Below are 280,208 nucleotides of genomic sequence, written 5' to 3'. Positions count from 1 at the left end.
TGCAGGATCAGGCCCTATGGGACACTAATATCCACAGGGATTAGTGTTGTAAAATTAAATGGAAATCAGACAATTTACTGTGGGCTTTGATTCCACACTAAAAAATGTAATGATAGAAACAAATTCCCTGCAATTTAGCTATACATTTCTCTAGAGAGAGACTAATAAAATGATGTTTTATCTTTGATGTTGGTGTGATTAAATCTAGCCAACAGCATAAAAAATAACAGGGCCTGTTATTGCATCTCTTTGTGTGCATAACTTCCACAGAAGATCTTGTGCAATTCTCCAGATTCTCTATCCAGTACTGTCCTTTGTAGATATTTCAGTATAGATAGTAGAGGTGCAGTTCTCTTTGGCTTGAATTAATAACAAGAGTCTCAAGGAATGGTGTCACTAGCCTCTGTTTGTCAGAGGGTGGAGATGGATGACAGGAGAGAGATCACTTGATCGTTACCTGTTAGGTTCACTCCCTCTGGGGCACCTGGCATTGGCCACTGTCAGACGACAGGATACTGGTTTGGATGGACCTTTGGTCTGACCCAGTATGGCCATTCTTATATGTCAAATACAACTTGCCAAACATTCATTTAGGTGGCAATCTAGAAAATGCCATAATTTTAATATTTGGGGTCTGTAACAGGGCCTCCTTAGTCCTGCTTCTGTCTCGGTCAACAAACTACGCAGAGACCTTTGTGCTGGTCCAACACCTTGTGCAGTTTATTTATAAATGAGTCCCACCCCTTCACAACATACATAGCACCTTTAACAAGCAGGGGAGAGCAAGCAATCTCTCTCTCCCTGTCACTGTTTGCTTTCCCCCTTTTTACTTTCTTCCTATGCCTATTTGTGGGCTCTGGCTAATGGCTTAATTAGCCTTATCATAGAATAACAGAGTTGGAAGGGACCTCTGGAGGCCATTTAGTCCAACCCCCTGCCCAGAGCAGGACCAATCCCAACTAAATCATCCCAGCCAGGGCTTTGTCAAGCCTGACCTTAAAAACTTCTAAGGAAGGGGATTCCACCACCTCCCTAGGTAACACATTCCAGTGTTTCACCACCCTCCCAGTGAAAAAGTTTTTCCTAATATCCAACCTAAACCTATCCCACTGCAACTTGAGACCATTACTCCTTGTCCTGTCATCTGCTATCACTGAGAATAGTCTAGATCCATCCTCTTTGGATCCACCTTTCAGGTAGTTAAAAGCAGCTATCAAATCCCCCCTCATTCTTCTCTTCCGTAGACTAAACAATCCCAGTTCCCTCAGCCTCTCCTCATAACTCATGTGTTCCAGTCCCCTAATCATTTTTGTTGCCCTTCGCCTTTCTACCCTGCCCCACCCACAAATTAGGCACAGCTCTTCTTAGCTCCAACCTGCGTTGCCTGATTGGAGCTGCTGTGAACAGAGTTCTGACTCATACTTAGCACTCTGTCACAGGGTCAGATTGTGGGAGGGGGAAGGTGGTGATACTCTCCTACTATGGTTTTGGCTACCATGTATAAAACTCACTTCTGAAGGTCTGGGCCTCTATATCTATTTAGACTCCTAACTTCTAGTGAAATCAATGGGAGTTAGGAGCCTAAATGCCTTTGAGGACTTGGACCCATATGATTAAAAACCAGGCTTCAGATATAAATGCAGCCTATGCTTTAAATAGGAATGGATATGAGACAGGCATTCCAGTGAGAGCAGACCAAGGAGTGAGTGGCCCATCAGCTGGGAGTGTTTTGGAAGAAGAGCTAGACAGAAAGATGAAGAAAATTTAGCCTTTGGGGCAAATAGCCTAGTGGTTTAAGAGTTCCAGGGTTGACAAAACATAGTGGATTGGGAGGAGGTCCCCCTGTACTGCCACCCTGTGAAAGGGTGCAGCAACACCTGCATACTAGAGGAAGAGTAACTGATTAGAGTCGGACTGACAACTGAGCCCAGGAGAAAGGTGGAAGAAGTTAGTCATTCAGAGGAAGGGGCTGTGGTTACTGGAAGAGTCTAGGGTGGAAGACTTAGCTGTGGGTTTATGATGGACTTTGAATTAAATCCTGGAAGAGGTGGACTATTGGCATACTAGGGAGTAAAAAGGTAGTGGTGCTCATCTGTCTTGTTTCTGCTACAATGTATAAAACTCAAATATATAATGACTTTTATCTTTGGGTCTCACCCTTGGATTCTTTCATCTGGAGGGAGTTTCTTGTGGTGATCTCACATGGTGAGTTGGCCCTTTAAGGGGATTAACTGGAGGGCTAAGTCACTGAAGTGACCTAACAGCTCTGAAGAATCAATGGGAAACTGAGGCAGAGTCAGAGTCTGATGCTGGGTTTGGAGAGACCTGGCTACAGGTGACCAATGCACAATGCATCATGTGTTTTTGTTTTTTTAGTTTAGAATGATATTCAGCTGTATGTGTGTGTACGCCTACTTATGCTCCTATCCAATCTTGCCTCATACCTGATTAAGCTGCTGCTTGAAATGAGTGGTAAAATTTCCACTCACTTCAATAGGATCAGTATTGGGCCCTTAAAGCTAAGCCATATTTTAAAGGGCTGGAACTTGTAGCTGAGGTCAGATTTTTTTTTTCCTTTTTTGGTTTGGGGGAAGCTACTGGGTTTGCTTTTGTTTTCACTAATATTACTGCATTTTTAATATATAGCAAGATATCTAGAGCTTTGGGTAGGTGCTTTTTAATGCACTGTATAAATCTTATAGAGGACCTCATAAAGCATGTTGGGAGGTATACTGAAAGACATATGGTGCCATATAGTCCATGATTCAGTTTTAAATCCTTTTGAACTGAGGATTTACATTTTCAACTCCACACTTGTAATTTACAGCTTGTTTTGGTTCCTTCGACCTCATATCTGATGATCTTTTTGTTTGCAGTTTCTGCTGCTCTCCTTGAGGTCTCTTACACATTTTTTAAAGAACAAAATTGTGCTTATTGTGTAGTAATTTATTGTCTTACCCCATCTCATCACTTACAATCCTCTCTACAATTCTGTTGTAATAATTCCATTTACATGATTTTTAGGGCTGTCAAGCAATTAAAAAAATTGTGATTAATTGCACTGTTAAACAATAATAGGATACCATTTATTTAAATATTTTTGGATGTTTTCCACATTTTCAAATATATTGATTTCAAGTACAACATAGAATACAAAGTGTACAGAGCTCACTTTATATTTATTTTTATTACAAATATTTGCACTGAAAAACCAAAAAAAAAAATAGTATTTTTCAATTCACCTAATACATTTACTGTAGTGCAATCTCTTTATCATGAAAGTTGAAATTACAAATGTAGAATTATGTACAGAAAAACCCTGCATTCAAAAATAAAACAATGTAAAACATTACAGCCTACAAGTCCAATCAGTTCTATTTGGATGTCTTCTACATTTTCAAATATATCTATTTCAATTACAACACAGAATACAAAGTGTACAGTGCTCACTTTATATTATTTTTGATTACAAATATTTGCACTGTAAAAATGATAAAAATAGTATTTTTGCATTACACTACTTGTATGAGGTGAATTGAATCTCTTCATCATGAGTGAAACTTACAAATGTAGGTTTTTTTGTTACATAAGTGCACTCAAAAACAAAACAATGTAATACTTTAGAGCAGGGGTGGGCAAACTTTTTGGCCCAAGGGCCACATCTGGGTATGGAAATTGTATGGCAGGCCATGAATGCTCATGAAATTGGGCGTTGGGATGCTGGAGGGGGTGAGGGCTCTGGAGTGGGGCCAGAAATTGAGAGTTCAGGGTGTGGGAAAGGGCTCTGGACTGGGGCAGGGAGTTGGGGTGTGGCGAGGGGGTGAGGGCTCCAGCTGGGGATGCGGGCTCTGGGGTGGGTCTGAGGATGAGGGGTTTGGGGTGCAGGAGGGTGATCTGGGCTGGGACCAAGGGGCTGAGAGGGCAGGATGGGGATCAGGGCTAGGGCAGGGGGCTGGGGCTCAGGAGAGGGTTAGGAGTGCAGGCTCCAGGAGGTGCTTACCTCAAGCAGCTCCCGGAAGCAGCCGCATGTCCTCCCTCTGGCTCCCACATGTAGGGGCAGCCAGGGGGCTCCGCATGCTGCCCTGACTGCAGGCTACTAAATTGATTCTCCTTAAGATATCTGACTGGCTGCACCCACTTGATGACAATTTACTGCATAGATAGATGAAATCATCCAGTACTTCCACAATTTTTCTGGCAGCACAGATGTTTTCTATCACAACTTTTGTGCCACACTTGGTTTTTGTCCAAGAAATCCTTAGCCCAAGGCAGCAGTCACGTGCTCAAGGTTCTCTAGTGGGTCTTTATCCATATAATCATCCATATTATCCATATAATCCAGGTCAGTAAAAGAAGTTGAACCAACGGTTACACCAATATTTGCAGAGACATGTTCAAGGAGCCAATGCCGTGTGTGGCAAAACAGGGCTGGGGCCAGGATACATCCCTTCTTCACGCTGGTTCTAGTGAAAAACATGGTGGACCTATGAGTTCCTGTAGTGAGGCAGAGTGGCCTCTCTCTGGACCCGAGAGTGAGGGCTCTTTACCTTCCCCTTGGTGGGTGGAGCTAAGTTCTCCCTGCCCCCTCTCAGGAAGTACAGGAATTATAAAGGGAATTTTGAAGCTCAGTTGGTGCTGGACCAGGGAAGGAGGCAGATGTTGCTGCTAGGAAGCTGAGCCCTCTGTTTGATCTTGGACCAGTAACTGAGCAGACCAGTCCCTAATGACCAAGGCAGCAGAAGGCCCTGGGAGTGACCGGAGGGGACGCCGCCCAACTGTGAAGCGGGAAGATGGAGCCCAGTGCTGAAGGACCAATGCCAGCAGAGTGGGGTAGGAAGTAGCCCAGGGAAACCAGACATTGCTCCAGTTGTGCTGTAGGGATGCAAGGCAGCGAGTTTGTGTTTCACCGTTTACCCAGTGGTGGGACTGCCCACGACTATTTGGGCCCAGGGCTGAGACCCAGTGGAGTAAAGCAGGCCAGCATCCCCCTGCTGCCGCCCCACAGCCGGAGCTGGCTGCTTACTAAGCCCGAAGGCCTGTGCCAGACTGTTACCACTGGTCCAGCCAGGAGGCTGATAGCTACAAACTGCTTTACTTGCTCTGCCCCGCCCCAAGGCCCAGGACCCAACTCTGCTAACTGCAGTGTAGTGCGGCGGCATGGCTTCCCTCTTGGGTTGCCAACTTTCTAACCCCTGAAAACCGAACACCCCTGCCCAGCCCTGGCCCGACCTGTCCCCTCCTCTGTTGCTAGCTCTCCACCCCCACCCTTGTCACTTGCTTCCTCAACCTCCGGGACTCACCTGACACCTGCAGAGCCAGGCTTGGAGCACAGTGGGGTACAGCAGGAGTGGAGTGGGAGCGCTGGAACAAGGGGCCGGGATACAGCGGGGTTGATCCCTGGAGTGAGGGGCTGCAGTGGAGTAATCAGAACACAGTGAGGTGGGGGGTGCAGACAGGTTACCCCTCACCCCCTCCGGATGGCACTGGTACCTACTTTGGAGCCCAGTCCAGGAGACAGCCAGTTCTCTCCATCAGGCTGGGGGCCAGAAGAACAGCAGCTGCTAAGCAGAGCTGCTCCTCTGGGCTACAGCAGCTGCAGCTCTTCCCACCCCCTGCTGGCAGAAGCCAGCTACTGCAGATAACCTGACTTCTAGCGTCCGGGAAGTTGTGCTGACCGGATGCTGCCAGTTTCCCATTTCAATCAGATGTTCTAGTTGAAAAACAGACACCTGGCATCCCTACTCCCTCTGAACCTGAGAGGGAGCCCCGTTACAGTTCTCCATTGCACCCATGCCACTGAGTCATTACGTAGATCTTGGATTAACCTCAGAAAGATGTTATGACCACCAGTGCCTCATAGGGCCTTCCACAGGCAGGGCCGGCTCTAGGATTTTTGCTGCCCCAAACAAAAAAATTTTTGGCCATCCCTGCTTTTTTTTTTGTACCCCCCCCTGCTCTGCCCCTTCTCCAAATCCCCGGCCCCGCCTCCTCCCCCGGGTGTGCCGCATTTCCCCCCCCCCCATTGTTTCCTGCGGCTCCCCCCAGCAACTCCATGCCCTTGCTCACCTCCCCTTCGCCTGCTCCCCTGAACACACTGCCGCTCTGCTTCTCCCCCCTCCCTTTCAGGCAAGGGGGAGGCAGTGCGTTCAGGGGAAGCAGGTGGAGCGGAGGTGAGCGAGGGTGGGCGGGGAATGCAGGAAGTAACGGGGGGGGGGGGGTAGAGGAACCACTCTCCGCTCCACCACCGCCGCCGAGCACGCTGCCGCTCAGCTTCTCCCTCCCTCCCTCCCAGGCTTGCCATGCGAAACAGCTGTTTGGCACGCGGCAAGCCTGGGAGGGAGGGAGGAAGCGGGGAGAAGCAGAGGGGCAGTGGCGCGCTCAGGGGAGCAGGCGGAGGTGGAGCGGAGGCAAGCTGGGGCAGCAGGGGCACATTTCTAGGGGTGGCATGGCCGGTGCCGGAATGCCGCCCCTAGAAATGTGCCGCCCCAAGCACTTGCTTGTTTTGCTGGTATCTAGAGCCAGCCCTGTCCACAGGGCAGCTCTATTGACAGAATCAAAGACTTCCTTCAAGTCTACGTATGCTGCTGTCAAAGGGCAATTGAATTATCTGATAGATCTCAGGTAAAAAAATGAAGAGTAAGTATAGCATCCATGGCAGATCACCCAGCAGTGAAGCCTGATTTTTCTGGATGGTTTTTCACAAGGAGATGCTGGAGCTGGGCAAGTAGGTCATGTTTAAAAACTCTTCCAAGAACAGAAACCAGAATTATTGCCCTTTAGCTGCTGCTCTCAGTGCGTGGAACTTTCCCTTTATAAAGCGGGATGATGATCCCTTCCTTCCACTCTGCTGGTGCCTTCCCAGTAGTCCAAGCCAGACAAAAAGTTGGTGTAATGTTTGCATTATGGTCTCTATGGAGCACCTGAGAAGTTCAGTTTTTATATAGTTGGGTCCAGCAGCATGCCCGCTTCAGTTTCTTTATGGCAGAGCAGATCTTTTCCATATCTACGCAGGTTTCAGGGTCACGGATTGCATCTACTGCAAACATGGGCACGGGTCGCTTCAGGTTGGCTAAGTGCAGTCTGATAATATTTTTTCCCTCTTTGCAATGTTTTTTCTTGGGTAGAGCATGTTTTACCACACTGTACACTTTACTAAAAATCTCATCTGGATCCTTACCTTCTCCTCTCTGGCCTTCCTAACACACGTGCCCCATTCATATCCATTCAAACACGACTGCTAAGATCACATTGTTGGCCCTTGGTTTGACCATATCACTCATTTTTGAGTCTCTCTACTGTCTCCTCTTCCTCCACCACATCAAGCACAAACTTCTGGTCCTTACCTGTAAGGCCCTCCACAACCTACTCCCTCCAAACTTATCTGCTCTTGTATTTTACTATGTCATGTCTCACCGCCTTCCCCCCTACCCCCGCCAGTGATGTTAGCCTCCATAATGAGCTTGTTCATTCCTTCCACAAGTACTTTTGTATCTTCATCATTGCTGACCCTTATGCATGGAACCCACAAAGAATATTTACCCCCTTCAGGTAATCCTGGCAATTATAGGTCAGTAAGCCTAACTTCAGTACCTGGCAAACTGGTCAAAACTATAGTAAAGACCAGAATTATCAGACATACAGATGAACAGGATTTGTTGGGGAAGAGTCAACATGGTTTTTGTAAAGGGAAATCACGCCTCACCAATCTACTAGAATTCCTTGAGAGGGTCAACAAGCATGTGGACAAGGGTGATCCAGTGGATATAGTGTACTTTGATTTTCAGAGAACCTCTGACAAGGTCCCTCACCAAAGGCTCTTAAGCAAAGTAAGCTGTCATGGGATAACAGGGCAAGGTCCTCTTACGGATTGGTAACTGGTTAAAAGATAGGAAACAAAGAGTAGGAATAAATGGTAAGTTTTCAGTATGGAGAAAGGTAAATAGTGATGTCCCCCAGGAGCTGTACTGGGACCAGTCCTATTCAACTTATTCATAAATGATCTGGAAAAAGGGGTAAACAGTGAGGGGACAAAATTTGCAGATGATACAAAACTACTCAAGATAGCTAAGTCCTAAGCAGACTGCGAAGAGTTACAAAGGGATCTCACAAAACTGGGTGATTGGGCAACAAAATGGCAGATGAAATTCAATGTTGATAAATGCAAAGCAATGCACATTGGAAAACATAATCCCAACTGTACATATAAAATGATGTGGTCTAAATTAGCCATTACCACTCAAGAAAGAGATCTTGGAGTCATTGTGGATATTTCTCTGAAAACATCCACTCAATGTGCAGCGGCAGTCAAAAAAGTGAACAGAATGTTGGGAATCATTAAGAAAGGAACAGATAATAAGACAGAAAATATCATATTAACTCTATATAAATCCATGATACGCCCACATCTTGAATACTACATGCAGATGTGGTTGCCCCATCTCAAAAAAGATATGTTGGAATTGGAAAAGGTACAGAAAAGAGCCACAAAAATGATTAGGCATATGGAACAGCTTTCATATGAGAATAAATTAATAAAACTGACTTTTCAGTTTGGAAAAGAGACAACTAAGGGGGCATATGATAGAGGCCTATAAAATCATGACTGGAGTGGAGAAAGTAAATAAAGAAGTGTTATTTATGCCTTCTCATAACACAAGAACTAGGGGTTATGAGAAGTTGAAATTGGGTAATTTCAATTGGGGTTACCAATTGAAATTAATATGCAGCAGGTTTAAAACAAACAAAAGGAAGTACTTGTTCATGCAAAACATAGTCAACCTGTGGAACTCTTTTCCAGAGGATGTTGTGAAGGCCAAGACTACAACAGGGTTCAAAAATGAACTAGATAAATTCATGGAGGATAGCTATTGGTGGACCTGTTAGCTAGGATGGGTAGGGATGGTGTCCCTAGCCTCTGTTTGTCAGAAGCTGGGAATGGGCGACAGTGGATGGATCACTTGATGATTACCTGTTCTGTTCATTGTGTGGCATCATATTGACATCAATATGGTTCATCATGAGCCTTTAGATACCCTGCACAGATCTCTACCTCTAGAGCTAAAGGAGTAACTGATAGTAATAGTAGGTTGTGATCCTCTATGTGGACTAGCATTAGAGGGGGATGAAACACACACTTCGCAGTGGATTTTTCACAGATATTTGCTGTCAGCAGAAGAATTTTGGGACTTAGGAATCTTTGGTTCCATTCCAGGTTCTGTAAGGAAATGTGCTCTGGTGGTCACAGACACTTTTGCCTGATACACCAAAGATTGACCCTTTCTCCCCATCCCTCCAAGCTGTCCCAGTCCTGTCTCTCCCTCACCCCTGGCTCCTCGTACCTATCCCATCCTTCCTGCCTATCCAGTCCTAGTCTCTACTCTCCAGGCTTCTCATTTTAGTGCTAATCACCTTGCCCAGCGAGTCCTAGTCTCTCCTGCTCCAGACTCCCCACCTAAGGCCCAGTGTCTCTCCCCACTCCAACTTTCTTAGTGCAGTTAGTCCCAGTTGCCCCCTCCGTTGACCCCTTGTCCCCAGTATCCTTGCCCAGCCAGTCCCAGTTTCCACCTCCCAGCTCTTCATCCAGTTTCTCTGTATGCCCCCAACCCATCATCTCCATTTTCCTGATAATTCCCCCAACCTCCTTGGCTCCTTGCTCTACTCTCCCTTCTCTCCGGCTTCTTGTTCCAGTCTCTTTGCTGAGCTAGCCTCAGTTGTCTCCTCATACCCCAACTCCTTGTGAGATTTGTCTCTCCTCCCACTGCTCCCAGACTCAGTTTTTCCTCTTTCCCCAGTTCCTCATCTGATCTCAACCTTCCCTTCCTCCTGCCAACTGTCTTTCAGTCACTTGCATTTTCCTCACCAGCTCCCAGTATTCTTGACAAATCATTTCAAGCCTCCTCTGCTCTATCCCCCTGACTTCCAATCTCCATCTCCTTGCCCAATCATTCACAGCCTCCTCTTCCGCACTTTGGCTCCCAGTCCTGTTCTCCATGTCCAACCAGTCCCAGTCCAAACAGGTTCCTTGTCCCAATCTTCTCCTGTCTCATTCCCTGGTCTGGTTCTTGTCCCCTCTGCATTTGAGGCAGATGGTTTCTTTCTCCATGCTTCCTTGGTGCCAGCTGGGGTGTTAATGAGAGCACAGGAGAGTCAGGCTCTCTACACTCAGTTCCAGTGCCTGGTGCCACCCTGGTCCAGAGCAGCCAGAGACTGCCATTTCTAGGAAATTCCCACTTGGCTTCTCAACCCAAGGCTGCAACATGCTCAGTCACTCTGAGGATGGTGCATGTGCATTCTGCTCTGTGCTAGGAGCTGTGAGGGGCTGGAGCATAGTCAGTCGCTCTGTACGAAGGGTGCATGCACAGTCCAGTCAGGGGCACTGGAATGGGGGCAGGGGGCCATGGCTCCATCAATTTTTACCCGCCATAAGAGTGAGCAACTGGGTGGGGAGGGGCAAAGAGGAGTGAGTGGGAGGCAGGGTCTTGGGGGGCGGGGGGAAGAGGTGGCGCAGGAGTGGGTCCTCGGGGAAGAGGCGGTGCAGCGGCCGGGCCTTGGAGAACGGGGTGGCACAAGGGCGGGGTCTTAGGGAGAATGGGTGGCGTGAGGGCAGGGCCATGGGAGGAATGGGTGGCGCGAGGGCAAGGCTCAGGGAGAAGGGGTGGCATGGGGGCAGGGCCTCAGGGGGAAGGGGCGCTGCGGGGGGGAGGGCATCAGTGGCCCCCCACTTTTAGGGAACTCCTGCCGCTCTTGAGAGTCCAGTTACATGCAGGAGCTTTGAGAGGATGGAGCATGCTCAGTCACTCCGAGGATGATGCATGCACAGTCTGGTTAGCACTAGGAGCTATGGCACTACAGCTTGCTTAATGAGGATGAAATCTTCAGGAATTTTAGCACTACATTCGAAGAAGTCTCTACAGATTTTTCCTTGGCTTATAACTTGGCCACATTTTGGTCAATTTTCTCAGGGACTGCACAAGGTACATCCCAGATGCAAAGGCCACCCCTTACTTCCAGCCCCTCACCAAACCTCAAGTCCCTGCTCCCACAGGCGCCGGCTTTCTCCTTGCGCCGGGGTGCTCAACCTCCACTCCGTCCGAGGCCTCACCCCCACCCACCACTTCCCATCCCTGCTCCTCCCCATCCCTGTTTTTTTTCTGTGGGTGCTCTAGCCCTGGAGTACCCACGGAGTTGGCGCCTATGCCTTCTCCAATGCATAGGGGTGCTAGGGCTGTTCAAAGGAAAGGTTGCCAGAATTTTTTTAACATGGCAAAATGTATTTTTCTCTATCCTCGTTGTAAATGGCTCAACTATTTTGGAGGAAACTTTCCTCAAGCTGAATTTTTGAGGAGACACCTGGCATGGAAAATTTCAGTCCAAATAGTTCAGGTATGGAAAAGTAATAAGCAACTGAAAAAGGTGCTTATAATGGGAAGTATAGGTCAACATTAATAATAGGCAATGCTACCAGCCCTCTCCCCCGCATAATAATGTTTGTGAAATCCTAGCTTGACAAGGATGTATTTTATTATAGAGTGGCGGTGTTCTCCCTCTTTCAAGAGCACTAGATGGACAAAAAATAAATATAATGGGCCATATCCTGGCACTTAGCCCCATCCTCTTTGCATTGCTCCTCCTTACCAGTGGTGGATTAGCCACTGGGCCAACAGGGCCCATGCCTAGGGGCCCAGCCAATCGGGGCACCCTCATGCCCTGACCCACTCCGGTGCTCCTGCCGGGGAGTGGGGTTGAGGTGCAGGGGCTTTCTCCACTCCACTCTTGCTCCAGCCCCTGCACCCTGACCCCATTTCTCTAGCAGGAGCGCTGGGGGGGGGGGGGGAGGAAGTACAGGTGGAAGGGGTGAGGAGGGGCCCCCACTTGCTCTGGCCCAGGGCCCCACAAACCCCTAATCCGCCTCTGCTCCTTACCTATACTTCAACTGCCTACAGCCTTAAAGCTGCTGCTCTTTCTTCCCCTTACCACATCCAAGACATGGATAAGGTTTTTTTTTTTGTCACTAAGCTGGTACAGTACAAATGACAAACACTTTATATATTGATTGAATTCCTTTTTGTATGGGGAAGCTCCATCACGAATCTTTTTTATTAAACAAATAATTTTCTGATAATATGAAAAGATTCCAGTCCTTCCACTATCAAACCTAATATTTTCAACCTCCCACTAACATCTATAGATTTTATTCCTAATATTTTTATTTCCAGAACAACTGGACACATCTACTAGTAAGTGACTTCACAGATTCCTTTCATCTGTGAGTCTTCAAACAGACTAGAGCTTTAGGCTAATAAGAATCTCAGCAACTCAGTATACCTTTGACTCCCCAGTATTTCCTCACCTGACTTTCTTTATCTCAGGGATTCTACTGAGGTGAAAATAACCTTTCTCCATTTTACTGACTTTTTGGAGAAACACCTTCTGATTGTCCTTGAGTAAATCCAGGATAATAGGATTGTAATAATCATTCTGTCCATATCAGAGACTCTCACCTTGAAGCTGTAGATCTAATCCAGCAGTCTCCATTTTATTATGTTACTGATGGTGACACATAGTAAAGAATTAACTTACTTTGAATGAGTTCATACTCTTCAGCTCTCTTCCTGAGCATGGGTACAGAGGTCATTCGCAGAATTGGGGCCTTAACAGCTGCACAGTTACTGCCGATCAGGCTTTTTTCCCTGCTATGTGCTGGAAACAACGACAGTCTCATAGGACATTCTACCCTTTTAAATGGAGAGGTCTGCACTCGTGTGTCTGAGGGTACTTGAGCAGCCTTGGGAGATCTGTACTTCCCTGCATATGGTGCTGGCTCTCCCAATCAATAAGCCTGGTAGTAAAGGTTAGCTTACATGCTGTTTTTGTAGTCTTAGCTTTTTAAATGTATTGATTTAATTACTAGCATTTCCCCCCCCAATGCTAATGGATTTTTAAAGGGAAAATTTCAGCCTCCCCCCAAAATGGAAAGAGAATTATCCCCTCTGTTGTGACCTAGAATATGAAATATAACCATCCTTTTACATGTGTATGATATAAGCTATGTTAAAGTTCCCAATGTTAACATGTTTAATTATATGTAGGTTTTATGTTAGTGATGGGATCCTTAACTGTTGTATATCTGAGTAAAATACAACTCTCGCAGCTCCCAAGTGCTTATCTGTCAGGAGTAATTGCAGAGTGATAATTATTTCTGGACTGGGGACTTCAGTAACTAGCTAATGCTCAAATGGGTTAATTGCAGCATATTTCAGTGGCATTTTATTGAGTATTTAGGGTTTGCTCCCATTCTCTAACATGCAATCAGAAAAGATTATTAAGTAATGGGAATAGGCGTCTGTCTGCACCAACCTGCTTCTTTATAGCAGAACAGCTTGCCACTCCCCTAACTCAGGGGGGCAAGCAGAGGAAAATTTAGCCTAGTGAAAGTTATTGCAGCCTCATGGGTCTGGGAGGGGATGGACTGTGGGCCAAATATCTTGCTCAGGGCTGCAATGACAAAATTAAAGGTGACAATTTTTTTACAATATTGCTAATCCCAAAATACAAAAAACATGATCCAAAAAAGCACAAGACTAGCTTAAAAATCATAGGATTTAGAAAAAAAATAATATTTTTTTGTTTGACTTCTGGTTTCTGAGCCTTAAACATAATTTTAAAAATGTAAACAGATGTGCACTGGTCATTAAGGTAGAAAGCTTGTCACTGCTTTCAGGGGTGGCAGGTTTATATAATTTTTAGTGGTGCCCAGAATGGGTCCAAGTCCTCCCCCCAGTCTCTGGGAGGGAGTTTGGGTGTGGGAGGGGTCAGGTTCTGGGATGCAGTTTGGGTGCAGGGTCTAGGCTGGGGGTTGGGGTGCGGGAGGAGGTGCCAGGGTCGGGCTCTGGGAGGGAGTTAGGGTGTTGAGTCTGAGCTGGGCAGGAGGTTGGGGTGTGGGAAAGGGTAAGGGGTGTGGTGCTTACCTTGGGTGGCTCCCAGAAGTGACCTGCACCCCCCTCTGGCTGCAGCTCCTAGGTGGGAGTCTCCACATGCCGCTGCCTGCAGGTACCATCCCCGCAGCTCCCATCTCAGGACGGAGGCAGCGTGTGGAGACACCCCCCCAGGGACATGCCGGCTGCTTCCAGAAATGGAGCGGGTGGGCAGGAAGCTGCCTTAGCCCCGTTGCACTGCTGGTGGTAGCGGCGGCCCTCCCGGGCCCTTTTAAATTGTCTAGGGGCGGCAGGCAGGGCTTGGGGGGAACTTTCTGGGGGAGGCGCGTGGGGATGGCAGGCAGGGCCGGAGGAGAGACCCAGCCCCTAATTTTGGTGGAGCTGGATCCCCATGCTCTCATATTGGTGAAGCACGGGCACCACGGGCCCACACAACTCGCCACCCAGACTGCTTTTTCCTAAAGGGGTTCCTGCTTTTTCCACATGTTCACAGCTTCCTTAGAGCCACCCACAACTGGGCTTTGGGTGCTCTAGAAAAATCATAGCTCATCTCAGTCTTCTGAAATCAATGCCTTAGTGTTGCCAGCTTTCACAAATTTACTGTGAGTCTTGCAGTAATTGGGGTTCTTAAAGCTCCAGTTTCTGGAGTCAAGTGGTTATGTGAGAATTTTTTTAAGTTTCTAGCCTTTACAATTGAGAAATGTCACCCAAACATGACAAAATGTGACTCAAATGACCCATCAAGGCTCCGAAACCAGAAGGCAAAGAAAAAAAAATCAAACAAAAAAATTATTTTTTCCTAAATCGTTGATTTTGTCCAGGAACAATGTCAGTCTAACTGATTCCCTGTTACCCAAGTTATCTCATTTATCCTTTTAAAATATTGAAACAATATTAGCTTTCTTTCCAGTCCTTACTCAGTATTCCACATTTGTTAAATATCAAGATCAAAGGGCCCAATATTTCTCAAGTTGGGCACTGAAACATTGAGGCACTCAGAATAAATGCAAAAAGAAAAGGAGGACTTGTGGCACCTTAGAGACGAACAAGTTTATTTGAGCATAAGCTACAGATGAAGTGAGCTGTAGCTCACGAAAGCTTATGCTCAAATAAATTTGTTCGTCTCTAAAGTGCCACAAGTCCTCCTTCTCTTTTTGCGGATACAGACTAACACGGCTGCTACTCTGAAACCTCTCAGAATAAATGGTTACTTTTGAAAATATTGGCCTAACAGCTCAATTATAGGTCCTAGACTAATAGCTGTGTTGGAGAAAGAAGCAGTTACCAAATGCTCAACCTTTTTAATGGTATGTTCTCATAACTACAGGCTTCTTACATGGACCTACATATTCACATTGTGCTCTCCTAAGTCATGGGTCATTTAGCCTATCTCATAGTCAATTACCAAGTGGTACAGTCCATAACATCATAATTTTGTACTTTAATATTTGTAGACACTGGGCTACCTTTGCAGCTGTTATAGATTGGCATAGCTCCATTGAAGTTAATGTATCTAGCAGGGCCAGATTTACACCTTACGTGCCCCTAGGCACAGCTAGCTGTTTGCTGCAGACCGGTCAGCTCAGCTCAGGCTGTTCTGGCACCGCAGCGGCCTCTGGTGGGCAAAAGGCGGAACTGTAGCAAATTTTTTGCAGGAAAAAAATCTGCTTCCCTCCCTCAAGAATTCTGCACATGCTGCAAACGTCACTTAAGGGGAGGGGGACAACGTGAGACTAGTTTCAGAGTAGCAGCCGTGTTAGTCTGTATCCGCAAAAAGAAAAGGAGTATTTGTGGCACCTTAGAGACTAATAAATGTATTTGAGTATAAGCTTTCGTGAGCTACAGCTCACTTCATCGGATGAGACTAGAGGCTTGTGAGGCGTCTAGGCAGGGGGCGGGACACATCAGGAGGCTCTCTTCCTCTGGAGAACTAATCACTGCTGCCAGCAGCAGCAAAATAGCCCCAAATACTGTAACAGGCAACTGCTAATACCCCCGGCAGCTGGCAGCTAAAAATAGCCCAGTTGGGCTTGAAAATTGCATGCTTAGCAACTTGTTCTCCTAGAACACCAGAAACCCTATGTGCCTACTGTGTCTAACTGGAAATGTGCTGCTGGTACATAGGCATATTTTGCCATGTGAGGATGGGAAGATCTGGACTAATGTTTTTTAAAGGTTTCTGTCATTTTTGTTTGCATTATACATTTTAGCTCACCCCGTAGGAAATTTGTTGGTTATAGTACTGCCATGACAGTTAAGTATGAAATAAACTTCTCTACTGTATAACCTTTGCCAAATTTGAAAACATTTTAAAAACAACTGAAACTATCAAAATTCACTGATTGTATTCTGCCCATCTATGGTGATATTCCAAAGAAGAATTTTAGTAATAGCACCAAGGAATTTGTTGGGAAAGTGCACTTATATTCAAATGAATGTCTATAAATGGGTTTCCATTCTCTTCAGGACAGAGACTGAGCAACTAGCATGATAGGGCCTTTATCCTAAGGACTTTGATCACACAGTCACATAATTGCTCTGGAGTGACACACAGTGCCATATCCCACCACCTGAGGACTCAAGACACTTGGGCCTTGCCTTCACTAGGAAAAAGGTGTATTCTTAAACTGAGTTAGCAAACTTGAGTTAACTAACTTGAAATAAAATCCTAGAAAAGACAAGGCAGTTTGTAGTTTTCACATGTTTTAGCAGGATGAGTTCAGTGCTTGCTTATGATACGTGTGAAAACGGCAAGCTACCCTATCTTCACTAGGCTTTTACCTCCAGTCAGTTAAGTCAAGTTAAAGACACATTTTTTTCCCTAGTGAAGATAAACCCATGGACATGAGTGGACTGAGCAAGAAGGTTAACAAATGATGCTGTTGATTTATTCTAGAACAGGGGTTCTTCTTCGAGTGCTGTCCCTGTAGGTGCTCCACTCTAGGGGTATGTCTACACTATGAAATTAGGTCGAATTTATAGAAGTCGTTTTTTTAGAAATCGGTTTTATATATTCGAGTGTGTGTCCCCCCACAGAAAATGCTCTAAGTGCACTAACTCGGTGGAGTGCTTCCACAGTACCGAGACTAGAGTCGACTTCCGGAGCGTTGCACTGTGGGTAGCTATCCCACAGTTCCCGCAGTCTCCGCTGCCCACTGGAATTCTGGGTTGAGATCCCAACGCCTGATGGAGCTAAAACTTTGTTGCGGGTGGTTCTGGGTACATACCATCAGGCCCCCGTTCCCTCCCTCCCTCCGTGAAAGCAAGGGCAGACAATCGTTTCGTGCCTTTTTTCCTGAGTTACCTGTGCAGATGCCATACCACGGCAAGCATGGAGCCCGCTCAGCTCACTGTCACCGTATGTCTCCTGGGTGCTGGCAGACGCGGTACTGCATTGCTACACAGCAGCAGCAACCCATTGCCTTGTGGCAGCAGACGGTGCAATAGGACTGGTAGCCATCATTGTCATGTCCGAGGTGCTCCTGGTCGCCTGTGTGAGGTCGATCAGGAGTGCCTGGGCAGACATGGGCGCAGGGATTTAAGGGACTAAATTTGGAGTGACTTGATCAAGTCATTCTCTTTAGTCCTGCAGTCAGTCCTATTGAACCATCTTATGGTGAGCAGGCAGGTGATACAGATTGCTAGCAGTCCTATTGCATCATCTTCTGCCGGGCAGGCAAGAGATGAGGATGGCTAGCAGTCCTATTGTACCATCTTCTGCCGAGCAGCCATGAGATGTGGATGGCATGCAGTCCTTCTGCACCGTCTGCTGCCAGCCAAAGATGTAAAAGATAGATGGAGTGGATCAAAACAAGAAATAGACCAGATTTGTTTTGTACTCATTTGCAAACCCCCTCCCTCGCCCCCCGTCTAGGGGACTCATTCCTCTAGGTCACACTGCAGTCACTCACAGAGAAGGTGCAGCGAGGTAAATCTAGCCATGTATCAATCAGAGGCCAGACTAACCTCCTTGTTCCAATGAGAACAATAACTTAGGTGCACCATTTCTTATTGGAACCCTCCGTGAAGTCCTGCCTGAAATACTCCTTGATGTAAAGCCACCCACTTTGTTGATTTTAGCTCCCTGTAAGCCAACCCTGTAAGCCGTGTTGTCAGTCGCCCCTCCCTGCGTCAGAGCAATGGCAAACAATCGTGCATCTGAGTTGAGAGTGCTATCCAGAGCAGTCAAAATGGAGCACTCTGGGATAGCTCCTGGAGGCCAATATCGTTGAATTGTGTCCACAGTACCCCAAATTCGACCCGGCAAGGCCGATTTAAGCGCTAATCCACTTGTCAGGGGTGGAGTAAGGAAATCGATTTTAAGAGCCCTTTAAGTCAAAATAAAGGGCTTCATCGTATGGACAGGTGCAGGTTTACATCGATTTAAAGCTGCTAAATTCAACCTAAAGTCCTAGTGTAGACCAGGGCTAGGTGATGGTGCATCCCGGCGCCGTTGATTGGAGATCTTTGGTAACAGTGCCTGGTCGGGACGCACGTGCTCAGTTGGTATCTCCCGTCTTCTTGGAATCTTCCTGAGTGCGTGCGTCCTGCACCCTCCTCAGTTCCTTCACAATTGTCCTCGGCTGAAGACGGGACTTGGGGCAGTGCTGATCCTCTTCCCTGGTTTCTGAAGGGAACAATTAGGAAGAACATTGAAATAGTTAGTTAGTAACATCCCAGTTGTTTCCTTTCCTTTAGAATAGTTACTTAGGTTAAAAAAAAAACAACTTTTTTCTTCAAGTTTGTCTCCCTCTGAGACACTCTCCCCTGGCATTACTAGCGGAATAATGCCAGGGGCTTCAGGATTCAAGAAATGTGCTTCCAGTCAGAATTTTATGCCAAGGTCCAATGGACACTCATGTTGTGTGAAGTGCCTCAGCGAGACACACGTCCCTGCCAAGTGTGTCCACTGCATGAGCCTCAAAACCAGGGCTCGTCGTGACAGGGACTTGCGGCTGAAAATGCTTCTCATGCAGAAATCCCTGCAGCCGCCTCTGGAGATGGGCAATGGCAAACCCTCTCTCTCACGCTCCCCGGCCAGGTCAGAACTGACCGGGAGCCCGGCTTCACCCTCTCTGGAGCAGAGGCAAGAAGCTCTGCAGCTGCCTACGGAGCAGGGCAATAAACCCTCTCCCTCAGGCTCCCCTGCCAGGTCAGAACCCACCGGGAGCCCGGCTTCATCCTCTCAGGTGAAGAGGCAAGAAGCCCTAATGTCTCCTCTCAGAGACACTCAAGAGGGTAAAGGATCTCCCGCAGGGTCTTTACCCTTGGGGCTGTCAGCGCTGAGAGCAGGCAACTCTGACCGCCCCTGCACTTCACAAGCAACTCACACGGGGCTCAAAAGCAGGGACCCGACTTCCCGTAGCGGGAAGCTCTCCTCGGCACCGGTTCTCTCGGCACTGACAATTGACCCAGTGCCGACAAGCATGTCGGCAGCGAGCCTGCCTGCCACCCCCGGAGCAGATTCAGACGGGGCTCTCACAAACGGCTCTCCGCTCCTGCAAAAGTGAAACTAAAATCACTCCAGGCTCCAGCTCACACTTCATGCTCTGCAGCACACCAGCCTAGGGAACAGCAACAATTCCTGCATCAGCAGGATATCTCTGTGGCCCCTAAGCCTGACTCTCCGCTCCTAGACATGGAGCACTCACTGTTTGAACAGCAGCTCTCACCACCTTACCTGGATACTTTCACTGATAGTGAGAACGGCACACAGCAGCAGGCAGAGTTCTCCCTGCCTGAGTCTTCCCCTCCACTGGAGCCATACATACCCCAAGACATGGGGAATCATAAGAATCAGCCTCAGTTTCCCTACTTTGTGCCCCGTGGCCGGGACCCAACTTTTTCCTACCCGGTGCCCTGGCCTCAGTGGTACCCATGGTTGGCTCCTGCCACCACTCCTCCTTGTGCCCCTTCTACCAGACCGCAAGCTCGTACTATGCCTATATCCCCAGCTCTATCAACATCTAGACCTCCTGAACCCCCTCCTGAAGACATGGGATATGAACCCTTCCCGGTTTTACCGGCTCCTGCCTCACCATCAGCCGCAGAAGTCGCCCTCATGCCTCCACTTCCACAAAACGTGGACAACTTTAAGCAATTCCAGGAACTTTTTAAGAGAATAGCACTCAGCCAGGACATCCCTTTGGAGGAAGTCCAGGAGACAGAACACAGGCTTCTCAAAATCCTCCAACCCTCTGCACCTTCGAAGATAGCACTACCCATAAAGGAAGCTCTCCTAGAACCAGCTGGTTCTCTCTGGCAGAACCCTGCCTCCATGCCACCAACATGCAAGAAAGCTGAACATAAATACGACATGACCGCAAGGGACGTCAATTTCTTATTTTCCCACCCACAACTCAATTCTATTGTGGTGGATGCAGCGACGCAGAGAACAAAGCAGCCAAACTACCGGCCCACTCTGCAGGACAAGGACTCAAACGCCTTGACCTCCTGGACTGCAAGGTTTATACCTCTTCTACTCTACAATTTAGAATTACAAATTATTCCGCCCTCCTTGCAAGCTATGTCCATGACAACTACAACAAGCTCTTTGATTTGCCTCCCATATACCGGACAGGAGAGTGGACTTCAAGTTAGTCCTCGTCGAAGGTCAATTGGTGTCTAGGACGGCACTACAAGCGTCCATGGACATGGCTGATGCAGCAGCCCGCACCACTGCCGTGGTGATGTGCCGCTCTTCCTGGCTCTCGGCATCCGGTACCCCCAAAGATTTGCAGTCCAAAGTGGAGGATCTCCCCTTTGACAAAGATAAACTCTTTTCAAAAAACAAACAAACAAACAAAAAAATGATGAAGTCCTTCACACTATGAAAGACTCTAGAGCCACTTTGCGCACATTGGGCATATACCTATTCATCCCCAGGAGACCACGGTATCAACCTTATCAGAGTCCCAGCGCACAACAATATCACCGACCCCAGTCCAGACTGTATGACACTGGGAAAAACCACAACAGACCTCCTAGGCACAGGCAAAACCAGGCGAAACCAATTACTTCCCACCATCGGGTAACAAATAATTTTGAAGTGCTGGTCGGGGGTCTGTGCGACCACCCCTTGACTCCGCTGCCTATTTGCCCATTTGGCTACCGCCTCCAAGCTTTCCACCATGTCTGGCAACTGATCACACAGGACTGCTGGGTCCTGGAAATAGCTCAATTAGGTTACTCCATCCCTTTCCTATCTTCCCCGCCCACCCTTTCCTCTTCCCCTTCGGGACCCCTCTCATGAGCACCTTCTCTACGTGGAGGTGGCTCATCTTCTCCACCTAAGTGCAGTCGAACATGTACCGCTACAACATCGGGGAAAAGGATTCTACTCCCACTACTTTCTAACCCAAAAGAAAGGCGGGGGGTGGAGATCTATATTGGACCTATGCAGACTGAACAAGTTTGTACATGTACAAAAATTTAAGATGGTCACATTGCACACAATAATACCCATGCTGGAACAAGGGCACTGGTTCACAGACCTCGTCCTACAAGACGCCTATTTCCATATGTCCATTCATCCAACCCAGCAGACATAGTTTCTGCATAACACTGACTCCGCCACCGAACGTATTGGCCTCCCTACATTGGTGGACAAAACCAGAGAACCTATGCATGGATGTTCCCCGCCATCCACACTCCCCAGTACTCATGCTTAACATGGACGCTTCCCAGATAGATTGCGGCATGCATTTAGGCGACCACAAGGCTTGGGGCTGCTGGTCCCTATCAGAGACGCGTCTGCACATCAATCTCCTAGAACTCAGAGCTGTCAGGCAGGGAGGCACAATGTCACTCCCTATGCACAGCAGCCATTAAACTATGGAATTGGTGCATACAACACCACATAAAAGTCACCACTTCCTACCTGCCCGCGTGTCACAACACTAACACCGACACACTCAGCAGACACTTCTCGGAGGAACACGAATGGGAATTACATCCCACGATACTCTGACAGCTCTCCTCCCACTGGGGCACTCTGTTGATAGACCTGTTTGCCACTCCTCAAAACTGCAAATGCCATCTTATTTTACTCCAGAACGGGACTCAGAAATGCATCTCTAGGGGATGCATTCCTCATTCCTTGAAACAACTCCCTCATGTACGCTTTTTCACTGATTCCACTCATACACAGGGTTCTACGCAACATCACAGAGGACAAGGCCCAGGTCATACTTATTGCCCCAGCTTGGCCCAAGCAGACATGGTATCCTTACCTGCTACGCATGTCCATCCATCCTCCCCGAACTCTCCCCAACAGACCAGATCTCCTCTCCCAGAACTCTGGTCGGCTTCTTCATCTGCAGCTCTGGAAACTCCATCTGACGGCGTCGTTCCTTCGTGGTTTCAATCCCACGAATTAGCCTGCTCGGAACAGGTCCAGCACGTTCTCCTGCACAGTGGAAGGGACTCCACTCCTAAGACTTACCCGCAAAAGTGAAAACGCTTCTCCATCTGGTGCTTCCACAGAAGCCTAATATCCCAGACTGCAACCCTTCCTGACATCTTAGACTATCTTTTTGAACTAAACAGGACGGGCTTTCGCTCAGTTCTATCAGAATACACCTCACAGCCCTTACCACCTTCCATGACATTCTGGACGGCTATTCACTTTCACCCACCCCACCATGAAACGCTTCCTCACAGGCCTGCAGAATCTCTACCCTGAGATTCATTCACCAGTAGCCTCCTGGAGTCTCAACCTAGTTCTCTGCGCTGTTATGAAACCCCCTTTCAAGCCCCTGGCCACCTCATCCCTGCTCCACATGTCCATGAAAGTGGCTTTCTTGGTTGTCAATAACGTGAACGAGAAGGGTTGGTGAAATACCCTGATGGCCTACCCTCCCTACACCATTTTCTCTAAACACAAGCTTACTATACGAACCCGCTCCAAATTCCTCCCCAAGGTGGCATCTACCTTCCACCTTAACCAGTCAATACATTTATCTGTATTCCATCCCAAGCCTCACACGACTCCACAGGAAGCTGCATTACATACCTTCAACGTCCGGCAGGCTCTTGCATTCTATCTTGACAGAACTAAACCATTTTGGAATCCCCTAGGCTATTTGTTTCTACAATCGAGAGATCAAAGGGTGATGCTATCTCTAAGCAAAGACTCTCCAAGTGGATCTCAGTCTGCATCAGATCCTGCTATCAGACTCAGAATGTTCAACCACCAGAGGGTGTTAGGACTCATTTTACTAGAGCAATGTCAACATCCATTGCCTTCCTCCACAACGTACCTGTTACAGACATATGCAAGGTGGCCACGTGGACAACTACACATTTGCCACACATTTGCCAAACATTGTGCTATCACACGGGATACCACGGCAGACACCATAGTCGGTCATATGGTACTGTCTACCGTTGTCCCTCATACAACTCCAAAATCCCACCAACCATAGTGGGTACTGCTTCACCTACAGTGGAGCACCCACAGGGACAGCACTCGAAGAAGAAGAGAAAGTTACTCACCTTGCAATAACTGAGGTTCTTAGAAATGTGTCCCCCTGTGGGTGCTCCACTCCCCGCCCTCCACCCCTCTACTTTGGAGTACTAGTATGATTTCTCCACTGTAGAGAAGGAACTGAGGAGGATGCAGGATGCACGCGCTCAGGAAGATTCCAACGAGACGGGAGATACCAACTCAGTGCATGTGTCCAGACCAGGCACTGCTACGGAAGATCTCCGATCAATGGCGCCAGGACGCACCGTCACCTAGAGTGGAGCACCCATAGGGACACACATCTCGAAGAACCTCAGTTACTGCAAGGTGAGTAACTTTCTCTTCTTAACTGTTTCCTTTTGGAGTCCCCATGCCCCCCAACATGCTATAAAAACTTCAGGGCCCACCTGTGCCGCAACAACTTCTGTATAGCCAGTAGATTAAAAGCCAGGGCAGGGGTAGCAAGCAGGGAAATTGCCTGGGGCCTTGTTGCTCCGGCTTCGGTTTCAGGCCCTGGCCATGAGCCTTGGGCTTTCTGCCTGGGGCCCCCACGAGTCTAATGGTGGCCCTAATCTCTGGTTCATTTTGGCGGACCCCCTGAAATGTGATCGCGGTCCCCCTAGAGCCCTGGCTGGGAACCACTGTTCTAGAACTGGCTGAACTGTTACAAACAAAATGAAGGGTTCCCCTCCCCCCCCGAGAAAAACGGCCCTTGCTGGCAAACAGAAATTTGGAGGGGGGGGGGGATCGTGGCTCTGACACTTCCCAGCACTTGCTAGGGGCGTTGATTATAATGCGTTTCTCCCCCGCACCCCCGATATCAGCGGCCAGGGGGCGGAGGTGGGGGGGACAGACTCAACAAACCCCGAACGAGTCTCACTGGCCTGTCAAACAGAGGCGGGTCGGGTCTCTCCCGCTCTGAGCGACCGACCCCAGGCTCCGCGCCCGGGCAGACCAAGCGGCACAGCCTGGCGCCCGGCGCGGCGGGAGCCCGATCGAGCCGCCCCCAGGTGCAAAGGAACCCCCGCTGCACTGAGCCCCGGTATTCGGCGGCGCTAGGACCGCCTGGGAACGATCCCTGCCCATGGCTCTCCCGGGCGCGCGTCCCACGGGCAGCCTCCGAACGCCTGAGAGGCGCGCCCGGGGAGGAGCGGGCTGCGTGCGCGCTCCCGGCTGCGCGGGAGCGGGGCGGTCTCCGTCTCACGTCGGGTGCGGTGCTGGCGACTGGGGGTGCGGTGTGGCGCTGTGCGGGGCCGACGCCCGGCTCGAGCTCGGGGTCATGGAGGGGCACGCGGGGGAGGAGCCGGCGGCGGGCGACTTCGAGCTGCTCGTGAGGAATCAGCGCAGGGAGAAGCGGGAGCTGCAAGGTGAGGAGCGGCCGTGGGGTCCGGGCGGGCGCGGGGCTTGAGGAAAGGGAGGGCCCAGGGGCAGGGGCGCCTGTGCGGGGCGTGGGGGCGCAGCGGGGCAGGGGTGTCTGTGCGGGGCGGGGGACAGGGAGGGCCCAGGGGTCGGGTGGGATGGAGGGGTAAATGCAGGGCGTGGGGTTGCGGGAGTCGTCGAGGGGTGTGTGCGGGGTGTTGGGGCAGGGGTGGTAGAAGGGGTGGAGGGGCAGAGGGGGTGTGTGCCGGACATGGAGTCAGAGAGGGCAGATGAGAGCTCATGGTCTGGCCTGGGAAGGGTGGCGGGCAATGTTCCCTGTAATTTTTGACAGGCCATGTGCGCAAAAAATTTCTTCTGTGCAGATTGTTATGGTTCTGTGCAAATTTTTGTGCGCATGGTGTTTTGCTGTGTTTGTGCAAGGCTTAGAGGGCACACGTGCACGGCTTAGAGGGAACAGTGGTGGGGGGCACCACGTCTGTGCTGGGACCCTAGGCTGTGCTGCTGCCAGAGCTAGCTTTCTCTGCAGGTAGCAGTGCAGCATGTATGTCGCACTTCAAAGCAGTTCATGAGTGTTAACTAAACGTTCAGACCCTTCTGGGAAGTAGGAAATAATTCTTTTTACAGACGAAGAAAGGGAAGCAGAGTGGTGAAGTGATTTCCCCACTTGGTGAATCATTTTGAGAGACAGGGTTAGGGCCCAGGAATTTGTCTCCCACTCCATATCTCTGTGTAGCTTTTTTACTGCATTATGGACAACACTTAACTTGAATAAAAAGTACCACTGGTGCAGTTATGAACAATGAAACCCACAAGTATCAGGACCCAGGCAATTTCCCTGCTTGCTACCCCTGCCCTGCACTTCATTTATGTTTTTAATTTTAAAAAAAGAGAAACTGAGGATGTCTGGTCTTCTATGCTATTCTAGGGTAAAGGGAGTTACAAAAAAAAGTTCTAATGTCCACTTGCAAACATGCCAATCTTAAAATCTTATTCCCGCAAAGCTAATCAATTTAAAAAGAGTTATAGGGTACTACATCTGCCAGTGATTTTTACAGTCATATCATATTGTGTGAAAGACCACCCAAACCAAAGAGGAAACTAGCTAGCTGACTATACACAAAGTACTGTCAAAGGACCAAAGTCAATACTTAAATAAACCCCCAAACAAACCAAAACTGTTCATTTATAGTAATTTATTGTTATAATAGGTAGATTAAAACAAATCACAGATGTGTGATTTTTCTAAGTTGATTTCCATTTAAATATTAATAACAGAGTGGCTCAGATAGTAGGATTCACATCTAGATTTCAAAACTCCAAGATTTGTTCAAAACCTCAGCCCCACTCATTATAGTGCTCTGAATCTATCTGCATAATTTTAATTTTGCGCATCCTTGAAGTATGGGGGTAATGGAATGCAGGGTTTTGATTTGAGCCCATCTGTAGACCCCCAATCCTGCAAACATGCACATATTTTAAGTTCTGATTGGATTCAATGGGGCTTCTCATATGTGTGATGTTGAATGGTCTGTATTTTCAGAATCGGACCCATAGTTCATTATCTTAAAAATACTGAACTAACTTTCATAAGTCTTGAATATTTATCTTCTTCAATAGAGATTGTAAAACAATCCAAATTCAGAGTTTCTGGTTCCAGACATTTGAGTTATGCAAACAAATTTCAACAGACTTTTCACTAGCTTTTCAAAATAAACAGTTTGCTGAGGCAAAGTATGGAAAATTTTAGCCCCATATAATTTTGAAAAGGCTATGGCTGAGTTCCATGCAGGTAGCAAATACTTTAATAATGATGTGGCTGGAATATTTTCTTGCTTTCCCTGGGGTTGATAATTGTATCTTTCAGAATGTATAGCTATTTTAAAATGTAGTAATCATGCTAGGCAGTCTCATAACCTAACTGTTACGACATACTAGTATGTCAAAATCTTGATTACCTTATTTATATAGCCCAATTTTAATCACATTTGCACCAATAAATTTAGCATATTTCATTTATTAGAGGTAAACCATTGATCATTCTACTGGGTGTTCCTACAGCGAAAATTCAAGGTATGAAAAACGCTGTTCCTAAGAATGACAAAAAGAGAAGAAAACAGTTGATTGATGATGTTGCCAAACTGGAGGCAGAAATGGAACAGAAGCACAAGGAAGAACTGAAGCAGCTAAAGGAAACTTTACCTGAGCAGAATAAGGTACTAGTCATGTTTAGACTTATTTGTAAGGTTTTGGGAGCAAATATGAACTTCAATCAGCTTTCATTGAAATTGTTTAACAGTATATATATATATATGTAACTGAGGATAGAACTATTAAAGGGTTTAATCATAGATTAATAGATTTCAGGTCTGAACCCAGTCATCGTTGTCGCGCCCCCCACTGCCACTCTATCAGGATTATGATGATAATAAAGCTTGTGTGGTGTTCAGATACTGAGGGTAATGAATGCTATAGAAAAAACCATATCAACAAATTATTTTTGAGAGAGTTTTAAGAGCAAAATCATATGTCCAATTAAGAGTGTTAGCAGCTCATTCTTGTCTGTCTTTGCTTTTAAAAAAAAATTAACTTTTAGCTCCCATAGTATGTCTTCATGCTAAATACCTAATCTAGTTGTGTGTCAGTTTATTGATGCTGCTTTTGTGAGAGGTTCAGTGATGTGGTTCTTATATTGTGATTCTTGTCAAGAATTTGTGCCTGAACTCTGAGTACTTCCTATATCAGGGGTGGGCAAACTACGGCCTGGGGGCTGCATCCGGCCCTTCAGACATTTTAATCTGGCCCTTGAGATCCCGCCAGGGAGCAGGGTCCAGGGCTTGCCCCGCTCTGACTCTCCAGCCAGGGAGCAGGGTTGAGGGCTTACCCCACTTCATGCATGCTCTGGCTCTGTGCGGCTCCTGGAAGCAGCGGCATGTCCTCCCTCCGGCTCCTACACGTAGCGGCAGCCAGGGGCTCCGCATGCTGCCCCTGCCCCAAGCGCCACGCCTGCAGCTCCAATTGGCCGGGAGCCACGGCCAGTGGGAACTGCAGGGGTAACGCCTGCGGATGGGGCAGCGCGCAGAGCCACGGGGCAGCGCGCAGAGCCACCTGGCTGCACCGCCACATAAGAGCCAGATGGGGGACATGCCCTTGCTTCCAGGAGCTGCTTGGGGTAAGCGCCGCCAGGAGCTGCACCCCTCCCGCCCTCCAAACCCCTCGGTCCCAACCGGGAGTACCCTCCTGCACCCCCAACCCCTCATCCCCAGAGCCCACACCCCCAGCCGGAGCTCTCACTCCCCCTTCCCCCAACCCCAACCTCCAACCCGGAGCCCCCTCTCGCATCCTGAACTCCTTGTTTCTGGCCCCATTCCACAGCCCGCACCCCCCAGCCAGAGCCCACACCCCAACCCCCAATTTCATGAGCATTTATGGACCACCATACAATTTCCATACCCAGCTGTGGCCCTCGGGCCAAAAAGTTTGCCCACCCCTGTCCTATATGTTCTGTACCAAAAACATGAAAATTTTGCACACAATATTTTAAAGTTCTGCAAAATTCTTCATATTTTATCTGTCAAAATAACAAACTAATCATGTCTGTTTCAATTATTTTGGTAATTTATTTCAAAATATGTCTGCAGGTACATCTGTAACAAAACAGACAACAAATAAGATTCAGGAAATGTTTTTAGACCAATAGATTTCTTACTAGGCATATTAGTACTGAACTTTGAGTAATAATTCATTTAAACTGCAATACAGACATGTATTTCTTACACCCCTAAGAAGCAGTGCAAAGGCTCAGGGGCGTCAGAGGTAGTGGAGGAGCTGAGGGAGAGGGAAGTAATTCCTGGGAAGAAGGAATGAACCTGGAGGGTTGTTGGGAATGGGTGGGATAAATTTGGGGTGTGTGTGAGGGATTGTTATGGATTTGGGGGAGCCTCCCCCTCACTGACCCCTAGCCCCTCTCATTCATTCAGATCGACAGACACATCTGCCCCTGCACCCCCATGCGTCCCTGCGCATTTCCAGCAAAAATTCAGGTTCCCCCCCCCCCACACACACAAAACCCACTCTCCTGTTGGTAATAGCTTATCTAAAGTGATCACTCTCCTTACAATGTCAATGATAAGCAAGGTGGGCCATTTCCAGCACAAATCCAGGGTTTAACAAGAACGTCTGAGGAACAGTGGGGAGGTGGAGGAATAAACAAGGGGAAATAGGTTACTTTTTATAATGAATCAACCATTCCCAGTCTCTATTCAAGCCTAAGTTAATTGTATCCAATTTGCAAATTAATTCCAATTCAGCAGTCTCTCGTTGGAGTCTGTTTTTGAAGTTTTTTTGTTGAAGGACAGTCACTTTTAGGTCTGTAATTGAGTGACCAGAGATACTGAAGTGTTCTCCGACTGGTTTATGAATGTTATAATTCTTGACATCTGATTTGTGTCCATTTATTCTTTTATGTAGAGACTGTCCAGTTTGCCCAATGTACATGGCAGAGGGGCATTGCTGGCACATGATGACATATATCACATTGTTAGATGTGCAGGTGAACGAGCCTCTGATAGTGTGGCTGATGTTATTAGGCCCTGTGATGATGTCCCCTGAATAGATATGTGGGCACAGTTGGCAACGGGCTTTGTTGCAAGGATAGGTTCCTGCGTTAGTGGTTCTGTTGTGTGGTATGTGGTTGCTGGTGAGTATTCACTTCAGGTTGGGGGCCTGTCTGTAGACAAGGACTGGCCTGTCTCCCAAGATTTGTGAGAGTGTTTGGTCGTCCTTCAGGATAGGTTGTAGATCCTTGATAATGCGTTGGAGGGGTTTTAGCTGGGGGCTGAAGGTGATGGCTAGTGGCGTTCTGTTGTTTTCTTTGTTAGGCCTGTCCTGTAGTAGGTGACTTCTGGGAACTCTTCTGGCTCTATCAATCTGTTTCTTCACTTCCGCAGGTGGGTATTGTAGTTGTAAGAATGCTTGATAGAGATCTTGTAGGTGTTTGTCTCTGTCTGAGGGGTTGGAGCAAATGCGGTTGTATTGCAGAGCTTGGCTATAGACAATGGATCGTGTGGTGTGGTCAGGGTGAAAGCTGGAGGCATGTAGGTAGGAATAGCGGTCAGTAGGTTTCTGGTATAGGGTGGTGTTCATGTGACCATCGTTTATTAGCACTGTAGTGTCCAGGAAGTGGATCTCTTGTGTGGACTGGACCAGGCTGAGGTTGATGGTGGGATGGAAATTGTTGAAATCATGGTGGAATTCCTCAGGGGCTTCTTTACTATGGTCCAGATGATGAAGATGTCATCAATATAGCGCAAGTAGAGTAGGGGCGTTAGGGGACGGAGCTGAGGAAGCGTTGTTCTAAGTCAGCCATAAAAATGTTGGCATACTGTGAGGCCATGCGGGTACCCATAGCAGTGCCGCTGATCTGAAGTGTGAACCCAGGCATGGGAATCATCACCCCCAACCAGAAGGACTATCAAAAATTAAGTGGACCATTGTAAGATAAAAGTCTTGTTAATTGCCCCATCCACTCATGGATAAGAACCTGCAGAAGGCCTTATCCCATTTTTTTGAATGCCAGAAGAGGAAAATAAAAGTAGTGGATGTGAAGGCCTTGTCTACATGACACAGTTTTATCGTCAAAAGCTGCCTTTTGCTGACAAAACAGGGGTAAAAAGAAAAGGAGTACTTGTGGCACCTTAGAGACTAACCAATTTATTTGAGCATAAGCTTTCGTGAGCTACAGCTCACTTCATCAGATGCATACTGTGGAAAGTGTAGAAGATCTTTTTATACACACAAAGCATGAAAAAATACCTCCCCCCACCTCACTCTCCTGCTGGTAATAGCTTATCTAAAGTGACCACTCTCCTTACAATGTATTGGTTAGTCTCTAAGGTGCCACAAATACTCCTTTTCTTTTTGCGAATACAGACTAACACGGCTGTTACTCTGAAAACGGGGGTAGTGTATGCTCTACAAAGCTATTTTTGGCGGCAAAACTATGCTGTTTTGCTGACAAAACAAAACCACCTTAATGAGAGGCATAAAGCTTTTGTGGCAAAATTAAAGCGAAAAAACATCAGTGTAGACACTGCTGTTGGTTTTGTCAACATAACTGGCTTCCACCAGTATCCCACAATGCCTGCCATGACCTCTGGACTCACTGTTTTGATCTCTGCTGCCCTGCAGGCATGCACACCTCCCTTCCTTTCAAAGCTCCTGGAAGTATCTGACAGATGAGCATGCTCCTTTTGGGGAACAAAGAGCAAATCATTAACGTGGAATGCTCCTGTTCTGCCCTTCACTAGGAACACAGGGGCAGGCAGACTGTTGCTGTAGGGAGTGAGAGCTGCTCAGGATGCTGCTCCCAGTAAGTGAGGAGGCTGTGGGAGAATTTGGAGGGAATCGCAGAACCATAGGCAGCCAGAGTGGGCTGCTTCAGGAGAGACAGCTGTGCCGAGCAGAGCGGGATGCACAGTTGCCAGCTTTCACATGGTAAATAAGCCCCCCAACTTTCACAATAAGCAAAAATCAAGCTAAGTCCATTTCAAAACAAGGCCAAAGCAAGCCAATCCCTAAGAACCCCAACTCTCTATGTGACTAGATTCCCCCAGCATGCAGTCTGGGACTGTGGTGGGCCCACTGTGCACCCCTGACTCTCTCCCCCCCTGCTTGTCCCCCTTGCCCCTGCCTGCCAGGAGCCGATCAAAAAAAAAAAAAAAAGAAAAAAGCAACAAGCCACAAGCCAAACAAGCTACAAGCCAAAAACTAGCCAACAAGCAACTCGCAAGCCAATTAGCCAAAAACAAGCCCAATTTTTGCGGGTTTTTTTTGCGAGTTTGTCATGTCTGAGCTGAAGGCTGATGTGGGGCGGGGGGTGTCCTCCTCTTGCACTACCTAAGGATAGGTCAGTCAGCCTGCTGTCTCCCCTGCCGGTTATTGGTCCAATAATACCTCACTCACCTTGTCTCTCTAATATCCTGGGACCAGCATGGCTACCACAACACTGCATACAATACTGAAAAACTTAGCAATTGTGCAGTAAATGAGGTAGGGCTGTAGGGAGAAGGTAAAGCCTGCACCTTTTAATATATACAGGGAATTAGCTCAGTTCAGAGGACCTTGCAAAGTGTGGCAAAAACATTGCAGTTCCATCTGGCCTAATATGTCCTAATGATGAGATTTTATGTAAAAGAGTCTTAAGAGACTATTGGATCGCATGGTTAACATTCAGGAAAGTTGGATGCATAACTTGTAACCCTATCTTTTTGTGACATTTGGCAGATTTAATTATGTTGACTGACTGTCTCAAATTCTAAAGTTTTATGATATTGGATTTTAAGGTTTGCAGTTCAGGTGATCAGGTAAAGGCTCCATTTATGCCTTAAGACTGAGTCTACTGTTGGAGGTTGTCTTTAGTGTAATTTTCACTACACATTATGCTATATGGTTCTCAATCAAAGTGTTCTTAAGTGGATTGGCTTAACATTCCTGATAGTAAAGAATAAAAGGTTGGGGGGGGAGGGTGTTTAGGTCAAGGAGTAAATATGGTAAGTTAATAGGTAATAGAATAAAGTATTGGCTGCCTTCCTACAAATAAAAGTACGCTAAAATGGTTTCTCTTAAAATATTTTAAACGTTGATAATACCGTTCAGTATTTAAAAGTGTAACCTGGTATTGATTGAAACGTATTTAAGAGACATTTCCAAGGATCTGTTGTAATTCTCCATTCTCACTCATATTAACTAAAATGTTTAAAATTTTGTTTCCCTCTAGCTAGATTCTGTGGCTGATAGTATTGCAAGTTTTCAGCTTGAGGAAAGAGAGCAACAGATACAGCAACCTCGAATATCAAAAGCACAGAAAAGGCGGGTATGACACCAGTTTCAATGTTTTCTGCAAAGAAGTTCTGGCGTTTTCACACCAGAGTATACATTTACTAACTCGTGTCTAGGCTCAACATCTGCTAGTTCCATTAAGTTTACTTAAATCTCTAAAGAAATGCAGGCATCTTCCCAGTGGGCTCTACCAAGTCTAACACAGCTTTGGTGGTAGAGCTGATTGAAACTTTTGTCAGAAAATTCCCATCAGAAAATGCTAATTCAAGAAACCCATCTTGGATTTGGCAAACTTTAATTGAACCACAAGTTGGTTTCCTGGCAGGCTGCTGGGGGACCTCAGTATTCTAGGGTTTGTGATTTAAGGGCATCTCTGTCAGGGACCACAGCACATCCAGGGGCAGTGGTTCCAGGGCAGCTATGCCATGCCAGAGCTTCCAGGGTCCCTATGTTGGAGCCAGGAGTCTGGAAACCCTGAGGACTATCAGGGCTCCCAGTCTTACTACCATGGAGCTAGAAGCCTGGAAGCCCTGGCTCTAGCCAATCTGTACTCTGGTCTGTTGCAGAGAACAAGGAAGCCCTGAGAGCTTCTACTTGAGCCAGGACTCTCTGGGCTTCTCAGCTTCTGGTTCTGCAGTAGGGAGCCTGGAAGTCCTGGGAAATCCAGCTGATGACTCCTCAGTAGGGTCATGGGAGCCAGTTGGCAGCTGCTGACTGAAATGAACAATTCTTGTCAGTTTCAACCTGCCAGAGTCCCAGTGAACAGACTCTATTTCAGAAACACCACATTTTAATGTTTTTGAAATGAAATTTTTCAGAATTTCTGATTTGTGGGAAACTTCGAAAAATTTTGTTTCATTCTGATTTGGAATGAAACTAAATATCAAAATTTCCCACAAACCAGAATTCCTGAGTTTTAGCCAACTCTAATTGGTAGGTTACCTGCATGGTTCTCAAAGCTCAGTAGTTCTGGGAAAAGGAAGTACCCCACAAGAATGAATATGCAGAGGCAACACTTGGGTAGCCAGTATATTATCTCAGCTGGAATTGGCCAGGACACTGAAGTTTATCCATCTTTCTTTTCACACAAAAAATATTTTAAGATTTTTAAGGACTACAGGTATTCAGAGCTCCCATTTTATAACTCCTCCAAAAGATGAATGACTTAGGAGAGTGCTATCTACTGAATTGCCAGTGCTTCTTTCTGCACTTCTTCTGAAGGTCTTCCATCAAAGTACTAACTTCTGAGCCCACTTAACTTGAGATCAGATGGTAAAATAAAAATCTTGGACATACCACACACAAAAATAAGTCCTCTAGTGAAACAGGCAACGTGTCTCACAGTATTTGCTCTACAAAATTCTTATGTTCCTGCAATTTGGCTTCATGAACTGATCAAAGAATATCAGGGTTGGAAGGGACCTCAGGAGGTCATCTAGTCCAACCCCCTGCTCAAAGCACGACCAATCCCCAACTAAATTATCCCAGCCAGGGCTTTGTCAAGCCTGACCTTAAAAACTTCTAAGGAAGGAGATTCCGCCACCTCCCTAGGTAACGCACTCTAGTGTTTCACCACCCTCCTAGTGAAAAAGTTTTTCCTAATATCCAACCTAAATCTCCCCCACTGCAACTTGAGACCATTACTCCTTGTTCTGTCATCTGCTACCACTGAGAACAGTCTAGATCTATCCTCTTTGGAACCACCTTTCAGGTAGTTGAAAGCAGCTATCAAATCCCCCCTCATTCTTCTCTTCCGCAGACTAAACAATCCCAGTTCCCTCAGCCTCTCCTCATAAGTCATATGTTCCAGGCCCCTAATCATTTTTGTTGCCCTCCGCTGGAAGTTTTCCAATTTTTCCACATCCTTCTTGTCGTCTGGGGCCCAAAACTGGACACAGTACTCCAGATGAGGCCTCACCAATGTCAAAGAGAGGGGAATGATCACGTCCCTCGATCTGCTGGCAATGCCCCTACTTATACATCCCAAAATGCCATTGGCCTTCTTGGCAACAATGGCACGCTGTTGACTCATATCCATATGATGCTTCAGTATAGCATGGCTTCAAGATAAACTCATAGGCCATAATTTTCAAATGTATGCCTAAAGTTAGGCACCTATATAAACAAGAGATTAGCTGTTTTTGGATTTAGACACTTAACTTTAGGCACCATCTTGGAAAATGTTAGTCTAATTTGCTAATATACTATACAAAGGTTATTATTTCCTAAAGGGTGAATTTCAGTATATTTATTAACTGGAAAGATACTGACCTTCCTTCGGTGGCACAGTGGTAATGAACACACAGACCTAAATCTGAGCAACAAAATTCTGAATTTCATAGATCTGAGCAGCAAACCAACAATTGCACAGACACTTGGGACCTCTTGTAAGCTTGAACATTATTTTTCATATAACTTTCATTTGAAATGAACATTCTCTTGTAGCATTCTTTGTTCTGCTTTCCATCCAAGGAAAAGAAAGCTGCATTGGAGAAGGAAAGAGAAGAAAGGATAGCTGAAGCTGAGATAGAAAATTTAACAGGAGCCAGACATCTTGAAAGTCAAAGGCTTGCCCAGATATTGGCAACAAGGCAGTTGGAGATGAAACAGATTCCATCAGATGGCCACTGCATGTACCGAGCTATTGAAGACCAGCTCAAGAATCAGCAAAACTGCTGGACTGTTGCAACCCTGAGAAGTCAAACTGCAGAGTATATGCAAAGTCATGTTGATGATTTCCTGCCGTTTCTAACAAATCCCAGCACGGGAGACATGTATAGCCGAGGTAAGAATTATAGTTTAATAAATGGTTCTTAAAAAGTGTCTTTTTACAAATGTTACCAGTAGTTCTGGAGATTATCAGCTGACTTGTGACCAGTTACAGCATGGGTGTCCCCTGATCTGTATGTCATACTTCTGTCTGGTAGTGTAGACAGGATCGTAATGTCCTCTGTAACTAAGCAAATGTCTTGAAGATGTTTGTCTACATGTAGGAAAAGTAACTTCAGCCTGGTTATGTAACACAGTTAATCTCATCTATGATATAAAATGGAACTCTGTTACACCTTGACCAGGTAACAATGGTGCGGTAATCATGTTCCATGAGTGAGCTGAAATTGTAATGTAGATAGGACCTCTAACATAAGGATAATCTTGTTTACAGTTGAAATCCTGCAGGGATCAATGTTACTATTCTCTCCGTTGAATCTTGTTTTGGAAAAAAATATGCCTTTGATTAAGCTGTCTGGGAGACATACATTGTAAATTGACTTTGGCATGAAATAATGAAGATTTAGTTGGACAATGGCTTTCAAGTCATCTATGCCTCAAAAGCAAAATAGCTCTTTCTTTACAGATGCTCAGTGGTACTGTTCATATCCTGTATCTAGAATAGGCATTTAGCAGAAGGGAGCCTTTAAGCATGTTTCAATAGCCCAAAAAATCACTCTTCAAAAAATTTTTCAATTAAAGCTTAAGCTTCCGTGGAACCATGATATAGGAAAGTGCGGTATGGTTTGCTGTTCCTGTTAACATGGCAGTCGGTGAGTCCAGAGTCAAATGGTGTTCACATAGTTACCACATGTACCGTAGAGCTGAGTATTAGAACAGTATTGTGAAAGTTAGCTAGTCTTCATGTTCGCCTCTTGTGATGCTAGCATCATCCTATTCCCTGCCTCTTCATATTAGCTCCCTGAGAGAGAGACAATGTTACAGGTACTGCTGCAATGTTATTAGCAGCACGGTAGCACTTCTGGCCGGCTCTGTCTTGTCTTAGGCTAAACTTCCTTTCTTAAATTTAAATTACCTTTCTATTTTGAGGCCAATGGTAATTGGGACAAAATACAACATGGTTTTACAAAAGGTAGATCATGCCAAACCAACCTGATCTCCTTCTTTGAGAAGGTAACAGATTTTTTAGACAAAGGAAACACAGTGGATCTAATTTACCTCTATTTCAGTAAGGCATTTAATACGGTTCCACATGGGGAATTATTAGCTAAATTAGAAAAGATGGGGATCAATATGAAAATTGAAATGTGGAAAAGAAACTGGTTAAAGGGGAGACTACAATGGGTCACATTGAAAGGTGAACTGTCAGGCTGGAAGGAGGTTACTAGTGGAGTTCCTCAGGGATTGGTTTTGGGACCAATCTTATTTAATCTTTTTATTACTGACCTTGGCACAAAAAGCGGGAATGTGCCAATAAAGTTTGTGGATGACACAAAGCTGGGAGGTATTGCCAATACAGAGAAGGACCGGGATATCATACAGGAAGATCCGGATGACCTTCTAAACTGGAGTAATAGTAATACGATGAAATTTAATAGTGAAAAGTGCAAGGTCATGCATTTAGGGATTAATAACAAGAATTTTTGTTATAAACTGGGGACGCATCATTTGGAAGTAACAGGAGGAGAAGGACCTCAGAGTATTGGTTGATCATGGGATGACTGAGCCGCCAATGTGATATGGCCATGAAAAAAGCTAATGTGGTCTTGGGATGCATCAGGCGAGGTATTTCCAGTAGAGATAAGGAGGTGTTAGTACCATTATACAAGGCACTGGTGAGACCTCATCTGGAATATTGTGTGCAGTTCTGGTCTCCCATGTTTAAGAAAGATGAATTCAAACTGGAACAGGGTACAGAGAAAGGCTACTAGGATGATCCGAGGAATGGAAAACCTGTCTTATGAAAGGAGGCTCAAAGAGCTTGGCTTGTTTAGCGTAACCAAAAGAAGGCTGAGGGGAGATATGATTGCTCTCTATAAATATATGAGAGGGACAAATACCATGGAGGGAGAAGAATTATTTAAGCTCAGTACCAGTGTGGACACAAGAACAAATGGATATAAACTGGCCATCAAGAAGTTTAAACTTGAAATTAGACGAAGGTTTCTAACCATCAGAGGAGTGAAGTTCTGCAACAGCCTTCCAAGGGAAGCACTAGGGGCAAAAGACATATCTGGCTTCAAGACTAAGCTTGATAAGTTTATGGAAGGGATGATATGATGGGATAGCCTAATTTGGCAATTAATTCATCTTCAACTATTAGTGGTAGATATGCCCAATGGCCTGTGATGGATGGGATGTTAGATGGGGTGGGATCTGAGTTACTACAGAGAATTCTTTCCTGGGTGTCTGGCTGGTGAGTCTTGCCTACATGCTCAGGGTTTAGCTGATCACCATATTTGGGGTCGGGAAAGAATTTTCCTCCAGGGCAGATTGGCAGAGGCCCTGGGAGGTTTTTCGCCTTCCTCTGCAGCGTGGGGCATAGGTCACTTGCTGGAGGATTCTCTGCATCTCGAAGTCTTTAAACCACGATTTGAGGACTTCAATAGCTCAGACATAGGTTAGAGGTTTGTTACAGGAGAGGATGGGTGAGATTCTGTGGCTTGCGTTGTACAGGAGGTCGGACTAGACGATCACAATGGTCCCTTCTGACCTTAAAGTCTATGATTCTATGATTTTATTGGTAGGTTTATTTCCTGGGTATCAAAATAGATAAACCTTCAGTTTGCCTCATTAAATCTTTAACCATGATAGCCTTTTTGAAATTCAAACTGATTTTCTTTCATTGTTGAGACAGGTGGTTTCTCCAAGAAATGCTTTTTGTCTTGCAGTGTATAATTTTGTTCAGTTTATTCTTCACCCAGAACATATTTATTAGTGTTTTTTATGAAGAGGTCAGCTAATTTTATTCTTTTAATTTATAAGAGCACAGATCTTGCAAGTAAGATTGGGGATTGCCTTAAAACTGTCTTCTGGAGACATGCGTATAAGGGAATGTTCTCTGGATTCTAAATATTTCAGTTTACTGAGAAATAACAGTCAGTCTGGAGAAAAACATAGTAGAACTGCAGCTAGTTACAGGACCTGAAAAATTTATCTGACATCTATATTGCACAAGAGCCAAGCCTACTAATTAGATAGAAAGATACTTCCACTGCATGTTGTGTCCCAAAGCTATGACTCCTGCAGTTTAAAGCTATTATGTACTGCTTATTGGGTACAGTATTTAATTAGATTATATTGTCCATAAAATGTATTCAAGAAGTACTTAAAATATAACTTGCTGTTTCCTGTATTTTTATTACACTATCTATCTTTCCTGTCTTTGCTCTCCTTTTCCCTCTTTTCTTGTCAACAAGAGAACATACTATACTTCTTCCTTTGTCGTAGGTGTCTGTTTGCTATTTGTTTTCTCTTTCCCTGCACTTACATATTCTTATTCCCCTACATTGTGTTCTACTTTTCCAGGCCAAAATTTATTTTTAATTTATCCCATCAATATCTTCCTCACCCACCCACATCCAGGAAAGAGATTTACTGAGAGGTTTACTCATTTATTTTTTTCCTGCAGGGGAGTTTGAAAAGTATTGTGATGATATAGTCAACACAGCTGCATGGGGTGGTCAGCTGGAAGTAAGTATGGTACTGTTTATTTTTGTTGATGAAACTCTGAAGTGATTGAAAACTAATGGATTTTTAGATGCAAATTCTTAGAAATGCCCCTTCTCCACTTCAAAGAAGGGGATTTTCTGTAATAGAGAAATTTCTGGAGGCCTAATCAAGCATGGTTGTAAAGAAATATAACAATACCTACTCTTATATAGTGTGTTTTATCAGTATATCTCAGAGCACTTTACAAAGAAAGTAAGTAAGTATCATTATTCCCCTTTTTAACCTCTTGACAAACTTTACATTGTGGACATATATTTTCTCAGAGCATTACCAGTTTTGTCTGTGTCTGTATTGCTTGCAGCAGCTCAAGTCTTTAAAACTTGTAGAACAGGTGTTTCTAATATGATGGTTGACAACATGGAGGGAAAGAATAAAAAATAGAGACAGAAAGTTGGTTTTATTTTCTTTGTTTAAACAGGGTCAACATACTTCACAGCACAGCAAGCTATCGTACAGCAAAGTCTAGTTAGAGAGTGAGATTTATAATTAATACTGAAATAAAAAGCTTTTTAGCACTTCTGCTCTTTTTGCATTTCATTCCTCTTTAGCATTGAAAATAGACTAGTTGCTCTCTCAAGTTCTTGAGAACTAGCACTGTGCTGCATTGCTTTTATCAACAAAGCAGGAGATGGTTCATAGAAACTTTTCATAGGAATTTAAAACTAACCACAGGAAGATTTTGTAAAATCTCACTTCTAAAAAAACCCCTAAATTTCAGGCTTAAACTGACCTAATGGTATGTGTGTTAGAACTAAGTGTTTTTCATGGTATTTAATTATACTTCTCAGTATATTGTTTTCCTGTCTTAAAGCTAAGGGCTCTATCACACATTTTGCAAAAACCAATTGAAGTAGTGCAAATGGATTCTCCTCCCATTATTGTTGGTGAAGAATATTCAAGCAAACCATTAATACTAGTGTAAGTAGATATTTTTATTCCTATTTTTTAATCATGTTTTTCCCACAGAGTATTTAAGGACTGATAGTAAGTGATTGCAATACTTCATCTAGCTTGTCTGACTAGAGAATGTTACAGAATGAGTTGGCTTGAAAATGCAAAATAGCCATCAATAAATCAGGTTAGGAAACTAAAGAAACTTATTGTCAGTGTTCCCTCTAATTTTTTACATCCATGTGCAGTATGAATGTTATGTGCACCAATATGTAGGTGATGTGTGACACATCACCTTCATATTGGTGCACATAACAAAATTCATGTGATGGGGGTAGGGCCGAGGAGTTCGAGGTGCGGGAGGGGGCTCAGGGCTGGGGTGCGGGGGGGAGGGCTCTGGAGTGGGGCTGGAGAGGGTTGGGGTGTGGGAGGGGGCTCAAGGCTGGGGCAGAGGGTTGGGGTGCGGGAGGTGTGGATTCTGGGATAGGGCCGGGGATGACAGGTTTGGGGTGCAGGCTGCCTCGGGGTGCAGGCTCCCCCCAGCCCTCTCTCGCCACAGCAGCTTGGGGCCGAGGGAGGGGCTCCTCTCCCCTGGCTGCAGCAAGTCCAGGGCAGGTCCATGCCGGGGCTGGTGGAGAGGGACACCTCTCCCCTGGCCACGGCAAGTCCGTACTTGGGCCGGCAGGGAAGGGTGCCTCTCCCCGCTACTGCAAGTCCATGTTTGGGCTGGTGGGGAGGGGCGCCTCTCCCCACTGCAGCCCTGAGCCCCTGTGCAGGGCTTAATAGGCAGCTGTGCGGCTACGCAGCTTAGAGGGAACTTAGACGTCCGTCACTTTTCTGTCAGTTGACTGATTCATTAGCAGCCTTCAGTTATTCAAGAAAAGCTATTTTAGTCACAATTATAAATGGATTTAATGTATTTTATATAAAAGCTCCATTAATGATGTGTAGGTTTTATCATTATTAGCAAAACTAAAGAAACACTCCTTCCTCATGAAAACATGCAGTCAAACTTCCATGGTTTCCAGGATAATACATTTTTCCATGCTGTCTTTAACTTTAATTGAATGTCTTTAAACTATCTGAGAGTAGAAAGTAGGTATGTGTATACATGTGTATTATATATGTTTTAATTTTAGTTAAATATTAATTTTTTTTAAATGGCTTTTTTGTTTTGTTTTTAGGTATATGAGACATGCATATGGATTAGGAGAGCATTATAATTCTGTAAAACTGCTAACAGACACTGCTACAGAAAATGGTAGCTAGTATACAAGTCATAAGTCCACATGGATAATGGGTGCCGCTTGACACTTTGGGCTCTTCATCTGTGGACGGTTCCCAAGCAGACTGGAAAACAAAAGTTACGGGAAGGAACTTTTAAGAGAGACAAAAGATTTGGCTACATATTAGAAATAGCAGTTTAAAACAGTACCTAGACTTCGCTGATTTAGATCATGTTTTAGAAAATATTCTATAAAATGTTGGCTGTGTAAGCCAGAGTAACTTGCATAGTTTGAGTATTTTGGTTTACATAGCATACTCTGCCACAGTGAAAAGATCAATAGTACATGTTTCAGGTAGCTTGTGGGTTTTTTTTTTTTATTTCCTGCTTCTGTGCATTTCTACTGAAGAATTGACATGATTTGCAGGCTCTTATAGGTCATTTCAAGTAGATTGTGGTGATCATGGAGATTTTATTAAGGCATTTAAATGACTGTTGAATAATATTCTAGACTGGAGTGACCGTAAAGATACTGCTTTAATAGTCCCAACAAGGCATAGCTAAAACATAGTTAAACAATAGTAAGGACCCTCCTAATACTTTAGTTACATAAGAGCCAGAGGCAAAGCCAGTGATGCTGAATATCTTATTCTTATCTGACTCAAAACTTTGCAAACCTAACTTCTGCTTTTATGGATTCTCCTCTTAATTTTTTAATCAGGTTTCGAAAACTGCCTTGTCTTCTGCCACTGGCATTTCTGCTTATGGCCATAGATGACAGAACAGGGGGTGAGAATTGATAATGGGACTGCTGGTCCACTTAGTCCCACCTGTAGAACAGGGGACATTCAACTTTTCGTTCCTTTGTAATTTATTTTTCTTTACAATCATTGTCATTTCAGATGAAGACTTAGTGAACTAATGCAAACATACTGTTTATAGTACTGCCATTCCATCAGATCTGCAGTTTGGAATGCTGTTAACAATACTCAGGTGTGGTCTGTACTTAAATTTAGGTCAATGTACTTATGGTGCTCAGCAGTGTGAAAAATCCACACTCCTGAGCACCGTAGCCATCCCGACCTGATCCCTGGTGTAGATGTAGCTAGATCGCTGGAAGAATGCTTCCATCAACCTACTTATATCATTCGGGGAGATGGTGTTCCTACAGCAATGGAAAAAACCCTTCTGTCGTAGGTTACATCTATGTTATGGGGTTATACCGGCAAAACTATGGCACTGTAGTTACACCACTATAGTCCCTGTAGTGTAGACGCTGCCTTATATAGCCACTTGCAAACAGTTGTAAAAATTGTGATCACTTAATTCTTGTAAGTAACTTTAAAGATGACCTGCAAAGAAATTTGGGTTTGCATTGTCTGCTTTGCTTCTTTATGACACATAGAGAAGACTGAAATATATAAGGAAAGCCTGCTAATACCAGGAAATTATTTTTTTATATAGACTGTTTAAAACTTTTTTACACTGATTTTTTTTTAACTGCCTGCATAAACAGTTTGGGAAAAATGCAGTTGTTAAAGATGTAACAGTGCTGCCCCTCAGCTGAGGGCTGAGAGAGTTTATAGTCCACATCCAAGACATCTGAGTTGTACAGTAAAACCAGAAAACAAATTTACATTCCTGGTATTTCTTCATACCTTCTTTATATATCTCAAAAAAGTAAGACACAAACCCAACTATTTTTCTTCTGTGGGTCATTTAATGAAAGCACTTTGTGGTCTTGTGAAAGAGATGCAAATGAGGACTTTACAAATGCCATATTTATTTGTTTTATAGTCAGTCTTCCCCCATAAAGAATGTTTGATTATGAATTTCACAGCGTGGAGCCTGCCAGGCAAAACAAGTGTTAACCAGATATAACATCATTTGGCAATCTATTCGTTTGGTATTTATTGTAATAACTGGATGAACCCAATTGCTGTCTTGATTGTAGGAGTCAAACTTTTTTTGCAATGCCTGTTACTAGAAATGGATGCATTAGTGAGAGTTAATATAGAAATCTTCTTTAATGCCATAAAGATTTTCACCATAATACAATAATATACTGTTTTTAGTGTTACCTAAAATTGATATATTAGGCAGTGCACTTGCTGATTTATGTAGCTGAATAATGGTCAGTTAATTGAGGCTTCATCAGAATTTATTCTGGGTCACTAACTGAAAGGGGAAAAAGATGATATTGGAATTCTGGAATATGTCTGCATCCAACAATTTGTCCAATTTAAGATGTTTTCAACTTGTATAAAGCAAAAGAATATTTAATTATAGTGAGCAAAGGACCTTTGCTTATGCTGTATGGGCCTTGAATTAAGAAGTTAGAAACTTATTTGTATTTATTGAATTGGATAAGATTTCCACTTATCAGTTTGTCCTGAAATAGATTATCTATCACAGAATTTCTCTGCAGTACTTCCTGTTCCCTCTGAAACTAGTGAACTTAATGATTTTCACGTTTGTCATGATCCTACAACATCGTCATGTCTTAGTCAACCGCAAGTTCCATTCAAGAAGACAACTCTCTGTTAAAGAAATAGAGATCCAAAAGCTCATTTTTCTCCTGTTTTTAAACCAATGTTATCTCTTAGTGTCACCAGTTGTACTTGCCATGGCCTTTTTCAGTAGCATCCACTCCAGCGTATTATAGAATTTTCCCATCTTAAGTGAAATGTGGCCAGCTAGATACTACAAAAGCTCCCTGTTTCACTTTGCGTTTTAACTTTTTGCTGCATATTAAAGCATGGCTTACATGATTTCCATTGATGCTTCTAAAATTATAGACTTCAATGCAGATCTTTCTTGCTATTCAGTTCACATATTTAATGTCTCAATTTTATCCCATTATTATAGTTATGTCCCTTGTGCCACAAAATATTCCTCCACTTGCTGATTGGTGTTTCACCCTTCAAATACTCATAGAAAGTTATATCTAGAACCCTATGCGGATACGCAATTTATAGCCGCATCTGAGCCGTGATTCCCAAAAATGGTCTGCGAATATCCATGGATTTGAAGGGCTCTAATCATGTTCCCTTTTTGCCATGTTTAGCCAAGCTGTAAACATTCCCATAAATCAGTGCTTTTAGATTATTCCTGTTTTTTCCAGGCAAACATTTTTTTTCTTTTGATAAAGTTACAGAATTAGTGGCTGAAGGGGTTGCCATACATTTGAACTTTAGTGAAGCATTTCAATGAAACATCATATCAAACTTTCCCAGAATTAATTCAGGCTGACTTGGTTCAGGCTGTGCATTCATATGTGTTGAAAACTGGCTACAGGATTATAAAACTGCAGTGGGGAGAGATGGTCAGTGGGATACTAAACATGGGACATTAATCTCTTTATTACAGGTATTATCACTGAAAAACAGAGTGAACAGAACGTTAATGAAATTCACAGTCAGCTCATCAAACAAGGCATTTCAATGCTATCTGGCTCCAAACCTCCTCATGCTACATTGTTGGCATGTTACCAATGACCTGTGCTTCCTGTTGCTGTTCATCTTTGTTACTTGATGCAAATAGGGTGACTTGACTATCGGTATGTAAAATGCTCTGGTCATTACAGCCATGTTCTCTCTTTACATCGTATACTTTAAGGGGGCAGATCAAATATAAACTTTGGGTTTGTAATGTTCTTAACCAAGGTGTAGGCCTTGGGTTATGTTTGAGAGCGCTCTGCCGAGAATAGGGCCCCATTGTCTTAGACACTGCACAACCAGGATCTGCCTGAGGAGTTTGTAGTCTGTATAGCGGAGTCACAATGGGTGGGACAGGGAATGTGGGTCTGAGTGGCGGAATGTCTGTGCCTTTTAGCCTTGTGACACGAGCCTGATTCAGTTTACCTGGACTCTTAAACTTGCTGCTGTGGTTTTTTTTTCCCCCCATTGTAGACATGCTCTGAGACAGACTGATGCACATGTGTGGCTGTTGATGCCCAAGATTTTAGGTGGTGATAGTTGCCCTCTGCTTTGGTTCTGCCAATGGGAGTGTGGGAGAGGCGGGGTCAGCCAAAGGCTCAGCAGCTAATGGCAGGATGGGGGTAGATTAGAAGTGCAGAGCTGAGATAGCACAGAGTCTTGCTAGCATGAGATGGAGGCAGGGGGTGTGAGTGGGTGGTGACCTTGACATACCAGCCATGCCCCATTTTCCACAGGCTATGGCTGCAGGAGGGAGCAAGGAACAGCCCCTTTTACCCCAGGACTCTGCAGCAGGGAGGGTTTGTGGAGCAGGCAGTGGGTTCATGCCCCATTCTCCCCCAACCTATGGGCGCAGTGGGAGAGTATTGCAGGGGGGATAATGTGCCTGCTCCTCTCCTCAGACTTGGTGCATAAGGAAGATGGTGGGCCTGCATGGTTCTGTTCTGCAAACCACCTGCTGAGAGCAAATGTCTTGTCTCTGCTTCCCCAGGTGGTGTTGCAGCCCTATTTCCACAAATGCAAGCTTATCATAGCCCTGCTGGGTGGGGCCTAACCTCTGCTCTCCTTGCTAAGTGTTCTGTGGAGTACAAGGTGTGGACGGTGGGCAGGGAGACTGAACTGGGTATTAGTGGGGGAAAGGGATGGCAGAAGACATGTTAAACCTGCAAAAAAAAAAAAAAAAAAAAACCCTGCAGAAATTGGGCTTGTTTTTGGCTTAATTGGCTTGTAAATTGCTTGTTGGCTGGTTTTCGGCTTGTAGCTTGTTTGGCTTGTTGCTTCTTTTTTTGATCGGCTCGTGGCAAGCAGGGACAAGAGGCGGGGGAAGAGAATCAGGGGAGCACAGAGGGCCCACCACAGTCCCAGACTGCACGCCGGGGGGATCTAGTCACATAGAGTGTTGGGGTTCTTAGGGATTGGCCTGTTTTGGCCTTGTTTTGAAATGGAATTAGCTTGATTTTTGGTTTATTGTGAAAGTCGGGGTGCTTATTTACCATGTGAAAGTTAACAACTGTGGATGGCAGTGGAGGTATTGGAGGGCAGTGGGGATGTTATGGGACTGGAGGGGGTGAGGTTTGCATTTGGGAATATTGGGAAAATTACAGTAATTTGAAAACATTGGTCAGTATGGCTTTAAATGTCCAGGGTGGCATGTGCACTTCACTTATTGGCTCAGCAAGTCTCTTCTGCTTAACTTGTCATTAAGGTAACTCCATACAGCACCAGACCACCCTGTCACAGCCGCACATCCCTCACCTGCCCCTTAACACTGCAACTCCTTACGCTATCTTCAGTAGTAGCTAGCGTGGCTAGTACTGCACATTGTTATGCTGTTCCAGTGTTTGGTTTGCTTAGATGTGGTAGAGGGCACTGACTACTAGGCTCTGCTGCTCCCCCAGATGCACCCTTTTCCTTTGGGAGGTGGGGGCTCCTCCTGAGCCCCCCACTAGTGCTTCCCTGGCCACATCCATAGCATTGCACTGTGGCTGTTCCCATGGTCATGTGAGGGGTCTCCAAGGTCTGGGGTGGGGCTGGGTCCTTCCACTGTCTGCACGGTGAGGGGATCCCTGCCCAGCGTAGTTACAAACTGCTATTGGCACAGTTTGCTAGTGGTAGCAGTTACTGACATCTAGGTGTTCTCTTTTACTGGCCTGTCACAACTTGCAGCCTCTCCCTTTCCCATTATCTAGTAATAGTAAGTGGTGATGGGTGGGGATCCATCTGTCACAATTTACTATCTCTCATCTTTCCCAATCCTCTGATGCAGGGGTAACAAATTGTGACAGATGGGGAGCCATCTCACCACAATTTGCTACCATTGTGAAATATATCTCTCAGATTTGGACACACAAAACGGTATTTTGGTAATCTAGAAAAACTTTCTACAGAGTTAAACCTCAGGCCTATTGTATGTAAAGCCCTGAATGAAAGTGCTGTTTCTTTTAGTCTCTTTCCATTGCATATTAGGCCATACAGTTTCTATAATAAACATTTAATGCACTCAAGTGAAAGTAATGTAAAACTTTAGAGCCTAAAAGTCCACTCAGTCTTACTTCTTGTTCAGTCAGTCACACAGACAAACAAGTTTAATTACCTTTTCAGGAGATAATGCTGTCTGCTTCTTGTTTTCAGTGTCCTCTGGAACGGTGGCCAAAGCATGAAGGGGCATATGGATGTTTAGGAGACCTGGTACATAAATACCTAACAATGCCAGCTACAACAATGCCATGCGAATACCTGTTCTCATTTTCAGGTGACATTGTAAATAAGAAGCGGGCAGTATTATTTCCCGTAAATGTAAACAAACTTGTTTGTTTTAGTGATTGTCTGAACAAGAAGTAGAACTGAGTGGATTTCTTGAGTCTGAAGTTTTACATCATTTTGTTTTTGAATGCAGTTATGTAACAAAATCTACATTTGTAAATTGCATTTCATGATAGAGATTGCACTACAGTACTTGTGTGAGGTGAATTGAAAAATACTATTTCTATTATCATTTTTACAGTGCAAATATTTGTAATAAAAAAATAAAGTGAGCACTATACACTTTGTATTCTGTTGTAAATTAAAATCAAATATTTGAGAGTGCAGAAAAACAACCCAAATATTTAATACACTTCAATTGGTATTCTATTGTTTAACAGTGCGATTAAAACTGTGATTAATCACAATTTTTTTGTGTTAATCAGAGTTAACTGCAATTAATCGACAGCCCTATTTTCAACACTAAATCTGTACTTTGGTGCGCGCGCACACACGTTCATTGCCCTCTGATTTTATTTCAGAAATGTTGTCTCAGATCTTTTCCTGAGTGCTGAAATGCAAGAGTTTCAGCCTCACTGTATTTTTTTACCTCAGAATAGCTCTTGCACCTTAGTTATCCCACGGTTTTAAAAAAAAATCACCATTTTAAGCTGTGAGGAAAAGCCCTAAAGGATAGATTCATAAAGAGACTTGGGCATTGTGATACTGAGCATCACAATGCCTTTTAGCTGCCTAGAAAGTCATAGGAACATCACTGTGATCCACAAAGCCTGAATTAGGTGCCTAGGCTCCCTTTACAATGAATATAGAGAGAAAAGTGCTTTAGAATGTGATCCACAAAAGCCTACATCCTCAGTGGGGAATTGCCTCAACTAATTAATGGGAGATGCCAACTAGAGCGGTGTCTTCAAAGTCCTGTCCCTCTTCAGAGTTCAGTGCCTAAATACCCACTGCAGGTAGGTGCCTAGCTCTGCCTAGTGATCCATGAATGGGAACCCCTCCTGGAGTCAAATGGCATAGGTACGTAAGCTGTTTCCTGTGAGAAGGAGCTAGGCAGATGCCTGACTCCAAACAAAACAGCTGGATGAGATGTCCACTTTATAACTTCTAGCCCAGTATTAAAGCATTCACCTGGGATGTGGGAGATCCCTGTTCAAATCCCTTCTTTCTCTCTGCTTGTAGGGAGAATTGAATCTTAGTCTCCAACATGCCAGGCATCTGCTCTAATACTGGTTTGTAAAGTGGTATTTATAAGGTGGATGGTAACACTATCCTCCTCTGGCCAGATTATGAATGGAACCCAATTCAGTCGGTGGCTTCTGAGCATGCCTACCAGATCAGGCCCCACTTTCAAGGTAGGCATTTGTCTGCATATTTTTCCTGGTTCGTGATCACTCTGGGGCTTAGGTGGGAAACAGGCATTCAGGTGGTTAGAGTAAGGCAGCAATACACATGCTCTGAGGCAGAAACTTAAGATGCCTAGGGAGCTTTTACCCTGAAAGCATAGGTGCTGAGTTTAGGTGTCTAAAGTGTTTGGTGGGAGATTTGGAAATCACAGTGGAGACTATATCAGGGATTTAGGCACCTAAACCCAGACTTAGTTGCCTAAGTACCTTTGTGAATTTAGCCCTGAGTCTCTCTAATGTGGCCATAATATGTAGTGTATGTGCCTGGCTTTGTTAGATCTTCATAAGAATGTCAGTGTTCTCCTTTTCAAAACACTTCTATGTATTCTCAGCAAAACCATCCCTCACAGGAGACACATGCCATGCTCTTGCATTGATCGGCCACTGATGTAATATGTCTGTCTTAAGCAGATATATGTATAACGTTTTTCCCCTTGAGCTCTGATTGGTTCAGCTACCATACGATGAAATAGGGAACGACCTGCCAGGTCCCTGGCTTATAATGAAAACCTCCTGTACAGCTTCAGAAACAAATACATAGCATGTGTAGTAAATGCCACATCCTATTCCTGGATGTTTTTGGGCCGGGTGACCAACTTTGCATGTGTGCTGAGACACAACATTACAATGTTTTAAGTCAACTGAAAATGTTTTTGTTGCAACTTATCACACTGTATCCTTGCAGCTTTGTGGACATCAGAGTCATGGACTCAATGATAATGCAAGAAAGACGTAAGAGACAATGTTGTGTTTGTAAGTTAAATTTTCCTGGAGCATAGTTAGAAAAGACGAGGTTTTTATCACGTGTGGTTAGTGACCAGATAGAGGCTGAGTTCAAAGAGGGATCTTTACAGTTAAAGCACCAAAAATGTGGATCAGTTGGTTAATTATAATGGGAGAAGAGTGCCACTATTTTATATACATTGCTTATCAAGAGGATTGCTATACAGCGAGGCCACCATCCTCTATCTGTCTGCACAGCAGGATCTACCATGACAGTCAGATCTTCATTCTCCTGCACACACAGTGTGCATCGGCAGTCAAAAAAAGCAAACGGGATGTTAGGAATCATTAAAACAGTGATAGAGAATAAGATGGAGAATATCTTATTGCCCTTATATAAATCCAGGGTATACCCACATCTTGAATATTGCATACAGATGTGGTCCCCTCAGCTCAAAAAAGGTATACTGGCATTAGAAAAGGTTCAGAAAAGGGCAACTAAAATGATTAGGGGTTTGGAACGGGTCCCATATGAGCAGAGATTAAAGAGGCTTGGACTTTTCAATGTGGAAAAGAGGAGACTAAGGGGGGATATGATAGAGGTATATAAAATCATGAGTGGTGTGGAAAAAGTGAATAAGGAAAAGTTATTTACTTGTTCCCACAATATAAGAACTTGGGGCCACCAAATGAAATTAGCAGGTTTAAAACAAATAAAAGGAAATTCTTCACTCAGCGCACAGTCAACCTGTGGAACTCCTTGCCTGAGGAGGTTGTAAAGGCTAGGACTATAACAGGGTTTAGAAGAGAAGGGGATAAATTCATGGACGTTAAGCCCATTAATGGCTATTAGCCAGGATGGGTAAGGAATGGTGTCCCCAGCCTCTATTTGTCAGAGGGTGGAGATGGATGGCAGGAGAGAGATCACTTGATCATTACCTGTTAGGTTCACTCCCTCTGGGGCACCTGGTATTGGCCACTGTTGGTAGACCGGATACTGAGCTGGCTGGACCTTTGGTCTGACCCAGTATGGCTATTCTTATGATCATGAAATATGTCCTGAGTAGTGCAGGGCAGAGAGAGAGAGAGCAAGATCACCTTAAATTTTAGGTCACTAGTGGGATTTTCAAAAGCATCTAGCTGCTTTCAACCTTAAAAATCTGGCCTTTAGTTGATATTTGGGAACCAAGTTGTACACACGTGTGGTGGTGTGAAAAAACACCAAGGTCCTGGATAGAGGCAAAATAAAAGTTCACAAAGGCAATCCCCATTGGTGGATCAAAGGAAGCTGGAGAAGTTTTGACCAGTCCAGGAAATCAGTTAGTCTTGAAGTCATGTAATTCCTAAAAATAAATTTATACACGAGAAAGGAACAAAAAATTTAGAATTAAAAACTAATAGCCCTACAAACAGGAAGTGTTGGATTAGAAACAATGAGATGTGATTGCTGAAGCTACTCGCAACTATTATTTGCAATGATTATTAAAATGTAACTAGCACAATGACAGCCATCTGTACCCTGGTAATGGAGGTTAATGATGGAGTGTTAAGACTCGTGAAAATAACATTTAAAAAAGCGAATAATTTAAAGGCATGAAATTTGGATTACGAGAAAAGGTGTCCCATTCAGGCACTCAGAACAGCAGTCTGTTTGCAAGTTTATGAACTGCTGCGATGCTTCAGGCAGACAAATAAATGGAGAAGGGTTTGTTTTTAACACCAAAACGTGTCTGAGAATTATAATTTTTTGGGGGGGGGGAGGGAGGTAGAAATATTTCAGGGACTCAAGTCTCCTGTGGCAGCTCAGTATATCTCATCAGCCAGGGACGCGCTGCCTTGTATTGGGGATGCGGGGAAGGTCGTGCACGATGCCTTCAAGAACACGGCCCGGGGAAGCGGGTGCTGAGAAATGCTGCCCTGCCAGGCGGGAGGACTCACGACTCTGACCCCTGCCCCCCCCCGCAATTTGTACAGCCACTGCAGCCTCGGTCTCACCCTGTTTGGGGTCACTGGCCTCCACTGCCAGGCTGTATCTCAACCCTGTTCTTAGCCCCGGCTCCTGCTCCCAGCCCGTGACCTCGCCGCTCTGCCTCCGCTGCCGCCAGCGCTCGATCCACCCGCGCACGCGCAGTTTGGTCCCTGCGCGTCCCTCCGCCTTCAGCCTGGAGAGCCGGGCCCGGCACGCGGCGTGCGCGCCCGCCAGAGGGCAGTGGCTCGCTGTCCTGGAGCATGCGCGGCAGCGCGCTAGGTAACGGTCCAGCCGCGGTCGCTGCCGCGTAAGGTTGCGGGTATGGTGGAGCGGCTGCTGCTGCGGGCGCGGCGGGGCGGTCCTGGGACCCGCTCGGTGTCGCTCCGCGGGCTCCGGCTGCAGCGCGTACCCCGGGGCCTGGCGAGCTTCCCGGGGCTGCGGGCCCTGAGCCTGCGCGACAACGAGCTGCGCTGTCTGCCCGCGGAGCTGGGCGGCCTGAGCCGGGTGAGGCCCCGCAGGCGGCTGCCACCTCCCCGCCCTGGGCCCCAGCGGATGCAGCCCCAGGGCGGGCGGCGCTACCCGGAGTCGCAGCCAGCTCGCTGGATTTACGGAGCGCTCCCGGCAAGGGCGCTCTGAGCTTCCTGCCGCCCCAGCCCAGTGTCTCGGGTGCGGAGGCTCCGCACAGCTCGCTCGGCGTCGCTCGTCACCCACACAGAGGCTGCCCCACTGCCATCCCGGAGGGCTGCAGTCACCCCCACGAGCCCCAGGCGCGGCCTCTCACGAGCTCCCCTCGCTACTGGCCTGCCCCGTAGTGCCTGTGCCGCTGCCCTTTCTCCCCTCTCCGCCCCACACCTGCCCCTTCTTCGGTGCCGCGTCTCCCCATCGCATTGCTGACGCTGTGGTCCCTTGGCTGCTCCTCGCATTGGTGGCTCACGGCTAGAATTTTTGCCATGTGGGAGACCTGGGTTTGATTCTTTGCTCATAGAAAGCTTAGTTTTGAGGGCCATACTAGTTGATGATGTGGGGCCCCGTCCGGTTTTATAATCCATGCCCCTTTTTTTGATCGCTAAAAATGTCAAAAGCAGGCATGGGAGTTGTGGCAACTCCAGATGTGGAAAGAAGAGCTTATCTCAGACGTCAGGTGGTGCAGAGATCCTTTGACTGTAGCTGCTTGCTGACATCAAGGTCCCCCTCCATATGTAACTTATAAGAAAGTGCAGGACCTCTGGGGGGTCAGTCTTACTGCTATTTGCATCTCATTTTAATAAACTTTTTTCCTAACTTTAGCTGAAATACATGGTCAGTCCTGACAATATAACAGTAAGGTGCATGCAGTTAGAAAAACGCATTGTCTCAAAACCCTAGTTTTTAGTTGGTCATATTTTATTGTAGGTCCTCCTTGGTCTCTTTTTCCCTGATATTTCATTCAGAATTTTGAGCACCCTGGTTAATGGCAAATATCTGTAATTAGTGACTGAATTGCCCAGTAATATCTGTCTAAACTATCCAAAATTAATTGAGATGACATGTGGAGATGACCTGTATCTTTTTGCGGATACAGACTAACACGGCTGCTACTCTGAAATGTGGAAGCTGTATTTGTAATACAAATGATTTGGTTCTTGAGGTTTGATCAGATTAAATAAGGACTAAGTTAACCACCTATTGAATCAAGTGGAAGGTGGTGGTGGGAAATAGTCTCATACTGTTTATTACCGTATATGTAGTTAGGGTGTGCCAGCTTTTCCATTCTAAGATTGTGTTTTTAATGGATCATAAACTTGATAGTAAAAAGAACGAGGAGTACTTGTGGCATTTTAGAGACTAATGAATTTATTTGAGCATAAGCTTTCGTGGGCTAAAACCCACTGACTGATGAAGTGGGTTTTAGGCCACGATTTAGCCCACGAAAGCTTATGCTAAAATAAATTTGTTAGTCTCTAAAGTGCCACAAGTACTCCTTGTTCTTTTTGCTCATACAGACTAACATGGCTACCACTCTGAAACTTGATAGTGGAAGTTTGAATACAGGCTGAAATTTGGCTTTATCATGGTTCAGTTTGGGATTAATATACATTTCTTTAAACCAATTTTTTTTTAACATTCTGGTAAAATTCAAACTACTTCACTTTAAAAATACTCAAAACCTGTAACTGTGGCAAGAAAACAAATGCATATATTTTTCCATTATTTTAAAAAGGATTTTTACTCTATGCTGAGGGGACACAGGAAGTGCTGATCATCCCCCAATGTGATCTGGAGATGTCCTGAGGCAGAGCCTTTGCTATTCAATGTGTGTGATTCTGGAAAAGTCTCTTCATTGTTGCATCCTAGGGTTTATCTATGTCAGCCTCTGGATTTTAGATTTATTTTAGGGCTGTCAATTAATCACAGTTAACTCACGTGATTAACTCAAAAAAATTAACTGTGATTAAAAAAATTAATCACAATCGCACTGTTAATAGAATACCAATTGAAATGTATTAAATATTTTTGATGTTTTTCTACATTTTCAAATATATTGATTTTTTTATTACAACACAGAATACAAAGTGTACAGTGCTCATTTTATATTATTTTGATTACAAATATTTGCACTGTAAAAATGGACAAAAGCAATACTGCTCACCTCATACAAGTACTGTAGTGCAATCTCTATCGTGAAAGTGCAGTTTACAAATGTAGATTTTGTTACATAACTGCACTCAAAAACAAAACAATGTAAAACTTTAGAGCCTACAAGTCCACTCAGTCCTACTTCTTGTTCAGCCAATTGCTAAGACAGACAAGTTTGTTTAGATTTATGGGAGATACTGCTGACTGCTTCTTATTTACAATGTCACCTGAAAGTGAGAAAAGGCATTCGCATGGCACTTTTGTAGTCGGCATTGCAAGGTATTTACGTGTCAGATATGCTAAACATTCATATGCCCCTTCGTGCTTTGGCAACCATTCCAGAGGACATGCTTCTATGCTGATGATGCTTGTTAAAAAAAAATGTGTTAATTAAATTTGTGACTGAACTTTTTGGGGAGAATTGTATATCCCCTGCTCTGTTTTATCCATATTCTGCCATATATTTCATGTTATAGCAGTCTCGAATGATCACCCAGCACATGTTGTTCATTTTAAGAACTCTTTCACTGCAGATTTCACAAAACGCAAAGAAGGTACCAATGTAAGATTTCTAAAGATAGCTATGGCACTCGACCCAAGGTTTAAGAGTCTTCCAAAATCTGAGAGGGATGAGGTGTGGAGCATGCTTTCAGAAGTCTTAAAAGAGAAACACTCCAATGCGGAAACTACAGAACCCGAACCACTGAAAAAGAAAATCAGCCTTCTGATGGTGGCATCTGACTCCTGATGAAAATGAACATGCATCGGTCCACTCCGCTTTGGATCATTATCAAGCAGAACCAGTCATCAGCATGGATGCATGTCTTCTGGAATGATGGTTGAAGCACGAAGGGACATGTGAATATTTAGCGCATCTGGCACGTAAATATCTTGCGATGCCAACTACAACAGTGCCATGCGAAAACCTGTTCTCACTTTCAGGTGACATTGCAAACAAGCCGGGGGCAGTATTATCTCCTGCAAATTGTAACCAAACTTGTTTGTCTGAGGGATTGGCTGAAGTAGGACTGAGTGAATTTGTAGGTTCTAAAGTTTTACGTTGTTTTATTTTTTTAATGCATTTTTTTTGTACATAATTCTACATTTGTAAATTCAACTTTCATTATAAAGAGATTGCACTACAGTACTTATATTAGGTTGTAATAAAAAAGAAATATGAGCACTGTACACTTTGTATGCTGTATTCTAATTGAAATAAATATATTTGAAAATGTAGAAAACATCCAAAATATTTAAATAAATGGTATTCTATTATTGTTTAACAATGCGATTAATCACGATTAATTTTTTTAATCGCTTGACAGCCCTAATTTATTTGTGTAATCTGTGTAAGATGTGTGAATTTTTCTGGGGTGTTAAGATTAGTTTTGAGTGTGCAAATATGTGTGTACTAAATAAACTACACTAATTTCTAGATGTGATTGAGCATTCCTTTACCCTCATCCCTCCAGAAATTATTGAAATTCCAACGTAAAATTGTTTTTAGTTACACCAGTAAGTATTGATTTCAACAGAGTTATTCTGCATTTATATTTGTGTTACAGGATCCACCCCTTTTCTTAGTATTGTTGGTTTGTTATATATTTTGCTGGCAGTTTAATTAGTTATTTTATGTTAACTAATTAGAAGAGTAAAATGGAATTTTCCTAAAACTAATCTTATGCTACATGAAATTTGTTTTATTATATGTACTTTGAATATATGCATTAATTTTCTGAAGTATAGGGAGAATAGAAGGGAAATTTAATAAAGGTCTTAATTTCCTGGGCACTTGTGTTTAAAATGTGATCAGCTTATGTTTTTCAGTCTTTCTTTGCTAAGGAGGATACAATGTGAAAGAACATTTATAAATATCTCTTTATAGTTGAGGAAACTAAATTTGGGAAACAATATCTTTGAGGAAGTTCCAGAACAGCTGAAATATCTCAGTTCACTGCAAAAGCTTCACTTGTTTGGAAATAAGATTACTACAATATCGCCCACAATATTTGGTAAATCAAAGTCAAATCAAAACAGACAATTAAGTAATTAGTGTTTTTAGACTTAAACTATAATAATGCTTTAGCTATTTTATATATTCAGACTGAACAGGATTCTTTGGTAAAGAGTGCAGTTTTTTTCATACCTGTTTTATAAACTTTTTATTGCTCTGTATGGAAAATTGTTATGTTTGGAAGAAAAAGTTACATGTTAATGCAGTATGCAACTTTCTTTATATTCCTTATTAAATTAGTTATGTGACCAGTGGCAAGGGCGTCAGAGCTTTCCCAAAAGTGGGGGTTGGGCCCCTGCCCAAGCTGGAAGTTGGAGGGGGGCTAGGAAGCCCCTCCCGGCCACGGTGGGGGTGGGGCCAAACCACTGTCTGTGTCCCGTGCTCCCCACAGCTGCCCATGAGGCTCTCCCTGACCCTACTCTGGCCTGGGAGTGCCTTGGAGCTGCAGCCTGGCCATGATAAGAGCCGCGCGGGCAGCTGTGGGGAGCCATGACAGACCCTCCACCTGCCTGAGGTATGGAGAGTCCATTCCGCGGATCCCCACAGCTGCCCACGCGACCCTTACCACAGGTGGGCTGCGGCTTTGAGGCAGGGTATTCCCCCCTCCCCGCCCCCAGCCCCGCTGGAGCTAGGTTGGTGAGAGCCACGCAGGCAGCTGTGGGGAGCTGGTGCAGAGTTGTGGACCCTCCACCTCGATCTTCTGTGAGCCAGGCAGGGAGCCTGGAGAGCGGGAACATGGCCCGGTGGCTGCTTTCAGCCCTGCTGCACCATGGGCAGGTGGAGAGTCTGCGCAGCTCCCACAGCTTGGCCGGGCTGGGCTCCACCGGCTGCTGGCCTGGCCGGGGGTGTGGGGTCTCGGGGGGGAGATGAGGAGAAGGGGGCAGGGTTTGCCCCAGTGAGTGGGAGGGCCATGGCCCTCTGGGTCCCCCTATTCCTGTGCCACTGAAGTGGTAACAGTAAGCATTAGCAACAATCTGACTAAATTCTCTTTAACAACATTCTCTGTAATACCTACACACCTAAGCTTTTCCATCTCGGACAGAACTAGTGATGTTATGCCTTCAGTAGTTGCCTATGGTAGATATTTCACAAGGAAGCAGAAATTTCCTAAAATGCAGCTAGCTGGTTGTGCAGTATTGTACAACGTGGGGGATTACCTCCTGTTTCTGCTTGAGATATTATTTTGGCATTTATAACTAAAAATACAAATGTGTTTATTAATAAATGTTTCCAGCTTCTTTTATTTTAAAAATCTGCCTGGTATTTGACTCCTTAACCAGATGTCTGCCAAAAAAAATGACATTTTAATTATTTATTATCATATTTATTGCACTAGTGCTCAGAGGCCCTTATCAGGATTGCAACCTTGTTGTGTTGGCTGATACAGAAACATTAACCATAGGAACAATTTACCAAGGACTGTGGTGGATTTCTCCAATATTGGAAATTATTAAATCAAGATTGGCTATCTTTCTAAAAGATATACTCTAGTTAAAATGAATTAATGCGGTGAAGTCCTCTGGTCTGTGTTATGCAGGAGGTTAGAATAGATGATCACAGTGGTCCCTTCTTGGCTTATAACCTATGAAGGCAGAGCTGAACAAGTCAGAATGAAACCACCTATGGTCATGGCAAGATTAAATAACTTCACGGCTCAGAAGTAAAGAAAATGTTCTCAAAAATCTGTGCAAAGCCAAACTTTTCACACAGATCTACATTATAGCTGAATGAATGAATGACAGCTATTATTAACAACCATTTGCAAAAAAAGCAAGAAAGAAACTAAGTCATAAAAAGAGGTACTTGCCATAAGTATGCTGTCTTTCTATGATGGAATAATTGCACCCCAAAGTCGGTATACTACATCAGTACCAGCATAAGTTATGAATGAGCAATGATTCATTATTCTTATGTGCCTTTCTTCAGAAAGAATATATATAAAAGAGTCAAATATTTATTTGTATCCAGTGTTGTTGTAGCCAAGTTTGTCCCAGGATAGGAGAGAGACAAGGGAGGCAAGGTAGTATCTTTTATTGGACCAGCTTCTGTTGGAGAAAGAGACAAGTGTTCGTGCTACACAGAGCTCCTTTTCAGGTCTGTGAAAAGTATGCAGAGTGTCACAGCTAACAACAAGATGGAACAAATAGTTTAGTACACCTCTACCCCAACATAACGCGGTCCTCAGGAGACAAAAAATCTCACCGTGTTATAGGTGAGACCGCATTATATCGAACTTGCTTTGCCCCCTCCCAGCCCCCCCTTCCTTGTTCCCTGACTGCCTCCTCCAGAGACCCCCCATCCCTAATCACCCCCAGGACCCCACCCCCTGCTCCCTCTCCCCTGACTGCTCCGACCCCTATCCACACCCCTGACAGGCACTCACCGGCAGCGGCAGGAAGCAGAGCAACGTGGCCCCAGCTCTCTCCACTCTGCCACCTCCCAGCCGCGGCCTCCGCTTCTTGCTGCTGGTGAGTGTGGGGAGGTTGGGGAAAGAATGCACCCTGCACTCACCTGCGTCGGGAAACGGAGTGCCATGGCTGGGAGCAGGTGGAGTGGAGTGGGCTGGGGCCGGGCTGCTCTGCTTCCACTGCTGCCGGTGAGTGCAGGGGGGATCCCTTCCCCCAACCCCCCTCCCTCGAGCGACACTGCTGGGGCTGGGATGAGGGAAGCAGAGCGGGCTGCTCCTGGCTCCCAGCTAATCCCCTGTGCCACTCTGGGACTGTGGGGGCCCCCAAAAGTGCCCCCCGCAGCTTCTGCCTCCCAGACCTTTGCGGGGGGGGTGCCCCCGAGACCTTCTGCCCCTTATCCAACCCCTCATCCCCGGCCCGGCACCCTTAACATGCTGCTCAGAGCTTTACCGCGTTGTATGCGAACCCGCGTTATATCGGGCTGTGTTATATTGGGGTAGAGGTGTATAAGTAGTTAGTATATATTCTAAGGGACCGTTCAGGGTGAAGTGGCCCATTAACAGCTCTGTAGTCATAAAAGGGGGACTGCTGAGTTATGGATTGTTGCAATAGGCCATAAATCCAGTGTCTTTATTAATATCATGGTTTTTCAGGTGTCTAGCAAAGTTATGAATTTAAGCTCCCAGGCTTATTTTTTGAAAGTGTTGTGCAAGTTTCCTTTAAGGATGAGGACTGATAGGTCAGACAAAGTTATCACTTGGTGAGAAGTGTTCGCCCAGACGTTGTATGGTGTTTTTGCCTTTAATCATTTTCCGGCGTGAGTTCATTTGAGAGCATAGTGACTGTCCGGTTTCGCCCACGTACTTGTTATTGGAGCATTTAGTACACTGGATGAGGAACACCACATGTTGTTGTGATAGGTATGTGTAGGACACAGGGATCTTGATGGGTGCATTGTGTGGGGTGTCATAACCATACAGCTAAGGGTAGCCTAGAATTCCTCGTTACCTGTAAGGGGTTAAGAAGCTCAGATAACCTGGTTGGCACCTGACCAAAAGGACCAATGGGGAAAGAAGATACTTTCAAACTTGGGGGTGTGGGGGGAAGGCTTCGTATTGGTGTGTTCTGTTGGGAAGCAGAGAAGCATCAGGTCAGAAAACTCCTTTTCCTATAAACCATCCTCTGCTACCATGTCAGGGTTCCCTCCCCACTCTGAACTCTAGGGTACAGATAGGGGGACCTGCATGAAAAAACCCCTAAGTTTATTTCTACCAGCTTAGGTTAAAACTTCCCTAAGGCACAAATTCTTTGCCCTGGGACGGTACGCTGCCACCACCAAGTGATTTAACAAAGAATCAGGGAAAGGACCACTTGGAGTTCCTATTCCCCCAAAATATCCCCCCAAACCCTTACACCCCCTTTCCTGGGGTGGCTTGAGAATAATATCCTAACCAATTGCACTACTGCTGTCGGAGACATTGGCATGGGGTCCGGTTCCACCACCTCTGTCTGGTCTCTGATAACACAGACTGGGCCCTTGTTGAAGGCTCAGGAACAGAGCTAGGTGTGACAACTCGCTTAGCCTGGCTGTGGGTGACCATTCCCACCCTCTTGGCTAGCTTTACATGGTTGGCCAAGTCTTCCCCCAGCAGCATGGGAATGGGATAATTATCATAGACTGCAAAAGTCCACATTCCTGACCAGCCCTTGTCCTGGACAGGCAACTCAGCTGTAGGAAAGTTTAAAGATTTTGACATGAAGGGTTGAATCGTCACTTGGGCCTCTGGGTTGATGAATTTGGGGTCCACTAAGGATTGGTGGATAGCTGACACCTATGCTCCAGTGTCCCTTCACACGATAACCTTCTTCCCGCCCACACTCACAGTTTCCCTTCGCTCTGAGGGTACCTGGGAGGCATCTGAGTCTGAGGACCTTTGGTGTGACTCTGGTGTAATGAACTGCAGTTTGTTGGGTTTCTTGGGGCAGTTGGCCTTCACATGCCCCAGCTCATTACATTTAGAACATCGCCCAGCTGACTGGTCACTGGGGTGAGGTGGGTTGCTGGAGACTGGTGTGGGGTGACAGGGTGTTTGGGTTTTCCCTTGGGATGTAGGTGGGGCCTTGGGCTGCCCCCAGTGATAGCGTGTGGTCTCGGGTTGCCCCTTCTGATAGCCGCTCCAACTGCTGCTAGTTTTTTTTCTTTTCCGCCACCTCAACACATTTGGTTCCAATCTCCCCCGTCCTGATTACCGTTTTGGGTTTCCCATCTAGGATGTACCTTTCTATTTCTTCAGGAACACCCTCTAAGAACTGCTCCATTTGCATTAGGAAAGACAGATCTTCCAGAGATTTAACGCTTGCTCCTGATATCCAGGCATCCCAATTTTTCACAATGTGGTAGGTGTGTCAGGAAAATGCCACGTCCGGTTTCCATTTTAGGGCTTTGAACCGCTGACAGGCATGCTCAGGTGTTAGCCCCATTCTGATTCTGGCCTGTTTTTAAAAAAGTTCATAACTGTTCATGTGTTCCTTAGGCATTTTAGCCGCCACCTCTGCTAAGGGTCCACTGAGCTGCAGCCTCAGCTCCACCATGTAATGGTCTGTAGAGATGCTGTACCCAAGGCAGGCCCTTTCGAAATTTTCTAAGAAGGCCTCTGTATCATCGCCTACCTTGTAGGTGGGGAATTTTCTGGGATGGGAAGTGGTACCTGGAGAAGGATTGCTAGGGTTGTCTGGTATATTCTGCTTAGCCCTTTCCATCTCTAAGCGTTTTGTCTCTAACTCCAGTTCATGCTTCCTCTCTCTTTCTTTATCCTCCAGTTCATGCTTCCTCTCTCTTTCCCTCTCCTCCTGAGCATGCTGCTGGGCCTCCATAGCTCTCTCATGGGCAGCTTTTTCTGCCTCCATCCGTCTATCATGATCTTTTTGTCTCTCATCAGCTTCGAATCTGGCTAATTCTAATTTCTCATCACCGTCAGTCATCCTAGCCTTTCTGTGTTTAATCTAGCCTACCCGGGAGCTAGAAAGAAAAAAAAAAAAACACGTGTGAATTTCCCTGCAGGAGGTTAACTACCCTGTCCTCAGGCAGAGAAAAAAAACTCCAGCTGCTCACAGCTTAAAAATAAAAAAATCCTAAAAAAAAACCCCTCCCTGCTTTCCAAGCAGCCAAAAGGAAAAAAAAATTGTCCTTTTAAAATCCTACTTTGCTTTTGGTTCAAAATGATCCTACTGCCTGCCACCACCAAGTGATTTAACAAAGAATCAGGGAAAGGACCACTTGGAGTTCCTATCCCCCCAAGCCCTTACACCCCATTTCTTGGGGAGTCTTGAGAATAATGTCCTAACCAATTGGTTACAAAGTGATCACAGACCCAAACCCCTGGGTCTTAGGACAATAGAGAAATCAGTCAGGTTCTTTAAAAGAAGGATTTTATTTAAAAAAAGTAAAAATCACCTCTATAAAGTCAGGATGGAAAATAACTTTACAGGGTAACAAAAGATTCAAAAACACAACAGAACTTCCTCTAGGCTTAGTTTCAAAGTTACAAAAAACAGGAATAAACCTTCCTCCAGCAAAGGAAAAATTCATAAGCAAAACAAAAGATAATCTAACACGCCTTGCCTGGCTTTTACTTACAATTTTTGTAATATGAGAGACTTTTAGGGTGGTTTTATAGGAGAAGGAGTTTCCTGAGCTGATGCTTCTCTGCTGCCCAAGAGAACACACCAAAACAAAGCCCCCTCCCCACCCCCAAGATTTGAAAGTATCTTCTTTCCCCATTGGTCCTTTTGGTCAGGTGCCAACCAGGTTATTTGAGCTTCTTAATCCCTTACAGGTAAGGAGGAATTGTAGGCTACCTTTAGCTGTATGGTTATGACAGGGGTTGTTGATCATTATAGCAGTGGAAATAAGTTTGCAGGTTTTGCATCTGTTCTCGCAGAGTCTGATGCTGCTTTGAGTTGGTGTCTCCTGGTCAGTGGGGAGCTTGTTTCTGATGATGATCTTGGAGAGATTGGGGCATTGTTTGAAGGCCAGAAGATGGGGTTCAGGAAAGATTTCAGGATGGGGTCCCCATCGAGTATGGGTTGTAGATGTTTGTTGATACTCAGGATGGCTTCCATTGTGGGGTGGTAGGTGACAGCTAGGGTTATGTGATCAGCAGGGGTTTCATTTCTGTATTGAAAATGTTCTCTTGGGGTATTTGGGTGACCTGTTCCATGAAACTTCTCTGGTGGAGTGTCCTTGTTTGGTGAAGGCAGTTTTGTGTGTGTTAAGATGTATATTCCGGGCTTTCTTCTTAGAGCATATTCTGTGGTATCTGAGTGTCTGGTTGTAGGTAAGGATTTCTTGGGTGTGTTTGGGATGATTACTGGATCTGTGAAGGTGTGTGAGGTGATCAGTGGCTTTCTTGTACATAGCTGTCTTCAGGGTTCTATTTCTGAAGCTGATGGTAGTATCCAGGTAGTTGATGCTAATGTGAAAGTGTTCCAGAGAGAGTTTAATGGATGGCGGGTGGTTGTTGAAGTTGTGGTGGAAATCTATGAGGGAGTTTAAATCTTTTGTTAAGAGGATGAAAATATTATCAGTGTGCCTCAGGTATATCATTGGTTTCATGGTGCATTTGTCCAAAAATTTTTCTTCAGGGTGGCCCATGAGTGACCACCTTCAATGTGACCTATGGATCACCACTCCTACCTTCGTAGGTCCAGCAGTAACCACAAACACACCAAGAAAACTATTATTTACAGCCAAGCACTCAGACATCACAGAGTATGCTCAAAGGATCTTGTATTTAGCTGTGATACTGTGCATAGCTTTCCCAGACAGACCTGAAGAAGAGCTCTGTGTAGCTCGAAAGCTTGTCTCTCTCACTAATGGAAGTTGGTCCAATAAAAGATATTACCTCACCCACCCTTGTCTTTATAATATTTTTTGTCATTCACACACCATAACAAAATCCTAATAATTTTACAATCCTTCCACATGCAAAGCTCCCATTGACTTCAATATAAATTGTGCCTACTTGAAGTCTGCAGCATCTGTATGTTAATTTAGGGAAGTTAAACTTTACCTGTCAGATGATCTAGTAATTTTACAGGATATTCACCTGTTATAAATGCCTGCCTTTTAAGCACTCTACAAGGCACAGAGGGGAAAGTAAAGAGAGTAGATTGTCAACTTGCCAGAGGGGGGTCATTATGTGTGTGTCTAAGGAGAAAACCAAGAGAGAGTGAGTGTAAAGATGAATAAAAATTGTACATTTTATATGCATTTGGGTAAGAATGTATTTCTTAACAGATGGATTAGAAAAATTGATACTTCTCAATCTGAACAACAACAAGCTTAAATATCTTCCTCCAGAAATACACAGGTAATTTTGGTTATTATGTGGCTTACTCTGTGTTGGCTATATATTGTACATGTTATACTCATGTACAGTTTTTGTGGACATTAGATGCAGTATTTTTCTATGGTTATCATTTTGACAAACGACTAATTTCAACTGTTGGGAAAGCTTCTGCTACGTTTTCATTTACAGTTGAGCACCAAGGAATGAAAACTGTAGGTGTTTTTTGTTTTTAAAGTGCTCATTTCCCTTGTATACTCACTCTTATACAGTCAGGTTACCTTTTTGATACTTTTCTTGAAAGGGATGCAATATGAACTCCTCCTCATTCTCAGGAATGGAATATAATTGTCTCAAAATACTTTTTTGTAAATCTTTTGAGAGTTGCGGTTCTGACTTGGTTCCTACACACAGGCCTTCCAGCTAGCAATTCTACTAAAGCCAATCTTTTAAATATTCTCTCTGAACAGTTTGGCTTTTGTGTGTTATCTTTTAAAATATGCTGAACTACAAATTTGAAGCTGTGTACTGTTTCTTATTACCATATACATCTCATTTCTTGTGCTTTAGCGAATGAAACTAGGTATAGCTATACTATTTCTTTCTAATTTTTATCCCAGTCTTCTTTTATAGCAAGAACTTTTCAAGAAAGCCTTAACATGTAAAGTTATTAACATTATTGCAAAAATGTAGCTTGTGAGATTAAAAAGCATAACCTGGGTTATGCTATTTTTGCGATTGGGCCACTTAGGCTAGGTACTGCGTAGGAGGACATCATGGTTTCTTCCCTGGAGAGTTTGCAGTCTTCACAAAAACAAAAGCCCCAAAACCCAGACTAAGGGTGGAAGTTCAGGAGGGCTGAACTCAAGATGAAGAGTGGCCACAGGAGAAGAGTTGTGCAGGGTCTTAGTGGTAAGGAGGAGAAGCTTGAATTTGATGTGATGTGGAAGGACAAACCACTGCTTTAGGAAAGCAAAGATATGCTTTAGGAATTATTTTGGGGAAGTTATGTGGCCTGTGATATACAAGGGGTCAAGACCAGACGAACACAGTGGTCCTGTCTGGCCTTAGAATCTATGAATCTTTGAGGTCGAAGGATTCGAGGACAGGGGATGACTTAGATGGGGCAAAGATGATGATCTAACTACTGTGGTTTTTTTATGGGCTTGAAGGATATTATGGATGTCAGAGAAGCTAGAGAGGATGAAGGAGGTCTTTTGTAGACAAAAGGTTAATCTCATAAATACTGTGGAGATGAAGCCCCCTCTGGCCACTAATTAGTCAAGTTTTTCTGACCAAGAAGTTCATCCTGTCTGTTCTGTAGTTGGGTGAATATGTTGTGATCTTCCCAGTGTATGGTGTATATTTTCTTCAGTGCATTTTGAACAGAAGTTATTTTACCAAGTAAGCACATCAAAAGTGTCTTAACTGCATAGAAGAAAATGTTCAGTATGTTCAAGCAGAATAACATTAAGTTGGAATGAAAAGTACAAAATCTTTACTAACATTTCAGTTACCCGAGTAATCTTATCCTTTAAAAATATACCCTGTTTCAGACACACAGGACCATGTTTATCCCTGGTTGTAATGCCATTGATTTCAATGTTGAATTTGGCTCAAGATGTTTTCACACTGGAAAATGTTAAGAACCATTTTAGCAGAAAAGCAGCAAATGATTTTAAAATAATCATGATTACATTCTGACATTTTTGTCTGATTTTCCTGTCCTCAGTTTCTTGGTTTGCTTTTTCTGACCCATACATGTAGTTTGTAATGAATAATTTTTGTACCTTCAAATGCAAAATGCTCCATGTTTTGTACTCAAAATGGGAAGAATCTAGTGATAGAATCTTTTTTTTTAAAAAAATAACTGGAAAGAGGAGTAAGAGGAAGAAAATATAAGTTTGGGTTATATAAAGCTCTATGCACCGATAAGATCGTACGGAGTCAGACCAAAGGTCCATCTAACCCAGTATCCGGTCTTCTGACAGTGCCCAATGCCAGGTGCCCCAGAGGGAATGAACAGAACAGGTAATCATCAAGTGATCCATCCCCTGTCACCCATTCCTAGCTTCTGGCAAACAGAGGCTATGGACACTATACCTGCCTATTCTGGCCAGTAGCCATTGATGGACCTATCCTCCATGAATTTATCTAGTTCCCTTTTGAATTCTGTTATAGGCTTGGCCTTCACAACATCCTCTGGCAAGGAGTTCCACAGGTCAACTGTGCATTGTGTGAAAAAATACTTCCTTTTGTTTGTATGAAACCTGCTGCATATTAATTTCATTTTGTGGCCCCTAGTTCTTGTGTTATGAGGAGTAAATAACACTGCCTTATTTACTTTCTCCACACCAGTCATGATTTTATAGACCTCTATCATATCCCCCCTTAGGCATCTCTTTTGCAAGCCGAAAAGTCCTGGTCTTATTAATCTCTCCTCATACGGCAGCCGTTCCATAAATAAAATAGTAAACGGATGGTTAAACGGTAAGCATTAGTCTCACTGGTTAACTACCCTAGCTGTTAACCCTAGCTGTGCTGGCCAGCTGGCAGGCGGCTGACCAGCTGGCGGGTTGCCGGCCAGCCAGCCAGAGTGACCTCAGCCATGCTTGTAGGCTGGCTGGAGCAACCCCACCCCGCCAGCTGGAGCAGCTTCAGTCCCAGATGTTAGCTGCTGGCTGGCGGGAGCAACCCCAGCCGCCGGCCAGCCGGCGGGAGTTGCTCCGGCTGCGCCGGCCCTCCAGAGCAACCCCGGCAGGCGGGTGGGTAGGAGCTGCCCCAGCTGCACCGGGCCGGCCGGTTGGCGGAAGCAGCCCCAGTCGTGGCCGGCTAGAGTGACCCCAGCCCTAGACGGCAGCCGGTCAGAGCAACCCCAGCTTTAGCTGCTGGCTAGCCAGCAGGAGGAGCCCCAGCCCCAGCAGTTAACTGGTTAAATAATATAATTTTAATTGTTTAAACAGTTAACTTTTTAAAATAATATTTACATCCCAAACTAGATATCTTACTGTGAGTACTTGTACATGAATAGGTCATTGATTACTTCTTAATATAATTTTCTTTTTTTAATTCTTTCATTGTTTGCAGTTGCTTGTAAATGACATTTTCTGTTGCACTTGTGTACTTTTCCATTGAACATATGTTTTGTGCTACCTTTCAAATAGTGCTGAAGTCAACACGACAATTGACTGTGTGTTTCAGCATCCCATTTAATGTAGATCTGAGAAAATGTTCTTTCCTTTTTAAAAAAATGTTAATTTTGAGAGCGATGCCAGATGGACAGAACCAGAAAATTGAAACCCTTTACTTATAGAATAGATATACACCACAAGCAGCAGCAGTACAAGCTTTCTCTTACTGATTCTGCTGCAAAGTGTGTAAAAGCGTGTTTTAGGAGGATCACAGTTGAGAAAGGTATTTGACCTTCCTGTTGTGGCTGCTGATAAAGGTGCCATTTCACATGGTGCCCACCAAGACCATTAACTCATTTTTCATAGGTCACCAGTTGTTGTTAGGACAATTCCTTGTCAGTACCTCAACAACCATACCCCATTGCAACACCAGCTTGCCTCCAACGACTTGTTCATTGACTGCTGCAGGATGAGCATGTGTGTTTCGTGAACACACTAAGCCCTGGCCTACACAACAAATTTATGTTGGTGTAACTACGTCGCTCAGGGTGTGGATACTGACATAACTCCTAGTGTAGACAGCGCTATGTTAACAGGAGGGCTTCGTCCTTCGACATAGCTGCCGCCTCTTGGGGAGTTGGAGTACCTAAGCAGACGGGAGAAGCTCTCCCCTCAGCATAGGTAGTGTCTTCACTAAATGCTACAGCAGTACAGCTGCAGCACTGTAAGTGTAGAAGAGCCCAAAGTAGTTTATTTAATATGTATTAGTAGTAGAAGAGTGGATTTAAAAAATAATAAATGTTTGGAATTCAGACTGCAATTTCTTCTATGCTTTTAACGTCTCTGGCCAATTCCTTTGTTTTTGGAGCCTTTAATAAAAGCAAACAATTTGTGGTTATCACTATATACATATGGATACTTTAAAAACATACTTAAAACATTTTGGGAAAGATGTGTACAAATGGGAGAAAGTCCAGAGAAGAGCAACAAAAATGATGAAAAGTCTAGAAAACATGACCTATGAGGAAAGATTGAAAAAATTGGGTTTGTTTAATCTGGAGAAGAGAAGACTGTGTGGAGACATAACAGTTTTCAAATACATAAAAGGTTGTTACAAGGAGGAGGGAGGTAAATTGTTCTCCTTAACTTCTGAGGATAGGAAAAGAAACATTGGTCTTAATTTGCAGCAAGGGTGGTTTAGGTTGAACATTAGGAAAAATGTCCTGTCAGGGTAGTTAAGCATTGGAATAAGTCGCCTAGGGAGGTTGTGGAATCTCTGTGTTGGAGATTTTAAAGAGCAGGTTAGACAAACACCTGTCAGGGATGGTCGAGATCAGTGGTTCTCAAAGCCGGTCCGCCGCTTGTTCAGGGAAAGCCCCTGGCGGGCCGGGCTGGTTTGTTTACCTGCCGTGTCTGCAGGTTCGGCTGATCGCAGCTCCCACTGGCCGCGGTTCACCGCTCCAGGCCAATGGGGGCTGCAGGAAGGGCGGCCAGCACATCCCTCGGCCCCCACCGCTTCCCGCAGCCCCCATTGGCCTGGAGCGGTAAACCGCGGCCAGTGGGAGCCGCGATCAGCCGAACCTGCGAACACGGCAGGTAAACAAACCAGCCCGGCCAGCCAGGGGCTTTTCCTGAACAAGCAGTGGACCAGCTTTGAGAACCACTGGTCTAGATAGTACTTAGTCCTGCCGTAAGTGCAGGACTAGATGACCTCTCGAGGTCCCTTCCAGTCCTGTGATTCTGTGATTGTATGAAAACCCTTAACAATTACCCACTAGGGTTAGCTATTAACAGTTGGCCAGCATAGAGTTCAGTTTATATATAAATATGTTACTCAATATAAAAGTATATAATAAAAAATAGAAGTAATCCATGTACAGCAAATTCTACAGTAAAAGTTTAAATAAATTGATACATATTGTAGACTACCATGGCTGTACATTGAAATCCTTTATTAATTTTACAGGTTAGAGAATCTTGAAAACATGAATTTAAACAATAACCAGCTGGAAAGTGTTCCCAAAGAGCTATGTTCCTTGCAAAAGCTCTCTGAACTCCATCTATCTCACAATTGTCTCATCACAATACCTGAAGAGATTGGATACATGACGAATCTCAGAATGCTGTGCCTGTCAAGAAACCAAATAGGAGTGCTTCCTGATGTGAGTAATGTTGTGCTTTCAAAGGTAGTATTTTCTCTTTAGTGAATATGGATATCTTAAGAAACCATTTGAATAACACATTTTTAAGGGTGGAATTTTCCAAAGTGGCTTTGTGATTTGGGTGCACATGTCAGACTTTTATGACTAAGGCACATTTGATAATCCCATCCTTAGAGATATGTTGTTAAAATACTGTTTTCTTTAGGAATATGGAGATCTCAAATTTCATAAGGATTAATAGATTGGTTTCGTTATTTCTCAAAATAGGACCAAAACCTCATTAGTTAAATTAGAAAAGTAGGGGTCAAATTTTCAAAGGGCCCCAACTCAGCTTCTCTATCTTTGTGCACCTAGTTTTGGCCTTGCGACTTCTATGAAACTCAAAAACTGAAATATTCATGCCCAGAGCAGGGGAATTAGATGCTTGGCTACCTTATTTATTCACACATACCATGTGCATGTACCAATTTAGGTTTCATAAGCATGCAGAGTTAGACCATTTTTGAAAATTAGCCTGTTAATTCTAGAAAATTACAAAGAGGGCTATACTTTGAAACATACTAACTAGTTGCCTGCCGAACAATGTGTGGTTGCTCCACTAATCTCATTTGAGAATCAAGAAGAGATACAGGTGTTTAGTGCCCTTGAAATCTCAGGGCACATTTCTCTATAGTGGTCCTGGCTGAATTGATAGAAAGGTTTTGAAAGTAATTGTAAAAAAGAGTGAAATAACATCCCTGACTGCAAGGAATCTCATTACATAAAGTCTGAAGCAATAAAGAACCAGAAGCAACTTATAATGCAAATTCATTGTATTCATTGTTTTGAGATATACTAGGCAAAGACTTAAATAGACAATGTCAGCTAGCTTCATGATTCCTCAAAGTGACGCCTTTAAGAGAATATGTGGTAGCTCTGTCACAGCTGGAAAGGATTCTACATACACAGGTGGAGTATAAACACCTTCATAGTGTGTGTATTATAAAACAGAAACATAAATGTAAATACTGTTCTGCCTCTTTATGGGTCAAATACATACAACAGCATTTCTCTCAGTCAGAGTTGGAAGGCTGGGTTTGCTTTAGTCAAATCTAAATAAAGGTCTAAAATGCATTAGATATTAAATGTTAAAAGTCTAAACTCTGGCTCATTCTAGTCAGCTTCCACAGAAGAAAAGTAACCTCACATACTGGTTTTCCTCTTAACTCAAGCCCCCCTTTGCAGATGCACTAAGCCCCATTGCCTTTTGAAAATTTGGCCCTAAATGCATATCCATTGAGAAATTTCATTTTGTACTTATTGTACTTGTGCTTAGCTTTCATTTGTCATCCTGTCAAGTTAGAAGAAAAGATAAAGGACATCTGTCAGTTTAAAATAATCAAAATAAATATGTATTTTTTGCCTAGCATTTTAGTTACAAATTGCTATATTATTTATGTTAGTAAGTGAGTGGTCTTCATCTTACGTTCTCAGGAATATTGCATATACTAATCCTGCCTGTGTCTAGTAGATTGTTTCTGATTGGAATTGTAATACTTTTTCTATTACCCCTTGCTCAGCACCAGTGGACAATCAACAGTATGTGCATCAAGGAGGAGGAAATAAAATGTGGAACATTTAAAGCTTGTATGTGATGGAATTTGCTTTGTCTTGTTACAAAGAATACTGGAGTATTGGATGTACATTGCACAATGTTTGTCTTTGATTTCTGTATTCAGTTTGTCGTCTGTAAAAGCCAATCAATAAAATGAATTGATGATGGCTGCCACAAAAGAAAATGTTAAAAACATTTGTTAATACCATTGTATCTTGGCAGCTGCTTTCAGCTACTGCTTAAGTTGACATTGAAAACACTTAAAAATACCAGCAGAAACTAAAATCCTGTGTATTCACACAGATGCAAGCAATTATCTTAAGAAATGAAAATTGAGTTAGATATTGAGGGCTGGAAACCAATAGTAATTCTGAAAGTGAAGGAGCTCTATTTAAAAGTTTTTTTTTAATTGGAGATAGTCTGAGAAATGTGGATTCACATGCTGCTCAGTGTGGTAAACAGGAAAAGCCTTGATGTAGAGAAGAAGATACCGGCATTATAAATAATTCAGAATGAGGTGCGAGGGAGGATGTGTGGGAGGGGGATAAGAGATACATGGGAATTTTGAATGATAAACGCAGGTGTTATTTTTATAATACCAAAAGAATGGATACCTTCTTCCCTTTTGTAATTCATTTTCAGTTTTCCTCCTGTTTTCTCTTTTATCTGCTAACTCAGTTTCTCTTCATCAGTACTGTTGCTTCCTGATGCCTGAGACTGCTCTCTCGTCTCATGGGGATTTTAACTTCACGTTCACTGTTGTTGATATTTTTTAATTTTTATTACGTTGTTTCCCCCCTTCCATCTAGGGCCTTTGCAAACTGAGAAAACTAAGAATTCTAGATGTAGCAGGGAACAAAATTCAGATTTTCCCAATAGCAGTAAGTATTATTTTCTATATGTTATTCTCTAATATGAAATTTCTGCTGCAGATCTATTAAATGAATTATATGGGCAGCCTATGTAACTTGTAGCGATTGACAGCATGAGTTTCACAACACACTGAGTGAAAAGAAAAAAATATGTAGAGTAGTTGCATATAAACCAAACAAAATCTAATTGGATCTAGCAAAGTTATGTAAACCACAGTAGCTGTGTCTTAAACAGTCCATATAATAATAGCATTAATATAATTTTAATATTGCTAAATCAAGGAGCCAAAAGTTTCAAATTTAAAAATGTGCTTGGGAATTTCCAGTTGCTAAAGAATTTTTGTTTATATCAAAATACAATCACACATTTCACCACAATTTGTAATAGTCTGCACAGTATTATGTTAGAAGTTTTACAAAAGGTCATGACTACAGTGTTTTGATTTTAATGTTGAGTGTATTTAGTGTCATACCTGGACCAACTGATCACTTGGAAAGGGGAATAAAGATTAATCTGTAACTAAAAAGATGTAGGAGAGTCCAAACAAAAATCCCACTCATGTGGTGGGGTTTGTAGGCCACAATTTGTATGGTTTTTTGTGTCCTTTGTCCTCTGGGAATTATATAATTTGATATACCACTAACCAGTACATAAGCTCTTTCTGCTGCATTGCAATCTTTGTTTTTGGCATAGGAATCTTTTGCGTGTGTGCGTTCTTTCGTGGCTGTTTTGAGTCATGCTCTTCTTTAATAGTTTGGCTTCCGATTCTTCTGGCACTTATGAGATAGTGGGGGAATGAAATCCTTTGATTTCAACTACTCTAACTTTTCTAGGTTTCTTTACGTTTTGTTATTGCTGTGTCTATAAGATACATTATTTGTGAGTGCTGACCTGTTTTCCAGAGGGCGTTGGAGAACATCTCCTTCCCACTAGTAGTCAAATTCTGTGCGTTGTCTACTGAAAGTTACTATGTTATATTGAAGTTACTGTAAATAAAGAAATTTTGCAAAAAAACAATACATTTGGTAGAGCTTTTTTTTTTCAGTTAATGTGTGTAGGTTTGAATGTACACATGCATTAACAGCAATAATCACATAACGGCATGACTAAATTACTTTATTCTGCTCAGGCAACAAAGTAATTTAGGCGTGCCCTCAGGTGATTATTATCAGAGGACTCATTTACAGCCTGGCACAGTTTCGAAACAGCAGGAAAGGTTATAACAAGAAACTGTATGTTTTATACAGGACAAAACAAGATGGTTTGAGTTTAAAAATTTGGGGCCTGATCCTGCAAACCCTCACATGAGTTATTCTGTACTCATGCAGGAAGGCCTACTCATATATTGAATAAGCACTACTTGTTTTGCAGCCAAGGCCAAAAATCATTTCAAAATTTTCCAAAAAAGCAATGCAAAGATGAGGGAGAAAAAGAATGGGGCACTGTAATAAATATGGGCCCTACTCTGGTTGTAGAATACTCCTGTTTCTAAGAGTGTAGCAGATTTAAATAGTAGTGTGCATTCTGTAACTAGGTGGTGCTTTATGTAACTATGTACATGTTCACTCTGGATGCTTACCTCAGGCTGTACATAACTGTAGCTTAAATCTGCATCACTATAGTCTATTTTTACACATTTAATGCATATTTAGTGTTCAGTTGTGCCTGATAGTCACTGGCCCACTTTTTAGGCTAGGGTAGCGCCTACTCCAGAGGAAGTTCCAGGAGGGTATGTACCTCAAGAAGGCAAAATCGGAGTTTCCTGGCAAACAGGAGGGAGTGCGCCTAGTGCTATGCCCCTTTCAGGGATGCAGCCTATTCCACTCTACATTATCTGCCTAGGTTTCATTGGCCAGTGGTGTCAGGGTAGTTCAATAATCCCAGTTCCTCCTTACCCTTTGGTGTAGCTTGTGCTAGGACGGAACATTCCCTTTGTTTTAGTCAGTTCATGGATTGCAGTTGTGCCTAACTGCTGCACAAGCGGGCAAGGAGGCTTCTCATACCTTTTCCCATATTTTGCTAACCTGCAGAGCAGCTGGGAACAATCTGGCCCTTTATCGCACCTCTTTGGATTGATTTTAATAGCAACCCTTTGGTAATCTGAATTTATAAACATTTACAATCTAGCCTATGATCATGGATTTAGTTCTAGTTTTTGCTCTCTAGCTGATTTCTCTGCTGCAAGAATCGTTTAGATACTTCAGTATATTTTTCCACAACTCTCAGGTAAATCAGGGCTGCTGCACATTTTGCTGTTTCTGGAGTCTTGGTTGATCCATCAAAGTTGAAGCTTGGCTAAGGATCTTTGAAAAAACAGGGATGGAGCAAAGAGGGGGAGAATGGAGTAAAAGGTTCAGGGTGGGGTTCTGTATTGTTAATTTAAATTGTAAATGTGATCCTCTTCCGTGAAAAAATATTATTTTAAGGGAAATTATTTACTGATTATTTAAATTTAATTTTAAGAGTCTGAACAGTTTTAGTTTGGGTGACTAGATGCAACCATTTTTTTTATAGGACAGCACTAGGTGCAGGAGGCTCATTTCAGTTAGCATTTTCAGTACAGTATTCACAGACTAAATTACTTCTGCAACAAGGATAGCCCTTGTAGCAACAACAAGTAGCGCTCTTCCTCTATTACACGGATACAATTTATGTAACTGAACAAGGAATTCTGATAAAGCTGTAGCGTAAACATTAGCAGCAAAATTAATCTGGAATATTTCAAGGCCTTTTTGTTTTCTTTTAAACAAAGTAAGTATATATAGGAAGAACTCTTTAGTGTATAAACATTCCTTTTGTGTGGTAATATCCATTTCAAAACTTTATGACAAGGTCTTAGGACTCTTTAGCAAAGTTCTTCAGCCACTGTGGGTATACTTTCATAAAGAAATTGAGAAGAGATGTGTCAGAGGAAACAATAAGCCCATACTAGGAACTCTTAAAAAGAGAAGATGCTCTATAATCAGAGGTTCTCAACCTTTTTCTTTCTGAGCGCCCCCCCCCCCCCACATGCTATAAAAACTGCACGGCCCACCTGTGCCACAGTAACTGGTTTTCTGCATATAAAAGCCAGGGCCGTTGTTAAGGGGTAGCAAGCAGGGCAATTTCCTGGGGCCCTGTGCCACAGGGGCCCCTACAAAGCTACATTGCTATGCTTCAGCTTCAGCCCCGAGTGATTGGGCTCAGGGTCCTGGACTTCCACCCCATGTGGTGGGGCTTAGGCTTTCTGCCCTGGGCCCCAGTGAATCTAATGCTGGGTCTGCTTGGAGGCCCCCCTGAAACCTGCTCGAGGCCCCCTTAGGGGCCCTGGACCTCTGGTTGAGAAGTACTACTCTATATAACCTGAATCATGATGGTTTGCTAGGCTCTATGGGACCACACGTGATCAGAGTATGCAGTTTATTTTAACAGATACACAGACGAGCTGTTCTCGTTTTCTCATGCCAAATTGAAATTTGAATGGCGCTAAAATCGCCAAGAAGGATAGAGCTGTTTCAGCTGTGCTTGTCAGAGTTCTATCCCTGAATTCAAGAGGGATTCCCATTTTGTCACGTGATATGAGATCAGACTTGGTGACATCTGTGTTCTGGTAGTATAATTCTAATGCAGCAAAATAAGATAGAAAAGCTTTATTTATTAATGGAGTAAGTGGGAAAAAGGTAAAATAATAAGCATCTAATGATTGAAATGTTGATGAATTCCAGCAGTTTTGAGGGAAGTCTTCCCCTTTTCTCATTATCCATGTTCAGTCTATCTCTATATCTATTTCAAAATGTAACACAAGAGATAGGTCTGTTTTCTGTATAGCAGAACAGAAACCTGACAGCCTTTTGTTTTCTATGTAAGAAAACAAAGACAAAACTCTAGAAAGTGCCTTTTCCCCCACTGAGAGAAATGTTGAATCTTTTCTCTTCTGTACGTTTATTTGGCTACAAAAACCCATTAAAAGAGTTTTTGCCCAGAAATAGTTTTGGCCAAGAGGGAGATTGTTTAGCTTTCCTCAGGTTTACTTGGTGAGCCATAATTCTCATGTCAGTGTATACAGTGTTTATTAATGTAGGACATTTGCAACTTTCAGTACTTCAACTTTTCTAATTATCTTTTATATAGCAAGATAGTTCCAAAAGGGTTTATTATCCAAAATCTAAGTATTTTCATAATTTTGTTCATGTTTTCATAATTGTCCTTCTCTGGATTTTTGTTCAGTAGTCACTGGAGTAGAACTCAATTTTTCAGCTTTGTAGGACGTTTCTTCTAAAGTTTCTCTGACAATGATTATTGATTTTAATGAAATACCTAAACCAGCAGTTCTCAAACTTTAGCAACCCGAGGACCCCCATTTTGATTTACATTTTTTCGAGGACCCCCCAAGCTCCACACTCCACCTCAGGCCCTGCCTCCACTCCACCCCTTCCCCCAAGGTCCCACCCCACCTCTTCCTGCTCCTGCTCCATTCCTGCCCCTCCTCTTCCCCACCTCTTTCTGTCTCCTCCCCTGAGCACACCCCATCCCCACTCCTCCCTGGCCCTCCCAGTGCCTCCTGCACGCCGCTGAACAACTGTTCCGTGGCGTGCAGGAGGCACTGGGAGGGAGGGGAAGGAGTTGAGGGAGGGAGGAGTTGATCAACGGAGCCCGCGGACTCCAGTTTGAAAAATCCTGACCTAAACCATTTCAGCACCGTTTTCGGTGGCTGCGTTTTTAGTAAGCTTCCTTTGTCCTGGGATATCTACAAATTGTCCCAAATTAAGACCCCTTGCAGACAACTTGTTCTTAAATGCCTGTACTTTATATGTAGGCTTGGCAGAATTTTTTTTTCTTTAAAAAATTAATGGATAATATTGATTTTTATCAATTTAAATTTTCACAGTTGCAGGAAAATAGGGGGGTTCAGACATTTATTTACTGACAATAGACATTGAGATTAAAAAAGTTAAAAGCTTCATAAATTGTTAAAACACAAATTATCAACACCAGGTGTCAAAATATACAAAGTAAATATCCTTAAATCAGCAAATCATATCTGTTTTGACTATTCATTTGCTAGATCATTTGTAACAAGTCTTGTTCAAAATAAGGCTTGCCCTGAAATAAGACTTTATATTTTTCTTAAAATAAAGTCATTACTCTTAGAAAAGGAAACAAGAATGAGTACCACTGATCTTATAATAGACTTTCAGATACTCTGTTAAATTGTCCTTGAAGCTATTAACTGAGGGAACAGATTGTTATGTGCATTATTCCAGTGTGCCTATTATATGTTCCAACTATGATTCAAGAGAAGTATTTGTGTACCCGCTGTTCTATTTTACTGGACAAAATGAATTAGAGATATAAGAGCAGTACAATTTTTTAAAAAAAATATAAGATTAGCAGATTGTTCCATTTTTGTTGGTGAGGGAGCCAGAAACAGAATCTTTAGTTTTACGTGTTTTCTTTATACACAGTGAGTTAAATTATGTCATGCTTTTATTGACCTCCATGCATTTTTCCACAGCACTGTATACTTCAGAAACAAGAACTTGTTAGGCATACCATAAAACAAGTGAACAGTGAACTTAAGTTTCCGTGTTTGATTAAGCCTATTTCACTTAGGCTTTCTTAGAATCCTGGGCCACTTCTGAATAGTATATATGGGAATGATTTGTCCAGTCTCATTTCATTTTTTAAATATTTATTTAGAATTTTTTAAAAAAATGAATAAATTCTTGCTATATAAATAAATAGCAGAGACCCAACAATAATCATTACAATAGCAAACTTTTGCTTAGAGAAACTTTATACAGATCTCTCTATTTAATAGGGAGTTACTTTATTATAAAATGATCATCTTTACACTATACGTGACCTCAGTCACACTCCAAGCCTTTCACTTCCCTCTTTACCTTGAGAGGGTATTCCACTGGGATTGTAGAGTTGAATATGGGAGCGTCAGAATTAAATGCATGTGGAGAAAATCATTCCTGTTTAACAATAGAGGACAGGTTTTTTAATCATTATTTTAATAGTTTCCACTGTGTTAAATGCAGAGATTTTTATAATCTGTAACTATCATGTGATTTTAAATAATACTCTAGGCACAAGATCTCTCTTGTAGAACAACCAGTCTTGTCTGATTTACATTTTTATATTATTTATTAGCAAGAATAATGGAATATGTATTTCACTTAAATCTTGTGTGTTTTTTCCAGCAGATGAGTATATCTCCTGCTTTCTTTACATTCATATTTGTTAATTTGTTTTCCTTATTTAAATAAAAATAGCATTTGAGATTTTTGTTATCTTTTCTGACATAATTACACTATTTATTTTATTCAAATAGATGGAGGACCTTATGCTGATGGAACTTTACTGTGAAGATAATCCATTGCTCCAGAAACAGCCTGTTTCTGCCATACAAGAGGAAGAAGTTTGGTCTCTTAAGGTGAGCAATGAGATAATTCAACTAATACCTTCATAATTTTAAAAATTCAACATTTAAAATAAAAATAAAGATTGAATAGTATTCTTGTCAATCTAACAATTCTAAACAGTTTCTGAATCTCTGTTCAGGTTATTCCTTCATGAACTACATGGTTTGGTCGAATTTTCTTTTGTCTATAAGATTGTTTGATCATAGCTGATTATAACCATTGTGCTGAAGAATGTAGGGGAGGTGGAGGTGAAAAGATTGAAGGGAGAACAGATGAGGGCATTGGCATTTACTTAGCAACCTTTCATTTACGTTTTCATATTGCTATAAAACAAAATTCTGCCCTGACCAAGGGTTTTATGACGGCAACCTGGGAATAGCAGTTTAGGCAGTAACAGTAGATGATCGTAATGGTCACTTCTGGCCTTAAAAATCTGCTTCCAGTTTGCTGTTATATGATCCTTAGTTATTTGACTCAAATGCAGGCAAGATACTGAGCTTTAATCCATAGCAGGTACAACTCACTGTGTGACAGCATCATTCATCTCTTTTTGTCAGCTTATTTTTTTCTTTGGAATTGTAAGGCTGCTGAAGGATGTTAAATGATGATATTGAAGCTGCTAATTCCAGCCATTACCCAGATTCTGTTCACGCCTCTCAGAAGAAAACTTGGCTGTAGTGGTTCATGTGTTAATCATCTCAGATAAAAATTTTTATAAGCAACTTAGGCATCATTCATTTTCATTGAAAATGGGAATTAAGTTCCACTTAGGTACTTATGAACATTTTACCGATCCAGGCGAAAGTACTGTAATTCTTTCTCAATATGGACATGAGAGTGACAAAAGTTGCGGGTAGTACACAATTTGGTGGCTCTTCTCTGAAGTTTTATGTTACTAGCATTCTTCAGGAAATCATTCTCCATTTTACTACCACTGTTGCAGTTTCACCACTAGTAACTGGTATAAACCATCTGCAGGCATTTTTGTCACTCATTTCTACCTGCTCTGAGGTACACTGGAAGTAGTGCAATGGAATGAGATCTCTTGAAAAATGCTGGTGTAGATGCAGCCAAAGGTCCTATGCCAGTGCTCCCTAACCTGTCCTGGCACTCTGTGCACTACTGGGTCTAATTCATAGTTCTAATGTATAAAATCCTCAGTAGGCTACACCCAGGTTAACTCAGACTGCTTCTTGGTCAGGAACCCTACACTATAGCTATCCCTCACCAGTTATCAGAACGTTGATACAGATTTGAGAAAGTAGAAGGCAAAGCCTTCTTAACCTCAGGTCCAGGACTGTAGGACACCCACTTACAGGAGATCAGAGAATGCCAGCTCCAGGTTACACTGCAAGGCACATCTCTTTGCAATATAACCCCTCTAAAACCAGAACAATAAAAAAGTTTGTGATGTACTCAAAACTAGCAGCTCAAGATCAAGCAGAACAGAGAGATGACGACATGCTCATGGGAGGAGATTTGAGAACATCTAGTTTAAGTTGGAGTACTTATTGCCCAAGGCAGCTCTTAACTGCATTTTTAATACTTTTATGCTGCTTAGATAAGGCAGTGCTAAGCAGCTTATGAATGCTGGTAAATAACCCTGAGCCAGCTTCAGTGTGTTGGTACTAAATCTAAGTCAAAGAGATGTTTGCTGTGACAAGTATCTTCTTGTTATAAATGCTATTTGTAAAATCTGTTTAAAATACAAGAACATATTAAAATTTTAATGAATTGTCAGTCTTTTTTGTTCTCAAGGATGGGGGAGGTTCTTACTTGGCATGCACTCCAGCAAACTCCTATTGATATCAGTGAGAGTTTTTCTTTAGTAAAAACTGAATGAAAACAGAGCCAAGACCTTGGGATTTGGCCCCAGTGGTACCTGTTACACAGCCAGGAGTTTGTTTTGGATGAAAGCACAATATGCTCAAGGCTAACACATGTACATGATTTACATCCATACTCTTGTTGTAGGTAAGATCAGATTAATTAGTTTTTACCTCCAACAAGAGCAGGTTCTTTGCAGTGGAACCGGGTAATAGAACTATAGAGTTCTTTGGCTGTGTCACTGAGCAGTCAATCCTACATATTTGTCGATTTCTTAATTTAATTTCTATCTAATTACAGTACGTAAAAGTTAATAATTTACTGTTTTCTCATGCAAACTGTGGTGGGCCTGAGGTTTTTATGTAATAATTAGGGCTGTCGATTAATCGCAGTTAACTCACACTATTAACTCAAAAAAATTAATTGTGATTAATCGCAGTTTTAATCACACTGTTAAACAATAGAATACCAATTCAAATTTATTAAATATTTTGGATGTTTTTGTACATTTTCATATATATTGTATTCTATGTTGTAACTGAAATCAAAGTGTATATTTGTGATTATAAATATTTGCACGGTAAAAATTATAATAAATAGTATTTTTCAGTTCCTCTCATATAAGTACTGCAGTGCAATCTCTGTCATGAAAATGCAGCTTACAAATGTAGATTATTTTTGTTACATGACTGCACTCAAAAACAAAACAATGTAAAACTTCGGAGCCTACAAGTCCACTCAGTCTTACTTGTTTTTCAGCCAATCACTAAGAGACAAACAAGTTTGTTTACATTTACAGGAGATAGTGCTGCCCTCTTCTTATTTACAGTGTCACCAGAAAGTGAGAACAGGCATTTGCTTGGCACTTTTGTACCCAGCATTGCAAGGTATTTATGTGCCAGATATCCTAAACAGAAGTCTTAAAAGAGCAACACTCTGATGCGGAAACTACTGACCCTGAACCACCAAAAAAGAAAAACAACCTTCTGCTGGTGGCATCTGACTCAGATAATGAAAATGAACAAGCATCGATCTGTACTGCTTTGGATTGTTATCAAGAAGAACCCGTCATCAGCATGGACCCATGTCCTCTGGAATGGTGGTTGAAGCATGAAGGGACATATGAATCTTTAGTGCATCTTGTGATGCCTGCTACAACAGTGCCATGCGAACACCTGTTCTCACTTTCAGGTGACATTGTAAACAAGAAGCGGGCAGCACTCTCTCGTGCAAACGTAAACAAACTTGTTTGAGCGATTGGCTGAACAAGAAGTTGGACTGAGTGGACTTGCAGCCTCTAAAATTTTACATTGTTTTGTTTTTGAGTGCAGTTTTTTTGGTACATAATTCTATATTTGTAAGTTCAAATTTCATGATAAATCAATTGCACTACAGTACTTGTAGTAGGTGAACTGAAAAATACTTTTTCTTTTGTTTTTTTACAATGCAAAAACTTGTAATCAAAAATAAATATAAAGTGAGCACTGTACACTTTGTATTCTGTGTTGTAATTGAAATCAATATATTTGAAAATGTAGAAGACACCTCAAAATATTTAAGTAAATCGTATTCTATTAATGGTTAACAGTGTGATTAATCAAATGATTAATCGTGATTAATTTTTTTAATCGCTTGACAGCCCTAGTAATAATTGTATGATGTACATACAGTAACTGTATGTGAAGTACTTAGTGAGTGAGTCACTATGTAGCTATATTGGGTTATTGAGTTTTCCCATATGAATATATTGGTTTAGTTTAATAGAGGCTGTTGGAAAAAAGAGCAGGAAGCACTAGAGAAGTAGCCTCAACAAACACTTGTGGGCTATTACAAGACAATGGTTGAGCTATTAGGACTGAAGATGCTACTTTCTGTCAAAGTCACATGGCTGTTTTGCCAGTGCTGGAGCCTAGAGATCAAAGGAATATTACACATTTAAAAAACCTGGAAAAAGGGAGGGAGTTGTCAGTGAGCGACTCCTGCTGGGAACAGACTGACACAGACAGGTCCTTGCGGGCATGTCTGAAGGCTTGGGGCCTTCCCAAGCTTCCACGGAATGGTAAGCCTTAGGGAGACGCCATGTGTCTAGACTGTTTATTGTTTTAAGATCTTTTTCTCTGAAATGCTTTCGTTATAAATAAACAATACGTTGTTATAAGAAGGCTGTCTGGTCCCTGGGTGCCACTGATCATAGCTCCCAAGGAATAGAACCACAGACGAGCAAGTCAGGCTTCCAGAGGTGGTAATGGTTTCACCACGCAGGGAAGAGAAATAAAGCTTCAGTCATTAGTCTTTTAAGATCCTTTCCTCCGGGCATGTGTTATTGTCCACAAAACAGTATCAACTGAGAAACAATGTGCAGTAATTCCCATAGGCTTTTTCTGCTTTAACCAGCCAGGAGGGGAGAGGACACAACCTTCCAAGTTCCTCTTTGACCCAGTTTCTCCTTCCTTTTATACTCTCCTCCCCACTCCCTGCAGCCATATGCCAGCAGGAAGACCAATAATACCATTGTCATGATGGCCTTTGCTCAATATGATATATTTGCATATTCTTTTTTTTGTACATGAGGTCCCTTGGTCTTAATAAGGAAATTTAGGAATATATTTAGTAATACAAATATTAATTGTTATATAAAGAAAGCATTGCAATGCACCAGCCAAAAAGAGTAATTGTTTATCTCTTGGAAACTTACTAAGATTACTTATGTGAAAATGTTAACTTTAAAAAAAAATCTAGTGGAGGATATATCAAGAATAAGCTGGGCTTCTGATGTGCAGCAGATGACTGTTTTTTGTAGCTTTTATAAAATTGCTATTGTAAGCAGGGTCTGAATGAGCTCTCCTCTGACACCTAGTGATGAGCTTGGGGAAAAGACTTCAAGAACAGACTGTATTTGCATAAACACAACTACTCTGCCTAGGTGTGCAACAGAGGGAACTGCTCTGCCAAAATGATCAATTGTGGCTGGTGTTGGGTTACAAATCACTTTTAGTACTGAGTGTAGGGGTAATGGAATGTTGTTATCCTGATTGTTTGAGTAAAGGGCAGCAGAACTGTACTTAGCCTGCTCTGATTGAGGGGGTCACTCTCAACTAAACCTCACTAGCTAAGAAGGGGATAGGGATGCCAAATCCCAGTGAAAGGCAGGGAAGTGAGGACAGGTGTTTGTACCTGGTGGTGTGGGCTCTGCCTAAAGAGTTGTAGGCATCATTTGACTGTCCCCCCCCCCCCCCCTTCACTGTTTAAAGGTGTAGGCCTGTCTTGTCATAAGTAACTTGCCTCATTTCTTAGTAAGCTTGATAGTGAAGGTGAATGGAAGGGTAAGTTGTAAATAGGGGCGAGACAAGCAGTATGCTGGAGTCAAAATGTCTGTTCTAGCTAAGATAAGCAGTAACAACCTGATAGGCATAATGGACAAGATAAACGTGGAATATAAAGAGCAGGAACAGCATATGGACAAAACATGCTATACAGGGATTGGTTCCTGCAAAGTAACCAATCCAATCCAAAACGATGTGATGTAATGTATAGCAAATGCAATATCGTGTGTAAATGTATATAAAGGAAGAGGTTTTCTGTTTAATTTTGGATGTGTGGTATGGCCTATACCCACCCCCTTATGCTTGAGTCTGATCAACTCAGTGTAGCCTTGCTGTATGCCAAATAAAGGAACCTGAGTAACGAAATGTTGAGTTGAACTGAGAATTTTGGATCCCAGAGAACTGGATAAAGTGTTCTCCCAGAACTGGACAATGTGTTCTGGCTAAACCAAGTGGAAAAGGTCTTGGAGGGAATCCCAACAAAAGGTAGAATTGATTAGACTCAATTGAGAGTTTTTGTTTTGTTAAGTGATTAGTAGACCTGAAATCACTGATAATCAGGTCTAGCTGCTGAACCTTAGAGCTGGTGAGGGACAGTGTTGCGGTGAAAGAGACAACCCATCCTGCAGTGAGGTTCACCACTGCCTGCTGAAATCACTGAGAGCTGGGTTAACTGGTGGAACCAGTAAAGAGTGGCAGCAGCAGTGACAGAGTGAATGGCGGCAACTGTGAGTCAGTTGCAGAGGCGGCAGCAGCAGCTCAGTCATTGCTTGACACTGGCCCCCTGGGAGGGAGGTGAACTCACTCTCTGAACTCTGGGCCTTTGCTGACCAAAGATAGCAACTGAGAGCAGGGTGCCGTGGAGGGAGAGCGCAATGGCAGATTAAAGGAACATTTGTTGGACTTTTACACCACAAGATGAGAAACTGAGGCAAAGGATACTGCCCAATATACTTTGGGGTGGGTGTTTGTTCATGGTCACGTGCTTTTGAATTGTGGTTGTGGTGCTTTTCCAAATTAATGCCAGGTTCCTTTTCCCTTTTTATTAAAAGTTTTCTTTTGTTATACCCAGACTCAGTGTTTGCGAGAGGGGAAGTATTGCCTCTTAGAGGCATCCAGGGTGGTGGTAAATTTTCCCAGATTACAGGGTGGGGTCTGGAGCCAGTTCTGTTTTGTATTGTTAAGAGGAACTGCTAGATATTGAACCCAGACCTTGGGACTGCCAACTCCACCTGGCAGAAGAGTTACACTACAAATATATTAGCTTACCCTTTCAGTTTAGTAGCAAAATAATCTTCATCGTCAAGGATTTCAAAGACTAACATAACATTAACAAAGGCCTATAAATCAAAGTAATTAAGCTGTGATGATTAACTTCAGTAAAAGTTTCAAGGACTTGAACAATCTAGACTATTGAGTAGTGTGCCACCCTTGTCCTGTAACCTTGGCTGCCTTATGATGCTTTGATGAAGGAATTCCCACATGGGCTGCTCACAAACAGCCTTCCAGCATGCAAGCCACACCCTAAGTGTTTGCGAGTAACTGCAGCTTGCCAGCCACATTTAAATTACTCTCTGGCTCTCACCAGTCTTCGTTATACTGCAGTTGTCCCCAAACTTTTGAGGGTTGTGCCTCTCCTTACTCCTGTTGGTGCCAGCCAGGGCTGGGAGCAGGGCCGCAGCTCAGGGGGCAAAGAGGCTGAGGCTGGGACCACAACTGGGGCTGGGAGTGGGGCTGGGGACAGATCCAAGGGTGGGGATGGGAGCGGACCCACGCCGAGACTGGGGCGGGCCAGGAGCCGGGGACGTGGCTGAGAGCAAAACCGGAGCAGAGTTGGGGGCGGAGAGGGGTTGGGTGGCACTTCCTTCCACCACCCGTGGAGGCTAGCCCAGGCCCCGCTGCGTACCCCCGAAGGTTCCTCTGCCCACTAGGGGACCTGTGGTCTAAGGAAGTCTTAAGATAGTTTTAGTCCATTCATAAAATAACCATAATTTTCTCAAATACTAAATCTGAAACAGAGGGAGGGAGGCCATGTATTCTCAGAGTACATTATCTCTTGATAATGCTCATTTTGCTTGTCGATTATCAGGATTCTAATACATTGAATTGTACTTCCTCTTCATAATGATGGATTGAAATGCTCTTGTGTCCCTAAAACTCATGATTTTATGAGATGGTGCTGAAAAGTCATATATGCCGTCCATTCAGTGCACTAAGAATATTAATGATGCATGAATAGTTGGGAAATTACAAGTTACATTAAAATCAAGTTGTATAAGAATTTTATAGAAGTCTATTTCTTGGAAAAGAAACAAGTGTACTTTGTCTTAAAGGCACAGCTATAAAGAGAATGATCTTATGAGGACTGGCCAGTTAGACTTTCAAGTCCACATTAATATCTGCACAGGACAAATATGCTGTAGTTTTGGTCAGATTTCTTCTTTGATACACTTGTATATGAGTATCTGGAAAGTCCTTTTAGGCTGAGCATTATATGAACAAAGTAATGATTTAAAGCTTGCTCTAGTACACTTTGCTCCACCAGAATCCCCACTGAAATTCAGTGAGAGTTCTGCCTATGTCCGGATTGCTGCATTAGTCTAAGAATGCAATACTTGAACAAAATTTAGGAAGTATTTTAAGCATATAACATATCCTTTACATTTAAGTTGAATATTAGGTGATGAATGTAGACAATAAAAAATATAGTAAGTTAAGTGGTGACTTATACAGTGCCATAGATGTGCATGACCATGTGTGGAACAATAAGACAGTCCTTGCCCAGAAAAATGTGCAATCTAAATTTTAAAATAATCATGATGACAAAGGGATTTGGGGGAAGGGAGGAAGCTAGGAAAACAGAGGACAAGAGCAATGTAAATAAGATGAAGCAATTGCTTGATGGCTCTAGTAGGGGTGTGTTTTGTAGATTTTCTTTGCTGTTTATAAACAATTTTTTAAAATAATCATAGTAATTTTTAAAAAAATTCCTTAATTCCTTTTTGTGCAAAAGTGACTGACTGTGCTAATGGAGGTGGAAGGGTCATGCATGTGAGAACACAGCAGGATGTAAGAGGGATTTGCAGTGTGGGAAAGAAGAAAAAAATGAAAAGGGGAGAGGGAGAAAGTGAGAAATGTGAAGACAAGTTCAGGTGGCAGCAAATTGACTGAGCAGCACAAAGTTAATGAACTGAATAGCAATGGCAAAGCTGCAGTGGCAATGACATTATGGACAGTGCAATTAATGGCAGCAGCAGTACACGTAGTTCACCATTGTTCTAACTGCTAATTGGTATTTAGGTGCATAACATGATTTCCAGTGTTGGGATTAGTCATCATTCAGTTTTAGGTGGCAAAACAGTATTTATTTTGACCTAATACCACATATTGTGAAAATATTTCAAGAGTTGTATTCTGTATCTGTTAAATTATCCAGGAAATAGCGGCAAGATTTATTTTCAGTCAGTTAACCAAAGAGGACTCCATTCTACATACTGCAGTAAAGCAGAACCTGGAAGCATTCAATATACTATCCAAAAAACAAGAGTGTGCTCAGTGTGGGCAAGGATTCCTGAATATGTGGCTGGAATGTGTACGTTTTGTGAATGTAAGACAGGTAAATCACCCTTTTATGAATTTCTCCTAAAATTAGAGGTCTTGCTCCTGCCTGAAGATATGTAGTAGCATAAAATAAACTCAGTTGTTTCCTCTTCACTTGAAGATCTCTGAGCTGAAAAATCATGTAAGAATGGGTTCACAAGCACAGGAAATGATTTCTTTACAAAGTTGGTGTAGAGCTGCATATTTGTAGGCAGCACTGAATCTATAGTCTGTCTAACACATGGTTGCAGGAATACATTGCTCCCAAGTGATTTGGTCATTTGAAGATAAGAATCTTTGTGGATACTGTCATAAATATAAAAGGGAAGGGTAACAACCTTTATGTATGCAGTAACGTAAAATCCCTTCTGGCCAGAGGTACAGACTTTTTTTTTTTTTTTTTTTTTTTTACTTGTAAGGGATTAAGAAAATCAAATAACCTGGCTGGCACCTGACCAAAAGGACCAATAAGGAAAGAAGATACTTTCAAATCTGGGGGTGGGGAGAGGTTTTGTTTGTGCTCTCTTTGTTTTGTTCCCTCTTGGGACAAAGGGAGAGACCAAGCAGGTAAACCAGCTCCTAAAAAGATACCTGAAATGGTACATCTAAAATTACAGAAATTGTAAGTAAAGGCAAGGAAATGCATTAGAGTATCTTTTGTTTTAGCTTGTAAATTTTCCCTATGCTAAGAGGTAGTTTTATTCCTATTTTTTGGAACTGTGAAGTTGTGTCCAGAGGGCAGTCCTCTGTGTTTTAAATCTTTTATTACCCTGTAAAGTTACCTTCCATCCTGATTTTGCAGGTGTGATTCTTTTACTTTTTTCATTATAATAAAGTTCTTCTTTTAAGAATCTGATTGGTTTTAGTGTCCTAAAGATAAAGGGTCTGGTCTGTACTTTTATTAAAGGCAATTGGTTGGTATATTATTCTCAAGCCTCCTCAGGAAAGGGGGTGAAGGGGTTGGGGGGGCGTATTTTGGGGAAATAGGGACTCCAAGTGGTCTTTTTCCTGAATCTTTGTCTAAATCACTTGGTGGTGGCAGCAGTCCAAGGACAATGAAGGGATTAGTTCCTTAGAGAAGTTTTTAACCTAAGCTGGTACTTATAAGTTTAGGGGGTCTTTCATGCGGGTTCCCACATCTGTACCCCAGAGTTCAGAGTGGGGAGGGAATCCTGATGTGGTGGCAGCGCGGAGGGATCATTTTGAACCAGAAGCACAGACCTCAGGATTTTAAAAAGGACACATTTTTTTCCTTTTAGCTACTTGAAAACCAGAGAGGTTTTTTTTTAAAGGACACTTTTTTTTTTAAAGCTGAGAGCAGCTGGAGGTTTTTTTTTCTTTGCCTAATGGCAGAGGAGTTAAGCTATAGCAAGAGAATTCACAGGCTGGTTTTTTTTTCTTTTCTAGCTCTCGGGCTAGGCTGCGGTAACGCCAGGAAGGTTAGCAAACATGACAGAAAGCGAGGTCCAGAAAAAACTGGAATTAGCCAGATTGGAAGCTGAGGAAAGAAAGAAGGAACACGAAAGACAACTGGAATTCAAACAGATGGAAATTGTTGCAGAAGTGGCCAGAGAGAAAGCTGCTAAGGAAGAGAGGGAAAAAGAGAGGCAGCATGAATTGGAGGAGAAGGAAAGAGAGAGGCAGCATGCTCAGAAGGAGAGGGAAAGAGAGAGGAAGCATGAACTGGAGGTGATGGAGTGGGAACGACGGAACCCTTCAGCAACTGGCTCCATTTCCCCAAAAATCCACAAATGGGAGTGACTATGTCCACAGTATAAGGAATCCAGTGATATTGCTGAATATTTCATCATCTTTGAGAGACTGTGCACGCTCCATGCAATTCCTGAAGATCCAAAAATGACCACATTGACTGGGTACAGCAAAATTGACTGGAAGAGCTCTGGACATATTCAACAAGATGCCTATTGAGGATGCTTCTGACTATGGTAAATTTAAGGATTTGGTTTTAAAACAATTTCAAATTACACCTGAAACTTACAGAGTAAAATTTAGAGCCCTTAAGAGAGGGACTTAGTAATGTGGCTTATGTAAACCAGATGAAAGATCTGTTAGATAAATGGGTCAAAGGAAGGGGCGTAACTAGCTTTGAAGGAATATGTGATTTGGTTGTACAGGAGCAGTTCTTGACTATGACCAATGATGATATAAAACAGTGTTTATGAGATAAGAAAATGGACTCAGCAGAAAGTCTTGCGTCTTATGCTGATCAATACGAGCAGTCCCAGACCACCAGACAGGCGGGGCAAATCGGAACAAAACGGGTGGAGGTAGCAGAGAGGAACAACCCTGGTCGCAGTTTGGGCGGATACCAGAAAGGACACCCCGAGACCATACCATACCACCAGGGGCAGCCCAAGGCCCCACCTACACCCCAAAGAAAATCCCAGACATCCCACCACACCATTCTTCAGCAACCCACCTCACCCCAGTGACCAGTCAGCTGGGTGATGTTTTAGATGTAACGAGCTGGGGCATGTAAAGGCCAACTGCCCCATGAACCCCAGCAAATTGCAGTTCATTGCACTGGGGTCACACCAAAGGTCCTCAGGCTCAGAAGCCTCCCAGGTACCCTCAGAGTGAAGGGAAACTATGAGTGTGGGTGGGAAGAAGGTTATTGCGTGAAGGGACACTGGAGCACAGGTGTCAGCTATCCACCAATCCTTAGTGGACCCCAAATTCATCAACCCAGAGGCCCAAGTGACGATTCAATCCTTCAAGTCAAAATCTTTTGACTTGCCTACAGCCAAGTTGCCTGTCCAGTACAAGGGCTGGTCAGGAATGTGGACTTTTGCAGTCTCTGATGATTATCCCATTCCTATGCTGGGGGAAGACTTGGCCAACCATGTGAAGCTAGCCAAGAGGGTGGGAATGGTCACCCACAGCCAGGCTAAGCAAGTCTTCACACCTAGCTCTGTTCCTGAGCCTTCTAAAAGGGCCCCGTCTGTGTTACCAGAGACCCAGACTGAGGTGGAGGAACTGGACCCCATGCCAATGTCTGTGACAGATGTAGCGGATCCAGTCGCAGAGACTCACCCAGAGCCTGTCCCAAAACCGGAACTGACAGAGCACCAGAACCATTGCCAGCACTGAATCCAGTGCTTGCAACCCCAACACCAGAGGACACCACCGAGCCTGCACTGGCAGCAGCAGCTAAACCTGTGCAAGAGGCTCAGCTGGAGCCTAAATTACAACCTAGTGCACCAGCGGAAAGCGGTTCACAGAGAACGGAAACAGCCCCATCCCCTGCATCGCTTCCAGAGGAGCCAAGCCCAGGTCCACAATCCAGTGAGGAACTGATGCCCCAGCATCAAGGGAACAGTTCCAGGCAGAGCAGGAAGCAGATGAAAGCCTCCAGAGAGCTTGGACGGTGGGCTGGAGCAACCCACCGCCTCTTAGCTCTTCTAATCGATCCCGGTTGTTGTAGAAAGAGAACTTTTATACAAGGAAACTCTTTCTGGTGGGCACCAGGAGGACTGGCATCCTCGAAGACAGTTGGTAGTTCCAACTAAGTACTGGGTAAAGCTCTTGAGCTTAGCCCATGATCATCCTAGTGGCCATGCTGGGGTGAACAGGACCAAAGACCGTTTGGGGAGGTCATTCCACTGGGAGGGAATGGGCAAGGACGTTTCTTCCTATGTCCGCTCTTGTGAGGTGTACCAAAGAGTGGGAAAACCCCAAGACCAAGTCAAAGCCCCTCTCCAGCCACTCCCCATAATGGAGGTTCCATTTCAGCGAGTAGCTGTGGATATTCTGGGTCCTTTCCTGAAAAAGACACCCAGAGGAAAGCAGTACTTACTGACTTTCATAGATTTTGCCATGCGATGGCCGAAGCAGTAGCTCTAAGCAACACAGGGCTAAAAGTGTGTGCGAGGCATTAACAGACATTTTTGCTCGGGTAGTTTGGCCCTCCGACATCCTTATGGATTCGGGAACCAATTTCATGGCAGGGATCATGAAAAGCGTTTGGGAAGCTCATGCGGTGAATCACTTGGTTGCCACCCCTTACTACCATCAAACAAATGGCCAGGTGGAAAAGTTTAATGGAACTTTGGGGGCCATGTTACATAAATTCATAAATGAGGACTCCAACGATTGGGACCTAGTGTTTCAGCAGTTGCTCTTTGCCTACAGGGCTGTACCACCATTTGAACTTGTGTATGGCCGCGAGGTTAAGGGGCCATTACAGTTGGTGAAGCAGCAATGGGAGGGGTTTATGCCTTCTCCAGGAACTAACATTCTGGACTTTGTAAACAACCTGCAAAACACCCTCCAAGACTCTTTAGCCCTTGCTAGAGAGAACCTAAAAGATGCTCAGGAAGAACAAAAGGCCTGGTACGTTAAACATGCCAAAGGGCGTTCCTTCAAAGTAGGGGACCAGGTCATGGTCTTGAAGGTGCTCCAGGCCCATAAGATGGAAGCTTCGTGGGAAGGGCCATTCACGGTCCAAGAGCGCCTGGGAGCTGTTCACTATCTCATAGCATCTTCCACCTCAAACCTAAAGCCTAAAGTGTACCATGTTAATTCTCTAAAGCCCTTCTATTCCAGAAAGTTAAAGGTTCTTCAGTTTGCAGCCCAGGGAGGAGATGACGCTGAGTGGCCTGAAGGTGTCTACTATGAAGGAAAAGTGATGGTGACGTGGAAGAGGTGAATCTCTCCATGACCCTCGAACGTATGCAGCGACAGCAGATCAAGGAGCTGTGCACTAGCTTCACACTGATGTTCTCAGCCACCCCAGGACGGACTGAACGGGCATACCACTCCATTGACACAGGTAATGCTCGCACAATTAGAGTCTAACCTTACCGGGTGGCTCCTCAAGCCAAAACTGCTATAGAATGGGAGATCCAGAACATGCTACAGATAGGTGTAATCCACCCCTCTGAAAGTGCATGGGTATCTCCAGTGGTTCTAGTTCCCAAACCAGATGGGAAAATACGCTTTTGTGTGGACTATCGTAAGCTAAATGCTGTAACTCGCCCAGACAGCTATCCAATGCCATGCACAGATGAGCTATGACAGGTACCATTTCAACTTGTACATTATGAGTATCATCCTTCAGTGTGCTAAGCGCTGCCAGAAGAAGAAGGGGCTCAGAACCTTGCAGTGTCGGCCCTCTGTGAAATCTCTTTCACTGTAAACTTTTCTGCATTTCCCAATGCCGTAATGAACTCCCCCAACAACTACAGACCATCACAAACCTTGCTACTTTCCACTCCAAATGCAAGCAGCATTTCTTTGACCATGCGCCTTCTCTAATATAAACACAGAACAACTGGTATATTTATATTTAAAAAAAACCAAAAACCCAAAAACCCAAACTAAAAAATAAAACCCGACCTACCAAACTAAGAGAGTCCACTGCATATGTATCTCCCTCTGGGGAGAGGACGACAGAGCAAACAACATGTGACAGATGTGTAATGCGCTATTGGAAGGCACTTGGATCCTACAGTATGAGCATGGTATAAGAACCTGTATAGAATAGAAAATAGATACCAGGAGGAGACACACTTAAGGGAAGACTGTGGTTAAATGAAAAAACCTGTAGATGTTTTAGGACACAACGATAGTATTCTAAGGGATTTGAGGTAATGTCTTCATTTTAATTAAAGATAATCCAGAATTCCAGATTCTCTCATTTGATCTGACCTGGCAGTTCAAAGTGACCACGAAGTCACCAAATCTGTTGGAGGATTCCCCCAACTGAAGTAGAATTGCTGTAGCTGGCTGCCATCCCCCCTTCTATTGCAAGTCCTGGTGAAGTGCAGGAGTATGTCCAGGGTTGTTCTCTTATCCTTCAGTCCCTGGCTGCTGGATGGCCTTTGAATTCCACAGTGACCCAGCATATATTAGAGCAGCCCCAGGGATATTCCCTTTTGTACTATATTCAGTAATACTTAATCAACTCTGTGTTGATTCACTTTGAATGTTTGAAAAGGCTTATGTGTTCTATGCTTAACCTCTCTAATTCATTTCTTAGCCAAGATATAATATTTAGCTCTTTGAATCTTTGCACATAAATCATTCTACTGCAAAACATCTCCACTAGTCTACAGCAGTTAGTTGTCTCGTGTCTGCACTGGACTCAGGGCCTGCTGAAGTTGTTGCATAAGAACCCATCTGGTTGGCCCCAACCCTTTCTTGTCATACCTGCCCAGATGTTCTCCTTTGACAGCAATATTACATAGCAGTAGTAATCACTTCCTTCCTAAGGAGCTAATTTTTACCACAACTGGGCAAATGGCAAGCTCTTCCTCCCCCCGCCATCCCTTTTGGCTTTTTCACTTGAATTTCATTTTATTTTTGTTTTTATTTTCTGTCGCTCTGTATTATTTCTCTCTCTTCAGCAGCATTGCACCTCTAGTAGCAATTGCAAATTTCATTAACATGTTATTTTCTTCATCTTCTAGACTAGTGGGGAGGAGATTAAATAAGACTGGACCTTGTAACACTGACCTTTGCCACATACTGCTGGGCACCTCACTTAGCCAATACACTGTTTTTTTTAACTCTTTATTTCAACCAGTTTTCAATCTTCATGACAGAACTACCATCCCAACAAATTCGGATTATGTTCTCATGACACATTTTTTAATACAGTATCAAATACTTTACTGAAATGCTTTACCACCCACTTGTAGCTAAACTACAGCCACCAACTCTATTACACATAAATCCCTGTGGTAGTGTGCCTCAAACCTTCTCTGAAAAGAACTCTGAAATGCATTCGCTGTCCATTCAGTCCTCAGCCTCTGCTTAGACTGCCTGCAAGAGTTCCAACCATATGATTTTTTTTAAAAAACAGACCTTTTCCATTAGGAACAGGACTTGGACCAACAAACAGATTTCACATAGGCCAACACCTTTGGTTGTAGTAACAGCTTTCAGTTATTACTGACTTTGGCTGTCATGAAGCCCCAGTGACTGAGAAGTAAAAGGCTCTGAATTCCATTAGCAATTCCCTGAGCCAGCTAGCCCTCAGGATATGTATATGTTCATATATATATATGAACATTTCATTTCTTTTTGTTGTTTATCTTAACTTTTCCCTATATCCTCTTAAAGTCATGGAGTTTAGAGAATAAACTACTTTTGTGTTGGATAATGAACTTTCAACCCTGCATTAAATGATGTAATATAATTAAAAACTGCTCTCAAAACCTATCAAAATAAATATGCCTTCCTCCAAATGAGTGTGACTTGGATGATCAGTATTATGGAAAAATAAATGAAATTTTGTAATGCTTTGTAACATTTTGTAAATGTAATTCAGTAACACAGCTGAGCAGCAGGAAAGCATACATCACCTTAATTTATATTGTTAATTCTACTAATGATTTACAGCATAAAAGACTTGCTTAAGAGCTAAAATTACCTGTCTGAGTTATACATAATACAGTCAGCAGCTGAAGTTGACAACTAAATAGACCAAGTCACAAAACTGTTGTAATGTATTTGTATATGTTACAGCTTTGTATTTGTTTATTGCAATATATAATTAAGCACAAAAGGAGGACAAATTATACAGAATTCCTAATTAACCATGATCTAGTCATGAACATGTGCGTACTGAGAAGTATGACTAAAATTCACTAATAGTAAATATACAGTATTTTATTTCATCTGCATAGCTGCGTTACGACTTGCTCTCTTTTGTTCAAAAACATTGACAACTAAGGGTATGTTTACACTATGAAATTCGGTTGATTTTAAAGAAGTTGATTTTTAGAAAGCGATTTTATACAGTCAATTGTGTATGTCCCCACTAAGCACATTAAGTCGGCGGAGTGCGTCCTCAATACCATGGTGAGCATCGACTCATGGAGCAGTGCACTGTGGGTAGCTACCCATAGTCTCCGCTGCGCATTGGCATTCTGGGTTAAGCTCCCAATGCCTGATGGGGCAAAAACATTGTCACGGGTGGTTTTGGGTACATGTCGTCAGTCTCCCCTCCCTCCCTCCCTCCCTCCCACCCTTCGTGAAAGTGATGGCAGACAATCGTCTTGCGCCTCTTTTCTTGGGTTACACGTGCAGAAGCCATAGCACAGCAAGCATGGAGCCACTCAGCTCACTGCTGCTGTTGTGAACATTGTAAACACCTTGCGCATTATCCTGCAGTATGTGCAGAACCTGGCTAGGAGCTGCCAGCATGAGGACGATTGTGAGGAGGATATGATCACAGATGTTCCTGAAAGCACGGGATGTGGCAGTTGGCACATCATGGCGGCAGTGGGGCAGGTTGATACAGTGGAAAGCCGATTCTGGGCCCGGAAAACAAGCACAGACTGGTGGGACCGCATAGTGTTGCAGGTATGGGATGATTCACAGTGGCTGCAAAACTTTCGCATACGTAAGGCCACTTTCCTTGAACTTTGTGAGTTGCTTTCCCCTGCCTTTAAACACAGGAATACCAAGATGAGAGCTGCCCTGACAGTTGAGAAGTGGGTGGCGATAGCCCAGTGAAAGCTTGCAACGCCGGACTGCTACCGGTCAGTCAGGAATCAATTTGGAGTGGGCAAATGTACTGTGGGGGCTGCTGTGATCCCAGTAGCCAATGCAATCACTGACCTTCTACTAGCAAGGATAGTGACTCGGGGAAATGTGCAGCTCATAGTGGATGGCTTTGCTGCAATGGGTTTCCCTAACTGTGGTGGGGCGATAGATGGAACGCATATCCCTATCTTGGCACCGGACCATCTTGCCAACAGTACAGAAACTGCAAGGGATACTTCTCAATGGTGCTTGAAGCACTGGTGGATCACAAGGGACATTTCACCGACATCAGTATGGGATGGCCGGGAAAGGTGCATGACGCTCGCATCTTTAGGAACTCAGTGCTGTTCGAGCAGCTGCAAGAAGGGACATACTTCCCAGTCCAGAAAATTACCCTTGGGATGAAGAAATGCCCGTAGTTATCCTTGGGGACCCGGCCTACCCCATGCTCCCATGGCTCATGAGGCCGTACACAGGCAGCTTGGACAGTAGTAAGGAGCAGTTTAACTATAGGCTGAGGAAGTGCAGAATGGTGGTAGAATGTGCCTTTGGACGTTTAAAAGCTTGCTGATGCTGTTTACTGACTAGGTTAAACCTCAGCGCAACCAACATTCTCATTGTTATTGCTGCTTGCTGTGTGGTCCATAATATCTGTTAGAGTAAGGAGGAGAAGTTTATGGTGGGGTGGGAGGTTGAGGCAAATCGCTTGGTGGCCGATTTTGAGCAGCCAGACGCCAAGGCGATTAGAAGAGCACAGCTAGGCGCGCTGTGCATCAGAAAGGCTTTGAAAACCAGTTTCATGACTGGCCAGGCTTCGGTGTGACAGTTGTATGTGTTTCTCCTTGTTGCAAACCCACCCCCTTTGTTGATTTTAATTCCCTGTAAGCCAACCACCCTCCCCCCTTCGATCACAGCTGGCAAAGGAAATAAAGTAACTATTGTTTTGAAACCATGCATTCTTTCTTTATTAATTAAAAAAAAAGTGAGATAACTGACAAGGTAGCCCAGTGAGGTGGGGGAGGAGGGAAGGACAAGGCCACATTTTTGATTTGCAGCCACACTAAAAATCAAAACTGTTCGAACGAAAGCCTTCTGTTGCTTGGGCCATCCGCTGGAGTGGCTCGGTGCCCGGAGCTTCCCTCCCTGCCCCCCCCCCGCCATATTGAAGGGCAAATTTATTAGTGCTTTTTTGAGTGTCCCAGATATGGGATTTGGACATCTCATTAGAGCATCCAGATTTGAACAATGGAAAGATGTTTGAAATCAACAAGCACAATCTTCATGCTCATCAAATTCTCACCAAGGAAGTTCTTTTGAGTGTATAGGACTTCAGGCAAGATTTATTTAATTTTGCATTGAGAATAGTGGATTGTGAGATATTTGCAAAAGTCACAAGATTAATAGTAGACCTGAGATACTGTCTTCTTGTTTTCCTTGTTCTGGGATAATATTTTTATCTTCTGTACCATGATGCCAAAAAGATATGGTGCAGCCTTTCCGTCTGGATAGCCATGTTTTCAGATGCATATATCCAGATCTGGGAAATTAACTGTAATTCTGAGTAATCTGACCCTAATTTGCATCTTTGGTGACCCTGCATTACTGTCATAGTTGTAGTTTGGAACTGGCACATTCAATAGTAATTCTCAAGCCAGGATAAGATACAGGACTTAGCAGCTTTTCTTGTTTGCACCCAGGTTCATTATTCTATAGCTGTCTGCGTTTGTGATCTCCCTGCAGTGGTGCCACACGTCGCCAGCTTGGCCAGTGTAGCATACCATGTGGTGTGTCACGAAGCCCAGTGATAGCCAGCGAGTCCATTTTAAAAGAAACCCTAGCACATAATGTTATCTTCTGATAAGGAGTTAACTAAAGCATGCCACCACAGTATTTATATATTGTATCTGAACCTATTGTTCATTCCTTGTTTGCGGTTCTTTACATTGGAATAGCCATTCTTTCTTGAAAGCCTTACTTTCACCGCCGTGGGGTTCTCCTTCCTTAAAAATAAGGAGGAGCTGGAGTCTCCATTCTTAATTACTTTTCAGTGTGAAGAAGTGCATACAGTAGTATTATTACCATCTGTTTCCTGCCTTTTGACTACTTTTTGAACCCAACGAATGTACTGTAACAAAGTTGAACCTGAAAAACTAAAATCAGTGAGCAAAATCAAACCACCCTCTACTCTGTTTGTTAATAAAATGTTTGGAACTTTTATAATACCTTACATCTGAGGATTTCATGCTTAAGAGGGTCTTATTAAGCTTTATGACACCCTTCTGATGATACCCATTGCACAGATGGGTAAACTGAAACGTGCAGTTTGTCTGAAACCATAAAAAATCAGTGGCAGAGCCAGGAATAGAATCTAGGATTTCTGAGTCCTGGTGACCTGTCCTAACCACTAGACAGCACTGTCTCATTGTTTTCTAGGTAACATAGAAGGAATGAGAAACTACTTTTGAAAACTAAATGGACATAACAGGACAGACTTTAAAAACAAAACACAAAGGGCTGAGTTATACCTACATTGGGCCCGTGAAATATAGGGGTGTGAAAAGCGCTGCTCAGCAGCAGCAGCTCCCTCAGACAGGTGGAATTCCTCCAGGGACGCTGGGGATGTGTGGGTCAAAGTGGCCCCCGCTATAGCATTTCCAGGGTTCAGTGTGGACTCTGTTTGTGTGGGCCAGCTCTGTTGAGCAGTGAGGAGGGGATGGGTTATGGCTCTTGTTTTTCCTGAATGCTAAGCACCTAAGGGTATGTCTACACTACAAATTAGGTCGATTTTTTAGAAGTCGATTTTTAGAAATCGATTTTATACAGTCAATTTTGTATGTCCCCACGAAGCGCATTAAGTCGGCGGAGTATGTCCTCAATACCGTGGCTAGCATCGACATACGGAGCGGTGCACTGTGGGTAGCTATCCCACAGTTCCCGCAGTCTCCGCTGCCCGTTGGAATTCTGGGTTAAGCTCCCAATGCCTGATGGGGCAAAAACATTGTTGAGGTTGGTTTTGGGTACCTGTCGTGAGTCGACCCTCCCTCCATGAAAGCAACGGTAGACAATAGTTTTGCTCCTTTTTTCCTGGGTTACCCGTGCAGACGCCATACCACGGCAAGAATGGAGCCTGCTCAGCTCACCGCTGCTGTTGTGAGCATTGTAAACACCTCGCACATTATCGTGGAGTCTGTGCAGAACCAGGCTAAGAGACACCAGCACGAGGAAGATTGTGATGAGGACATGGACACAGGTGTTCCTGAAAGCACGGACTATGGCAACTTGGACATCATGGTGGCAGTAGGGCTGGTTCATACTGTGGAACGCCAATTCTGGGCCCGGAAAACAAGCACAGACTGGTCGGACCGCATAGTGTTGCACGTATGGGATGGTTCACAGTGCCTGCGAAACTTTCGCATGCGTAAGGCCACTTTCCTTGAACTTCGTGAGTTGCTTTCCCCTGCCCTGAAGCGCAGGAATACCAAGATGAGAGCTGCCCTGACAGTTGAGAAGCGAGTGGCAATAGCCCTGTGGAAGCTTGCAACACCTGATTGCTACCGGTCAGTTGGGAATCAACTTGGAGTGGGCAAGTCTACTGTGAGGACTGCTGTGATCCAAGTAGCCAATGCAATCACTGACGTTCTGCCATCAAGGGTAGTGACTCCGGGAAATGTGCAGCTCATAGTGGATGGCTTTGCTGCAATGGGGTTTCCTAACTGTGGTGAGACGATAGACGGAACACATATCCCTATCTTGACGCCGGACCACCTTTCCGACCAGTACGTAAACCGCAAGGGGTACTTCTCAATGGTGCTGCAAGCAGTGGTGGATCACAAGGGACGTTTCACCTACATCAACATAGGATGGCCGGGAAAGGTGCATGACATTCACATCTTTAGGAACTCGGGGGTGTTCTAGCAGTTGCAAGAAGGAACTTACTTCCCAGACCAGAAAATTACCGTTGGGGATGTTGAAATGCCAATAGTTATCCTTGGGGACCCAGCCTACCCCTTGCTCCCATGGCTCATGAAGCCATACACAGGCAGCCTGGACAGTAGTAAGGAGCAGTTTAACTATAGGCTGAGGAAGTGCAGAATGGTGGTAGAATGTGCCTTTGGACGTTTAAAAGCTTGCTGATGCTGTTTACTGACTAGGTTAAACCTCAGCGCAACCAACATTCTCATTGTTACTGCTGCTTGCTGTATGCTCCATCTGTGAGAGTAAGGAGGAGAAGTTTATGGTGGGGTGGGAGGTTGAGGCAAATCGCTTGGTGGCCGATTTTGAGCAGCCAGATGCCAAGGCGATTAGAAGAGCACAGCTAGGCGCGCTGTGCATCAGAAAGGCTTTGAAAACCAGTTTCATGACTGGCCAGGCTTCGGTGTGACAGTTGTATGTGTTTCTCCTTGTTGCAAACCCACCCCCTTTGTTGATTTTAATTCCCTGTAAGCCAACCACCCTCCCCCCTTCGATCACAGCTGGCAAAGGAAATAAAGTAACTATTGTTTTGAAACCATGCATTCTTTCTTTATTAATTAAAAAAAAAGTGAGATAACTGACAAGGTAGTCCGGGTGGGGTGGGGTGGGGTGCGGGAGAAGGGAAGGAGGAAAGAACAAGGTCACATTGCTTATTGTAGCCACACTACATATCAAAACTGTTTGAATGACAGCCTTCTCTTGCTTTGGGCCACCCCTCCCATCCCCATGTTCTTGGGCATCTGGGTGAGGAGCATATGGAACTTGGGGAGAAGGTCAAGTTATACAATGGATGCAGTGGGGGTTTGTGCTTTTGTTGGCTTTCCTGCAGCTCCAACATATGCTTCATCCATGTCCGTTTCTGCCCCATTAGCCTCAGCATCGCCTCCTGCCTCTGCTCTTTGCGCTTACTTAATGCTTTCCTGGCCTCTGCCACTGAATGCCTCCATGCATTAAGCTGTGCCCTGTCAGTGCAGGAGGACTGCGTGAGCTTGGAAAACATGTCATCGCGTGTGCATTTTTTTCGCTTTCTGATCTGCGATAACCTCAGTATTTGGTTTCCATGCAGCCATGGTAAACCGTTTGGTACACGGGGTTGGCTTCATACACCTTCGTAACATGTGGGAATGGTTTCAAACTGCAGCGCCATCCTTTCCCATAGCAAGCAATGCTGGTTGGGTTTCACGTTTAAAAGGAGGGGCTACGGTTTTCGGGTGGATGTGCAGCACACACCTCCCCCCACCGCACCGCGTGACTATTCTCTGGGATGATCCCTTCACCCCTCCCCCCGCCGCGTGGCTATTCTCCGGGAGCTTTTAGCCAAGCGCGAACAACCCAGCATGAACGTGGTCCTTTTACTGTTCCCTTACAAAAATTCCTCTAATTTCAACCAGGTGACCATGAATGATATCACTCTCCTGAGGCTAACACAGAAAGATAAAGACCAAATGTTGCTTGAATGCGACCAAAACCCAGGACCATTTGCTGCCATGCTTTGCGCTGCAGTGATTCCAGACTACTTGCTACTGGCTTGGCGCGGTAAAGTGTCCTACCGTGGAGGATGAAATAAGGCAGCCCTCCCCAGAAACCTTCTGCAAAGACTTTTAGAGTACCTCCAGGAGAGCTTGACGGAGATGTCCCTGGAGGATTCCCGCTCCATCCCCAGACACGTTAACAGACTTTTCCAGTAGCTGTACTGGCCACAAATGCATCCCAATTCTTCAGGGCAAATCAAACATTAAACACAATTGCTTTTAAAGCCTGTAGTGTAGTACAAATGTGCACTCACTAGAGGTGCCTTCTCTTGCTTCAGGGTCCGGAAACCCGCCTTGGGAGGGTATTGGCTCCAGGGTGATGAAAAGGTCCTGGCTGCTGGGGAGAACGGATTCACCGCTTGCCTGCTGCGCGTTCTCCTCCTCCTCCTCATCCACAAAATGCTCCTCCTCTCTTGCAGGTGTGCACGGACAGTGGTAGGGTCCCCCCTAGAATGCCATGCAGCTGATCATAGAAGCGGCATGTATGGGGCTCTGACCCGGAGCGACTGTTTGCCTCCTTTGTCTTTTGGTAGGCTTTCCTGAGCTCCTTACTTGACGTGACACTGCTGTGTGTCCCTGTTGTAGCCTCTCTCCACCATGCCCTGTGTGATTTTGGCAAATATATTAGCATTTCTTCTTTTTGATCAGAATTCGGCCTGCACAGATTTTTCTCCCCATACAGCAATCAGATCCAGTATCTCTTGTTTTGTCCATTCTGGAGCTCATTTGCGATTCTAGGACTGCATGGTCACTTGTGTTGCTGAGCTCGCCACGCTCAGCAAATGAAATTCAAAATTTCCCGGGGCTTTTCCTGTGTACATCAGAGTTCAAAGTGTTGTCTAGAACGGTCACATTGGAGTACCTTGGGATAGCTCCTGGAGGCCAATACCGTCGAAATTACATCTGTACTACCCCAAATTCAAACCAGCAAGGTCGATTTTAGTGCTCCTCCCCTCAGTGGGGAGGAGTACAGCAGTAGATTTTAAGAGCCCTTTAGGTAGACGGAATGGGGTTGGTTGTGTAGATGCATTGGTTATAAAATCAACCTAACACAGCTAAAGTCGACCTCACCTCATAGTGTGGACTAGGGCTAAGCCTTATAAGTCTTTGGTAACTTCTCAAATACTCTGCTCTCCTGCTTTACATGTACTGGTCTTTTTAACTCCATTACCATTTTATTTTTCTAGTTTTCCTGGTCAGATGGTAGTATTCATGGACATGTAAGAGATGGGATTCTGCCTGTAGTATGAAAATCAACTTCTGTCACAGTGTACATCTTTACCACAACAAGTATTATTCTAAATTGTCTGCTTACAAGATATTTATTACTTAAGAGGACATTGTCATGTCTTTTAGACCAAAATGAAGTCATTTTATTTCATCAGCAAACAGGAAGGACCCAGTGTGGTGTTCTCTTGAGTTATGAGTTGCTCTGCAGGATGTCCCTGGCTGGGATGATTTAGTTGGGGATTGGTCCTGCTTTGAGCAGGGGGTTGGACTAGATGACCTCCTGAGGTCCCTTCCAACCCTGATATTCTATGATTCTATGTGATTTGTGCACTGTTCAGTGCAGAAAATATATGCATGCTTGTTGATAGATTAAACTTCCTAAAGCAGACCCTTGTGAATGAGCAGCTGCATATAAGATGGGAATAGCAACTCAGATCTAAACTTTGGAAAAAAAATCCAGTTGACCTTTTAAAGGGATGTTGGTTGGCATGAATAATATCCTAATGCAAATTTTCAGAACTCTGTCTCTTAATTACATGAATGCAATCATTTGTGAGTGTGGTAGCATTTGAACCTAGAACTGGTAGTGGAGATAGATGTAAGTATAAAGCCCCTATTTTGATAATTAGACCCTCTGTTTAGAAGCAAGCCTGCCAAGTATCATATGTCATCATCTTTTTATTCTTTATTTCTGAGTGAGAAATAATGTGTATGCCCATGTTCAAGCCTGATTGTCATAGCATGCTGTAAAAAATCCTTGAGGCTTGTCCACAATAGCAGTTTAGGAATATGGGTACTAATTTTACTAGAGCAGATAAGGCCAGAAAGGTTAAATGACTAGTCTGTAGTCTGATGAGTTGTACTGGAGAAGGAGAATTGGTTTTCAGGAGGAACTAGAAGCTGGGGTGTGAGTGTAAGTCTGTGGGTTGCTCCTGCGTGTGGTATAGATAGAAACAGTAAAATCCTGAGCATGTTTTCTTGGAAACAGCTTTATTAAATGTACTGCTTTTCTGACAGCTCTGCCTCCTTGTTGCATCATATATTGCTAGTGAACCATTGTCTAAATCAGGGGTGGGAAAACTTTTTGGCCCAATGGCCATATTGGGATTCCGAAACTGTATGGGGGGCTGGGCGTAGTGTATTAAATTGATCCCCGTAGGAATGTGCTACTTACCGTGTATTACTTAACGGCTGCCAGTCTTGGTGCTTTGGGCAGCATGGTAAGGGGGCGGGGAGCAGGCGGGTTGGATAAGGGGCAGGGGTTGGGGGTGGGATAGGGGTGGGGTCCTGGGGGGGCGGTTAGGGGCGGGACGTCCTGGCAGGGGGCAGTAAGGGGACAAGGAGTAGGGAGGGTTGGATGGGTCTGGGGTTCTGAGGGTGGCAGTCGGGGTGAGAAGTGGGAAGGGGCGGATAAGGGGTGGCAGCCAGGCTGTTTTGGGAAGCACAGCTTTCCCTACGTGGGTGTAGTGTATTAAATTGCTCCCTGTAGGAATGTGCCACTTATGGTGTACTACTTATGGCTGTCAGTCCTGGTGCTCGGTAGATCGCACGTTCCTATGGGGAGCAATTTAATACACTACACCTGTCAGCTGTCGCAGCTGCACTGCCTGGCAGGAGGTCGCAGCTCCGCAGCCCAGAGCGCTGGTGGCATGGCACACTGAGGCTGCAGGGAAGGGGCTAGGGGCGAGCCTCCCCGGCCGGGAGCTCAAGGGCCAGGCAGGACAGTCCCGCGGTCCATAGTTTGCCCACCTCTGGTCTAAAGTTACACAGCACATCACTGGCAGAAAGTGAGGGATATAGTCAGGTCACCAGATACCCAGTCCCTTGCTCAAAGCCACTAGAGCATGCTGTCTCTGAACTCCTTGGTGGAGTTCAGGCTTGGGATCACATGAATACATATGGATTATTATTATGTAAATGTAACTAAACTGCTGAGCTCTGTTTGTTTGGGTTTTTGAATCCATTAAGCTTCCAATCAAACTGTATGAAGGTAAAACTACAAGGACCGGTTTTTTCAATTCATGCTTGATACAGTACTTGAACCTGCAGACCCCTGCATTTGTATTGGCAAGCTGGTTCATTCATTCTGTTCGTTCCCTCTGGGTGACCTGGCACTGGCCACTGTCGGAAGACAGGATACTGGGCTAGATGGACTTTGGGTCTGTCCCAGTATGGCCATTCTTATGTTCTTATGTTGGTTTACTTCCACACAATTTAGTGTCTGATATGAAAATTTGGCCCTACAGATAAATTCAGACAGCATAAATATATAGCTCTTAAAAAACCCCAACTCCCCACAAAAAACTTAAGATTTTGGAATAGAGAAATAAAACTCATTTAGCTGGAATGTTCATTATGGGCATTATTAAAGGAGACATCAGGTTGGTTGGCTTCTTGTACAACCACCCAGGACACGGTTGTTTAACCAATTTAAGGTACACTCTTTCATCTCATAATTTATTTAACTAATTTCTGTAGGAATGAACATGACTTGAAAAACTACACTAGAATTATCAGAATTTTATTAAGTTGCCAATTCAGAGCTGTCATGGCCATTTTACAAATAACTACACATTTTAGGACCCAACAAGCTATTGAAGTTTATGAATGTGTTAACTATGGTAAAGGGCAGGGGAAAAAAGGTTTAAAATTAAAATGAATACGTTGTAAAATTAATTTAAATTTTTAAAAGAGAAACTCTTGTGCCGTGGATGGTCTTCCAATGGATGGGGCTATGGACTGGGACTCAGGAGGTTCTGCCACTGACCTGCTGTGTGACTTGGATAAGTCACTGTGCCTCAGTTTCCCCTCCTATCCATTGTCTGTTTAGATTTGTAAGCTGTTCCAAGCGGGGACTATATTTTACTTTGTGTACAGACAGTGCCTGGCACAGTGAGGTCCAGTCTCAGTGGGGGCCTCTATGCAATACTGTAATATGACACTTCAAGAAACGTAGTAGTAGTTGATCCCTGTATTTCTCAAGTCGTTGAACTTCCAGAGGTCTGTGGAAACCAGTATAGCTCCATTTCTTAAATGCTTGCTTAATTTAGACAGAGTGGAAGAGGCAAAGCTCTCAATGTCTTTTATCATCTCATTTTCTTGGTGTAGTGTCTTGATTTTCAAATATATTTAAAAAACAAAACCAAAAGATCAGTAAATTTTCCACAGACTCCTCCTGTTGATCCATTTTCACGCTAGATTATACATATTAGACTTGCATAAGCACCCAGTCTTGCTGTTTTTACACTGGCAAAACTCCTGTTCATTTGTTTTTATTAATGTGCTCAGTGCTGCAGCAGGCACAAAAGATGGCCCCAAGGATATCTATTTTAATATTACTCTTCAAGCTAAAACTGTAATGTGATTTTGCCTGTAGAAGGCTGCAGTATCAGACCTTAGAAGAATTACTTATTTCATTTACAGGGTGTTCAGAAAATTGGGAGTTATTAGTTTCTTATGAGACAACTTTATTGAGAGTAATATCAAACACCAGTGTTACAGCTCTGCCTTAATTGTGTATGTAGTGTAGAAATATTTTCTATTTTTGCAGTTTTTACATTGAATTTTATTGTATTGTTTTTTTTTAAAGAAAATGAAGATAAGCAGAAACGTGCACCTCTTGCCTGTAAGGACATTGCTGTGCTCTTACAAATGCTTTAACCATCCTGGCCATGGATTCTTTGGAATTGCTGTACCATAGAGCAGGCAAGGAATTCACTCAGTACATCAATCAGATTGCCCTCTTTGGTATTGTTTACCCTTACCCGAGAGCTAGTTCTTAGAGTTCAGTATTGTGTCTGTTCTCAATGTAAAATGTATATTATGGAGAGATAATGAATTACAAAGAAATGATCTCCATGTACATAATTATTCCGTTCAACTGTGTGATGCTGATGTTTTTTGGCAGACTTAACACAGCTTCTAAAAGTGGATGAATTAAACCAATGACATTGTTTAAATATGAGTTTTATAGTGTAAATTGTAAACAGAAATTGTATTGTGGCTTCATTGACAGATGTCTTGTTATGTTCTAATGTGAAATTATTTGTTTTTCTGAGAATTTAGGATCAAATTTTAAAGCTTCAAAGAAATATATGGAGACGTGTCAAAGTGATTCCTTATATATTTTTTTCATTGCCATTATAAATCCAGTTTTTTAGAAGTTTGTAACTTGGCACACAAATGTCTTAGCACAGGAGCAAATATGTATGAGTGCTTTAAAAATGAAAAAGAAAGATTACCAGTTTTAAGATTTTTTTTTGCATAAAACAATTTTAATTTTTAAAGAGGCACATATGCCTCATGGAAAACTTTGAGAAAACATTCTATACAGAAACAATTCTTAGATGTTTTGTTTTTTGTGGTTTCTTTTCTTCCCTGCTTTCTGATCCCTTTGGATGTTTTTAGATTGAAACAGGCATTTTTAAATCTTCCTCCCCTAAATTTATAATCCTCTGTTAATGTCATAAACCTGTCCTTTGCAACGAATCATAATGTTACGAACAGGGACCCTTTTTCTGGAAAGTGCTCAAGCATGTGCTTAAATGTAAGCACGAACAGTCCTATTGATTTCAGTGGGACTGTTCATGTGTTGAAAGTTAAGAATGTGGTTAAGTACCTTTCTGCATTGGGTCCAGAATGATTTCAGGTGAGAATAAGCAGGAACAGTCACATATTTAAAGAGCAAAGACTGTTTTTATACAATATGTTTCCTAGGAGTAAAGAACAAGTTAACAAATACCAAAAAACTCAAGCAGAATTTTCTCTAAATAGAATATTTTTGTAATTTTTACATTTCCATGAGGCATCGGTGGAGCACCAAAAAACATTTCTCAAGAACTTTATCTCATAATATGGTGTGCTCACTTCAAGTGAAATTCATTGCAGAGAGAGGGCGTGTCATGGAACCAGTACGGTAATGCTGTGCAGATAATAGTGGGCACAGGCTGAGTGAAGGGAGGATTCACCATACCTTTCTAAAAGTACAAACAAGAAGGAGGGCATTGAGGATAGGCTAGGGAACAAACTACCAGTTCTGTGCATATGCAGATTCGGTGACTAGGAACCCCGTACAGGGGCATGGAGTAGAAGCTGCGAAAGGTCTCCATCCTCCACAGTTTCCAGGTAGGACAGTCTTATAGAATGTGATCACTCAAGCTGTGAGAGAATCCCACTTTTATTACATTATCAAAAATGAAGAAACAGATGTAGATGGAACTTTGGATGCTGAAATTCTGCTCTTTCACATGGACAGGAGCATCTGCTTTGCATTGCACACACTTGGTATACATACTAAATATGTTCTAAATACACATTTACATCATAGGTCTCGACTGTTCTATTAAATAACTAATGCCCTGAATGAATAACTGCTGATCAATCTTTCTGTTGTATTTTCTCAGTTAATAGGCACTTCAGAGAGACATTTGGTTAGTTTGGTTTTAAAATAATTTGTTTTTAAAATAATTCAGTTTGACACAAATTGTCTGAAGCAAGAAAAGTTAAATTCAAAGCTGCCTTAGCCGCCTCCTTTTATTGCAGTGGAGTTATTTATACTTGGCTTCTAATACAATATGTGCTGCATTTTTTCCTTTTTGGCTAAGGTCCAGACTAATATTGGTTTAATATCTTTAAACGTCCTCTTTTGGGGAACACTACATAACGTTTCCAACAGGATGGATTCAATGAGCTAATAGATTTGTCCTGTCTTTAATTACAATGATTATATTGCCAAGGCATAAGAAGATGAGTTAAGCAGTATCAGCCTTAACTTCGAAAAGCCTTGCCTGTATCAGATGTGTCACAACCTCACTGTCACTCATTGCCTTGTGTGTTAATTTCTTTGTGCAACTATCTGTGAAATACATGATAAGATGAACAGAACACGCACACAACCTAGAAATGCCCTCCAGGTACCCAGTGAAACTGCAGCTTCAAGAAACTAAAAATGCTGCATTTTTGGCCTCCCTTCATCTCCAGGGAGGGGAGTGAGACACCAGGGACATTCATGAAGATCTTGTTTGGGCGTGAATGGGATTGCATAGTCCTTGGGAACACACTTTCCCTTTAGAGAGAGAAGGACTCCATTGGTGGTGTCCATTTGATTCATTGTGTAATCATGCTGCAGGGCAGAATCACTGACTGCTCCTGAAGAACACTCTCTTCTGCTTAAATCAGCGTGACTAATACATGCTGTGCTTATGCTGATGTCTGTGATGTGCGGAATCATGCTCCAGGCCACCAGATGAAACAGGAGAAGAATACTTCTGTGTATTTTTGTAAAGATTCATCTGAAGATAATAATAGTGACCATGACACAGAATATTCCATGGGGATTAATAGGATTTGGGGCCATCTACAACTCTCAGCTAGTCCTTGACTCCCAAATAGCATTTGTTATTACAATGAATGTCTTCCAGCAATGTTTTTGCCTGGAATATCTGTGGGTGTCACAAATCACAAACATCCTGCACAGTAGTGAACTATCTGTTAAACTCCCATTTAAATCCAGTCAAAACTCCCTTGTATTCAGTGAGGGCAGGTTCTTCATACCCAAGTCGTGAGCTCTGTGGAAATAGTATTTGTTTCCACCTTAACTCAGAAAGAAAAGGAGGACTTGTGGCACCTTAGAGACTAACAAATTTAGAATCTCAAACTACTATAGGTAAGTGAAATCCAGCAGGTCTGATGTAAACTGATGGGGAGTGTGAAAAATGAAGGTTCACCTGCTATTTAAGGTCCAAAGGGTATTTTACTTTCTTTGGTGTTTTTCCCAGATGTCTTTCTGCTATGCAGGCCTCATGTAGCACAGAAGGATTTTCAATAATCTTGCTGCTCCTGCTAGCAGGAATTAATAAAAAAGGAATGAACCAATATGGATTACCATTGTTCTTTTCATTGTGCAGTTTATATGGCTAACTAATTATGCTTGTATATCAATGCCAGTGTGATGCTACTTGTGTAACCTCCATGTTACAACAGGCAAGGAAAATAAAAAAGTTGTAAATACCTAAGCACACTGAAGTGTCACCACTGTGATGTCATCATAGGGCCCCTGGACATCGGTCAAAGGGCCTTCATAGGACTATTAGAAAGAAATATAGTTTCACATAATAACCAAGGGAAGACAGACTGAAAAGATTTTCAAAGTTAAATTTACATTAATTTATAATTGTGAACAAAATATTTATGCATAAATAAAATATTTGATATATGGATTTTCACAATACTAGCCTGAGTTGCAGCTTGAACACCCCTTAAAAAGGCTACTCTGCCTCTGCAAAACTCTTCACATATGATACAGTCCCTGGAAGCTCCAGTGAAGTGAGGCTACAGCTGTGATATAGGCAGATGTTTGAACACTTGGGAAACATGAAGACAGCCTGATAAGGAAGGTTGTGCAGGAGGACGTGAAAATTCTGGGTCTATGGGGACCAAGGAAGGATCCATCCGAAGCAGATAATGGTAGTTGGGTGGGTACAGGGTCTGATCTGAGTGAAGAAGCAGTAAATATCCAAGTCAATGAGGAAGAATGCCAGGCTGGTAATAGCTGGGTGGAAGGGAGATTGGTCACCAGGAATAATGGGAGCCAGTGGTAGTAAAAGAACCCCCCAAATATAAATTTGCTTCAATTTAAAATCAATCAATTGAATCTGTCATGCCTGTAGGTTCTCTAATTCAAGTTGTTTGCTGCATCTGGGATAGGTTGAAAAGGGACCCTATGCAAGGGGGATTTCAAGACAGCAGGCACAGAATGCTGTATTGTCTGTGCTCAGACCATGCTGGAACACTGGTGATACTTTAAAAATAATTGATAATGTCTGATGTAACAATTGGTCACTTGAGAATGCCTTTAATGCATTTGAAGGTTTGTACCAATTCTAAGGTTATAGAAATATGTTGCAGTTGTATAGATTGTGACATATATTGCAGCCTATCTTTGGGACCATATGGTATTAAGTTCATGTATCACGGTGGGCCAGGGATTGTGTGCAGGTCCAGTGAGGACGGTTCCCACAGCTTCAGGAACAAAAAACAGTGGGGGTTGATTAAGGTGAATCAGCTGGGTTGTAAACACCTCCAGAGAGGAACTCTCCCCGGGAGGCTTGCATACACTGGTTCAAACTGGGTTTTCCAGAAACTAACAGACAAAGAAAAGGGCTTTTATTATTTAAAAAAAGAAAAAAGCTGGGTTTAAATTGACTTGGGGCCGTCTGTCTGACTCAGCAAATGGACAGGACATTCTGTCTCAGGGGTGGGGGTACTAACCCTTGCGGTGGGGTTGGAAAGACATTGGCTTTCTAGGGCCCCATAAGATTAACAGGTGACCTGTGGTAAGTATTGAGCATGAATGGACCCCAGTCAGACCTGCTGGGAAATAGCAGTGAAGTGCAGAGCGACAGCAAACCCAAACCTCTGGTCTGAAGGGAGAGAGATGTGGGTCTCTGCCCCCTAAGAGGTGATAGCTGAGAAGCCTAAACCTTGAGTGGGTACCCTCAAGGAAGAACAGGAGGGGGTCAGTTAAACCTGAAACTGTGACATATATAAGCACTTTTAAAACAAGAATATTAAAGCATTTTACAAATAATTAAACCATATATATGTGAGATAATGATGAATTAACCATTTCATTTGCACTGGGCCAAGACTGAAAATCTTGGCCCCTAGCCCATAAGTCCTCCTAACAGAATTTCAAACTGTATATTCGAACAAAAGTACATGTGATGGGGTAGTGTGCGATGGAGGGCAGTGGCTTCTAGTGGTCAGCCCACCCAGCCACCTGGTGTGGCCCTTTAAGGGCTTGGAAGGGTCCAGTAGATATATAGGGAGACTTTAGAGTCCCAGGAATGGATGATGCTTGAGGAAGGAATCTTGACACTGTATCATGGAGGTGGTAGAATCTCCTTCCTTAGAAGTTTTTAAGGTCAGGCTTGACAAAGCCCTGGCTGGGATGATTTAATTGGGGATTAGTCCTGCTTTGAGCAGGGGGTTGGACTAGATGACCTCCTGAGGTCCCTTCCAACCCTGATATTCTATGATTCTATGATCATCAAGGGCCTGAAGCCTTGCAGAGAGGGCAGGGCAAGGATCCTCTCACCCCATCAGTTGGGGAGGAGTCAGGAGAAGGGGACCAGTATAAAGGCTGCCTCCTCCCTCACAGCAGGGCCATACTGTCCAGAGAAGGCGTCTGACTGACTCCTCCAGAGTGACAGGCTAATTGGAGAGAGTGTTCAGTTGAAGGGTGCTGGATAAAGCCTTGCAGCTGCCTATTCCAAGCAAGAGGCCTAAGACACAAACCCCAGCTCAAAGAAGAGGGCTGAGGGGGAACTCCTGCCTGGAGGGGGGAGATATCGACTGCTGTAACGGTGCGAGATGAGGGACTGCTCACACACAGCCCAGCTGCTTCAGAGGAGGGCTGGGAATGGTCTTGGAGAAAGTGCCTTCATGGCTCAGTAAGGAGAAGCTATGAGGAATCGGCTCCAGGCGGGGATAGTAGAGACCTGGTGAAGACATTGTCAAGCCGCGTGACAGTAGGGGCAGTTCAGGGAAGAAATAGAGGGATCAAAAACACCCACAGTCCTTATCTGCCTAAAACAGGGTCCTTGGGCTGGAACACAGAGGAGAAGGTGGGCCTGCATTCCCCTGCCTCTCCCCCAGACCAGGAAGGGGTGAATGGGTGTTGAAGAGAAAAAGGCCAAGAATGATAAGCTGCAGATAGATGCTGGAAGATGGGCTTGAAGGCCATTAGATTTTGAATTTCCTATTTGGGGGCTTTTTTGTTTATCCCTGGAAGGGAAATGGACTGAGCAGTGACCTGACAGGAGGGCTAAGCCAAGTATTTCAACAGACCATTATAGCACAAGAAAAACTAAAGAGGGTGCTAGACTGAGAGAACCCCTGCAATTGCGTACCTGGATGCTAGGAGGCACTCTGGAGGTCAGAGGTGCGATTACATACAGCTATGCCATTTAATAGAGCCCTAATCAGAAAATCAGGAGCATCAAAAGTTTAAAACCGCCCTCCTACACGAACAATTTCCCACCCTTACAATTCTCCATTTTCAAATGTGTGGGGAAAAAGATGAGCTTTTCAGTATGTCATGAAGATCATCAGACTTGAGGTATTTTGGAACAAGGGAATGTGTGAATTCCAAAGCCATGGGGTCCTCACAGAGTATCTGGCTGTCAGCATCTTTGCATTTAGAGCAATGGAACTTCAGCTCAAATGTTTCTGCTGATCTCATCCGTGGCAGCGAGGCACAGAGAGCATGAGAGAGGGTCTCTCAGGCAGGAAGGTCCTAAGCAGTTACTTACCTAATAAAATGAAAATGTGTCAATGTAAAGCGAATAGATGGACTAATTTAGATACTAAATTGTTTGTGGCAAGCAAGAAATTGATTTAATTTAGCAAGGAACAATGGATTTTTGCAAAAACTGTTCTTCCCAAAAGAGTGTTAGCAAGCGAGGGGTGAAAGAACTTAAGTGCATCTTTAAATATATATACCAGGGAAGAAAGCACTGGGAAGAAGTTTTACTTTGTTAGATGCACAATTACTTGTGCAAAATGCACACACAATTCTGTGCCTATATTTGCATATGCAATTACAATGATTAATTGCACAAATAGATAATTTAGATAATTTGTGCATGCTGTTAGCCTGTTGTGTAATATTTTTTTGTACAAATTAGGTATGTATTTTGACTGTGCATCTATTTTCTGTGTAATCAGGCCATTAATGTTTAATCAAAAGATAATACTTTAGTTTTGAATTATTATACCTACAGCATCCTAGAAATATGTAGCTCTTTCCTGATCAATTACGAAGGAAAATTTCAGTCAAATCTATAGGAAGATACTTTAATTATTTATCCTTTGAAAATACTTAAGATCAAGAGGGACGCTCCTATATAATCCATCAGTCTTGTGGTAAACAAAAGGAATATGAAATAAGGGCTAGTGACAAAACTTAGGCATGTGCAAAAGGCAGATGATTTTTTTTAATGGGTGTTTTGATCAGAAATGCACAATCTTGTACAGATTTGGTCCTTTAATGAGCCATCTATTTTTTTATTTTTATGACAGACCAAAGATCTAGCACACTGACTGTGTGTTCAGAGTTGCAGTGCACATTGGATTGTTTTAATTCCTGTTGCTGAGAGAGAAACAACTGGTGCAGTAAAAGCAAGATTCCTGACTGCAAAGCACTAGGCAAGTACACCATAAGTTTCTATTTGGTTTGGTTTCTTTCTAGCGCAATGGCAGACTCCGAGGAAATAATTTACAAACAGCTGACTGGTATGACCTACTCTAAAATGTTTTAAACCTGACATAATCATTTCATGAGAGTCTATTTGATAAATAGAGGCTTCAGCCCTTTTGCGTAAGTCATAATTTGAGGTTTATGAGGTAAACAAAGGAGGCGCAGTCCAATTGTGTTAGATATATCCATTTCCTAAGATGATTTTCCTTTTCAGTAGTATGGTTATTTAGAAAATCACTTACTCAAATCTATTTCTGCCCTCCTAGATTTATTTTTGAGAACCAATAAATGCTGTTATAGTTCAGGATACTATTAATAGTAGGTTTCAGAGTAGCAGCCATGTTAGTCTGTATTCGCAAAAAGAAAAGGAGTTGCACCTTAGAGTCTCTAAGGTGCCACAAGTACTCCTTTTCTTTTTATTAATAGTACATTATTCAAACAGGACTTTTTATGTTTTAGTATTACTGATTTCTTAATGTCAGCAATAGCATAGCCTTGTGTATAGTATTTTTGATTTGCATTTTTATATGCTACTAATTAGCAATTCAGCAAAAACATCTTCAGTAAGGAAAATCGCTTGTAAGACTTGCTGAGCTCATGTTACAAAGTTAGCCTTGGATGCTTTATTTAGAGCATACTGTGAATTCTTCATTTTGAAAGATGGGTACATTTCTGAAGTGTTTACTTTGCTCTACACAGTAGCAGTCTCAGAAATAAAGTTTCATATATTTGTAGTTTACAATGGAAACAGAAAACTAAAATAAATGGTATTGTGTTTTGTTTAAATAACACATTCAGTTTAGACATTTTCAGTGATCCTTCTAATAGTTTATAGGTCTCTAGACTATATCTAGGCATTCTTCTTTGAATGCATTTGGCTGACAGACTGGAACTTAACTGGTTCCAGAAGGTAATCCGGAATCAAGAGTACTGGCTATATTATTACTAACTTAGACCTGTGGCCCCTTACAAATTTTTCTTTTGAGTGGCTTTGTTTTCTGCCACAATTATAAAATAATAATCATATTACAATAGCATCCAGAGGCTCCAGTTCAGATTAGGGCCCTATTATGGTAGCCGCTGTCCAAAGACGTAAGGAAAGATGGTTCCTGTTGTATAGAGCCAACAGTCTAAATAGACAAGACAGATAGTGGGTGGTAGGGGAAAACAGAGGCACAGATGGGAGAAGTTCTTTGCCCTATGTCACACAACTGATCAGTGGTGGGGCTGGGAAATAGAACCAGGTTCTCCTGAGTCTTAGTCCAGTGTTTTATCCACGACTAGACCACACTGCTTTTCAGTGTGTCCAAACTATAGAATGTCCTTTCAGCTCTTCCTCTAGAGGAACTGCAATAGTACATAGAAATGAATTGGTTTATAACATACTGCACACTGTTGTGTTGGAGAGCCAAAATGTGTATGTGAATGGCAATGGGAGTATAGTGTCATCAAATGCTCTAAAACTGAAGAAATCCATAGGCAACATTACACTTGCTTTACTTGCCACTATACTTGCCACTTAAGTTTGACACAATATTCTGTAAAACACCACAGCAGCAATATCCATCAGATATAATCATAGAAAGCTGAGCTGGAATTGCCCAGTACATCAGTCACTCCATGTTTTCACCCCCCCCATACTTACAGAATCCTGGGGAGCAATGACTTCGCAAAATATTCGTGGGTGGTGTTGGATAATCAGCTGAACATGAGCTCTTTGTTGGACTCTTTGGCCAAAAGAGCTAATGCCATCCTGGGATACACAAGCAGGGTAAGAGTAGAGAGTCTATTTTGCGTCTATATTTGGCACTGGTGCAACTGCTGCTGGAATATTGTGGACCAGTTCTGGTGCCCACAATTCAAGAAGGATGTTGATAAATTGAACAGGGTTCAGAGAATGATTAAAGGATTATAAAACATGCCTTCTAGTGATAGACTCAAGGAGCTCAATCTGTTTAGTTTAACAAAGAGAAGGTTAAGGGGTGACTTGATCACAGTCTATAAGTACCTACATGGGGAACAAATATTTAATAATGGGCTCTTCAGTCTATCAGAGAAAGGTATAGTTGATCTAATGGCTGGAAGTTGAAGTGAGACAAGTTCAGACTGGAAATAAGGTGTAAATTTTTGACAGTGAGAATAATTAAACCATTGGAACAGTTTATCAAGGGGCATGATAAATTTTTTTTATCATGTCAATTTTAAAATCAAGATTGGATTTTTTTTCCTAAAAAGTATGCTCTAGGAATTATTTTGAGGAAGTTCTGTGGCCTGTGTTATACAGGAGGTCGGACTAGGTGATCACAATGGTCCCTTTTGGCCTTGGAATCTATGAATCTGTCAACAGAATTGAAACTGAAACCCAACAACAGAGGATCTGAAAACGACTTTCTGAATAGCATATACTCTTTTCAGTTAGTGCATACCTTAGGGGAGAAACGATAACCATGCCCCATCGATGTTATGGCCACTGGTTATGCTGGGTAGCTCTCCTTTTGGAGCTCATCAGCACTGCCCCAGGAACCAACGTAAGAGTTACTTTATCATTAACGTTCTGTCTACTGTAACAGTTAGAGCACCAGGGTATCCAAGCAGTGAGCGGAATTATGCTGGAAAATGAGAACAATTGTGTTTTTCTCTTGAGAGCATTTCTTTAGCTTGTTTCTTTGTTTTGTTTTAATTTTTTTTGTAATACTCATTCCTGAGAAAGGTGTGTTTTAGGCTTTGGCTTTGTTTGATATTTATCTAGGTATTTATATAGCTGCAATCTAGATATTTATATGAGTGCCAGCAAGAACAGGATTCTGCCAGCGAGAATGCTTAGAGTCTGGGAGTTCAAATTTGGGTCTCTCTATTTATTTTAGAGTATGTGGCCCCCATTATAGACTCATAGACTTTAAGGTCAGAAGGGACCATTATCATCATCTAGTCTGACCTCCTGTACAACGCAGGCCACAGAATCTCACCCACCCACTCCTCTAATAAACCCCTAACCTACATCTGAGCTATTGAAGTCCTCAAATCAGGGTTTAAAGACTTCAAGGTGCAGAGAATCCTCCAGCAAGTGACCCATGCCCCACGCTCCAGAGGAAGGTGAAAAACCCCCAGGGCCTCTGCCAATTTGCCCTGGAGGAAAATTCCTTCCTGACCCCAAATATGGCAGTCAGCTAAACCCTGAGCATGTGGGCAAGACTCACCAGCCAGACACCCAGGAAAGAATTATCTGTAGTATCTCAGATTCCACCGCATCTAACATCCCATTATAGGCCATTGGGCATCTTTACCACTAATAGTCAAAGATCAATTAATTGCTAAAATTAGGCTATCCCATCATAACATTCCCTCCATAAACTTACCAAGCTTAATCTTGAAGCCATATATGTCTTTTGCCCCCACTGCTCCCCTTGGAAGGCTGTTCCAGAACTTCACTCCTCTGATGGTTAGAAACCTTTGTCTAATTTCAAGTCTAAACTTCCTGATGGACAGTTTATATTATGATAGTATCTGAGTGCCTGACAATACCACTGTTGCGATAATGAAATGCTATTATCCACATTTGACAGATGGGCAGCTCAGGCAGAGAGAAACTAAATTATTTGGCCAAGGTCACACAGGAAGTCTGTGACAGAACAGGGAATTGAATCCACGACTCCTAAGTCCCAGGCTAGTGCCCCTAATCACTGGACTATCCTTCCTTCACAGCCCTGTGTGCTACAGATGTTTTAGGTCATGGAGGGGGAAGTGGTCTCTGAGGTAGCCATGTCCCAATTTGTTAAGGGTTTTGTATTTTAGGACTGGGATTTGGAAATTTGGTTAAGTGCATGGAAATTCAGTGGAGTTTGCAAAACCTATCTATGATGTGTCGGAGCTGGTCTTTATGTGCTGCTGAACGATGTACTAATTGCAGCCTTTTTGTGCTGGTCACTTTCAATGCTAGGTAAATTGTACTGCAACACTAATTTGGAATTCCTCAAGATTGAATGATCACTGTTGGCTAAAATCTCTTCTGAGAGAAGAGGGTGTGTGAGGTGCGGTTTTCTAGTTAAATGAAAATAGAAGGCATTTCTGGCTACCATGACAGTATTCATGTCCAAAAGCAGAAAAGAATCCAGTATGACCCTGAGGCATGGTACAACCATAGCAATCTACTCTCTGATTCCATCTGTCGTTGTGGTTAGTGTGTTGGCAAGCTACTTAACATATTAGATTCCTGGGTACAATTGCAGTCTCACAGCTGCAGTAACAGCCATGGACTAGCTCTGCAGCTGAGATTATGGGAGGATTCTTTTACTCCTACAGCTTTTCCTCTGTAGCAACACCCAATGCACAGCACAGAATTTGGATAGAGAGCATTTGAATCTTAAGAATAAATTGATGAAAATGGCAAGTCAGAGCTAAAATAGGAAATGGAAAGGATCTCTTGTTGGGTAGAACAACCTCCGTCAAAGTGAAGACTCTCCCAGAAGTGTTTGTTTCAGGTATAACCTCACCAGTAAGTCTTGTGGCCTTGTGTAAGTCTTGAGAAATGTGGTAAGTCTTATCAAGCCCATTGTGGGAGATGTGCCCTCTCTGATAAACAGAATTATTTTGGGGTCCTAACAACTTGACTTCAAGGTAATGAAAATCAGTTGTAGGGACAGATATAGCTGGTGGAAAATATAGTGTTGCTGTTAAGATATTTGTTGTGGCTTGCCCAGGGTAGACATACAAATGGAGTTCTCTGCTCACACCCATTTTGGGGCTGACTAAAAGGATTTGGTGTACAGTTGCCAAGAAGTTAACAGTGTTCACATCCCTCTTCTTCTATCAGGAGAAACCCTGGGCGTTTACCAAATGTGAACCAGTCCACAGCATTTGTGGAGCCAGTGGACTAAGGTCAATGGAGCAGCTTTTTAGGAGAATCAAGGAAACACCTGAAGGTCTGGACCAGTGGCTTGCAAAGCAGGGTGGTTTTTGATTGAGACAGTCTAGACTAAAGGTTGGATAATTATTTGAGGGTGTGTTTTCCCTTTATTAGTCCTGTAGCACCTAGGAGCCCTAGTCATGGACCAGAATCCCATTGTGCTTGGCATGAGTAACATCATTATTAAACCACAACAAACAGAGAGCAAAAAATGGTCCCTGTACTGAAGAGTTTACAAGCTGAATAAACCAGACAGTGTGGGGGAAGAGACATAACACACAAGCAAAGTGAACGAGATGATAGCGACAAATGTCTGTTGTGCTAGTTCCAGGATTATTTTTGGTGGGTTAAGGTAAGAGGGGATCAGCTAAAGGGAAGGGAGAAGGGACACTGAATGGAAGGAGGCTGAGGGGGGCCAGGGCAGGGGAGAAAAGGGTGAGAGGAGTGAAGCTGAGGTGAAGAGAAAGAGACTGTGAAGGAGGGGGAAGGTTGGAGCAAATAGCTAATCAGCACAGGGCAGAGAAAGTCCAGCCAAATCTGTAGAAAGTTCTCTCTGTGTCCGGAGGTGCCTGCTTTGGCTGCTTCTGCCCTTACAGGCTGGCTGGAGTCTCTGGCTGACTCCTTTTTGCAGCTTTCTCCCAAGCCCACATGGCAGGGTGGAAGGGGCCACTCACCTGGATTTGGAAGGTGAGCTTTGGCTGAGGGTGCGGGCTCCGAGTGGGGGGTCCAGGCTCTGGGGTGGGGCTGCAGATGAGGGGTTTGGGGTGTAGGAGGGTGTTCTGGGCTGGGACTGAGGGGTTCAGAGGGTGGGAGGGGGATTAGGGCTGGGGCAAGATGTTGGGGCATGGGACGGGGTTAGGGGTGCAGGATCTGGGTGGTGCTTACCTCTGGAAACTCCCGGAAGCAGTGGCATGTCCCCCCTCTGGCTCCTAGGCGGAGGTGCAGACAGGTGGCTCTGCATGCTCCTTCGTCTGCAAGTGCCACCCCTGGAGCTCCCATTGGCTGTGGTTCTTAGCCAATGGGTGCTGCAGAACTGGCGCTTGGGGCGGAGGCAGTGCACAGAGCCCCCTGGCTACCCCACGCCTACGAGCTGGAGGTGGGACATCCCGCTGGTTCCGGGAGCTGCGCGGAGCCATGGCAGGCAGGGAGCCTGCCTTAGTGCTGCTGACCAGACTTTTAATGGCCCGGAGCCTTTTGAGGGTCCCTTTTCGACCGGGTGTTCCGATTGGAAACTGGACACCTGGCAACCCTATCCACTTTGGGCTGCGAGCGTTTTCATCTCTGCCTTGCCTCTGATTTATGCTACATGGGAGACGGGAGGGTTCAGCTTTAGTTTACACTAGGGACTGTTTACAGGTGGCTCACTAGTAGACATTTAAGGCAACTACTGCATCATCAGATTTTCTATCTTTCCTGGTGTTTCAACGCCATCTGCTTATGGGCTCTACTGCCTTCTCAAAGGCCTATAAGTAGAGTTGTAGCTGTTTTCCTGCTGCTCATTTTGGTCCAGTGGCAGAGTTCCTGTTACTTTGTATGAGATACTTAGCAGTGAATGTGACTGATATCTTGCTAGTCTTACAGCAGGTCAGCTCTCTGTAACTATCTTTAATTTCTCTTGACTTGCTCAGCAATGAATGCATTTGCAATATATTAAGTAAGTCTCTTTTAGCAAGTATCAAACTTCAGTTTCTACATACGATGCCGTTTAATTATACAGCTAATATTGCCGAGTTTAGAGAACCTTGTTTATAGAGCCAACCACTGTGGACACTGTCCTTGTGATCCTATTCATACAGCATAATCAACACTAATGTACCTAACAAAACCACTGGATGTCACTGTTGCTTCATGCAGTGTTGTAGCTGTGTTGGTCCCAGGATATTAGAGACAAAGGGGGTGATGTAATATCTGTTATTGGACCAACTTCTGTTGGGGGGCGGGGTGTGAGAGAGAGAGAGAGAGAGACAGGCTTTCAAGCTTACTCAGAGCCCTTCTTTGGGGCCTGGAGGAGACAACCTGAAGAAGAGTTCTGTGTTAGTTTGAAAGCTTGTTTCTCTGACCAACAGAAGTTGGCCAATAAAAGATATTACCTCACCCATTGTTGCTTCACACAGTTATTGAAAAATGCAACATAATTAACCTAGCAATGTGGAAAATCTTGTTTAGAGACAAGCCTAGGGTGACCAGCTAGCAAGTGTGAAAAATCGGGACAGGGGTGAGGGGTAATAGGCACCTCTGTAAGAAAAAGCCCCAAATATCGTGACATCTGTTCACCCTAGACAAGGCTAAGCCATAAAGTCACATCAGGACCTGAACTTTTCCACAATCAGGCTGGTTGGATCTGGGTTTTTGTTGTGGGCCGTTCTCTAGGTTTCATGGCAGATCTTGAAGTATTGTATGGTGAAGGGGCTGTTTTATCTTTCAGTGAAATCTTTTCTTTCAGGGGTTTGGGATTTCATTAATTATATATTGTTAGGGTCAAATTTAACAATGTATAATGTTTTGGTCCAGAGGCATTTTTCAGGATACATGTTATTAAAAACAGGTTTCATTTATTTTCGTAGAGTTGTCCAAATAAATAAATTTGGATGTTTTGGAGCTAGTGGATTATGTAGGCTTTCAGTACACAGATATAAATAGAGAAATAGAAGACTGCATACAGTTTTTGATAGCAGCTATGAGCATGTGTAAATAGCTGGAACTTCATTTGCTTAGTTCAATGTTCTATATAGTACATGTGATCTATAACATTTTTTCCCTGCATGGACTTCAAGTTCATTCAGTAAATGTTTAATATTTTTAAAAGTACTAATTTTGTCATGGCTTTTCTGTTGCTCCATTTTTCAGTGTTCTGTTGTAAGCATGCCAGTAGGTTGTGTAGTGCTCTATCATATGCTTCAGCCTGAATGTTGGGGTTGTGCAAACTGTTTGACTTGAACTGGAAAAGTATTTGATCAGCCTTGGCTGAATTCAGCTTTCATTCTCGAAACTGCCTGTGGTTGGTTAAACTTATTTTGTGTCTGCGAACTGTCCTTCAAAGCTTTTTTTAGAATCCTTTACCTTCGTCCATGAATATTGGTGGCTGCTGTTTGGTAAATATAGAGTGCAAATTTTCTTCTTGGGAAAAGTTACAATGGGCAAGTCATGTTAATGTCTAGCAAGTGACTCTTCCTACCTCTGGTGGTAATAAAATCTGTAAACTACATTCAGACCCTTGTGACTGAACATCAGCATGTAACAACCTGTTGAACTTGAACTTGCCTGTGAGATTGCACCCACATTCCACCATGGGTGAATCAAGTTAATTCAAACACAAATTGTTTCAAGGGCCTGCAAACCAGTTTTGACACACAAGAGCTTCCTACGCAAGTTATTCCCATGTAGAGGAGTCACTTATAAGTCACTCTTTTCCTGGGATTCTTTTTTGGGAGTGATGTGTTGGGTTCTCCCATTCCGTAGCAGAGCCAGATTATCACTTCCCCTAAACCCATGTATCCCCCAGCCAAGAGATTTATGCAGATCTTGGGGATCTGCTGGAGGTAAGGGCCATACTCACCGAGGTACTCTGTCTCTCCAAGAACTTGTTCTGAACTAAATATGAAGAGTTCCCCAGATCTAGTTATAATGCATTCATTTTTTTCCTCTTTGTGTACAATCTGTGTTCTGTGTTACCTATACTGACACTGTATACAACATTATACATGCTGTGCAATATTAGAATCCATGCTACTGTATGTTATACAGAAAAAGAATTATCTGATCACTTGAAAGAGGGGCTGTACAGTGCATAAAATGACCATAAAAGCTTTTTGAATGTAACACAGTGTTACAATAGCACATGCAGCTTAACTTAAACCTACAAAAGCAAAGGCACTCAAATATAAGTCTGCCATTTTGTCCTTCAGTGACCCTAAGAACTGCATCTTATATACCATGGGCTCTCTTGGGAAGGCAGGAACCTTGCAACACTGGTTCTTCTACATTAGGAGGTACAGTATGAAGGAACTGCATGGCTTGAGGCTAAATAATTAATGGCAGCCTTTTAACATGGAATTTCTTTGTTGTTTTTGTTTTCTGGTGTGTATTTAAGTTAGGACATTATTATTTATCATATTATGATTTTGGAGTGATGTTTTAAAATGCTTCTTATTTATTTGTGATCTAAATACTTTTGTAGTGATTTTTTGCCATTGGGTATACCTAAGTTTTAAGCATAGATTTATTTTCATCTAGACATCCAGACTCCTGGCCTATAGTAGGGCTGGCCAGAAAACTCTTCTGTTTTGAGGTTGATTTTCATTTTGGATTGCAATAAAACTGAGACCTTTCCAAATACAAGGGAGATCAACAGTGACCCTATGGGATGGGAGAGATCCAGGTTTAAGTCCCTACTCCAAAGCAGACAAATCATGGATTTGAACCTGGGTCTCTCAAATCTCAGGTGAGTGGTCTAATCACCACACTACTGGCTATTCTGGGGTTGGGAGGTCAGGCTCTGTATCTCCCCTCAGAAATGAAATTCCATCCTGGACCTGAGAAACCTTCCAGACAGAATTTTCATGAAAACTGATATGTTTCCATGAACTATTTTGGTTTCACTGGAAAAAAAAATTAGTTGAAATTTAGCTCTAGTCTGTGGAGAGGGCTCTGGTATGTTGCCATTCTTAGTGTCATTCTTATTATTGCCTCCAGTGAAAGAGGTACTTTAGTGTGCTCAGGGTGACTAACAAGGACAGTATTGTTAGGATGAATCCTGATATAATCCATCTTCTACTCCTGAAAAGTAAATCCCTGCAGTAAAATCCAGTTTCTATTAAAATTCGACATTTGCCCTGGAACTCAAAATTCTCATGAAAAGACTCTATTTTCTCTCTTCTTGACCCAAGGAGTTCAGTCATCCTCTAGCCAACTATGTTTATTTTCCAGAATTAAATTCAAAACTGTAGTTACGTTCCTGAAAAATGCTACTTTAAGTGAAACGATGTTAAGTGAATCCAATTTCCCCATAAGAATTAATGTAAACAACGGGGGTTAGGTTCCAGGGAAATTTTTTTCGCCAGACAAAAGATTATATTTTATATATATATGTATACACACACACACACATATACACAGTATAAGTTTTAAACAATTTAATACTGTACACAGCAATGATGATTGTGAAGCTTGGTTGAGGTAGTGGTTGGAAGAGGGTCAGAGGTTGGAAGAGGGTGGGGTATTTCCCAGGGAATGCCTTACTGCTAATTGATGAACTAGCACTCGGCTGAGCCCTCAAGGGTTAACACATTGTCGTTAATGTAGCCTCACACTCTACAAGGCCGCACAAATGGAGGGAGGGGAGACAGCATGGCAGACAGATTCACACACTTCGTGTGTGTGAGAGAGAGAGAGACAGGTGTTACCCCTTTAAGTACGCTGACCCCACTCTAAGTACATTGCCTTTTTAAGTAGATCAGCAAGCTGAGACAGCAGCTGCTGCCAGCAAGCTCCCTCTATCATGAGCCCTGTTGTGTCCTCCCCTGCTCTTGGAGATAGGGTACAGGAACGGGAGGAGGGGGACACCCTGACATTAGCACCACTCTTCCCCCCTGGCCCTGCACAGCAAGCAGGAGCTCCCAGGAGCAGCTCCAAGGCAGAGGGCAGGAGCAGCACATGGCAGTGGTGGGAGGGACAGCTGAACTGCCCAGCAATTGATAGCCTGCTGGGTGGCTATGCACAGGGAACTATATATACGCCTCTACCCCGATATAACACGACCCGATATAACACAAATTTGGATATAACGCAGTAAAGCAGCGCTCTGGGGGTTGGGGCTGCGTGCTCTGGCGGATCAGCGCGTCACTGTGTCTGGCTCCGACACGCTGCTCTGAGCGGCGAATTAAAGGTGCTGGGCCAGGGCAGAGGGGTTGAATAAGGGGCAGAGGGTCTCGGGGGGCGGTCAGGGAGCAGGGGGAGTTGGATGGTTCTGGGGGCGGGGCGGTTAGGGGACGGGGAATGGGGGCGTTGGATAGGGCGTGAGAGTCCCGGGGGGCCTGTCAGGGGGCGGGTGTGTGGATAGGCGTCGGGGCAGTCAGGGGACAGTGGAGTTGTGGGGGTGGGATCCGGGGGGTGATTAGGGACGGGGGGAGGTCTCTGGAAGGGGCGTCAGGGGACAAGGAGCAGGGGGACTTAGACAGGGGGTGGGGTCTTGGGAGGGGTGGTTGGGGCGGGGGGTCTCTGGAGGGGGTAGTCAGGGGACAAAGAGCGGAGGGGTTGGATGGGTCAGGGGTTCTGAGGGGTCAGTCAGGGGGCGGGAAGTGACTATTAATAATGGAAATGCTCGAGGCCAAAGCAAGTTCGATATAATGCAGTTTCACCTATAACGTGGTAAGATTTTTTTGGCTCCCGAGGACCGCGTTATATCGGGGTAGAGGTGTACATATATATACACACACACATATAGACAAACCCCATTCCATGTTATTGATGATGGACAAAAGTTTGTTATTTTGTTAATGATCCAAAAGATCAGATACATATCCAAACTAGCCAAATCTAATGGCTCTGCAAACATGAGACTGGAAAATCTCAAAAACTGGGTTTCTCAAAATGTTTCAGCACTTTGGTGTCAAAGGGTTAAGGAGTGGGAAGTGTGATCTTGATTTGAATTGGTTCTTCCACTCCCCAGAGCTTGTATGAGTGTTTCAAAATATCCGTGGACACTGTTGAGTTGCAACTATTTCTACATTTAGATTTGCATTCATATTTCTATGTGTATGAATAGATATCTCTCTCTCACACACAGACACACAAATACTAGGGGTTTTTTGTTTAGTAAATGTTACAATTAGACATGCGGAATCTTGCATCAAAATTAAAGAACAATTGGGTGCCTCAAGCTGTGGATTTGAGGATTTCTACCTGCTTTTTACCATGTGAAAACAAGGAAAGGACTAGGTTGTGAATCTCTGACCTGACCTTTTAGATGAGTTAGTGAATGTAAAGACTTCAGTCCCAGAAGTCTTTGTATGGTGTGAACAGGAAGCACAAAGTGGTTGTGCTCCAGTGCAACTGTGAGTAGATGCCATATATGGGTGCACGAATGGTTAATCAGTAAATGTCTACTGCACTGAGCAGAAATAACAGTCATTTCCCATTGCACGATTATTCCCTTCCTCAGAAAGTATATAAAATAAAAAAGGGGCAGGGCAGAGAATGGGCATGTCTGGATTAACTTTAACATTGATTTTTCCATATGAATGAGGAATTAATTAAACACTCTCCTCCCTGAACTCACCCTTTCTCCTGGCAATAACTTTGAGGCTGTCCAGCATTTGAGGCTCATTAGTGTAGGGTTGTGATTCCTTGCTTTCTTTTGTGCTCGTTACTTTTTCCCATATGCTTTTAAATGCAAAGTACTCATGTGGAGTGTTGTCAGATGAAGTCCAAAGTTTGACTACCTTTTTTTTTAAAGTTTTGTGTGAAGAATCAACTGTTGTTTGAGCTTTTATATATGTATAATTTTATAGCTGGCCCTTGGATCTCCTAGGCTGACACAGCATTGCTGTAATATTTTGGTCATGGTACATATCGACAGTGTGATTGAAAGAATATCATATAACAAAAAATCCAGTTAGATTGCAGTTCAAATAAAAACATAATATACTACAAAATCTGAATTGTTATAGAATCTGGAAGTTTAGTACAGTGCTTAACAGTGATAAAAATTAAACACACAGACAACAGAAACAGAGTGTGGCAGTGTGGATTAAAGAAACAACTATATTAGTTTTATTTAGAAGATGAATGAGGCCACTTTTGGACCCAGTCAGGCTTAATCTTATGCATGTGAATAATATCATTGACTTGAACATCAAGCTCATGCTTAAATATTGGTAAGATCGGGGCTTTGGATTCCTGTGCACAATTCAGTGTTGAAAGAACATCAAGTGTTCAAAAATCATGAGTCAAGCCCCACAATATCATGAGATTTACTTAAAAATCAGGAGGTTGTACAAGATAGTAAAATCAGAGTTCTGTTTGTTTGCCGTCTGTTTGTTTGCCATCTGTAGGGATCACTTTTCAAAGATTTCCTCCATAATCGCGAGGCCTAGAAACCTACTTCTGCTTTTTTAAATTAAGGCTGAAATCTTCCCATACTAATATGATTCAAGGAGCTGGCGATTTAAGAAGAACACCAAATAGTGCAAAACTCACAATCAAATCACAAGAGTTGGCAACACTGCAGTGTTGTTCCCCTTAGTTTGCAAGCGCTGTCTAAAAAGAAGTGGAAAATATGTGTGAGAGATCATTTGGAATGCCACAGAGACTCCAGAATGAAGATGGAAAGAACAGGCCTCATTGGTTATACACCTTGTACTCATACTTTGCTACTGAACTGTTGCTTAATATATTGTCTCTCTAGTTTGCACTACCTATACATGCAGACTGTATTTTTTTCATAAGAATGCCATTGTTTCCCTGCTCTAGTGGAGCCAGTGTAACGCACAAAACATTTAAATGTCTGGACACTTATATTGCTATCTTCCTCATCACTGTGGTATCTGTGCACCTGAAACAAGGGGTATGAATTTATTGTAAGATAAGAAGGTATTTTATGTACTGTCTCAGTAGAGAGAGTATGTGTCAAATAAACTGCCAGGAGCAGCAATAGAAGATAACCGAATGAATAGTTGTAAAAAGGAGCTGGAGACACAAGTATTATTGTCACTGTGCAGCTGGAACTGATAGTTTGCAAATCTTCCACAGTGTAGTATGAATTTTGTTATCCTACCTATCGCTGGTTTAATCTGACCCTTCAGTTTATTTTTAAGAACTGTTTTTTTTCAGCGCTTTTTTACAGTGACCAGAAGCTTAATGCTTAACTTTCTCTCTCTGAACTATTGCTTTGATTAAGGTATCATATAGCAGCAAACGTAAGAAATGAATACTGCAAAACTTATGCAACATGTTTGGTAACTTAAATGTAGTTAGCGCTTAATGCATGGCGAATACATGCCTCTGAGTGCAGAGAGAAGGGTTTTGTGTGCATTTTCCTCACAAGAGAGCATAAAGCTGTTTTCTGTGTGGTTGTCAGGGAGAGGCTTGTCTGGCTGGACGCTTCCTGGTTGTATTAGCATAACCCAGCCCACATTGAACATACGCCCAGTACTACCTCATTTTACCACTGGCCTGAGGCCAAAAGCAAAAGCACTACAGTGAATAGAAGGGGGGAAATTACAGAGAAGAGAATCATAAACTTACCTAAGAGTAGACCAAATTTCCAAAAAGAGAAGAAAATGTTATATTTAATATGAATAGTCTTTCCCTTTCAGATGGCTATTTACAAGGTTAAAAGCAAACCTACTTATCACGTATATTGAATACAAGAGAACAGCTGCAGAATGTAAGTGCTTCTGTTCATCTCTTTCTATAGCTTTGAAACTGAAAACTCTCAGAAGAAGAACTGAAGACTGGCACTGAACAGGATAATTCTGCAGTGATAATTTGTTAAGAAGAAACTTTGGGGGAGATAAAGCATGGCAGGGGCAAAAAGGAGAAAGAAAAGTGTAGTGTGGAGGAAGATCCATGCTCTTCGCTGTGAAGATATCAAACTGTGGTGTGTAAGAAGGCTGCCTATTTTGAAGTGGGCACCCAGTTACAATTTGAAGGAAAACTTGATTCCTGATACAGTCTCTGGGATGATGCTGGCAATTCAACAGGTACCTCAAGGTACAGTAATACATCTGATTTTCACATTTTAAGTAGCTTTAGTCAGACCATTGTCACTTTTCAGTAGAGTTTTTATTTCTTGCTTCTTAGTGTTACAATGAAGCATGGGTTAAAAAAAAAAACTAGAAAAAAAGAATTGTACATTTTAATTAGACCCAATGTAATGGGATGTGTAGGAGAGAGTTTTTTACATCCCTCACTTTTTATACATCGTAAACGAACATCATTTCTTGTTTTTGACCAAGGTCTGTGAACAGGGGATTAATGTTACTATGTACCTATCACTTTGACAGTAACACAAGACATATTGCAGCGTATGAGAGACCAGTGACACAAGGATGAATGCCGGTGTTATGCAATGTATACCAGTGTAACTGGCCATCACTTCCCACTTTCAAATCAGGAACAAACAAAGAGCTACAAAATAACTTTGTGTCTTGAAATGTTGTTTTGTTTTAGATGTAAGCATCAATATTACACAATTACCTGTAGGAGCCTTGAGAACTGCAGTAAACAAGTCACAAAACATTGCATACATAAAAAAGGGTCTCTGCCAAAGCTATTATCTGCAGACAGGATCCTGTATTCATGGAGAGCTTGTGATTTCAGCGTGTATGTTGGTCTAATGAGATGTACTGTATCACATTACCTATTGCATCTCCCTTTCCAGCACTAATATAAACTAGGGGTGGAGCTGTAGTCTATTTTGGTAGCCATAGGTAAGTAATGCCAATCTGGATTTATCTGGTGATTTTACGGGTGAAAAGTACAAACTAATGAATGATTCCAGAGAAATAAAGTCTTCTATCTATCTAACATCATTGTGCCCAGCCTTAGGCAACACTTTATACCTGTCTCTGGTAAATGCCATGTTATTTTCTTGCCTGCCCAAAATGGACTCTCTAGCTACTTCTCTGATGCACAGTATAGATGTTATTTCTTTACAGTGTCGCAGAATGGCTAGCCTTAACTATCATTCATGCTGCTCAATTATAAGCACTTCTTTAATTGAATTATTCTGTAGCTGGAACCAACCGGTTTGTGTAAGTATTTGTGCTTTTAGGGTAATTGGGAACATCTGCATTGGCATGATTTAACTTTAAGAACCTTAATACTGTAAAAGAACAGGAGTACTTGTACTATAAGTATATAATTTCACTGGTATAGTCTTATACAATTGTAATGAAAATGCCACTAATATCAATATGTTAAACTCCAAAAAAAATCAAATTTGGGACAATTATACATTACTAGTAGTTTTATCCAGCATTATCTTAATTGAATCTGGTTCCCAAATATGATTTAACTTACAAAATAAAATTTTAAAAAGCTCAGGTGATGCTGGAAAAATGCTGCATTTCCAGATTATTCCATCTTGACTGTTATGTAATCTAGAAACAATGTGATACAACTTTAAATTAATCCTGTTGCTTAAAACCAACAAACAAAAAACCTCAAACTTCATCCTCCCCATACAAAACAAAACAACTCACAAATAAAATTTGAGAATAAATTGTCTTTCTTTTTTGACATCAAAGGTGTCCATTTTGCTTGAAACTATTTTGAGTGTGTGTGTGTGTGAGGGAGAGAGAGAGAGAGAAATATATTTTCAGACTTTTTGCACCCAGTCTTCTCATAGCATTGCATCTCTTGTCTGGTACTGGGACTATACTTTAACATTAATCAGAGATTAGGAATAGACAGAAAAAAAGAACCAATCCAGTTTGCTGTATAGCATGAAGAAGAAGAGAGTACAAATCTTGTAAGCCTTATGTGCATGGGGTTCTTTTCTTATAATACAAGAACAAAGAGTTATTTGGTGAAAATGAAAGCAGCAAATTTAAAATGGTTAAAAGCAATTAAATTTATAAACAACTGATAATTGACAGATGGAACTCACTGCCACAAGATATTGAGGCTAAAAGCCTAGTGTGATTCAAAAAAGGATGAGCTATTTATATGGATATTGAGATTATCCTGTAGTTATTTTAGATGGGATAAAATATTTTTAAGGGTTAGATGCCCTCAAGTTTCAGGGCATAAATCAACCACTAGCTTGACAGTTGTCCACGATGGGAATTTTTGTGCCTTTCTTCTAAATCATTGGATGTGGCCTTGTTCAGAGACAAGATACTAGAGGGACTAGAGGGAGGACTGTTCTTATCCGGTGTGACTGTTCCTGAGTTCCTATGTCTGAACAAAATGTCAGGCAACATGGCCATTATCTCTTTGTTAGGGGTAGGAGAATAAGAAGAAAGGAAGTCATTGTCCTTGCATCATGTTTCACAGCTCAAACTACAAAGATAATGCTCAGAGTTAAGGCTATGATTTAGTCATGGGTATTTATAGTATAAGTCATGAACAGGGCATGGGCAGTAAACAAAAATTCATGGCCCTGTCACCTGTTCATGACTTATACTATAAATACCCCTGACTGAATCTCGGGGGGGGGGGGGGCGGAGTACCGGGGGGAACTGCTGGGGCGGTGTGCAGCACTGCTGGGGGGTGGGGACTGGGGGGCTGCTGCTGGGGGGGCCCCCGGGGCCGGCAGCACTAGCTGCCAGGGGCTGCTGAGCAGTGGCAGCTCTGGCTGCCCAGGAACTGCTGCCCAAGGCCACCTGAGCAGAGGCAATGTGGCTGGCCCTGGAGCTGCTCCAGCAGCAGCTGGTGCAGCTGGCTGCAGGGCTGCCCAAGCGGCTGGCTGCAGAGCTGCTCCAGCAAAGGCAGGTGGGTTGTCCCTGGGGTCATCTGAGCAGCGGGCCCCGGAGCCAGCTGCTTGGGCAGACCTGGGATCAGCCACCACTGGCAGCTGCAGAAGTCCGTGACAGACACGGAGCCCTACTCGTAGTGAGTTATTCTTCCTACAGTATTTTGAAACCATTTGGATAGAGTTGCAATTCAATAGCAATTTTTGCTATTGCTATCTGCTTTATATAAAAGTATAAACTTAGGAGCAAGGAAAGAGAGAGAACAACAATTAACAGGTGCAGATAATGTATTGTGTGTGCTTTGATAGCGGCCGTTGTAGAGACAGTAAAATGTCCATCTCTGTGCATTTAATAGAGGACCAGAAGCAAAAAGACATTCCCCCCCTGCCAAAAACAAACAAACAAACCAACAACAAAAAACCCAACTGACCCTTCAGTCCACAGAGCAATCATCTTTCATGTCCTCTGTATATTTGTTGCTTTTTACTTTAGGTAGGATTTTAAGAGCTACAATCTAAATTTCAAACTACCCAGTGATTTTCGAGTGTCTCATTTTTGGGTGCCCAAATGAACCAGCTTATAGGTGACTGATATTCAGAGGGCAGGTACCCTGCATACTTCCCAAAGATCAGGCTGCATTAAGGTGTGTGAAGCTGGGCACTTGAAAGTGAGGCACCAGGACTCATAGATCACTTTGGAAAACTGTAGGCCTAAAATTTTCTCATAGACCATACCGATTGCACTGTGTATGTTTGTGTTTATATAGGGAGTTGTAGGGGTAACATCCAGAACTTAGAAAGAAATTACTTAGAGAAAGTTTTTTCCCCTTAATATTTGGTTTGGTTTACATTTTCGTGTTTTGTGGAAGAGGTGAGTTTTAGGAGCAACTTAAATTCAGTGGGAGATGGCTTGGCAAATTGGGATAAGGAGAGTGTTCTATACATAGGGGTGGTATCAAAAAAGGCACTAATAAGGCGTCGGAACTCATATCACTGACTTTACATTGCCTGCTCTCTGGCTTCCTCTGGGTGGATGGGATTCATCAAAGGCAGAGCCAGAGCATAATATGTTCTGGCAGTTCTGGCCCAGTGGAATAGTTCCTAAGAGATTGTTCCAGATAGTGTAAGTTCATACAGCCCTGAGGTGGCTTAGAGCCACCTTTGCCTCCCTGCTGCATCTCAGCACAAGTGAGGGTGGAGTTCAAAGTATCTTAAAATTAACCCCCCAAAAATCAAGCTTGTTGTGTGCCCTCACAAACAGCTGTTGAAGTGAACTCAGCAATAGGTCACTAGAAATCCCCCTGCTCAACCCTCACTGTGACAGAGCTGCAACATTTTGAGCTAGCTGTGGCCTTTTTGTTAAGTCACAGTAGAGAACATTGCAAAGTTCTATCTTCAGTGTCACAAGATGTGGAGCATGAAATCAGTTTGTGAAAGATGTGGCTGGAGTCCCGGGATGATGCTGAAGATGATTTAGACTAGTTTTGATGCTTGATTTTTCTGAAGTCAGCTTCTGCTTGAGAAATGTACCCAGAATGTAGACCAGACAAGCAGGTGAACAATTCTTATTAAAAGTTTGGAGGCCTAGAGAAAGGGCTCTCTTCTCTCATATCCTGTATTCTTGGTCTTGCTTAGGTTCAGATTCATTCTTAGATTTTCCTGATAGAACTGCTGTCATAAATATAAAGGGAAGGGTAAACACCTTTAAATCCCTCCTGGCCAGAGGAAAAACCCTTTCACCTGTAAAGGGTTAAGAAGCTAGGATAACCTCGCTGGCACCTGACCAAAATGACCAATGAGGAGACAAGATACTTTCAAAGCTGGAGGGGGGGAGAAACAAAGTTTCTCTCTGTCTGTGTGTTGCCTTTGCCGGGACCAGAGCAGGAATGCAGGTCAGAACTCCTGTAAAGAGTTAGTAAGCAATCTAGTTAGATATGCGTTAGATTCTCTTTTGTTTAAATGGCTCATAAAATAAGTTGTGCTGAATGGAATGTATATTCCTGTTTTTGTGTCTTTTTGTAACTGAAGGTTTTGCCTAGAGGGATTCTCTGTGTTTTAAATCTGATTACCCTGTAAGGTATTTACCATCCTGATTTTACAGAGGTGATTCTTTTACTTTAATTAATTAAAATTCTTCTTTTAAGAACCTGATTGCTTTTTCCTTGTTCTTAAGATCCAAGGGTTTGGGTCTGTGTTCACCTATGCAAATTGGTGAGGATTTTTATCCAGCCTTCCCCAGGAAAGGGGGTGTAGGGTTTGGGAGGATTTTGGGGGGGAAAGACGTTTCCAAGCGGGCTCTTTCCCTGTTATATATTTGTTAGACGCTTGGTGGTGGCAGCAATAAAGTCCAGGGGCAAAAGGTAAAATAGTTTGTACCTTGGGGAAGTTTTAACCTAAGCTGGTAAAAATAAGCTTAGGGGGTTTTTCATGCAGGTCCCCACATCTGTACCCTAGAGTTCAGAGTGGGGAAGGAACCTAGACAAGTGTGAAAACAACAAATATCACCCTTGTTGTCAAAGGAGATTAAGACATATGATTGGATGTCTAATGGTGTTATCTCATCCGTACTCTCTCTCAAAGATCTCCAACAGGCAACATATAGAACTGAAAATCATCATACTCAAGACCTATCCTTAAGGGAATATGTAATCTCTGCAAAGAATTTATCATCTAAGCTTGTTGCTTCAAGTAATGTTGGAATCAGTTCAGAACATTTCCAGTCATGCTCAACAAAATCTTCCCGCTGATGAAACAAAATCCATATGATCAGAAACTTTAAATGCCACTGTTAGACCCAATACTGCCAGCAAGGACAGGTATCCTGTGGCTATTGTGGCATACATATTGATCATTAGTGGCTGAGGAGGGCCAACTCAGCATATGTAATTTTAAAGACAGAGAGATTTTTATCCTATAGATCAGTGCTAGCCACAGGACACACTCGGCGATCACTACCACCTTCCCCAGTACTGTGGCCCAAACTGCCAGATCTTAATTCACCACTTGCAGAGAGGTTGTGTGAGAATTTTTAAGAACATAGGCTTCACCTCCACTTTTTTCAGAGCATGGAATCATCTCTGTCTTATTCTGCTATCTCCACTATGATTCAAAAAAGAGATATAATTGCTTTTAAAATAAACTGTCAGGAAAGGATCTGAATCCCAGGCTGTGGGATGAAGCCCATCACCTTAGCTCTAAGTCTGAATTGGCCTGAAATTCTCTCAGAAAGCCAAGGAACTTGAGACTTCATGATCTGGAAATAGGTCCTTAATTTGGCAATGTTTCTCAAAAATCTGGTACTCAAAATCTAGACAATAGATCATACTTCTCTGCCAATGTCATATCTACTGATTGCTGACAATCCAGGTGGCTGAAACTGTCAACAAAACTAAGGAGGGATGACAGATTATTCTTTGTGAATGTTTATTATAACCTATTAGTCAGCCTGTATTATCTATCCCCTTTTGTACCCTCACCCACCACACACTGCGAGCCTCTTACAGCTCTCACCTATAAAGCCCGCCTCTTTAACTAAGGTAATGCCTTCTGTTTCTGACAGTTTGTACCCTCATGTTCATCCTTTTTACAAGATTGTGACAAATTGTGTACGAAGTATACCTTGTGAGGTATCATTTGAAATCTCATAATCTGTTTAACATTTTTGTACTAGTAAAACGTGTGCCCACATTGTATGTAAAGTTATAATATTCTACTGTATGACTTTACTGAGACATGCTCCAAGTTTCAAAAGGCAGGCACAGACCAGTTCCTCAGAGACAAAAGGCAAACTGATGCCTCAGCCAGCTGTCAATAAAATCAAATGGACTATCAGCTGGTTAAGCGGCCATTCTTTGGAAGGAAGAAGAGTATGAGCAAGAAATTTACATTTTGGCAATGCAACAGCTGGAGTTTCCTGTGTAAACAGACTGGCTGTCATGTGAACTGCAGCTGGAGGTGATTCGCAAAGCGGAGGAAAAGATATAAAAATGAGGAACAGAGGCCCCAAATCACCTCTCTTCGCTCATCTCTATTCATTTGAAAGACAAAGGACATACCATTGAACTGGGCGAGAGGTCCTGGCTGAAGGAATCTAGCCAGACTTCTGTGAGCAGGTGGTGAGAAAAATCTTTATGCTCTAAGTTCACTTAGCTTGCTAAGTTAAGTATTAGTTTGCATTTTGTCTTTTATTTTTTGTAACCAGTTCTGACTTGTGCTTTGTTACTTGTAATCACTTAAAATCTATCTTTCTGTAGTTATTACATTTGTTTTATTGTTTTATCTAAAGCAGTGTGTGTTTGGATTGAAGTGCTTGGAAACCTCCATTTAAGATAACAGCGTTTGTGCATATCATTTTCTATTAATGAAATGATGGACTTTCTATGAGATTGTTTTGTCCAAAAGGAAAGAGCTGGGCAGTAGAAAACGCAAATTTCTGGGGACAAGTCTGGCACTGGGAATTTGATGGTGTCACTCTGTAATATAATTCATGAGTGGCTGGCTAGAAGCACTCATATAATTCAGTTTGGAGTGATTTTCCATGCTAGAGATTGTTTGTGAACAAGCCAGGAGTAGTTGTTCTTACTGCGAAGCAGTGTAAAAAGCACTCCAGGTTGGAGAATTGAGAGGGCACAGCTGTTCAGCAGTCCAGATTGTACCCTGGGGAATGTGACAGTGTTGAAGATTATGTAAATGGGATGCCACTTAATAAGTTAATTTTGAAGAGATAGTGAGAAATATGCTCTATGAGCAAGTTTGTCCTGCACATGATGCATCAGTCATCAGCAGCACCCTAATTCCTTATCCTCTTATTAAATTCAGAAGAGAGGATCAAAGTCATGGTTCTTTCTTGGCCTTCTGGTGCTACCCTGCCACACACAAAAAAAATTAATAATAAACTTGGGAAGGGTGAGACTGGACTCTCATTAATTGAAATGGCTAGTTTTTTATTTTCTACTTCTCTTGGGGATATTGGATTACCTCATTAAACATGGTGGTTGTGAGCATAGCTCCAGTATTCATTATCTCAAAACCACATAGGATAAGCAATAATTCCTAGCATGTCTAAATTCAGAAGTTTAAGGCTTAGCAAATGGCTCCTAATATGTATGGCTTACAACAGCATTTTGAATGAGCTCCTGCTTTTGGTAAAGGTCTGATCTAACACAGGCCTGACCTCTTCCCATTTGCATTCTGATCTTGGATTATGATATGTAGAGGGACCAAATGAGACAATAGAGTCAAATTTTGGATGACATGTAGTCATGCAGCTGAGTTCACCCCCTTTTCCCTCCCCCAAACAAATTAGATCCTGAAGGTATGCCTATGCACTGCAATAAAAAAAAAAACCTGTGGCTCCGAATCTCACAGTACTGGTTAGTTGGCTCATGTTGTGGGGCAAAACACTGCAATGTAGATGTTTGGGCTTGGGCTGGAGTCTGGGCTCTGAGACCCACCCTTCTTGTTGGGTTTTAGACTGTGGGCTCCAGCCTGAGCCTGAAAGTCTACACTGCAGTTTTAAGCATCAAAACCTGAACCCCACAAGCCCAAGTCAGCTGACTCGGGTCAGCTGCAACTGTGCCCTGGGTCTTTTATTGCAGTGTAGAGGTACCTAAATATCTCTCTTGAGGTTCTGATAACCGCAATCTCCTGCTAGCACCCCTTATAACTTGAGGCACTTCTGATTGAGCATGCACATGTCAGACTCCTCCTTCCTGCTGCCTACTTAATAATACTTTGCACTTTCCATCTGTGGATGTTGAAGCTCTTTACAAGCATTCGGTCTAACAGTCGAATGGCAAGGTGGTAAAGTATTATCCCCACTTTACAGTTGGGAAACCTGAAACATAGAAAGGTAAAGTGACTTGCATGAGGGTACACAGGTGGTTTTGCAGCAAAACCAAGAATAGAATCTATAGCCTGCCATTCCTAAGAGTTAGCCACATGACTACCCTTCCCCGTCAATACTCTTCCCTACAATAATTGGCAAATTTAGTGATATTTATAACTGTTAAAGAGGGAAAATTACCTCAGAAGATGAGTAGAAAACCAGTGGTATTTTATCTCTGGCTTCAGACTTTGTCTTGCCAAGATCATGACATTTCGTGGGATTCATAAAAAATATCACTTGTTTTGAGAATGGATCTGTCCACATGGTACACTGTTTATATGCATAAGCACTAAGAAGATGGGGAAATCACTTGTATGGCAGCATGTAGGTACAATATTTGGAGGACGTTCGTTTACAAATAAATCAAAATTTGGTACTAGGAGAACATTTCCTGTTATGGTGACAGTATAAGGATAGATTTTCATATGGAATTTACATGCAGCATTATATAGTTGTTGATTCTTCTGTGGCCATGGAAGGTTGCAGATCAGCTTCTTGTGCCCAGTTAAAGCATTCATTATACGCTTGTTGACTCTTCTGTGACCTTCTGTGGGCACGGAAGGTTGCAGATCAGCTGCTTGTGCTTAGTTAAAGCATTCATACCAAACTGAAAAAGGCTCCTGACACATAAGTTATCTTCCCTCTTATATGTGTGCCTGCTGAGATGAGCAAAAAATGTAACTGAAGTCTGTTCCTGGTTCATTTTGTTAATTTTTTTAATTAAAGTGAATTTAGTCTAGAGCTGGATTTACTGCTGAACAAATGAAATCACACACATTGACTGGAGACTCTGCCGTTAAAAAGGAGCTATACCTGGTTTCATGCATTCTGAACTCATGCTCCAGGTTTTGGAGGCATGGTGCCAGCATTAGTTTTTTTTTTCAGACCGCTGATGTAGGACCCCCAGCAGTGTTGTTTCAAAGGGTGATCTGTTGCCTAGGTTTTGCAGGCTCTTTCCTTAAGAGTTGACATAAATGTACGCAGAATGATTCACTTGAGTTAATCGGGTAAAATCATTGTGTTCCAGCATGTAAGAATGGGGTGAGGGGAAGACTTGTCTTGTAGATGCACAACTACAGTATGTGCAGATGAAGATGAATACGCTTCCTTGGAAGCAGAGCTAAAGAGTGTTGTAGCAGCCATGTAATTTACAGCCCAAGTGAGTATATTCCTTATGGAAGAAAAACTCTCACTTCTTACAAAGAGTAATGATCTGAGCCCAGAGTTATGAACGGTAGCACGTTAATATATATTTATCTACTACAGAGATTCACATTCATACAGATTCTCAGTGCATGCCCAGGGATGTAAAGGTCCGAGTTCCAGTGGACTAACAAAGTATTCAAAGGCTTCATGTCAGAGGTTGCTTTTGGCATTCAGGCGCCGTCTTGTGGTGACATCGGGTGACATGGCAACTTTGCTTCAGTTTCCTTCCTTCTTTGATGGACTTGTTGCTGTCTAGTAAGTTTTGTTACGACCACGGCCCTTCAGCTGAGTCATGGTAGTCTTCTCCCCTCTGTGTGCTAAAGAGTACAGTATGTCAGGAGACCAATTGCCCTAGATAAAGGGCTTAGAGTCCCTGGCCTCTTTGAGTGTGGCTCACTTGTTCAAGGTTTAACAAAAAAAAACCCTATTGGGTTTGAAAGGGGAACCCAGGTCCACTAATTCCTCTGGATTCGAGGCTAGGGACTCTGTATAAAGTGGTTGGTACCAATTTCTCCCATCCCCTTCCTGTTTTCCTGTCTTGCTTGCTACCATGCCTCTCTTACAGGCTGTTCTTCAGAGTCTCATCCTGGGGCCCTCTTCTCCTGGAAGTCCAGCTTCCTGGATGGCTTCTCACCAATCTGCAGCTGAACACTCCCACTCTCAGAAGCTCTTCAGCCTTTCTGGCAGCCATACCCTGCCCTTTGCCCTGCAGCCTTTTTATCTCCACAGCTGTTATGAGGCCACCAAACAACCCAGCTTGAGAAGGCAGTCAATTTCCCTGTGAATGATTTTATGGCTGTGACTGGGTGGGGTCTATACGCCCCAGGACCTCCTGCATGCATGACTCTGACTTCTTCAACTTTGACTGTGGGTAACATTGTTAAAAATGTGCACGTCCAGAGTGCCTCACATACCAGATATGTCATTCTGAAGCATTGCTCTTTCAACAGAACATCAGGGTGTGGTGGTTCAAGTGATGTGGCTGGTTCATGGAGCAACACTGGAGGTGCATCCAAGGAATACCACCATGTTCAGCAACAGTGAAAAAGTTAATAATCAAGCTGATTGGAAAATTCCATCAAAAATGAAACTGACAAAAAATTGAAATAATTTTTTCAATCTTCCCCCTTCTTCCCCCCGCCCCCCTGTTTTTTGATCAGTTCCATACCAAAAACAAAGGGGGAGGTAATTTTAGATGAAATGGACCATGAGACATAAAGACTCGTGTTATTGCAAGAAGGACACAAATGGGAGAACACACACCAACTACTACAGTGGAGCCTCTTTTACCTTTTTGCTGCTTTTCCTAGTGAAAAGGGCACTCCCTGAAATTCTTGTTTCACTTGATATTGTTTTTTCAAATATTAGTTACAGGGGCACTCAGATAGTTTGGTGTAAAATGTAGGAGTGGGATGAAACAGAAACTTACAAAATCTAATATGAATAGAAATGTTTTCTATTTTTTATTTCAATGAAAATCATTGTATGTTGGGATTCAAACATTTTCTTTTACTGTTTGGAACTCAAACATTAATGTAGGATTATGGTGAGATAGGAGAATAAGGAAATGAAACTGGCTCAACATAAACTTTAAACAAATCCAGCTAACTTTCACTGTCAACAACAAGCACGGCAAAATGCAAAAGCCAAATATCAGTCATCACTGATTCTGATCAATCCATAAATTACATTTTAAATTCTTTGTTTTAAACATCTAAGGTGATATGCATTGATAACTAAACGTTTTTTTAAAAAAATCTGATTTTTAAATGGATATTGTTCGTTTACATTTTGGTTTGGTTTCTGTTCCATTTTATAAATTTTAATCAACTTACATTCACCGCCTTGGAGATGTATGACAAACAATGTATTGCCACAAAGTAGGTCTTGTGACTTAGTTACAATAGAAAATATTACCATTGTTGTCATAACAATCCATGGTCACGTATTATAGAAGCAGAGTCAACAGTTAACTGTGTCATCATCAAGACAAAAATCTACATTTTTGCTTTCAAGTCACAGGCTTGTATGCTCAGTAATATAAAGGAGCAGCTCTGCTGATAAACAAGACAAATGTTGATGGAAAAATGAAGACAAAGTAGAAAACTAGTGCAGATTCTAAATTGCTCCCCAACTTGGCCCAGATCCGCCCAAGCCTAATGATCTTCCCAGGATACTGCAAAAACCATTGACTTGGTAGGGTTCATTTTGGGAAGGATGAAGGTATGATTTGGGTTTGGGAGGATTTTCTGGAGTTTTTCCATTTTTATTTGGGCCATCTGTGGTAAGTTGTTACGTAAAGTTGCTCACTGGGAGAGTTAATTAATTTGTATGTTAGTCATAATGCTGCTGGGTGGATATTGTAACTCTAATTATTAACAGTGTGCTCAGAGCTTTTCTATATATTATTTTTAATGTTAAATCTAAATAAATGATTTTATGGCTTCATACTCTTAATTTACATTAGAAAGCTAGGTCCAAAATGTAATGATAATCCTTTGTTTCCAGCCTTGCTACAAGAGGGAGGGGTTTTTTTAAGTTAAAATCAAGAGGCTTGTATTTGGGGTGAAATTCACCTCAGTGCAGAAGAGCCACACTAACCCCTATTCTTCTCTTCAGCTCTGTTTTAAGGGCTTAAGTACAGTTTAAGAGACGTAGAGAGCTTTGTATTTGTCCTCTGCACTGGGGTGAATTTCATCCTAATGATGAAATGTTATAGAATCATAGAATATCAGAGTTGGAAGGGACCTCTGGAGGTCATCTAGTCCAGCCCCCTGCCCAGAGCAGGACCAATCCCCAACGAAATCATCCCAGCCAGGGCTTTGTCAAGCCTGACCTTAAAAACTTCTAAGGAAGGGGATTCCACCACCTCCCTAGGTAACGCATTCCAGTGTTTCACCACCCTCCTAGTGAAAAAGTTTTTCCTAATATCCAACCTAAACCTCCCCCACTGCAACTTGAGACCATTACTCCTTGTCCTGTCATCTGCTATCACTGAGAATAGTCTAGATCCATCCTCTTTGGATCCACCTTTCAGGTAGTTAAAAGCAGCTATCAAATCTCCCCTCATTCTTATTTTCCGTAGACTAAACAATCCCAGTTCCCTCAGCCTCTCCTCATAAGTCATGTGTTCCAGACAACTAATCATCACTGTTGCCCTTTGCTGGACTCTCTCCAATTTTTCCACATCCTTCTTGTAGTGTGGGGCCCAAAACTAGACACAGTACTCCAGATGAGGCCTCACCAATGTCGAATAGAGGGGAACGATCACGTCCCTCGATCTGCTGGCAATGCCCCTACTTACACACCCCAAAATGCCATTGGCCTTCTTGGCAACAAGGGAACACTGTTGACTCATATCCAGCTTCTCGTCCACTGTCACCCCTAGGTCCTTCTCTGCAGAACTGCTGCCTAGCCATTCGGTCCCTAGTCTGTAGCTGTGCATTGGATTCTTCCATCCTAAGTGCAGGACTCTGCACTTGTCCTTGTTGAACCTCATCAGATTTCTTTTTGCCCAATCCTCCAATTTGTCTAGGGCCCTCTGTATCCTATCCCTACCCTCCAGCGTATCTACCACTCCTCCCAGTTTAGTGTCATCCGCAAACTTGCTGAGGGTGCAATCCACACCACCAGATCATTAATGAAGATATTGAACAAAACCGGCCCCAGGTCCGACCCTTGGGGCACTCCGCTAGATACCGGCTGCCAACTAGACATGGAGCTATTGATCACTACCTGTTGAGTCCAACAATCTAGCCAACTTTCTACCCACCTTGTAGTGCATCTATCCAGCCCATACTTCTTTAACTTGCTGACAAGAATACTGTGGGAGACGGTGTCAAAAGCTTTGCTAAAGTCAAGGAATAACACGTCCACTGCTTTCCCTTCATCCACAGAACCAGTTATCTCATCATAGAAGGCAATTAGATTAGTCAGGCATGACTTGCCCTTGGTGAATCCATGCTGACTGTTCCTGATCACTTTCCTCTCCTCTAAGTGCTTCAGAATTGATTCCTTGAGGACCTGCTCCATGATTTTTCCGGGGACTGAGGTGAGGCTGACTGGCCTGTAGTTCCCAGGATCCTCCTTCTTCCCTTTTTTAAAGATTGGCACTACATTAGCCTTTTTCCAGTCTTCCGGGACTTCCCCCGATCGCCATGAGTTTTCAAAGATAATGGCCAATGGCTCCGCAATCACATCCGCCAATTCCTTTAGCACTCTCGGATGCAACGCATCCGGCCCCATGGACTTGTGCATGTCCAGCTTTTCTAAATAGTCCCGAACCACTTCTTTCTTCACAGAGGGCTGGCCACCTCCTCCCCATGCTGTGCTGCCCAGTGCAGCAGTGTGGGAGCTGACTTTGTTTGTGAAGACAGAGGCAAAAAAAGCATTGAGTACATTAGCTTTTTCCACATCCTCTGTCACTAGGTTGCTTCCCTCATTTGGTAAGGGGCCCACACTTTCCTTGGCTTTCTTCTTGTTGCCAGCATACCTAAAGAAACCCTTCTTGTTACTCTTAACATCTCTCGCTAGCTGCAACTCCAGGTGTGATTTGGCCTTCCTGATTTCACTCCTACATGCCCAAGCAATATTTTTATACTCATCCCTGGTCATTTGTCCAATCTTCCACTTCTTGTAAGCATCTTTTTTGTGTTTAAGATCAGCAAGGATTTCACTGTTAAGCCAAGCTGGTCGCCTGCCATATTTACTATTCTTTCTACACATCGGGATGGTTTGTCCCTGTAACCACAATAAGGATTCTTTAAAATACAGCCAGCTCTCCTGGACTCGTTTCCCCCTCATGTTATTCTCCCAAGGGATCCTGCCCATCAGTTTCCGGAGGGAGTCAAAGTCTGCTTTTCTGAAGTCCAGGGTCCGTATTCTGCTGCTTTCCTTTCTTCCTTGTGTCAGAATCATAGGGTTAGAAGGGACAGAAAGGGTCATCTAGTCGAACCCCCTGCCAAGGTGCAGGATTTGTTGTGGTTAAACCATCCGGTATCGATGGCTATCCAGCCTCCTTTTGAAAACCTCCAGTGAAGGAGCTTCCACAGCCTCCCTATGCAGTCTACCTTTGTCCTACTCTCCTTATAGTTCGGAAGTTTTTCCTGGGATTTGATCTAAATCTGCTATGCTGTAGTTTGAACCTGCTGCCTCTAGTCCTGCCTTCTGTGGCAAGAGAGAATAACATTTCTTCATCTTTTCTATGGCAGCCTGTCAAGTATTTGAAAACCACTGTCATGTCCCTCCTTAATCTTCTCTTTTCCAAACTATGTTTGTTTTTGCATTGTATTAGAGAGATGAGTATTTCACGGTGGGGGCCCATTTTCAAATGTGGACACTTAAAGTATGTCATTTTGTTGGTCAAATCTGTACATAGGCATTTCACGTGTCTAAGGGCCAAATTCTGTCCTTGGATATGTGTGTGAAGCTCAGGAGGAGTTGTATGTTACCATATTGAAGGGCAAATTTATTAATGCTTATTTGAGTGTCCCAGATATGGGGTGTGGACATCTCATTAGGGCATCCAGATTTGAACAATGGAAAGATGTTTGAAATCAACAAGCACAATCTTCATGCTCATCAGGTTCCCACCAAGGAAGTTCTTTGAGTGTATAGGACTTCAGGCAAGATTTATTTAATTTTGCATTGAGAATAGTGGATTGTGAGATATTTGCAAAAGTCACAAGATTAATAGTAGACCTGAGATACTGTCTTCTTGTTTTCCTTGTTCTGGGATAATATTTTTATCTTCTGTACCATGATGCCAAAAAGATATGGTGCAGCCTTTCCGTCTGGATAGCCATGTTTTCAGATGCATATATTCAGATCTGGGAAATTAACTGTAATTCTGAGTAATCTGACCCTAATTTGCATCTTTGGTGACCCTGCATTACTGTCATAGTTGTAGTTTGGAACTGGCACATTCAATAGTAATTCTCAAGCCAGGATAAGATACAGGACTTAGCAGCTTTTCTTGTTTGCACCCAGGTTCATTATTCTGTAGCTATCTGCGTTTGTGATCTCCCTGCAGTGGTGCCACACGTCGCCAGCTTGGCCAGTGTAGCATACCATGTGGTGTGTCACGAAGCCCAGTGATAGCCAGCGAGTCCATTTTAAAAGAAACCCTGGCACATAATGTTATCTTCTGATAAGGAGTTAACTAAAGCATGCCACCACAGTATTTATATATTGTATCTGAACCTATTGTTCATTCCTTGTTTGCAGTTCTTTACATTGGAATAGCCATTCTTTCTTGAAAGCCTTACTTTCACCGCTGTGGGGTTCTCCTTCCTTAAAAATAAGGAGGAGCTGGAGTCTCCATTCTTAATTACTTTTCAGTGTGAAGAAGTGCAATACAGTAGTACTATTACCATCTGTTTCCTGCCTTTTGACTACTTTTTGAACTTTTATAATACCTTACATCTGAAGATTTCATGCTTAAGAGGGTCTTATTAAGCTTTATGACACCCTTCTGATGATACCCATTGCACAGATGGGTAAACTGAAACGTGTAGTTTGTCTGAAACCATAAAAAATCAGTGGCAGAGCCAGGAATAGAATCTAGGATTTCTGAGTCCTGGTGACCTGTCCTAACCACTAGACAGCACTGTCTCATTGTTTTCTAGGTAACATAGAAGGAATGAGAAACTACTTTTGAAAACTAAATGGACATAACTGGACAGACTTTAAAAACAAAACACAAAGGGCTGAGTTATACCTACATTGGGCCCGTGAAATATAGGGGTGTGAAAAGCACTGCCCAGCAGCAGCAGCTCCCTCAGACAGGTGGAATTCCTCCAGGGACGCTGGGGATGTGTGGGTCAAAGTGGCCCCCGCTATAGCATTTCCAGGGTTCAGTGTGGACTCTGTTTGTGTGGGCCAGCTCTGTTGAGCAGTGAGGAGGGGATGGGTTATGGCTCTTGTTTTTCCTGAATGCTAAGCACCTAGGGGTATGTCTACACTACAAAATTAGGTTGATTTTTAGAAATCGATTTTATACAGTCGATTGTGTATGTCCCCACGAAGCACATTAAGTCGGCGGAGTATGTCCTCAATACCGTGGCTAGCATCGACATACGGAGCGGTGCACTGTGGGTAGCTATCCCACAGTTCCCACAATCTCCGCTGCCCATTGGAATTCTGGGTTAAGCTCCCAGTGCCTAATGGGGCAAAAACATTGTTGAGGGTGGTTTTGGGTACCTGTCATGAGTCGACCCTCCCTCCCTCCCTCCGTGAAAGCAACGGCAGACAATTGTTTTGCTCCTTTTTTCCTGGGTTACCCGTGCGGCAAGAATGGAGTCCACTCAGCTCACCGCTGCTGTTGTGAGCATTATAAACACCTCGCACATTATCGTGGAATATGTGCAGAACCAGGCTAAGAGACGCCAGCACGAGGACAATTGTGATGAGGACATGGACACAGGTGTTCTTGAAAGCATGGACTGTGGCAACGGGGCCATCATGGTGGCAGTGGGGCTGGTTCATACATTGGAACACCGATTCTGGGCCCGGAAAACAAGCACAGACTGGTGGAACCGCATAGTGTTGCAGGTATGGGATGATTCACAGTGCCTGCAAAGCTTTCGCATGCGTAAGGCCACTTTCCTTGAACTTCGTGAGTTGCTTTCCCCTGCCCTGAAGCGCAGGAATACCAAGATGAGAGCTGCCCTGACAGTTGAGAAGCGAGTGGCAAAAGCCCTGTGGAAGCTTGCAATGCCTGACTGCTAATGGTCAGTTGGGAATCAACTTGGAGTGGGCAAGTTTTCTGGGGGGACTTCTATGATCCAAGTAGCCAGTGCAATCACTGACGTTCTGCCATTAAGGGTAGTGACTCTGGGAAATGTGGATGGCTTTGCTGCAATGGGGTTCCCTAACTGTGGTGGGATGATAGACGGAACACATATCCCTATCTTGGCACCGGACCACCTTTCCGACCAGTACGTAAACTGCAAGGGGTACTTCTAAATGGTGCTGCAAGCACTGGTGGCTCACAAGGGACGTTTCACCTACATCAACATGGGATGGCCAGGAAAGGTGCATGACGTTCACATCTTTAGGAACTCCAGGCTGTTCTAGCGGTTGCAAGAAGGAACTTACTTCCCCGACCAGAAAATTACTGTTGGGGATGTTGAAATGCCAATAGTTATCTTTGGGGACCCAGCCTACCCCTTGCTCCCATGGCTCATGAAGCCGTACACAGGCAGCCTGGACAGTAGTAAGGAGCAGTTCAACTATAGGCTGAGGAAGTGCAGAATGGTGGTAGAATGTGCCTTTGGACGGTCTAAAAGCTCGCTGGCGCTGTTTGCTGACTAGGTTAGACCTCAGTGCAACCAACATTCCCATTGTTACTGCTGCTTGCTGTATGCTCCATCTATGAGAGTAAGGAGGAGAAGTTTATGGTGGGGTGGAAGGTTGAGGCAGATCGCCTGGTGGTCGATTTTTGAGCAGCCAGACACCAGGTTGATTAGAAGAGCACAGCTAGGCGCACTGCTCATCAGAAAGGCTTTGAAAACCAGTTTCATGACTGGCCAGGCTACAGTATGACAGTTGTGTGTGTTTCTCGTTGCTGCAAACCCGCCCCCTTTGTTGATTTTAATTCCCTGTAAGCCAACCACCCTCCCCCCTTCGATCACAGCTGGCAAAGGAAATAAAGTAACTATTGTTTTGAAACCATGCATTCTTTCTTTATTAATTAAAAAAAAGTGAGATAACTGGCAAGGTAGTCCGGGTGGGGTGGGGTGTGGGAGGAGGGAAGGAGGAAAGGACAAGGTCACATTGCTTATTGTAGCCACACTACAAATCAAAACTGTTTGAATGACAGCCTTCTCTTGCTTGAGCCATTTTCTGGAGTGGAAAGGCTGAGTACCCAGAGTCTCCCCCGCCCTCCCCACCCCCACGTTCTTGGGCATCTGGGTGAGGAGGATATGGAACTTGGGGAGGAGGGCAAGTTATACAATGGATGCAGTGGGGGTTGTGCTCTTGTTGGCTTTCCTGCAGCTCCAACATATGCTTCATCATGTCCGTTTCTCTCCCATTAGCCTCAGCATCGCCTCCTGTCTTTGCTGTTTGCCCTTACTTAATGCTCTCTTGGCCTCTGCCACTGAATGCCTCCATGCATTAAGCTGTGCCCTGTCAGTGTGGGAGGACTGCATGAGCTTGGAAAACATGTCATCGCGAGTGCGTTTTTTTCTCTTTCTAATCTGCGATAACCTCAGGGATGGAGATGATAGGGGGAGCATAGAAACATTTGCACCTGAGGAAGATAAAAAGGGAGAGTAAAATTTAAGATGATACATTTCTGAGAACAAAAGGGAGACTCTTTCACAGTGAATCAAGCAATTCACAATAGACAGCACATGTGCTTTAGGTACAAGGTCGCATTTTGCCTTTTATATTGAGTGCCTACCAGTATGGTGACACATCACAACTGGCTGGGCAACGGTATTTGGTTTCCAGGCAGCCATGGTAAGCCTTTTGGTACACGGGGTTGGCTTCATACACCTTCGTAACATGTGGGAATGGTTTCAGACTGCAGCACCATCTTTTCCCATAGCAAGCAATGCCAGTTGGGTTTCACGTTTGAAAGGAGGGGCTATGGTTTTCAGGTGGATGTGCAGCACACACCTCCTCCCACCCCACCATGTGTCTGTTCTCTGGGATGATCCCTTTTAGCCAAGCGCAAACAACCCAGCATGAATGTGGTCCTTTTACTGTTCCCTTACAAAAATTCCCCTTTTTCAACCAGTTGACCATGAATGATATCACTCTTCTGAGGCTAACACAGAAAGATAAAGACCGAATGTTGCTTGAATGCGACCAAAACCCAGGACCATTCGCTGCCATACTTTGTGCTGCAATGATTCCAGACCACTTGCTACTGGCTTGCCGTGGTAAAGTATCCTACCGTGGAGGATGAAATAAGGCAGCCCTCCCCAGAAACCTTCTGCAAAGACTTTGAGTACCTCCAGGAGAGCTTGATGAAGATGTCCCTGGAGGATTCCCGCTCCATCCCCAGACACGTTAACAGACTTTTCCAGTAGCTGTACTGGCCGTGAATGCATCCCAATTCTTCAGGGCAAATGAAACATTAAACACTTTTGCTTTTAAGCCTTGTACTGTACTTACAAATGTGCATTCACCAGAGCTGCCTTCTCTGGCTTCAGGGTCGGGGATCCTGTCGTGGGAGGGTATTGGCTCCAGGGTGATGAAAAAGTCCTGGCTGCCAGGGAGAACGGATTCACCGCTTGCCTGCTGCACATTCTCCTCCTCCTCTTCCTCATCCACAAAATCCTCCTCCCTGTTGCGTGAGACTCCCCCCTTGCAGGTGTCCATGGACAGTGGTGGGGTAGTGGTAGGGTCCCCCCCAGAATGCCATGCAGCTGATCATTGAAGTGGCATGTATGGGGCTCTGACCCGGAGCGACCATTTTCCTCCTTTGTCTTTTGGTAGGATTGCCTGAGCTCCTTAACTTTCACGCGCACCGCTGTGTGTCCCTGTTGTAACCTCTCTCCACCATGCCCTGTGTGATTTTGGCAAATATATTGGCATTTCTTTTTTTTGATCGGAGTTCGGCCTGCACAGATTCTTCTTCCCATACAGCAATCAGATCCAGTGTCTCCCTTTCGGTCCATGCTGGAGCTGGTTTGCAGTTCTGGGGGGACTGCATGGTCACCTGTGCTGCTGAGCTCGCCATGCTCAGAAAATGACATTCAAAATTTCCTGGAGCTTTTCCTGTTTACCTGGCTAGTGCATCGGAGTTCAAAGTGCTGTCCAGAGCGGTCACATTGGAGCACTCTGGGAAGCTCCTGGAGGCCAATACCATCGACTTGCGTCTGCACTACCCCAGTTTGACCCAGCAAGGTCGATTTTAGTGCTCCTCCCCTCACCAGGGAGGAGTACAGAAGTCGATTTTAAGAGCCCTTTAGGTCGACAGAACGGGTTTGGTTGTGTAAACGCATTCATTTTAAAATCCACCTAACGCAGCTAAATTGGACCTAACCCCATAGTGTAGACCTGGGCTTGGACTCCTTGTGCCCTGCACACATCTTGTTCATGTGTGCTCTACCAAACACAGTCTGGCCACAGTAGTCACAAGTCTCAGATTCAAACCATTTTTGGAAACTGAAAAACAAAGTAAATGCTTGCAGAGGTTTGAGAATCTGGTAAATCTGACATTTATCACTAGATGGTGACAGCTTACTTCCCAGTAGCTAAAGCCTCATTTCCCTCATTAGCGCTAAGAGGAAACAAAGTAATTCTGTATTTAATCCCATATTGATTGGTAGCTGTGAGTAGCAAATATGTAAACGTCCTACAGCCGGAAGTTTCTTAACTTAGCTTGAGAGTCATTACAGTACACTCCACTAGCCATTGCAATTCCTCAGTTAATCCCTCTTGAACTGAGTGATTAAAATCTATTTATTTAAGCATGTGAACACCCATTGAAGGTAAACTGCACAAATTTTGTTTAATCTTAACACTGGTTAAGATCCCAAATCAGTAAGTGACTGTAAGTGCAGAATAAAAACCAATACAAGGACTACCCCCCATCTGACTTTATACATTAAAATGTATATGCGAAAATTATTATGATTTAAATAGCAGGCCATTTTCTGTACTTCCCCTGCAGGAAGGAACTGATAGTATCACAGACACTGAAAACAATACAAGAGAACTAAATTCTGTAGAGCAGTGTCGAGGTTACCAAAGTAGTTCAGAGTGTGCACTCCAAGCACTGAAGTGTTACTATTTTGTTTTTAAATGTAAATGTTCTTATTTGTAATTGTTTAGTTTGCACATGCATACTGTTTTAATGATATTGGATCTTAAACATACGAAGTTTTGCAGTTCACCTTAGCCAGGATTTATGGACCCATTTCACACACACTGCTTAGAAAATGGACCTCTCTTTTCTGTGGACTTTGGCCTGCGAATTCTGTCCCGCTGTCCCCAAAACGGACATATGAATTGCCATATGAGATCAGTGACCTATATAGTCTAGTATCCTATCTCTGATAGGGACTAATCCCAGATGCCTTAGAGGAAGGTGCTGGATAAGGACTCAGGAGACATGGATTCCATTCCCAGCTGTGCTGCTGGCCTATTTAGTGACCTTGGGCAAGTCAGGTCCCTTCTCTGTGCCTCCATTTCCCTATCTGTAAAATGGGGGTAATGATACTGACCTCCTTTGTAAAGTGCTTTGAGATCTATGGATGAAAAGTGCTATATAAGAACTAGGTATTATTAATAGATAATTATGGAGAAATCCACCCACAACAGAAGATTCCTCCAAACCCCATTGCTTAGTGGTTGGTTTATGCCTTAGCTTTTTATAGATGTAATTATCATTGCAGGTAGTTTTAATCCTAGTGTTAAAGCTGTGGACTTTACCCCCGACCAAAACCAAATGTAAAGTAATTTGATATCTTGGTGCAATGTATTGTTTACTAATTCCCATTATCCTTCTCTATAGGGCTGGCCTTTGCTGTTCTGTCTTCAGTCCATCCAGTGTTTGGTTTATATGGATCTCTCTTTCCTGTCATCCTTTATGCTGTTTTTGGAATGGGACGCCATGTTGCAACAGGTAAGTGTCTGGAAACATTTAGGCTCCCATCGTGCAAGTTGCTGAGTGTGTTCTGTGAAATGAGGCGCTTCCTCAACAACTGGTGAGTTCATTGTAAGTTGAAGGTACTAAGCATCACAGGATCAGTTGTGGGGGAGAGAAAGAGGGAAGTGTCTTAAAACAGATTAACCTGTTCACATTTCTTTGTGCCTTTTCTTTACAGCTACATCTTTTTCTGCTTAAGAAAAGTGTTTTTAAGAAAAAAAAGCCTTGTTAAGGTTATACTGGAGCCATTCCTACCACTATAATTGAATACTGCATCAATACTTCCTTTATAAATACAGTTTATCAGGGGCTTATGCACCTGACTATATAAATTTGCTGGAAGCTAAAACTTTAACAGACAAGAGCTCAACTAAAGAGAGCCTTTTTAAATATAAACAGGAACAACTAAAAGTTTGACTGTTCCTAACTATAGAAACACCTCATTATTTCTCACATTGCTAAAACACAACCCCAGTACTTCTCACCAAAAAATACCCTCTCCCTACTCCAAATACTTCAGTAGAATTGGGATTACCCCTGATCAGATGCTGCTGTTGAGCTGAAGGGTGAAGATGCCCCATCACTTCCACTGTAGAAGCTAAGGAACCACTAGGAGTTCCCTAGCTGCCATGCTCGTGATTATGTGGCCTCCTCACCACTGCTTTGAGCAGAGCTACCCACAGTGGCAAGAAGTGTTTCCGAGCTCCTGCTAGATTGACTGCTTTGTTCCCTAAGGAAACCTGTTATGAACTGAGAAAGGGAATTGTATTCATCAGGTTGGACCACCAAGAAATTCGTCTGTGGGAATGGTGGCCTCCCAGTGACTCTCGAAGACCAGGGGACATATAGAGACAGGCACTTGGTTCCAGTAGGCGAGTACAATGAGCTTAAATGCAGGGCAGTAGCCCCTGTCCCCAGTCAACCAAAGATAAAATGTGAAAGGGGTATCCTGCACCTTAGGGGAAGGGGAATGGCTGTGGGAGCCTTTTGAGGGGAGGGAAGATGGTTCTTGGAAATTTGGAACCATGTGCAACCACACACAAACCACATGTGCAACCAATTTGGAACCACATGTGCAACCACACCCTGCAGGGCTCACATAGCCCAACTGCATACATCTCCACTCTGGCTAATATGTTTTCTAAGAAGCAAACACTGTCTTTTGAATAACTAGATGGTTTTGAAATCGATACTGTTAACAGCTCCGTAAGAGCTATGTGGTCTACTGGGAAACCAATGTACATTCCAAAGTACATAGAATTTGTCTCCCAACATATGTATGTTATATTGTCAAACCTCCAGATAATTTATGTCAAACAGGACATGAATTCTGTGTCAAGATCCTTGGGTTTTGTTGCTCTGATGTAGCAAACTAGAAATTCTGTAGAAGCTTATTTTTGAAAAAAAAGTTGTTTTAATCAATGAACTATTCACATGAATAACATTGTTACAGTATCCCTTGTATTATGCATTCTAATATTAAATTCAATTTGTTTAAAGCTGTCCTCCACACAAAAATTGTCAGGGAGGAAGTCTCTGCTGCCTTTGATACCTGGGGAGGCAGTTTGGGATTGTGGAACAAGCACATTAGATGGATGCTTCTGCTAAAATGATCAGTATACTCAGTTCACAGGAGAGCAAGAAACTTTCTTTTAAATGAAAGCTTAGATTTTGGAGAATAATTCTGTGGCAGGAGCTGGGGTAAAGGTAGGTTACTACATAGCCTTATAGTTCCTTTATTTGTCCTTTTCATTAAAAAAGGTAAAAATATGAGGCTATATAAGCAAAACTGTTTCAAAATAGACAATGTTTACAAATTTCTCCACGAGCAGTTGATTTTTAAACTAAAGGTCACTAAAGGAAAAAAGTACCTCACTCATCATCTTACATAGCACCCTTAATATCCAGAAAAAATATCTGGTGGTAATAAACTCTTGTTACGTAGCATGAAGGTGGTGAAATGGACAAAGGGCAGGACTTCAGGACTGACACAGTATCCATGGGGTGAAATGGAGCAAATGTCATTCAGCCCAGGATTTGTGGAGTATACTCAAAGCCCTGTATCCTACAATTCTATGGCTTTGGATTTGCTGTAGAATTCACCTTTTGGACTCCAGCCCTTGCTACAGAATTGTGCTTCACAATCTAAGCTGTCATACAGAAATGTTTCTGTCCCTCGTGGTTGTGAAGAAAATATTATAAATATGAACACAATGTATTTTCATGATAACCATTTTAGCAGAAGTATGCTGCTATTGCACATATCCCATCATCCCAAAGGCCCTGATTCAGGAAAGCACGTAAGCATGTGCTAAAGATTCATTGTTTAAAGTTAAACATGTGCTTAATTCCGTTCCCAAATAAAGATGCTTTCCTGAATCACAGCTAAACCATGTACTACAGCTCCCCATGTGCCAATGCCCCATATATCCTTTACTCAGAGGTGACAATCTCCTTCCCCTGTAATAACTTCTGTGAAGTCAGTGGAACTCTGTTTAAGTAAAGGATGCAGGATTGGGACCTGTTTTAGTCAGACTTTTTGCATGAAAAGTGGAGTTCATCTGTGGCCTGGTCCTGTAAACTTTTGCCTACTTGACTAATTCTTACTCATAAATAGTCCCTGGTACCTCACTTAGTCTAGTCTTGTGGAAAAGATTACTCATCTGAGCAATAAATTGCTAGAATTGAACCTTTATTCTGGCTGCTTTTTCTCCATTTGAACTCAGGAGCCTAATGTATTTGGGATACCATAATAGAAATTATGATTTCAGGTGGAACTAATATATGCAAAACCTTTTCTAAACAGTTTGTTGTTCAAAGCTTTCCATGATGCTTTAATGCCTTTAACATATTGAATGATCCTTCTTTAGCTGAATGTGATTAAAGATTTCAAAAGGGCTTCAACCCTGGCTCTGTTTGTCTGTGTGCACATTATTTGCTTGTGCATTTTTTGAGCACCATTATTTTCAGGCACACAGAAGAGAACTTGCACACAAAAAACCATTTGCACTCAGTTTATCTGCTCATATGGCATATTATACATAGAAATTTGCACCCAACAAGTGCAAGTGCTTTAAAAGCACACACCTGAAGTGAGTGTGCAAATTTCACATTCCTGGATAGAGGCTGTACTTCGAAAAATTAATGTTAGTGACTCTAACAAATATTGAGCTACTTATTGGTAACTGATATGTGACTTTTCTTTTACAGGAACTTTTGCTTTAACTTCCTTGATATCTGCCAATGCAGTTGAGCGTCTTGTTTCTCCAGCAAGCAACAATTTCACTACAAGCAATAACTCGGGAGTCTTAGGTTTATCAGAGTTTGAAATGCAGAGGATTGGAGTTGCTGCAGCAGTTTCATTTTTAGGAGGAATTATTCAAGTAGGTACTCTAAATAGTTAACGAACATTTATTTTAACAGACGTAAGAAGTACACTATAGCTAAGTCTTTGTCTGTCACAGCTATGACTTTGGTGATGAAAAACATAACTTAGTTTTATTTCATAACAAGTCCAGCTCTTTGAACCTTGGCCAGCTGGCTGTTGAGCAGGGTTCTACCATGGTTTTTTACAAATTTGGCTCTATATTTGTCCAGTGCTTTGGAGTCTGCAAATATGATTTGACTTTTGAGTTTCAAATAATTTACTTGCAAAATAAAGGGATTTGCTTAAAATAAAGTTGATCCTGTGACATTTTAAATTTATTTTTGCCAGAATTAAATTACTCCTGCTTTTTTTCGGGTGCCAAAGTCATGTCCTATCCCATTTTATGTCAAGACAAACAATCAGTTCTTAATTATGCTTGTGCTATGGTGGCCATGAAGGGACAAATCCCTCTCCCAATAAAGTAAATGGGAGTTTTGCATATGACTTCACTAGAGCCAAGAACAGGGCCTAATGGGTACATCCCCTTCTATTTTTACTTTTATTTGCCTTATGCAGCTAGCACACAACAACTTTTATTATTATTAATTATAGTAATACTTAGCAGTTACTGACATAGGAATTGCCATGTCTGTCCTGCTTCTGACTGTGGCCAGTACCAGATGCTTCAGTGGAAGTGCTTGTGTGAGGGCTGCCATTTTGGCAAATACACCAAGGTTTGTACTGGGGACCACCAGAGGTAAAAGCATGAGTTGCTACAGCTTTTACTCATATCCTCTGTGTATTGGGACAGAGGGAGACCTGTTATACACAGGTTTCCAATGGGTTTCATGTGTATAGTGCTTTTCATCATAAAAGCATTTAACAAACCGTATGATAATCTCATTTACCTTTTGTTCAGACAAACCATTCAACCCAAAAGAAAACTAATAGCAGATTAAGTTGTTGTTATTATTACTATTATTATTATTAATATTTTTGAGATCAAAATGTTATTTACCTTCTCATATGACCAGTTGATCTTTCTCCCAAACCCACTTTAGTTCTATAATTGTTTCTGTAAGAGATTCAATAAAAAACATCTTTGCATATGTTCCCCATTAGCAAGATAAACATGCCTTCTTTCATTCTTTTCAGGATATATGATGAAATACTGAATAAAAATAATTTTTCCATATACATTCACATTTATAATAGCACCTTTCATCTTCGAATATTAACTTATTAATCTTCGCAGCACCCTCCTTTGTGTGAGGTAGAGATATTTCTGCCCGATTTCAAAGATGGAAAAATGGAGCTAGAAAGGTTATGACTAGAGCTGATTGGGAATTTTTTGACAAACCATCTTTTTGTTGTCAAAAAAATGCCAGTTTGTCAAAACTGAAACTCTTCATGAAACAGGGTTGATGTTGATGAATTTCCTAACTCAAAAAAGAGTAAAGAAAAAAGATCTGAAGTTGTTGAAACAGTTTTTCACTTTTTTAGTTTGAAATGACCTGTTGTTTAGAAACTTAAGCTAAGACGCTAAAATTTTTTTTTATTGATTAGTGTTTTTAAGAGAGAAAGCTCACAATCAAAATGAAGTGTTACAGAATTATTATGACAAAATGTTTTGATTGACTTGTTCCTAAAAAATCTGTTCATTTGGTTTGTCAATATTTTCAAAAGGTAGACTTTTCATCCCAATTCAATATGGGACAATTTTCAAACTCTTGAAAATATTCACTAAAAAGGAATCCTATTTCCCACCCAACTCTAGTACAGATTTACTTGAAACCATGGAGGGTGTGAAAGCCTAGATTAGAATGCAGGACTCTGGTTCCCACCTGAGTGTTGAGACTCCTAAGCAATAAGTCTCTCCTTGTAGAAGTACAATTTTTCCAAATTGAGTTTTCAGTTATATTTTTAGTTGAAAAATGATTTAACTGATTAAATGTTTTATTGAAAATTTGATTTTTGACAGAGAAAGGGCCCTGAAAATTTTCAACACAGATTTTTGTTAAAAAAAAATTTCATTTTGTCAAAAATTTGAAAAATCAATTAAACATTTTGAAATGTTCCTATGCAGTTTTTTACTACCTTTTCTACCAGTTCTACTCCCTCTATACTTCTCACGTGATTTTTTCTGTGTTGGTTTATATGGGTATATTTCGTAGCCTCTATTATATGCTTGCACTCTGAGATACAAATTTAATTTGGCATTCCTTGTGTAAGAATAAGTAATCTATTATCTGAATAAAGCATTTGTTAATGGATCAGATACAGATAAATTGCTTCGAGGTTTGGACTGTGTTTTGTTTTTCTTGAAAAACTCTGCATTTTTACAATGGAAGTATTTTAGTCTTTAAAATCTAAAATGGTTGTGGCATTGTTTGAAAATCAGTTCCAATTGATGGGCACTAACTTCTTTCCTAATATTTCATAACTCTTTGGATTAACATTGTAACAGATGTAAACTAGCTCTCATATTCATAAATCTTGGTATATAAGGTTGTGTATTTAATAATGGCTCTCTATAAGCTGTACTACTCATTTATTAATGTGATCTCAGAAATTTCTGTTGCTATTTCAATGTTACTGATTGATAACGAATCCTCAGAATAGTGCTAACAGAATGGAATATGATGTTTTGAACCTTGAATCTAGTAAGAATGGTCACTGGACTACCACAGATCCAATAAAATGTTGCTTCTTCCTACAAAATTTAACTAGTAAATAACTGTTCATTCGCTCAATGCAAAACAGGGAAGGAACTTTAACAATAACACATGTGAGTGTGTAGTAGACAATTGTGTCAGAATACTCAAATTAGTAGTACAGGACTGTACAGAGCCCTAATTTAAGTTTTCTGTCACATCTTTTATCCATCCTGGTAAATGTTTTAACAAAGTTCCTTCCCTGTTTTGCATTGAGTGTACAGAAATTTATGTGCTAGTAAAATGTTGTAGGTAGAAGCAACCATCTGTTGGATCTTAGTTGAGAGTTAGGTGGGAGTTTCCAGCTGGTAGGGGCAGAAGCAGCCAAAGCAGGGACTCTTTACCTGTGGGGTGGGGAGAGGTTGGAGGAAGAGAGTGGGGGGAAAATGGGGCCCAGCCAGGGCCAACCCTCTCCCCAGCATTTCACTGGACTCAGAACTGTGCAGGAGAGACACCCTCCTCCCCCATGCTGGGGGCTCTAGGAATGAGACCATGCCTCCCTGCATCTTTCTCGCTCCCTTCCCCTCCCTCTCCACCCACTATGTGGACTTGGGAGTAAGCTGCAGAGAGGAGCCTGCTAGAGTCTCCATCTGGTAATGGCAGAAGCAGGCAAAGCAAGGGCTGTTCATTCTTAGAAAACTTTCTGCAGTTTTGTCTGGAGTTTTTCTTCTTCTTTGAGTGCTTGCTCATGTCGATTCTGTTCTAGGTGTGTGTATTCCCATGTGCACAGTTCATTGGAGATTTTTGCCTTAGCGGTATCTGTAGGGTCGGCTGTGGCGCCCTCTTGAGTGCCGCGCTCATGTGTCGGCATATTAGGCACTGCCGGCCCTATGCCTTCTCAGTTCCTTCTTACCACCCGTGACAGTTGGTTGGAGCACCTTGTCTTGCATTCTTGCGGTTCTTAACAGCCCTTTGTTTACCTTCTTTGTATATCGTTCTCTAGGTACTTATTTAGTCATTAGATTAAGTGTTAGTTGTTAGTTTAGTAGTTAGAGTCCTGGCTGGGACTTTGCCCCACAGTGGGGCATGCCTCGTTCCCTGGGCTTCACACCGTGTTCGTCATGCAACAGGCTGATGCCTGTTAGTGACCCCCCTGCAGCTGTTTAAAGTGCTTGGGGGGAGTCCCATATAAAGGATAAGAGCAGGATTTGCAAGAGCTTTCCCCCTAGAACCCAGAAGGAGCGGGATATCCGCTTGCGGGCTCTCCTCATGGAGGCCGCGCGTCATCTGGCATCAGAACCCTCCCAGTTGGACTCCCCTTCCAGTACCATGGTGTTGGTGTGGAGCACACTGCCGCCACTGGGCTCTGCCCGGCAGTTTCCCCTCGCCAGTGCTTAAGAAGCAGAAGAAGAAAAAGGGCTCTCCGGCACCATCTAAGGAGGGGAAGGGGGGCTTTGGGCAAAGGACCAGTTCAGGCCATGTGCCTGCCCTGGAGCTTCAAGGGGGACCGCTACGGTTGGACCCCCTAGCCCAGCCAGGGAGCCGCCTCCGGCTCCCAGAAACAGCGGGGGACCCCGGCTTCTCCTAGGGCTTTCGTTGTCCAAAGCGGCCCAGGCAACTAAAGACCTAGTGAGCCTGCCAGCACCGCAGGCGCTGCCGCGCCAAGCTCTGGACTTAGCTAAAGCCCTGCAATCCAAGGGCAAGCCAGCCATAGGACTGTCCCAAAGGGCAGTGGGGCTCCATTGGTCCTGGATCACAGGTGTATATCCCCATCCCCACAGCCTAGGACCCTGGTCCTGCAACCTCTATCTCTGGCCAGAAGACCCAGGTCCCCGGCTCCGCGCTCTCCTTCTACGAGGCATGGAATGCTGGAATCAAGACACCAGTCTCAGTATGCTTGGTACCTGTGAGCCTCCCGCTAGAGATTGCCCCAGCACAGGTCACTATCGCCTAGATGATCTCCCAGGCATTGGTCCCCACCCAACCTGCCCCTCCCTCGGCGATGCACTTGTCATCTTCATCACCGGACAAAGTGGTGGCAGGGCGCTCCCTGACTGGCAGTCCCCCCAACGACTTTAAAGAGCCCCAGGCTCTCCTTAAAAGGGTGGCTGCCAACTTAAACCTGGAAATTGAGGAGTTGGTGGAGCAACTGGATGACCTTTTCAACGTCAGATCTTCCACCACCCCAGCCCATATCACGCTGCCTGTCCACCCAGGATCCTTAAGATTGCAAAAATGCTGTGGCAGACCCCCTCTTTCATTCCGCCCACTTTTAAAAAGGAAGAAAAGAAGTATTACGTCCCCTCAAAGGGGTTTAAATACCTCCATATGCACCCACAGTTAACGAGAGGGCCAGGCAGGGCCAGGTGAGCAGCACACCAAAGAATAAAGATGCCAAGAAACTGGACTTATTTGGCAGAGTCACTTGGGAAGCCAGAGACAGGCATTTTGCGGGTGCGCTCGAGGACGGCGCTCCAGTCACATCCCAAGATCCACCTTCTTACTCTTTCCTCAACTGCCTGTGCCCCTTCCAGTCGGCCTGGTATGGCTAACCTGAGCCTGTTGGGTGCTCAACATAATCTCTTTGGGCTACACCCTACAGTTCTTGGCCGCCCGTCCCACCTACCCCCCTTCCCCATCCCTCTTCAGGGACTTTTCTCATGCGTAACTCCTCGCCCAGGAGGTCGACAGCCTCTTCAGCATGGGCAGAAACAGATTAAGGTGTCGTGGGGCCAGAGCAAGTGGGGGGGGGCCCTCCCCACCCCTTCCGTCTGCAGTCCCACCCCCATTCTGCCCCTTCCGCCTGCGGCCCTGCCCACAGCCCCACCCCATTCTGTCCCTTCCCCCCACCACTCCGCCTGTTCCACATACAGTCAGCCTCATTCTGCCCCCCTACTGCAGCCCCGCAGCCTTGCTCCTTTCTCCCCCTCTGCACTGCGGCCCCAAGACCGAAGAAGCTCTGTCCCCCTCCTGCCGCATGGCCCGGGCCACAGCAGGGAGAGCTCCCCCAGTCCTGAGGCCACAGCAGGGAGCTAGAACTTCTCCAGTCCTGGGGCCATAGGTGTAGTTTGACTGCTATATTTGGGGGGACACATGCACACATGCATGCTGAAGCCAGTCCCCTTGGTTCACTGGCTCTCTCCCCCCACCTACACCGGTACCTGGGCTGCCGGTGCTGGGGTGGATGGGACGACATAATAGGGGAGCCCCAGCTGCTACTGGCAACCACTCCGACACCAGCTGCTGCAGTGATGTCACTGCTCAGGTGCTGCTGCAGTTGCTTCCCTGCTGTGGCTGCTGCTGCCCAGGGAATGCAACATGCTGGGCTCCTGCTTCCCCCCACCCATTCCCGAATGCTCTTCTCTTTCCCGTCCCCTCCCCTTCTTTTCTCCTCACCCCACCTCCCTTGCCTGCACCCCCGCCCTGCACTCATGGTGGTAGAGGAAACAGGCAGGCACTAGGATCCAGGAGGCGGCTTCCAGCTGCTGAGGCAGGACCCACAGTGCAGGGGAAAACTGCTCCATCCTGCTCTGTCCGCCCCCATGAGCTGAAACGTGTGGGGGAAGGGGGGGGGAGACAAGCATGGGAATAACAAAGCCCCTTCCCCACCCCCCGCCCCCAGGCCGAGCAGAGTCAGGGAGCGGGATCAGGGCACAGGGTGCCCATTTTTCCGGGGCCCCCCAATAGGCTGGGGCCCCTGGCCACAGGCCCTGTCAGCCCAATGGTTAATCCACCATTGAGCATTGGGACAGTAGAGGACGTCCCTTGGGAAATGAGGGGAAAAGGATTCTACTCCCTTTATTTCTTAATCCCGAAAGCGAAAGGGGCCCCGAGAGCCATCTTGAACCTGCGACGCCTCAATGAGCACCTCAAAATGTTGAAATTCTGCATGGTTTCCCTGACCTCCATCATCCCCTCCCTGGATCCAGGAGACTGGTACGCTGCCCTCGACTTGAAGGATGCATATTTCCGTATCTTCCAGGGGCACAGATGGTTTCTCCGTTTAGTGTTGGGCCAGTGCCATTTCCAGTTCATGGTACTACCCTTCGGTCTCTCGTCATCCCCAAGAGTGTTTACAAAGTGCATGGCACCAGTGGCTGCTTACCCGAGGCGTCGGGCTGTTCAAATTTACCTGTACCTCAACAACTTGCTAATCAAGGGCCGGTCCCGGGATCAGGTGCAGTGGCACCTCGATCTGGTTCGCTCCACCTGTCATGATCTAGGGCTGTTGATAAACAAGAAAAAATTGACACACGGCTCCATGTTAGGCCCCTATAGGCATAGCTGGCGTCGGTCTACGGCCCCAGCAGACACGTTAACCATGTAGTCAGGGTACCGGACCCCTTACTGTCATCACTCACATGGTGGAGGAATCCCATATTGGTGGTGGAGGGAGTTTCCTTTGCGGCCCCATCCCCATCGGTTGTCCTGGTCTCCAATGTCTCGGGTCTGGGGTGGGGAGCCCACCTGGGTGATCTCAGCACACAAAGTCGTTGGTCGAGGTCACAAGGTTTACTCCCTACACATAAACGTCAGAGAGCTCAGAGCGGTACGCTTGGACAATACCACCACAATGTTCTATATCAATAGGCAAGGCAGAGCCCGATTATCAGCCCTTTACCAAGAAGCAATAAGGCTCTGGAACTTCTGTGGTCAGCATGCCAAAGTATTCCCTGCACACTTCCCCGGGAACGCTTTGGCAGATCACGTCAGCAGGACCTTCTCATCTCACCACGAGTGGTCACTCCATCCAGAGGTGGTCAGCATCATCTTCCTGAGGTGGGGGACTCCCTGGGTGGACCTGTTTTCATCCAGGCAGAACAGAAAGTGCCACATTTTCTGCTCAATTCAGGGGATTGACAGAGGCTCCCCGTCGGACGCTTTTCTGCTCCCGTGGTCGGGGACCCTCATGTATGCTTTCCCTCCAGTGTCATTAATTCACAGAGTCCTCATGGTGATCAAGCGGGACAGGGCAAAGATGATCCTCATAGAGCTGGCTTGGCGCCAGCATTGGTTCACTATGCTGCTGGACCTCTCCGTGGCCGCCCATTCCCAACAGTTGACAAGAAGGTGTGAGTATCAGCAAAGGGAAAATTACTTTTTGTAGTGACCAGCCACTCCCAGTCTTTATTCAGGCCTAATTTGATGGTGTCCAGTTTTCAAATTAATTCAAGTTCTGCAGTTTCTCATTGAAATCTGTTTTTAAAGTTTTTTTGTTGAAGAATTACTCACATGTTCTTGTCAAATGTTACACTACAGATTATAAACTGAGTTGTTTATAAGACATAGCATAAACTCTGTGACAGTATGTTTAATACACCTGTCCTTTTCTAATAACTTCAGATTCTGTATTTTAAACAGTTGCAGGAGAACAACAAGAGGCTTCTAGGTTATGGACTCAGTCAAACAGAAATGTGTGTCTCTGGCTATTGGCCCTCGGAACTCCCATGATCTCTGCAGCCTCCTATTCTGTGATACCAGTTGCAGAATGCTAAATTAGACATTCACAGTATATGCAGCTTCCTTTCCAGAAGCATTCTCTGTGGTTTTGACCTACTTGATTGGCATATGTAGCAGATGATCTCTAGGGAGAGTCACCAAATATACTTTGTTGGTCCCTTGAGGTTCTAACATAGCAGCACCCTCCAATGACTGGAAGAGTGCTGTCCAAGGGCTTTTAAGATTCGTTCTCCCATACTCATATCCATCACTATGCAGCAGATTTACAATAGCCCCAGAGCTCATGACTCCCACCTGCTCTGTGCCTGTGCATAGAGAGTTTGAGGGGTGTGGCAAGTACCTGGCTGGCTGAAAAGGCTGATTGGCTATACAAGGGTGGTTGGATTGTCAAAGCGATTAACCAGGGCACCTGCCATAAGGGTGCATGTGATATTTTGGGAGTGGCCAAGAGTACGGTTTTGGTAGGGTTGGGTTGATGTACATACAGTAGAAGGTTTCTGCAGCTTGGAGTCACCTCTCCCTTTCCTCAGCCAAACAATCGCTCACTCTCCTCTCCCCTTTGTCAGAATAAACTTGTGAAGGGTAGCTGGGAGAAAGCAGTATTTACCCCTCTGCCTCCTCTTTATCATTTCTCCCATTCCCAACCACTGTCTGTATTTTCTACTCTTTATCTGCAGGCTCAGCACCTCTTTAAATCACCTGTCAGAGTCCTACATAATTATTACTGTAATATAAATAATAAATAAATCATTAATAACTGACTATATTCTCCAGCAGAATTACACTGTGATTGGTTGCCAGTGTCATATCCCGCAGCCTCCCCAATAGTGTTCAGTAAGGGTAGGTTCCCAAGGAACTGCTTGACCTTTGAATTTCACTGAGATGGTGCTGAGTTTTTAGGTATTTATTCTTTACTGGGGGAGTTTTCACAGCAAAAGTTTATCAGTTTAAAGGTTATTTCATAGGGATTTATTTTATTCATTCTCTATACTTCTGGTTCTTGTTTTGTGACTGCAGCCCTCTTCCTAGGAGATGTGGAGTGATGACCTTTGATATGCCCAATGGCCCCATCCTGAAGGTTCTGTAATAAGCTCTTTGGGTCAGGAACCATCTTTGTATGCTGTGTCTGTGCAGCTCATAGCACAATCAGGTCTTAGTCTCTGACTAGGTCTTCTAGGCACTATAGTAATACAAATTAATAATAATAATACTCACCATAAGTACATCAGCAATTGTCCTTAGTAGGATCCAGTATTGGGTAGCAGTGCTCTCAGTTCTTATGGCACTGAGCAATTTGCCAGCTATTTAAGGGAAGTATAGAGAAATAATTTCATATGAGGTTCCTTACTCTCAGATGGAGTAGGAAGAGTGCTCACTAGAACTTTAGAGAGGAAGGTGGGTGAGGTAATATCTTTCGTTGGACCAGCTTCTGTTGGTGAGAGAGAGAAGCTTTTGAGCTTACACAGAGCTTTTCTTCACAGACCTGAAGAAGAGCTCTGTCTGAACTCAAAAGCTTGTCTCTCACCAACAAAAGTTGGTCTAATAAAAGATATTACCTCATCCACCTTATCTCTCTAATATCCTGGGACCAGAACGGTTACAACACTGCATACACTAGAGATTTGTCAGGTAAATGAAAAGCCAGCCACTCTGGGAGTTTCAATACAGATGCACCGATACAGTGACTACTGATTGTGAAATGCAGGTGAAAAATTAAATGATACTTGTGTGCAAAGAGCAATAATATATGCAAGTAATTGCTTTAGATTAGTCAGTACTAAGGAGCCTGTAAGGAACTCCAGAAGGATGAAATTCAACATGGATAAGCACAACTTAATCCTCACAGAAATTATCAATTTTACCTACTCATACATAACAGATTGGAGAGTTTTCAGGGAGAGGATCAAGGTGTCACTGTATACCCTTCAGTTAGGACGTCTGCTGTATCTGCCGGAATGGGGAAACATGCTAATAAGGGGTTAGGGTGTATTTACAGAGGGACAGAGTGTACTAAAAAAAATATTAAAGTGTCAGTTGTATTATACTGGTATAACTTTGAATACTGCACTCAGCTTTGGGCAGTCCCACACACAATTTCCATACTGTAGTAGAAACAGTCCAAAGAAAGGCAGTGAAAGTTATTAGAGGCATGGTGGGATTTCTATACTATGATAATTTTAAAAGATGAGCATTAATTAGATGAAAAGGAAGAAGTGATAAAGGCATCATAACAAATTGTAGAGATGTGGTCAGCTGGTCATCTCTTTTTTAATCTGTGCAGTAATTCAAAAACACATGGACATACACAATATAAAGGGGAAAAAAATAAAACAGATAAAAGGGGATGCATTTTTTACCCAACGTACAATGTGTGGAACCCACTGTTTGTAGCAGGATATAATTAAGGCAGAGGGTTCAGTCTGATTCAGAAAAGTGTTAGATATTACAAGATTAATAATAGCATCCATAGTTACACTCACTGCTAGAAGAAAATTACTAGGGCTATCAAACTGATCACATTATAGTATTATAGGATTCTGTACATTTGGAGGTGATGGTGGTTTATTCCTCTGAAGCATCTGGTGTGACAGCAACTGATGTGAACAGGATTTTGGATTAGCTAGGTCATTGTTCTGTCTCAATATGTCAATTGCTGTGTTTCTATACAAGTTTCTAAAAATGTGAAATGGCTCTATTTATTGTGAGAATAAAACTACACAGATCTGGCTCTTAGTCATTTGTGATTTCAGATACTTTAATCAAATATTGAATGTGAATTCTCTGACTTCATGCTGCCCGGATGAGTAGATGATTTTTACATTGTTCACTGGGTTCATATATTTGAACGGGGAGAATAACAAGTAGAGCCAATATTTAGAGAAGTCATTGTGTGAACATACTTTGACTGACCAGCAGTTGTAACTAATCTCATTTTAGAGCCTGGTAAACTAGTGATGTTAGTGAGATAGTATAAAATAAACTGTGACAAAGTTCCTCCTCTGCCTTGGTGGGTCCTGCGCTTATTGGCGGATTTGCTCGCCTCAGAGGTTCACAGCAGCCCTCAGTTTGGTCACTTTCGTGGCTCAAATCTGCCGTTCACTCAGTTAGCCTCATCACTGGCCAGCATGGGGAAAAGGAAGAAGAACAATCCCCGCAGTCTCTGCTGATCCACCTAGTGGATCGGGGAACAGGCCAGAGACCTTTCCCTCTGGTGGAACCCACAGTCCAGGTCAACTCCTCCGGTTTCAAGTAGGGAGTTGGGGGAATGGAGGGATGGGGGGAACCCAGGCCCACCCTCTACTCCGGGTTCCAGCCCAGGGCCCTGTGGCTTGCAGCTATCTACAATGGCTCCTGTAACAGCTGCGTGACAGCTACAACTCCCTGGGCTACTTCCCCATGGCCTCCTCCCAACACCTTCTTTATTCTCACCACAGGACCTTCCTCCTGATGTCTGATAATGCTTGTACTTCTCAGTCCTCAGCCTTCTCACTCTCAGCTTCTTGCACCTCTTCCTCCCAGCTCCTCGCACACACACCACAAACTGAAATGAGCTCCTTTTTAAAACCCAGGTTCCCTGATTCGCCTGCCATAATTGATTCTGGCAGCTTCTTGATTGACTGCGGGTGTTCTAATCAGCCTGTCTGCCTTAATTGTTTTCAGAAAGTTCCTGATTGTTCTGGAACCTTCCCTGTTACCTTACCCAAGGAAAAGGGACCTACTTAACCTGGGGCTAATATATCTGCCTTCTATCACTCTCCTGTAGCCATCTGGCCTGACCCTGTCACAAAACTTACAAAAAGATTTAATGTGTTTCACTTTAAGCTATATTCATGTTTCACAGCATGCATCTGAAACTTCTCCTTTTGATTTGCTAACACAGCCATTTATCTCCTGGTTTATTAAAAGGGTATCTCTCACTGCATTAACACTGGGAAACCTGAATTTTAATGTAATCACTGATATATATCTTTGGTTTCTTAGGTAGCAATGTTTGTGCTGCACTTGGGCAGCGCCACATTCTTGTTGACGGAACCGGTGATAAGCGCAATGACAACAGGAGCAGCTACGCATGTTGTGACTTCACAAGTCAAGTATCTGCTGGGAATGAAAATGCCATATATATCTGGGCCCCTGGGATTCTTTTATGTGAGTTCACGAGCAGAGATATCACATTGGTTTGCTAACATTCTGTTTAACATCTATAGTTTTTGGAAAGGGAGATGTAGAGGTAAGGACATGATTGTGTGAACCCTCATGTTATCTGACCCATTCAAATCAGTAGGATTTGTTAATATGGATTATTTGAGTGAGTAAGAGCTAGCAGGATTAGGCCCCAGATTGATCCTTTGTGTTTTCTGGTTTAAAAATAAGTGGTCAAGTTTTGCAGCTTTGTCAATCGTTCTAATTATTAGATGTAAAAATTTGAAATATTTCATAATTTTTCATTCAACCGAGGCTAAACAATACCCAGTTTACAGGGTGATACAGGGAGTGTTAACCTTTGTTGAATATCTGGTCTGAGGGAATACCACAGCATTTCAGATTTCATTCTAGACATGTTTCATGTCACATTTTCTTGAATATTAGTGAGGTGAAAGAAATATGATACATGACTTGTGGATGTCCTGTGCAAGAGTTACCTTGGATATGCTACTGCTATTTTATGATATGGCACATTCTTATCACAAACACACGTCAAGTTTATCACTTTATGTTAATCACCGTATCATGCGTGCAGCATGCCTCATAAAGCTGCAGTCCTTTGGGAATTTAAACTCTGAAGGTAAACATGATTGCACGGAGCCTTCCATGGCAAAGTTACATGGCCTTACATGAGAAACACAATTCTGAGAACACATTCTCTAGGATAATCCACGATAGAAAAAAGCTTCCCTTGTAGGCATTTGACCTTGTTCTTCCAGCACAGTATAAATAATAGCATTGCCCCTTGTTAGGGTGATAGTTTGCATACACTCAGCTGATGGGCAACTAAAGAATGAGCGTCTGTGTACAAATAGCAGAATTTTTTATTTGTTGGCAATGCCACAAAATTGAAAAAAATTGAAAAAAGTTTGTTTCAGATGGACTTAAAAACAATATTTTTTACATTTTTTGCAAATAGAAAAGTTGAGGAAAACAATTCATTTTGAATCTAAATGTTTTATTCAACCCAAAACAAAACATTTTATTCAATTTTGAGTAGTTTTTAACATTTAAATTTTTTTAAAAATAAAAGAAAATTTCTATACTAAAAGTTGTTTTGAATTGAAAAATCAAAACCTTTCATTTAGAAAATGTTGAAATAAAGGATTTCTATACCTTCTGAATTTTGAGGGAGGTAATTGAAACAATTTGTGGTAATTGACATTAATTCAAGAAATGTTTCAGTACTTCTGAATCTGCATTTCTTGCTGAAAAAAAATTTTGGTCAAAAATTCGCACCCATTTCTACTTAGAACATATGCAGTTTGTCTAGACCCTAAAGTAGAACTAGTTATTTCATTAACATTGACCAGATTTCCTTGTGTCACTGTTGCTCCTCAATCACCATTTGATTCAATGCCCATATTTGAGTCAGGCAAGGGGAAGATTTAAGATGAGTTCTCTGTGAAAATCTCCACGCAATGGGGAGATTGGTCTAATGATCTCCCTGATTGGGGGGATTTTGCTTTTTAGAAAGGTTCTTTTGGTCATACTTTTATATTAAGGGTACATTTATAAGTAGTTGATAAAGGGCTAATAAATTGTTAATGTTTGTTATTACGCATGTAACAAACATGAATAATACGAGTTCCAGATGGTTATAGGCACATAAGTGCAAGGTGTCATAAGCAACCTATTGGACTATAACAAATGATTTACCATTTATTAACCCTTTATATCAAATGTACCTTTGATGTAAAGTATGGCTCTTCTAGAGCTGCTATGCCAGTTACATGGAGAGCGTATCTACATAAAGGAATATTGTCATCTGGTGGAGATGACTAACATTAAGTACAGCAGCCAAGAGACAATTAGATCATACAATATAAGAAATAATCATGTGAAGGCCAAGACACTAACAGGATTCAAAAAAGAATTATATGAATTAATGGAGGATAGGTCTACCAATGGCTATTAGCGAGAATGGGCAGGGATGATGTCCCTAGTCTCTGTTTGCCAGAAGCTGGGAATGGCTGACAGGAGATGGATCACTTGCTTACCTATTCTGTTCATTCCTTCTGAAGCACCTGGGATTGGCCACTGTCAGAAGACAGGATATTGGGCGACATAGACCTTTGGTTTGACCCAGCACGGCCGTTCTTATGTTATGTTCTTCGAGAACAGCAGTAATACAAGGAAATAATTCTATCTTAGAATGCCAGTGATATTATAAATGAGGTCATTAAAAACCTTTGAGGAAATATTCTTCCTTATCCTTTGTGTTTTTGTTTTTCTCTGACATATCCTAGCTGTCTTTGCCACACTTCTTTACTTCTGCTGATATCAAACCCTTTCCTCCTTTTGTTCAGTTTGCAAAAAAAAAGATATTTTCTTGTGCAGAAGTTTTTGGAAAAAGTTTCTTTAAAATGATCATAGAATCATAGAAGATTAGGGTTCGAAGAGACCTCAGGAGGTCATTTAGTCCAACCCCCTGCTCAAAGCAGGACCAACACCAGCTAAATCATCCCAGCCAGGGCGTTGTCAAGCTGGGCCTTAAAAACCTCTAAGGATGGAGATTCCACCACCTCCCAAGGTAACCCATTCCAGTGCTTCACCACCCTACTAGTGAAATAGTTTTTCCTAATATCCAACCTAGACCTCCCCCACTGCAACTTGAGACCGTTGCTCCTTGTTCTGTCATCTGTCACCACTGAGAACAGCCAAGCTCCATTCTCTTTGGAACTCCCCTTCAGGTAGTTGAAGGCTGCTATCAAATCCCCCCTCTTCTCCTCTGCAGACTAAATAAACTCTGTTCCCTCAGCCTCTCCTCATAAATCATGGGCCCCAGCGCCCTAATCATTTTCGTTGCCCTCCGCTGAACTCTCTCCAATTTGTCCACACTATTTCTGTAGTGGGGGGCCCAAAACTGGATGCAATATTCCAGATGTGGCCTTACCAGTGCTGAATAAAGGGGAATAATCACTTCCGTCGATCTGCTGGCAATGCTCCTACTAATGCAGCCCAATATGCCGTTAGCCTTCTTGGCAACAAGGGCACACTGTTGACTCATATCCAGCTTCTCATCCACTGTAATCCACAGGTCTATTTCTGCAGAACTGCTGCTTAGTCATTAAGTTCCCAGCCTGTATCAGTGCATGGGATTCTTCTGTCCTATCCTTGTTGAACCTCATCCAATTTCTATTGGCCCAATCCTCCAATTTGTCTAGGTCACTCTGGACCCTATCCCTACCCTCCAGCATACATACCTTCCCCCCAGTTCAGTGTAATCCGCGAACTTGCTGAGAGTGAAATCCATCCCATCATCCAGATCATTAATGAAGATGTTGAACAAAACCGGCCCCGAGACTGACCCCGGGGCACTCTGCTTGATTCCGGCTGCCAACTAGACATGGAGCCATTGATCACTACCCATTGAGCCCGACAATCTAGCCAGCTTTCTATCCACCTTATAGTCCATTCATCCAGCCCATACTTCTTTAACTTGCTGGCAAGAATACTGTTGGGGACCGTATCAAAAACTTTGCTAAAGTCAAGGTATATCACATCCACCGTTTTCCCCATATCCACAGAGCCAGTTATCTCATCATAGAAGCCAATCAGGTTGGTCAGGCATGACTTGCCCTTGGTGAATCCATGTTGACTGTTCCTGGTCACCGTCCTTTCCTCCAAGTGCTTCAAAATGGATTCCTTGAGGACCTGCTCCATGATTTTTTCGGGGACTGAGGTGAGGCTGACTGGCCTGTAGTTCCCCGGATCCTCCTCCTTCCCTTTTTTAAAGATGGGCAGTACATTAGCCTTTTTGCAATGATCTGGGACCTCCCCTGATCGCCACGAGTTTTCAGAGATAATGGCCAATGGCTCTGCAATCACATCAGCCAACTCCCTCAGGACCATTGGATGCATTGCACCTGGCATGTCCAGCTTTTCTAAATAGTCCTTTACCTGTTCTTTCACCACTGATGGCTGCTCACCTCCTCCCTATACTGTGCTGCAGCAGTCTGGGAGCAGATTTTGTCTGTGAAAATCGAGGGGAAAAAAGCATTGAGTACTTCAGCTTTTTCCACATCATCTGTCACTAGGTTGCCTCCCCCATTCAGTAAGGGTCCCACACTTTCCCTGACCTTCTTGTTGCTAACATACCTGTAGAAACCCTTCTTGTTACCCTTCACATCCCTTGCTAGCTACAACTCCAGTTGTGCTTTGGCCTTCCTGATTACACCTCTTCATGCTCGAACAATATTTTTATACTCCCCCCAGTCATCTTTCCAAGTTTCCACTTCTTGTAAACTTCCTTTTTGTGTTTAAGCTCACCGAAGATTTCTCTGCTAAACCAAGCTGGTCGCCTGCCATATTTGCTATTCTTTCTGCACATCGGGGTGGTTTGCTTCTGCGCCCTCAATAAGGCTTCTTTAAAATAGAGCCCGGTCTCCTGGACTCCTTTCCCCCTCATATTAGTCTCCCAGGGGATCCGGCCCATCAGTTCCCTGAGGGAGTCAGTCTGCTTTTCTGAAGTCCAGGGTCCGTATTCTGCTGCTCTCCTTTCTTCCTTTTGTCAGGATCCTGAACTCGACCATCTCATGGTCACTGCTGCCCAGGTTGCCACCAACTTCTACTTCCCCTATCAATTCTTCCCTGTTTGTGAGCAGCAGGTCAAGAGGAGCACGGCCCCTAGTTGGTTCCTCCAGCACTTGCACCCGTAAGTTGTCCCCAGCACTCTCCAAAAACTTCCTGGATTGTCTGTTCACTGCTGTATTGGTCTCTCAGCAGATGTCAGGGTGATTGAAGTCCCCCAATAGAACCAGGGTCTGTGATCTGGAAACTTCTGTTAGTTGTCCGAAGAAAGCCTCATCTACCTTATCCTCCTGATCTGGTGGTCTATAGCAGACACCCACCACAACATCACCCTTGTTGCTCTTGCCTCTAAATTTAACCCAAAAACTCTCAACTGGCTTTTCTCCAGTTTCATACTGGAGCTCTGAGCAATCATACTGCTCTCTTACATACAGTGCAACTCCTCCACCTTTTCTCCCCTGCCTGTCCTTCCTGAACAGTTTATACCCATCCATGACAGCGCTCCAGTCATGCGAGTTACCCCACCAAGTCTCTGTTATTCCAATCACATCATAATTCCTTGACTGTGCCAGGATGTCCAATTCTTCATGCTTGTTTCCTAGGCTTCTTTTGTTCGTGTACAGGCACCTAAGATAACTAGCCGATTGCCCTGTTTTCTCAGTATGAATCCGGAGGCCTCCCCTGTTGCACCACTGTGAAACAAAGAAATGTCTGTTTATTAGAAGGCATGGTTTTGCTTTAAAGGCACTATAAAAACTAGAAAAATTCCTTGGGCATGTTAGCACATATGGGTTGGTTTGAGAAGGCACCAGTATCTCAGTCAGAAGTACCATGCAATAAAATTGGCAACATTAGTTGCCATGATATTAGTTTTATATGAGAACTATACTAAATAATTATGTACAATTGTGCACGTGACCAGAGAGTAAAAGGCGAGTTTGCCAACTACTCTTTTTGAACATTTTCTTGTATTTTCTCTAAAACTCACATAATCTGAATACTGCTGCATAGCCTCTTTTTTTCTTCATTCCACTCAAACCTCCCTCCCACCTACTTTAGGAAGTTTTCTGACTCAGATACCCCTCAGGGCTGTAAAGCAGGAATCAAGAATGTTAATGAAGTGGGATAGGAAAGTCAAAAGGAAAACAAGGCAATGAAACATTTTCTTTTAATGAGAATGAGGTCACAATTAAATATGTACAAATGAGATTTATATGTGGAGAACAAATCTACTTTGAAGACCAGGGGCCTGTGGGATTTCTGAGTAAAGAACACACTTTTGTGATTTTTTAAAATCTTATTTTCTTGTGTACACTCTCACATTGGCCTTCTAACTTTTAACATGTTCCCTAACTAAATTGTTCAGATTTTAGACTTAAATCATCTACAGCAGCTGCCAGTAGATTTATTTTCAGTGTGGGTTGCATTTGCTGACCAAACAATGGAAAGAAACACTTAAAAAAATTTAATGGGTTCTTTTTGCCTGTTAAGTTGTATTGATTGGAGACCAGATGCCACTCTTTTGACTAATTTGTTGTTTTTATTCTCTTATTTTATTTGTTTTAACATCTGCACCCGTTTTTGGAGCTAATCTTCATGGTTTTAATTTAACCTCTTTAAAATAGGCAGAAGAACTCACTAATGTTTCAGAGTACACAGTCTTTCTATACTATGCACAGTTAAGGTTGGTGACTTTCTACTCGCACAAAACCAAACACTCTTGCCCGGCTCCTCCTCTAATGCCCTGCCCCTTCTCTGAGGCCCTTCCTCACTCACTCGCTCATTTTCACGGGGCTGGCTCAGCGGGTTGGGGTGTGGGAGGGGTTGAGGACACCGGCTGGGGATGTGGGCTCTGGGGTGGGGCTGGGGATGAAGGACTTGAGGTGCAGGAGGGGGCTCCAGGCTGAGGGGTGGAGCTGAGGGGTTTGGAGTATGGGAGGGGGCTCTGGGCTGAGGCAGGGGGTTGGGGTCTGGGAGGCGGTATGGGCTCTGGGCAGGGGTTTAGGTTCCGGGGTGGGGCCAGAAATATGGGGTTTAGGGTGTGGGAGGGGGCTCCAGGCTGGGGCAGAGGGTTGGGGTGCGGGGGGGGGGGCGGTGAGGCTCTGGCTCAGGGTGTGGGGTCTGGTGTGGGGCCGAGGATGAGGGATTTGGGGTGCAGGAGGGGGCTCTGAGCTGGGGCTGAGGGGTTTGGAGTGAAGGAGGGGGATCAGGGCTGGGGCAGGGGGCTGGGGCATGGGGTGGGTGTGAGGGCTCTGGCTGGGGGTGCAGGCTCTGGGATGGGGCTGCAGGGTTTGGGCTGCAGGAGCGTGTTCCAGGCTGGGATTGAGGGTTGCGAAGGGTGGGAGAAGATCAGGATTGCAGGAGGGGGTTGGGGAACAGGAGGAAGTCAGGGTGCAGGCTGCACTTACCTCAGGCAGCTAGCAGAAGCAGCGGCATGTCCCCTCTCTGGCTCCTATGTGGAGGCGGAGCCAGGAGGTTCTGCGCACTGCCCCATCCACAGGTGCCACCACTGCAGCTCCCATTGGCCGCAGTTCCCAGCCAGTGGGTACTGCAGAACTGGCACTCGGGGTGGGGGAAGTGCGCAGAGCCCCGTGACTGGTCCTAAACCTAGGAGCCAGAGGGGGAACATGCTGCTGCTTCTGGAGCCGCGCAGAGCCATGGCAGGCAGGGAGTCTGCCTTAGTCCTGCTGTGACTCCAACCAGACTTTTAATGACCCGTTCTGGTTGAAAAATGGACACCAGGCAACCCTATGCACATTTGCCTTATATACAGTGTGCATATAGTTAAGGTCACCTAAAAGTGTTATTACTCTGCAAGGCCAGTGAATAATTTTTAAAGAAATTCAATGGCACTCAAGGTAATTCTCCTTGCAGTCCAGTAATTTTCCAACAGAGTGATTTTCACTCTATATGTTTACTTGTGTGTGAAGGTCGCCTGAAGTTTTACTTACTGCTCTGCTGGGAAATTACTGGACTTCAAGGGGAATTACCTTGAATTTCACTGAATTCCTGCAAAAATATGCATGGCTCCTTATAAAACATTAAGATTTTGGGTACGATCTTGACTAAATATACACTGTGTATATAGTAAAATTATGCAGAAAGTTACATCAACCTAATTTTAACTTTCATGGATCCTCAGATTTATTTTTGGGAGGGGGGATGAACTCGTAAATTCCAAAATACTTTTTTTAAAATTTGGAAGGAGGTAAGACTCCTGAAATAATTAATGTAATCCACAATATTACTATGTCTCTTTCTAGTAAAAAAAAAAAATCTGACATGCAAAAAAGAAGAAGATAGGAAACAACTAGTTATGATAATTACCATAAATATCTGATTACCCTTATAGTTCGTATATTCTGTTAATGATAATATTGTAATAACATCCTTAACTATGGTACACTGAGTACATATTTATGAGCTCTTTCAGTATATACATCACCAATATATGTATATATTTAAATATGTAATTATGATGTGTTTGTTGAAAATGTTTATATATATATGTTTTATGGGTCAGACATCAGTGTTATCACAGACCTGTAATATAAAAATGCTCAGCGTTAACTCTATAAAACATTTTGAGCTTACTGATGGAGTGTACCGTATAGTGTAATATGTGGTTAAATACTTTAATACTAAGAGGTATATTATATATTTTGCAAAGGGCAAGCACATAGTTTCATAAAAAATAAGATGTTGATTCTGCTATTCTGCTATCATTCCAATGAAATGGATAAACCCAGGCTTTCCAAGGCATGGCTTCATATGTGTGCACTTATTAATGGAAGCACTTTAATATGACCCATCTCTGCCACCTTTGTTTCAGTGTACTGCAGATTAAACCTACAAAAAGGTTGGGACCTTTTTGAACAGTGACTGTCCATAAGACTGAACTGAGCAGTAGTTTTGTGATGTGGGTAATGAAGTATATTTTAATTTATTATCTGATCTAAGGCCCGGATCCTGCAAACACTTATTCACTTGCTTAACTTTTAAGTGTGTGAAAAGTACAGTTGCAATCAGTAGGTCTAGAGGTGAAAAAACTAATGTACTATGCTACCTTGACCTTGGTAAGTAAATAAATCTCTGGATAAACCTACACTAGCTTGCATTTTAAGTTCTTAAAAAGGCAATGTTTCCTCTCTAAGCAGCTGTGGATTTCAGTAACACGTATCTTTTAACATTTAGTTATTTATAAAGCTTAATTGGAAGTTTTCAAATATCCAGGTTAAGATCTTAAGCTAAAAAGTAAAGCGCAGCACTGGTGAGTTGTTTGAAAAGTTGCAGTTAGTAGGGTAATTTTTTTAAAAAGACAGGTTGTACTCATATTTCATGGGAATTAAATCGGTCAGGAAGTACAGCATTCTGTGGTCATCACAACCATGAAGGAGGACCATTTTTAGCTGGTTGAATTTGAGATTAAGGGTAGATCCCATTGTGTACAGAGTAAATACATGATGGTGTGGGGTAGTATGGCATAAAGGTGTCATCAGTCTAAATTTGGTTTGATCACATTACTAATTAATGGTAAAGCCGAAGTAAGTAATCCAGGTTATCTCAAATGCAGAGCTGGCACATTATCCTTTACATGTACTGTAAATTGCCTGGTACATTTTTGGTGATGTAAAAAAATAATAATAATTTTCTGTATATGTCACATTTTTAGAGAAAAATTAGTTAAAAAATATTATTAATATAATTCCTTCCTATCAAAAGCCAGGATCTCTCTTTCAGTGATTCCCACTGTACATGCCTCAAAACCTTGAAAAATTACCTAAAATAACTTTTCTATATATAATGTCACTATTTGAATGTTTTGAGATGTTGGACCAACCGGGGCCAGAAGCAAAGCTTTTATCCCATGGAATACTGGGAATTTTTCATTTGCAATGGTATTAAGCTGTATTTTTGGCCCATGAGCCTTCCCCTGTATGGTGTAATTGCAAGGGGGAGGTTTTGGAATTCCAGATTTAAAGGGGAAAGGTGAAGCATTAGTTTGGAAAGTTAGGGATTTTTTAAAATGGCATTTATTTGAAGCTGCTCAAGGGGCTGGAATGCTAGATATAGCTAGAGATCAATAAAGTGATGTGATTGAAGGTGCACAATAAATGCAGTTCATTACATAGCTCTGCAGTTGATCCCATAGACCTTGTCTAGGCTAAGGTGTAAAGGTGTGATGTGAGATCCAGTAGCTAGCTCAATCTAATAACACCTTCTAGTCAACTCTAGAACCTCTAGCCAAGAGACAACAATGGTACTTACCTTGTTCTAAGGTATAGTTGCTTTGTCTTGATTAGAGCTTTATAAGATGTTAATTAAATGAAGCTAGCTAACTCTATCTAACATTGTCTTTAAATCCTAGTCTAGACAGAGTCTCCACCATGCATGTGGGGAATTTATGTGTGTGTGTATGTGTGCGTGCATGTGTACAACACTGTGTAATGTATGTGTATGTATGTATTTATGCATGTAGATGAATATACAAAGAGATTAAAGTTCTATGGTTCTTGGAAATACTATGGACACAGATTATTATTGTAATAGAATTTAATAAAATTTTCCTGCAGAAATGTTTGTTACGGATACGGATCTATAACTGCCACGGACGTCTGGGAGCCTTGGCTATAACTTCAATTGAAGTATTTTAAAGATTAAATGGCAGACACAGTAGCCTCTATATTCTTCATAGAAGGAACACTACAGGGGATGTCCAAGTGTAAGAATATTCCATGTTCTGATTTGTACATTAGATTGTGACTCTCCTGCGTACTTATAAACCTTCTATTTGATGGAGATCCTTGATTAAACATTACAGTGATTCCCTCAAGTTCATGGAAATGAATTTTTTATTTGCTTTTAAAAATTTCTACTACAGAGGAAAGACAAAAAAAATATCTTTGGACAGTGTAGATAGACATCTCTGATTTGCCTAAATTAAATACATCCAGGAGGTCTCAGTTCATCTAGTAAATACTTAAATTCATTGTTGCTACACATGGATCATCAAATGCTGACACTTCAGCAGAAACTGGTCATTTGAAATAAGCTTGCAGCTCTTTAATTTCTGAGAATGGGAATCAGTCTAGCTCTTCTTTTTCCTTATCAACTTTACTTTAGATATGGATATGTACTTTCATAGTTTCTGAGCCAAGGATGACTTTGTAGACACTTTGACACAGCTTTCCAAATTTTTTCTTATGTCCTAATTGATCCCAGCTTCTTGTGGGGCACAGAGGCAAAGTCCCATGCTGTCTGTAATGTACATTTTTGGGCAGTGATGATATATTAATAGCCAAGTCTCAAACCATTCAGTATAACATCCTCCTTGATGCATTACACAAGGACACCATGTGGTTAGATTGTGGTTTTTTTACTCATCGTTCACCTATTGCGTATTGCTCTTATAAAATAATGTTATTTACAAAGGTTAGACAGTGACTGAATAAGATGACTTTAAAATTTGAGAGTTTTTTCCAGGCTCTGAGAAACATTCCCACTGAAATATGCTTTTGTTATTCTGGCCTGGGTTCCAGTATTTTTTCCCCTTGTGAACTATCAACAGGTTTCTTTTCTTTCCCATTGTCATATTTTTCTTGTGATTGTTTTCCATAATGGAAAACTGAAATATTCATAAAATCTAACAAACATTGGAGCTTTTTAACTTGCTCATTTAAAAAAAAGTATCATAGTCCTATCCAAGAATGACAGTCATAGAAATTAGAATAGAAAAGTCCTCTATGGTGGTTTAGTCAACTCCCCTGCCAAGGTAGAATTGTTCCTTGAGATAAGTCTTGTAGTGCTTTGTCCAGTCCAGTTTTAAATGTCTTTGTTTAATCCCCGAACTGTCAAGAAGTCCTCTTACCATCATAAGTACATTTGAAAATGCATTCATTAATCACCTTTCTACAAAGTGGAGGTTTCTGTCTTCATTTATTTTAGGGATATTTTTAGTTGCCCTTAGAACAGACACCCTGACTTTTCATATCTGAGCTTCAATTCTCTTTATTTTATTGTCTTGCATTTTATAGCATATAAATAAGAGATTATTTATGTTGCAGCCTAGATCTGTAGGGTTTTCTGGATTTCTTCTTCTATATAGGCTTTCTGGATTCCTTTTGGAGACTTTTCTTTCAAAGAAACAGAAAATACTTTAGCTTTGTCAGTCATCTAAATCTCTGTTACCTATTGTTATCTTTTTACTATTTTCTCATAATGGACTAATGAATTTTCTGGATTTTTGAATGGCTTTCTTCCAGACATGTTTGTCATTCATCCTGTAATACAGATATATGTGGGATAAGTGTGACATTAAATGGAAATTCTTAAGACAACTTGGTTGGGTGTCCAACCTATATTTCTTCCATATTCTCTCCTTTCATTTCTTTCTCCCTGCCACAAGATGTATGTGTCAAAGAAGAATGGGGGCTTCTTGTTAGATATACATTCAGAGTCATTAGCCTTAGACAAATGGTCTTTTCCATACAAACTATCCAGGACTCTTGACTCCCTTCAGAGCAGTGAAACACATCCCTCCTCTCAACTACCTTTCTATATTCAGTTTACAGTTCAGCCTGCATGGCTGTTGGGAAAAATCAGAATTCAGGTGGAGGCCTAACTTGTTCTTCTTAAGGCTTCAGAAAGGATGTGTACTATATATGCTCCTATCACTTTTGTTCCTCTAGCAAATAGCTTGTTACACATCAGAGGCATGAAAAATTTGACTGCAGATTTTCTTTCTTTCTCTATTTTTCTGGACAGGATCCTGTAGAAGTTATCTCTATCTTTCCTCAGATCTTCTAACCTCTTCAATGGATTTGGAAATTTCTTCATCAACTTTAATCGCAGAGATGTGTCTCTTCTGGATCCTCAAATTTGGAACAGGTTAGGGCTGTATACCTCTTCAGCTTATCCTGTTATTCTCAGGATGCAATTAGAGATATTCTAAACCACGGGTAATCAGTGATTTCAGAGTTAGTGAATCAGAGATCTGGTTCTATCCATTTCACAGTAGCTTAAATACAGTATTTATGGCATATAATCACACATTCACTTCTGTGAGTGGATGGATGCTTTCACGGTACCAGTGAGCCATTCCGAATACAGGATAGGCAACATGAAATTATTTGGTATGGTAATTGTATTTTTCCTTTAAATATCATTAAAATGGATTAATCACATTTATTGGTTGTGCCAGAATTAAGGAAAATTTTCATTCTTGTGAAGCATATTACATACATATGTTTACTGACAGGATTGAAATATTTAATTAATGATCCTGGAGTCAAATATGAAGGCGTTACTCAGTTTTTACACAGTCATTCTCTGACTGATTTCAATGGGAGTTTTGAATGAATAAGGACTGAATAAAATCTCAGTAAGGACATCAAGATTTGCTCTATCATACTTCCAGGATAATTTTGCTTTATTAAGTGTGTTTTTGTTAGTGGAAATATATAGTATTGTTTGTATTAAAAAGTTATTGTAAAGCTATTCACATCTTTCAGAACTGTTTCAAGCAGAAATCCTTTTGTAATAGTAGATCCATGATTTTTTTCCCTCCAAAATGTTGAGTGAATACAACTATGTCAGATTGCTTAACTCCAATAGCATTGGTTCAGCTTTTAAGAATAGTTCTGTACATCTGAGAATGTATTAGGTTGCATTCTAGCATGTGGTATTTTGTCACATATACCATTCTATTGTCATCTCAGTTTTGTTTTTTGTTTTTTATCACTGTAGATTTATGCCTACATATTTGAAAACATCAAATCAGTTCAGTTAGAAGCATTGCTTCTGTCCTTGGTAAGCCTGGTGGTGCTCGTTCTGGTTAAAGAACTGAATGAAAAATTTAAAAGAAAAATTAAAGTAGTTCTTCCCATTGATTTAATTCTGGTAAGTATGAAATCAAGTATCAGACTTATTGCCTTTCAAAGCTTGCAGTTGTTTAACTAAACTGCTAAAGCTTACTGTGTTGTCGATTGCTACCCAGGGCCACACCTGCCACTTATTAAATATAGAGCTAATTTGCATGGCTGTATGTTAATGTATGAACAGGAAACAGTTTGGATAAATAATTAAAAATAGAAGTGACATATGTTTTCAATTTATAAAACATTTTTCATACGTTTACTGTTTCTTACATATATACAAGAACATGAGGCCTAAAATGTTAATATGAGCAATTTTAAGTATAAAAACAAAAATGTAATTGGTATGTTTTTGCTCTGAAGCTGTAAGAGACAAATGCTGGTTAGCTGTAGTCAAACACTGTTTTTTACATTTATTTATGACAAAATCAGTACCTGAACTATGATTTTCTATAACTTCCAGTTTTCTTTTCATGTGGTGTAGGTTAAATAGAAATTAGCTACAATGCTGTGAGTGCTCTGCATTCAGACATCAAGTGGTAAATCAGAAATTTCCCTGCACCCAGAGCTGGGATTCTGTTTTCCTCAGAACCTCTTACAGAAAGCAAACAGATTTTGAGAGAGGAATTCTGAAGTCCATGTGCTCTTCACAGTGTACCAACCTTGTACTTTTGCTTTCTTTGGACTCTCTTATACAAAAGGAGACATTTTCTAAGGAAGCAAAATGCTGAAGCACAATCAACTGATGTTGCATAGGTCATTATAACAAACTATTTTGGGCATTTTTTCATAAAGAACTGGGATTTGGAATCACATTGAATTAATTACTAACTATTCTGTATGCTGCTGAATTGACTGGATTTTTTGCAAGCTATCTCTGGAATGACATGGCATCTAGAAAACTGTAGAATAATTGTGCTTCTATTTATGCACAAAACTGTCTGATTTCAAACTATGCCAGACGTGACCTATTTGGTTTACTGTTTGTTCCCAGTTACTTGGTTGTATGTCTGATGATTATGGAACCACCCAATTTCATTTGCTTAGTCTCAAAAATACAAAGGATATAGAATCATAGAAATGTAGGGCTGGGAAGAACCTTGAAAGGTCATCCGTTCCCTGCACTGAGGCAAGACCATGTATCCCTAGACCAACTGTGACTTTAACCTGTTCTTAAAAACCTCCAATAATGGGGACTCCACCACCTTGTTTGGTAACCTATTCCAGTACTTAACTATCCTTATATTAGAAAACTTATCCTACTAACTAATCTAAATCTCCCTTGCTGCAGATTAAGCCAATTAATTCTTCTCCTGCCTTCTGTGGACATGAAGAACAATTGATCACTGTCCTCTTAATAACATCCCTTAACATATTTGATGACTTTTACCAGGTCCCCCCCCCAGTCTTCTTTCCTCAAGACTACACATGCCCAATTTCTTTAACCTTTCCTCCTGAGTAAGGTTTACTAAACCTTTTATATATATATATATTTGTTGCCCTCCTCTGAACTCTTTCCAGTTTGTCTCCATCTTTCTTAAACTGTGGTACCCAAAACTGGACACAGTACTACCGCTGAGTCCTTACCAGGGTTGAGCAGAGCAGGACAATTACCTCCTGTGTCTTAGGGCCTGTCTTCACTATCGTGTCACATCGGTGCAGCTGCATCGATGCATCTGCGCCAATGTAATGTGTCTGGTGAAGACTTACTATGTCGACAGAAGAGCACTCTCCCATTGACATAATTATTCCACCTCAACGACAGGTGGAAGCTATGTTGGTGGGAAAGTGTCTCCCAATGACATAGTGTTGTGTAGACACCACTTTAAGTTGATGTAACTTATGTTGCTCAGAGGGTGGCTTTTTCACACCCCTGAGCGACGTAAGTTACATTGATTTAAGTGGTAGTGTAGACAAGCCCTTAGATGCAACGTTCCTGTTAATACACCCCAGAACGATTTTAACCTGTTACACAACTGCATCACACTGGTGACGTGTATTCAATTTGTTATCCACTGTAACTCCTAGATCTTTTTTAGCAGTACTACTGCCTAGCCATTTATTCTCCATTTTTATTTGTGTATTTGTACTTTGTTTTGCACTTGTCTTTACTGAATTTCATCTTAATGATTTTAGAACTATTCTGCAATATATCAAGGTCAATTTTGAATTCTAATCCTGTCCTTCAAAGTGCTAGCAACCCCTCCCAGCATGGTGCCATGTTCAGATTTTATAAACATGGTCTTCAGTCCATTATTCAAGTCATTAATGAAAATATTGAATAGTACTGAACCCTGTGGAGCTCCACTAGATACGTCCTGCTAGTTTGACAATGAATCATTGTTAACTACTCTTTGTATATGATTTTTTAACAAGTTGTGTGCCCCCTTTAAAGTAGTTTTATTTACACCAGTGGTTCTCAACCAGGGGTACGCGTACACAGAGGTGTTCCAGGGGCTACATCCACTCATCTAGATATTTGCCTAGTTTTACAACTGGCCACATAAAAAGCACTAGCAAAGTCAGTACAAACTAAAATTTCATACAGACAATGACTTGTGTATGCTGCTTTATATACTGTACACTGAAATGTAAGTATAATACTTAAATTCCAATTGATTTATAATTATATGGTAAAAATGAGAAAGTAAGCAATTTTTAATTAATAGTGTGCTGTGACACTTTTGTGTTATGTCTCATTTTGTATGCAAGTTGTTTTTAAGTGAGGTAAAATGTGGGGTATGCAAGAAAAGTCAGACTCCTGAAAGGGGTATAATAATCTGGAAAGGTTGAGAGCCGCTGATTTAGACAACATTTCCCTAGTTTGCTTATGAGAATGTTATGTGGGAATGTGTCAAAAGCTTTGACTATAATCAAGATAATTCATGTCTATTGCTTCCCTCTTGTCCACTATGTCTGTAACCCTGTCAAAGAAGGAAATTAGGTTGTTTTGTCATTATTTGTTTTCGACAAATCCATGCTGGCTATTCCTTATAACCCTGTTATCCTCCCGGTGCTTACAAATTGATTGTTTAATAATTTGTTCCAGTAACTTCCTAGGTATCAAAATTAGGCTGACTGGTCTATAATTCCCTGAGTCCTCTTTCTCCTCTTTTTAAAGATAGGTATTATGTTTGCCCTTCTCCAATCTCCTGGAACCTCCCCTGTCCTCCAGGAGTTCTCAACAGTAATCACTAATGGTTCTGAAATTGCTTCAGCAAGTTCCTCAAGTACCCTAGAGTGAATTTCATCAGGCCCCACTGACTTGAATACACCTAACTTATCTGAGTATTCTTTAATTGGCTCTCTCCCTATTCTGGCTTGTGTTCCTTTCCCCTTGTTAATATTAACTGTGTTTAGTATCTGGTCACAATTAATTTTTTAGTGAAGACTAACACAAAATAGTCATTAAACACCTCAGCATTCTTGATGTCTTTTATTAGCTCTCCTTCCCCACTACACCTACATTTTCCTTTGGCTTTCTCTTCCTCTTAATATATTTCTAGAACCTCTTCTTATTGGTGTTTGTGTCCTTTGCTGGGTGTTATGTTCATCAGGCAGATGGAGTTGCGGTACTTAGAGCTGGATGAAACTTTTTTTTTTTTTTTTTTTTGCCAAACAATGCAGGTTTGGGTGAACCAAAACATTTTGTGAATTTGTGTCAATTTTGCCAAAATGTCAGTTGGATAAAAACCCTCTAAAACAATTCTGAAAAAAATCAAATAATTTCATTTCAACAATTTCAAAATAAAACATTTCAATGTTTCATTTAAAAATGATTTTTCATTTTGAAATGTATTATTTATTAACAAAATTAAAAATGTTTTTAAAAAGTTTGAAAACAAAACTGTTTCATTCAATCTGAAATAAAATTTCTGTTCAGGCCCAAACGATTTTTTTCTGACTCTTTGGTTTGCCAAAACATTTGAAACATTTTCATTTTGGGTTGATCTGAAATGAATTTTGATTTTGATTTTTCAGAAAGGCCAGCGGACAGAAAAGTCAGTTATTCTCACAGCTGTGCCCAGATATCCTTTTGTGTAGACTAACTATTTAAGCCACAGTCCTTGAGACAAATGTAGACTGTATGTTCACTTTGCTTTCATAATTTTAAAATATTGTTTCTAGAAAGAAGTGACACTTTTTTTCTCCATATGGATAAGTGGCTTCTTGTAAGATCCTATTGAAGTTTGGAAGTGCTTTTCAAAATTAATATGAAAATGGACTCTGTCCTTTTGAATTTTCTGCTATAGTTGACTGGAGAGATAATTAGAATACTGTATCCATGGGTGGTGGGTTTCCCTAGGGGAGGCTAGCTCCCTGTCTCGCCTCTTCCGTCCTTGGCCCTGACCAGACTCCACCCCCACCTTGCCTCTACTTGGCTCCCTCCCCACTCAGCCCCCCGATGCCAAGATCCTCCTTACCCTGTCCCTGCCCGCTGCATCCTTCCTCACCACTCCCGTGCCGCAAGACCCCCTTGCCTGCTGCTGTCCTCACTGCCCCGTCTGCTGCTCGCCTCCTCACTCCCCCACCAGAGCCTCCCCGCCCGCCATAAGACCGCCGCACGCCTTCTGCTTGCCTCTTCACCCCTGCACCTGCCTGCCACTCATCTCCTCACCCCCTGCCAGTCCTCCCCTGCCTGCTGTGAGACCCCCCCAGTCCACTGCTCGCCTCCTCACCCCCCTGCCTGCCCAGCACTCACCTCCTCACCCCCTTGCCCGCAGCAAGACCCCTGCTGCTGGCCTCCTCACTCCCCTGCCCATCCACCCGCTGCTGGCCTCCTCACTCCCCTGCCTGCCGCTGGCTTGCCACATCCCTCTTCACTCCCTTACTCCCACAGGGAAGGGAAGTGCAAGTGGCTGGGACCTCCAGAGAGGGGGGTGGAGTGGAGGATAGGAGGAAGACTTACCAGGCAGGCAGCTGGTGGGGTCCTTGGGGAAGGGGCGCAGGGAGGGAAAGAGGCGGGGCCACCACTGCCCAGGTGTCTGGCGGTGGGTCAGCGGCGGCTGCGCCAGGGAAGGCTTAGTTTTCCTTGGCTTATTATACCGACCGCCCATGACTGTATCTCTTAGCTGTGTGCTTAAGAATGCAGATTGGATAGAATTTAATATTTTTGTCTCTTAGCCGCATATGTAAACCCTCTGAGAGGCGCAAACTTAGATTAGAAGTTTGATCTAGAAACGTAGCAGCTTGTAAGATCAGAGACTTTTGGTGTTAGAATACTTGAGACTCTAGCATGGTTTAGAAATATTGTTACAATATAGCTTGGCCCCATGTACACTGAAAGACCTAACTATTTGTTGAGGGATTACTATGTTGTGGCACATGCCCCCAAAATGGCAGGAAGTAGACAACAGACAAGGCCTAAGGTAGAAGCAATTTCATGTCTGAGCAAGAAAGGATGAGTTATTATTCAGTCAGAAAAGTGTTTGTATAGCATGTCCCAGGAACCATGAGAGATCTAGTCAGATACTTATGAAAATACTGTGAGGAAGGGAGTCAGACAGAGGGGAAGTCAGGGGGAAGTTGTGGAAATGCACAGGCAATATTAACCCACTAGACCTAAACCACTGCAGCCTAAGGGAGATGCTATTGTTCAAGGTAAGATACACAGCAACTTGTCAGGTTACAGTTTTCAGAGTAACAGCCGTGTTAGTCTGTGTTCGCAAAAAGAAAAGGAGTACTTGTGGCACCTTAGAGACTAACCAATTTATTTGAGCATAAGGCTCACGAAAGCTTATGCTCAAATAAATTGGTTAGTCTCTAAGGTGCCACAAGTCCTCCTTTTGTTTCAGGTTACAGTGGAATTCTTCAGCCACTTTGCAACTGATTAAAAAAAACAAACCTGAAAAGGACATGAATGGGCTGAAAAACCCACAGAAAAATGTATGTGGGGGAGTGAAAACTCTGAAAATCCCCTTGCTGAGTTTCTCCTAGCATCACTGTGCAGAGACCCACCAAATCGTGTAGATCCCATGCCCAAAGAACAACATGTGCTGGTCCTGAGAGGGTGGGAATTATGGTGCTGCTCCCCTACTAGTAGCCACATGCATGGATTGTCCCCTTGGTGTGCAGATTTGAAAGGGGACAGTCACATTTGGATAAGAAAACTTATAGAGAATAGCGTATACTTAGTACAAATAATAGTTCGCACATGTGTTTTCCAGTTCTCTGAAACACAAAACATGAGGTGGAGCCCAGAGGAAAGCAACCTAAACAGCACTGTGCAGGAGGTCAGCTAGATGATCATGATGGTCCTTTCTGACCTGAAAGTCTATGAGCATGTTGCTACTTCAAAACACTAGAATTTGTTAAAAAAGACTTCAGCATTGACAGGCTGCATATTAACATACACTTGGAAGGATACAGTTTTGTGCTGCATTTTGTTAGTGGGTCGGTGGACACAAATTGAACATCTATAACTGGTGTGGGTGTGGGGGCAGCAGTTCATGTTTGGCAGATGTGTACTTAAATAAGCACAATCTCCTTTAATCTCCAATACCATAAACGTTCATGTTCCCATACAAAAATACTGTAATATTCTACAGTAATTGCTCAACACATTGCAGATGTACTCTTTTGGACCAGTTCTGCAAAACTTTTTAATATTTGTTGGATTTTAGTGAAGTATGAGATTTTCCTCAACATAATTCCTACAGATTCTGGTTCTATGCATTGATTTTCTTAGCTATGCCCTCAGTGGGTTGCAGCAACATGTTTTGGCTCTATATACTATGGCATCTTGTAGTGAAACTTACAAGATATATATTTTTTGGCATAGTTTTCCATGAATATGGCTGTCATCCTTTCTAAACAGAATATTGTACTTAATGCTTAAATAAAGGTATTTTTATTAACTAGTATGCAAATTTCAAGACATTAGAGTGGCATCTTTAGGAAGGAATATTTAGAGAGGCATCTTTCAGGACTCTAGTAGGCAACTTTAGGAAGGAAGAATGGTCCAGTGGCTGGGTGTTAGCTTGGGACTTCAGAGATCTGGTTTCAATTCTCTGCTCTGCCACAGACTTCCTGTGTGATCTTGGGCAAGTCACTAGACCGCTCTGTGTCTCGGTTCTATTTCTGTACAATGAGGATAATAGCATGTCCCTACCCCACATGGATATTGTGAAGATAAATACATTAAATACTGTGAAGCACTCAGATATTGCAGCAATATGAGTACCTAATAAATGGAACATTAACAGCATTTCTGTACTGAATTAAATAGATCATTGCTACATCCATTGGCTGCTACTGTGCTGATATGGAGTACACCTATGGCCTAGCAGTTGTGGGACATATTCCAGAAGGGTAATGTGTTCTTTATTTGCTTATGGTTTTTAAATGTATGTATGTTTAGAGAACAGTCCATGAAAAGATCAAATAAAATGAAAATGGAGAGTACTGCAATACTTCAAATACTCAAGTTTCAGCCCTCAAATATAGCCCCTCACTGGAGAAGTTTGTTGATACCATCCTGAGCAATGCAGAAGTTCAGGTGCCTATGGGGACTGTTTCATTATTTTATAGGATAAATGATGCCCTAAGATGTCCAGTGGATATAAGAAAGGTTGGGTGGTAAAACACTCTCCCCTACTACAACACAAACTGCCAGGCCTCCTCCTCCAGTACACCTACCAAAATAATTCTCTCTGTGCTGCCACAGACCAGGTGTTATGGAGGAGCTTGCCATGGGCAGAGGGTGGGTAGTTAGCACCCTTCTTCTGCAGCAGTGTTTCTACACCTTTTCACTTTATTTATTTTTTCTTTTTATTTCTAAACTGGGATATTGAGCCATTCTCCCCCCACCTTCCCAAGTAATCTATTGGTGTCTAATAGGACATTTCCTAAGAAATCATTTTTTTACGGGAATATGTTACCAAAGGATGTATTTTTGAATAGTATTTTAACAAATATAGAAGCACCATAGTTACTATGGTGATGAACATATTATAGATAGAGAGCACCTACTTCATTGGGGTCCATGATCCCAGAATACCGCCTGCTTCTCATGATCATTATCAGTTGGTAAGGTTTAAAAATGGGGCTTAGCAAGTTCACCTGTTAGTTTTCCAACCACTTCTAGGGTTTCCCCATGTGACATAGGCCCAGTGCATTCTGGGAAGCCCAGGAGACCATGTGTGTATTGGGAACTTGCAGCAATAGGAGGAAGATACTGGGATCTGTTGAGAGAGCCAATTATATGAGCTGTTTGGGGCAAATTAGGCATCACATATCTAAACTCAGGGTTTGGATAAGGCTAAATGCGTCTCTTTAATATGTATTATGAAGAGTTACGATTTATTTGTGCAGCTTTAATTAAAAGAAGCTTATTGTGTGCTACATAACACATAAAGAATTGCTACAGAAAGTGTTGAAGAATGCAAATGCAGCCTGTAACCTCCAAAAACCAGTAAATGCTTTGAGAGGCTTAAATTAAATTGTTGTATGTTACAAAATCAGGAAACAAGATTTCAGGGGCTGAGCTGATTTATGTGGACCCATTAGCAGTTCACTAGTTCATTGTTTTACATATGGCAGATTCCATTTGAGATAGTTTCATTCAGGCTGCAGATTCAAATGGATATGGTATTCTTCCTCTCCTAAATTGTTGTGAAGTATTACTTTATTATTATTATTATTAGTCATCCCATTCTCCTATCTCCCACATATTAAGTCAGCAAAATACATATTTTGGGGCATAAATTTCTTATTTAACACTGATATATCTTTCAGATAGGGGACACTGTGGCTACCACCCACTGTCAACAGAAGGAGCACTAATGTTGTCAAGGTGACAGGCTACCATTGGCATTTTAAGCACTGTGTACTTTAAAGGAGGTCTACCCAACATGGTTCTCAAAATGCTAGTGGCTGCCAGCATCCTTTTTACACTAGTGCTCCTGCTGTTGTTACCACTGTTCGATGCAACTGAAAAAGTGGTAACAATGATGTGACATTTAGGGCAAAAAGCCTCAGTGTCTACAAGCCCTGTGTCTCTGTGAGCTTGTATGCATTCCAATTAAATATAACTTTGGTTCAAGATTTATCACACATGTATCACACAAGTCCAGTATCACACAAGTCCAATAAAAAGGATTGTATTTACCTTTACAGGATACCAGCACCGAAAGCCCCATCCATGAACATCCTCTCTGAAGTAGTTACTGAAGCTTTTGGAGTAGCATTAGTTGGTTATGTAGCATCACTAGCCCTGGCTCAAGGCTCTGCTAAACAGTTCAAATACTCTGTGGATGATAACCAGGTAAAGCATTTTCTTTTCAGTGCCAGCAGATCATAAAATGACTGTGATGTTTTGGGAACACGCAGTAGTCAGGAGCTTAGCAGGTGACTGAGGCATTTCATATGTTATCATGAGGACTTTAGATGATAGTAGTAAACACCCAGTGCAGTCCAAATGAGCTCTGCAAAGCTTCCTAGTCTGTGAAGGATGCTACTAATTCTAAGGGGACACAAGCCTCAGTAGCAGCCATGGAATGCTGCATTAGGCACCAACAGTGGCCAACTTGGGTTTCAGTGTGTTCTTCAGTGACGTAACATGAGGCAGTTTCTTCCAAGGCAACTCAGTGAGAGAAGAATTTTACATGGGCCACAGACTGAAGAAACAGAGCAGTAACTGGAGTGAGCCAGGAACTTACAGGCCCATATGCTCACCTGATCTTCTTACAAAATGGGGTTTGTGCAAAGTATGAGTTCCATTTCAAGTAAAGGATGATTCTTTATAAGAAGTAGAAGCAGTGCTGAAGACACTATAAAGGATGTTCTTCATAAGAAGTAGAAGACAACGCTGCCAAACCCTCAGCTGCAGAGGCTGCCAGTCCTGAGGGTTCCAATCCTCAAGGGACAGGCTGAAGTGTCAGTGGACTGTTTACTGCTTATGCCACTCTGCTGCTGGATGTGGCGCAGGAGCTACGTCAGGTTGGCTGAGTGCTCTGGGAAGATAATAACTTAAGCAGTTGGTGGGGAATACATGTACTTAGGGACAAGTTCTCTATTGGATATGGTCCCATAGGTAGAGCTGATGGGGAATTTTTCAGCTAATCCTTTTTCGTCAAAAAAGTCCATTACTCAAAACCAAAATTGTTCATGAAACACAAAGTCAGTTTAGCTGAATCTCCCAACTCCAAAAAATGTTGAAAAAACATTTTAAAATTGTCTAAATATTCCATTTTGACCTTTTCAAAACAAAAACGTTCAGTTTTCCAGTTCAGACTGACTTTTTGTTTTGAAATGTAAGCTAAATAGACTGAAAAAAGGTTAAACAGAAGAAAAAAGGTCAGAATCAAAACAAAACATTTTGAACTTATCAAAAGAAAATGTTTTGATTGACCCAAAGTGGGGAAAAAATGTTCAGCTTGCTAACTATTTTGAGATTTTGGCTTTTCATCATGAGTCAAGATTGTAAAAATGTTTGAACTCTCTACAATACTAACAGGATGGGAAAACTGTTCCCTTCCCAGTTCTGTCTGCCTGTGGGACTGAAATGCCACCCCTGCCTTCCTGCCCCATTGTGGAGCAGTTTGAAGGGGATGAGCCATGGCTGAACAGTGAATGATTGGCCTTGTAGATGGAGACTTATTTGAATGTCTTTGCAGGACATCCCAGTTTTGCTTGGACCAGCCCATGTCTTTTGCAAACTCTGACATCAATACATCATTGAGACATGGATGTGTGAATGTCTTCTTTGCTCATGTTTTAAAAAATATTTCTGCGCACAATCTTCCATTAGTTCTGACTTATGTCACAAAGCCATGTTTTGTGGGGAAGGGAGAAAGAAGATGGATGGCCTGAGTGATGGCAGGCATTATAGCTGCAAATGGCAGGAATAAGATAATGCCTCCAGGGGGACTTAGTCTGCAGCCCTTGCTGTGTCTTTAGTAAATGTGTAGCATACACATGCACAGCTGAGCCCTCCAGCAGCTTGCTGGTCTGCAGGTGGGAGGATACGTGGTCATGCAGGTGGCTGGATATGCCACCTATGGGGCAGTAAGTACTGCCAGCGCCATTAGTGGTCTCAGTGTTTGGGGAGGAGGAAAAAGGTCTCCCTAGGCTCTCTCCCTGACTCAGTGCACTGATGCTGAAGAACCATAATCAGACACTGTATTAGAACACAATGTTCACCTCAGTATGCAGCTTGCAAGATCTTGGATGGCTTCCTCGCCCCAACTAGGCTTTTCATGTCTAAGTCTTTGCTCAGAGGTAGCTGCATTTCAGTCCTGGGTGAGGTATAAAGCACATTAGTCATGAAAGATACCATATAAATGCAAGTTACCATTTCTACTACTCCATTAAAACTTGCTCTCAAAGAAGGTAATTAACCATTCTTTTTCAACATTTCTTATTGAAAGTGGAGATTGGCCTGAGCATACTTCAGAGCTAAACACCCCCAAACTTTGGGCTGTTCAAAATGGATCTGGATGTAAATGTTGTGGTTGGAGCCAATCTCTAACAACTAGGAATGCCATTTATTCTCCAAACACAATATAACTCCCTGATCTACCTTCGAATCTAGCTAAGCATTTGGATCATTCAGGTTATAACAGAGTCATGAGAAAGCATACAGTGCTGGAAGATCTATTACACTGTATGTTACAGTTTTTCCCTAAAAGTTTGTTCTTTATAATTGCTAATATTTACATAGAGAATTCCTGTGTTGGCAAGAAATGTTGAAATGACAGAACAATAGAATAAAACAATATATTCTTTTTAAAAACTTTGCAGGAGCTTTTGGCTCATGGCCTCAGCAATGTGATTCCTTCATTTTTCTTTTGCATACCAAGCGCTGCAGCGATGGGACGTACTGCACTTTTATATAGCACCGGAGCAAAAACACAGGTAACTCATTTGATTTAAATTGGTAAGAAAGCTGAGATTATTGTGCTGCTTATCATGTACTATACTGATTGTACCCACTATATTTTCTTGTTCTCCATTTACCTGTAATGTGGAGGTCTCAGGAACCAACTTCTGAAGCCATTATCAATACCATTCCTTCAAACTTCAGATTAAATCAGTTGGTGACAGGAGGATGCCCCTCATTCCTCCCAGCAACCAAGCATGTCTCACCAATACACAATTTCAGTTTAATAACTCAGGTGGGGAGAGGCATGAATCTGCTCTTTAGCTTTAATAATCTGTGTGGCATCACAGTTATGTGCTACAGCCATGCTAAAAAAGCAAATGGGTTGATTTATTAATTAATCTACTTAGATTTTAATTCATTATGAGCTTTCAAGTCTGGTAAACAGAACTCCAGACCTTGTATTTCTCCCCTGCTTGGATACATTGAAGAAACTACACTTACGCTCTTGCATTTTTATTTACATTTTTCACCATCATGACTAAAGGGCCCTGTAGTGGTGTGTGAGGGATTTCACTTTATATGTTGAGCTGGTTTTTAGTTTTAGTTTGATTGGATTTAAATAAATAAATCAGATTGTGACTAAAATTAATTAAATCCAACTTTTCCAGTTGTTTTATTTTCTCTTTATTTTGAAAATCAACCTTGAAAGCCACTCCTAAAAAGTCGTAATCTGCCCACTGAAGGTTTGTGTCGCTGTGTGCTTGTATTGTGTCACAATGTGCTTATATTGTCGTGTACATATCAAGCCTGTGGAGATGACATGTTCAGCTTTTCCAGGGCAGATATTAGCTGTTTCAGTTTTTGACAAAGCAATTCAGATAACAGGAACTAAACCTGAGATTGATCAGAACTACAGTTCTAAAAGTATAACTTTTCTAATTGTGCTCATCATGTTAACTCAACCATATGAACACCATTTGGGGCAAAGCTATGCTTGTCCCTAATGGCAGTTCATGACCTAAATGAGGGTAGATTATTACCCATGGTGTACGCTTGTAGATTATGCAGAACCCTTCAGATCATATCATGTTTGTTTTGTACAAGTTGCCATAATACCTAGAAGTTATTTAGGTCTTTATATTTCCAAAACACTGTTCAGGTATTTATTGATAACCCATACAGTACCCTGTGAGCTAGGTAAATTATACTGAATAATTTAAACAATAAACATCTTTAAAAAGCATTAATATTCAAAGAAAGTTCTAACGCTGTTTATTGAATGTTTCAAGTAATGGAGTCTGACAACATATAGTGCTTCACCATCCTTGTGCAGCATCATTTTCCATTATCCACCCAGATCCATTGTATCCATGCTTCAGACCCACAGTTCACTGTAGAATTCATTTTAGTTCCTGCATATAAGAACTTAAGAACGGCCATTCTGGGTCAGACCAATGGTGCATCTAGCCCAGTATCTTGTCTTCCCACATTGGCCAATGCCAGGTGCTTCAGAGGGAATGAACAGAACAGGTAATCATCAAGTGATCCATCCCCTGTCGCCCATTCCCAGCTTCTGGTTACCATCCCTGCCCATCCTGGCTAATAGTCATTGATGGACCTATCCTCCATGAATGTATCTAGTTTTTTTTAACCTTGTTATAGTCTTGACCTTCACAACATCCTCTGGCAAGGAGTTCCACAGACTGACTGTGTGTTGTGTGAAAAAAATGCTTCCTTTGTGTGTTTTAAACCTGCTACCTATTAATTTCATTTGGTGACCCCTAGTTTTTGTGTTATGAGAAAGAGTTATGATTTTATAGACCTCGATCATATCCTCCCTTAGTCGTCTCTTTTCCAAGATGAAAAGTCCCAGTCTTATTAATCTCTCCTCATACAGAAACCGTTCCATACCCCTAATCCTTTTTGTTGCCCTTTTCTGAACCTTTTCCAATTCCAATATATCTTTTTTGGGATGGGGCGACCACATCTGCACACAGTATTCAAGATGTGGGTGTACTATGGATTTATATAGAAGTCAATATGATATTTTCTGTCCTATTATCGATCCCTTTCTTAATGATTCCCAACATTCTGTTTGCTTTTTTGACTGCCGCTGCACATTGAGTGGATGTTTTCAGAGAACTCTCCACAATGACTCCAAGATCTCTTTCTTGAGTGGTAACAACTGATTTAGAGCCCATCATTTTATATGTATAGTTGGGATTATGTTTTCCAATGTGCATTTATCAGCATTGAATTTCATCTGCCATTTTGTTGCCCAGTCACCCAGTTTTGTGAGATCCCTTTGTAACTCTTTGCAGTCTGCTACACTATCTTGTGTAGTTTTGTATCATCTGCAAATTTTGCCACTTCATTGTTTACTCCTTTTCACAGATCATTTATGAATGTTGACTAGTACTGGTCCCAGTACAGCCCTTAGGGGACCCCACTATTTACCTCTCTCCATTCTGAAAACTGACCATTTATTTCAATCCTCTGTTTCCTATTCTTTAATCAGTTACTGATACATGTGAGGACCTTCCCTCTTATCCAGCCATCTTCTAGGAAGTTGTAGAGGCCTGTATGGTTGAAGGGAAGTATAAAGAGAATGAAATCATGATGTTTCCCATGGACTTGATTGGTTACGACTCCTTTGTGTTTGTCTGGTGGCATAACGATGGCAAAATCCATCTGTAAGTCACCTGCAGAGAGTTCCCTGGCATAGGGGAACTACCTGCTGGCACACCTCTGCCCTGGCAAGCCCTACTCCTCCCGCACAGGGTAGGAACAGCGAACTGGAGCTTTGCTTCGCTCTGTCAGAGGCATAACTTAAAAGTACCAAGGAGCCAGAGGCGCCGACTTTTCAAAGTGCTGGAGTGCTCGACCCCTGGCTCTGACCCAGGCCTCGCCCCCACTCCACCCCTTCTCTGAGGCTCCGCCCCCTTTGCCTCGTCCCACCCAGTTCTGCTCCCTCCCCTGAGCATGCCGTGTCCTCACTCCTCCTCCTTCTCTCCCAGCCTCCTGCACATCGCAAAACACCTGTTCGCGGCGGGTGGGAGGCATGAGGAGAAAGGCAGAGGCGCTGATCCATGAGGCCCGCCAGCAGGTGGGAGGCGCTGGGGGTGGGTTGGCAGTGAGCTAATAGGGGGGCTGCAGGTGGGTGGTCCACACCCACCATTTTTTTCCCATGGGTGCTCCATTCCAAGCAGATGTGTGTGCGCCGCGTGCACGTCAGCTGAAAGATTTTTCCCCTAGCCGCGTCCTTAGGGTCAGCCTAGGCGCCCCCTGGAGTGGTGCCTTCATGGCACTCAATATCGGGCCCCGCTGACCCCTCCTCAGTTCCTTCTTACCGCCTGTGATGGCTAGCTGGAACTTTGCTCACTCTTACAGCAAGCGCCTTAGTAGTGTCTTTCTTCTTACTGTACATAGTTCAATAGTTATTCTCTAGAGTTATACTTTTTCATATAGTTAGTAGTGATTTGTTAGATAGTTCGTTTCACCTTCAGTGGTATGCCCGGGTCTCCTGGATTTAAACTCTGTGAGTCCTGTGGAAAGTTTATGCCCAAGAGTGATCCTCACTCGTCTTGCCGGGGGTGCCTTGGTGAGACTCACCCAAAGGACAAGTGCCGCATTTGCAAGGGTTTCCGCACAAGAACCCATAAGGACAGAGAGCAGAGACTAAAACTCCTGCTCATGGAGGCGGCTCTGAGACCGCAATCCGACTTGGGACCCAACGACGCAGCATCGAGCACGTCCTCTTCGGTGTGCAGCGCTCCGGTGCCAAGAGCGCGCAAAACGGGCCCGGATAAAGATTCTAAAGCCCACCGGCATCGCCACTACTCGGGCCATAGGGCGTCGGCCTCAGTTTGGCACCATTCTCCATCTCCGGTGCCGGTAAAGAAGAAGAGGCCGGTGAGGGACCGATCACCGCCCTTGAAACCTAAGGGGCCAGCGCTGTCCGCGAGTGGCTCGGGACAGACCACCTCCGCCTCGCTTCCGCCCAGGGTTTCGTCGACTCCTGCCCCGGCCGGGGTCCAGTCGAGTCCGGAAGATCTGTTCGACAGGAGGCCTGCAACTTCGTATAGCCAACCAGCAGTCCATAGTAAGCTGCTATGGGCATAACACCTGCTCATCTATGGCTAAGTTTACAGAACTTCTGCCCGAAGAAGCTCGGGGGGACTTCTCTGCGCTCGTGGAGGAGGGGAAACTGGTCTCCCAAGCGTCTTTGCAAGCGGCCTTGGATGCAGTGGATGCGGCCTCCCACACTTTGGCCACAGGGGTAGTTATGAGGAGAGGCTCCTAGCTACAGGTCTCTGGTCTTCTCCACAAGGTCCAGCAGACCATTCAAGACCTTCCCTTCGAGGGTGTAGCTCTCTTCTCCAAGAAGATGGATAAGAGACTTCACAGCTTGAAGGACTTGAGGGCTAACCTTCTTTCGCTGGGGCTTCACACGCCTGCTACCCAGCGCAGATATTTTAGGCCTCAACCTGCCCCTCGTCCTTACCAACCCCAAAACTGCCAGGATGACCACGTAGGCAGAACAGGAGCACTCGGAGGAGGCAATGCCCTCCCTCTGGACAAAGCTCGGGCCAGCCCAGAGCCCCACCGGGCTCTAGACCACCCTTTTGAGGGTACGGTCGAGGACAGCTTGCCAGTACGACCTTTGGATCCTTCCCATCTTACTTTCTCATCCCGTCTATCCCGTTTCTACCGTGCCTGGTCTCGAATTACTTCAGACTGATGGGTGCTCTGCACGGTAGGGAGGGGATATTCCATCCAATTCTGTACCCTCCCCACGATGTCGGCAAGAAACTGACTAAAGCTGCTGGGACACATCGCCTCCTGCACATACGTGGTGCAGCATGCCAGGCTCAGGCTGCGCCCACTCCAGTCTTGACTGGCATCGGTGTACCGACCAGTCAGAGATGCGTTGGACAGGATCGTAACCCTGTCCCGCCTGGTACTGGACTCCCTCCTATGGTGGCTAGACCCTCAAATGGTTTGCGCAGGGGTGCCTTTTGCCTGCCCTCACTCACCTTGGTGTCAGATGCCTCAGATCTGGGTTGGGGGGCTCACCTAGGGGACTTCAAGACCCAAGGCCTCTGGTCTCCAGTGGACCTCGCTCTTCACATCAATGTCAAAGAGCTGAGGGCAGTGTGTCTGGCATGCTACACTTTCAAAACGCACCTAATGGGCAGATGTGTTTCAATCCTCATGGACAACACCTCGGCAATGTTTTATATCAACAAACGGGGGTGCACGCTCCTCTCCCCTGTGCCGAGAGGCCCTTGCGCGTTGGGACTTCTGCATAAAGCACTCGATCCACCTGCAGGCTTCATACCTCCCAGGGGTGCGAAACACGCTGGTGGACAGCCTCAGCCGGACCTTCAATGGCCATGAGTGGTCCCTTCGGCCAGACGCAGTGAGCGCAATCTTCCGGTTCTGGGGCTATCCCCAGGTAGACCTGTTCGCCACTCCGGGCAACAGGAAATGTCAGACATTTTGTTCCCTCGGGAGCCACGCCTCGGGGTCCATCAGGGACACCTTCCTTCTCTCATGGGAGGGCTGCCTGCTATATGCTTTCCCACCCATCCCCCTAGTCCACAGGGTGCTCCTCAAGATCCGCAGGGACCGGGCCCAAGTCATACTAATAGCGCCGGCGTGGCCGCATCAGCACTGGTTCACCTCGCTCCTGGAAATGTCTATAGTGGCCCAACTCACCTTACTGCTGGTCCCCGACCTGATCACACAGGACCAGGGCCGACTCCGGCACCCGAATCCGGAGTCGCTCCACCTTACGGCCTGGATGCTCCATGGCTAAGTGCCGCAGAGCTGTCTTGTTTGGACCAGGTCAGACAAGTCCTCCTGGGTAGTAGAAAGCCCTCCACCAGGGCTACTTACCTGGCCAAGTGAAAAAGGTTTTCCATCTGGGCGGAGCAGCGTAGTCAGTCGCCACTCCTCACCTCCATACCGTTTATACTGGACTACGTCCTTCACCTAAAGCATCAAGACTTATCCTGGTCATCAATAAGGGTCCACTTGGCCGCTATCTCTGCCTTCCATCCGGGCTCAGATGGTCTCTTGGTCTTTGCAAACCCTATGGCCAGTTGTTTTCTCAAGGGTTTGGACAGGCTCTTCCCACACACGAGTCAGCCTGTCCCTCCCTGGGACCTCAATTTAGTCCTCTCCAGGCTTACAGGCGTGCCATTTGTACCCCTGGCCACCTGCTCCCTGTTATATCTCTCATTCAAGGTCGCGTTCCTCGTGGCAATTGCCTCGGCTCGACGGGTTTCGGCGCTCAGGGCCCTCATGTCTGAGCCCCCTTACACAGTTTTCATAAGGATAAGGTCCAGCTCAGGCCTTATCCGGCTTTTCTCCCGAAGGTCGTCTCCCATTTTCACATGACCCAGGACATCTTCCGCCCAGTGTTTTATCCCAAGCCACACTCCTCCGATAGGGAGTGCAGGCTGCACTCGCTGGACGTGCGTAGGGCCTTAGCCTTCTCCATAGAGAGAACTAAGTCGCAGACAGAATGAAGGGCCTTCCGGTATCCTCTCAACGCATAATGTCATGGATAACGTCCTGCATTAGGGAGTGCTATACCCTGGCAAAGGAGCCCGCTCCGCAGATAACCGCTCACTCTGCCAGGGCCCAGGCCTCCTCTGCAGCATTCCTGGCACAAGTCCCTATTCAGGAAATTTGCAGGGCAGCCACGTGGTCCTCGATACATACATTTACGTCGCACTATGCAATTACACAACAGTCCAGGGATGATGCGGCTTTTGGGCGAGCCGTTCTCTTTTCTGTGGATAACTCCGACCCCACCTCCTGAGCTCTAGTTTGTGAATCACCTGCTTGGAATAGACATGAACAATCACTTGAAGAAGAAAAGACGGTTACTCACTTTCTCGTAACAGTTGTTCTTCGAGATGTGTTGTTCATTCCATTCCAATACCCACCCTCCTACCCCTCTGTCGGAATAGTCAGCAAGAAGGAACTGAGGGGGTGGAGGGGTCGGCGGGGCCCGACATTGGGTGCCGTGAAGGCGCCACTCCAGGGGGCGCCCAGGCCGACCCTACGGACACTGCTAGGGGGAAAATCTTCCGGTTGGCGTTCATGCGGCGCACACACACCTGCTTAGAATGGACATGAACAACACATCTCGAAGAACAACAGTTACAAGAAAGTGAGTAACTGTTTTTTTCTTGGTCCATATAGGTGGAGTGGAAAGCACAGGCTTGTCACAAACAACTGTTGATGACAACAAGCAGAGCAGAGGCAGGGGGTGTTCTGAATGCATAGAAGTCAGTGGACTTGGTCGTATGTCATGAGAGAGATACAAGGAGCCCCACAAGGACTAGTACCAGCCCTATTTGAATCTATAGTGGACTTCATGTTTTCCAAGAACCTCTACTTGGACTTAGTAGGATCCTGAGCATTTTCCTCTTCATGATACCTTAATCTAGCAACTGCAGGAAATGAGACCTGGATCCCAGGCTTCATAAATATTCCCTCAAGTGATACTGGCATCTGTCTTTTACCTCTCTTTTCCCTGACATTTTATTTTTGGTGAAATCATCTCTTAAAGTGTACCCTGATAACTCTATTAAAAACACACACTATCATTATCATAATAAAGCAAGCAGGCATATATTTATCACCAAAACCTGGAGAGGATTTGATTGAGATCTAGAGTACATTTTGAGGTTTTATTCCTACTGTTAAAATATTCCTACTGTTAAAACAGGATTATTTTGTTTTGTAATTTTCCACCAGATTAACAGTATGTGATAATACATGCATTTATCTAGATTCATGTTTCCTGCATAAACTATTAACTTTCTGATATTGGGGATTATGATTTACTGATGCATCAACCAAAGGTAAAATACTTCAATGATAATACAGGAATCTTTGTTGATACCTGATCGTACAAGGGAAATGTTTTCTCCTAATAAAAGAAGAAAAGAGCTCCTCCTATTCAAAAAACAACTAACAGATCTAGACTTCTTCAAATATCACTGTTGCATTGTTCAGTGTAGGGATAAACTTTTGTGAAACGACACAATATGAAGGGCATGTTACTATAAATACAAGTACAGAATGGGCATACATTACTGCAGATCTTGTGAAATTACTGCACACACATGCACCATTTCAGTAGCTGATTTTACAGGTCATGTAGTGGTTTGTGCCTATGTATCTGACATCAAGACCAAGCCCATTGTTGATATGTGATCCAGATATTCGTGCGTTTAGTGGCTAGAGGAAATCCACCAGAGGTGAAAATTTAAATTATCCACACATGGTTCCAATCCACAGATTTGATAGCCAAAATCTCTAGCCTGTCTCCTTTATCTTTTGTGTTTATAATGTTCTGTTATTTTGACCATTTCTGACAAACCCAGCGTATTCAACTGACTTTCAATTGGCTATAAATATTGAATAACATTATTGTGCTTTCCCTGTGTTTGTTTGTTTTTAGGTGGCTTGCCTTATATCTTGTATTTTGATACTTGTGGTGATCTATGCAATAGGACCAATGCTATACTGGCTGCCCATGGTACAGTACTTGTTTTTATTTTTTAGAAGTTTCATTGCACATTTCCAAACAACATATACATGTCTTTCATAGAAGATGGTTCTCCTTTTGAAATGAATACATAGCTCCCATAAACACTAGTGTTAATGGCACAATAGAAAGAGGAGAATACACCTCTGAAAGTCTTAAAATACCTAGATTACCCCCAAATTCCTTTGTGTTGGGAAATATTTTCTTTTAACTTAATTTTGATCTGTCATCGGTCTAAATATATGGGGCCAGATTCTAGCTCACGTAAATTGGCATAGCTCCACTGAAGTCAAAGTAGTTGCACAAGTTTACTGCAGCACAGAATGTTTGTGAAATTTGTCCCACACTGAAGCTAGTAGCCAGTGATCTAACCTTTATTACAGAAAGTTATGAACTGTTCTTGTTTTGCTGTACAAGGAATTATGGATAAATAACTCAGTCTCTTCTGCACTGAGAGGTGGATAGTCCAAATAGAGTTTACCATGTAAAATATCTAGCCATAAACATTGTAAATTAACACCAAATCATTACTAGAGAAAGGCCAAAGCCACTAAAATTCACATCCAAACTTCTCCAAAGTTTGAGGGTGTTCATATTGGGTATTTGGGGTCAGCCATGTCTTACTTTTACTGTGTTTTATTGTTGATATAGTGCCATAGGTGTGCAAGGTGCTTTCCACATATGGGGTCCAGACCTGAGATAGATTACAGTCTAATTACATAATTTGCATTCTGAGCCACTGGATAAGGGATGCACCATCTGGCTTTGTTTTAATCCTTTCCTGGTTTCCTTTATGTGTGTGTAGCTTGTATTTTAACCTTTGCCTGTTTTCCTGTTTGTGGTGGTTTTCTTTTAGCATTTTGCTATTTTCCTTTTTTATTTAACTCTATCGTATTACCCTTATTTTGAATCTTTCTTATTCCCCCTTTCCTACCTCTGTATTTTGAGTCTATCCCTTCCTATTCCTGTTTTGATTCAGTCCTCCTCCTTCCTGCTCTGAGGCCCATAAATTAAAAAGACTAATGCAGGGTTGGCCTGGTATCTCTACTCTGCCTGCTAAGTCTCTGGATTCTCCACTCCAGGAGACCCTTCTGCAGAAGGTGGTGAGGAGTGGGATTGCTGCTTAATAGGGCAGGAATCATATCAGTGCCTGGAAGTTACTAGCTCCTTTGCTCCGGAGACCCTCACCAGACAGCAATAGAATGTGGGCCTGCTGCTACTAAGGCAGATGGGCCTGGTATTTCTCTTCAGAAGTTCCTGTCTTCTTCAGTCCAGGGCCTCTCCTATATGGTCTGTTAAGGTGAGGAGAGTGGGTCTGGTGCCTGTGCCCTTGATATCTGTACTCATTACATTTTTGAAACATTTTCCTTGGTATTTCTAGGATTAAGTTATAATATCAGGTACTAATTTGGGAAAAATGCCAATGTTGCTACCTAGCAATTCCCTAATAGCCTTTTCCCTTTTCTTCTTTTTCAGTGTGTTCTAGCAAGTATCATTGTTGTAGGTCTAAAGGGAATGCTAATGCAGTTCCGTGATTTAAAAAAATATTGGAATGTGGATAAAATAGATTGGGTAAGTGAAATGTAACCTAAGGATGTTTTCCAGACGGAGGCTTAAACACATGCTTGCTAAACAAAACCTTAATACTGCTTTAGGCTGAGAACAGATATGCCAGTGCAAGCCAGTTTTTTATATACTGCCAGCTTATTTTCTCAATCACAAAATAGCAGCATTTGACATTTTAATTCCCTTTATAAGAAACAGGAATGGAATTTTGGCAAATTATTAAGGATAAAGCATAATTTAAGATGAAAAAAGTTTATGCAGTCAGACCTGGTTAATCAGAATGGATTTAGAATGTCCAATTTTGTATGTATACAAATCCCTAGGTTAGCTAGTCAGCACAGTTTTGCTGGTATGGAAGTGTAAAAAAATCTGGTATTCCACCCTGGTACGTGGAATGAAAACTATACAGGACATATAGAAATAAAAGTACAAAAGATGTGGAAATAGATATTGTGTGCTTGATAGATAATAGATAATAGATATTGTGTGCTTGATAGATAATAGATAATGATGTTGCATAGATCTTAATCCAGATGAAAATAGTATTAGATATGGTAGATGCTTTCCCGTTTGCAGAGTAAAACAGATTTTGTTTGGTTAAAATAAAAGACTCCATAGAAAGGAATGTGAAATGGAGCTAGGGTGACCAGATGTCCCTATTTTATAGGGACAGATATTTGGGGCTTTTTCTTATATAGGTGCCTATTACTCCCCACTCCGTCTCGATTTTTCACACTTGCTGTATGGTCACCCTAAATGGAGCAGATTGGTGAAACAAAAAGTAATGTAGAGTCATACTCTAATAGAAATCAGAACAGGACACTAGTATTCACAGCAAAGAATCCCTATCAAATATTCAGAGCAGATATGGCTGACATCCAATCAACTGGTGGTGGTGGTGGTGATTTGTTGAGTGTTGGTCTGATTATCACATGTTTCAGGAGGGCCAGTAGATTTCCCTTTCTGAGGGAGACATTGTATATCTTTGCCCGGCAGTGGAACTGCAGTTCCTTACAAGGCTCTATGTTATAGCTATTGGTTTGGATATCTCTTGAAACGTTTCAAAAGTCTGTTTGTGATCACTGTATGTAATTCTGTTAAAGAGTGTTAATGGTTGCATCCTTCTGTTCTGTTTATGGGAGGCCATCTTAGATTCTTCTGGTCTCTTCGGGGAAATAGGATCTCAGGTGGCAGGAGCTGTTCACAGGAGTTGCATTAAAAGTCTGGACTGATAACTTTTAGGGACAGTTCAGCTGGGTGATAATTTTCAGACTAACGGAGGAGGAGGATCGCTGGGTCTCATCCACAGGTGTGGCTTAGTCTTTTATGAATTCTGTGTGCTGCAAGTGGTAAAGTTCTGGGCCTGTGTTGTGCGACCTACATTCTAGTCTTGTTGCGGTTCAATGACAAGACATCACAAAGCTTTAAGCAAGCAAGCAAGCTGGTCTGCCAACGGGCTTCTGCCTGTCAGCTTTCCACCTTCCCCTTTATTCTTTCTCTCCCCCCACGCATTACATTCTCCAACAGATAAAAGGAATACACTGGCTTTAACATTCTTATTTACCAATTTCTATCTACCGCATTCCTTGCTCTCGGTCCTTGAGCCCAGTCCTGGGAGGCTTCCCACGGTTCATGTCATCTGGGCGAGATTCCAAGGTTCATGCCCTTGAGAGGAGCTGTGTGTGCACAGCTCCTACACAACACTCCGGGTGTGCCCTGAATGTTGCCAAGCGCATGAACCCTGTATGAATCTGACATAGTCTGTCCTTTATATACTTGATACTGGTTGCCAGAGATCCCAAGTGATCTGTGTGGATGATGTGGAGAGAGGTTGTATTTCTGGACAAGTAAATTGATGTCAATCGGTAGGAGACTATATAACTATTCCATCAGCACGTTATTCTAATGACTAGATGGTGTTTTCGACCAGGATATTCTGGAAGCTCACCTGTCTCATAATCTTTCAGAGGCAGATTAGCCTGGTTGATTCTTTTTACCTTGTGGCAAGGTTAGAAATCTTTGACATCTGTTTAGATGAAAGAAGAAAAGGAGGACTTGTGGCACCTTAGAGACTAACAAATTTATTTGAGCATAAGTTTTCGTGAGCTACAGCTCACTTAAAGCTTATGCTCAAATAAATTTGTTAGTCTCTAAGGTGCCACAAGTCCTCCTTTTCTTTTTGCAGATACAGTCTAACACGGCTGCTACTCTGAAACCTGTTTAGATGAAGTGAAGGTCAGACAAGGCTACGAGCATGGTTATTACATCCAGGTTATCTATCACTAATGTTAAGATAAAATCAAGAGTGTATTCAGCTGTGAATATGCCTGGAATGTGTCTTGGAGAATCTCAAGCTTACCATTGTGGACATGAGGTCCTGAGCCATTGGGATGTGGGTGTTGTCAGCACACGTGTTGAAGTCTCCTAGGAGAATAATTTAGGTTATTCCAGTGCCAGGACTTGTCAGTAGTTCTGTTAGCTCCTAAAGGAACCAAGAAGGCTTGTGTATGGAACAGTATAATTTCCATGCTGATTCTATCTCTGGATTCTTGTTTGTTGAATATATTAGAACAATAATTCATCTTTGGCTAGCTGTATCATCACCTCTGTTCAGTCTTTAAAATGAAATGGTAAAGAATATTGCTCTAGATAGCATAATTCAAATTGAAAGATTGTCTTCTTTTGTAAATGGAAGTGCTGAGCTTATATAATAGAATTGTTTGAGGAGACCCACCAAGACCAAGTAATATGAGTGACTACAGTTAGTGCTGATTTTGGAATGTATTGGATCCCAGCAGCAATTGACAGTATATTGGAAATGAAAACAGTCTATTGCCTAGGTTTTTAAGTGTTTTGAAGATAGGAACTGTACTAAAAACATTTAGAAATAATTAGCAACTGTCCTTTTGGAATGGATGTGAATAAAGAGCATTTAAAAGGGTGTGTTTCATGTAACATAGAAGTCAAGATTGTTATGCTCATTGGTTTGTCAAATGCAGTATCTGGAAATAGAATATTAGATATTATGTCAAATTATTATCTTTCTTTTTCATAAAAAGGGGAACAAATTGGACCCTGGGGAATTATAGACAGGTCAGACTAACTTTGTTACCTGGAAAGATACTAGAATAAATGACTAAACAATCAGTTTGTAAGTACCTAGAAGATAATAGGTTTATAAGAGATAGCCAGCATGGATTTGTCAAAAACAAATCATGCCAAACCAACCTTATTTTCTTCTTTGACAGTGTTACTGGGATAGTGGATAAGGGGAAAGCAGTAGACATGATCTATCTTGATTTTAGTAAGGCTTTTGATACTGTCCCACGTGACATTCTCATAAGTAAACTAGGGAAATGTGGTCTAGATGAAGTTACTGTAACATAGGTGCACACCTGGTTGAAAGACTGTACTCAAAGAGTAGCTATCAATGGTTCACTGTCAAACTAGGAGAATGTATCTAGTGGGAACCCACAGGAGTCAGTCCTGGGTCCAGTACTATTCAATATTTTCATTAATGACTTGGATAATGGGGTGAAGCATATGCTTATAACATTTGCAAATAACACCAAGCTGGGAGAGGTTACAGCACTTCAGAGGACACGATCATAATTCAAAACAACCTTGATAAATTCGATGATTAGTCCGAAATCAACAAGATGAAATTTAATAAAGACAAGTGCAAAGTATTTCGCTGATGAAGGAAAAACAAATGCACAACTGAAAAATGGGGAATAACTGGCTAGGTGTAGAACCACTGAAAAGGACTTGGGGAAGTGGATCACAAATTGGATACGAATCAATAGTGTCATGCAGTTGTGAAAAAGGCTAATATCATTCTGGTGTGTATTAATAAGAGTGTTGTGTGTAAAACACGAGAGGTAATTGACCCCCTCTACTTAGCACTGGTGAGACCCCAGTTGGAATACTATGTCAAGTTCTGGGCTCCACACTTCAGGAAAGATGGGAACAAAGTGGAGAGAGTCCAGAGGAAAGCAACAAAGATGACAGAAGGTTTAGAAAACCTGACTAATAAGGAAAGGTGAAAAAAACTGGGCATGCTTAGACTTGAGAAAAGAAGGCTGAGGGGGGTTCTTGAAACAAATTAAGGGCTCTTGAGGATCAATTGTTCTTCCTGTCCACTGAAGGTAGGAGAAGTAGTAATGGCTTTATAATCTGTAGCAGCCCACCAGTCACAGGGAGGAAAGGAAAGGGGGATTCCCTCTTCTGGCCTTCAAACATCCCCCCACAACCTCTCCAAGCTCATCATCAGAAGCAAGCTTCCTCCCCGTAGACCAGGACCGACCGACCAACTCAAAGTGGCACTAGACCCTGCCAGACCAATAGATGCAAAACCTGCCGACATATTTCCACTGCTACAATGATCAGCACCCCTCACAACACACCTTTCGAGATCCATGCGTCCTGCACATGTCTATCACAATACATGGTTTACTTCAAACCAGTGCACTAAATGCCCCAATAGCAACTATGTGGGTGAAACCAGATCATCACTATGCGCTCGAATGAACTCACACAGGAAAATGGTAAAAGACAAAAACCTCTGGGTGAACACTTTTCACAAGGAGTCATACATCCGATCTGTCAGTCCCAATCCTCAAAAGAAACCTGCACAACATTTTCAAAAGATGAGCCTGGGAGCTTAAATTCATAACTTAGCTAGATACTAAAAATCAAGGATTGAACAGAAACACTGTATTTATGGCTTATTACAACAATTTGCTGCAACCCACTAATAATGCCCCCTTCCCCACCAGCTCCTTCCCCTCTGCCCTTCCTTTCCTCCTTATGACTGGATGGGTGTTAAGGTAAACAATCTGTTCCACCTTGTATTTAGCAGTGACACTGAGTTAGTTTCCCAGACCTGCAGAAGAGTTCCATGTAAGCTCAAAAGCTTCTCTCTCTCACCAGCAGAAGTTGGTCCAATAAAAGATATTACCTCACTATTGGCAACGCATATGGGGGACATGAGGGTCCAGTGCCCCCCACCCCAGATTTCTGCTCAGCCTGCGGTGGGAGGGAGAGGGCTCTGTCCTTCTCCTGCCACGCCTGCCCCCCCCAGCACATTTGGCCCTGTCCCTGGCAGCTGAGCCTGGGTAGGGAGCAGAAGGTGTGGGACCAGCCGCTTCTCATACCAGCTGAGGATGGCTACTGCTTTGTGCAATGTGGCGACTGCCTGTGACAACCTGGCTGGTGAGGCGGCAGCAGCCCACCCCCTCCATTCCCCGCCCAGGCCTGGCTGCTGGGGACGGGCCGAGCAAGACAAAGCCACGCCCTGGCATGTTTCTGGCTTGCTTGACCCCTGTCCCTGGCAGCCAGGCCTGGGCAGGGAGTGGAGAGGGCGGGCCGCCACCGTCTCCCCTACTGGGCTGTCTCTCAGACAGCTGCCATGCTGTGCAGAGTCAGCGACCCGGAGTGGCCACCTTCAGCCGGCATGAGAAGTGGCTCCACCCTGCTCCCCGCCAGGGCCCAGCTGCCACGGAGAGCAGTCAAGCAAGCTGGGGTGAAGGGAATGCACAGTGGGAGAAGGACAGAGCCCCCTACAGGTACTTCTGGTGGGGTGGGGAGAGTGCTGAGGTCCCAGGCTGGGAGTAGGGTTGGGGTTGCTGGGAAAGGCACCTGGAGCAGGTTCCCTAGCCTCTGCTCAGCCAGAAGTAAGGGCATTGTCTGCACCCTGTACCTCCCCTACTGAGGTGTCCGCAAGCTCTGGGGGGAGCTATGAGTCTCCCCAGGCTGGGGCTGGGCCCAGAGGCACGTGCTTCCCGCTTCTATGGCCCCAGCCCCCAAGGAGCCGGCGGACTGGCTGCCCTGGCCCAGGGAGGTGGGGCTTGAAGTTCCTCCCAGAGACAGCACATGAGGGGGTCACATGTCCTCCCCTTTTTTTTGTGCCCCCCAGTATCAGGAGGCACAAGACTGCTTGTCTCTCTAATATCCTGGGATCAACATGGCTACAACAACACTGCATAAAACAATGGAAGATATCAAATTCTGCCATCTGAAATGAAAACTCCACAACATGAAGAAAAAGGAAGCAAAACTTAACAGTGACATCTACTTCCTGAGCAAATGCAAGAAACAAAGCATTATTCCCAGAGGTCTCACCATCTGTAACCCTCTGACCACTACATACAACTCCAAATATGCTGAACAGCTCTCCAGATGAACTTCAGAAAAACTGAGGAACCACTTACTGCACCTCACATACTCTGGAAGGAACCACCTTGAACAAGAAATCATGACATGCTCCCACACACTGGAAGAAAAAAAAATCAGGAAAGTTACCTGGAAGTCATACAAGAAATCCAAAACAACTATATATTAAAAAATCCCTGACGAGAGCCATCCAACACAAAAACAAAAAATTGAACCAACTACAACTACTCCACAACCCACAGAACACCAACTCCAGGAGAAACTATGGCACCAGTACCCATCATGTGGACATTACACGAAACCTAAACCTCATCAGATTATCAATACTACCCCTAATTGGAGGTGAATTATCTGTACTCTCTAAGGGACTGAACGTCTGCCCCACCACAGAACCTGATTCCATACTAGCATGTGGAAAACTAGAAGAATTCTTCCCCTGGCTCCACCTGAAAGAATTCTTGCACAACAGTGATGATACTACTCACAATTACCACGCCCCATCGACAATCATAAGAAAAAAGAATCATACATAGGCACCAACTTACTCAGCTCCTGGGGGGTGCTCAACCCCCACTCTGCCCCCATTTCACCCCATCCCCCAAGCCCTCCCCCTGCCTCTTTTCGCCCCCTCCCCCCACTCCTGAACAGCTGATCACGGTGGGAGGGGGAGGCACTGATCCATGGGCTGCCGATGGGAGCTGAGCACCCACTTTTTTTTCCCACGGGTGCTCCAGGGCTAGAGCACCCACAGAGTTGGTGCCTATGGAATCATCTGATTGGACAACAAATAGTGGATGAAACCATGCTCTTGATCATTATATTGATTGCTTCAGGAAGAAAATTGACTGAAATTCTTAACAAACAACATGTCCACCACAATCTCTCCACCACCACTGAGAGGACAGCTATACAGTCCCTGAAATCCAACTACCAGATAGTGATCCGACCAGCACGCAAAAGGGGTGCCATCGTAATCCTCAGCTGTGATGATTACATTTACGAGACCAACTGACAACACTCTGACACCATCACCTACTGTAAAGAACTCAAAGAAGACCCTTCAGCACAATTTACCCAGGAATTTAAGGATATCATCAAATCAGTTCCCAAACAACTCCAAGAGAAACTCTACAAACTCATCCCCCAGGAACGCACTCCAGGGACCTTTTACATGCTTCCCAAGATACACAAACAAGGGAACCCAGGCAGACCCATCATATCTGGTCGTGGCACTCTTACTGAAACAATATCAGGCCTCATAGAAACCATCTTCAAACCACAAACCACACAAAGGGCCAGATTCCTTCAGGACACAACTGACTTCCTCCACAAACCTCGCAACATTAACAGCCTCCCTCAGAACACCATCCTTAACACCATGGATGTCACCTTCCTTTACACCAACATCCCTCACAAAGTCGACATAGCTGCTTGCCTCAAATATTTACAAGACAATAGACAACCCGCAGATATCCGCCCCAAACACATCACCAAACTCATTCATTTAATCCTCACCCATAACAATTTTACATTCCCCAATGAATACTTTGTCCAAACCATGGGAACAGACATGGGTACTTGGATGGCTTCTCAATACGCCAACCTCTTCATGGGCCACCTTGAAGAAGAATGTCTGGACAAATGTACCACTATACCAACAATATACCTGAGATACATCGATGATATTTTGATCCCCTGGACAGATGACTTAAATGCTCTCATAGATTTCCACCTCAATGTCAACAACCACTATCCATCCATTTAAACTCTCACTGGAACACTCCGACACCAATGTCAACTTCATGAACACCATGATTAGCTTCAACAGTGGAACCCTACAGACAACTATATACAAGAAATGCATGGATCACCACATCTACTTTCATAGATCCAGTAACCACCCCAAACACACCAAGAAATCTGTTATCTACAGCCAGGCACAGAATACGCTCTGAGGAGAAAGTCTGAGATTTACACCTTAACACACTCAAACCCGTGTTCACCAAACAAGGACACTCCACCAGAGAAGTAGATCACAACATGAAACAGGCAACCCAAATACCCCAAGAGAACCTGCATCAATACAGAAATAAAACCCTCCCCAACCGCACCCTTCTAGATGTCACCTACCACTCCACACTGGAACCCACACAGGGTGTCATCAAACAACTACAGTGTATATTTAATGGGGACTCAAAAGCTTGTCTCTCTGATCAGCAGAAGTTGGTCCAATAAAAGCTATTACCTCACCCACTTTCCCCCTCTAATATCCTGGGAGCAACACAGCTACAACGACACTGCATACGTGGAATGTGTTACTGTTAAGGTTTGAAGAATGCTGTAGTTAAAATTATAAGCCTCTGCTATCTCTCTCAAAGTGGCTTGCCAAAGAAATCTTTGAGGTTTCTATGTTTTCTTTGTTGACCCTTGCAACAATCCATAAATTAGAATGTCCAGCAGATTATCAACAAAATTGCTTTTCTAAGAGTCTGAGTGCTACCCAGACTAACAAAGTACTGACTCATGGCCAACATAAACCTTGGAAAGGGTGATTGACATGTGAGAGGATGATTGCTTTGGCTCATCCACTCCAACTTTCTGTGTCTCTTGTTACAACTAAGATGAAGAATGGAAGTCTGTCAAAGGAGGGTTCTAAGTGCACTCACCAGCTTTCCTAAAATCAAATACTGCTTTGGTTCCTTCCACTGTCTTTTAGATTGCTCTAACATCCTCAGTAGCAGGAGGCTTTGGTGTCAGTTTATATATTGACTTCCTATCAAATAGAGGGTCTAGCAAAAAGATTCAGAGAATACATTGACATCACTAGTGGAGAAAGACATTTAAAGTATCTTAATTATTTATTACCTAGTATTACCTTAGTGCCCGGAAGCCCCAGTCAGGATTGGACCCCACTGCATTTGGTTCTGTACTAAGAGAGAAATACATATTGGTCCCTTTCCTGAAGACCTGGGGATTACAGAGGATGAGAAGCTGGATATGAGTCAGCAGTGTGCCCTTGTTGCCACGTGGGCAACAGTGATACTGCCAAGAATGACCTTGAGCAGATCACTGCAGACTACGTGGCTCTGGGAAGAAGGATAAAAGAGTTTGAGGCACAAATGATGTTCTCGTCCATCCTCCCCATGGAAGGAAAAGGCCTGGGTAGAGAACGTCGAATCGTGGAAGTCAACGAATGGCTATGCAGGTGGTGTCAGAGAGAAGGCTTTGGATTCTTTGACCATGGGATGGTGTTCCAAGAAGGAGGAGTGCTAGGCAGAGATGGGCTCCACCTAACGAAGAGAGGGAAGAGCATCTTCGCAAGCAGGCTGGCTAACCTAGTGAGGAGGGCTTTAAACTAGGTTCACCGGGGAAGGAGACCAAAGCCCTGAGGTAAGTGGGGAAGTGGGATACCGGGAGGAAGCACGAGCAGGAGAGCGCGAAAGGGGAGGGCTCCTGCCTCATACTGAGAAAGAGGGACGATCAGCGAGTTCTCTTAAGTGCCTATACACAAATGCAAGAAGCCTGGGAAACAAGCAAGAAGAACTGGAAATCCTGGCACAGTCAAGGAATTATGATGTGATTGGAATAACAGAGACTTGGTGGGATAACTCACATGACTGGAGTACTGTCATGGATGGATATAAACTGTTCAGGAAGGACAGGCAGGGCAGAAAAGGTGGGGGAGTTGCATTGTATGTAGGAGAGCAGTATGACTGCTCAGAGCTCCAGTATGGAACTGCAGAAAAACCTGAAAGTCTCTGGATTAAGTTTAGAAGTGTGAGCAACAAGGGTGATGTCGTGGTGGGAGTCTGCTATAGACCACCGGACCAGGGGGATGAGGTGGACGAGGCTTTCTTCCGGCAACTCGCAGAAGCTACTAGATCGCACGCCCTGGTTCTCATGGGAGACTTCAGTCACCCTGATATCTGCTGGGAGAGCAAAACAGTGGTGCACAGACAATCCAGGAAGTTTTTGGAAAGTGTAGGAGACAATTTTCTGGTGCAAGTGCTGGAGGAACCAACTAGGGGCAGAGCTCTTCTTGACCTGCTGCTCACAAACCAGGAAGAATTAGTAGGGGAAGCAAAAGTGGATGGGAATCTGAGAGGCAGTGACCATGAGATGCTCGAGTTCAGGATCCTGACACAAGGAAGAAAGGAGAACAGCAGAATACGGACCCTGGACTTCAGAAAACCAGACTGACTCCCTCAGAGAACTGATGGGCAGGATCCCCTGGGAGAATAACATGAGGGGGAAACGAGTCCAGGAGAGCTGGCTTTATTTTAAAGAATCCTTATTGAGGTTACAGGGCCAAACCATCCAGATGTGTAGAAAGAATAGTAAATATGGCAAGTGACCAGCTTGGCTTAACAGTGAAATCCTTGCTGATCTTAAACACAAAAAAGATGCTTACAAGAAGTGGAAGATTGGACAAATGACCAGGGATGAGTATAAAAATATTGCTCAGGCATGCAGTAGTGAAATCAGGAAGGCCAAATCACACTTGGAGTTGCAGCTAACAAGAGATGTTAAGAGTAACAAGAAGGGTTTCTTCAGGTGTGTTAGCAACAAGAAGAAAGTCAAGGAAAGTGTGGGCCACTGACTGAATGAGGGAGGCAACTTAGTGACAGAGGATGTGGAAAAGGTGAATGTACTCAATGCTTTTTTTGCCTCGGTCTTCACAGACAAGGTCAGCTCCCACACTGCTGTCCTGGGCAACACAGTATGGGGAGGAGGTGAGCAGCCCTCAGTGGTGAAAGAAGTGGCTAGGGACTATTTAGAAAAGCTGGATGAGCACAAGTCCATGGGGCCGGATGTGCTGCATCCGAGAGTGCTAAAGGAGTTGGCAGATGTGATTGCAGAGCCATTGTCCATTATCTTTGAAAACTCATGGCGATCGGGAGAGGTCCCGGACGACTGGAAAAAGGGTAATGTAGTGCCCATCTTTAAAAAAAGGGAAGAAGGAGCATCCGGGGAACTACAGGCCAGTCAGCCTCACCTCAGTCCCTGGAAAAATCATGGAGCAGATCCTCAAGGAATCAATTCTGAAGCACTTAGACGAGAGGAAAGTGATCAGGAACAGTCAGTATAGATTCACCAAGGGCAAGCCATGCCTGACTAATTGCCTTCTTTGACAAGATAACTGGCTCTGTGGATGAGGGGAAAGCAGTGGACGTGTTATTCCTTGACTTTAGCAAAGCTTTTGACACTGTCTCCCACAGTATTATTGCCAGCAAGTTAAAGAAGTATGGGCTGGATGAATGGACTATAAGGTGGATAGAAAGCTGGCTAGATTGTCGGGCTCAACGGGTAGTGATCCATGGCTAGTTGGCAGCTGGTATCAAGTGGAGTGCCCCAAGGGTCAGTCCTGGGGCCAGTTTTGTTCAATATCTTTCTTAATGATCTGGAGGATGGTGTGGAGTTTTAGGTTGGATATTAGGAAAAACTGTTTCACTAGGAGGGTAGTGAAGCACTGGAATGGGTTACCTAGGGAGGTGGTGGAATCTCCTTCCTTTGAGGTTTTTAAGGTCAGGCTTGACAGAGCCCTGGCTGGGATGATTTAGTTGGGGATTGGTCCTGCTTTGAGCAGGGGGTTGGACTAGATGACCTCCTGAGGTCCCTTCCAACCCTGATATTCTATGACTCCATCAGTCCCTCAATAAGAAGCTTGGGCTTCCTTAATTCCCAACCCCCCACCTTCAGTTGCCTGGGGAACTCTCCTTTCCTCCTGGCTTGGGTGCTGTTGACTAGGGGCTTATACGGTTTCTCCTATGGGGTCAGTCTTTTCTCTTATGAACACAGAATGTGTCCATGGGGATAGTTGCTTCAGAAATCATACAGTGAGGCTTCGCCAGCTCCCTCTGGACAAGGGAGCAAGCTAAGGCTGTATCCACAAGGCCACGCTGGAGTTTTCTCCTAGTCCCAGCCCAGCCACAAAACTCAGCAAAACCACAGTCCATATACAGGCAGTCCCTTTTTGTGTGTCTCTGTCACCCACACTAATAGCATGTAACGGGTTGAACCCCAGCCAGAACTCCTTGGGGTCTTCTTTCTTGCTCTCTGCACCCCTTCCTGCTGTGTGTTCTCCAGTATTCCTCCCAAGCTCTAGACCCTTATACGGTTGTCCCTCTTTCCCAGAAAAGTCTGGCTCTGTGTATTCCTCAGTCAATTTCACAGCTGCATCCACTTTACCTGGTCGATGCCGTCTAACCCACGCTCACAGGTTCTTGGGGAGGACTTGAAGGAACTGTTCTAGCCCTAGAGCATCCATTATTTCCCCCATTGCTTGGGTGTCTCAACCAGCAGGTGGCCAGTCCATAAAGCCTTGGGTGAATGCCTGGGCCTGTAAACGCCCAGTCCACCTTGTGGATCAGAACTTCTGGTGGTGCTTCTCAGTGGACAGACTCACCTGATCCAAGATGGTTGCCCTCATCACCTCATAATTCCTGGCCTGCTCCTCACTCATAGCCATATAGGCCGCTTGGGCTTCCTTTGCCAGATAGGGAGCCAGCCGCAGAGCCCAGGTTGCCCTGTCCCAACCTGCACCCATAGTGATCCTCTCCAAAATGCCCAGGAATGCATCAGGGTCATCTGCAGGGCCAATCTTATGTAGTCCTAGGCCCTGTATCCAGGCATCATCCCCCACCATGGGACTCACCACCTTCTGTAGGAGATGCTGCTGCACATTAGTTTGTTCCCTTATGAAATCTTGCAAGCTATTCTGTTGCTCTGCCTGCCAGGTAAGCAAAGCTTGCTTTTCCATGTTGGTGGGATTGTTCAAATCTTTGCAGGGTCTTCTGCATTTCTTCTTACTGTTTTACCAGCCAATACAGGGTCTCCTCCATCATCCAGGCCACGAAACCTTGTGCTGGCGAAGATCCCAGACAAGCCCCCACATCGCAGGCTCACTTGCTCCTGCCCCTGCTCAAGTCCACAAACCCCTCAGAGACCTTCACGCTGATAAAACACCCAGTGCAGTTTATTTACAATGTTGATTCCCACCACCCTTGTACACCATTCAGCCTTATTCCCACAGACTTTGGGAGCCTTCAGCCCCAGAGGTAAGCGGGGAAGATCAATCTCTCTCCCTACTTCCTTTTTTTGCCTAATGGCTTAATTAGCCTCCCAGCTCTCCTCCACCCCCTTTCCTCCCCCATTAGGTAGGTACAGTTCTTCTTAACAAGGTCTGTTCTGCAGTGTTTAAGTGAAGCTCAGTGACCAGAAAGCTGGCTCAGCTGTTATTGCCCAGCATTCTCTCCCACCCTCCTCCCTGAGGGCCTATCCTTTCTTTAAAATTTTGTTTATTTCATCCCAATCCCAAACTGGGCACAGTTCTTCCTTGCTGCGGGTCTGTCTTCCTGCTCTCTTGGCACTTCTTCCCTGGAGTTTGGCCTCCTCCACAGGCTTCCTTTCTGATGCTTGTTAACTCTTGGCCCTGAAAGAACCTTCTTATTCCCTGCAGTGTCTGCAGGTATCAACCTAGACCACCTACAGCTGTCCTCCCCTTTATAAGTTCCCGCTGCCTTTCCTTGAGCCCAGTTGCGCAGCAGGTAACCAGTCCAGATGCCCTTTGACTCTGCTCCGTTTATTGAAGGGCCCAGTTACATGTGGCAACAGTTTTGCATACCAGTGAAATATACTTTTAAAAAAGATGTTAACAATCTCTGATCACTCCTGGCTTGATCCATGCTCCAGCAAACTTCTATAGTAATTGTGACATGAGCAGCATAATACTTTCTGGGGTTTCATAACAGAGCAGAGCTGTTGGACCTACATTAAGAATGAAAACAAAGTCAGTTCCAAGGTGCAAATCTTCAGCCTGGGCATCTGCTTCTGAGGGTGTAAAATTCCTTGTTGACATTATTGTGCCTCTGTAAATATGTATATGCGCTCTTGAACAATGTTTACACTTGCATGCACACGAATGAATGAATGAATGCTGTTGCAAATTCTAACACTTGGGTGCTGTCTAGTGTGCATGTGTAACTGACAGGACAGTCTGACTCCTTTTAAGAGTACCAATGTAGGAGTTTTTAAAGTGTGTTTGTACCTGTGAATCTGTGTTTGCATGTGCTCACTTGGAAGCTACTGAGAGGCCTGGCTGAAAAATGTGGCCTATAAAACGTAATGCGCTGAATCACTCACTTAGCCTGGCTAAGTTTCCAACATATATTGCAATAGATGAGCATAAGTTTTGTCAAAAGTTTTACAAATGACCTTTAATTATTAGGAGCAATCATGTTTACACATTCTGCTGATCGTTAAACCAGTTATAGAGTAGAATAAGTGTTAATTTATAATTCCTTTCCTACTTCACTGTGGAAAAAGAACCGCTAATTCATACTGCATGTGGCATTGTGTAAAAGGAGGCAGGATTTTTAAAACGTGTGCAGTGAACAAGTTGTCATTAACTTGCCAACCTGGAAAATGAAATGTATAGAGCCTTGGCAAAAACCAAGTTGTGTTCAGCCTGAATAACATTGCTACTGTAGCAATGTATGTCATTACAAGAGCTTCAGAAATGGACTTCTATGACCCTAAACTTGTTAGAGTGTCAGATCACTTGTGTTCTCAGAGGGCGAGGTAAAATTTTAATGGATAATTCAGTTTTCCTCGTTTGCCAGTTCAGAGATGTCTGGCTGCAATCTCTTGTTATCGTTCTAATTTAAGCCTCTTGCTGGTAACTTTAAACATATTTATTCCCAATTAAAAATAATTATACAGCTTTATGGAGAGCTTAAACTAACTGTGTCTTTTGTTTCCTTTGTTGAAGAGCATATGGGTTAGTACCTATGTATTTACAGTTTGCTTTGCTGCTAACGTGGGACTATTGTATGGAGTTGTCTGCACTATAGTTATAGTGATTTTCCGCTTCCAAAGGTGAGACATCATTTGTTCTTGAAATGTTCTAGAAGCAAATCATTGTGACATATATTGCTACACTCTCAGTATAGATGTACAATGCAAATCATTGTGACATATATTGCTACACTCTCAGTATAGATGTACAATACACTGGGTTAAATAATGAAACCTCATTTTTTGTAACTAACAGAAAATTGTAGATATAGGGACACTAAAAATGAGTGATTATTTTTATAATGCCCTAACTACTAAGTACAGTAATGGCCTTGAAATGCACTGCGTGGAGTGTCTTAATGCTCTTGTAAAAAGGAATTTACACGTACAAATAAAAAGAAAACCAGTCAGACCGGTACATTTCCAGGACATTAAAGAATTCTAAAACAGTTTCATAACGTGAAATTATTTTATGATTTTTTAAAATAATTACAAATCTCTATGACACATAAACCAAAGCTAGGGTAAGATCAATAATAAGATCAATACAAATTTCCTTCCATTAGAGCCTTTTTTTGCTCACTGAAAAGTGCAGGGTATCCGGCAAGCCTTAGTTACTGAGTGTTATTATCAACCTCTAGCTACTGTACTGAAGGAGATGCCAGCTGACATTCTACACATTTTAAAATGTTGTAATAAAAGCCAATAGGAAAACCATTCCAGAGTCTAAAGAAAAAAAAACCACACACTGAAAATTCTGTGTATAAGTTCCAAAAAATAAACAATGGGAAAAAAACTACAAATAGCACATATTAATATGTATTATTTTCACAGTGCAACTAAATAACTATGCTTAGGTTTTGAATAAAGGAAAATATTCTTTGAGGTCAGTGATCCTCCCAGTGCTGGTAAACCAATGAACTTATAAGTTACCAACCCCATGCGACGGGTTGCCAGCATGCATGCAGAACTTCATTGAAGTTAAGTACAGTATAGAGAGCCTGATTCAATGCACGTTGAACTAATGGGGCTCCTGCTGGGTATGGGGTCTGTCCTTCCAGAATGATTTGCATGATGCAGGATTAGGGTGAAAATAGGATAAAAATGCTCAGTGATTATAATTACAGTAGATGACTTCTGATTGAATTCATCAGTGCAGTTTTGGCAGCCTCCTGTTTGAGATCCACTGATGACCAGCACTGCATAAGAGCTAGAAATTACTTATTAATGAACAAAATGTACATGTCTGGAAAGTCCTGTTAGTAAGGAAAAGGCCAAATTCTGATTTCAGTTACACCTTGTGACTGGGTGTTTGGTTTTCCACAGGGGGGAATTTGGCCCAAAGTTTGGCCATAAGTCTGAACCAACACCAACTGAAGTCAATGGGAGTCTTTTGAATCAGGTCCCATGTGATCATCATTGTAATAAGGATGATGAAAGGCATAAGGTCCCCGAGCCCTGAGGGATGACTGGTGCCTCCCATGCTGGCCGGGGCATGATCTAAAGGGGAGGTCATGTGTCCCCCCCCACCTGCCAACCTCGTCCTGGGGCCACCACTCTCTCCCACCCCACATTACCTGCAGGAGGAACACTCTGTCCTCCCACTGCACCTAGTCCCCCTCCCGGCAGGCAGGAGCCCAGAGGGGTGCAGGAGGGAGCCGCTTCTAATGCTGGCTCCTCCTGGTCGCTGCTCTGCAGCCCGGCAGCTGCCTGAGAGAGCCTGGTTGGGGAGGCAGCTTCTGCTCCCTGCCTGGGCTCGACTGCCGGGAACCACTGCTGAGTGAGCCAGAAACGTGCTGTGGGGAGGGAGTCTCTAGCTTGCTCAGCCCCCAGGCACCTGAAGCTGGGCGGTGCGTGGAAGCCACTTCCCCAGCCAGGCCCTCTCAGGCAGCCCCAGCCCGCCACACTGCACAGCAGTCTCCGAGTGGCCGGAAGGAGCTGGTCCTGTCCCTTCCACTCCTGGCCTCCCCACCCCTTCCACTCCCTGGCACTGGGGCACTTGCCCTGGGCCCCCCACCCCGCCTCTTCCTGTCCCCGCTCCACCCCCACCCCACTGCTTCCCACCCTGTTCGGCCTCCCCCCCCTTCTTACTGCATCCTGTCCTCCCCCTCCAGCACATCGTGCACATCGCTGAAATGCTGTTCTGCAGCAGGCAGGCTGGAGATACTGTGGGGGAGGGGACGCGCTGATCGGCAGGGCCTGCTGCTGGCAGGAGGCGGAGCAGTGGCTTAGCCAGGTGGAAAAAACAGGGGGAGCGGAGATTAAAGAAAAAAAAGGTACCTCCCCCTGGTACTCACCCGGCGGTGCTCTGGGTCTTCAGCAGCACTTTCGCGTGGGGTCCTTCACTGGCTCCTTCACACTGTAAAAGGCGCCAAAGAATTAAAAAGGTGCCACTTGGGCTCGGTGAGGGCCTAGCTACGCTACTGGGAAGGAGGGCACCACCAGTGGGTGCTGAGCACCCACTGTTTTTTTTCTGGGGGTGCTCCAGCCCCAAAGCACCCCTGGAGTCAGTGCCTATTAATATAGTAACAGAGGCATAACAGGAGTAACATTTACATAATTGAAGATTATTATTTTTCAAAGAAGTCCCATTTTTCTTATTTTAAAATTTCTGCACTTTTACTTTTCAATTTAAAGTAATATACTATAACAACTTTTCAGAATTTAAAGAGGCTACAGAACCAACCTAAGCCTATCTAGCATTTGTACACCTGAAGGATATTTTTCCTAGTAACTGGCTGTCATGATTTTTATAGAGTGATTACAATATAAAATGTACTTTAAACATGCAAAAAATATATATAGCAATTCTATTGTTAGAACACTGTAGCTCTCTATGTTATATTTTAGGCCTGTATCTCTACCTACCTATATTCAAGATTACTGATGATCTGCTTTACAACTTTTCTCCCTGTATTGATTACAGAGCAAAGACACTGAGTTTGAAAAATATGAAAGAAGTAGAATGTGAATTCAAAACAGAAGCTGATTGTGTAAGTGTACTATTCCTCGATTCTTCTATCCCTTATTAATCTATATCTTTTTTATCTCCCGTAGTTTGTTACAAAGGTTATAAGAGTAAGTGCACTCAAAAAATTACAATTACATGGCCATTTCTAAAACCAGTGGAAATATATGCCATGGAGATCTTGTGCTTTGGGTCTCTTTATGGGTTTCTATTATGTATGAAGAATATAAAGTTTATGTAAAAATTAAGGGTTCTAGTCAATGGTTATCTTTGGTTCCATGGATATGAAATTCTGTGAATTTCAATTTATGGAAGTTCATCTTCTGTTGGAGTTTGTCTCTCATGGGAAAAGCTGCCTGAGTCCCACAGGTTTTGGGGGATCTACTAGTGACCAGTGGTTTCCAAACAGTTACTACTTGTCTCTTTCCTTCTGTTTGATTTCCTATTTCTCTGCAACCCTTTGGCACTCTGTATGTGCATGAGCCCCTTCCCAGCCATGATTCAGTCCCATCTGCTCATCCTGAACCTGATTTTTCACAGTGCACCCACATGTGGTGGGAAAAGGGAGGTGGGTTGCATGGAGCTGGCACAGACCACTTTAAACACCTCTCAGCCAAGATCACCTTGGTCAGGATGCACTTGAGAAGTAGATGGAATGATCCTACCTCAAGAGACTGTTTTCTGAACTTGCATTCTCACCCGTCTTTTATCCTCCCTATCACAGATTGCAGATTTTTTGCTTATTTTCCATTATAGTTATGATTACTTTGTATTACAATAGTACCTGTGGGTTCCAGGTGGGATCAGGGCTCCATTGTGCCAGGTACTCTACACATACAAAATCAGAAACACCCTGCTCAAATAGACAGACAGACCAAAAGTTAGATGGGAAACAGAGGTGCAGTCAGGGGTTCTATAACAGTTTTTATAGTGTCAGTGCTTCGAGCCATTGATCCAAACTGTAAAGCCTGTATATAATGGAAACCACTTCAAGCCAGAGGATGTGGCAGCACTCCCCTCCCCCTCGCTTCTCCAGTTCGAGCACCTATGGGTGCAGTGACTTGCCCAAATCAAACAGCACGTCAGTGGCTGTGCTAAAAACAGAGCCAACCTCTCCAGATTCCTAGTCCAATGCCATATCTAATAAACCATTCTGCCTCTCAGTTTCTGCTGTGTCCACATGACTTTTCAAGTATGCATCCATCCAGTCTTCTTAATAGTTCAGTTAGCAACATGACTGACAGTTATTACCTCATTAATTTCAGAGTAGCAGCCATGTTAGTCTGTATCCGCAAAAAGAAAAGGAGGGCTTATAGCACTTTAGAGACTAACCAATTTATTTGAGCATGAGCTTTCGTGAGCTACAGCTCACTTCATCGGATGCATTCAGTGGAAAATATTTTGGGGGGAAAGACGTTTCCAAGTGGGCTCTTTCCCTGTTCTTTGTGTAACACTGGTGGTGGCAGCATAAGGTCCAAGGACAAAAGGTAAAAGTTTGTACCTTGGGGAAGGTTTAACCTAAGCTGGTAAAAATAAGCTTAGGGGGTCTTTCATGCAGGTCCCCACATCCGTACCTGAATGCATCTGATAAAGTGAGCTGTAGCTCACGAAAGCTTATGCTCAAATAAATTGGTTAGTCTCTAAGGTGCCATAAGTCCTCCTTTTCTTTTTACCTCATTAGTGAGACTCTCCCATTCAAATCATTCTTTTTTGATATCTGAATTATGTCTTGAATCTGGGTTATCTTGGACTCAAAAGTTGAGAGTTTGCCCAAGAGGATTTACTATTTGGCACGCTGAAACATTTTGAGTGACAAGGCTGAAAACAATGGTAAGCGAGAGAGAGGAGGATTCTAAAACACTAATTAAAAACAATGGTGTGACACCTGTCCCAGTTGTTGATTATTAGATCAAATTTCAGTATTAAGAAAAAAAAGTTAAAGGAACTTTGTTAGAGTTACATGACCCAAAATTTGATCTATATTTCTTTCTCTTGAAAAATATTTTTAAAAATTCCTTATATCTCTTTTCTCCAAGTCTCTGCTTTAGCTCTCTTTTTTCCTAAATCACCAAGAAAGATCAATGCCTGAGAACATACAACAACAAACTAGCATACATACAGTGGAGGGAATAAAGTTTTAGTAAGGAAGCAGATTTCTCAAGAGTTTATTACAAAAAACAAAGAGGAAAAACATTTTCAAGATTAAGAAATCTGCCTTGGCACATGCCTTTTAACTTAATTTAGAACTGCTGGGTTGCAGTTGTTTACAGTGAGTTTTTAAATGTGTGAATGCTGGAGTTGTTGAGGCTCCCCTTGAAAATGACAACTTAGAGATAAACAGGATACTTAAACATGAAAATATGCAAATTTAATCAGCTGTCATACTATCAAGGTACTGTGGATTTATAGGGGTTATTCCATCAATAAGCAAACAGAAACTTCAATATGGAAAAAAGATTGAGAGAATGCTTCTCAAAAAACATATGTGAAACATGTCACATCACAGATACTGTTAAGATCAAACTCTTGCCAAAATGTATCTGGTGCTGAGTAATGGATGCAGCAGCTGTGGATGTCCTTAGGAAACTAGTGAATAGGCTGCTTCAAACAGTTTTCTTTCCTCGGGAAGGATACATTGTAAAGGATCTCAGTTTTTCTCAGAATGATAGAGATCAAATTTTGAAATGCATCCAGAATGCAGATAGAACTAAACCAGATCTGAATTTGTCACAGTTCCCCTCAACCATGTCCTGAGGAAAAGTTTGATTTTGACAGGGTCTCCTGGTTGGTATTCTTGGACTGGGAGGGTTTTGGCTGTAATGAAATGCTAAAATATATTATACTGTTCAGCCACTAGGTAGTGCTGTGTGTAACATATCTTATTTAAGCTAACCTGAGCCATTCTTAGGTTTCAGAGTAGAAGCCGTGTTAGTCTGTATCCGCAAAAAGAACAGGAGTACTTGTGGCACCTTAGAGACTAACAAATTTATTAGAGCATAGGCTTTCGTGGGCTACAGTCCACTTCATTGGATGCGTAGAATGGAACATATAGTAAGAAGATATATGTATATATACATACAGAGAAGGTGGAAATTGCCATACAAACTGTAAGAGTGTAATTAATTAAGATGAGCTATTATCAGGAGGAGAAAAAAACTTTTGTAGTGATAATCAAGACGGCCCATTTAGACAGTTGACAAGAAGGTGTGAGGATACTTAACATGGGGAAATAGATTCAATATGTGTAATGACCCAGCCACTCCCAGTCTCTATCAAACCCAAGTTAATAGTGTCTAGTTTACATATTAATTCAAGCTCAGCAGTTTCTCGTTGGAGTCTGTTTTTGAAGCTTTTCTGTTGCAAAATTGCCACCCTTAAGTCTTTTACTGAGTGGTCAAAGAGGTCAAAGTGTTCTACCGGTTTATGATTCCTGATGTCAGATTTGTGTCCATTTATTCTTTTGCGTAGAGACTGTGTGGTTTGGCCAATGTATGTGGCAGAGGGGCATTGCTGGCACATGATGGCATATATCACATTGGTAGATGTGCAGGTGAACGAGCCCCTGATGGTGTGGCTAATGTGATTAGGTCCTATGATGGTGTCACTTGAATAAATGTGTGGACAGAGTTGGCATTGGGCTTTGTTGTAAGGATAGGTTCCTGGGTTAATGTTTTTGTTGTGTGGTGTGTGGTTGCTGGTGAGTATTTGCTTCAGGTTGGGGGCCTGTCTGTAAGCGAGGACTTGTCTGTCTCCCAATATGTGAGAGTGAGAGATCATTAAGGAAATTATCTCAACATTATCTGATTCTCAAGTATTATGATGTGAACAAACCCACAGTGGCCAAGGTTGATGCAAGCAGCTATGGCCTAGGTGGTGTATTGTTGCAACAACATGGATCTGGGTGGAAGCTAGTTGAAAGTTGCTCACACACACTAAACAGAAGCAGAAAAACTATGTGCACAGATTGAAAAGGAGTGCCTAGCAAACATATGGGCATATGAGAACGTTTACAGATATCTGTGCAGATTGGATTAATTTACACTTATAACAGATCATAAACCACTGATCAGCAGAAAAGAACTGGATTAAGTGCTGTTGAGATGCCACCATATATTGAAAAGGTCAATTCAGTTTAACACAATTGCTAAATATGTTTCTGGGAGAAATCTGATAGTAGCAGATACTCTCTCATGGAGCTTAGTATTGTACTCAATTACTCATGAGCTCAAAAATTATGTAAAGGATGTGGATGCTATGGACTCGTGCAGACCAGTGTCAGAAAAGTACACCTGCTACAATAAGTGACCTTGACTGACACACAACTTCAAGAAGTTCTAAGTGATCACTTAAGATGAGCTATTACCAGCAGGAGAGCGGGCGCTGGCGGTTCAGATGATGAAGATGTCATCAATATAGTGCAAGTAGAGTAGGGGCATTAGGGGATGAGAGCTGAGGAAGCGTTGTTCTAAGTCAGCCATAAAAACGTTGGCATAGTGTGGGGCCATGCGGGTACCCATAGCAGTGCCGCTGATTTGAAGGAATACATTGTCCCCAAATGTGAAATAGTTATGGGTGAGGACAAAGTCACAAAGTTCAGCCACCAGGTTTGCCATGACATTATTGGGGATACTGTTCCTGATGGCTTGTAGTCCATCTTTGTGTGGAATGTTGGTGTAGAGGGCTTCTACATCCATAGTGGCCAGGATGGTGTTTTCAGGAAGATCACCGATGGATTCTCCTGCTGGTAATAGCTCATCTTAAGGGATCACTCTCCTTACAGCATGTATGATAACACCCATTTTTTCATGTTGTGTGTGTATAAATCTCCTCACTGTATTTTCCACTGAATGCATCTGATGAAGTGAGCTGTAGCTCACGAAAGCTTAAGCTCAAATAAATTGGTTAGTCTCTAAGGTGCCACAAGTACTCCTTTTCTTTTTAAAGAACTTATGTATACTTTTACAACAGGCCTCACTCAGTTTGAGAACTGCTGGATCCAGAATCTGGTGACTGTGTTTGTGTCAAATTGGATGGAGAAAAAGGATAGACAACTCCAGCTGTAGTAAAGAAAAAGAATTCATTGCCAATGTCCTATGCTATTGAGAACAACAGACTTGGAGAGTTCAGTAGAAACCTTCAACATCTGTGGTGTGTCCCTCAAAAAGAACAATCAACAGAGCAAACTCTATAGATGGTGGATGTGGAACAAGACGACAACGACTTAGAGATTCCATACCAACAGCAGCCAGTCAGTGCAACTAATGGACAGTTAGATGATCAAGCTGTGATGCGTTTGGGTCATGTAACTAGATAAGCAGTATGATTCAGAGACTAACAGACTGATCCATATTGAACTTCAAAGACAGCATGATAGTGTAAATTTTATAAATGGTAGGAATGTAGAACTTAAAGGGACAGATGTAATGGTATACTAAGCTGTACCATACTGTTCAGTCTCTAAGTGGTGCTGTGTATAACATACCTTCTTCTTCAAGTATATATCCCTGTGTGCTCTCAAACAGATTGCAAAGTAGTATTCGCAGGCCTGCTCCTGCACAAAGCAGTGCCTGCTCTGAACGAGGGAATATAGGAAGGCACGAGCCCATCACCACTCTGTTCTCAACTGCCTGTAGCATGAGATGGAGAGTTCTGCTGTATTCAGCATCCCACCTTAACTTGTGAATTGTTGTTTTACTTATTTGTTTTAGTAATTTTGTTCTTTTAATTAATTTCATTATACCTTTATTTCCCTTTATTTTGTGTTGGTCAAGGGGGGGCTCCTTCCTCTTCTCCGATTTTTTGTGTTGGAGCATAATTGTGCCCAAGACCTCAGGGTTTAAGACCGATAAGAGTTGCCACAGGTCCTTTCTCTGTCTGTGTTTGAGGGGTCTATATGTGTTTGAAGGGTAGAGCCAAGAAGGCAGGTAGGATAGACTTAAGCTTATACTAATGGAGCGTGCCTTAGCTCCTGGAGGCCCTCTTACCCCGTACATTGACATCTATGTCAAAGACAGCCCAGGTCACTGTTGCTGCTTCGTCTGCAGCTCTGGACAATAAGACTTCAGAAAAGAGGAAATATACCTCTCCCAACTTGGAAATAAAGAATGGGGCAGATCATCGCACATGACCCACTCTCGGGAGACCTCTCTTCCCCGTAAGGGTACAGTAGAGGCTCTGAGTGAGTTTGGTACTGAGGTGTTGGTACTGAGAAAGAAGCTCCACTTGAATGTGCCTACCACAAGAGCAGCTAGTGCAGCGGCACCGTCTGCTCCCTGGCAGCATAGTGAGACACGCAGGGCTACCATTCATGCCAGTATTGGTATTTTGCAGTACCTCTGAAAGAGACAGGACACTATAATAATCTTGTACTGCAGAAGCCTCTATCTCACCACCTCATACTGACTCTAACTTTGGGTGAAGACATCAGAGCTCTCAACATCTTTCCAGGTTTCTTTCTTCAGAGGATCTCATTGCTGATGAACCTGAATCACCAATTATGGGGGGATCTGCCAGTACCATCTCCATGCTACTGCTACAAAAGCAGCACGTTGGGACAGATTTAAACCTCCAGCCTTCAGTACCAATAGGGACATTGGAGCTCCCCCCCACCCCGGCCCTCTTTAGTTCAGGGAAAGACTGCTCAGACTCAGATTTCTGTACATGGATTCCACTACCCCTGTGAGCCCTTTGCATGAAGATAAGCCTGGGGAACCTACCAGATATCGTAGGCCCAGAGATTATGATTGTCATTGGGGTTCTTTCCGTTATCCCCTTCAGTTACTGGACCCGTGAGGCCACTATGGCAACCAGCTTCATCAGATATCTAAGAGAAAGCACCAGTACCCACCAGTACTGTACCAGCTACCGGCTTCTACAAATCATCCTATAGTACAGCACACATTAGCACTGAGGAGCTTAGTACCCAACACTTCTCCAGTACTGGAAGATATACAAGAGGAACTGGAGTCTGACAGAGGAGATTTCACCTTCTGGAAGGTCCTCTTCATTTCCAGATGAAGTGGTAATACCACCACTGCCCTCCTATGCAAAAGATTTCAAGACCTTCCAGGAGAGCATTCTGGTTCCAATCCTCAGGACTTCCAAGAGAAGGTCATAACATGGCGGAACATCTCCTATTTGAATGACCTAAAGGTCTTTAGCGAGCATATAGACTCCTCTGTCCACACAGTCAAGGATTCCAGGGCAATGCTGCTATTACTGGGAATTTATGTGTCTGCAATGAGAAGACAGTTTAGGAGATCCCAAACTGCTCAAATATCAAGACCATTCTGCTACCATCAGTACACTTTTCCTAAGACTCAGAACCCCTTCAGGAGTTCATCGGAAGAGGGTTCTATTCCAATTACTTCCTGGTTCCCCAGAAAGGAGAATGGTGGAAACCAATCCTTGATCTCAGGAACCAGCACAATTGCGTCCTAGTACAACACTTCAGAATGGTGACACTAGCCATCATAATTCCATCCTTAGATCCAGGAGACTGGTTCACTACCCTCAATCTGCAGGACACCTCTTCCATGTAGCCATCCACCTGTCACACAAGCATTTCCTAAGATTTGTGGTAGGGGAAGATCACTATCTATATCAAGTTTCAGAGTAGCAGCCATGTTAGTCTGTATTCACAAAAAGAAAAGGAGTACTTGTGGCACCTTAGAGACTAAGAAATTTATTTGAGCATAAGCAGTAGCTCACAAAAGCTTCTGCTCAAATAAATTTGTTAGTCTCTAAGGTGCCACAAGTACTCCTTTTCTTTTATCTATATCAGGTTCTTCCTTTCGGCCTCTCCATTTCCTCAAGAATGTTCACAAAGAGTCTCTCAGCAGCCCATCTATGTCAGTAGGGAATATAGATTTTTCCCATATCTGGTGACTGGCTTCTCAGGAACCTGTGTCATGGATCCACAAGATTGGTGCTACACCCCTAGCTTTGGGGCAGTTTCTTGGAGGAACCACTTCAGTGTGCCAGACCTCAAGTGATCTCACTCTTTCTCCAGGTTAAGCCACATGGCCTCGCTACTTTCTGAGACTGAACTTCTGGGGCTTCAGCACTCCTGCTTAACATGGTGAACTCTGTTCAGTGAGTCCAACCGAGATAGATTCCTGGTAGAGACTTATGCACTCTTCAGGGATTAATGCAGCTCACCAAGCATTTGCAGTGACACAAACAGCATCGTCAAAATGGCAGGGTTTAATAGTCAGCTGGAACACATCGTAGGAAGTCCTTAGGTTAGCAAATGAATATTAAAGCATAGACCAATTTGGTTAGCCCAGAGCCAAACCAAGCTGTAGTGAACCCCATTGTTCAAGCTGTGTCTGTCTCTCAATCTGACCTTCTTGGTCAGATCCCAGGTGAGAGTCCCCAACACCTTCCAGCAGCCAACGCTTATCCCCCAACCAAGACCTTCCCAGTCCTTTGTTTTCAAGCGGAAAATACAGCTCAGTTTTCCTGCTGTGGGGTAGAGAAACCTCTCTCCCTGTGATTCATTGGTTGCTAGGGGTCAGTGTCCTGGTGTTTGGGTTTTCTGTTGTTTTCTCGGATTCTCCATTGATATGGGGTCAACCTCGGCTGTTTCTTTTTAATGACCCGTCCCAGCTCAGACAGCTAAATGACATTCATACCTATCTCTCTTCGCCTGCGCTGAGAACAAACAGTCCTTTTCCACTCACTGGGTAATAATGCAGCATATAGGGAAAATTGAGGAACACACAGGTGTCATAAAAATATTACATAAAATTTCCACTTTGTCATAGTCTGTCATCCAAGAGGCCCAGAAGGCAACATCCAGAGCATTAATTTTATTCCAGTTTCTGGGCCTCCTTATCAACCACAAAGAAACCCCATACCATCTTCAGTTCAGAGAATAGACTTTACAGGAGCTACTCTACACTCCACAACAGCAAGAACCTGCCTACCCTAGGAGAGGTTCTTCACCCTATCCACCCTAATCTCAAATTTACAGTGCAGTCTGCAAACAACAGTGAGGACTTGCCTAATATTTTGGGCCACATGTTGGCCTCTAAGTATATGACTCTCCATGCGAAGATGCCTCTTAGATGCCTCCAGACATGAGTAAGAACAGCATATACTTCAAACAAACAGCCTATCCAAACATATCACTGTGCAATCTCATATGCTTGCCAACACTTCCTTTGTGCTATACAAGGTCTCTTAGAGTAATCCTAGACAACAGGACAGCAATGTATTATATCAGCTGACAAGACAGAGCAAGTCCCCAGGCCTTACGTGCAGAGTTGCTAAGGCTGTGGCTTTGGTGCATCGCTCATCAGATAGAAATGTCAGCAGTCTACCAGGCTTCCAGAGTACAAGTGCAGAGTCCCTGAGCAGACACTTTTGGCAGGATCACAAATGGGATCTCAAGGACTCTGTCTTCTGCAGCATCTGCCAGAGTATACTGGAGTAGAGCTCTTTGACATCCTGAACAATGCAAAATGTTACCTGTTCTGCTCTAAGGGAGGTCACGGCCATGGTTCTCTAGAGGGATGCCCTGGTAACACCTTGGCCCATTATCCTTCTTTATGCATACCCACTTATACCATTAATGCTCAAGAGCCTTCTCAAGCTGCATCGAGAAGGAGCGAGAGTTATTATCATAGCACCTGCTTGGTTGACGCAAGTGTGGTACTCAAACCACATCCACTACTCAGAGGTAATACCCCTCAGAATTCCTATCACAAAGGATTTGTTGATACAGAGTTCAGGGTTACTTGTTCATCCCAACTCCTCCTCAGTGAATCTGAGAGCATGGCTCGTCAGTAGCTCTCAAGCATGGAATTGACCTTTTTCCCCATATCCAGTATAACGCCCAGTACTCCCAAGACTGACCTACAAAAATGGAAGTTCTTCCAGTCCTGGTGGTCTTTCCCATCTTCTCAAACATCAGAAGTTCCGCTTTCCAAGATCCTGATCTACCTGTTAATTATTTGGGGTCAGGAAGGAATTTTCACCTGGCTCAGACTGTCAGAGACCCAGGGTTTGGGTTTTTTTCTTTCTTTCTTCTGCAGCATGGGGTATGGATCACTTTCAGGTTTAAATTAGTGTAAATGGTGAATTCTCTGTAACCTGAAGTCTTTTAACCGTGATTTGAGGACTTCAGTAACTCAGTCAAGGGTAAGGGTCTATTAGAGGAGTGGGTGGGTGAGGTTTTGTGGCCTGCAGTGTGATTATGACTAGACTAGATGATTATGATAATCCTTTCTGGCCTTAAAGACTATGAGTCTTTGAGTTAAATACAGGGTCTCTCAATGAGCTCTATCAGAGTACATCTGGCTGCCATCACAGCCTTTCACTCATTCAGCCAGGGCTGCTCAGTCTTTGCCCATTCTACAGTAGCCAAATTTCTTAAGGGCCTGTGCAACTTATTTCTTCCTGTTCAACAACCAGTTCCCCAATGGTACCTCAACCTGGTTTTGAATGCCCTGAGGAACCTATAGTGAACCATCCTCCATCTCTCCTTCAGAATTTCTTTTCTAATTGCCAACACCCCAGCGAAGTGAATGAGGGAGCTGGGAGTGCTTATGGTGGACCTACCATACACCACCTTATACAAAAACAAGGTTATATTACATCTCCATCCTCATTTTCTCCCAAAGGGCTCCTCAGAACATAACCTGAACCAGGAAATTCACCTATCAGTTTTCTACCCAAAACCTCATGCCTCCAGAGAAGAATCAAGCCTTCATTTTTGGATGTCAGGAAGGTCCTTGCCTTGTACCTGGACAGGACTAAACTATTCCATGCCTCTCTTAGACTGTTTGTGATGATTGTGGATAGGATGAACAGCCAACTGATTTCCACACAAAGACTGTCTGAGCGGGTTTCAGGTTGCATCAGGACCTGTTATGAGAATGCATGGGTACAGCCCTCTCATGAGTGACAGTAAATTCTAGAGCTCAGACTCCATCTATAGCTCTACTGAAAGACATTCCCATAGCAGAGATTTGTTAGTCTTCTATCCATACCTTTGCCAAACACTATGCCATCTTACCTGCTTCCAGAGATGATACTGGCTTTGGTAATGCAGTCCTTCGAATTGACCTGGACTTACTTCCTCAGCACCCTCTTCCTCATTGAGTTACTGCTTGGGGGTCTCCTATGGTGGAGCCTCCTTAGGGACATATACTCAGAGAACGAGAGGCTACTTACATTACAGAAACTTTAGTTCTTCAAGATGTTTTATCCCTATGGGTGCTTTACCTTCTGCCCTCCTTCCCTTCTTCTGAATTGTTAGACTTTGCAATTGAGAAGGAACTGACTGGCAGCATGCCCGGGCCTCCCTATGTGCCCTGGTTGCAGTCTCTGGTCAAGAGTGCATGGACGTGTGGACCTTCTATGGTGGAGCACCCATAGGGACAAAACACCTTGAAGAACTCAAGTAACCTCTCCTTATTTAAGCTAACCTCAGCCATCTTGGGAGAGCATTAAAGGATCTTATGGAAGACATATCTCTGGGGGTGTGTGTGTGTGTGTGTGTGTGTGTCTCTCTCTCTCTCTCTCTCTCTCAGAAAGAAGCGCTGTAGTTGGCATATCTGATACAGAAGCCTGACCTGCTAGTAGCAGCACTGCAACCTACTGTGTACAAGAAGTACATGACATTAGCTTCTCAGTCATAGTAGGTTTTGGCCTTTGCAGGTCTCTTTTCCTCTTTGTATGTTACACCATCCACTGCTGCCAGTTATAGTAATGCTGGGATGATAGGGACCAGGGTACATGTTCGTCTGAACATCAAGCATTGTACTGGTCTGCTGTTAAAGCCTCCTGTGGGAGTGTTTCTCCATTCAAGAATCCCTTGCCCTATATTTTTTTCCTTTCTTCAGCTTTCTTTAATGCCGTATTAGTATTTTTAACTGCCTTTTCAGGTTTTTCTGTTCAGTTGGCTGTGATATGGTGATGAAGTGAAATGATATAACTGAATTCCCATTCCTGGGTAAATTGCACAAATACTCTGCAAGTAAACTAGACTAGTTGTCTGAAACTACACAATTTGGGATACTGTGCCTGTTGAAATGTGAAACGCTTCATGGCTTTGTCTATGATGATGGTCGCTGCAGTACTGTCTGACAATTTGACTAGTTCCCAGAGGTCTGAAAAGTAGTCTACAGTAACTAGGTAGTTTGTGTGATTTGCAGTGAAAAGGTCCATTGCCATTTTGTTCCAGGGTCTATTGGGAATGTGCTGTGTATTTTCATTGTACACAGTAGGTTTCATTCATGCTTTCTCTGTGCTACTTGGTGAATTATCTTTGTGTTTGCTCCACTTATTCTCTGCAATTTACCGGAAGTTTGTTCACTAGCTTTTCACACCGATGATTCTTGCTAGAGTTAGAGTGGGCTCTCTGAGCATTCTCATTCCAGTTCCTGCATCTATTGTCCCAATTACTAACCTAGTACAAATTAGGTCTTTCAAGATTTAGTAATTTCATGAGTCAGCTATTTCATACAGTCTGGCAATATACTGATCTTTTGTTTCTCCAGATCCTTGATGACCCTTGTTGAAAAGATGCCTTTTGTATGTGACTTTTTTTGTGGGTTGAAAACGTTTTTGAAGCACTTCTAGGTTGTTTCCAGGGTCCTCCTGCTGTGCTGTTAACATGTCCAGAGGCTGTTGAAGCATGAGGCAGTCTTTCCTAATTACAGCTAATAGTGTGGTTGCTCTTACTTTGTTTTCCTTTTTATCCAGCTCTATTGACTTTTCATAGCTTTCCCCCTGTGATTTAAAAAATATACAGTTGCTAAACACATTCTATTTCATGTCCATCTGCTCAGGGACAGGAATTTGGTATGTTGCCATGATTACGGTTTTCTCTTGGTTTGGTTTGAAATAGGTGAAATCAGAATTTAAGACTATCTGTAGGAGATGACTCACTTCTGACACAAGGTTCTGTGTGCAAGCATAAAGAGAGAGAGAGAGAACTGAGACAGTGCGACATGCAGGCTATACTCCTTGCTCCACATCTCCAGTGTTCTCGCATCAATTGCTTCCTGAAAGTAGAATTCTCTCAGGTCCTAGACACGATCATACAATAACACCCCCAATAGGAAGCTGTTTATCATACCATTAGGGATGTGTCTGGAAGGCACAATTAAGCTCATATTACTTTGGGACACTTGGAGCTGGCTCTAACTTGTGTTATTCTGGCTAGTTGAGAGTGGTTCTAGCTTTATGCCTGTAGTTGAGGATAATATTGGGAAGATCAGAAATGGCTTCTGCAGTTCACAGATGATTCAACCTTGCTTCAGAGTGGCTCAGCCTACTTCTTCATCTGTTAGAGCTTTAGATGCACAAAAAGCTCAGTAATTTTATCTACTGGGTAGAAATTCTTCAGGTGACACTCAGTAAATACCTTTGAATACTCTTTTAATTTTACTTATATTTCCTCCTCAATTTAAGATAGAATCATGTGTGAAGACTGATCAAATTAGTAATCTGTTAAAGCATCATGGTAACTCAGAATTTTGTCACAGGATTGTTGTTTGGTATTATCTAGGGTTTTTAAAGAAATTTCCCCTTTTTAAATCTTAAGGAACTAAGTCTTTTGTTTATTTCATCCCAAAGGAATCTTTAAAACAGGTAAAGATAGTTTCAGTGAACAACCCGCTAGTATTTCTGAATGCCAAGAAGTTCCATCGTGACCTAATAAGGATAATCCAGAAGGACAGTGCAAGCACCCAGCCACATGATGATCTAAACAAGGTAGATTATACTGCATGCGTTAGTAATGATGAGACTTACTTGCATTTCTCTTGTGCATTCTATCAGAAGATTTCATAGCATTTAATTAGATAATGCAGTAGAAAAATCAGATTATACTATAAATTAGTTGTTTACCATGGAATAAAATTCAAGTTTAAACTTCAGGAGATTAAATATATTTAGTTTTTTCTATTATTTTGAAAGAAAATCTCTTATATATTTCAGAGTAACAGCCGTGTTAGTCTGTATTCGCAAAAAGAAAAGGAGTACTTGTGGCACCTTAGAGACTAACCAATTTATTTGAGCATAAGCTTTCGTGAGCTACAGCTCACTTCATCGGATGCATACTGTGGAAAGTGTAGAAGATCTTTTTATATACACACAAAGCATGAAAAAATACCTCCTCCCACCCCACTCTCCTGCTGGTAATAGCTTATCTAAAGTGATCACTCTCCTTACAACGTGTATGATAATCAAGGTGGGCCATTTCCAGCACAAATCCAGGGTTTAACAAGAACGTCTGGGGGGGGGGTAGGAAAAAACAAGGGGAAATAGGTTACCTTGCATAATGACTTAGCCACTCCCAGTCTCTATTCAAGCCTAAGTTAATTGTATGCAATTTGCAAATGAATTCCAATTCAACAGTTTCTCGCTGGAGTCTGGATTTGAAGTTTTTTTGTTGTAATATAGCAACTTTCATGTTTGTAATCGCGTGACCAGAGAGATTGAAGTGTTCTCCGACTGGTTTATGAATGTTATAATTAAACTTTCTAAACTACTACATGCCTCAAGGGGCCACAGCAATGGTTCCCTCAACCCACCCAGCAATATTGTTAACCTATCCAACTATACTCTCAGCCCAGCAGAAGCAGCTGTCCTATCTCGGGGCCTCTCCTTCTGCCCCTCCACCCCCACGAACATGATACAGTTCTGTGTTGACCTAGAATCCTATTTTCCACGTCTCCGACTCAAGGAATATTTCCAACATACCTCTGAACAACATACTAATCCACAGAGACCTCCCTACCAACACTACAAAAAGAAGGATTCTAGGTGGACTCCTCCTGAAGGTCGAAACAGCAGACTGGACTTCTACATAGAGTGCTTCCGCCGACATGCACGGGCTGAAATTGTGGAAAAGCAGCATCACTTGCCCCATAACCTCAGCCATGCGGAACACAATGCCATCCACAGCCTCAGAAACAGCTCTGACATCATAATCAAAAAGGCTGACAAAGGAGGTTGTCATCATGAATAGGTCGGAATATGAACAAGAGGCTGCTCGCCAGCTCTCCAACACCACTTTCTACAAGCCATTACCCTCTGATCCCACTGAGAGTTACCAAAAGAAACTACAGCATTTGCTCAAGAAACTCCCTGAAAAAACACAAGATCAAATCCGCACAGACACACCCCTGGAACCCTGACCTGGGATATTCTATCTACTACCCAAGATCCATAAACCTGGAAACCCTGGGCGCCCCATCATCTCAGGCATTGGCACCCTGATAGCAGGATGTCTGGCTATGTAGACTCCCTCCTCAGGCCCTACGCTACCAGCACTCCCAGCTACCTTCGAGACACCACTGACTTCCTGAGGAAACTACAGTCCATCGGTGATCTTCCTGATAACACCATCCTGGCCACTATGGATGTAGAAGCCCTCTACACCGACATTCCACACAAAGATGGACTACAAGCCGTCAAGAACACTATCCCCGATAATGTCACGGCTAATCTGGTGGCTGAACTTTGTGACTTTGTCCTTACCCATAACTATTTTACATTTGGGGACAATGTATACCTTCAGATCAGCGGCACTGCTATGGATACCCGCATGGCCCCACAGTATGCCAACATTTTTATGGCTGACTTAGAACAACGCTTCCTCAGCTCTCGTCCCCTCACGCCCCTACTCTACTTGCGCTATATTGATGACATCTTTATCATCTGGACCCATGGAAAAGAAGCCCTTGAGGAATTCCACCATGATTTCAACAATTTCCATCTCACCATCAACCTCAGCCTGGTCCAGTCCACACAAGAGATCCACTTCCTGGACACTACAGTGCTAATAAACGATGGTCACATAAACACCACCCTGTACCGGAAACCTACTGACTGCTATTCCTACCTACATGCCTCCAGCTTTCACCCTGACCACACCACACGATCCATCGTCTACAGCCAAGCTCTGCGATACAACCGCATTTGCTCCAACCCCTCAGACAAAGACAAACACCTACAAGATCTCTATCAAGCATTCTTACAACTACAATGCCCACCTGCTGAAATGAAGAAACAGATTGATAGAGCCAGAAGAGTTCCCAGAAGTCACCTACTACAGGACAGGCCTAACAAAGAAAATAACAGAACGCCACTAGCCATCACCTTCAGCCCCCAATTAAAACCCCTCCAACGCATTATTAAGGATCTACAACCTATCCTGAAGGATGACCCAACACTCTCACAAATCTTGGGAGACAGGCCAGTCCTTGCCTACAGACAGCCCCCCAGCCTGAAGCAAATACTCACCAGCAACCACATACCACACAACAGAACCACTAACCCAGGAACCTATCCTTGCAACAAAGCCCATTGCCAACTGTGCCCACATATCTATTCAGGGGACACCATCACAGGTCCTAATAACATCAGCCACACTATCAGAGGCTCGTTCACCTGCACATCCACCAATGTGATATATGCCATCATGTGCCAGCAATGCCCCTCTGCCATGTACATTGGTCAAACTGGACAGTCTCTACGTAAAAGAATAAATGGACATAAATCAGATGTCAAGAATTACAACATTCATAAACCAGTCGGAGAACACTTCAATCTCTCTGGTCACGCAATTACAGACATGAAAGTTGCTATATTACAACAAAAAAACTTCAAATCCAGACTCCAGCGAGAAACTGTTGAATTGGAATTCATTTGCAAATTGCATACAATTAACTTAGGCTTGAATAGAGACTGGGAGTGGCTAAGTCATTATGCAAGGTAACCTATTTCCCCTTGTTTTTTCCTCCCCCCTCCCCCCCGATGTTCTTGTTAAACCCTGGATTTGTGCTGGAAATGGCCCACCTTGATTATCATACACATTGTAAGGAGAGTGATCACTTTAGATAAGCTATTACCAGCAGGAGAGTGGGGTGGGAGGAGGTATTTTTTCATGCTTTGTGTGTATATAAAAAGATCTTCTACACTTTCCACAGTATGCATCCGATGAAGTGAGCTGTAGCTCACAAAAGCTTATGCTCAGATAAATTGGTTAGTCTCTAAGGTGCCACAAGTACTCCTTTTCTAATATATTTGTTTATGTGATTCAGTGAAAGATGCTAATGCGCTGATCCAAAGTCCATGGGATGCCTTCCATTAACTTTAGTGAACTTTGGATCAGGATTTAAAGACCTGATTTTCAAAAGAAATGATTACCTACTCTTCAGCTGTAGTCAATGGCTACTGCAGGTGCTCAACATCTCTGGAAATTGAACTCTCAGTTTCCAATTCTCCTCCCATGCTACTGTAAATCAGGAGCAACTCATTTGGAACCAGTAGGGAGTTAGGTTGGTAAAACTGTTGAGAATCAGGCCCTAAAGTAATAACTCTGCTTAATTTTCTGCACTGCTAATATTTTTGGGGAAAATAAATAGAATATTTGAAAAAAATGCATATGACTGTGGTTCTAGGGAGTGTCACCAAAGGCATCCTGCTATTCCAATTTACCCACTCATACCTATTCCAGTTTTAGGGGAGTGAGAGAGTTTTACTGTTGCTGATGCTTTTTCTTTTAATAGTGGGAAGGTACTGCAAAACTGTAGTGAGAGGAGCCATATAAATACCTAAATAGAGAGAAATGCATTTGATTTGTGTCTGAAATTAGTTTAGAGGTTCCTTGGTGCAGGGATTTAGTCTGTTCTCTGTACTAAAAAGAGCTTAACACTGGAACTGGGTGAAATTTTTTGTACAGTTTTTTGTAGAAAATTGGCCTTTTTTCAAAAGATAAAACTTTTCGCAAAAAATTATCACCATTGATTTTTTCCATTTTTGTGAAATTTTCTGTGATTTTTTGCTGAAATATTTATCATAAATGTTATATATCAAAAGTATTAACAGTTTTGTTGATCTAAAACTCTTTTTAGTAAATTGTATTTTTGGTAAATGAAGAATTTAGAAAATGGTTTCAGTAGAATTGAAAATATTGCAGATAATTTTACAGAAAATGGATCCATTTTGAATCCTGTGAAATGGAAACAACTTTGAAATACTGAAATTTTTCAAAAAAATATTTTCCTGTCTTTTGACCAGCCCTGTTTAGCATCCTTTGAAGAGTCATTAAAATAATACATCTGCTGAACCCAGATTCAGGTTGGTGGTTGGCTCAGAAGGTGAAAGTCAGCTGCAATAGTAAACAGGTTGAGATAACTGGGAAATGCTTGCTTCCTTTATTCCACAAATACAATGGATCCACAACATTGAGTTACAGAAAGACAATTTTGATATTTTTTCTGGACTCTTAATTCTGTTTCTCAGTAAGGAAATCAGCAAAGGAGGCATGAGACCTGATTACCGTCCCCCCCAGTACTTATATTGTTGATTGCTCTTGTTTCAGTGTGAACAGAACACGTTGCTCAATCCAGTATCCAATGGAAATTGTCATGGTGAGTTTACCATGTAAGATACAAGTTGAAAGTAAGAGGGGGTTTCAAGTGCATCAGCTGGTTCCAAATTTTTCCATTTATTTGTAAATGAATTTTCATTCCATAGACACACACCAAGTAAAGCATAGAATCATGTAGGGCTGTAAGAGACCTTAAGAGATCATAAAATCCAGCCCCCTGCACTGTGGCAGGACCAAGTAAATCTAGACCAGGTGTTTGTCCAACTTGTTTTTAAGAGCTTCCAATGATAGGGACTCCACAACCACCCTTGGAAGACTATTTCAGAGCTTAACTACCTTTATAGTTAGAAAGATTTTTCCTAATATCCAACCTAAATCTCCCTTGCTGCGGATTAAGCCCACTACTTCTTGTCCTCCCTGCAGTGGGTATGGAGGACAATCGATCACCATCCTCTTCATAACAGCCCTTAACATATTGGAAGACTTATCAGGTCCCCTCAGTCTTCTTTTCTCAAGAATAAACATGGTTGTGTTTTTTAACCTTTCCTCATAGGACAGGTTTTCTAAATTTTTTTATCATTTTTGTTGCTCTCCTCTGGACTCTTTCCAGTTTGTCCACATCTTTCCTAAATTGTGGTGCTCAGAACTGGACACAGTGCTCAAGCTGGGGCCTCACCAGAGCCAAGCAGAATCATAGAATATCAGGGTTGGAAGGAACCTCAGGAGGTCATCTAGTCCAACCCCCTGCTCAAAGCAGGACCGATCCCCAATTAAATCACCCCAGCCAGGGCTTTGTCAAGCCTGACCTTAAAAACTTCTAAGGAAGGAGATTCCACCACCTCCCTAGGTAACGCATTCCAGTGTTTCACCACCCTCCTAGTGAAAAAGTTTTTCCTGATATCCAACCTAAACCTCCCCCACTGCAACTTGAGACCATTACTCCTTGTCCTGTCATCCGCTACCACTGAGAATAGTCTAGATCCATCCTCTTTGGAATCACGTTTCAGGTAGTTGAAAGCAGCTATCAAATCCTCTCTCATTCTTCTCTTCTGTAGACTAAACAATCCCAGTTCCCTCAGCCTCTCCTCATAAGTCATGTGTTCCAGTCCCCTAATCATTTTTGTTGCCCTCCGCTGGACTCTCTCCAATTTTTCCACATCCTTCTTGTAGTGTGGGGCCCAAAACTGGACACAGTACTCCAGATGAGGCCTCACCAATGTCGAATAGAGGGGAACGATCATGTCCCTCGATCTGCTGGCAATGCCCCTACTTATACATCCCAAAATGTCATTGGCCTTCTTGGCAACAAGGGCACACTGTTGACTCATATCCAGCTTCTCGTCCACTGTAACCCCTAGGTCCTTTTCTGCAGAACTGCTGCCTAGCCATTCGGTCCCTAGTTTGTAGCGGTGCATTGGATTCTTCCGTCCTAAGTCCAGGACTCTGCACTTGTCCTTATTGAACCTCATCAGATTTCTTTTGGCCCAATCCTCCAATTTGTCTAGGGCCCTCTGTATCCTATCCCTACCCTCCAGCGTATCTACCACTCCTCCCAGTTTAGTGTCATCTGCAAACTTGCTGAGGGTGCAATCCACACCATCCTCCAGATCATTTATGAAGATATTGAACAAAAGCAGCCCCAGGACCGACCCTTGAGGCACTCCGCTTGATACTGGCTGCCAACTAGACTTGGAGCCATTGATCATTACCTGTTGAGCCCGACAATCTAGCCAACTTTCTATCCACCTCATAGTGCATTCATCCAGCCCATACTTCTTTAACTTGCTGGCAAGAATACTGTGGGAGACGGTGTCAAAAGCTTTGCTAAAGTCAAGGAACAGCATGTCTACTGGTTTCCCTTCATCCACAGAACCAGTTTTCTCATCATAGAAGGCAATTAGATTAGTCAGGCATGACTTGCCCTTGGTGAATCCATGCTGACTGTTCCTGATCGCTTTCCTCTCCTCTAAGTGCTTCAGAATTGATTCCTTGAGGACCTGCTGCATGATTTTTCCGGGGACTGAGGTGAGGCTGACTGGCCTGTAGTTCTTAGGATCCTCCTTCTTCCCTTTTTAAAGATGGGCACTACATTAGCCTTTTTCCAGTCGTCCGGGACTTCCCCGGGTCGCCATGAGTTTTCAAAGATAATGGCCAATGGCTCCGCAATCACATCTGCCAACTCCTTTAGCACTCTCGGATGCAACGCATCCGGCCCCATGGACTTGTGCATGTCCAGCTTTTCTAAATAGTCCCAAACCACTTCTTTCTCCACAGAGGGCTGGTCACCTCCTCCCCAGTGCAGTAGTCTGGGAGCTGACCTTGTTCGTGAAGACAGAGGCAAAAAAGTATTGAGTACATTAGCTTTTTCCACATCCTCTGTCACTAGGTTGCCTCCCTCATTCAGTAAGGGGCCCACACTTTCCTTGACTTTCTTCTTGTTGCCAACATACCTGAAGAAACCCTTCTTGTTACTCTTAACATCTCTTGCTAGCTGCAACTCCAGATGTGATTTGGCCTTCCGGATTTCACTCCTGCATGCCCGAGCAATATTTTTATACTCATCCCTGGTCATTTGTCCAATCTTTTACTTCTTGTAAGCTGCTTTTTTGTGTTTAAAATCAGCAAGGATTTCACTCTTAAGCCAAGCTGGTCGCCTGCCATATTTACTATACTTTCTACACATCGGGATGGTTTGTCCCTATAACCTCAATAAGGATTCTTTAAAATAAAGCCAGCTCTCCTGGACTCGTTTCCCCCTCATGTTATTCTCCCAGGGGATCCTGCCCATCAGTTTCCTGAGGGAGTCAAAGTCTGCTTTTCTGAAGTCCAGGGTCCGTATTCTGCTGCTTTCCTTTCCTCCTTGTGTCAGGATCCTGAACTTGGCCATCTCATGGTCACTGCCTCCCAGGTTCCCATCCACTTTTGCTTCCCCTACGAATTCTTCCCGGTTTGTGAGCAGTAGGTCAAGAAGAGCTCTGCCCCTAGTTGGTTCCTCCAGCACTTGCACCAGGAAATTGTCCCCTACATTTTCCAAAAACTTCCTGGATTGTCTGTGCACCGCTGTATTGTTCTCCCAGCAGATATCAGGGTGATTGAAGTTTCCCATGAGAACCAGGGCGTGCGATCTAGTAGCTTCTGCGAGTTGCCGGAAGAAAGCCTCATCCACCTCATCCCCCTGGTCCGGTGCTCTATAGCAGACTCCCACCACGACATCACCCTTGTTGCTCACACTTCTAAACTTAATCCAGAGACTTTCAGGTTTTTCTGCAGTTTCTTACCGGAGCTCTGAGCAGTCATACTGCTCTCTTACATACAGTGCAACTCCCCCACCTTTCCTGCCCTGCCTGTCCTTCCTGAACAGCTTATATCCATCCATGACAGTACTCCAGTCATGTGAGTTATCCCACCAAGTCTCTGTTATTCCAATCACATCATAATTCCTTGACTTTGCCAGGACTTCCAGTTCTCCCTGCTTGTTTCCCAGGCTTTGTGCATTTGTGTATAGGCACTTGAGAGAGCCTGCTGATCGCCCCTCTTTCTCAATATGAGGCAGGAGCCCTCCCCTCTCTCACGCTCCTGCTCGTGCTTCCTCCCGGTATCCCACTTCCCCACTTACCTCAGGGCTTTGGTCTCCTTCCCCTGGTGAACCTAATTTAAAGCCCTCCTCACTAGGTTAGCTAGCCTGCTTGTGAAGATGCTCTTCCCTCTCTTCGTTAGGTGGAGCCCGTCTCTGCCTAGCACTCCTCCTTCTTGGAGCACCATCTTCTTGGAGCATGGTCAAAGAATCCAAAGCCTTCTCTCTGACACCACCTGCATAGCCATTCGTTGACTTCCACGATTCGACGTTCTCTACCCAGGCCCTTTCCTTCCACAGGGCGGATGGACGAGAACATAATTGGGCCTCCAACTCCTTTATCCTTCTTCCCAGAGCCACGTAGTCTGCAGTGATCCGCTCAAGGTCATTCTTGGCAGTATCATTGGTGCCCACGTGGAGAAGCAGGAAGGGGTAGTGATCCCAGGGCTTGATGAGTCTCGGCAGTCTCTCCGTCACATCGTGAATCTTCGCTCCTGGCAAGCAGCAGACTTCTCGGTTTTCCTGGTTGGGGCGGCAGATAGATGACTCAGTCCCCCTGAGGAGAGAGTCCCCGACCACCACCACCCACCTCCTTCTCTTGGGAGCGGTGGTCGTGGAACCCCCAACCCTACGACAGTGCATCTCATGCCTTCCAACTGGCGGAGTCTCCTTCTGCTCCCTTCCCTCAGACGTATCATCTGGTCCACTCTCCGCATTGGTACCTATGGAGAGAACATGAAAATGGTTACTTATCTGCATCTGCGTTGCTGGTACATGGACGTTCCCCTTTCTTCTTCTGGAGGTCACATGATGCCAAATTTCTTCACCGGCCTCCTGTCCCCGCTGTGCAGCCTGCTCTGAATCTTCAGAACCTTGTGCCCGCAGAAGCATATCCTGACGTCTGTCCAGGAAATCTTCAGTTTCTCTTATGCAACGCAGGGTCGATACCTGTTGCTCCAGACCTTGAACCTTCTCTTCCAATATGGAGACCAGTTTGCACTTTGTACAGACAAAGTCGCTTCTGTCCTGTGGAAGAAAGACAAACATAGCACATCCAGTGCAGGTCACAACAGCTGAACACCCCCCATCCATATTACCTTCCTTCTACGAGCTTCCTTAGGAGATGCAGTAACTACTCAGAGAAGCTGGCAAGATGTAAGCCTCAGTGGGCTCTCCCAGGCAAACTCCTGCTGTTAGCTGCTCTGCTGGTTCCCCGCCGCTCAGCTGGTTCGCTGCCGACTGGCTTTTTATGCGGTCAGGCTCACCTGGAACAAAGCACTCCCAATTCCCGTCCTTTTCAACCAACCAACCAAACACACGGTCAAACTGTCCTCACAACAAACACTCAGATACAACACTCAGATCCTCACAACAAACACACACTCAGATACTCACCAACACAGATCCCAGGCAAACTCCTGCTGTTAGCTGCTCTGCTGTTTGCCGCTGCTCAGCTGGTTCCCCGCCGCTCTTCCTGGACAAATGACCAGGGATGAGTATAAAAATATTGCTCGGGCATGCAGGAAGCCTATTCTCTCAACACAAAAATCAAATGTACAGCGTTTGCTGGTAAAATGAGGAAATAACACAGTTGCATGCCCTGATCATGCAACAACATCTGCATCAGGTGGGCCCCCTGTGCCTATTCAGAGTTCACTGCAGGATCGGAGCCTTAGTTAGTACAAGACTGAAAAATACAAAAGGATTAAAACCATGTTAAAACTTTATGGCTTTTAAAGCCATTTACAGTAAAAGCAAAGAAAATGGAGATTGAAATTAACAGTGGTACCTTACCTCAGCATATGGAACAAGCTAAAGGTTTGTTTTTATTTAAGACTTAAATGCATAAACCCCTCTCATACTACACCTCATAAAATGTCAGAACATAGTGCATACATTCATACAGGCTAAGCAAAATTGCAGGCTCTTCTTTATATGGATGATCTCAAGCATGGAAGGAGTTCAGCTGTTACGTCTATTGAAAAAGCTTGTTAGCATTCAGGCTATGGAGGAAAACTTGAATTTGGGCTATTATCTGACTGTTATTAATTATTAACCTTTACTAACTATGTTTATGATGTTTATATTGCATTAGATTTTTTTATTTGGGGCAACTGAGTGCATGGCTATAGCTGTAAAGCACAGCAACTTGTAAAAACTTCTAGTAAAGACTATAAAGTACTGTACCAGCATTTCCCCAAAAGCTCAGAAATGTCAACCAGTGTGGAGTGCAGATTTCATTTGGATGAACTGATTCTACACAGTGTGTAAAATTTGTGTCCATGCTGAAAGCTAGCATAAGACCTGTACTACTTAGATCACACTTAAGCCCTATTGTGAGGATTTAAGTGGTGCTCAATCTCTGCAGAGCAGTGAATTTCATTTGGGTTCATTTAAATGAGAAAGAGAAGAAAAGGTGGACTTCCACTTCTAGAAACCAACATAGTAGTAGAGTTTCTAGCAGCATGAGAATAAGCACCAACAAATAGTCCTGAAGTTCTTCAAAAGAGAGATATGTCTGGAATATAGTTGTGGATGTTTGTGGTTATACCAGTAACCTATGGACTACATTTTGATTTTAGACTCTGAGCATCACTCCAAGAGTAGTCCTGGAAGAAAGACACATTGTCACTGTCTCAGTTCTTCCCCGATCCCTTTTTGCTCTAGGGGAATAGTAAATTACCATTGGCCTATACCGACAGCAAATTGAGACATCACTGTGCCTACTTAGTTGTGTTAGCTAGTGAACAGGGGAAGAAAATGAAACCAAGGATCAAGCCTTACCCCTCCCCACCCATCGCCTCCTCACTTACTCTGAAAGGGACTAAGTATGTGCTGTATGCACAGACCCAAAATCTGAGTGGCCCATACCAGGGTGGAAGGCTGAGGAATTCTTACTTATTCTTCCTCCTTCACTCCCTTGTGTAGGCACGGAGCCTAAGTACCAGTGTAGTGCTATATCAACATACATTTATGTCTGGCATGGGATTGGTTTAATCAATAAAAAATAAACATTAATTTTGTTCCACACTACACACCCTGAGCTAAATTCAGCTCTGGCGTAAGCAGCTGTAGTGGATGCTGCCATAGCAATAAGGCATTCTTGGCTTTGATTACCTGTGTGTCTCAGACTACTCACAGGATGGAATTAGTGCCAATATAATTCCACACCATTCTGGAACTCTTAATCCCTTCAAGAATTTTAAATCTCTTTATCTATTCTGTCACAATTATTTAACTTAACCCATCTTTATATTCAAGCTCCCATCTTTTCTGGAGTGCTTTGTATGTTATGGTAATTATCTTTAAAGTTAACATTTATTCACAGTATGGCATCAATAAATATATTTTGTTTCCTACTTTCCTCCATTACGAAAGCCCTAAAATACTTAGTCCAATCCAACAAAGCAGTTAAATATGTCCTTAGGTCTAAATATGTGCGTCATCCATTTGATTCCAATGGGATCCTAAGGGATGTCTACACAGGGCTAAAAGCCCTGCAGAAGAGCCATGGCTGGCCCAGGTCAGCTGACTCAGGCTCATGGTTCTTGGGCTCTGAAGCCCTGCAAGCCTGGAAGGCCCAGAGCTCAGGTTCTAGTCCAAGCTCAAATGTCTACACAGCAATTTTTAGTCCCACAGCCTGAGCCCCATGAGCCCGAGTCAGTTGGGCCAGCCATGCCTTTTTTATCCCTGTGTATCCATACTTAATAGGCTTAAACTCAGGCATTTGTTAAAAGGCTTTGCTGGACTGGGGCCTTAATCACAGACTGATTAATGTTTATTTGCTGCATTGAATATGTACAGTGCTATATAAATGCTAATCATTCTTATTACAGTGGACAAGAACTATTAAATGATCCAGTCCATCTCCTTGCCACTATAGGCTCATTCCCTACATCTGCTAGAATATTGACCAGGCTAGTTTTGAAATTCATGACCAAAGAGGCTTCCCCCATTTCCCTAGGGAGACTATTCTACTGTCTAATATTTCTGACTGGCAAGACATTCCCTGATATCCAGGCTAATTTCCCCCTTTCTTAATTTCATCCCACTGATACTGCTTCACACCAATTTTTCTACTGTGCACCTGAACTGAGCCATTCCCATGCTTCTCACTATACAACAGAAAGTTTTGTAACATGGTATTTTCCATTTATTTTCAGAAAAATGTTCATATTCCTATGGAGATTCCAGTAGGCATTTCACACTTAACAATATTTCTGTCAAATCTATAGGTGAGCTGTCATTACAGCCATGCCCCAACGAGAGATGTGCTTTAATATTAGACTGCAGTGGACTGACTTTCTTTGACTATACCGGAATCTCTGTGCTTCTTCAGGTATTTATATACATTTTATATATACAAAACTGGAGCCAAAGCCATGTTCTCCTCACTCACGCAAGTAGATCCAATAGGATTCCTTGTGTGAGAGAGGTGATTGTAGATTTCATCTTTAAACTGAAGTGTGTTTACATTGAAAATTAAATGTTTAATTGTTTGGGGCCAGATCTTCTGCAATCACTCCCCCCAAACCTCTTCCTTTTTTCATCTAAAACAGATTTAGGGCCAATATCAGACCTGGTGCAGTTGCATTAACTTCAGTGGAGTGGCATATACTTACAAGAAGCCTAAACTTGGCCCTTAGGCTTTTGGCTTTTATTTATGTGAAAATATTGCTTTCTGGCTAATCCATTGGAGTTAGGTTTTAGTGATCACCACATTTTGTTCACATCTGTGTTAGTACAGTGCTTAGAATGGTGGAGTTCTGGCCCAGGAACGGGGCCCCTTTGTGCTACTACAGTACAAAAAATAAGTCTAATGATAATAGTGATCATTCAGCTATATACAGTAGTTCAGAAATTACTTTCCAAAAGTTAATTCCTGTTGGTGCTGTTGGGATTGAATTTAGCAGAAGATGTTTACTGGGCAATGACTAAATTAGGATGGCACAAGCTGGCCCTAAATAACTTTTGCTCTTCAGTCTGACCTGCCAATCCTTGATCCGTCAAGTTCTGGTTGTAGCTTTTGAGCTGCCCAATTGTAATGTAGAATGGATATGGGTGGCTGTAGAACAGATCCAATTTCATGGAAATTTCCAAATGAGAATAAAGCTGCTGAACATATAAATGAATAGCTGGATTAATCCTAAAAGGGAATGAAGGACTGTTCTTCTGTTGTATTGAACAGTGTCATGCCATACTGGGGAAATTACTGTACCAATAGCTTTGTACTGTTAATATTATAGAATGGCTCCCTCTGGTGTCAATTTTTGATAAAACTTGAATCCATTACAGCATGTTCCTTGTTTTGTTTTGAATATCTAAATTATTTTGAGTATTTTATTCATAGTCGATGCTTCAAACAATTTTGTAAAATCTTTATTGTTGTCACTCCTTTAGATTTACATGGATTTTAAAAACAGAAGTATCGACGTGTTACTAGCACATTGTAAAGGCAAGTATCAGGCCACAGACAAATTTTTAACAGTAGTTTAAATGCTTACATTATCTTTTTAATGTTCATGTATGTGTCTTATTACAGCTTCCTTGGTAAAAGCAATGCAGTACAGTGGAAATCTAGGATCTGAAAATCCTATCTTCTTTGAATCCATTTCTTCTGCAATTGGTGCCATTCATGTAAACAGGGTGAGTTTTAAAGCAGTGATAGGTGACATCCAAAAGGTTCAAAGGCTTGGTTTGGGTGCTTATGAAAATTTATCGCAGTGTAGAAGTCCCATACACCCAGTGAGTCCTTTGGACACAAACCTACCTTTCTACCCACCCTCTCCCACCAAACAACTCACTTCCATTGTTAATGATTCTCTCCTCACACCAGTCCCTCCCCTTGCTTTGGTGATGACTTATGGATCTTGGCAATTTTTGGGGCTATGCTTTGGTGTGTAATACTGTCTAGGTTACACCAAAACAGAATTACACAGGTGCTACTGAGTTCCCCAGCTTGAATTTAAAAGGGCGTAGGAAAGGATGAAAGGGGGAACCTTAGGGAAGGAAGGCATTTTGGTGAGAGTCCGCAGATGAGAGAACAGACTATTCTTGAAAGACAGCAGAGAGAGCTATGTGTGTGCAGAGGGAGGCTTGGTTCAGGAAACAAGGGTTGAAGTTTGAACCAGTTTTTATTTGGTAAAAACCGGTTCTTGTATTCCTTGTTAAAAGAACTATAAAAGCTGCTCTGTGCTCATAATATAAACTGCTTTTGGCAGTCAGAGCCTTTGACAAGGTCCCTTAGCAAAGGTTCTTAAGCAGAGTAAGCAGTCATGGGATAAGAGGGAAGGTCCTCTCATGGATCAGGACTGGTTAAAAGATAGGAAACAAAGGGTATGAATAAAAGGTCCGTTTTCACAGTTGGGTCCACCAAGGATCTGTATTGGACCAGTGTTGTTCAACATATTCATAAATGATCTGAAAAAAGCGGTAAACAGTGAGGTGGCAGAGTTTGCAGATGATATAAAATTACTGAAGATGGTTAAGTCCAAAGCTGGCTAAGAGTTACAAAGGGATGATTGAGCAACAAAATGGCAGATGAAATTTACTGTTGAAAAATGCAAAGTAATGTACGTTGGAAAACATAATCACAATTGACTTGTTCAAAGCCACAGAGGCAGTTGGTGGCAACCTGTGAATAGAATCCTGATGTCCAGTGCCACCTTCCTCTAGTGATGCTGCAAAATGCAAACATTTCAGAGGTGCCTTAAAAAGCTTGTATGGGCCCCCCAAAAGATGGATCCTGGACCAAGTTCCCAGTCTGAACCAGGAACTGATTTTTGTTATCTACCTCCACCACTATATCTGGGCTGCTGCTGACCACTCATTTCTCCTCCCTATAATAGGGATTATCTTCCTAAAGTGACTGATAAAATTTGCCCAGATGTTCACCTTCTAGCTCTTCCCTTCTCCTGATCTCCTACTTACTCTTTATTTGTTAGAATCCCACAGACCCTAGTGCTATCTGCTCCAACCAACCACTTCCTTCTCTATCTTGAGCCAGTTGCACTGTGGCCATTAGAGCTACTGTTAAAAACTCAGTGTTTGCCAGATAGATCCTATGTAGTTACTACAGAGTTATTTCCTGTTTTGTGTCGGGGAAAACTGGTAGCTACTGGTAACTGTTAGCAGACTCAGACTTTTTAATGGCAACTATTGCATTTTGTAATATTTCCCACATTTAAATGTACTTCATGGTACATTGCATGCCTAGGAGCTACCCCGAGGTATGTAAGATCACAGTGCAGCATAGTGGTATTCATCACAGTCAGGTATTCATCACGGCAGGAGGAAGGAAATAGGATGGAATACTTGAGGAAAGGGAGACGGGGTGTAGAGCAACAGGAAGGACACATACTAGGCAGTTAGAAATGTTGAAAGGTATTAGATTAGCTTGTCCCTTATGCCTTAGTCAAGGAGTCTTCACCTTCCTTCCTCCACCCATCTTCCTGAGCAAGGAACAGGGCCAATTAAAAATTACCCAAACGAGCCAAGGAATTCTCAAAGGGCTCAGAAAAGGATCAACCCTCTTGAGGCACAATCTGTCCCCAAGATCTTCCAGAGTGTTGCAGCTCCACATACACACATCCCCAATCCAGGCCACTAGCTAAATGCTTCGGTTGGCCCGTTATACTTAACTTGTGTGAAGGAATTGCAAACCTCAACAGAGAGCATTCAATTTACTGGAATTAGGTGTCTTGATATGTTCCCTGTTCTCATTACTCCTGGGGATTGGAGAAGGGCAGAGAAGCAGTATGGGGGAAGGGGAGATGAGGAAGACACCACTGGAAATGGAGTAGAAGGAGCTCCTACTGATAGAAAGTGTCTGTGGTGTTCTATTTTACGCTTGAGCCTCTGCAGGAGAGAATAGTCTTGCATTGGTAGGGAGGTGGACAGGCTGGCATAATGGTTACCTCCCACATCAAACTCTGTCATACCGAAATATCAAGGCTCTTCCACATATATCTGGTTTCCAGCGGTAACGTCATACTGTCTGAATTTCATTAATCATGCCAAGAGGCTTGTGGCTCATCTGTTGTTTTGTTTATAATGAGGAGGAGCTGTATAGCCTTTGGATTTATCTCTCTTTGCAGTGCTTGATGGAGATTTTTAAATTAGGTACTTGCTTTCCTACTGTTTCATGTGCTGTGCACTCACAATGTGGATGATAATTTGGTAATACATGATAATAAGGCGAACCTTTCTGTTTCTTCAATTTTAGAATTTCCGCAACCTCAGTGATCACGATGAAGTGTGAAGTCGACATGACACAGGGTGGCTATTTTGATCTGCTAACATACAGAATGAACTACGCCATTGCTTTTCCTTACATCTTTTTTTGTGAGATCATGTAGGTAGTATTTTGTATGCCAAATATGTTTAATAGACAATCAGTGCTACCAAAGATTTCTCCTCAGCTACCGCTCCTGAGAGAGTGTTCATACAATGGATTGTTCTATTGTGGATATATATATTAGTATTTTTGTACACTTTTAGATACAAAATATTAGAAAGCAGACATGGGATAGCAACCTTTTAAAGTGATTTATATTGTTTTAGCTCATTCTATAGTAACTTAATTTGTAATGCACAACTATAGTTTTGTGCATGGAAGAATAAAACATTATGAACTTTTGCAAATGATCTGTAGTGACTGGTGCGGTATATGCAGCGCACCATATACAAAACCCAATTTTGTTTCAAATGTCTGCTTTAATCCTTTTCTTCTTAAAACCAAACACATGCAATAGCAACATCATATTGTATAACCCTGTGCACCTAACCCAGTCCTGCATTTCTTGTACACTTAATCCTTCTTTACTATTTAATGCCCAATGGGAGGTCAGTGGGCATTTTGAGTGTGCAAAGAATATACTGGCTTAGTATATGTTATCATGTCTCCCTCCAGAGACCAGTGCCAGTGACTATTACAGCTTGCTATTTTGTTAAACCAAAGGAGTTCTTTAGTTCAAGTGGAAGAAGAGGCTTTTACTTTTGGTTCTAAAGGTCCCAGGTTTGATCCTCACTGATGCATGTGGAGTCTGCATATGTATGTGACTGGCTCAATACACAATCTCAGGCCCAAGAATACTATGGGCTACATTCTCAATTGGTATAAATCCACATAGCTCCATTGACTTTAATAGAACTGCACAAATTTACACCACTTGAGAATCTAGCCAAAACATCATATCATGGAACAGATTTTCAGAAGTGCACCTAAAATTGCACATGCAGGACATACATTTTAGTGGGAAAAATGAGCAATTGCCCACTACGCAGGTGGGATAATGGTGTTCCGCTGCCCAGCTGCACATGTAAATGTGGATCTTGTACATAGAAGCAGATGCATGAACATTTTCAGGGCAGCAATTTGAAAGTTTGGCCTTGTAAATTCTGGGCCAGATTTACCAGAGTAAATCAGTGTGTGCTGGAGTGGGGCAGTGTACAGCTTAATCTGTCCCTCTGTAAAATTGAGAAATTGGCCTAATTTATAATTAACCTTATGATTACAAAATGAAGCGATTACTATAGTACAGTGATAGCTGCTTGTTATCTAGATCCTTCTTTCTAAAGGTAAATGTTAGTGTAGTTAAATTAACCCCCCAAAGCATTGCAAAATAAGGGAAGATGACTTTTTGTAGCTAGTCTGAGGTACCTTCAATGCTTTATTTAAACTTTACTGATTTGCTGTTTAGTCAGAAGTACTGAAGTCTGTCTCTCCCAAGAGATTATGGGTTCCATATCACAGAGATGGCACCCACTATTTAATTTTCAGGTAGTTCATTTATATTGTAATATGCTGGATAGTGTGTATGTATATGATTGTTCCTTTACTGGATGCAATCACAGCTGCTCCATTGTTTGTTATTGGTGCTAACCTGTTAACAGTTAAAGGAAATTCTCTTTTAGTTCAAGTGCTACTGCTTGTTAGGAATCTGTCCTTCTGGAGCAGAATCATCTAGTTCTCTCTCTGTGTTCCAAGTGGCCATGATATGCAGCATAGTGACAACCAGGAGAAGGGAAGAAGAGGGCAACAGGTATGGATGGTCACAGGACCTCAAGGGGTAGGCATCTCATGTCGAGGGAAAGGCAGCCCCACAGGGGGACTAGTCACTCAAACCTCAGAAGAGGCACACCAAAAGGTTTATGAATCTGTCAGAGAACTAGGTTTGAGATTTGTACTGGCTTTGAGTTTCATCACAAAAGGTTTGAGATTTTAACATAATTTTTCATCAGATTTTTAAAATTTGCTAGGAAGAATTTGGCAACATTTTTGCCAGAATGGTTTCTTGTTTCAACCAGCCCAAAGTTGCCCTATTAGTTTGAGGTCTGACTTGAGTTTCATTAACATTTGCAAGGTGTTATAGATTGTTGTAAGCTGTTGTGACAGTCAAGACCATAACACACAAGTCACATTACAACTGAAAACAATGTGCAATACAGAGTAAGATTATTCCAAAAACATCTACAACATATCATGCTGCTATGTATTTGTGTATCTGTGATATACACAAAATGCAAGAGAAATGCGCTTATGTTAAAGGGTTCAAGAAACCCACAGTTCATCTTGAAATATGTTGGATAATGTTGTTTATAGGTATTGTGTGGTATTTGTTGATCTGTAAAACAACTGCAGTAAAAAGGGAGGGTCAAGTAAGTTATATAGCCCAGCTTACTTAAAAAAAGAGAAAGCAAGAGGAAACAGGGGGCCACTACCACTCTCCCAGCCTCACTCCGAGCTGTGGATTCCTTCCCCCACCGACTTAAAGAGGTAGGGAGGGTGAAAGGAAAATGAGCAGGACACATTACTTCTAAGAGTTATTTTGGCAACACAGAGAGAATGGTAGTGTCAGGCTGCCCTGTTCAGATGGAAGGAAACAGGCAAGATCAAAGTCCAGGCAGCCAGTTCCTGGCAGCAGAGTCTAGCTAGACTTTCCCTGCTACTCCAACCCCAACCAGTTATCTCCAGCAGATGTGTGTATTGCAGGACCCTAGGGAGTATCACTGCTTCCCAACCCTCTGCATGTCTATGCCAAGGATGGCTTTTCCCTCATGTTTGTTCTGTCCCCTTTGCCTGATTAATAAAGATTTTGGGGAATGGAGGTGTATAATTCTGTATTTCGCAGGATGTAGGGGAATCCTGGAGTTGTTTCCCGCACTGCCTTGCAGATGGTCAGAAGTTTCTTAGTCAGACTTCATTGAGGTTGCATTTATAAATGTTTTGTAAAGGGTTGATTAATAAATGTTAAAAGCATGTTACAGGCATGAATAGTATCTTCTACAGGTAGTTGTAAGTACATCAGTGTTCTAGATGGTTGCAAGCAACCTGTTGCCTTGTTGAACTTTAACAGTCTGTAACAATTGATTAATCATTTACTAAAACAGCTATTAATTTATTAACCCTTTGTAAGCTATTATTAAATGTACCCTTAACTGTGGAAGCACCACTTGTAGTTCTGTAGTTAAGTTTTGCATATAAATGATCCCCTTCTTTATCTATGAAAGATGCAGCATCTCCTCCCCAAAACTACAGCATTTGCTCTTTGAGTAAGGGGATGTATTTTCTGAGAACTTTAAAATAAATTGATTAATGAGTTTAACTTAGAAGATAATTTAAAAAGAGGGTTATTTAAGAAATTCAGCACTCAGGATCAGACCATTTTTTATCTTGAAGTACCTTAATAATGGAACAACAAACGTGCTTCAAACTTCACTTATTGTTAAAACTCATTGAAATCTTCTGCATAAGCTTCATTTGAAAACATTTAGTAGGATTAATGTTCATTTCTCCTTGTTATTCCTCATAACTAAAAGATCCTCTTACAACAGATGCCAACAAATAATATCCTACTACAGAGAATTCAACACAGAACTACCGTCTTTCCAAATAGTTTCCATTTCATTTATTTTCAGTGAGAATGAGATAATGCCTTGCTGTGTGCAGCGTTGTTGAAGCTGTGTTGGTCCTAGGATATTAGACAGACAAGGTGGGTGAGGTAATATCCTTTATTAGACCAACTTCTGTTGGTGAGAGAGACAAGCTTTTGAGCTACACAGAGCTCTTCTTCAAGTCTGGGAAAGGGTTCAGAGTAGCAGCCGTGTTAGTCTGTATCCGCAAAAAGAAAAGGAGTACTCCTTTTCTTTTTGAAGTCTGGGGAAGATACCCAGAGGGTATGTCACTGTAGTTAGACACCAGCAGCTGGCCCATACCAGATGACACGGGTTCGTGGGTCTCAGGCTAAGGGGCTGTTTAATTGCAGTGTAGACATTTGGGCTCGCGCTGCAGCACAGGCTCTGGGACCCTTAACCCAAGCCTCACAACCCTGAGTCAGCTGGCACGGGCCAGCCGCAGGGTTTTAATTGCTGTGTAGACATGTCCAGAGCATCACAGCTAAATACAAGATTGAACAGATAGCTTAACGTAAGTAATTTGCACATATTTTAAGGGACCATTCAAGGTGAAGTGACCCATTAGCACCTCTGTAGTCATAGGATATAAAGGGGATTAGTGGGTTAGACATTGTTGTAATAAGCCATAAATTCTGTGTCTTTATTAAGACCATGAATTTAAGCTCCCAGACTTGTCTTTTGAAATTGTTGTGCAGGTTTCCTTTGAGGATGGGGACTGATAGGTCATATATTGGGTGATCGCTTTGTGGAAAGTGTTCACCCATAGGTGAATAGGGTGTTTTTGTCTTTTGTCATTTGTCTTTTAACAACTATGACCCACATTTGATGGGGACCTCATCCTGAAGAAAATCTTTCTTGAATCCCCCCCCTCTTCTGGACTGCAAACAACCCCCCTAACCTCTCCAAGCTCATCAGAAGTAAGCTGCCCACAGACCAGGACACATCAACTCAAAGTGATGCCAGACCCTGCCAGAACAACAGATGCAAAACCTGCAAACATATCTCCACTGCTACAATGATCAACACGCCTTTTAGGATTCAGGGGTTCTACACGTGCATATCACAACATGTGTACCTCAACCAGTGCACTAAAAATCCCAACAACAACTGTGTGGGTGAAATCAGACAATCACTACTCTCTTGAATGAACACAGGAAAATGATAAAAGACAAAAACCCCATATCACATGTAGGTGAACACTTTTCACAAAGCAATCACTCTGTCTGAAATATCAGTCCTTATCCTCACAGGAAACCTGCACAACACTTTCACTTTATTATAGATTATCAGCTGTCTTCCCCAAGGCCAGCTGGCAGGATGCAGCAGAAGTGAGACGTACGTACTCATAAGCTTCAGTAAAAGACTGCAAACTAGCTTCCCCAAAGTTATTCAGCTGACTCAGCAGGGTATAGTGGGTGAAATTCACCCCTATTCAGAGGGTCAGTACAAAATCTATGCACTATTTACTAACTTTTCCTGGTTTATTGGCCTTGTGCTGGCCCACTGCACATGGGTGAATTTCATCCAGTAGAATGTAGGAACTTAGTTATTGTACCTATTGAGCCAGACAGTTGCCTTTCCGTATTCTAGCCTTATCTGAACACCCCTGAAACACCTGGAGACCTGCCACTGTATTAGGTAATAGGGTTTTTAGATAAGTGAGGTTTGGATAAATGAGTTTGTCCTGAAGTCTTGGTGAATTCCCTCAACTCCCATTCAAAGGCATTTCAAAGGCAGCTGGGGTCAACAGGCTAGAGGAAGCTTCATGTTTACTATTAAACAAGTAAAGGAGGCATATAATAATGAAGTAAATGGGGGCTCTGGGTGCTAAGCGCCTTTAAAAATAAGGTCACTTATTTAGGTGTCTAAATATTAATGTAGATGCCCAACTTTGCACTCCCAAGTCTCAAAGCAGTAAACTTAGACTTCATGTAGCTTATGAAAATCAGTAGTACAGTATTTGGAGTTTTGGTATGTGGCACTTTATAGGAGGGCATTGACTTGTATTTGTTTTCAAGAGGAGGTTAGTATTTTCAGAGCTCTTATATTTGACATTTTGGTGTTTCCTTTTTTAGGAAATCCCAAATCCCCATAATTTGAATTATGATTTTCCCCTCTTAGAATGTGTCTTTCGACAGTTATTTAAAACACGGCTATCAGCTTCTACTTCTTAAAGCATTAGCATTTCACTCATTCCAAAACAAAGCAAGTGAAGATTAAAAAAAATAGAATTCAAAATCAGTGTTAAGAAACAAACATGGTGACAATTATAAATTAGGCATAAAATATGTAGTAAGGGGAAGATTGTTAACATTATATTTATGCAAATTAAATGTCCTTAATTTTCATCATATATCTTTCATTGTAAAGGTTATTTGCCCTGATTCTATGATTCAGGTGTCACAAGGTCTCGCTTTAGCTGCTTTGCCGTAATTTATTTGACAGCACTATATACTATAAATATATAATGTAATGAGGAAAGGTATCTTCATTGTTTAATGAAAACCTTAATGTGTCAATAGTGTGTATGGATATTGTTTGACATTTACTGGTTACGAAAATAAATTAATGAATTGGTGAACATACCATGTCCCTCGAAAATAATGCACTCCTATGCAGGGAAGCATACTTCCCTCTCTCTACAGAAAGTGCTCTCTCATAAATAAATGAATGAGTACCGTTCCAGTCTGGATGCTAAATGGTGCTTTCATCATTAAGATGGATTTTTAGTAAAGATCACATAATCTGCACATTCCCATATGTTGTACAATACATTTAACTTGGATTTTTTTGTTTGTAATTTTTTGTATTAGCCTATGCAACAATACATTTATATGGAAATAAATTGAAACATGGAAATTTACAAGTGGAAGGTGAAAAATGTCCTCATTATTTCAATACTTAACAGGTTTTACACTGAGTACTAAACACTCTGTAATGATGTATGATGCCTTCTCTAGCCTCATAATGTATTAAATCTTATTAAGGATATAGAAAAGTTGCACTATATCCAGAAGATCTGCTTCCTCGCGGGTTGCAAGGAAACTCGCTTGATAGATATTTCGTTCTACCTCCATGTAACCAAACACAGAAATCTTGGGCTGGGCTTTCAGAATGTGGCCTGTTTATTCATGCACACAGTTGGCACATAGTCATTTGTATGTGCCGTTTTCTTTGCACTATTGCTTCTGTCTGCAAATGCTACAGGCTGTATATGAAATAAAGAATAGGCCACTTGTACTTTGATTGAATTGGCCTCGTTAGCACTGACCCCCCACTTGGTAAGGCAACTCCCATCTTTTCATGTTCTGTAATATATATACTGCTTACTGTATTTTTCACTCCATGCATCTGATGAAGTGGGTTTTAGCCCACGAAAGCTTATGCCCAAATACATTTGTTAGTCTCTAAGGTGCCACAAGGACTCCTCGTTGTTTTTTCTGATATAGACTAACCCGGCTACCCCTCTGAAACCTATATGCAGTTTGTATATGTTAAGGGAGGTTGCATAAATATATTCTCTCATTTGCATAAGTAAGGAAAAATACACCAAACATAAATGGAGGCAAGGTTCCAACTGGATCTAGACTGTTCTTAGTGGTAGCAGATGACAGAATGAGAAGTAATAGTGTCAAGTTGCAGTCGGGGAGGTTTAGGTTGGATATTAGGAAAAACTTTTTCACTAGGAGGGTGGTGAAACACTGAAATGCGTTGCCTAGGGAGGTGGTGGAATCTCCTTCCTTAGAACTTTTTAAGGTCAGGCTTGACAAAGCCCTGGCTGCGATGATTTAGTTGGGGATTGGTCCTGCTTTGAGCAGGGGATTGGACTAGATGACCTCCTGAGGTCCCTTCCAACCCTGATATTCTATGATTCTAAGGTGAAGATCCCTTTGAAAATTTGGCCACTTCAGGCTAACAGACTAATTTTCCCATGCCTTTCAATTTATGAAGGCATTTACTTCGAGGCAATGTGAGTGCAACACACTGCCATGCTGAGCTGGTAGTATTTTACACTCACTTTTACACACCAAGGGTAAATTACTTCAATGGTGTAAATCAGTATTGAATTAAATGGGAAGTATTTTGGCCTCTGTTTTTCTTCCTGTTACTAAAGTCTATTTTTCTGAGCTATGCTACACTAGTAGACTTTGTTCAGCAAAATATAGGGGAGGTATGGAGCCTAACCCTGATTCAAGAACTCAAATCATACATTCTGTTGTGGTCCCAGAATCCATCATCTTAACTTAGGCTGTACTTAGAGACTACTCTCGAAGTAAAATTCAAGTGTTAGAATGATACCACAGCCTAGCCCCAATTATTGAGAAGGCATCGCAGCACCCAACTGTGTGCATGAATAAAAAGTTGTCAAGAGCACAGCCATGAAGCTGAATCCTAGACTCAGATCCCATCACCTGCCAAATAGAGTGCTGCCAGTCAATCATCTTTCCACAGTTATCCATTATGGCCTGGTAAAAGTTCTTGTATGATTGATAAATTGGGGGGAGGGTGAATGAGTTATTCATTAAACGTTCAGAAAACAGATTTATGAAGGCTTGAGGCCTGATTCTGCTCTCTCGGTGGTTTGTGCTATTTTGACTTTCGACTGATATCTGAGTTAGTGAGATCAGAATAGGCCTACTACCTTGAATGATAGGAGTGCAGTCTCCAGGTCAGTTTAGTACTAGGCCTTTGTTGAGATTACCAGTTAATGTTGTCAGTTGTGGATGGTCTTTTGAGATGGCTCCTGAACATCTATCAAATAGTAATAACTGTGCTTCCAACCTTTGCTGAACTTGCACCAGCAACCAGAGGAGTGCACCTGCACTAAATTCACAGTCCAATACGCCAGTCAGCCAACGCTTACTCAGACACACACCATCAGCCAGCCAGCAGGCCCCTACTTACTTTCTTTAATATGGGATGCTCACACACACGAAGAAAAACACATGCCTTTAATCTGAATGGTTTATTTTAGATTAATGAAAAAAAAAAAAAGCCAAGCAAGAAAGAGTAAAAGTAAAACCACCATGAGAGAACACAATGTGTGTGCTTGACAGTTTTGGCAAATCTTGCAATTTTACCATGAGTTTCACAATATCTGATGTTTTTCTTAAAGCCTCAGCTTCTGGTATCTTGTGATTAGGTGAGAATCTCAGCTTTCCTTTGGGAAAAAAATGTTTCAGTCCCTCACAATTGCAGAGAAAAGCGAGAAGAGTTGCCATAAGTGGACCTTAAAGTCTAAAAGACCAGTAGGTACATAAAAAGAATCTAATGTTTAGTTAAAAAAAACCCTTATGATTTTTAATTCACGATTGTTTGAGGCTTGACTTGTGATTTGTGACTAGAGGGGGTTAGGAATACTGCCCCTCTGCATAGGTTCCAATAGCTTTGAGAACAACATGGCTGTTGAAATCTACAAATGGGAAGAGTTTTTAGAAATGTAAAGGTGCAGCACACAGAAAACAAAAGACCTCACAATTCCACCTAGCCATCGGCCATCACTTTCCTTTCTGTCACTGTCTATCTTTCCTCCTCACATAGACACACACCAGCCAGCATCCAATCACTCTGGAGACTACTTCCTCTGGGATATGGATTGGATCAGAATCTTCCTTCTTTTTCTCCCCCAGGAGCTGGGAGGCACTTACCCTGTGTTCACTGGTTCAGCCTTGGGAATAAAACCCTGGGCAAATAGTCATTGCTTTTTGTCTTGCTTGCCTTCAGTGATAGACTCATAGAGTCTAAGGCCAGAAGGGACAATTAGATCATCTAGTCTGACCTCCTGAATAACACAGGCCATTACATTTCACCAATGAAGAGGAATGTGTAGTGTTTCTCAGACCATTAGCCTTGGAAGGCACTAAGGACAAGTCACGGGGAGTCAGGTGCCCAAATACTTTTTGAGGATCTGGGCCAAAGTCCCCCATTCTCCACTACATCTCAGTGAAGTGGCAGCCATGGATCAGGGAGCAGCAACCAACTTTGCAAGGCTGGCACTGCATTCAGATGTAGTGGAGAATAGGGGACTTTGGCCCAGAGCATCTAAAGGTATTTAGACACCGAACTGGCACCAGTGGAAATTAGAGCAGCAGGGTCTTTACCCTAATCTCTGCCACTGGTCCATTTACCTTACACTGCAATGGACCAGAGAATTCATCTGTTAGTATTTGTTAGCTATGTTTACATCATTGTTAGCAGACCATTGTTATAATAAAAGAAACTAAAAATAACATTGTGACATTCCCTATCCAACAGTTTATTGGTCACTTTATTGAAATCTTCTCTAGTATAAACTAACTGTAACAGACAGCCTCAGCTTTCTTTGTTCTAAAGTTAATTTCCCCCATGATCATAGAATCATAGAATATCAGGATTGGAAGGGACCTCAGGAGGTCATCTAGTCCAACCCCGTGCTCAAAGCAGGACCAATCCCCAACTAAATCATCCCAGCCAGGGCTTTGTCAAGCCTGACCTTAAAAACCTCAAAATCAGTCTCTCACTTTGCTTAAATTCCTGATACTTCCTTTTATCTCACTATTTTCACCTGTTCTCTATATGCAGTATACCCGTGATTAAATATGTCCTTAGACTACCTCTAAAGAGAGGGTCATTTGGGAAATAAATCAACTGCGAACAATGCTGACAAGAAAAAAAAACATTTTCTTGCTCTGAAAAGGTTCTTGGGATATTACATTTGTTATCCCAAATTCAAGATCATTTTCATGTTATTTTCTGTAGTGGAATCCACACTTAGATCTGATGATAATTGTTCATGCTCATTGTATGATAATCATGTTAGTGAAATCCAAATGAGAAAATAAACTGTATGGCCAGATTTTGAATGCATCCTTGTTATCAGCTGGATTGTAAAATATTTTGCCGCTGTGCTTGCATGCATGAATCCAGTAGCTATGTGACAATGGGAGCAAAGGGTGGGGGAAAAAGGGAACACTATGCATCACATCTTACCCATAATTTTATCAATCTAATATATCTTTTAAAGAAAAAGATTTTTGAGAAAAAGAAAGGTGAGCAGAATGAGAAAACCTGAGTACCAAAGAGAAATGCAGGACAACTATCAAAGCTCATAGATCTCTACATACCATTTTCACTGGCATATCATCCAGCCCCATGCTAGTGAATGTATTCCTATTAAAGGAGTACATTTAAATGGCATCAAGCACTGGCTTCTAAAGAGGCTTCTACTTTGCATGACATGCTATATAATAAAGACGTATATATAATATATGACATGTGCCTGCTAAAATAGGTTGCCATTGATAATCCCTTACAAGGCATGTGGGTTATTTTTTTTTATATATCTATAATCTGACTGGTATGAGCAAAATTCCCTAACACATCCATTGATCCTAACCATATGCTCTTAAACAGCTTATAAAGTGCTTCATTGCAATAAAAAAGGAGAGAGGTTTTTCTGGACCTGGTTACTTTTTTTAGACAAATGACGTGTTCATAAGGTCTTTCATCAACAGAAGCATGAAACAGGTGTTTAACTAAACTCACGGCCTCCTCATTTCAGTCACACGGTACCTTCTATGCTGTATCTTCAGAGGCAGCAGGAATAGTGCATCCTTCAAGCTGCCACCCACTTCTTACTGACACCCATTACAAGCATCATCTAAAGAAGTAGGCTATGACCATCATTCAACCCATAGACCAAAGCCATTTCTCTTTCAATATTACCTTTCAAATGCTATCTGGACAACAGCAGGGAATAATGACTAAACCATTCATGGCATGCACCCAGGAAGTGGAGGGCAGTGTACAAGGCATAGAAAAAGTCTGATAAAAAGTAGGTGAGAGTAGGGCTTGTGGGAGATATAAAGCCAATCCAGAAAAACAGATAGGCACCAGTTAATCAGAGCTAGAATTATGTAAGAGATCAGTAAGGTTTTACCTGTCAAAGTCATTAATTTGGGGAGTGTTGTTATTTATCAGTTATATAACTCTGTTGGTGTTCCTTAACTGGGTGATTTATGGGCCCAGTCCCTTAAAGGCTGTCAATCCCCACTGACATCAGTAAGAAGTGTTACATAGAAACCCAGTCTGGCAATCCCTTATCTATGTGAATGCTTGTCCTGACACCCAGGCTGGTGACTTCCCCATTGGCTGTACACTGGATATGTTTTGTAGATATCAAACTAAATTAATTAGGTGGCATAAAGCACTGCAGGTGAAAATGAACAGACACTATTTAGCACCAACTAGTCCAGAAAAGACTACAGCATTGGTGATAGTAATACCATTTGTTGTTGCTATCCAGTTCTGTGAGCAGCATTGCCCAGATCTTCCATTAGAAGCTTTGGCTTAGCATTGAGATCTATATCAATGCCAAACTCTCTCTGTTAGCTGGAATCCCTAGGAGACACAGCAGGCTTCATATTTCCAGTGACAGCAATGCTATTAATGCCAATTAGCCACATTTAGAATAAAAACAAGCATTCAGTGTAGGCTGATTCTCTAGCCATATTTTGTTTTAAGCAATGGGGGCTCTGAAGAGTACGAATACAGTATTTGTTTAGAATGTATACGGGACCCCTAGCTGTATCACTTACACAAAATGAGACAATTGATCATAAAAATTGTTTTTTTCCCCTGTCGTTTGTTACCATTGCTCAGTTCATTGTGTCTCAAATTTGCTTGTATACTTCTCAGGATAGAAACAGTGTCATCGCATATGGGCTCTTTGGTGCCTACCATGCTTTTGGGAGACATACATAGTAAATAAATAATAACAGCCTGGCAGCAGCTGTGAGCATTATATGCTATGGTGGCCATTAACATTTAGATACTGTTCCTGTCCTGTCCCCTAATAAAGGGAGGGAGGAAGATATACACACACAGGAGAACAATGTTGGAATATTGTAAAAGGATCGAGATTTAATAGGTCTTTTCTATCTCTAACTGCTATGATTCTGGACAATTTATCTTAAACTACCAGTGTTCAGGAAATTCAGAACTAAGGCTGAAATGGCACCTGTCACTCATTTTTGGAAATGATTGCCTGTTTACCCTTTTAAAAAAGTGAGGTTGCTAATGGATGTGTTGCATTATACTGCTCTTTGCCAAGGTACTATAGCTGACATTAGGGTACGCTTTCTGCCTGTTGCCTGGGGGTTTAGATACACAACTACCATTAGCACTAATAGGATTTGTGTGACTATGTCCCAACACAAAACAGTCATTATTTATTCCACAATACGTAACATCACCTAGTACTAGATATTTCCGCAACACTTAGGAAGTATCAGGTAAGTTTAGGGCAAAGTCAAGTTCGGTCCTTTAGCCTGAATTCCTTGGCTCTTGTATATTTAAGACAGTCCCTTATTATTTTAACAGATTTTTTTGTGTGAATTAACAACTAAATCCATTATGGAAACCAATTTGCCAAAGGGCTGACACCAGACAAAGCCTGAGGCAGCTAGGGAACTCTGGGATACAACATCTGTTCCATAAAATTTAATTCAGACATTCCAAATCTTTGCCTGTTCATCGCTGCTTTACAGGTTCTCAAACAGCTACTTTTCTCCTCAGGACATGCAAGTTCTGACACAGACCCATGAAGGCCAAATGTCTCCTTTAATTCTCCCAGGCTAAGCCAGTTAAAGGGAGGCTGTGAGGCTACATGGTGCTTTGACATATTTAAAGGGGGAGAAAAAAAACCCACTTACCACATTGATTTGTTTCTTAAGGTTTATTTTCATTGTTTTGTTTATTCAGTGTTGAATTTCACATCTATTTAAAGTACTGCATCTACCTTATGAGTCAAGCTGCTTTATATTTTATGGACCCAGCTTAATAATTTAGCTGATGTGTAAATGCTCTCAATTACTAATTGGTGATGTTTCCTATGACATAACACAAACTGACTCAGAAAGTAGCAAATGCTGCTATTACCCATAATAGATCCACCTCATCTCAAAGATTTGAGGCCAAAATTATCATTTGGCATTGCTGCAGATTCAAATATACCTTCTGCCCTGTGTTGAAATTAGAAGAATTTTGTCTATGTGATATATATTGAATTGAAGACCCTGTTTTCAATATTTCTGTGGAAGTTTTTACATTCAGTATTTACATTACAGTGACTATTTACTGGGAGAGGTCAAGGTGGTAAAAGATTTCTTCGTGGGGACTGGTCCAGTTTTGATGTTTTAAAATAGTTATTACTTGGCTCAAACATTACAGTTTGGAGGAACAGTTACTGATTCTGTAAACCCTCTTCACACAATACTCCCATTGATGTCAGTGGCATTTTTGGGCATGTGGAGATGGCAGGATTAGCCCCTGTGTTTGGTGTTATTACTATGAAAAGTGTTAGAGTACAACATTTTAATACAGAATCTGACCCCTTTTTCAGGATCTGTTATTTTGGCCGTTTCAAGCTGGTAAGATGTTGCATGCAGGCCGCTGCCTTCCCAACTTACATTGTTTCCCAATGCCGCGGCCGCTGGACCCCTGGTTGCAGGATTTGGTGGGGGAAGTTTGTTTTATTATGCCCCGTGCAGGTTCCAGGGCAGCTGAGGAGATAGTATGTGCTGTTCAGCTTCCTGGGTTCATCAGTAATCTCCCTGGACTCCAAGACGCTTTTCCTTGTGACAGCTTGGTGTCTGGGGAGGCGCAATGTGGCTGGCTCAGGACTCCTCTGGGTGTGTGTGGGGGGCTTGGGGCACTTCTGGGCAGGTGGGGAGGTGCTCAGGCCTCCCGCCTACATGGGGCTTCTCTGGCTCGGGGGGGCACCAGGCAGAAGGGGTGGAGCTGGAGGCTAGCCTCCCCGAAGAGGGGCTCCACCTGCCACCCATGTCTGTAACGTTCTATTACACCATCCATTTTTTAAAAAGTTTTATTTTACTCATTTGTAGTTTCTCCTCATAATCTTTCAGAATGGTTATTCCCTTCCGATTATGCTGTCCGTTTCCATTTATTTTCCCCTCCCCCTGCTCCCACTCCTGGGATGTTTTCAACAAAGTTGAAACTAGCATGACTCTTTTCTGTCATGTTTTGATAATTTCCATGTTTACACAAAAGCATAATGATGTCAATAGATCTCTTGGGATAGGGTTTGTTAGTAGAATCTCACCCACCCACTCCTGTAACAAGCCTCTAACCTATGTCTGAGCTATTGAAGTTCTCAAATTGTGGTTTAAAGACTTTGAGGTGCAGAGAATCCTCCAGCAAGTGACTCGTGCTTCTAGACATTCCTCACTATATAACAACTTCAAAATTTGGGATCAGGCTACTTAACAGTTGTTCTATTCAAAGTGATTTGGAACCATGCTGCTGTTACAATCAAAGATGGATCTGAACCTAACTATGTTGATTAGAAGAATCCCAAACTTTGGGAAGGTGTTCAGAATCCAGACACAGATCTGTATCTGAATATCACACTTAGCCCCATATTTAGGCTTACAGAACAAAAAAATAAATGCTCACCACCACCTAAGAATAATACTGGATCAATCTCTCCTTTGGAGAAAGATACTGTATTAAAAGAGGGAGAATGGAAAAAATAAAAAAGTATATAAAATGAGAAATACTGTCAAAGCATTTGCTTTAGCTACAAGGATCTAAGTAATGTTTAGATTTTAGAGTTTACAAAACTATAGAGGTGTAGTGCTCACTTAAAACACATCAGCACACGAAGAGTTAATGAAGTCAAAGTATAGAAAATGTGGGAAATGGGAACTTGAGGAAACATCCCAAGGCATAACATGCAAAACCAGTTTTGCTAATCAAAGTAGTATTGTGAACTTGGCTAACAGTCACTTTAATGAAAGACCTTCATTGTTATCCAGCTCCTTAACAAAGTTCAAAAGTATATACTGTGTATATAAATTCCAAAATATCGACTATTTAGTATTGAAGGCTTGGACCCCCTTTGTCACAAGAGAAACCAAAGGATTATGACCTATTGAATTCCCATGCTTTGGACCTGTCCAGATGAGATAGCTAATTTCTTGGTATTTGCATTCATAGAATTGTAGACCTAACTTGATTAATCAAGAATAAAAGAGAATTAATTTTGTTTTATGATGAATTAAGCAGAATAAACTTCCTTTGCACAAAGCCACTGAACCAGAATAATCAAGCTAACTCTCTGTATATATTTAATTTACATCTAATTGCCCAGCATTTCCTAAATACTGTGACAAAGCTCTGTCCTTGCCCCCATGGGTCCCACATTTCCTGGTGGATTTCCCTAGCCTCAGAGGCTCACTGTGACCCTCCACATAACCCTTCTCTCTCTAGAGACAAGGGTCACAGTCTACTGAGCCATTTTCATCATAAGCCAGCGAGGGAGGTGAGGAGAAGTTATCCTTCCTTGCACAGCCTCTGTTGTCTCCCAGTCTCAGTGATTAATCAGGGGGCAAAGGGGGGGAAGCCCTGGCCCACCCTCTACTCCAGGCTCCAGCCCAGGGACCCTAATAGTATCAGCTATGGTAGCTGACCTTTAAGAAACATGACATGTACAATTCCCTGGGCTACTTCCCCCACAGCAGCCCTCACTTCCTCAAGCTCCACTTCACCCTTACCTCAGGGCCTCCTTCCTTGTGCCTGATATGGTGTGTACTACTCAGCCTCTCCAACAGCACAACTTCCTCCCACAGCTCCTGATATGCACACCCACCTGACTAACTGGGAGGCTTTTAACTAGTTTCAGCCAGCCCCTGGTTGGCTTCAGGTGTCCCAATCAACCTAGCCTTCTCCCTGCCTTCTGGAAAGTTCTTAATTGGCCCCAAGTGTCTTAATTGACCTGGAGCAGCTGCCATTTCACTTATCCTGGTACCAGGGATTTGTTTAGCCTGGAGCTAATATATCTATCTTCCACTACTTTTCTATAGCCATCTGGCCTTGCCCTGTCACAATACATAGATATTCCCTCCCTCCGCATTTCAGAAGAGCCTACACTTTTTGAAAGCTTTCCATAATGCCCGTTAATACTCACCTTTACTCACCCAGGAGGAAGGCTGCCACATGTAGCCAATAGAGCTAGCTTAGTCTTAACACAAGGGATCTACAGGCCTGTATCCTGTAAGACGCTGGCTTAAGCAAGTTAGTATAGATAAAATGGCCTGACAGTTACCCTGATTTGGGGGAACTGGGAAGGTACATAACGATACCAGGTAACTGCAGGAATATTCAACTGATACTAAGCTTGGATATTTTAGGATAAAATTGTCGGCAGATGTTTAACCCACAAACTTGCTTTAGCAACAGTTCATGTATATGGTAGTGAGCTAAAAGGCACCAATACGTTAACCTATAGGATACAGGTACCTCAATATTATGAGGGTGAGGAACTTAGATGTGGACATGGTAGGCAGGGCAGTTGCATGAATATTCATGATAGTGTTCAGGCCCTATAAAAGGCCAAGCCACCATGTAGCTGGGTGGCGAGCTTTCCATCACTGACCCTTCAGCTCTTAATTGTCATAATCTGCCACCAACCTTTTGGCATGAGGTCTCGATCACTGGACTCATTTTTGCATCCCAGAAACAGGGTTGGTTCTTTGTGTCTTACCACCAGATCCCCATGGAAGGATGTGAGTATATGAGCATGTACAAAGGATGGTACTAAAGATATCTCCAGTACTATATTACTACTATTTGTTTATGAGGTATGGGCTTTCTTGTTTTTACTGATTGTATTAATAAAAGTGGCTAGGCTTTGCTCGCCCTCAGTGAGGGCTGTTGCCATACACCCCAGGGTTCCCTGAAGATATTGAGCTTGTTAATTTTAATTCTGTTGTGTCTGATTCTGGGACTAGAATCCTGTTACACCCAGTTTATTAAATTAGTAGCAGCTGGCAACCAATAAAGAATCAGGCTACACACTCTATCGAGCAGACAAGGTCTCAATGATCATTTCAGGACCAGAAAAATTGGATTATATGAGGGATTAAATATTGAAAATTAATTAATTAACCCCCCATCATGTCGAGTCTTTAGAAAGTTGACCCATAATTTAACCCAAAATGCAGGTTGTAAAAGATGGAAATTGGAGAAGAGCATTCATTATCCTAGCTAACAATAACAGTGGTTTTGAAGTATTTGAGTGTTTTGAAATGTCTGCATAGAGCTAAACCTGCAACTACCACAGTGTCATGAGATGGGCTATTTCTAGCCATCGCCAGGCTGGGGTTTCTTGGGAACAAATCTACTAGTAAGGGAAGAGGCCAGCATGCTGTTCTACCCCAGAATGGTTTGTTAAGGGAGAGGAGTGGGACCAACGTAGGCCATCAAAAGAAGTGAATTCTCCAGGTTGCGCCACGAAGAGGGAGGAATTAGAGTCCCTTTGACCTTCCTGTTCCTGGCCAAGAAGACAATGTCATAATTCTGATCTTACAGACACTGTAATAAATTAGAGTTGGTTGGAAAAAGATAAGTATATATCATTAAAAAAAATCAAATTCATACATTTTCATAACATTTGCTTTTTTTGTAGGGGGGGTACTTTTACAAAAAGTTTCTTCATTGGGGGAAAAACACTTTATTTTTTTCCACTTTAAAAAGGGGGTTGAAAATAAAAATTTACAAAAAAGTTGTGCATTTTCCTGCACCAAAATGAAACACTTTCTGAAAATTTTCAACGTTTTTCATTTTGAAATTTTACACACACACACACACACACACACATAAAAAGTCAACCAAGTTCCTGCTCATTTAGTCATCCCAAACGACAATGGTTAACACAGATTCTGAGATGCTGCCACCATCCAATATAAAATGCTTGTCTCAGTTAAATAGATGCAATCTGACTCAAATCTTGTTTCAGACTTCATCAATGATGAACAGCAAAATGTTGTCATAAAGCTTTTTATATATCTGCTTCAGGAACTTTCAGTATTCACCCACAGTTTTAAATGTGTTTCATTGTGCTTTTGCTCTTTTGTAATCACTTTCCACCAATATTTTTGTGGTTGAGTTTTGCAGACACTAGTTACTCCTGGGGGCATTCTGCACCAAAATATTAAAAAATTCTGAGCTCAATATTTTAAAATTCTGCAAAATTCTGCAAATTTTATTTGTCAAAATAACACTACATAATCACACCAGTTTCAATTATTTTGGTAATTTATTTCAAAATACCTGTCAGCAAGTATGTCTGTAACAATACAGACACACACACAAATCTGCCCAGGAGTAGAGAGTTAAAGAAACCTCTATGACAACCCAGTTCCTGTTTCTCTGCCCCCTTCCCCACCTGAGCCCAGCTGGGGGGCCACACACCCACAACCCCTTTCCCCCAGAGCCCATCTGAGGGGGACCCCAAGCCAATACACCAGAACCCTTCCTTCCCAAAGCCCAACCACAGGGCCCTCCCAGCCCAGATACCCACACCACCTTCTCCCTTCCAGAGCACAGTGGCCTCCCCCAGCCCAGACACCTGTCCCCCTCCGCTGCAGAGCCCAGGGATCCAGAGGGAGAAACAGCCTGATGTTCGATCCCAAATTTGCACAGTTTCCTTCACGCCGCCCTCTCCTTCCCTCAGGGCATGCTGGGAATTGGAGCTGCCAGGAACTTTCTAGCTCCCTCTCCATCCCCCCAGCAGTGTCTTCTATGAGCAAACTGGGCTCTGCCCAGTCCAGTGGCCCCTAGTGGCAGATAGCAGCACTGCAGCCAATTTCTGTGGGGGAAAGAAAAGGAGTACTTGTGGCACCTTAGCGACTAATCAATTTATTTGAGCATAAGCTTTCGTGAGCTACAGCTCACTTCATCGGATGCTTACTGTGGAAAGTACAGAAGACGTTTTTATACACACAAACCATGAAAAAATGGGTGATTATCACTACAAAAGGTTTTCTCTCCCCCCCACCCCACTCTCCTGCTGGTAATAGCTTATGTAAAGTGATCACTCTCCTTACAATGTGTATGATAATCAAGGTGGGCCATTTCCAGCACAAATCCAGGGTTTAACAAGAACGTCTGAGGAGGGGGTGGGGGGTGGACATTCTTGTTAAACCCTGGATTTGTGCTGGAAATGGCCCACCTTGATTATCATACACATTGTAAGGAGAGTCATCACTTTAGATAAGCTATTACCAACAGGAGAGTGGTTTTTTTGGGGGGGAGGTATTGTCGGGGGGGGAGAAAACCTGGATTTGTGCTGGAAATGGCCCACCTTGATTATCATACACATTGTAAGGAGAGTGATCACTTTACATAAGCTATTACCAGCAGGAGAGTGGGGTGGGGGGAGAGAAAACATTTTGTAGTGATAATCACCCATTTTTTCATGGTTTGTGTGTATAAAAACGTCTTCTGTACTTTCCACAGTATGCATCCGATGAAGTGAGCTGTAGCTCACGAAAGCTTATGCTCAAATAAATTGGTTAGTCTCTAAGGTGCCACAAGTACTCCTTTTCTTTTTGCAAATACAGAGTTACACGGCTGTTACTCTGAAACCTGTCATTATGTGGGGGAAAGGAAATTGTGCATGCACAATGTTAATTTCTGCAACATTTTGCATTGTGCAGTGGTGCAGAAATCCCCCAGGAGTAACTGGTGTATGTGGACAATGGGTTTCAAAATCGCATGCACAAGTGTTCTTGGAATCTGAATTTTAAACATACATAGGTGAATATTCATGCAAAAAGTGTCTGTGCATTAAGCCAATCTAAGAACAAGGAATGATACCATGTGACGTCTCCGACCAATCACACTAACCAATCAGTTTCAATAGCAAACAATGAATACACCAAACACTTGCTGAGAACTGTTTGCAATTAATCTATAATTTAAAAATGCACAGGAAATTGGAATATTCTTTATCATAAATTGAGGAAGCTGTGGTATGCTCACAGATATTTGATGAGCAGAAAGAGATTAAATTAATTGGATTCATTATTAACTCAGCTCTATCTATATCCAAAATTGTGTAGCTGGTTGAAAATTTTTCAACAGAATGCTTACTTGTTTGTTGAAAAATGTGATTTCATCAAAATGGATGTGTTTTGCAGGAACATGTTGATTTCAACAAAATTTTTGATGGGAAAAAGTCAGAGTTCATTGTTTAGATCTTCTTGTTCTGATAATGTTGAAATATTCCATTTTGATAAGCTAAAATGTTGATTTGACTATTATTTTGACTCATCTTGTTTATACTTTAATATATTAACACACTAGCTTTACTGTTATATTTATGCATTATAATTTAATATACAATATGTCTGAATACTCTACACACACTTACTCTGTGGTAAAGTATCTCCTTATCCTTTAGTGTGTATTTACCCTCTTTATGAGGACATATGAATTATGCTCTCTCTTTACATGATCAGACTCAGTGAAGCAAAGATCCCACCATCAATTTCAAACAGTTTATGCAAAGTATCTTTTCACTGACAATATCTTACTGAAAAATAAGACATTCCAGCAAAATAACCTAACAGACCCCATATAAAAAGTCTATTGTGTACTTTTAGTGTACTTTGTATAATTTTTGTCTATTTTCAGTGTACTTCATGTATTTTCTGTGTGAGGACATTATTTAAATTTTAAGTATAATGGACTCTGTATAAAACTATGGGGAAACCAAAAGAGGAAAAAAATCAATTCAACCCCTATTTTCAGTTGTGCTCCATCACTACTATATGCCCTCCAGTTTCTTCTGAGGTCTGTAGCCAAGCGCTGATCCATGACCATCTGTTTTTAATCTGTTACTCAAGATGATAGTCTGTGGATCAATGAACTCTGGCCATATTCTATAGAGAAACTGCAAAAAAAAATTGGAGAATTTCCAGCAAATAATAATGTTCATCAGAGACTTCTTTTTTCCCCTCCTTATCTCAAACTCCAGTTTTTCATAAAGGAACAGTATCTGAGCTGACTCTTCCAACAGCTGGTCCTGACATGATGCATTAGTGCCATCTAGCTAAACAAGTGAAGTCATAAATCTTTGAATTCTTAATTATGCTACCACTGCCCAAAGGAGTTTTGTGAGCTAACGACACTCAAGTGAGTGAGAGCACGATGACATTGACAACATTTCATTCTCAAAAAGATCATTTTTGCACTTTCTGCAGGAAGAACCTACCTGATATAAAAATTCCTTGAGACAAATTTTGAGAAGAAACAGAGATGGAGTCCTTTGCTTCAGTTAATGCACAATGGATGTAAAACATATGGAAACACAAAAGAGAAGTAATAGGCAGTTGCTCTGTATGGGCCAAACTCATTTCTGACATAAAGTGAGTGTTGCTCCACTGAATACAGGTTATCTTAAAAAGAAGGTGTAAACAGGAAATAAATACTACCACTTGCTGCTTTTGTTACCCATTGAGTTGGCATCTGTTAACAATCAAATAAAACACACACACGTATATAAATGTTACTCACCATAGGTAACAAAACAATTCCCACCATTAACAATCCATACCCACTGACAAGCGCATCCCCCAGAGCTGCCTTGCTAACAGTAAAGGAAATACCTGGTTGAATAAATATATCCCATACACTATGAAGGCTGCCAAAGCAGGGCTCTCATGGACTATAAGAGGAAGTGAATTCCAGAGCCAGCAGACTTTCCACAGAGAACATCTGGCCACCAGCTCCATAATTTCAACCAAAATGGTTTTTAAATGAAATTCACTTATATGCAGGCCATAACAAGAAAGTCTACTATACTGTTCTAGCCAGTGATAGTATTTGTATGGTCACCCTTAACCACTGACTCTCCCAGTACTATTCATAGAATCTTCTGGGAGGCTAGCTACTGTGAACTGCAATTATCTCTAACCTGACATTCTCACATGAAATTAAGGTCGGTCTCCTGAAGTGAACCATCTACAAAATATAAAAATTCCCAATTTATTCAAATACTTTGCAAATTCATAAAGAATCCCAATTATTCAAATACTTTGCAATTACCCATTCAAAATGAATAATCAATCTGTAGCATCTCCTGACAAAAGCACTGTATGGTTGACTATTCTGTTCACCAGGTTTTTTAACAATATGTAGGCATGTTAAGATGCTGCATTTTAAAGCCGTAGAGCTAAATTCTTCCCTCAGATACATGAATGCAATTCCCAATGAAATCAATTAAAGCTGTTTTGAAATCATTTGGAAGTCCATAAACTTGTTTCTCTACTCAGCGATATCAGTTTAACATCACGGAAAGCAACGGAGATAAGCACTGTGTAAAACTGGTGTAGTGGAGGGAAGAATCACATGAATGTCTGAGAGCAGATTTTATATTCTTGATTCAAAGCTTCTCAGTTACTGCAAACTCCCAAGGATACAACATTTCAGCACATCCCTGTTAACTTAGGTTATTTACATTTCATGATGCTTCCTGCTGGCTTTCCTGCCATGGAAAAAAGAATTGTGGGAGAAAATTCTGTGTGTATTTTCTTTTGTAAAATTTTATCCAGCATACTTATCTAATCTATCTCATCTATCTATCCAGCATAATTCTATTAATTCTAAATAATTCAAGACTTTGTCCTGATGTAAAAAATGGGTATGATTTTGAGCCATGAAGTGCTCTCTAGGATTAGGACACAGGATGGCAAATCTGGATCCCTGGGGTAAAATCCTGGTCCCACTGAAGTCAATGGTAGTTTTGCCATTGATTTTTGTCCTTTATTCCCATCTTTGCCATTGCTTTCTTTTAGCACCTAGCAGAAGTCAGAGGATGATAATCTCTTTAGTCTAAAGAGACTAATGGCAGGCTGGATCCAAAGCCTATTGAAGCCCATGAAAAGACTCCCCTTATTTTAAAAAGGGAGCCTTTTCATGGACTTCAGTAGGTTTTGGATCAGGCCATTTGAACCTTAGTTTATCTCTCCATAAAATGGGAATAATAACATTTATCTAACTTACAGGTGTGCTAAGATTAAAGCTAGTTGAAAATTTTGTGTTGAAACAGTTTTCTGTTGCAAAATGCCCATTTTGATAAAACTGAAATTTTTCACAAAATTATATTCATTTTGAAAACATTTTGTTTTGGGGAAAAATGGAAAACAGTTTAGAACATGTTGAAACATCCTATTTCAAATATTTTTTGAATGAAAGATGTTGATTTTTTTTTTGCTTTGAAAGAAATTTTCATTGAGAAATTTACTTTATTTTATATGAATTTTTATAGGAATTTTTAAAAAGGAACTGAATTCAAATGAAAAGTTTCAAATTTATTTAAATGAAACATTTCAACTGATCTGAAACAATTTAAAAAATCCATTTCATGAAACATTTCAAAGTTTTGGCTTTTTTCCCAATTTGGGATGAAAACAAATTCAAAATTTTGATGGGATGGAAAATCTATTTCCTGGACACCTCTAGTGGAAAGGCTTATCTAAATGGTCAGGAAGTGCTTTTAGATAGAGTGATATTTAAGTATAAAGAATTATTATTCAAAATGGAAATTTGCTGAAACTGAGAGATTCTGTTGGCTCTGAAATGAGCCTTTCCACCATCCACAGGAACCAGAGAAAAGAAGCTAAATTGTCCATAGTCCTCCAATTCCTACCATAAGGCTGGTTAGCTGTAGCTTTTTGGAAGAGATTATTGTCCTGACTGTTCTCTTAATAGAATACCCATAAACTTTAATTAAGAGAGCATCGGACTGGAATAGAACATTTTCACAGGGCAGTAGTTTCCCTGTTTTCTTATAGCCAAGGCATTTATTGAAATGAGATTTATTTTTAAAGCAGGAGATATTGATCTTGAGCTATTACAATAACCCTATTTTTCTTTTACCAGATGACTGATGGTAATGTAGTCATTTTGTCTGATGGATGTCAATACACAAGAGATACATTGTTTCACATGCTGTTATTGAAAAGCAGTATTCTGAATGGCTGAGGTCAGACTAGATAATCTTAATGGTCCCTTCTGACATTAAAATTATGAATTTATGAACAGTTTAGAAAATATTGTATGCTTCATTCAGAGAACAGTTAGTTCAGTAGGATCAGGATACTTTTTGAATCAAGTTCATGTTGTGACAGACAGGGTAATTTCCTACAGTATCTTTGGGAGATCTCGCTGTATTACGTTTATGTGCAATTGTGGGCTACGGACTGTATGTAATACCATGGGGGAGGATGACCACAGTCCTCTAGGAGCTAAGAACAATGGGGAGTGATTAGGCAAATTCACTCATGGTGTGACATCCTTGACAAAGCCCTGGCTGGGATGATTTAGTTGAGGATTGGTCCTGCTTTGAGTAGGGGTTGGACTAGATCACCTCCTGAGGCTTCCAACCCTGATATTCTATGATTCTATGACATCTCCAGAGAGGTAGCATTATCTGGAGAGGCTCACAAATACTGGTTCCAACTGGATTCTCAGAGACCAACATAGGAAGGACTTTGGGATCAATAGCCTGAGTTTGGATCAGTGGGCTCAGGGCCTTCTTTCTGATCCAGGACCTTCTGTCCAAGGGGGAACCCCATTGGGCAGGGAGGACTTTGGCCTACTAAGTTCCCACAGGGCTAATGGGTGACCTCTGGTAAGCTTTTAGCATGTGTATAGCTATTCATAGCCTTTGAAGAGCAAGCAAAGTGCAGACTCTGGCCTGTTCAGGCAGTCTGGTTTGCTGGCAATAGCACAGTGTAGGAAGGGAACCATGCAGCCTGGAAAACCCCCGGTCAGGAGAGAGAGACATGCAGGTCTCCACCCAAGACAGGTGATGACTGGGAGCTGGAAGCCTAAAGGTGGGTGCCATTGTTGGAGTCCCTGCTCCAATCACTCTTTAATGATTTATATAGAGTGGGACATCTTCAATAGGAGAGCTTGAAAGAGTAATGCCTCAGAATACGGCAGTTTCTGGGGCACTCTCCTGCAATATAGAAGACACAAGGTCAAATCCCTACTCCTCCTCAGGCAGCAGGATGCATTGAAGTTGAGTCTCTCACATCATAACATTTCAGGTCAAACATGTTTCATTCAACCCAAAATGGATATTTTGATTCCTCGACATTTTTTGCAATTTTTGGATTCTGTTCAACATGAACCAAATTTTGTTGCAATTTTTTGGAACTGCCAGCAAACTGAAAAATTAGCTCTAATAGTATCCCCCTAATGCTAAAGGAAAACAAATGGGTGTAACTATTCGAAACACACAAGACTCCAGCTTTGAAAGGATGTCTTCCACTCAGACACCTCAACTCAGAAAGGAGGCAAACCAAACCCTTCCCTATTCCTGTGATCACTACACCCCCCCACCCAAAAAAAATTCAGTGTCAATTCACCTTTTCCCAGCATGCTTTTCTGGTAGCTGTCCTTTTAAATGTGGGAGATAAAAGCAGCAGCAGGCCTAAAGTGGCCATTTTGATCTGAAAGCTGTAGGGTGTATCTCCTTTCCTTCTATCTGGTAAGTACTGTTAGCTCCTTTTATGTTCTCACCCGATTTTCCTGTCTTGTTCCTGAGGAGATGGCACATACTCACAAAATCTTTGGCGGACCTGCCCCAGATTTCTGGTTTTGTAACAAAAGTTTCACAGAGTTCTGACCTCTCTGAACTGAACAATATAACAGGGCATTTTGGAGTGAGGTTATTCAAATCACTTTAGTGTTATCTACATTTTTTCAATGTATTTGTTGCTGGTTTTATCAATGTTGGAAGAACATTTGTTTCCTGCAGCCCTTTAGATTATTAGGGTGTGTATGAAGCCAGTGGTTGGCCAGATACCTTGTGGACAGGATGAGAATACATTGCCCCCAAGAGTTCACAGCATTTTACCTGGCTGGCTCTAAATCTTCCACATTCCAAGCCAAGGTGCAATATAGTTATATGTGATCTTTCTCATTAAGGGTGGGCTTTGGGAGATCAAAACCTGAGGTATGGTTTTTGCTTTTTAGGGCAAATAAGTGTGGGGAAGGGACTCATGAAAATTCTAATTTATCAAGGGTATTGATAGACCAAGGCTGACAGCTGATTTTCTGATAACATTGTTCTAGCTCTCCTTAAGTCTAATCTGCCCCATGGCATGTAGCCCACGGCCATGCCAATTTACATTCCTGGAGCTGGTTCTTTGCGCACTTCTTGATCTCCATATCTATCTGACCCATATTAGTGATCAGTGTGTTCAGTGTCATGGTTACATGATTACAGGTATGCTGGAGGAGGGTGTGTGTGTAATGGGAAGTGGAGGATAATGCTGGGATGAGTGCAGAAGTCATGTTTTAGCTACACTCATTTCTCTTATGTAAGTGAATATGGACTTGACAGCTCCAAATATAAGGGAACTACCTATGTATTTAGGTACTCCCTTTGCCCATCTCATAAGCACTGCTTTTCTTTCTGTTTTAGTAAGTGTACTGTTGGCCTGGGTTATGTATTTGGCCAGCGGTGTGACCCCGAAATCAGACAGCAATCAATCTAGGGCAGCATTTCTCAAATGCAGCCACCATGGTTTTTTTCCTGCAGCGCCCAGGGGCTTTGGGGGCAGGCTTCAGCCCTCTCTATCCAACTTTAGCCGGGGGACTCCAGGAGTGGGCTTCAGCGCCCTCCTCCCCCACTTCAGCTGGAGGCTCCAGCTGTTGGGCTCTGGGCTTCAGGCCCTCAGGGTGGTGGGGCTCTGGGTTTCAGCCTCCCCACCCAAGCCAGGACTTTAAAAAGCAGTGAGCAAGCGACCAGGGAGCTTTGCGACCAGGGGCCGCTTAACAGGGAGTTTCAGAGGGAGTTGGGAAGGGGAGTTGGAAAGGGGCAAGGTACGCTTGCCATTCTTTAAAACCTTTACACTAAACTATAATCAAAACTTCTTGATTTAAACAAAAACCCTATAATTAACCTAGGTAACTGTAGGAGAAAATGCAGGCAGAAGCCCAGCAGCAGAGTGGGGGCTATCCTGTTTATTGCACTCAGTGTAGCATGTATGATTACCTGCCCTGTGGGTGGGTGGCGTATGTCTGCATTCGGTGCGAGGAGCTCCTGCCCCTCAGAGACCATGTACGGGCTTTGGAGGCCAGGGTGGCGGAACTGGAGGAGCTAAGGGAGGCAGAAAGGTATGTTGATAAGGCTTTCTGGGACACTGTAGATTTGTCCCACCTCCAGTCAGACAGCCCCTGCCCTGTTAAGGAGGATGAAAGGCCCGGAGAAGGAGAGCAGTCAACGGGAACAGAGGGAAACCTTCTCATAGTCGGCACCCTCCTTCCAGATGATCTTGGGGTATGCTCTTGCACTGGGGTTACCTCTCCGGGGGAGGGAACTCCAGTCATTAGGAAAAGGCAGGTGTTAGTAATGGGAGATTCGATCATTAGAAACATAGATAGTTGGGTTTGCGATGACTGGGAGAACCGTATGGTGACTTGCCTGCCTGGTGAGAAGGTTGCGGATCTCTTGAGGCATCTAGATAGACTTATGTGCAGTGCTGGGGAGGAGCTGGTGGTCGTGGTACATGTAGGTACCAATGACATAGGGAAGGGTAGGAGAGACGTCATGGAGGCCAAATTTAGGCTGCTAGGGAAGAGACTGAAATCCAGGACCTCTATGGTGGCATTCTCAGAAATGCTTCCAGTTCCACGCGGAGGGCCAGGTAGGCAGGCAGAGCTTCAGAGTCTCAATGCGTGGATGAGTCGATGGTGTAGAGAAGGAGGGGTTTAGATTTATTAGGAACTGGGGAAACTTTGGGGATAGGGGGAGCCTATACAGGAAGGATGGGCTCCACCTAAACCAAAGTGGATCCAGACTGCTGGCACTTAACGTTAAAAAAAGTTGCAGAGCAGTTTTTAAACTAAGAGATGGGGGAAAGCCGATTGCTGCAGAGGTGCACGTGGATTGGACAGAGACTTCTCTTAGAGGAGAGTCTATTGATAGAGATTCTCTAGGGTTTAGTCAGGAGGAGAGGATGGAAGAGGATAAAGTATGGGCCAGATCCGATGAGAAACATTCACATAAAGAATCTGATACATCAGAAAAGGGAAGACAAATAAACAGTGACAAGTTTTTAAAGTGCTTGTACACAAATGCTAGAAGTCTAAATAATAAGATGGGTGAACTAGGAGGAGGATATTGATATAATAGGCATCACAGAAACCTGGTGGAGTGAGGCCAATCAATGGGACACAATCATTCTGGGGTACAAAATATAACAGAAGGACAGGACAGGTCATGCGGGGGTGGGGAGGAGTGGCACTATATGTGAAAGAAAATGTAGAATCAAATGAAATAAAAATCTTAAATGAATCCACATGCTCCATAGAATCTCTAGGGATAGTAATTCCATGCTCTAATAAGAATATAACAGTAGGGATCTATTATTGACCACCTGACCAGGACAGTGATAGTGACGATGAAATGCGAAGGGAAATTAGAGAGGCTACCAAAATAAAAAACTCAATAATAGTGGGGGCTTTCAATTATCCCCATATTCACTGGGTATGTCACCTCAGAGCGAAATGCAGAGACAACATTTCTCGATACTTTAAATGACTGCTTCTTGGAGCAGCTGGTACAGGAACCCACAAGGGGAGAGGCAACTCTCGGTCTAGTCCTGAATGGAGCACAGGATCTGGTTCAAGACGTAACTATAACAGGACCACTTGGAAATAGTTACCATAATATAATACCATTTAACGTTCCTGTGGTGGGAAGAACACCTCAACAGCCCAAAACTCTGGCATTTAATTTCAGAAAGGGGAACTATGCAAAAATGAGGAGGTTAGTTAAACAGAAATTAAAAGGTACTGTGACTAGAGTGAAATCCCTGCAAGCTGCATGGACACTTTTCAAAGACACCGTAATAGAGGCTCCAAATTATAAATTGGATGCCCCAAATTAAAAACACAGTAAAAGAACTAAAAAAGAGCCACTGTGGCTTAACCATGTAAAAGAAGCAGTGAGAGATAAAAAGGCATCTTTTAAAAAGTGGAAGTCAAATCCTAGTGAGGTACATAGAAAGGAGCATAAACATTGCCAAATTAAACGTAAAAATGTAATAAGAAAAGCCAAAAAGGAGTTTGAAGAACAGCTAGCCAAAAACTCAGAAGGTAATAACAAAATGTTTTTTAAGTACATCAGAAGCAGGAAGCCTGCTAAACAACCAGTGGGGCCCCTGGACGATGGAGATACAAAAGGAGCACTTAAAGACGATAAAATCATCGCGGAGAAACTAAATGAATTCTTTGCTTCAGTCTTCACGGCTGAGGATGTTAGGGAGATTCCCAAACCTGAGCCGTCTTTTGTAGGTGACAAATCTGAGGAATTGTCACAGATTGAAGTGTCACTGGAGGAGGTTTTGGAATTAATTGAGAACCTTACAGTAACAAGTCACTGGGACCAGATGGCATTCACCCAAGAGTTCTGAAGGAACTCAAATGTGAAATTGCGGAACTATTAACTATAGTTTGTAACCTGTCCTTTAAATCAGCTACTGTACCCAATGACTGGAAGATAGCTAACGTAACGCCAATATTTAAGAAGAGCTCTAGAGGTGATCCTGGCAATTACAGACCGGTAAGTCTAACGTCAGTACCGGGCAAATTAGTTGAAACAATAGTAAAGAATAAAATTGTCAGACACGTAGAAGAACATAAATTGTTGCTCAAAAGTCAGCATGGTTTCTGTAAAGGGAGATCATGTCTTACTAATCTATTAGAGTTCTTTGAGGGGGTCAACAAACATGTGGACAAGGGGGATCCAGTGGACATAGTGTACTTAGATTTCCAGAAAGCCTTTGACAAGGTCCCTCATCAAAGGCTCTTAGTAAATTGAGTTGTCACAGGGAAAAGAGGGAAGATCCTTTCATGGATTGAGAACTGGTTAAAAGACAGGGAACAAAGGGTAGGAATAAATGGTAAATTTTCAGAATGGAGAGGGGTAAATAGTGGTGTTCCCCAAGGGTCAGTCCTAGGACCAATCCTATTCAACTTATTTATAAATGATCTGGAGAAAGGTGTAAACAGTGAGGTGGCAAAGTTTGCAGATGATACTAAACTGCTCAAGATAGTTAAGACCAAAGCAGACTGTGAAGAACTTCAAAAAAGATCTCACAAAACTAAGTGATTGGGAAACAAAGTGGCAAATGACATTTAATGTGGATAAATGTAAAGTAATGCACATTGGAAAAAATAACCC

At 42.9% G+C, this 280,208-nt stretch overlaps 3 protein-coding genes and 2 long non-coding RNA genes across 8 annotated transcripts; 3 read left to right on the top strand and 2 right to left on the bottom strand.

Annotated features, from left to right (window-relative positions):
- Positions 1–3,773: 3,773 nt before the first annotated feature.
- LOC141981326 (uncharacterized) lies at positions 3,774–13,178 on the bottom strand. The gene is made up of 3 exons (XR_012637732.1): positions 12,501–13,178; positions 5,301–5,410; positions 3,774–4,463 (listed from the first exon to the last, which is right to left on the bottom strand). It is a non-coding gene; the product is annotated as an uncharacterized LOC141981326 (long non-coding RNA).
- Positions 13,179–17,708: 4,530 nt separating this feature from the next.
- On the bottom strand, positions 17,709–23,430 carry LOC141981325 (uncharacterized). Its single transcript, XR_012637731.1, has 3 exons — positions 22,166–23,430; positions 19,265–19,432; positions 17,709–18,561 (listed from the first exon to the last, which is right to left on the bottom strand). It is a non-coding gene; the product is annotated as an uncharacterized LOC141981325 (long non-coding RNA).
- Positions 23,431–24,618: 1,188 nt separating this feature from the next.
- OTUD6B (OTU deubiquitinase 6B) lies at positions 24,619–47,676 on the top strand. 2 transcript variants are annotated; one of them, XM_074944117.1, is made up of 7 exons: positions 24,619–24,767; positions 26,839–26,993; positions 32,555–32,650; positions 35,089–35,401; positions 38,978–39,039; positions 39,890–39,996; positions 41,154–47,676. In XM_074944117.1, the coding sequence occupies exons 1-7, from the start codon at positions 24,680–24,682 to the stop codon at positions 41,236–41,238; spliced, it is 906 nt and encodes a 301-aa protein (XP_074800218.1). In that variant the 5' UTR covers positions 24,619–24,679; the 3' UTR covers positions 41,239–47,676. The 2 variants fall into 2 exon arrangements, with proteins under 2 accessions (XP_074800218.1, XP_074800219.1); XM_074944118.1 differs by having other exon boundaries at positions 44,564–47,673.
- Positions 47,677–51,780: 4,104 nt separating this feature from the next.
- Positions 51,781–106,846, top strand: LRRC69 (leucine rich repeat containing 69). 3 transcript variants are annotated; one of them, XM_074944114.1, is made up of 8 exons: positions 51,781–51,996; positions 55,994–56,120; positions 63,830–63,902; positions 68,976–69,171; positions 71,575–71,646; positions 77,958–78,059; positions 86,635–86,814; positions 105,636–106,846. In XM_074944114.1, the coding sequence occupies exons 1-8, from the start codon at positions 51,814–51,816 to the stop codon at positions 105,744–105,746; spliced, it is 1,044 nt and encodes a 347-aa protein (XP_074800215.1). In that variant the 5' UTR covers positions 51,781–51,813; the 3' UTR covers positions 105,747–106,846. The 3 variants fall into 3 exon arrangements, with proteins under 3 accessions (XP_074800215.1, XP_074800216.1, XP_074800217.1); XM_074944115.1 differs by lacking the exon at positions 105,636–106,846 and adding an exon at positions 88,206–91,590; XM_074944116.1 differs by lacking the exon at positions 86,635–86,814.
- On the top strand, positions 91,501–249,758 carry SLC26A7 (solute carrier family 26 member 7). Its single transcript, XM_074944113.1, has 20 exons — positions 91,501–91,590; positions 113,129–113,254; positions 127,625–127,920; positions 150,193–150,303; positions 153,538–153,714; positions 165,794–165,954; positions 179,290–179,442; positions 186,646–186,728; positions 188,535–188,682; positions 191,160–191,273; positions 199,727–199,804; positions 201,290–201,385; positions 216,324–216,430; positions 219,276–219,342; positions 232,908–233,045; positions 237,664–237,712; positions 245,482–245,585; positions 246,647–246,701; positions 246,789–246,892; positions 249,471–249,758. Exons 3-20 carry the CDS (start codon positions 127,728–127,730, stop codon positions 249,504–249,506), a joined length of 1,974 nt encoding a protein of 657 aa, XP_074800214.1. The 5' UTR covers positions 91,501–91,590; positions 113,129–113,254; positions 127,625–127,727; the 3' UTR covers positions 249,507–249,758.
- Positions 249,759–280,208: the final 30,450 nt, after the last annotated feature.

The sequence above is a fragment of the Natator depressus genome, chromosome 2 (assembly GCF_965152275.1).
Source record: "Natator depressus isolate rNatDep1 chromosome 2, rNatDep2.hap1, whole genome shotgun sequence".
Taxonomy (NCBI): Eukaryota; Metazoa; Chordata; order Testudines; family Cheloniidae; genus Natator; species Natator depressus.
This window is presented reverse-complemented; position numbering and strand designations above follow the sequence as displayed.

Bases quoted from the DNA above. Each gene is read 5' to 3' on its own strand.
- SLC26A7 (XM_074944113.1), top strand. From the start codon at position 127,728: ATGGCAGGGGCAAAAAGGAGAAAGAAAAGTGTAGTGTGGAGGAAGATC. The intron at 153,715-165,793 runs GTACTCTAAATA...TTTCTTAGGTAG, and splicing joins AGGAGGAATTATTCAAGTAG to CAATGTTTGTGCTGCACTTG. The intron at 246,702-246,788 runs GCAAGTATCAGG...GTCTTATTACAG, and splicing joins GTTACTAGCACATTGTAAAG to CTTCCTTGGTAAAAGCAATG.
- OTUD6B (XM_074944117.1), top strand. From the start codon at position 24,680: ATGGAGGGGCACGCGGGGGAGGAGCCGGCGGCGGGCGACTTCGAGCTG. The intron at 24,768-26,838 runs GTGAGGAGCGGC...GTGTTCCTACAG, and splicing joins GGAGAAGCGGGAGCTGCAAG to CGAAAATTCAAGGTATGAAA. The intron at 32,651-35,088 runs GTATGACACCAG...TTTCCATCCAAG, and splicing joins CAAAAGCACAGAAAAGGCGG to GAAAAGAAAGCTGCATTGGA.
- LRRC69 (XM_074944114.1), top strand. From the start codon at position 51,814: ATGGTGGAGCGGCTGCTGCTGCGGGCGCGGCGGGGCGGTCCTGGGACC. The intron at 56,121-63,829 runs GTAAATCAAAGT...ATTTCTTAACAG, and splicing joins AATATCGCCCACAATATTTG to ATGGATTAGAAAAATTGATA. The intron at 78,060-86,634 runs GTGAGCAATGAG...TAAATTATCCAG, and splicing joins AAGAAGTTTGGTCTCTTAAG to GAAATAGCGGCAAGATTTAT.